Below are 288,358 nucleotides of genomic sequence, written 5' to 3'. Positions count from 1 at the left end.
CTCTACCCTTCAATCAGTTCATGCTGTTTGCATACATCAGCCTTCACCCGTGCTATAAACAGCTCACTGTGCACCTCAGCTGCTTGTCCTGCAAGGCTGTGACTCAGAACTTGGGTCCGCGCTACATTCTGAAACTCTGGCGTACACCCTTCAACACATTCAGCACTGTCGACTTGATCATCCACTCCATTATCCCATCTCCTCTTCCTATTTCTCCATTCACCCTGTACCGTTTCTGCCACAACATCTGCGATACAACAATCAAAAACTCCTTGCGCATTCCCTGTAGACTCTAAAACGACAACATTGTCAGCAGTTCCACTCTGCATACGCGAAAAACACTGACATATGCACTTCCCTGTGCATCTGTCCTAGGCTCTCCAGATTCAACATAACACCCATTATCAGCCAATGGGGCAGATACTACTGCAATTAAATCACACATGTTACCATCCCCACACACTTCAGTACAGCCCAGACTCATTCCTACTACCTCAGACCCCACAATTCCACTTTATATTGGATCTGATGTTTCTGCATTGCTCACCTTAACTTCAACAACGTAACTGCTCTTCACATCGACTAACTGCCCAGCAACTTGTGTTACTACATCATCTGCAACTAATTTAATCTTCCCATGACTGATAGGTTCAACTACATTAACGGTAGCCGGCTGTCCCGCAGAAACTGGTGAACTATCCCCAAGACTGATCCTCTCCCTTTCAGCTTGCTCCTGCTTCCTCCTCTCTGCTTCCTCTCTTTCCCTCCTTTGCAAAATTGTCATATTCCTCACTTCCCTAACGTTTTTGATCACCCAATCTTTGTACTTTCTTCACAACTTTTCTCTGTACTTTGGAGATTTGCAGTAATCTTTTCCCTTCTCCTAGCATCAAGTGCTTCTAATCTCTTGCACCACTTTGCGTTGTTCACTCGCACCTTATCTACTTCGTCTCTTAAAATTCTCGATAGTTCCTCTGTGGTAGCCCCCATGCGGTACTGAAAAATCTGCTCCCTGTGGTACTGACCAAGAGATGATTACCTCTTATCAATTACACAAAATAAAACGAAAAGAAACTCCTGAACATGCGACTATCCCAACACTTCTCACTACCTTACATGCTTAAATACAAGCCATGACACTTAGCTGTTACACTATCATGTTACTTCATCTACATCTACATGGATACTCTACAAATCACGTTTAAGTGCCTGACGGAGGGTTCATCGAATCACCTTCACAATTCTTTATTATTCCAATGCCGCATAGTGCGTGGAAAATACGAACACCTATATCTTTCCATACGACCTCTCATTTCCCTTATTTTATCGTGGTGATCATTTCTCCCTATGCAGTTCGACATCAACAAAATATTTTCGCCTTTGGAGGAGAAAGTTGGCGATTGAAATGTCGTGAGAAGATTCCTTAGCAACGAAACGCCATTGTTTTAATGATGAAAGTACAGAAAGTGCAGTTGACAACTACCAAGCGGGATTCAGGAAGGGAAGAGGATGTATGGAACAGATACTTATCCTGAAGCAACTGATAGAACATAGGGCCTTAGAAAACAAAAAGACAGTGATAACCTTCGTGGACTTCACAAAGGCATATGACTCCATCGACATACAGACTCTTGTTAGGATCCCGAAGAACAGAGGAGTTGATGAAAATACACAAGAACTCATAAAAGAAATTCTGACAGATACAAAAGCAAGGGTGAGATTCAGAGGAGCACTCTCAGAAGAATGTGAGATCAAGATTGGTGTTAAACAGGGAGATGGATTGTCACCATTGTTGTTCAATATAGCACTGCACCAAGTGACCAGGCAGTGGAGAGCAATAAATGAGGAAAAGAGGATACTAAAGACCAAAGGACAAAAAGGACAACAGGGCTCAAGTGGACTGCCTAGCATTTGCAGACGACATAGCAATAGTAAGTGAGACAGAATAAGATGCAAAGACACAATTCGACAACTTAAGTAAGGTAGCCAGTAAGGTGGGACTGAGGAACGCCTATGACAAGACAAAGACATTAAATATCGCTGAAGACTGGGAAACACAGGAAGGCACTGTGCAAATGGTGGAAAAATTTAAATACCTGGGAGAATTTATAACGGGAAGGAACAGGAGCAAGGAGGGAATAACAGAGAGGGTAAAGAAGATGAGGTCAGCCTTCTGTATGAGAGAGATACACAATAAAAAGAATATATCCACTGAGGAACAGATAAGCCACGACAAGGCAACAGTAAGGAATTGAGGAATGCAGTATTATATGCTGCTGAGATGATGACACTAGGAAGAAATGAGGCAGAACAACTAGAGAAAGAAGAGAGAAAAATACTGAGAAAAATACGGGGTCCCAAAAGAGGTGGAGAGAGATGGATGCGAAGACCTAGGGAAGAACTGTACCGGAATATGAGAACAATATCCAAGGAAATCAGACTCAAAAGGGCAAGGTTTGCTGGACATGTAATTAGCATGAGTATAGACACAATGACGAAGAGAGTATGGGAAACAACAGGGAGGACAAGGGGAAAGACAGGAATCAAGTGGGTTGTTGAACTTCGGAAGGACTGGTTGAATTGGGGATCAAGGTCGAAGGAAAGGAAAATTGGAGGAACAAATATACACCGACCACTATGCCGGAGATCAATGACAGAGAAGAATACAGGAAAAGATTAGAGTGTCACCAGTGGAGCCGACAGGAGAAAAGAACACTGAACATCTCGGAAGAAGAGCGAGAGAGAAGGAAAGAAAGAATGAAGAAGTTCTGGGAGAAGAAGAGGAAAATGCAGTCCACGAAGGGACCACCCGTGGTCCTACAGATAAGGATCCCACACCGCTGGGCTAGCCGTGGTCCCATAGATAAGGATTCCACACCGCGCAGCAGTATTCTAAAAGAGGACAGACAAGCGTAGTGTAGGCAGTCTCCTCAGTGGATCTGTTACATTTTCTGAGTGCCCTGCCAATAAAACGTAGTCTTTGGTTAGTTTTCCCCACAACATTTTCTATGTGCTCCTTCCAATTTAAGTTGTTTGTAACTATAATTCCTAGGTATTTAATTGAATTTATGGCCTTTAGATTTGACTGATGTAACTGATGTAACCGAAGTTTAACGGATTTCTTTTAGCACTCGTGTGGATGGCCTCACACTTTTCGTTAGTGAGTATTAATTGCCAATTTTCGCAGCATACAGATATCTTTTCATAATCGTTCTGCAATTTCTTTTGATCTTCTGATGACTTTATTAGTCGATAAACGATAGCGTCATCTGCAAACAACCTAAGACAGCTGCTCAGATTGTCTCCCAAATCGTTTATATAGATAAGGAACACCAAAGAACCTATAACACTACCTTCTTACCATAACTTAATTAATCTCACTTGAGTGGATACTCATAATTATGTACTACTACACATCGAAACAATGATTAATAAACTTAGCTCCACTTCCTAAATGATTATCAGAAATACCATCCTGTCACATACTGAACTTACAAGCGCAACTCAATCCTGGCAAAACCCATTGACTTGCCATGACCTTGCAGTCAACGAAAAACGTCAGCAGTCACAGCACTGTGTATGGATAAAAATGCACGCCTGCAGTAGTCGATTCATTTTCTTCATCCACGTATGGAAGCTGTAGGTGTTGCTGCTCCAGCTGCTGACACTACTATGTAGAGTGCAGCAGCAACCACTGGTGTTAGTGGTGGCCCAGAATGGTCAGTGGGTACACTGCTGTCCAAAAGAAATGCTTTAATCAACTTTGAGTACACACTGCAATGTTAGTTCGACGAGGCAGAAACGTCTCACTACGGGGACCCTGGCCAGTGCCGGCTCGCGGAAGGCTGTTTCTGTCCAGATGGGGATATGCTCACATTGGCACCCTGAAACGTTAACAACATGCTGAATGATGGCTGGAGGCCTATCAGAAGGCCACAGCTTCTCAGCATCAGCAGCGCGTTCCTTCTGCTGCAACATCGTCTCGTGTGGAACACCTGCTCCTGCTGACTTAGCCATGTCTCCTGTGGCAGCGTCTAGAGACTGCTGTGCACAGGACACGACTCACTGCACTCTGGGAGGAGTCGGATGATGGCAGGCATGAGCGATTGGTCAGTGGCGCTGTGGCACCAAGCCCCACAACAAACTCAGTGCTGCGCCAACCTGGTCTCGAATGCACAGCTGCAGCTGGCGATGCTCAATCGTCTCATTGTCTGGTGTGGTCTTCGAGTAATCGAGGTGCTGCTGGACTACGAATGAATCTGCTTCAAAATCCGCTACTATTTATATGGCTCTGGTGCTCACTTGTCACACTAAAACCTGGCACCCAGCCAGGTAGCCTACAACAAGAGTCTTGTCCTGGTGTGGTGAAATCGTGCTGTCTGTTCCAGGTATTACCACCGCAATTTTGAGTTCTCTGCTGAATGCGGCTAGCCTGAAACAGAATCCTTTTGTATACACTCACTTCTAGACAAAATGTCGCCATACTGCCCCTACTAGCCATGGTTGCCACTGCAGTACTGAGTGCAACTTTCGTGCCACTTCTTACTGATATCGCTAAAACTACAGTTCCAACACTATGCCACAGCGTTGGAAACTGGCCTCGACGTGGATGAACCATAAGGCTGGTTGTATTGGCCAGAGAGGTAGTCATCAGATGGAATTGGAGGAAAACATACACTCCTGGAAATTGAAATAAGAACACCGTGAATTCATTGTCCCAGGAAGGGGAAACTTTATTGACACATTCCTGGGGTCAGATACATCACATGATCACACTGACAGAACCACAGGCACATAGACACAGGCAACAGAGCATGCACAATGTCGGCACTAGTACAGTGTATATCCACCTTTCGCAGCAATGCAGGCTGCTATTCTCCCATGGAGACGATCGTAGAGATGCTGGATGTAGTCCTGTGGAACGGCTTGCCATGCCATTTCCACCTGGCGCCTCAGTTGGACCAGCGTTCGTGCTGGACGTGCAGACCGCGTGAGATGACGCTTCATCCAGTCCCAAACATGCTCAATGGGGGACAGATCCGGAGATCTTGCTGGCCAGGGTAGTTGACTTACACCTTCTAGAGCGCGTTGGGTGGCACGGGATACATGCGGACGTGCATTGTCCTGTTGGAACAGCAAGTTCCCTTGCCGGTCTAGGAATGGTAGAACGATGGGTTCGATGACGGTTTGGATGTACCGTGCACTATTCAGTGTCCCCTCGACGATCACCAGAGGTGTACGGCCAGTGTAGGAGATCGCTCCCCACACCATGATGCCGTGTGTTTGCCCTGTGTGCCTCGCTCGTATGCAGTCCTGATTGTGGCGCTCACCTGCACGGCGCCAAACACGCATACGACCATCATTGGCACCAAGGCAGAAGCGACTCTCATCGCTGAAGACGACACGTCTCCATTCGTCCCTCCATTCACGCCTGTCGCGACACCACTGGAGGCGGGCTGCACGATGTTGGGGCGTGAGCGGAAGACGGCCTAACGGGACCGTAGCCCAGCTTCATGGAGACGGTTGCGAATGGTCCTCGCCGATACCCCAGGAGCAACAGTGTCCCTAATTTGCTGGGAAGTGACGGTGCCGTCTCCTACGGCACTGCGTAGGATCCTACGGTCTTGGCGTGCATCCGTGCGTCGCTGCGGTCCGGTCCCAGGTCGACAGGCACGTGCACCTTCCGCCGACCACTGGCGACAACATCGATGTACTGTGGAGACCTCACGCCCCACATGTTGAGCAATTCGGCAGTACGTCCACCCGGCCTCCCGCATGCCCACTATACGCCCTCGCTCAAAGTCCGTCAACTGCACATACGGTTCACGTCCACGCTGTCGCAGCATGCTACCAGTGTTAGTGTTAAAGACTGCAATGGAGCTCCGTATGCCACGGCAAACTGGCTAACACTGACGGCGGCGGTGCACAAATGCTGCGCAGCTAGCGCCATTCGACGGCCAACACCGCGGTTCCTGGTGTGTCCGCTGTGCCGTGCGTGTGATCATTGCTTGTACAGCCCTCTCGCAGTGTCCGGAGCAAGTATGGTGGGTCTGACACACCGGTGTCAATGTGTTCTTTTTTCCATTTCCAGGAGTGTAGAATGTAGCTCACTGAGCGATGTTGTGGTACCAATGTCAATAGTGGTTGTGTGACCAGCAGAAATGATTTTGTCAGAATCAATCATGATGTTTCACTCATGCAAACTAACTGGTCTGCGTCAGCCAGGTGCCACCCCTTTGGGATCATCCAAACTGTCTGCTACTGAAAATGAAAATACTTTATAGAGTCTGTCGTAATTCATTTTAAAAAGTCTGGAAAATACTGGCGTTATCTGGATAACTTGACAGTTCTTTACTGATTATTTGTTTCCTTGTTATGAAGTGGCTTGAGATTCCTCCAGTAAGTAACAACAACATTTCGTTATTTTACCACTCATGTCATCTCAGAAATCTGAATATGAAGCACAAAAACAGTATAAACGAAGATTTATTGGCTATAAATCAGGGACTAAAACCAGGGTATCACTGGTGAGAGCCATACCCTGCTTTTAGCCCTGATTTATTGTCAATATATATATATATATATATATATATATATATAGGGTCAAAGATCTCATGAAATAAGCGTCAAACGAAAAAACTACACAGAACGAAACACGTCTAGCTTGAAGGGGGAAACCAGATGGCGCGATGGTTGGCCCACAAGATGGCGCTGCCATAGGTCAAACGTATATCAACAGAATTTTGTTTAAATAGGAACCCCCATTTTATATTACATATTAGTGTAGTACGTAAAGATATATGAATGTTTTAGTTGGACCATTTTTTTCGCTTTGTGATAGATGGCGCTGTAATAGTCACAAGCATATGGCTCACAATTTTAGACGAACAGTTGGTAACAGGTTGTTAGTTTCGTCTTCAGTCCTGAGACTGGTTTGATGCAGCTCTCCATGCTACTCTATCCTGTGCAAGCTTCTCCATCTCCTAGAACCTACTGCAACCTACATCCTTCTTCATCAGCTTAGTGTATTCATTTCTTGGTCTCCCTCTACGATTTTTACCCTCCACGCTGCCCTCCAATACTAAATTGGTGATTCCTTGATGTCTCAGAACATGTCCTACCAACCGATCCCTTCTTCTGGTCAAGTTGTGCCACAAACCTCTCTTCTCCCCACTCCTATTCAATACTTCCTCATTAGTTATGTGATCTACCCATCTAATCTTCAGCATTCTTCTGTAGCACCACATTTCGAAAGCTTCTATTCTCTTCTTGTCTAAACTATTTATCGTCCATGTTTCACTTCCATACATGGCTACACTCCATACAAATACATTCTGAAATGACTTCCTGACACTTAAATCTATACTCGATGTTAACAAATTTCTCTTCTTCAGAAACGCTTTCCTTGCCATTGCCAGTCTACATTTTATATCCTCTCTACTTCGACCATCATCAGTTATTTTGCTCTCCAAACAGCAAAACTCCTTTACTACTTTAAGTGTCTCATTTCCTAATCTAATTCCCTCAGCATCACCCGACTTAATTCGACTACATTCCATTATCCTCGTTTTGCTTTTGTTGATGTTCATCTTATATCCTCCTTTCAAGACACTGTCCATTCCATTCAACTGCTCTTCCAATACCTACTCCGAATTTTTCTTTTGTTCCCTTCACTGCTTGCTCAATATACAGATTGAATAACATCGGGGAGAGGCTACAACCCTGTCTCACTCCCTTCCCAACCACTGCTTCCCTTTCATGCCCCTCGACTCTTATGACTGCCATCTGGTTTCTGTACAAATTGTAAATAGCCTTTCGCTCCCTGTATTTTACCCCAGACACCTTTAGAGTTCGAAAGAGAGTATTCCAATCAACATTGTCAAAAGCTTTCTCTAAGACTACAAATGCTAGAAATATAGGTTTCCTTTTCCTTAATCTTTCTTCTAAGATAAGTCGTAAGGTCAGTACTGCCTCACGCGTTCCAGTATTTCTACAGAATCCAAACTGATCTTCCCCGAAGTCGGCTTCTACTATTTCTTCCATTTGTCTGTAAAGAATTCGTGTTAGTATTTTGCAGCTGTGGCTCATTAAACTGATTGTTCGGTAATTTTCACATCTGTCAACACCTGCTTTCTTTGGGATTGGAATTATTATATTCTTCTTGAAGTCTGAGGGTATTTCGCCTGTTTCATACATCTTGCTCACCAGATGGTAGAGTTTTGTCAGGACTGGCTCTCCCAAGGCTGTCAGTAGTTCTAATGGAATGTTGTCTACTCCCGGGGCCTTGTTTCGACTCAGGTCTTTCAGTGCTCTGTCAAACTCTTCACACAGTATCATATCTCCCATTTCATCTTCATCTACATCCTCTTCCATTTCCATAATATTGTCCTCAAGTACATCGCCCTTGCATAGACCCTCTATATACTCCTTCCAACTTTCTGCTTTCCTTTCTTTGCTTAGAACTGGGTTTCCATCTGAGCTCTTGATATTCATACATGTGGCTCTCACTTCTCCAAAGCTCTCTTTAATTTTCCTGTAGGCAGTTTCTATCTTACCCCTAGTGAGATAAGCCTCTAAATCCTTACATTTGTCCTCTAACCATCCCTGCTTAGCCATTTTGCACTTCCTGTTATAACATCCCAGCTTCCTCAACCAAATTATAACGTTGCATTAGGAGGTGTCTGCCTCGTGCAAAAAGGTCTTGAGCTCATATTGACGACAACAAGTAATTCTTCATTACAGACGTTTATTTACAAACAGAACTGACAGACTTCACAGACTCAACAACTGACTCTCCGAGCTAACCGCACTGCATATCCGAACTGAACTGGCAACTGACAACTCCTAGGTGTATTAATAACTTTCCAAACAATGAGAGTCTTTGACAATGTTTTGTTTACAATACGATAGCAATTCACGACTTAAAACTAAATTAGACATTACAGAATTTTAGTACAGATTAAAGTAAGTAAAAGTATCAGTACATATAAATTCTTACAAGCATAATTTCCAAATAGACTTTATAACATCCTTCTACCAGCTTCTGGACAACCTTCACCAGATTTGCACCGACGTTTCCAGAAACATCCCGACATTTGATTCTGGATATTTCTTGAGTGATTCAGAACAACCATTTATATGCAAAATGACTTAAATCGTGTTTCAAAACGTAAATAAATCTTTTTAGCAATATTTCCTGATACAAATCGTCCTTCGAAATTAGGTTATGAAACAGTTTTCAGAAGTTTTCGTATTTTTGCGATCATAATATAGAATTTCTCCATAGAAAGTTCGAGGAGTGTGCATTAAACGTTCTTTTACAGACTTTCTCTTTAGCTGGTGAGTTTTTAAAAATATCTTCTCCATATTATACGAAATAATTTTGCTCAAAACTGATAATTTATACAATTAATCAGAGCTGCAGCAAACAGTGAGTCTTTCTTTTACAAAACGAAATATAATTACAAAATTGAATGAAAATAGGTTACTAACACTAATATATATTTACATTAATTCTATTTTTGTTCTTTCTGTGCAAAATGTCCTAATATTGACACAGTACAATATTTAAACATCACCAAAATTTCCCTTTACATTTTGCATATCCGTATCGACATCTCCTAAAAGTCTACAGTATCGAATACTTCAATATGTCCCAATATGTCCTGTAATGTTACACTGTGGATCTCATTTTTGAGACGTTTGTATTCCTTTTTGCCTGCTTCATTTACTGCATTTTTATATTTTCTCCTTTCATCAATTAAATTCAATATTTCTTCTGTTACCTAAGGATTTCTACTAGCCCTCGTTTTTTTACCTACTTGATCCTCTGGTGCCTTCACTACTTCATCCCTCAAAGCTACCCATTCTTCTTCTACTGTATTTCTTTCCCCCACTGCTGTCAATTGTTCCCTTATTCTCTCCCTGAAACTCTGTACAACCTCTGGTTTTTACAGTTTATCCAGGTCCCATCTCCTTAAATTCCCACCTTTTTGCAGTTTCTTCAGTTTTAATCTACAGTTCATAACCAATAGATTGTGGTCAGAGTCCACATCTGCCCCTGGAAATGTCTTACAATTTAAAACCTGGTTCCTAAATCTCTGTGTTACAATTATATAATCTATCTGATACCTTTTAGTATCTCCAGGGTTCTTCCATGTATACAACCTTCTTTCATGATTCTTAAACCAAGTGTTGGCTATGATTAAGTTGTGCTCTTTGCAAAAGACTACCAGGCAGCTTCCTCTTTCAGTTCTTATCCCCAATCCATATTCACCTACTATGTTTCCTTCTCTCCCTTCTCCTACACTCGAATTTGTCACCCATGACTATTAAATTTTCGTCACCCTTCACTATCTGAATAATTTCTTTTATTTCATCACACATTCCTATTTTCCTACTCATTATTAAACCTACTCCTGCATTACCCCTATTTGATTTTGTGTTTATAACCCTGTAGTCACCTGACCAGAAGTCTTGTTCCTCCTGCCACCGAACTTCACTAACTTCCACTATATCTAACTTTAACCTATCCATTTCCCTTTTTAAATTTTCTAACCTACCTGCCCGATTAAGGCATCTGACATTCCACGTTCCGATCTGTAGAACACCAGTTTCCTTTCTCCTGATAATGCATCCTTTTGAGTAGTCCCCACCCGGAGGTCCGAATGGGAAAAATTATAGCCGTAGTTTCCCCCTGCTTTCAGCCGTTTACAGTATGGCTATCTGTATCGCTGAGGCATGCAAGCCTCCCCACCACCGGCAAGGCCCATGGTTCATGGGGGGGGGGGGGGTAACAGGTACGTTTTTTAAATTAAAATGCAGGACGTAGGTACGTTTGAACATTTTATATCGGTTGTTCCAATTTGATACATGTACCTTTGTGAACTTATCATTTCCAAGAACGCATGCTGTTACAGCGTGATTGCCTGTAAATACCACATTAATGCAATAAATGTTCAAAATGATGGTCGGCAACCTCAATGCATTTGCCAATACATGTAACGACATTCCTCTCAACTGCGAGTAGTTCGCCTTCCGTAATGTTGGCACATGCATTGACAACGTGCTGACGCATGTTGTCAGATGTTGTCAGTGGATCACGATAACAAATATCCCTCAACTTTCCCTACGAAAGAAATCCTGGGACGTCAGATCTGGTGAAAGTGCGGGCCATGGCATGGTGCTTTGACGACCAATCCACCTGTCATGAAATATGCTATTCAATACCGCTTCACCGCACTCGAGCTATGTGCCGGACATCCATCATGTTGGAAGTACATTGCCATTACGTAGGAAATCAGCATACATTGCACCATTTAGATTGCCATCGATAAAATGGGGGCCAACTATCCTTCCTCCCACAATGCTGCATCATACATTAACCCGCCAAGGTCGCTGGTGTTCCACTTGTCGCAGCCATCATGGATTTTCCGTTGCCCAATAGTGCATATTGTGCTGGTTTACGTTACTGGTGTTGGTGAATGACGCTTTGTCGCTAAATAGAACGTGTGCAAAAAATCTGTCATCGTCCCGTAATTTCTCTTGTCCAGTGGCAGAATTGTACACGACGTTCAAAGTCGTCGCCATACAATTGCTGGTGCACAGAAATATGGTACGGGTGCAATCGATGTTGATGTAGCATTCCCAACACCGACGTTTTTGAGATTACCGATTCTCGCGCAATTTGTCTGCTACTGATGTGTGGATTAGCCGCGACAGCAGCTATACTACTGGCCATTAAAATTGCTACACCTACAACGTGCTGACATGAGGAAAGTTTCCAACCCATTTCTCATACACAAACAGCAGTTGACCGGCGTTGCCTGGTGAAACTTTGTTGCGATGCCTCGTGTAAGGAGGATGAATGCGTACCATCACGTTTCCAACTTCTATAAATGTCGAATTGTAGCCTATCGCGATTGCGGTTTATTGTATTGCGACATTGCTGCTCGCGTTGGTAGAGATCCAATGACTGTTAGCAGAATATGGAATCGGTCGGTTCAGCAGGTAAATACGGAACGCCGTGCTGGATCCCAACGGCCTCGTATCACTAGCAGTCGAGATGACAGGCATCATATCCGCATGGCTGTAACGGATCGTGCAACCACGTCTCGATCCCTGAGTCAACAGATGGGGATGTTTGCAAGACAACAACCATCTGCACGAACACTTCGACGACGTTTGCAGCAGCTCGGAGACCATAGCTGTGGTTACCCTTATGCTGCATCACAGACAGGAGCGCCAGCGATGGTGTACTCAACGACGAACCTGGGTGCACGAATGTTTTTAGAGTAGCATCTAGAAGTATGTGCAAAAGAAGTAGAGTTCCATAACAGATCCTGTATAGTAGTAACTATTTACCAAGCACCTGCAAGAAATTATAATCTATTCATAAATCATCTAGAAGCTCTTTTGGGTTATTTAACAGTAAGAAACAAAGAAATTTTGATTGCTGGTGACTTTAATACAGATTTTCTAATTCAATCTTCCAGTAAACATTTACTGCAGTTAGTAATGCTGTCTTTCAATCCAACTCACGCTGTAAACTTTCCAACTATGATCACTAAATCCTCAAGGACACCCAATGATAACATTTTATAGACAAATCAAAGGAACAAAATCATATCATAAAACCTGTAATAAATGGACTGTTAGATCATGACATGCAGCTCCTTGTTTTAGATGTAAAGTCTAAGCAGATTATCAAGACTACTAAATCTGAGTACAGGAGAGTATTCAATCAACCAAAAATTGAGTGTTTTAGAAAACTGCTCAAAGATATGAACTGGAAAGGTGTTTATAGTGCACTTGACATGAATGAAAAATATAACACATTCATGAACAATGTCAGTACCATGTTTGAAAACTGTTTTCCTCTAAAAGTAACTCAAATTAAACAGAAGTCTATAATAAAACAATGGATCACACAAGGAATAAAGATTTCCTGTAAGACAAGATTAGCTCCAATGCTGATACAGCTAAATACAAGGAATACTGTAAAATATTTAAAAAAAGTAATTCAGGCATCTAAACAAATACACTACGAGAAGAAGATAGCAATGTCAGGGAACAAAATAAAAACAATATGGGATATAGTGAAAGAGGAGACTGGTAGAACCAGAAAGGAACAGGAGCAAATAGCACTAACGGTAGACGACACATTAGTAACCGATGGGCATAGTGTGGCAAATCTATTTAACAAGTACTTTATATACGTTACTGATAGAATGAGATTGTCAGGATCAGTAAATAATGCCCTTGTATATCTGAAACTAGCCTTTACAAATAGCTTCAGGTATATGAACATGTCACTCACTTCACCAAAAGAAATAACTTCCATAATAAAATCTTTAAAAACAAAGCATTCTAGTGGTTACGATGAAATATCAACAAAATTACTTGTGTAATCAGTCAACTTTAACTGGGACATTTCCTGACTGGCTGAAATATGCTGATTTTAAGCCTCTATTCAAGAAAGGGGATAAAGAGATGCCATCAAACTACAGACCGATTTCACTTTTGCCAGCATTCTCAAAATTTTTCGGAAAAGTAATATACAGGCAGCTTCTCTACCATGTGACCACAAATAACATATTATCAAGAACACAGTTTGGATTTCTGAAGGGTTCTGATATCGAAAAGGCTATTTACACCTACAGTGAAAAAGTATTTAATTAATTAAATAACAAGTTACAAGCAGCAGGTATTTTCTGTGATTTGTCAAAGGCATTCGATTGTGTAAACCACAACATCCTTTTAAATAAATTAGAATTCTATGGTGTCACGGGCAGTGCTGCAAAATGGTTCAAGTCATACCTCGCTAACAGGAAACAAAGGGTGTCAGTGCAAGGGACTAGTGAATTAAGTCATCAGTCATCATCAGAAAGGGAAGAAATTACATGTGGTGTCCCACAAGGATCCATCTTAGGGCCATTGCTTTTTCTTGTGTACATCAGTTACAGAAGCAGAGTTCGTTTTGTTTGCAGATGACACAAGTATTGCAATAAATAGTATGTCGAGTGTAGTTCTAGAAAGATCTGCTAATGATATTTTCATGGATATTAATAAATGGTTTAAAGCCAACTCATTTACATTAAACTTTGAAAAGACTCACTGCAAGCAATTCAGAACCTGTAAGAGCTTTCCACCCAGCATATGCATAAAGTACGAAGAAGAGCAGATAGAAGAGGTTGACAGTCTTAAATTTCTGGGATTACAACTTGATAATAAATTCAGTTGGGAGGAACACACCACAGAACTGCAGAAACGCCTTAACAAATCTGTATTTGCGACTCGAGTGTTAGCAGACATAGGCGACATAAAAGTGAAAAAGCTTGCATACTTTGCCTACTTTCATTCCATAATGTCATATGGTATAATATTTTGGGGTAACTGTTCAAGTCAAACAAAAGTTTTCAGAGTCCAAAACGGTGTAATACGTATTATTTGTGGAGTAAACTCACGGACGTCTTGTAGAAACCTCTACAAAGAACTGTGTATACTAACTACTGCCTCTCAGTATATTTACTCCTTAATGAAATTTGTCCTAAATAATATATCTCTTTTTCCAACAAACAGTTCAGTTCATACATACAATACCAGGAACAAAAATGATCTGAACAAGGACTTGAAAGCACTTACTTTAGTTCAAAAAGGGGTCCACTACTCAGGAACACTCATCTTCAATAATTTGCCAGCAAACATAAAAAAATTAGTTACAAATAAAGATCAGTTTAAAACGAGCCTGAAAGACTTACTAGTAGCCAACTCCTTTTACTCCATTGACGATTTTTTTAATAGCAACAAATGATGTGTTGTATATACACTCCTGGAAATGGAAAAAAGAACACATTGACACCGGTGTGTCAGACCCACCATACTTGCTCCGGACACTGCGAGAGGGCTGTACAAGCAATGATCACACGCACGGCACAGCGGACACACCAGGAACCGCGGTGTTGGCCGTCGAATGGCGCTAGCTGCGCAGCATTTGTGCACCGCCGCCGTCAGTGTCAGCCAGTTTGCCGTGGCATATGGAGCTCCATCGCAGTCTTTAACACTAACACTGGTAGCATGCCGCGACAGCGTGGACGTGAACCGTATGTGCAGTTGACGGACTTTGAGCGAGGGCGTATAGTGGGCATGCGGGAGGCCGGGTGGACGTACCGCCGAATTGCTCAACACGTGGGGCGTGAGGTCTCCACAGTACATCGATGTTGTCGCCAGTGGTCGGCGGAAGGTGCACGTGCCCGTCGACCTGGGCCGAACCGCAGCGACGCACGGATGCACGCCAAGACCGTAGGATCCTACGCAGTGCCGTAGGAGACGGCACCGTCACTTCCCAGCAAATTAGGGACACTGTTGCTCCTGGGGTATCGGCGAGGACCATTCGCAACCGTCTCCATGAAGCTGGGCTATGGTCCCGCACACCGTTAGGCCGTCTTCCGGTCACGCCACGACATCGTGCAGCCCGACTCCAGTGGTGACGCGACAGGCGTGAATGGAGGGACGAATGGAGACGTGTCGTCTTCAGCGATGAGAGTCTCTTCTGCCTTGGTGCCAATGATGGTCGTTTGCGTTTTTGGCGCCGTGCAGGTGAGCGCCACAATCAGGACTGCATACAACCGAGGCACACAGGGCCAACACCCGGAATCATGGTGTGGGGAGCGATCTCCTACACTGGCTGTACACCTCTGGTGATCGTCGAGGGGACACTGAATAGTGCACGGTACATCCAAACCGTCATCGAACCCATCGTTCTACCATTCCTAGACCGGCAAGGGAACTTGCTGTTCCAACAGGACAATGCACGTCCGCATGTATCCCGTGCCACCCAACTTGCTCTAGAAGGTGTAAGTCAACTACCTTGGCCAGCAAGATCTCCGGATATGTCCCCCATTGAGCATGTTTGGGACTGGATGAAGCGTCATCTCACGCAGTCTGCACGTCCAGCACGAACGCTGGTCCAACTGAGGCGCCAGGTGGAAATGGCATGGCAAGCCGTTCCACAGGACTACATCCAGCATCTCTACGATCGTCTCCATGGGAGAATAGCAGCCTGCATTGCTGCGAAATGTGGATATACACTGTACTAGTGCCGACATTGTGCATGCTCTGTTGCCTGTGTCTATGTGCCTGTGGTTCTGTCAGTGTGATCATGTGATGTATCTGACCCCAGGAATGTGTCAATAAAGTTTCCCCTTCCTGGGACAATGAATTCACGATGTTCTTATTTCAATTTCCAGGAGTGTATTTATACTACTAGTATGGTATTTCAGCCTTTTCTTTTTTTTTAAAAAAAAAAAGGTGACATGTTCCACATCCACGTGGATCTCCTCAACACGGATCTATGGAACGAAAAATTAATCTAATCTAATCTAATCTATGGCAAAACGTCGGATGAATCCAGATTCTGTTTACAGCATCATGATGGTCACATCCGTGTTTGGCGACATCGCGGTGAACGCAAGTTTCAAGCATGTATTCGTCATCGCCATACTGGCGTATCACCTGGCGTGATGGTATGGGGTACCATTGGATACACGTCTTGGTCACCTCTTCTTCGCACTGACGGCACTTTGAACAGTGGACGTTACATTTCAGATGTGTTACGACCCGTAGCTCTACCCTTCATTCGATCCCTCCGAAGCCCTACATTTGAGCAGGATAATGCACGACCGCATGTTGCAGGTCCTGTACGGGCCTTTCTGGATACAGGAAATGTTCGACTGCTGCCCTGGCCAGCACATTCTCCAGATCTCTCACCAATTAAAAACGTCTGGTCAATGGTGGCCGAGCAACTGGCTCGTCACAATACGCCAGCCACTATTCTTGATGAACTGTGGTATCGTGTTGAAGCTGCATGGGCAGCTGTACCTGTACATGCCATCCAAGCTCTGTTCGACTCAATGCCCAGGCGTATCAAGGCCGTTATTACGGCTAGAGGTGGTTGTTCTGGGTACTGATTTCTCAGGATCTATGCACCCAAATTGCGTGAAAATGTAATCACATGTCAGTTCCAGTATAATATATTTGTGCAATGAATACCTGTTTATCATCTGCATCATCATTTGTTTGCAGATCGTGGTTGACGTTTCACATGTGGCTGAACACTCCCTGTTTCCTTAAATAACGTAAATATCCGACGTTCGGTCCGGACACTTGGATGATGTTGTCCAGGATACCGAGCAGCATACATAACACACACCCATTGAGCATTTGATCACAACAGCCATGCATCAGCACGATATCGACCTTTTCCGCAATTTGTAAACGGTCCATTTTAACACGGATAATGTATTACGAAGCAAATATCGTCCGCACTGGCGGTATGTTACGTGATACCACGTACTTATACGTTTCTGACTATTACATCGCCATCTATCACATAGCGAAAAAAGTGATCCAACTAAAACATTCATATTTCTTTACGTACTACACGATTATTTAATAAAAATGGTTGTTCCTATTTTTGAAAAAAATGCAGCTGATATCCGTTTGACCTATGGCAGCGCCATCTAGCAGGCCAACGATAGCACCATCTGATTTCCCCCTTCAAGCTAGAAGAGTTTCGTTCTTTGTAGGTTTTTTATGCTTATTTCGTGAGATATTTGTCCCGGTCGCTATCAGTGGACCACCCTGTATATATACCAACAAAGTTTTAGAAGAATGGAATTATAAAAATCCCTAGAAATTGGACCTGAAAATAAACAGATTTACTTACAATGTTTTATTTGCTGATGACCAAGTTCTGAGAGCACGACATAAAAGTGCCTTACAAGAAAATTTGTTAAATATGTGGATTTTACTCCAAAAAAGGATAAAATCAGTGACTAATAATGGTTCAGTTGCAGATGAAAATCAGTGCAACCTGATATGCATGCGGAAGATGTAAAGGTCAGACACACTGTCCTTTCCAGATCTTCCACTCACAGCTGCTGTTACACAGGTGAGAGAGACTTATCTCCTCAGCTGCCAGTATTACTACAGTATTACTAACGAAGCCCCAAAAGAGCTCTTCCTGCCCCCCCCCCCCCCCCCACACACGAACACAACACCGGAGCGCCGAGTATGGAGCATTGGGGAAGGAAGTCAAGAGCCATGTGTGCTGTTAACCTCTTTGCATCTGCGTGTGCGACCAACTGCATTGTGGCTGGTTGCAATGCAGGGCACAGTTGGACCATTTCTGGTGAGCAAGAAGACAGAGCTTCATTGAATGTGGTTGGTATTGGCTAAGGTGAGACAGGGGTCAGTGAGGGATCGGCTGTAGCGGAAATGACGTGGAACAGTTGGTGCCACTGGTTGTGAATCTGTTTTGTATGTGTAGCAAGGCCAGGTAAGTGGCGATGTCAGCATCTGTAGGAATGATAGAGGACGATCGTGGTGTTCTGGCGGCCGAAATGATGAGAAAACCCTCAGTCGAAAAACTGGATGTAATCTCAGGTGAATCTTCACCAATTGGGAGTTCGTAGCTGTGAGTGAAATCTCTGGTGATATGTCCTTTGTTGACCTCGCGTTCCTCATGCTTCCCTTCAACCTAGAGGAAGTAATCTACCAGCTTGGCCTGGATGTCATACAGCATGAATTGTTGTACATCGATTTTTATGGCAAATGTGTTGTCAGTGTTCAGAGTAGTCTTGCTGTTATTTCCGCCGCATTGTAGTTCAGGGGCGCGATCATTGAATGACAGTATGTGCAAGAGGCCCTCAGAGTCTGGGAGGGTCCCTACCACATTGAGATGAATGTGCCGAAATTGATCTTTCAGAATCTCGTAGCAACCGAGTGGTCGCTGTGCATGTCGATTAACTTTGCTGCGCTGAAAAGCTGTACACATTTGTGTCCACACTGGCAGTCTCTTTTGATGTTAGGCCGTACAAACTCGTCTGTCACAAGTTACATAAGTGGGCATATCCAAGGAAGAGACGGATCCTGTGAAACGTCCCCTTAGAAAAATTATACAAGACTGTGCTTAAACTGAAACACAATATTTTTGGCGCAACGCAATCTGACTTCCAAAAATCCCTACAAAAGAATGGCCCTGACTAACATTAACCTATACGTTTCACAAATCACTTACCTCACAAAAATCTTCCTTACTCAAGCTACTGCAATACAGCGAGCGCCACTACTGCCAGCTAAATAAAAGATTCAAACTACTGAAGGCACTATCTACTGATAGGCATATTTAGCAAATGAAAGATTTTAATAGAGAACAAACAATGTATTTACCTTAATAGTCATAATATATATATCAGTTCATGACACCAATTCTTACAAATTTCAAAACTCCGCCATCTCTCTCCCCACGTCCACCACTGCTGGCGGCTCAACTCCAACTGCCAACGCTATGCGCTGTTAACATCCAGCTGCCCAACACTACAATGGCGAGTATTACAACAATGCCAACCAGCCACTGACTGCACACAGCACAGCCAGTGATTTTTCATACAGAGCTCTATGTGGCGTTACCAATAAAAAAACCTAAACAGCCTACTTACATAGCCCCCATGCTCCGCACAAAATAATTTACAAATTATTTTGGGCAGTGGCCAATACAGATTTCAAATTTTTTTTCATAATTACAATAACAAAGAAATGAAATGCACACACTTATCGATAGAATGTTGGTCAAAAGCAAAAATTTTCTCACAGTCCATAAAGACAGTCCTGATCATTTATCAAAGTAAAATTGCAGTGTTTTTCTCAAAGTCTGAGTAGTAAAACAAAATGCACTTGGAAGTAGTGGGTTTCCATGCAGTCTTGAAGAAGTAGTCTTGTCCTTCCAACGGAAAGACAGTGCTGACTCTTGACATGCAGACAGGTAATGGGCCACAACGGAGTAAACCCACAGCAGAGTCAGTCGAAGTTTCGAAGAATATTGGTAGGTAGGTCAACACAGAGTAGACCCATTGTAGTCCTGGTAGAGATTACGGTATTGGTGGGCTACCAGAGGTGCAGACCCACTGCAGTCCTTGTGAAAATAATGGTATTGGTGGGTCATCAAATGTGCAGACCCACTGTAGTCCTTGTAGAGACAGCCAGCAGCCATCTGTTGCAACTGTGCAGGTGCGCAATCACCATCGAAGAGTCTTACAGAGAATATAGCAAGTACATAAACCACCACTTGTCCACTCACAAAGAATTTGTTTGCAATGTCCTTAGAACCAGCAATGCTGTTATCCAGTCCCTTACTGAATTATCAAAACATGTCCAAACACTAACAGTCCCTACTTCTCACATATTGTCCATATACTATGACCAACAGAAACGTGTGTAGTGAAATGTAACTTACAAATTACTTAACTTGATGAACTGGTGTTAATTACAATTTTATAACATAAGAATACAATAACAAAGATACAAAATACATCATTAAAGAACATAATAGTACAGATAACATTTGCAGTAATACAGGCTTTACAAAAGAATCGAAACAACAAATACATCAGTGTTACAAAAGTTATGACATAAGTCCATACATAAAAGATCACAATAACTTTTGAAACATCAACTTCACTCATGATCATTAAAACAAAACACAATAAATAATGTCTGAACATATTTACAAAGAAAATAACATAGTATTTGAAAAAATTCTACAACATAAATCTTATTAGCTAAACACATAAAGACAGGAAAAAGACAAATACACAAGGGTACATAAACACATAGAGGGATAACACGAAAGGAAAGGACAGGGTTTGTTTTACTGCAGTATTTTGCATAGAGATCTCCCTTAGTTCATCATTATTCCCAAAAAGTCCTATCTAAACCTGCTTTCTGTATTCTGTCACACCCTCTTTCAAAAATAGTTTTTCTCCACTGTACACTACTTTTTTGGCCAAGCCATTTTCTTATAGCTTCTCAATGCATTTCTTCCAATTCATCATAGTTAGTTTCTTATATTGTCTACCCTCTCTTAAGCTAACTTAAACCTACTGAGCTCAGATGCTAAACTAAGGGACGAGGCAATGCAGCAGCACAAAACAATTAATACAAACAGCAATGACAAAAAAGTGCTAGTAAGCAAAGCAAGCAGCAATATTAAAACTAATGTAAGACAATTAAAAAAATGGAAGTTGTCAAAGCAAGCAACAATATTACAACTAATATAAGGCAATGCGCAGCAAACAAGAAAAATAAATCCGTAGTAAAACTGGCTTAACAGAGTAATACAAAGTCAAATTCAGTAACATTATGCCTGGCAAACAGCAGCAGCAAATGAAATAACTTATATCTAAACATGACAAAGCTGAAGCAGAAAAATATTACAGTAAAAATGTTTAATACCTATGCCACATCTTAACACTAGAGTGATGCATCACGACAACATACGCTAGCAGATAAGTTACCAAATCGTAAAAAAATTATTTTTGTAATTCCTGTGAAGGGAAATGTCTATTTGTGCTCTCTTTTCTAAGGAAGTACATCATAAAATGATTCTTTACTGGGTCTGTAGACAGAAAATAGTGATATTAGTACATCTATTAAATTTTATTTTAACCAATGTTGCAGTGCAGATAGAAACTGTATATTAAACAAAATGAGCAATCTCTCAGCTAGAAAGACAATAGATATAAAATGTTTCTCAGCATTTCATTTCAGTAAATATCATAAATTAAGAGCTTCACAGTGTAATCATATGTTTTCAAGTTTGGGAATGTCGTATTTGCGATGGTTTCTACAAAGAAATGTCAATAGCGAGGATAATGGCCTCTTTTTAGATTCCAGGTTCGAATCCTGGCAGGGTCGCCATATGAAATGTCCCCTTTGAAAAATTTATACAGGACTGTGCTTAAACTGAAACACAATATTTTTTAGCGCAACGCAATCTGACTTCCAAAAATCCCTACAAAAGAATGGCCCTGACTAACATTAACCTATACGTTTCACAAATCACTTACCTCACAAAAATCTTCGTTACTCAAGCTACTGCAATACAGCGTGTGCCACTACTGCCAGCTAAATAAAAGATTCAAACTACTGAAGGCACTAACTACTGATAGGCACAGTTAGCAAATGAAAGATTTTAATAGAGAACAAACAATGTATTTACCTTAATAGTCATAATATATATAGTAGTTCATGACATCCAGTCTTACAAATTTCAAAACTCCGCCATCTCTCTCCCCATGTCCACCACTGCTGGCGGCTCACCTCCAACTGCCTACAGTAAAACAGTTGTGGTATGCATGTAGAGTTGCACCAAGTATTTCGCATCTGCGTTTGCAATTAACTAGATATTATTTGCTATGTTAATGTGTTCTCTTATATTTGCTCTTTAAATTGTGCTTTTCTGTGTTATTGTGTGAAATATTGTGACAATAATGGCGTGTGAAAAACGTAATGCTAGGCTCCAAAGTAAACTGAGACATGACAGTGAAGACGAAAGCAGTGTGTTAGCGCCACCATGTAATGAATTAGCTAATGTTCAAAGTAGTAATTTAGTAATAATGCATAGGGAAATGGAGCGGGCTGCAAATAATGGCGTAGGCAGTGAAACAATTAGTGAACAGGGAAGCATTATCGATCGATCGATCGGCAACAGCTCGCGTCAGGAATCCGAAATAACAGGACACAATCTAGGAAATACTGTACATTCAGGTTTTGCGTACTCACCGTTTTCTAAAATAAGTCAAGACACATTTTCTTCTTGTCAAAATGTGAATGTTCCCGGCGCAGCTTCACTGCCGAAAAGCACTGAGGAACATGTTTCAAACACCAGTGCACTGTTATTACAGTTAATGCAACAAATGGGACAAAGGCTACAAAAGTTAGACACAACGCTTGAACAAAATCAGAAACAAATGGGACAAAATCTTCAAAAGTTAGACACAATGGAACAAAATCTTCAACAGTTGGACACAATGGAACAACACCAGAGACAAACACAACAACAGTTAAACACAATGGAACAAAATCTTCAAAAGTTAGACACAATGGAACAAAATCTTCAAAAGTTAGACACAATGGACCAAAATCTTCAAAAGTTAGACACAATGGAACAAAAGCTTCAAAAGTTAGACTCAGTGGAACATACACTTGAACAAACACGTGAAGATTTAACTACTGAATTTCATAAAATCGAATCGAAATGTCAAAAAGTCTGTAATGACGTAAAAACACAAATTTGTGATCATTTCCAACCTATTTTTTCGCGGCATGAAAATGCATTACAGAATCACGAAGCAGCCATAAAATAACTGCAAACTATTGTTCAAGAAAATCATGAGACCTTGCAAGCTAAAATTGACTCAGTTGCATCTACCGATTCGGTTACGCAACTTGCAAAAACTCAAGAAAACTTAAAGGGCACAGTAGATACTCTGAAAATTGGTTCAGAAAGACACACGGAGGAAATTAGTTCATTATCAGAGAAAGTAGTTGAACTTTCGGATCAGCTAAATAATTTATCTACGAAGGTAAATGATAATCTGATGACACAAAACTGCTAGTTTTTAATGACACAGAAGAGTGCGAACAAATTAGGAAATTCAAACAAAATCTGAATCAAATTAATACGCAACACCAAAGAGAAATCCGGGAAGTACAAGATTAGCTGACACAGGTAATACAAGAATTACGTATTTCAGAGGACACTCGCGCTCCAATACGGGAAGAGGGCCATAAAAATACGGAACTGCCACAAAATAATAACACAGGGCATTTCGGAAATCATGAAAGAAATTGGCAAGGTGCACCGAATTTTGGAATGGAACTGCCGACACGACGTGACAATGACCGATATGCTACTCGCCGACACGATGATTTTGACTATAAGCTGTTCATTACTACACGTAAATTCAAAACATTTAAAAATTCTGGCAACGACATTCATCCACAAGCGTGGCTTCATCAATTCTCTCATTGTTTCCCCCCCAACTGGTCATTAGAGCACAGATTAGAATTTATGTGTGGCTACTTAGAGAATGAACCAGCTGTAAGAATGCGATCGGTCATTGACGATTGCCACAGTGAAGGAGAATTTTGCCATGCCTTCCTCTCAGCATATTGGTCTCAAGCTACACAAGACCGAGTAAAACCTAGCATCATAATGATGAAACATTTCGAACAATATGATTTTTCCAGTCTTGTGAAATATTTTGAAGACATGTTTCATAAGAATCAGTATCTTTCAAAACCATACAGCCCGTCAGAACTCATCCGCATTTGCTTAATCAAATTGCTGGAACATTAACGGCATATTATTTTGGCAGGCCGTTGCAAAGACGACATTGAAGCTTTTCATGGACTCTTACAAGAATTAGAAATTGACACAGACAGTCGCGGGATGCGAAAACAGAAAAACAATCACTACAGGTCACATCCGTCGCAATTCAGCGACGAACGAAACAATAACTGGACACGACAAGGCTATTCTCACAACACAAATCGTGACCAAAACAGACACCATCCATATGACAACCACTGGCAGAGTAATAGATCGCATTTCCGTAGTAATGAATATTACACAGACAATCATAGAAATAGACAATATGGCAACCAGAACTATTATTATCACGGGAGACAGAATAACTTAAGACGCAACGGTCTAGCGCGCAGTTACGATTCAGAGAGAAATTCTCCACCACTGCTGGCGGCTCACCTCCAACTGCCAACGCTATGCGCTGTTAACATCCAGCTGCCCAACACTACAATGGCGAGTATTACAACAATGCCAACCAGCCACTGACTGCACACAGCACAGCCAGTAATTTTTCATACAGAGCGCTATGTGGCGTTACCAATAAAAAAAACCTAAACAGCCTACTTACACCTGTAATTGGTCAAATATGGTCTTTCTCTTGGATGTAGGCACAAGAGGTTGGATCCAGTTTTGCGAAACATACCGCAATACTTGTATAGTGGTTCCAGAGACTGAATATTGTTTTGTACATAAGAAAGTAATAGCATTGTGGAGGAGGTCCATAATTTGTTTATCGTGCAGCTAGGCATCCATTAATTTATCAGAGTCGATATGCATGAGAAGGTCGTTTATTCTAACTTATAGTATATTGCGACATTGTACGCTACATGGAGGTATGGGTGCCGGACAACTGTTGTGAATTGTGCCGTATAGTTCGGATGACACAACTGTCTGCCAAAGGCCAGTGGTCTGCGTAAGTGATGTGAAGTCTGGCCTCTCAGTCATCTTTAAACTGGGAAACTGCTTTATTTGCTCTATTATAGGATGACCCCTTCTGATGACAGTCTATCACTTTGTGAGAAATGAAACATAGTGACTGTTGTATGGTGGCCACTTCCTGCTCCAGCACCACTTCAATAGCAAAGCTGCTGATGTCTGACGTGACTGAATGTTGAGCATTAGAGTGTGGGTGTGCTGATTCCACAGCATGTGCAGGAGAGTCCCTGATTTTGTTGAAAGTGTGTTGCATTCGTGAAGTCCACTCGATGTAGCGTTTTCCAGTTGCGTTCGTCTCTGCTAGTATTTCAGTCAGCGGTGGCAGAATTGGTGCAACATTAGGGAGACGTCAGCAGTAGAAATTAATCGTACCGAGAAAAATGGACGTCCTCGGGCTGAGGTAGTTGTATAAGGAATTCAGTTCGTTGGGCCATAGATGTAATGCTCGCGGTATTAAATAATAACCGAGGGCGACTACTTCAGGTTGGAAGAGTTGGCACTTGTCACCACTGATGAAGACAGTATTGGTGGTTAAGTTCCTATGGGACCAAACTGCTGGGGTCATCGGTCCCTAGACTTACACACTACTTAATCTAACTTGAACTAATATACTCTAAGGACAACACACACAGCCAAGCCCAAGGGAGGACTCGAACCCCCGACAGATGGAGACTGTGGAGTCCCTAACAGTGTCAAGAGCTCGTTTGAGATATACTTTGTGCTCTTCCTGTGGAACAGAGTAAAATAGAATGCCATCTAAATATGCATACTAGAGGAGAAATTTGAACAGAATGTATTCCATGACACATTCCCATGTCTGGGCCAAATTATGAGACTGAAGGCATGTACAGTAATTCATGTAGTCCAAGGGTGTGATAATGGCTGTCTTTTGAATGTTCTCCTTACTTATTGGGATCTACAGATATTTCTTTTTGCAATCTAACTTGCTGCACACTGAGTTGCTTGCTAAATTGCGGTCGAAATCTTCTGTGTTTGAAGTTAAATAACTATCTGGGATTGTATGGGAGTTCAAAGCCGTACACATTTGGATGCAGACTCGGCAGTATTTTTTGACGTAGGGCATACAAACTAGTCTGTTACAAATCGTGACACAGGCATATACTTGGAACACACAGATTGTGTAATTGGTCTCTGCCTAGTCTCACCATACCATCTTTCTTGGCACCAGTTTGGTAGGTGAAGCACATGGACTCTCGGAAAGTCTCATAATTCCAGTTTGAAATAGTTTATCAACGGTTGCTTCAGCAATGCATTGTTTCTTCTGGTGCTAATCTCTGCATCTTGTGTTAAACTGGAGGGGCTGGGAAGGTAGTAGTTTTGTGGTCAGTACTATTCCATATAGTTCTCAGAGTAAATTGCATTCGGAGGTGCATGATCAGAGCTCGTGGTCGTGCGGTAGCGTTCTCGCTTCCCGCGCCCGGGTTCGATTCCCGGCGGGGTCAGGGATTTTCTCTGCCTCGTGATGACTGGGTGTTGTGTGATGTCCTTAGGTTAGTTAGTTTTAAGTAGTTCTAAGTTCTAGGGGACTGATGACCATACATGTTAACTCCCATAGTGCTCAGAGCAACTTTTTTTTTTTGCACGATCAGATGACCAACACACTCCATCAGTGTGGAAGTACAACATATTAACCTGGGTTGCACGTGATGTGGGTGTCCACATGTATACTGCCATCATAGGTATCTTTGGATGACGCTCTGCATGAATTACCTCGTTGAAGTCGTCGGAATCAGAAAGCTGAGGTTATTCTGTCATAATGTTATCCAAGTGGATGTGTGTAAACCGAGTTTGTCCATCATTTATCGTATTATATTGTTTCCATTGCATAGGCATAACTGTTTCCATTGCATAGGCATGGCATCTCTAATCTCACGCTGAGGTAACGTTGATTGAGTTGTAGTTCTGATACTTAAGTTATGCAGTCTTTCAAACATCACTGATGTTGTTAAAATGGGCGAGAGATATGCCGAATTTTTAGAAGAGGAACTTTAAAAGAACCAGTACTTAAGTTCTCTGTAAAATGGAAGAACAGGGGAAGCGTTTAAAGAAAATTTCGACAACGTCGGGCAACAGCCAGAAGGGTGGCGCGAAACGGAACAGAGGAATGGAGTTTGCACACTGCACAGCAGAGGACGAGGTGACTATGAGTACAGAGGCGTGGGGAGCAGAGGCAACGCAGACAGGAGGACGATGAGCGTAACGCACATGGGTACTAAATGTGATACTTGGGAGTAGAACATTTTGCAGGTAATCAGGCGGAAAACAGGATCTAGTTTCAGGTGTGGCCTTACCTGAAACGGATGAAGCAGTTTCGCAACATTAGAATGTGAATGAACTGGCAAAATTTTCGTAATACCAAAATGTTCATTAAGAAATGACCAAGAAAATTTGATAGAAGACTAGATAATCGGCGATGATAATGCAATAATGGTACTGGTTATAAAAACAGAACGCAGTGGAAGAAAAACGAGAACGCTGATTAACTCTGGAAGTGAGCTGTGTACAGATCCCAACAATATCTACAACACATCATTAGGAGAGAGTGCACAAATACCAAGCTTATCTGCGAGAGGTTGTAAGATTAAAGGACCTGTGCAAGAAGCTGGAAAACCAGTTAGCTGTCAGTCCATGTTAGAAGTAAAGCAGGTGAAGAAACTTTTCGTGTGAATGCCGTGCTCATACATGGGTTACAGAAGGAATTTGTTGTTGGACCAGATTGGCTCACCGCCAAGGGAGCGGAAATAGATTACCAAAGGAATGAGTTGAGAACAAGAGGAGATGGCTGAGTCAAGAAAATTCAGTTTGTACGTTCCCCCTTCCCAATCGTCTTATTAGCCTGCGATATAAATGACCATGATAGAATATGCCTAATAAAATTTTACCCTGAGTAAGGTTATCGTTGATGAAGGAAAATAATACCGGTTAGGAAGAGGAAATTGTACAACAGACCATTCTGGAGGAAGAATGTATTCTAAACCTAATGCAAATACTGATAGTAATTTTGAAATGGGTGGAATATAGTGCAATCGCTCACGAACCACACAAGGTGGAAAATAGTACCACGTAATATTTCACACAAGAAATATTGATTAGCAACAAAAGAGGGATAATTAAACGGTCGCCAGCCCACTATGGCAATGAATATCCAAAATCCTAATAAAGGTAATGGCAAATAAAACTAAACAAATAATCACTGGCTTGGCATCAGAAGGTTGTTACACTTTTCCACAACACAACACTTCACAAGAAAATAAACGAATCAGAGAGCACTGAGTTTGCATTTACTTAATTTGCAGTACTGAATTTTGAAAGCAAAGTTAAATGAAGTTGCTGGTTAAATAAGTAACTGATTGTAACTGAAACTCTATTATGTAAACAATGATTTTCAGTAACCTCAGCGCAACATAATGCAAAATTTGGAAAAAGGCAAGCAATTTACTTTTAATTATTGAAAGACTGAAATGAACTTACTTCAAGCAAATGAGAAAATGATTTGTTTTTAACATATGAACAATAAAGTACGTACCAAGCCAGCATACGTCACTCTCTAAGGTAAATACAGAATAAATGAAATTGTGGACTCTTAATTAGTGCTACATCTTCAGTTATTAGTTTTGCCAGTAAAATTTTACTTTACGTTAAGCAAGTGAAGTTAATACTCAAAATTGAAAATTAGTTATGTGTCCGTTATACAATGCAAGAATGAACAGTTACTGAGGCAGCAAAATTTATACTGAAACTGGTCATTAGCATACAAACAAAACTGACAGTAAATAGTTAATCAATTTTCATATTTTTACAACACTCGGTGCGTGTGGTAACAACAATCTGAGGACAATGACAACACAGGTGCTATACAAGTTTTAACTATATTATTCAAAAAAATTATTAAAGTTTCTGTATGAAATGCCACTGGGTAATGCCTGTATAATATTAGTTATACTTTGTCGGTTAACAATCTTATAATGTTGTAGCTGTGCGGACAATGAAGAATGTAGCCGACGACAATGCTGACCTGCTGCTGCTGGTTGAGAACTTCGAGTCATCTCCAGAGCCACAGATACTTATAGGACAGGCAACAGTGACAATGGCAGCTTCCTCCACCTGTCCACTCCGCCTGTGCTCTTAATACTCATGGATTAATAATGTTGGTGCACTTACACTGGCAGCATCATAGCTGCACACTGCGTCTGCGCGAAAGTGCAACAAGAACTTCTGCACTCTTTCAAGACTCAAGCTGCTGTGTTCCCTCTCTGCTCACAGCATGATAGAGAAAGATAAACAATGGCACAGCTACTGCCATATCTTCATTGCTATCAATATATTTGAAAACAGTTCCCTTGGCGATTACCCAGCAATTTACAATATTTACATTATAATTACAATCAAGTATTTGCATTCATAAATAAACACACTATTACATCTATTAAATATGAAATACAGTTTCTGTAATAAATCTTACAGACTCAGAATTAGCGGTATATTACAATTTGTCACCAGATATTAAACGACGAAAAATTAAATGGTGCAGAAGATATTTTATGTATATACAAGTTTACCAAAATAATGGCAAGCGATAGGAAATTTTCGCCGCTCTACCAAATAGTTGAAATTGAAGGATGTGATAATATTGTGTCGGAGACGTATGAGCCCGAGACAATTAAAAATTTAGAGGAATCAGAAGAACAAGATGAACTTAATCCAGATTAAATGTGTTCGAAAATTAGTGGCAATGCGACATTGATACCCAGAGAAGCAGATGAACTGTTCAAGTTTACTGGAAAATATAAAGAGGTATTCAGTCAAAAACCAAGGGTCATAAAAGGACCACCTTATCGGATCAAAATAAAACCGCACAAACCACATTTGTGCCTACGTATAAAATACCTCAAGCAGTGAAGGAAGCTGTCGAAAAGGAGCTCCAAAGGATGCTGTCATTCGGAGTAATCAAACGAGCCAGGAGTCAATTTAACAGCCCTTTGATGGTTTTAGATGTGAAGCAAGCGAATAACGTATTTAACCCTGAAAAGGGCCTACCACAAATATGGTACAGATACTTCAAAGATTTAAAGGGAGAAGAATTATTACAAGCTAGGTTTGGTGTCAGGCTATCATCAACTATTGCTGCATCCTGAATCAAGCCCATTCACAGACTTTTATATGAAGGCAGTTCTTACCAATACTGAGCGCTATTTTTCAGGTTGAATATATCTCATTTGGCATTTATACGGATGCTGGACACAGTATTGGTTGAAGAATTATTTGATAAAGCCAGCACTGGAAGAGACATTTAGAAATGTTAATGGAAGTAGTTGAGAGATGTGCGTCAGCAGGAGCTTGATTAAATTTTCAGAAATCAGGTTCAGAAGACAAGAAATGAAATTTTTAGGAGATGTTATTGAACATAATGAGATTAAGCCTAATCTGGACAAAATAAAAGCAATTAAAGAATTTCCATTACCAAGGAATAGAAGACAAGTAAAGAATTTCCTTGGACTATGTTGAGTTTGTAGAAGGTTTCCAGGTAACCAAATACTGAACAGTGTACTACTGCATGAGCTGCTGAGGAAGAGTAATGCCCAGTCATGGTCCGATCTGGCTATGCAGTGCTCTGATATTGGCTCATCCAGACCTTGGAAAAATGTTCTATTTATCATGTGAAACTATGTGTCACAACAAAAGATGTGAGATGGTATTTAAAAAACTGTGATATTGTGAGGAATGATGTAATTTGTACATTTGTTCGAAATTATTGTTACACTCCACAAAATTTAATTAGTTTAGGTTGGACGACCATAGCCAGCGCAATTAGGAAAATTAAATGTGTTTAATAGCACTGTGATAGATTAGTTAAAGTTGTGGCATAGTGTTTTGTGGACACGTATTATTGTGTGCCACTCCATTTAGCTTCTAACAGCTTAGAAACAAGTGAATGTTGAGGTGTCGCATAGCACTTGCTCATTTTTTACTAAACACTCGTCGCCAGTGACAGCCAGCAGTCCACCTAGTCGCCACAGGTAGCAGCACCTCACAAATACTCTAATGGCGGCCATGCATTACAACCAACTATGAGAGGCAGCAAAGCAAGCAATGCAGCATGACTCAGAAATGTTCAGAGAGGTCCAAGGCTGTAGTACCATGAGTTGCCACTAGGGAGACCCACAGCCACAAACACCAAGATGGCGTCAGTATAGAGCGGCGAATTCAGAACTCTTCGGCAGTGCTCAGAAGGGCTCAAGAGCAGCTAGATGCAGAGTCGTCGCCAGGGCAAGCAGCATGCAAGAAACTAAATGGCAGTGGGCAGAACTGGCCCCCGACTACTCAGTAGCCATTGTTTGGTGAGCTTTGGCAGAGATCAGGGTCGACGTTCGTTGGAGACTGGAGGGGAGACTATGGCCAACGCCCCAAACCTCTGAGTGGAGTGCAGATGTTAACTGCCCAGTCACTACCATTAAAGATGTGCATGAGCATGATGTCAGATCAGGTGATACTGTGTTATGAGGCTTGTGTGGGAGCCATGAGTTAATTAAACCCTAGTGCATGGTAACAGGGGAAAATATATGGTAATGTGGAAAGCAACAAATAAATATACACAGTTATTAGCTTGACTGTTAAATGCAATTGTCTACAATAAAAAGTAATAATGTTCAATTTATTGCAAATAAATAAATAAAATAAAATAAAAGGTAACTGCCATACTAAATTAAATAAAATTTTCGGAAAATTTAAATTCTTGATACATAAACTCTTTCTAATTTCTATAAATAATCTGTTTCTGATTTTTATCGATGCATGGTTTGAGAGTCTAGTTAAATTTCAAAAAATTAGCAGCAGTGACAATAAAGTAAGGCAATTATTTTACAATTCTGAATGGAAAAAATATTTTGATGCATATAATTCTAACATTCCTTTCACTTGAATTTATGAATAATATTTATATACTTGAATAATTTTTGCTTATCTGCTGTTTTAATTACCATATATATGGGACATTGTTTGGTATTTCAGAATGTACACACATGAAAAAAAGTTTTGCATCACCCTGGTTCTCAGAACTCCTGAAGATAGACGTTGACTGTTGATATTGTATGACAGACACAGTCTCTTTTACTCTTCAGAATTATCACTACACCCGCCCAAAGATGCAAACAACGATGCATGAGCAGCGCCTAGTGGATGGAGGGGGTCCGACAGCCAATCAGTTACAGTCATTCCACCAGGAAGGAGGTACACGGCTCATGTTGTCTGTAGTTCAAATATGCCTAAGCGGTCAATACCGTGGTTTGAGCGCTTCCACATTTTTACTTTGTGCCAGGAATGGCTCTCAACAAGGGAAGTGTTGAGGTGTCTAGGAGTGAACCAAAGTGATGTTGGTCGGGCATGAAGAAGATACAGAGAGACAGGTACTGTCGATGACATGGCTCGCTCAGACTGCCCAAGGGCTGATACTGCAGTGGATGACCCTATCTACGGATTATGGCTTGGAGGAGCCCTGACAGCAACGCAACCATGTTGAGTAATGCTTTTCGTGCAGCCATAGGACATCGTGTTACAACTCAAACTATGCGCAACAGCTGCACGATGCTTCGCTCCCAACGTCCATGGCGAGGTTCACCTTTGCAACCACAACACCATGCAGTGGGGCCCAACAACATGCAAAATGGACCACTCAGGATTGCCATCATGTTCTCTTCTCTGATGAGTGTCGCATATGCCTTCAACCAGACACTCGTTGGAGCCGTGTTTGGAAGCAACCCGGCCTGGCTGAACGCCTTAGACACACTGTCCAGCGAGTGCAGCAAGGTGTACGTTCCGCTGTTTTGGTGTAGCATTATGTGGGGCTGACATACGCCACTGGTGGTCACAGAAGGGGCCATAATGGCTGTACAATATGTGAATTCCATCTTCTGACCCATAGTGCAGCCATATTGGCAGCACATTGGCGAAGCATTCGTCTTCATGGATGACAATCCGTGCCCCAATTGTGCACATCTTGCGAATGAATTCGTTCAAGATAACGACATCGCTCGATTAGAGTGGCCAGCATGTTCTTCAGACATGAACCCTATCGAACATGTCTGGGATAGATTGAAAAGGGCTGTTTATGGACAACGTGACCCACCAAGCACTCTGAGGGATCTACGCCGAATCACCATTAAGGAGTGGGACAATCTGGACCAACAGTGCCTTTATGAACTTGTGGATAGTATGCCACGATGAATACAGGCATGCATCAGTGCAAGAGGATGTGCTACTGGGTGTTAGAGATAATGGTGTGTACAGCAGTGTGGACCACCACCTCTGAAGATGTCACTGTATGGTGGTACAACATGCAATGTGTGGGATCTGAAGTTTTCCCCGCGTATTTCCAATTTGAACAGTTCTCGGGTATCTGACTAGGTAGCGTCGTAATTTCTCCACAATATTTCGGCAGACGTACACGCTGCCATCTTAAGGTGGTTCCTGACGAATGCTGTGTTGTTCCTTTCGGCGTCCTGTATATACTAGCCGTTACCCCCTCCACTGTTCCTCTCTTAGTGTCTTTGTCAACAGCATCAAGTTCAACTTTTGTGAATTCTTCTGTCGCTGACTCCGTATTTTTGCCAATCCGGAAACCAAACTGTGATTTGCTTAAAAGACAGTATTTATTCAGGTAATTCATTAATCTTTTATTGCTTCTATTATTTTTGAGACTCGTGACAGCAAGGAAATGGGCTGGTAATTTTCTATGTCTTCTGCATTACCTTTCTTAAGCAAAGGTACAACTCTTGCCTGTTTTAACTGCTCTGGAAATGTCCATGATGTGAAGGATTCATTTATTATATTTCTTAAATTGTCTATCACAGACAGCTGCTCTACACGGTTACGTGACGTAAACTTGGTAATTTTGCGACTTCCTATTCTATAGGATTTCTTGAACTGGTGTATCTAGGTCAACGAAGCCTGGAAATTAGCAGTGTTCATGTCAGATACAATTCGGAGGGCCCAGTCTCGTAGATCTCCATCAGAAACGGTTCATAGCCTCTCAAGAGCAGTTCTAAATCTTTCGAACAGCTTTTCATTCAGATGGTTTCAGTTTTCCGTTTTACGCATATTTCTTACTTCATGAAAGCGTCGTCCGAACCACAGTTCATGGAATCGTCACAGTTATTTCCTATTTCTTCTAATGTACCCACAATTTCAAGCGAAATGTCATCATTCATATGAATGTCAAGGAAATCAATTAACAAATGCCACATATGTACGTCCTCAGGAGAATGAAAATGGAAGGAAAAAAAGGTACTATTAGCAGGCATGCCTTACGAAAGCACAATAAATATAATTCAGCAATACTACAAAAAGCAACTGATAATTTGTAATAGATGTCACCTGAGTGGCTAATTCGAGAGAATAAGAAGACCTAAAACGTCTTTCAAAATTCCGATCGGGTTTTGTCGTGTTTAGAGTATACGGATGTATCGGCGACCTCGGCTGTTAGTGTGTGTGTGTGTGTGTGTGTGTGTGTGTGGTGCCTAGTTGTGCATGCGCAGTTTCTACAACGCCACTAGGGGATACATTTCTACTGCTGCCTGGCGCGCTATGTATTTGTCATTTTCAGCTCTCTCTCTCTCTATCTCTCTTTTTTTTTCTTGCAGTGCCTCTTAGTAGCTAAAATTTTGATTGTCAGTGCATTTCTTTCGTTGTCTTCTTCCTGTACAAAAAAATTTCAGGACATGTTTGGACATGTACTATTGGACCATTTCTTTGTTAGTGCTTGCAAACCACATCACTGTTTGGTCTGGATGGAATGGAAATAACTTAAGGAGTGAACTAAAGTGTACAGATATGCACTGATGTATGACGAGCTCTCAGTTTCCGGATGCTATCAGTTGTAGCTCCAATGGGGATGTCCAAAATTGTCCAACCAGATGGACCACTTGTAGCAGTAGGAATCTGCGCCTACGTCTACATACATGCTCCGCAAGCTACCGTACGGTGCATGGCGGAAGGGTACCTTCAACCAATACCAGTCGTTTCCTTTCCTGTCCCACTCGCAAATAGGGCGAGTGAAAAACGACTGTGTATATGCCTCTGTATGGGCCTAATTTCTTGTATCTAATCTTTGGCAGTAGTGAGATCGTTCTGTAGTCAGCTTGAAATGGCGATTCTCTAACATTCTCAATAGTGCTCCTCGAAAAGAGCATTGCCTCCTTTCCACGATTTCCCATTTGAGTTCCTGAAGCATCTGTAACACCTGTTGTTCTAACCTACCGGTAACAAATCGAGCAGCCTGCCTCCGAATTCTTCGATGTCTTCCTTTAATTCAATCTATTGTGGATCCCAATCAGTCGAGCAGTACTCAGAAATAGATCGCACTAGCGTCCTAAATGCAGTCTCTTTTACAGATTAACCACACTTCCCTAAAACTCTGCCAATAAACTGAAATCGACCATTCGCCTTCCCCACCACAATCCTCATACGCTCGTTTCATTTCATATCGTTCTTACAGGTTACGCCCAGGTGTTTAAACTATGTTACTGTGTCAAAGAGGACACTACTAATGATGTATTCGAACATTATCGATTTGTTTTCCGTTCTCATCTGCTTCAAGTTACATTTTTCTGCATTTAGATCTAGCTGCCACTCATCACACCAAATAGGAATTTTGTCTAAGATGTCTTGTCCTACAGTCACTCAACTTGGACTCCTCGCCATACAGCACAGTGTAGCGGCACCACCGTTTAGGATAGGGAAAGTTAATTTTGTGCAACATTCTGAGCACACGTTACAGCCAGGTGTGGACCAGATTGCAGTGAGTTACACATACCAACAGCTGCGAAGTAGACGCAACTCACCACATCTGATCAGTCGTTGTTGGCTAGGGTGCAGGAGATTGATCCAGTTGTCGCGAGTTTGATTATTCCGTTTTCTGGCAAGGTATCTGAGGATGTGCGTTCGTTTGTGGAGGGCTTGGAAATTTCAGCTGGGATGAATGGTTGGTCTGATGAGCAGTTGTTACATATAGCCAAGATTAGATTAACAGGTGAAGCGGAAACATTTGTAAGGTGTTCTGAGGCCTTAAGAAAGGCAGGACAGTTTAAGCAGTTAAAGGAAGGGCAGTTACAAAGGTACAAGAAACAGAAAGCGCTCGGTCCTTTAGGGAGAGCTTAAGTACAATGACAAAGAGACAGGGGGAGCCGGTGGGGAAATTTGCGGACAACGTAAGGGAAATTACTGAGTACACTTACGAGTTGTGTCAGAGCGATGAAGCGAATAGTGTTCTGTTGCAGGAGGCTGAGCAAAGGGCACTTAATGTATTTTTGAGAGGGTTACCAGCGCATTTGTCACGGAAAGTGCGTGAAGGAATTCCGAAAGATTTGTATTCGGCCATTCAGCTGGCAATTCAGTGTGAGGAAATAGACGTGGCAACAGGAATACGCAAGAGGCAAACAGTATTTGCGGCGGGTGTGAAATGTTCTAAGTGTGGTCGTACGGGACATGTGCAGAGGCAATGCACCCAGTCACCAAGGAATAGAGGAAGGGGTGGAAATCAGCAGCGTGGAGGAGGGAGAAGTGGAGACAGGAGAGGTGGACAACCGTTAAACGGCAGAAGGGGCCAAGACCCACCTAAAGGAGCTCCCGATTAATTTCAATGCTACAAATACGTGTGCAGGGGTGGAATGTTCAGTGGCAGGATCTGTAGAAACTAAAAAGTTTAAGAGTTTATTAGACACAGGGGTGCAAGTGTCAGTGGCTACTAAGAATATAATGGGGCGAAGAAAGTTATACCCACCACGTTATAGGTTGCGTGGAGTGAGGGATAAGGTCACACCTTTGGGGTCGATGATAGTTGACTTTCGAATAGAGAAAGTCAGATTTAATGCTTACCATGGGTAAGCGAGGGCTACGACATGATCCTAGGAGTAGATTTCTTGCATCAACATCATACCAAAATTGACCTTGGACAACAAACTGTGGAACTTGGTGGAATGTTATTTCAGCTAGGGGAACTGTTATTAATGCAGAGCTGTTCTGAGGGTCGTTCAACATAATGAACAAACCAATTGAACCGCGCACATTAGCATTAAGGCTTAATTCGCATGAGTGTGTGTCTAATGGCACTGGGAAGTCGCTTTGGGTAAGTGTAGAGTCAAATCTACCTGTGGATACAGTATATTATTGAACCATTGAAGGATAACGAAGTTTTGGGTCCATTGGGTTGTTTTGTGAAATGTAGTGTTGTACGCGTATAGGAGGGGAACGACGGGCGAGTAGTTCCAGTGAACGTGGATAATTTTAGCACTATAGACCCGAATTTGAGGAAAGGAGTTTTAGTAGCAAATTTGGATGTGCCAGATGACGAAAACTGGTGTTCGAGAGGTAGGCGAAGCGATCAGCCACTAACTGCATTGCGTGACAAAATTTAGCATTTGATACGACGAAAAAGAGAGCACATGTAAGAATTATCGTGGGAATTTAAGGATTTGTGTTTTCCACAAGGGCCGTTACCAGCAGTTCAATTAGTTCAACATAGAATACCACCAGAGAATGAAGCACCTGTTTACTATAAACCATATAGAATACCGAGGTATTTGCAGCCAATTGTGGAGGATTTCATTGATCAGCAGCTTGGAACGGTATTATAGAACATAGAAGTAGTTGCTAGGGAGTGGGAATTGTCTTTCTGCTTAAAAAATCTATGGATGGAACTAAGAAATACAGGTTCTGTTGTGACTACCGATACCTCAATAATAAGACAGTAACGGACGCATACCCCATTCGACACATATCGGAGACATTGGATCACTTAGGACAGTGCCAGTACTTTTCTACGATGGATTTGACAAGTGGTTATCATCAATTAGAGGTGGCTCCAGTGGATAGTCCAAAAACTGCTTTCTCTGCTCCTGGTGGCCATTGCCAGTACATTAGAATGCCATTCGGTTTGAAAAACGCTCTAGCAACGTTTCAGAGGTTGCTAGACGGTGTCTTGAGGAGTTTGAAACTATGGCAGTGTCTGGTCTATTCGGATGACATTACAGTGTTTTCAAGTGGAATGGAGCAACATAGACAGCGGTTAAGGGAAGTCTTTATGAGGTTAAGAGCAGCTCGTTTGGCGTTGAGCCTGGAGAAGTGTCATTTTGCATTAGAAGAAGTAAAATATTTGGGTTGTATTATCAGTAAGCCCAGAAAGCGAACAGATCCGAGGTTGGTACAGACTGTAAGGGATTTTCGGGAACCGAAAACAGTTAAGGAAGTGCAGTCATTCATCGGAATTTGTAATTTCTATCGAAAGTTTATGAAGGGTTTTGCAGATTTAGCACAGCCGTTGACTCTATTGTTACGGAAGAGTGTGAAGTTTGAGTGGACAGAAGAGTGTCAGAAAGCGTTTGACAAACTGAAAGAAGTGTTAACATCAAGTCTGGTTCTTGTGTTTCCAGATTTTGAAAAGGAGTTTATACTAGCATGCGATGCATCGAATCAAGCATTAGGGTGTGTTCTTAGTCAGGAAGCTGATGGGAAAGAACATCCTGTCGGCTATGCATCTAAGCAGCTGAATGCAGCAGAGAGGAATTACTCAATAACTGAGAGGGAAGATGCTTATCGTAATCTGCGGAATCGCATGTTTTAAATGTTATTTATTTGGAAGAAGATCATGCTGCATTGAAGTGGTTGTTGGGGTTGAAGGATCCGTCCACTAGACTCGCTAGATGGGCTGTGAGGCTCAGTGAATTCGACTACGAGGTGGTGCACAAGCCTGAGAAGAAGCACAGCAATGCGGTTGCACTAAGTAGGAAGGTGGCAAAAGTAGAAGGCATAGGTTATGACCTAGCAGTATGGCAAGAATTACAGGATGCGGACAATGATTGTAAATTGTATCAGATACAGCCACAATTTAATATGTACAAAGGTCTTCTGTGCAGGGAAACTAAGTTACAGTCAAAGGTAGTAGTGCCAGCGAAGTTGAGGGATGAGGTTTTAAAGGAAGCACATGATCACGTGTTATCTGGTGATGGAGAGTGTAGAGCGACGAATAGGTGAGTGGCGGAGAGGTATTGGTGGAGAGGTAGGAAAGTAAATGTGGATCAGTATGTCAAGAATTGTATACCATGTGCGCAGAGGGCAGATTTGAGCTGGAAACAGACACAACTACAACGACAGCCGGAAGCCGTTTGTCCATTCTCTATGCTGGGGGTCGATGTCTTAGGACCTTTCAGGCGAACGCAATCGGGGAACAGATTCTTTCTGACAATAATTGATCATTTTTCGAGGTATGTGGAGATGGTGGCTATGCCAAATCAACAGGCAGCGTTTGTCACGTAAGCGTTAGTAAACAACTGGATTTTGAAGTTTGGTGTACCGGAAACAATAATTACTGACCAAGGGACCAACTTCATGTCGGATGTAATGAAGGAACTGTGTAAATTATTGAACGTAAAGAAGTTGAGGACGAGCTTGTTGCATCCACAGGCCAATGGAAGAACAGAACAGGTACACAGAACAATCGGGAAGATGCTGAGTTATTATGTGGATTCTCATCACCATTAGTGGGACGAATATTTGAAGCACATTGTATGCGCGTACAATGCAGTAGTCCATACAAATACCGGTTTGTCTCCATATTAGTTAGTGTACGGGCGAAAAATGCCGTCACCGTTTGATTTAGCGAAGCTACAGAAAGGAAGACTGGTGAATCTGTACAATTCGGGATGTTGGGAAACGGGTAGAAAAGGCGAATACAAAGGCTTTGGAAAGGCAGGAAGATGCAGTAAAGCGGAAGGGAAGTTTCAAATGGCTCTGAGCACTATGGGACGTATGTTATGAGGTCATCAGTCCCCTAGAACTTAGAACTACTTGAACTGAACTAGCCTAAGGACATCACACACATCCATACCCGAGGCAGGATTCGAACTTGCGATCGTAGCGGTCGTGTCGTTTCAGACTGAAGCACCTAGAACCGCTCGGCCACTCCTGCTGGCAAGGGAAGTTTATTGCAGTATAGAGTGGGCCAATGGATAATGCTGTCCAGCCCCTATACACAAAAAGGGAAAACGAAGAAGTTCCTCTCACGGTATCATGAGCCATACCAAGTTCTTGAAACCAAATCCCACGTTAATGTTAAGCTTCAGCTGCCAACTAGAACGACAGTACACATTGAGCAGTTACGGCCATTTAAGGGTTGCCAGGATGTGATTCCAGGCTTGTCACAGGGAGGAAAGAGGAAGGAAGAGAGAGTGAAGAGAGGTGCTAAGCACAGAGAAAACCAGGAAGGTAGAGTACAGCATGAAGTACCGTATGCTTTGCGATACAGAAAGTAGTAGAGTGTTTGTAGTTTTTTTGTTTTCGTGTCATGTATCGTTGGGTTTGCATGAGTAATTACGCATTTTATTTTCATATGTTTTATGTATTTTCGAATATAACCTGCTGCGGACAGCAGTGTTTTTGAAGAGGGAGGAAGGGTGATGGTGATCCCTGTCCCCAGGTCGCTGAGTGGGGGAGTGTTGGCAGTGATTCATCGGGGTGGACGCCTTATGGGTGCAGTACCGGGAAGGGGGTGTGCTGTACTCAAGGCAGGAAGATGTGGCGGTGTTGAGTCACCAGCGGGCATTAAGGTTGGTATGGAATGTGTGGGAAATGAGGACGGAAGCAAGGAGGCTTCACGAAGTGTTCTAAGAGCAATGTGCAGAGGACAAGGGAATGCTGAAGGAGGTTGCAGGGGAGTATAAGAAAAGGCATGAGGCTTATAAGACGCTACAGAAGCAGGTTGGAGGGATGGAGGAAGCAGTGCTATGGGTAAGACGGAAACGAGGATGGCTGAACGCAGGGGGAAAAATTTTAAAGGCAGTTTTTGGAACCGCAGACGAAAGCGATATAAAAGAATTGAACAACAGGGTGGAAGTGGTGAGGCAACTCACAGAGGAGAGTAGGGCAACGGAAGCTTGGCATGCAACTCAGGTAGGGACATTGGAAGGCGAAGTCCTGAACAACACACAGTTGCTCCACGCATTAGCAAGGCAGGTAGTGGAATACGCCAAGGCCTCGGAAGACGTAATAAATCGTAACCTGGGAACCCTACAGGGACATCTAGAAGTACTAGATAGCAGGGTGGTGTTAACCAGACTTTTTCAAGGAGTAGCTGACACTGTGTGGGATGTGCAGGAGGTAATAGCGAATCTGCAAGAAGCGCTGCATCACACACTGCTAGGCCAGATAAGTACCGATTTGTTGCAGCCAGACCAATATTTACGCGTGTTGCGCAAGGCGCAGAAGGAATTACCGTCAGGGTTATATTTAATAATGAAGCCCAGCGAGTAAAATTTGCTGTTTTTCTACCATGTTGCTACAGTAAGGGTAACAACCAACAGTGCATGAGTGTATGTTTTGGTCCAATTCCCAGTTATGGGGAGGAATGCGAGGTTTCAGTGTTACACAGTCCACCCATATCCAGTGAAGGGGAGAGCGTTGAGCAAGTTTGTGGAAGTGAAAACTAAAGAGGTATTGCTGATCTCGGCAACTAGAAGCCGAAATGCAAGGGAGGAATTACGAAGCTGCCATAGAGGGAAGGTAACGGTATGTCCAGCCAAGGTGGTAAGTGCCAATCCGGACACATGCACGGTGCAGATATTTTTAAACAGGGGGAAAGGAATAGACTGCCCAAGGGACATCGTGGAACCAAAATTGAGCTTGCAATGTTTCTGGATGCACTGGATCTTCCCCATCTACGAGAATTTGTTACTAGTAGCAAGTTGTTTTGAGCGGGGAGTATTTGCAGAAGCGACACGTATAGAGCTCGAGGGGAGAGGAATTTTAATCAATGGAACTACGTGTAACGTAATAGGACTAACCTTCCACCTGCTAGGGTCAATTTCAGGAGTCACGCAATTGAATGTTGCACAGCCACATCTGTACTGGCCAGAAGTCACTTTAGAGTTTTTGCCAAGGCAGAATCTGACCTTGTTAAATCAAACTCTGGAGCCAGGTCTGTTGATATCCATAGACCAGTTCATTTTAGAGCAAGAGGGTCGCATATCAGCCGAACAGCTTATGCATCATGTCAGTCAGGATAGGGAAAAGCAACAGCAAATAACGATCCTTTTGAGCACCTCTGTGCCAAGTGTCATCGCAACCTTAACTTTGTTATGTGTTGTTTTCTTTCTGGTCAGGCGGAGAGGGAACCAAGGGTAGTCCAAGTCCCAGTGGATTGAATACTGAGGGTGTGAGATCGAGCAGTGGTCGTTCAGTAAGGAATTTTTACGTTTAGTTTCATGTCATGATTTTAAGGATCATTAGACCACATTTAACTTTCCTAATAGTAAGGAAATATGCCATAGGTGCCGACCCAAGCAAGTTAAGAGGTAGTAAAGGGTTGACCCAGGGACTGGGTCTTTCCGAAGAGGGGAATAATGTAGCGGCACCACCGTTTAGATAGGGAAGTTAGTTTTGAGCACAAGTGACTGCCAGGTGAGTGACCAACAGCTGCGAACTAGACTAGAGGCCACAGGGCGGTCCAATTGCTGAAAGAGTATACATAGCGGTTTTGCATGTCGCAAATCACAGGCAGAAGGGGTCCACTGGCCAACCTAGTGTATTATGAGTACGTGCCGTAAAGCGGCGCGTGTGGCAAAACAGAGGTGCACAGCCATGCATAAATAGGTGCGGGTTTCTAACGAGATTCATTCAAGTGTGGCAGCTGTCCTGGATGGTGGAGCATGTCACACCAACAGCTACACACAGCAGCAGATGGGGCACCAGTGTTCCAGTCCACAGCGAGTAGCTGGTTCGGCCGACGCGGCCGACGCGGGGTCGGTAGGCAGCCAGCGGTGGTCGATACCGCGGGCAGTCGTCCTGGCTTCCAACACACGCCGGAGGCATCCCGAGGCGAGGGCTGCAAATTCGACTCCGAATCACGGACGCATGTTGTCGCCGCGATCTTAGCCACACCAGCGAGAAGCACACAGCTGGCCACCTGCGGCCCACACCGAGCAGTGCTCAGTTGTCAGGTACACAGACTGCAGAGTCAGCTGCACCCATTCTGTGACAAGCCATTTCGCAGACAGTAAAGTAGTGTCCTCAGCATTGCGGGACCCAGTGAACAGATCGAGAGGAATGGGGACACAGTAGATAGAAACAATAAGTGACTTGGAAATCTCGGACGAGTCTTAATACGGTGCCTTCTACCTCTTCCTGCTACATTTGGTGTTGCTGTCACATTCGGTGGTAGAAGTCGCCACTCCAACAGTATCATCAGCAAACAACCCCAGACTGGTGCCAACCATGTCGGCCAGATCATTTACGTATATGGAAAATAACAGCGGTCCTGTCACATTTCCCTGGGGAACTCCTGATGGTACTCTTGTCTCTGATGAACACTTGCCGTCGAGGACAACATACTGCGTTCTATTACTTAAGAAGCCCTCGAGCCACTCACATGTCTGTGATGCTATTCTGCATACTCGTACCTTTATTAACAGTCTGCAGTGGGGTACTGTGTCAAATGTTTTTCGGAAACATTGCGCTTTATATATAGTTCACAGTGTATCATATGATAAAAGAACAAGCAGAGTTTCACATGACAGGTGCTTCCTAAAACCGCTCTAATTCGTGGATGTGAGCTTTTCGGTCTTTAGAAAATTTATTGTATTCGAACTGCGAATATGTTTAAGAATCCTGCAGCAAACCGATGTTAAGAATATTCGTCTATAATTTTGCTTGTCCGTTCTTTTACCCATCTTATATTCACGAATCACCTGTGCTTTTTTCCAGTCCCTTGGGACTTTGTGCTGGGTGAGAGATTCGTGATAAATGCAAGCTAGGTAAGGGGCCATTGCCATAGAGTACTCATTATAAAACCGAATTGAGATTCCAGTCGGACTTGGCGATTTATTTGTTTTCAACTCTTTCAGTACTTACTCTGTGACATGGTTGCTTATTACTACGTTTTACATATGGGACTGTGGACGATGGTCAGGCCACTGTACCTTTGTACGTTTCTCCTGCATGAATGATTTCTTAAATACGGAATTTAAAACTTCGGCTTTCGGTTTACTATCGTCCACTGCCACACGAGATTAGTCAACGAGTGACTGTATGGAAGCCTCAGTCCACTTATCGATTTTAAATAGGACCAGAATTTTCTCGGGTTCTCAGACAGATCTTTTGCTAAGATATGACAGTGGTAGTTCCTGTATGCTCCGCGCATGAAGCTTTCCACAGACACACAAATTTCTACTAGCCTTTGATTGTCGTCATTTGCGCGTTCCTCTTTGAACCGACAGTGCAACAGCATTTGCTTCCCCTGCATTTTCCAAATTTGGTTGCTAAACCACATTGGGTCTTTTCAGTCCTAAATCCACTTGTTGGGCTCATACTTTCCCACAGCACAATTAACAGTCTTGTTAAATGAACACATCGCCATTTGACTGTATTGTTGTTTATTTAATTACGACCTAGATTTCGGCCTTTTACGCCATTTTCAAGTGAATGAGTTTCTGAAAATAGCATAAAAGGCGGAAACCTAGGTCGTAACTAAATAAACAACATTACAGTCAGATGGCGGTGTGTTCATTTAATAATTATCGTATGACTGTTGCTCAGCAACATCAAAAGCTGTTTAATTAACTATTTGTTTAAACTTTGCCCGTAATTCCTCTCTGTCCATCACACTTGAACTCAATGGTTGCACTTCTTTGTCTAAGTGAGATCCTAACAACTGCTCATCTGCTCTTTCTAGCAGAAACACTCTCCTAGCTTTCTTGATTGATATATTCACTTATATGACCACAGTCGCTGTGATGACAACATGAGCACTAATTCCTGCCTCTATACTGACGTCATCGATTATGTCTGGCCTGTTTTTCTATTACACTGCCAGTAGTAGTAACTGACCTTGTACCTAGCATATTTGTGGAATTTATCACTATCTTATATGTACACCAAAAATATCTGTGTCCACATGCACCGGACAGGAAAAATTAGACTTAAAACTGTACAAAACGAGACTCAGTTACTACTTTTGCCTGATCATCACCCAGAGACACAATGTACGCTCCTCTGCTACACGACCATAGCGTCTACAGTCAGAACAAGTTACCGGTACAAACTGAGTGCATGGTCCACTATGACCGATTAAATTACAAATAGCACGTCTCACTGGTACCAAATACCTGTCAGTACAGTTCTCTCTGAAGACTGATAATCAATAGGCTCCCTTGGTTTTACAAAAGGTACTTTTGACATAGCACGTCCATCAGCAGGCCTAAATTCTGCCATATCACAAAGAAATAAAAACTTTTTTTGTGCTCACTGCACTGCGGTTACTGCTGCGAAGTATGAACGCTGTAGAGACAAACCTCTGCGTCCGAATTCTAGGCACTGGAGTCGAACGCCTCCGATGTCAGATCCTCTGATGACAGCATCAGAGTGCACACTTCTGAGATCAATTTACCTTTGCACGGAGTCACCGTAGTAGATGGGTACCTGTGAAGCTACTAAAACATTGTCAAAGTTCAGTTATTTGTTAACCATGTTTACATTCGTCTTGTTCCAGTCTGGCCTAGTAGCCGAAGTCTCATTCACCTATGTGTTGGATTCCCGGTAATGGCTGCCAAGTCAGCTGCTCGTCTGCAGGTCCAGGCTAGAGTCCAGCAAGAAGCTCTTGTGCTAGCTGGCAGAGTGTGCTCAATCCCATTCCCAATTCTACACTGATCCTCGATGACCCATGTGCGATGTGGTGTTGCCAGAAACTGTGTGGTCAGCGACTCTTCTTCCTACTGGCCAGCTAGGTTTCAGCACTTGGAGACGAGGCCCTGCTGCCGGTTTCCATGCTGAAGTTTGCTGCTGTCAGCACTCCACAGTGTGGTGTTGTCAGCAGACAGTCAGCTTCTCCATCGGCAATAGTAGGTGGTGAACTGTATGAAGTTCATTAGCCAAAGACCGTCATCTCAGATACATCTTTGGCTGATTCGTAGATTGTTCTCGAGTATCTACGACATAAAACAATCGTGGAATCGAGTGGTATTACTAAGAGCACCATTGATCCCAATGATCAACTCCTTGAGAGTTGAAGTGCTCGGACATATTCGCTTAATAGTCTCTTAACTGGTGTGTACATCCTCTGACACTAGTTCTTGTGAAATAGGTACAGTTTCTTTCCTCATCTCTTATGAGCTAATGAATATGCATGTCACATTTCTGTTGTTTTTCTGTCCCATGCTATTTCATACTGAACTCGTAATCTCTCTCTCTCTCTCTCTCTCTCTCTCTCTCTCTCTCTCTCTCTCTCTCTCTCTCTCCAGAGCAGTGTTGTAACGTGCCGAGGCCTGACCCACTTGCGATGTACTGCTTATTTCTGGGTTCTGTCTCTGCCTCTGACATCACTGAACTTTGCTTGTAGCAAGGTGGATGAGTTTTGATGAAATTTTCTACTTTTCAACCCCTTAATATTCTATACCACAACACATCGAAAGCCCGACCACTTTTCTCCAGTGATACGCACTATGGATTTTGGAGGTGGTGGCGAAGGGGAGGTAGTGGATTGCTCAGTGGGGACACTAATACCCATAACCTCACTGACTGTCGATCTGGTGAGACAACAGAGTGTATCTGGTGTTGACTGTTAAGTTATAGTGCGTTCTATGCTTTCATGTAGATCGGAAGCGCAAGTTTAAACATGTACCGGTTTATGTAAATAAAGTGCATTCTTGTATCATATCACGTCATATACATATTATACCATACCTATACCTTATGCCTCTAGACAAAGAATACTTTATGTGAATAAAGAGCTAGTTGTGTTTCACAAAGGCAATATTACCTAAATCGGTGCTGATTATTTGTCAATAAACTATTTTCTTAAAGGTAAGTCACAATGTTTAAACATGGTATATGTTCCAAAATCCTAATGCAAATCTATGCCACTGATACAGGTCTGTAATTCATCAGATTACTCCTACTTTCTTTCTTGATTATTGGTGTGACCTGTTCAACTTTCCAGTCTTTAACTGTGGATCTTTTGTCAAGTGAGTGGTTGTATACTATTGCGTGGAGCTTTTGTATCAGAATAGTCTGAAAGGAACTTAATTAGTATTTAATCTTGACCAGGGTAGTTACCTTTATCAAGCTGTGTAAGCCGCCTCGCTACGTTGAGGCCATCTACTTCTAAGTTACTCATGTTGGTAGCTGTTCTTGACTCGAATTCTGGAAGTATTACTTCACATTCTCTGGTGAAGGAATTTCACAAAACTGTACTTAGTTGCTCTGTTTTAATGGCACTTTCATCAGTAACATTACCATTTCTATAAAGCAGCATTGGCATTGATTGTGTCTTGCCGCTTGTGTATTAATATACAGCCAGAACCTCTTTGGATTTTCTGCCAAATATCGAAATATGGTTTCCTTGTGGGAACTATTAAAAGTGTTTCACACTGAAGTCGGTGCTACATTTGAAGCTGCAATAAAACAGCGCTAATCTTAGAGATCTTGGGTTTTTTAAAATTTGGGTTGCCTTTTTTTGTTGCTGGCACATCAGTGTTCTGACCTGTTTTGAGTACTATACGGAATCAGTACAATCTCTCGCCAGATTGTCTTTAACTCATTTATATAGATTATAAACACCAGAGGACCTATAACACTTCCTTGAGAAACGCCAGATATCACTTATGTTTTACATGTTAACTTTCCAACAATTGCTTCGATGTGTTGTTACCTTTCTGACAGAAAATAAAACAGCGCCAATCTCTAAACCTGCCATGATTCTCCCCATTTGCTGGTGATCATTTTTTGCTAAGAGCTCACATTTTAACAACCGTTTACACTCCGAGTAAGATCCTGAACTAATCACTCAAAATAATTTTTGGAGAAAGGATTCAGTTTATGTCTACCACTGGCTCTGAACATGTTGTTCGATCTTATACACAAGAGAAGGTAACTGAGAGATTGCCATATATGGTGATGGTAGGAGGAAGTCGGTGCGAAGGTTTAAGCATTCGCTATACCGTATTTTAGCTAAAGATGATTTCATATCTTCGTTGTATGCAATGCAGACTCCATACAATATCCACAGTATTGCTTCAGTCCACAGTGAATCATGACACATCAGCACTACTTTGAGAGCCTTCTGCACCAATGTGTATTAAAGAGTAACATAATCGAGTGTCATGTGATCGTGGTTAAAGCTTTATCATGATGAAGTTGTCTCTGTGCTGCATGACCATTAAACACAGGTTACCAGAATGCGTTCAGCTAACTGGAAATTTAACTCATGTGCTACCAAGGAAAGCGCCCATTATACATGCAAAGATAATGTGGATCGTTGTCTGTAGTACTTAGGTGTGCTTTTCTGTTTGTTCTCATAATGTAGGTATTGTCACTGTGCTATGGGAGTAAGAAAAGGAGCCAAATTATTTAAAATTCTGGCATTCTGTAAGAGCTGGTCGACTGTAATGTAAAAATTTTAGAATTCAAAAAAATTGGCTGGTGTATTGTTAGAGAGAAACTGGAAGCATGATAAAATACAGCAACACAGTCTAATTCCCCTCCAGGTAAGATCAAATTTTATTTAATTCATAAATTAATAAATTTCTATTGTTGACATATACAAAACACTAATTTTCATTGTACTTAGATTTATATTGCAATAATAGTTCAAGATACATGGGTTTGACTGTAGGTGTGATTGAAGGGTCAGCAGTTGGCGATGCCAGCAGTACTCCCAATCCAGGTGCAGTAATTAATTCAGAAGCATATCCCCTTAATGTCATTAGAAAGATGTTCGTGGGCGAGACAGAGTTATTTTGGTAAGAAAGAAATTCCAATCTTTTGTTGATTTTACTCAGTGACCACTGCACTCTTTCGTTTGAAAGACAAAACTTCTCTTCAAATTTCCCATGGTTGTAATCTTCTAAAGGATTTCCCCTTTCCTTTCCACAAGTACTTCAGTTCAGTTATGTTGACGATTTATGTAGTCAAACTGAAACATCTGTTCATCTTCTATGCCATCTAAAACATAAAAACGTGTCACCATCTTAATACAGCACACATTGTCCAAGTCACAGTTTGGATTTCTTAAGGGTTCTCATATAGAGAAAGCTATTTACAGTTACAGTGAGAATGTACTTAATTCATTAGATAATAAATTAGAAACTACTGGCATTTTCTGTGAAAAATCCTTTGACTGTGTGAACAACAGCATTCTCTTAAGTAAATTAGAGTATTATGGTGCCACCAGCAATGCTGCAAAATGGTTTGAGTCTTGTCTATCCAACAGGAAACAAAAGGTGTCATTGCAAATTACCTGTTCAGTAGGCAGTCAGTCTTCATCTGACTGGGAATTAATTACATGTGGTGTTCCTCAAGGTTCCATCTTGGGTCCATTGCTTTTTCTTGTGTACATTAATGACCTCTCGTCTGTTACATTGCCAGTTGATAAGTTTGTTTTGTTTTGCAGATGATACAAAGGTTGAAATGAGTAGCAAGTCAAGTACAGATTTAGAAATAGCTGATAATCAAATTTTCACTTACATTAATAAATGGTTTAAAGCTAATTCACTGTCACTGAACTCTGTGAAGACCCACTATATGCAATTTAGAACTTGTAAGAGAGCCCCTTCCAGCATATGTATAACATATGAAGACATGCAGATCGAAGAGGTTGAGAGTGTTAAATTCCTGGAATTGATACTTGGTAATAAATTCAGTTGGGAAGGTCATACCACAGTATTACTTAAGCACCTTAACAAGTTTGTATTTGCAGTGAGAATGGTGTCAGATGTAAAAGAACTTTCACACTTTGCTTACTTTCATTCTATTATGTTATGCGGGATCATATTCTGGGGTAACTAATCAAATGAACAAAGTAAGAGCATACGGACTATCAGATCAATTGTATGATTGGATTGAGGAGTTCCTAGATAACAGAACGCAGCATGTCATTCTCAATGGAGAGAAGTCTTCCGAAGTAAGAGTGATTTCAGGTGTGCCGCAGGGGAGTGTCATAGGACCGTTGCTATTCACAATATACATAAATGACCTGGTGGATGACATCGGAAGTTCACTGAGGCTTTTTGCAGATGATGCTGTGGTGTATCGAGATGTTGCAACAATGGAAAATTGTACTGAAATGCAGGAGGATCTGCAGCGAATTGACGCATGGTGCACGGAATGGCAATTGAATCTCAATGTAGACAAGTGTAATGTGATGCGAATACATAGAAAGATAGGTCCCTTATCATTTAGCTACAAAATAGCAGGTCAGCAACTGGAAGTAGTTAATTCCATAAATTATCTGGGAGTACTCATTAGGAGTGATTTAAAATGGAATGATCATATAAAGTTGATCGTCGGTAAAGCAGATGCCAGACTGAGATTCATTGGAAGAATCTTAAGGAAATGCAATCTGACAACAAAGGAAGTAGGTTACAGTACGCTTGTTCGCCCAATGCTTGAATACTGCTCAGCAGTGTGGGATCCGCACCAGGTAGGGTTGATAGAAGAGATAGAGAAGATCCAACGGAGAGCAGCGCGCTTCGTTACAGGATCATTTAGTAATTGCGAAAGCATTACGGAGATGATAGATAAACTCCAGTGGAAGACTCTGCAGGAGAGACGCTCAGTAGCTCGGTATGGGCTTTTGTTAAAGTTTCGAGAACATACCTTCACCGAAGAGTCAAGCAGTATATTGCTCCCTCCTACGTATATCTCGCGAAGAGACCATGAGGATAAAATCAGAGAGATTAGAGCCCACACAGAAGCATACCGACAATCCTTCTTTCCACGTACAATACGAGACTGGAATAGAAGGGAGAACCGATAGAGGTACTCAGGGTACCCTCTGCCACACACCGTCAGGTGGCTTGCGGAGTATGGATGTAGATGTAGATGTAGAAACTGAGTATAAGTTTTTAGGATGCAAAAGTCTGTGATAAGACTCGTTAGTGGTGTAAATTCAAGAACATCATGTACTGTAGAAACCTGTTCAAGGAACTTTGTATTCTTACCACTGCTTCTCAGTATATTTATTCCTTAATGAAATTTGTTGCAAGTAATATACCTCTATTTCCAACCAATAGCTCAACACATAGTATCAATACTAGGAATAAGAACAATCTACATAAAGACTTAAAATCACTTACCTTGGTCCAAAAAAGGGTCCAATATTCAGGAACACACATTTTTAATAAATTGCCAGCAACCATTAAATACTTTGGTCCAGACAAAGCACAGTTTAAACTGAGTTTGAAAACTTTTTGATAGGCAACTCCTTCTACTCTATAGATGAATATCTTAACAGCGATTGTTAAGCCAGCTTAAGTAAAAATGTATGTTAGATTTCATTTTTGACAGCACTTGGTCACAAAATCAAGATTAGGTATTTTGTATGATAAATTTATTAATAGTGCATAACAATGTTTCATTCTGATAGTGTGCTAATTCTATAAATATTAGCTGTTCCAGTTTACCACATTGTATTCACGTATTTCGACAATCTCCTGACAAACTATGATGGTAGTAAGTATTATATTCAATTGTTTTAGGTTTTTATGTTATACTTTCTGACATGTTTCACACCCTCGACAATCATCTCATTTTTGGGTCTATGACATGAAACTGAGTCTAATCTAATCTATTTACTTTATTGAAATTGCGATCTATTCAAGATGAACAAGCCTCCAATCATGGTCAACTTCAACTGCAATCATCTCCCTTCTTTAACTCTAACTGAGGTTGGTACAGTCGAACTTTATGTTGACCAGGGTTAAATGCTCTCTTAACCACTATTAACTTTTAATTGATGTTGATCACTCAGCCCTAAGTGTATGATGTCAGCGTTCAGCTGCGCCATTGCTTTCTAGGGTGTATGCAGTAGTGTGAGAAGATTGAATATGGCACTTTTTACACAAAGAATACGGCACATTTTACACAATTCTTCGAAAAGATGCGACTCAGACGTATGCTCCTGGTCAGCATTTATTGATGATGGGGAACCAAAGTAAGCAAAAAATGTGTTAATGAAGGCCAAAATAGTTGACCTGGCTGTCATTCTTTTAAAGTCGCAGCTTCCCCCTATTGTATTATCCTGTCAATTAAGGATAAAATATATGGAAACCCATTCAACTGTGGTAGTGGATCAGCCATGTCCAAATGAACATGTTGTAGTCTACCTTAGTGTATATCAAATTTTCCTTGTTGCACAAATGCATGGCAAACAAAACAGGCTCATGTCCATTGTCTGCTGTCAGCTTTAACACTTGACCACAGAATTTTGTGGGGACCTGAGGACATAACCTGTCCTGGCAAGGTATCGCATCACAGGAGTAAGTTATTGTTGGGGATCTGTCCAGTGCAGTGGAAGTGTCGGAAACGATGGAGTACTGTGTTCCTAATTGAATTATGCATTGTGTGAACTAAAGGACGATGGGCGGTAAAAATTGTGAGATTAAATCCCTCGACATATCTCTGAAGTACTTCACTGCTTCATATAGTGCCAAAAGATCATGGTCGTAGGCTGACCGTAGTAGCCTCAGTCAACTTATGCAAAAAGAAATCAGGACATGCTTATGTCCCTTAACACTCTGTTGCAAAACTGCACCAATAGCAAATTCATTTGCATTTGCTCTAATGGATAAATGCGCCGATGGCAAAGGGTGAGCCACGATGATCGATTTAGTAAGCACTCTTTGATAGGCTAGAATGCATTTGGAGTACCTGTTGGCCATTGCAGAGGCTGTTTTCCCTTATTATTTTTGCCTGCCAAAGCGTTGGTTCAGGATGTCTGGATCCTTGCAGCGTGCAAGATACGTCGCCTGTAAAAAAATTATTATCTACGGAAAGCTCCTGAGTTCTCGGAACACAGCATCTGTTTAATAAGTTCAGCTCTCCCTACTTTAGGTCTGATCCCAGCCTACTGTCACCGACTGTCCCAAGAATGTCACTGAACTGTGGCATAACTACCATTTGCCTTTGTTCACAACAATACCTAACTTGTAACTCTTCAGCTTCTCCCAGTGTACTTCGTGTTGAAATAGTTCATGGGTGAGCTGTTGGATGGCAGTGTCCAATGGGCACAATATTTCGGCAAACAACAATGTTGCACTCATCAGTAGTGCCCATGAACTGACTGATGGGGTAGCTGGCATCGAGCTTTTGTCTCCTCCCCCTCCCCCTCTGATTGTCTACTTCATCAGCCACCTGCATCCAGCATCCCTACACCGACTCCTCCCACTGACACAGTGTCCTGTCCTAGGTTTGCACTCTGGTAAGCATGATGGTGGCACCTCTGCTGCTCCTTCACCTGGCCCTGAAGTCATTTCTGTGTCTGGCATCTCTTTTCTCTTTTTGACCATTCTAATAGTGGGATCCCATGCATTACTAAGGATGCACCTGCTAACACGATTTATCAGCATTTCCCTTACTCGAATCTCAATTGGTTCCTTAGTGACGCAGTCTGAGAAGTTTAACGTCTGTGTCAGAACCTTGGTGTGGTCATAATCCATGTCATGTAAATCCGTCAGGCACAGTTCTGCTGATGCCGACTTCTTAGGCTGTTGTAGTCTGGTGTGCTGTTGGTGTTCTCAGCAATGATCTTCAACACCACAAACTGTCTGACCTATGTATGTCTTCACAACATTGACAGGGCATCTGACAGACCCCAGATTTCCGAATTCCAAGGTCGTCTTTCACACTATCAAGCAGTGACTGTGTTTTGGCTGGTGGGCAGAAGACCATCTTCACTTGGTGTTTCTGGAGAATTCGTCCTATCTTCCAGGATAATGCGCCACGAAAATCTATACCCTTCTGGGACCCTCTTCTGGTTCTGCTGGTTGTACTGAGGGTATAGGATGTAGGGCTCACTTAATTTGCCACTCCCTGCAGCGATTCTTCTGGAAAACCACTCTCATATGTTCACTCATATGTTCAAGTTCTTGGTTGATACTTTTGTTGTCAGGAAGGGAGTGAGCCCTCTATACCAAAGTTTTGAACACATCATTCCTGTGAGACAGGTGGTGGCAGCTGTCGCTATATAAGTACAGGTCAGTGAGCATCTTCTTCTGGTACATGCAGTGGCCCAAAGTGCTGACCACTCTTATTTTAATAAGAACATCAAGAAAGGGGAGCACTGAAGCCCCTTCGACTTTCTGGTAAAACTGATATTCTGGTGTTTGATCTGAGTTTTCTAAGGAAGTCATTCAGCTTGGCTTTCCCATGTGGCCATGTATGAAGGTGTGATTCACATACCAGAAGAAACAGGTAGGTTTTCATTGGGGCGATTCCAGAGCTTCCTCCTCGAAATACTCCATATGCACATTGGCGACAGCTTGTGAAGTCGGCTCCTGATGGCTACACCTTCCGTCTGCTTGTAGTAGCCACTGTTAAAAAGAAAGTATGTGCCAAAAAGGTTGATCATATTTTCGTCAAATTTCTGGCCAACAGATTCTAAGGATTCCGGTAAAGGCACTCTGGTCAAAAGAGACAACGTCGAAACTCACAAGGATGTCGGTATCTTTAAGCTTAAAGTTGTTAAGGCATCCGATGTAATTTACAGAGTTGCTTATATGATGTGAGCATTTCCCAACTGCCTGAGCATATCCTTTAGGCACTAAGTGAGTGAGAATGTCAGAGCACCAATGTTGCTGATAATGGGGCGTAATCCTTGTGAACCTTCAGCAGTCCATGAAGTCTTGGTGGAACTGATGTCTGTCTTAGCTTCTTAACAATTTTGTCTGGCAAACTGGATTGTTTGAGAAGCGCTGTTGTCTTCCTCTCCACCCTCTTGGTAGGATCAGTGTAGATCTTGCGGTAGGCACTGTCTTCTAGAAGATCTCGCATTTTTAAAGTGTCATCCTCATCAGAGTGGATCAATTGAACTGATAAAGTCTGTGATAGATGCAGATTTAGGAGTGGGGTGCAAAATGGAGTCCTTTATTCAGAACTGACACTGCATCCTCATCCAATTCCTTGACCATGAGATTGATGATAGTCTCGCAAGAAGCATCATAAGGTTTCTTCTCTGACATATGCTCGATTTTACAAGACATGAAACATCAAAACGAGCGATCAGAGGGAGAGGGGAGGAGATAAAAGTGTGGCTCTGCCCCCCCTCCCCCATAGTGGGAACATAGTCATTTGCCAAAATATTGTGCCTGTTAGACACTGGCGTGTGGCAGTTCACCCCGAACTATTTCTACAATATCTAATTTGTCCATTGTTCTAAAGATCTCATGACGATGCCCCTCAAGTTGCTGAAGAAAATCATTACATCATCCAGATAAGGGAAACAAAAAGGAAGTTTGCCAAGAACTCAACCAATAAAGCGCTGACAGGTCTGGCAGCATATTTTAAATCTAAAAGCATGTACAAGAGCCTAAACAAACCAAAAGGAGTAATTAGGGGTTCTTTGAAATCTCCTCCATGGCTATAGGTAACTGTAAATAAAATTTCTCGTACTCTATCGGACTAAAGACTGGAGAACCATTCAATGAATGAGCAAAGTCCTGGATATTCCGAATGGCATATTTGTGTGATATGCTTCGTGTGTTCAATGCTGTGTAGTTCTCACACATCCTATATGTATCATATTTTTTGAAACTAAGTTGATTGGGGAAGCCCATGCAGTATCTGAAGGATATACTATACCCTTCTTTAATCATTCATTTATAGGTGTTTCTGCAACATGTAACCAGGGGGTAGTCACTACACTTTACAGCAGACAGTTGGACCCTCAATAGTAAGTTTCCTGCGCACTGTATTTCCATCAACGCCATGATTGGTATGGGTTGGAGAAGCATTAATCACATTTGAGTCATGGTGGTCATCACTCAGTGCATTGTGTCTCACTTGTAAGAGTTTCTTCACCTGACTGAATGTCACTGTAAGGATGTGGTGGTGTAGGCACCGATAATTCTAGTTGATCGACGCACTTTTGGATGCTGTGTACTACCCCCTGTACACCTGATTCATGTCCATATTACTTCTAGTATTAACTGCCTCCAAGTTCTGTAGAGTTCAGGTGTGCATCTCGTTCGTGTATTTCAGTTCTTTATCATCCCTGAAACCGTCTTTGAAATTGTTTATCGTACTCTATAAGCTCTGCACGGTTTGCAATATTCAACCGAGATTGGCATTAAGAACTCTGTCTGCAGTGGGGAAACAGGACTGGAGGTCTACTAACAATACCTAGGATTTATTTAAGTAAATATTTACGCTTAATTTTACTTTATTTTCAACATGATTATATCAAAGCATACTGTGGTACTTAAAATTAAAAAACAGCTGTAAATTATTTGGTATATGTACACTTAGAAAGCAGCTTTATACTGACAAGACACCTATGTGCCAAACATTTGATTTTATATGACATGTTATGCGACAATAAAGGTTCTATTCTATTCTGTTCACATATGTAACAGGAACAGCAAGTGTTCCATCACACTTCCTTTGGGTACACCTGAAGTTACTTCTACAAATGCCAGTGACTCTCCTCTCCAGCAAAGACAACATACTTCACCTTTCCTGACTTGAAATCCTTAATTCAATCACATATTTCGTTAGATACTTCAGATGATAGTATTTTTGTGAGAGGTGTTTCGATAACATTCTTCTTCAGTACTCATTGATGGTTTCACACAAATCTCTTTACGCTACCAAACATGTACTTTATCTGCTCTACTTCGTAATCATTGTTGCAACAACTAACTGATGTTCACTGATCCCAGTTTCAAAGTGGTCATTCTCGCCGATGTCAGGGCCATTAGTTGCTACTAGATCTAATGTATTTCCTTCAAGTGTGGTCTTCCCATGTAATTTTCATAATAGGCATTTAATCTTGTTGCTTCCACCAGTTATATAATAGTATCGATTCTTGATTGACTGCAGACTCTTCTGGTGATGTCAGTGTGATTGATGGTGATGTGCGCTGAAGAGAGTTTTCTCTAGCTTTTTCGTTTACTCGAATGGCTGAGTCTAGTGGTCGATGGAAAGATCCAGTAAATCGTTAACGCCTAACCTGATACTGATACTTGCTGGAACGGTCTCGGATGCTACTTCAACTTGGATCTTGGTGAATTTGAGAAACATACAACAAGTCACTGATGATGGAAAATTGCAGTGAAACGTATTTGAATAAATATGAATACATAATTGTGTTTTGATAGACCGCGGACCCTGTTAACATTAGTATTAGTAATTCATTCGCTCTAGGATCATGTTACAATGATTATTTTGTATGGATTGACGGTGCAGAGCTTAAAAATATTGGAATACTGGCTATCGAAGCTCAATCGATACTTCTGTGTTATCTTTGGGTGAGTCACAGAGAGGCGTGTGTCATCGGATTCAAAGAGTTTGACAATAGTGTATATGAGACCCACCCAAAGTGATTTGTGATAAAAGCCTTTCATAAAACAATCTTTTTTGAACTGTTATTTTGTGTTTTGCACGTTCCTGTTTGTTGTTTGTCGATAGTGGCTTCCTTTCTTATCGTGTGACTGAAAGATTTGTGTGCATTCATACAGAAAAAGTGAATTTCAATTTTGTGGTCTGATTTTCCGTAAGTACATAGTTTCATTTATTTGGAACAGTTCCACGTGAAGTCCAATCAACCCATCAAGAATGGCGGAACACTTTGGTGCTACACTCAAATGGGATCCGAAAAACCTAGAGATCCGTACTATGTCTGTCGAGAAAACTCTGGAACCATTGGTGCTTCAGGTATTTATGAACTAACGAACCACAGGTTATCATCATTTTATGTCCAGATAGGCACTGCAGAATGAAAGAGTTTATTTGGAATAGTTTTTTATGGATTTTTCTTTGACGGGTAGTAGTATCTAATAATACCGAGACTGGTTGAGGGAAGATGGATTGTGGCTCTGTTTCGCTCTAGCCGATAATTCCACAACCTCAGCCTTTCGTTGGTGTTCATATTGTTTACTTTTGCAAACTCACAGGCAAACTGTCATTTTCTAACTCACTGTAGACATCGGACTATACTATTAATCATGCATCTGTGTTCAAGAAGCTCTTTATTGTGTCATAGAGTCTTGAAAACATTTCCTTTGCTAACATGAACTGCAATATGTATTGTTGTAAGAAGGTAACAGGGTGTAGTATTGAATAAACCTCAAAATGTTGCAGTTCATGATTGTCAAGCAGCAATATGCTGCATGCAAAGAGAGAGCACTTCAGAACACGCTTTAGCATTACACTTTCAGTGCGAGAAACTTTGAAGTGTAACACAGGTTCTTCTGCTTTTCCGGAAGGTTGATTAGAAAGTTTTGTAACGGAAACCTGCCTCAAATGTTAATCATATTCATGCTGTAAAATGAAATAAATTATAAGTTGAATGAGAGAGAATGAGGAATTGTTCGTCTTATTATAACTGCTGTAACGTAATATTTGCGCAGTTCCCAAAAGATGTTGCTTGTCGATATTTAGTCTAATTTTAAATCACCAAGGACACACGCCACTTCGTCTGCTTAAGACTTCTTTATTGACTTTTCTTAGCAGCTATCCCAGAATTGTCACATCTTTGCTACCAAAGAATAAACAAAACAAAAAAATAAAGATATTACATCATGTTATCAGTAATTAACTATAACCATTAACGTTCTTGGCAACTCCATAAAATAGTCAGGGACCAAATGAAACTAAGTTTGAAACTGACTCAAATAATATAGACTCTATATGGAATATGATAGTCCTAAATTACTTTAGAATTTAAAGTGATCATAGGCCCATGAGATGTTCAGTAAAAATAGATATGACCAGCGTAGAAACAAACAGATTTAACAGGAATGAAGTTATGAGATTTTTGTGTATGTGTACAGAGACATACCAAATTCTGGAAGTTTTATACCATGAATGTGATAAATTTGGCTCTTACATCAGTGAAAGATACAAATGTGAGGCTAACATCCAAAACTATATAAACCGTGAGACCAGAAGACTATTTTGATGAGTAGTTGGAGCACAGCTCGGTACGATTGTGAAACGAGGACTGTGAGGAGAGATCATTAGAAACCTTTCAGAGTGGTGTTACGGTAGAATGTTGAACTCTAATGGAGTGATTAAGGAATGAAGAAATAGTGAGAGTCGGCAAGAGAAAAAAAATCTCTTAAATATAATGAATCAAATTGACATGAAGGCAAGTCGTAATATGAGGCAGATCATTATGTGATATTCAGTAGTTGTGCTGGAATGAAGACGGTGGCCAGGAAGTGACAACCTGAGAAGAGAAATGCATTGTATCAAGCTCATGGTTGATTGAAAAACACGCACACCAGTGCCAAAAATTATATGTCCATTAAAACACCTTTGAAATCTTGATTGTGGTGACAGATCTCTATGTTAGGTTGAAGCCAACGTATGTGAGTATCGAATAAAGGTCATGGTAACAGATTGTCCTGTATCATACTGTAATGCTATATTTGAACATACTTTGCTACGTTTAACCAACTTTTCATCATCAAAAACTAAAACTGCAAGTTAAATTAAGAAAATGTTACATAATAACAAAGTCTCTGATCAGTATTTTGATGCATATTGTGCACGTATGCCATACATTAATTACAAAGAATGTTAGAAGTGTCTTCTAAGTAGCATTTAGTAACACCTTTCGTCAGAGATACTGATATTTGTTACATGAAATTTCTGGGCCATACACTTGAATATAAAATATAAACTTCCTGTTACAAAGTTCTAAACAAATTCCACTCCCATTGTTATACCCAGCAGAATTGATTTGTTAATGACATAATAATAATAATAATAATAATACTGAGTTAATACTTTTGTTTCAGTATCAAATGATTCACTGCGTGTGTACAAACAGCAAACATTACAATTCTTAGTACACAACATAGGCCTACAGCATTGATTAACGTTTGGTAAGGTTTAATAAATTGCCAGCAACCATTAAAAACTTGGTTTTGGATAAAACGCGGTTTAAACAGAGTTTGAAAGACTTTTTGATAGGCAACTCTTCCTACTCCATAGATAAATATCTTAACAGGGGCTGTTAAGTCAGCTTAAGTAAGAATATCTGTTAAATTTCAGTTTTGACAACACTTTGCCACATGAGTCAAAATTAGGTGTTTTGCGTATGATAAATGTATTAATAGTGGATAACAGTGTTTCATTCTGAGTGTGTGTTACTTCTGTAAGTATTAGCTGTCCCAGTTTACTGCATTGTATTAGCTTATTTTTTATTATCTCCTGACAAATGGTCAGGGTATTAAGTATTGTATTCAAATGTTTTATGTTTTTATGTAATAGTTTCTGACATGTTCCACACCCACGAGAATCATCTTATTTTTTGGGTCTATGGAACGAAAACTGAATCTAATCTATTAACAAATGGCTTGCTGCTGTTTATATTTTTTTCCAAAGCATTACATATTTTGCATGTAACTGTCTGTAGAAAGGGCATTGTAAAAGGAATTTCTCAAGCTGAAACTCAACTCCACTATGAGAAGAGTCATAATTATACTGCACACTGTACGGGCAGATTTTATTCTTGCGCATTGTGGACCATTTTCATAGAGTGCTATTCTGTGGCTGTTGGTGTAAAATTTTTCTTTCCTTCTTCTTTTCTTCAAGTATTGTACTGATGCAAATCAGAATGTATCTTGGGGCCGGGAGGGGGTGTGCAGTCTTTTAACAAGTAAAAAAGTGACATAGCATTTAGAATATAAAACAAAGTGGGAAGGATAGGTTACTACTCATCACATAGAGGAGATGTTGAGTCAGAGACAGGCATAATAAAAACATTAATTTCCTTGCAGTAAATACCAAACAAATTGTGCCTATCTGTGACTTACCGCCTCATCTATGTGGCGAGTAGCAAACTATCCTTTGCCTAGTGTTGTTAGTCCGTCCTGGACTTCCTATTGTTTGCTTTAGAATATTACATGTTTATTATGGTCAGCACACCAGCTGTTGGAAATAGGCCATTGCATGAGTCCTTATATGTAGCTCTGCATATGATTCTTGTTGCGGGTTTTTGGAGAGTGAGCAGCTTAATTAAGATTTACTTTGGGTGTTGCTTCCTAAGTTTCTATTCTATAGTTCAGATGTGGAAAGTAAAGCATGATCTGCAGTATTTAAGACAACAATATCTTTGGAAGACTTGCTAATGATAATGACCCAAAAGTCCATTAACATTTAAGAATTCAATACCTCATGGAATAATGGAGTTAGGGAGGCAAAAATTGTCACACATGCTTGAAATGACATAGGATTTTATTGAAACCAAAAAAGTGCAGAACATGACCATCAGATGGCACCTAAAATGATACAAAAACAATAATTAGCATAACTAATGATTTTTACCAAAGGCAATGTTCTTTATATGGTTAACATGTTGGCTATCATTCATAAAAAATACCTATAGTCGAGGGTGAATTTGTGAACAGCACTGTACAGCAAATCAGTAGGCACAGAGAAATTTCTGTCCATTAGCATACTTAATGAGGTAGATTTGCGACTTCAGGTAACCCCACAACCAATAATTGCACAAATTAATATCTCGGAGGCCAAGCTTGGTGGAAACGGTGGTGGCCGGCCGCGATTGTCTCGCGATTCTAGGCACGCAGTCCGGAACCGTGTGGCTGCTACAGTCGCAGGTTCGAATCCTGCCTCGGGCATGGATGTGTGTGATGTCCTTAGGTTAGTTAGGTGTAAGTAGTTCTAAGTTCTAGGGGACTAATGACCACAGCAGTTGAGTCCAATAGTGCTCAGAGCCATTTGAACCATTTTTTTGGAAAAGGTGGCTCAACACACGATTCTCACCAAACAATGGACGCTAAAGGTTTTTCACATGTGTAGCAGTATCGGGTGACACATGTCCTGCATAAAAGCAGGTGTTTATCAGTCAGGCTGGGGATTCTATGATTCTCAAATGTATTGGCAAACATGGCACCAACCGCACTGACAGTTTGAAAAGAAGCACCCTGTGTTTCCTCAAAGAAAAAGGGTCTGATCACAAGTGGTGTGTCATATCTGCACCTGTGGTTTCTTGTCATGCAATGGGGTTTCCGTTGGCAGATGTAGAATTTGTGATAGCCCAAATGCTGCAGTTGTGGGTGCTGACAGTCACTTGGAGTGTGGAATAGGCTTTGTCGACCTACGACACTTTAGGCAACCAATTGTCATCTTTCCCCAGGTTTTGAAGTGCCCAGATCATGACAGTGCTGTATTTTGAGCTAATAGCATTGGAGAGTAGACTTTGGTGCTCTCGAAACAGTAATGCGTTGAATGCTGGTGTGACTTCACAAGCACTAATACACCATGTAGATAGGAACCTAGTTGTGTCTCCATTTCTTCCTAAACTGTTCAAGCAACAGTAGCATTTGTATCTATTCGCCCACTATGGAACTCTGAAATTCGTGAAAATTTTCTTCACAGCGACACTTATCACAATATCTTTACGCATACGACAGGATCACAAAGCTCTAGTAGCGGAGTCCCCATTCTCATAGTAAAATCCTTACTAACAGTGTTTTTTTTTTTTTTTTTTTTTTTTTTTTTGGCAATGTCAACATGCCACAGTTGCTGGTGCATCATGCTCCCTCTCTCACTACAGTTCATTTTATACATGATTACCTGATGTCACTGATATTTTGGTGTCCAGTGCCATTTGTTGGCTGCTTTTAGCACTGGTTTTGCTACAAATCACACTTATACACACTCGCTGGTGGAACTGGCAGGTGTATGTCGTGCATGCCGGCTTTCCTTGCCAAAGTAAAGTATTCATTGAATATGTTTGGATCTTCAGGTTGATCTTTTATGTACTTATCACTGTGTTAAGAATAAATTCGATATAGGATTTGTCTGTCAATGTACTAAAACTTCTGTACATGCTATACTAGTTTCTATAATGTTTATTTTTTGTTTTCTTCCATTATGTGGGGAAGAATGTTATAGGGCATAATGCCATTAATGTCGGAAAGAGAGTGTAATGATGCTGTATCAACAATGTAGGAAAAGACAGATTGCTGCTTACTGTAAAGAAGATACATTAAGTTGCAGAAAGGCATGATTAAAACTCTTAAATAAAGCTTTTGGCCACAGCCTTCATCAGTGAAAGAGAGACAAACACCATTTATACACACAAGCAAGCACACCTCATGCACACAACCGGCAACTCCAGTTACCTCGGCCTGAGATGCTGGAGTTGTCGGTCATTTTTTTTGTGTGTGTGTGTGTGTGTGTGTGTGTGTGTGTGTGTGTGTGTGTGTGTGTGTCTTGTAATGAACCCAAGCATAGATATGCCAACAGAAGAGAAGGTAAACGATGTTCTGAGAAGTATCGTTGACTGGTTACCTGAGAGTGGTCTCTCCCTCAATTTTAAAAAGACACAACATATTCGATTATGCACATCTAGAGGTATCATGCTAGTGATAAGTGTAACAAATGGTGAGAAAGTAATAAGTAGGTTGGAAACCAGGGTGTATACGACCCGGAAAAAATCCGGGAATTTTTTCATTCGGGAGAAAACAGAAGAAGCTGGAATTTTTTTAGAATCCTGGGAATTTTTCATTGTTTTAGTATTCTGTTAAATTTTTGAATTTTGTCTGGTAAGAACCGATACTCTAACAAAGGATACTGCTGTATCCCACTAGAGCAGAATAATACTTAACAATAAAACATAAGCGAGAGAAAAAAATGAAAATAACTTAAATTGCAAAGGAAATGTGCCGTATACAACGATGACACTCAGTGCTCATGCAAGCATCTGCCAACAGCAAAATGTGTCAAAGGCTTTAGGAAGACTATGCAATGCTTCATAACAACAATTTGCCTCCGATGAGCGTGAAGTCACAACTGTTTACATTAGATTCATTTTAGCACTTACGAGCTAGCGCATCATGCGCAGTTGCATCGCTTTTGAGTTGTAGGTTCTCCCACTTCTGGCTACAGGAATGTGGCTGTTGACTGTGCAAGCAGTCGCAGCAAGCAGCTATATGCTACCGGGAAAAGTGGGCGCCAAATTAATATTCTTGAGGAAAAATAACTTGTTTCACAAAGTGCCTATCATCCAGCGTACATTGGTTTGTCGATTGTTTATATGATGTTGAAACGCATCCCTGTTGGTTTTGAAAAATTTTTAACATGTTTTAACTTGATTTCTGAATGAATCATAGGTTGATTTTTGAATGTGCGCATAGTGTAAGTGATGTCTCTGTAAGGAGAATCCTTGCCGCATCTAGAAATAAACTTTCCGCAGACAAAAGGGGGCGGGGCTATATGAGCTGAGCAAAGTAAAGCCGAATGGATGAATGCCAATCACTGTCTTGATTATGTGGTTGATTGGATTTGCGAATGATCAACATTGTTATAATTACTCTGCAGAAGAGTGTGCGCTGATATGAAACTTCCTGGCAGATCAAAACTCAATTGGTAGAGCACTTGCCCGTGAAAGGCAAAGGTCCCGAGTTCGAGTCTCGGTCGGGCACACAGTTTCAATCTGCCAGGAAGTTTCATATCAGCGCACACTCTGGTGCAGAGTGAAAATCTCATTCTGGGAAGTACTACCCCATTTGCTTCACATGGTCCTACTCAACCCAACAAGCCACCTTCCTAGATGTTGACCTCCACCTCAAAGATATCTACATCAGTACCTCAGTCCATATGAAACCTACTAACCACCAGCAATACCTCCACTTCAATAGCTGCCACCTGTTCCATACCAGGAAGTCCCTTCCTTACAGCCTAGCCACCCATGGTTGTCGCATCTTCAGTGACGAGCAGTCCCTCTTGAAATATGCCGAGGGCTGTGCCTTTTCTTTACAGTCTCCCACCACCTCCCAAAGTCCCACCCTCTGGCCACAGAGGAGCATTCCCCTCGTAACTCAGTACCACCCAGGACTGGATCAACTGAATTACATTCTCCGCCAGGGTTTCAATTTCCTCTAGTCGTGCCCTGAAATGAGAAATGTCCTGCTCACTATCCTTCTCACCCCTCCCACAGTGGTATTCCATCGTCCATCGAACCTACACATTACACTTGTCCATCCTTAGACAACCATTGCTTCCAATCCCTTACCTTATGGCGCATACTCCCACGTAGGTGCAAGACCTGTCCCTTACATCCTCCCAGCACCACCACCACCACCACCACCACCACCTACTCCTGTCCGGTCACTAACATCACGTTGCCAAACATGGCATCCTTCATTTCAGTGATGACTTCACAGCTTGTGGCATATGGATCCTTCCCACTGAAATATGCTCACTATTTTTACATACTTGAATTTAGCATATTTCGTGACAGTACTCACTTCTCTGTGAAATGTTTTTAAAATGATATTTGACTTTTTTGTGTTGTCTTCAGTCGTCTAGTGAACGTTTGATTCCATAATGCTGTTTCGTTGGCGGCGGAAGTGTCCTGGTCCAATGTGTTTGTCTCATGTTTGGTGCTTCAAATACAATTTCTCCGAATGTGCTACCTTCTTGATGTTTATATAAAAAAGTAGTAGAATTGTTCATTTTTGCTGGTCACTTACAAATTATTATAACGGGGACCTATACATTGTTCCACCGTCGCACACCAAGAGTTCACTGCCGACTGACTACGGTCAAAGACGACTCCAGCATCATAGACAATTCACACAACATACAAGCTTCCACTTGTAACCAGTCTCTTTGATATTCTTTGTCACCTCTACTAATATTAATCAATATGCTGTCACTCTCGAACATACAAGCAAATTAGCATAAAATAAGGCAAATTACAATTAACAAAAAATATTCTGGCAAAAATATAAGAAAACATTTACAACCTCCCTCATTAGATTTGGTATCGACAAATCCGGTAGAAAATAACACATCTCCCAGATCCATTACACCACCATCTCCATCTTTTCTGAACTGCGCAGGTGGGAACTTTCCCTGCAACACACCCTACATTCCCTTAACTTTACCAGCCTCATCCTTCGGTAGTCACTGTCCTCACCCATCCAACCCCTTCCCTGTTGCCATTCCAGCACTGCACAGCCATCATTCCACCACCACACCCAGTCTTTTTATTTCTCTCCTTTTCCACTACTTCCTGCCCTGCCCATCAAAATGTATCTTCTGTATCATGATCAGATCACAAGGACAATTGCAACTGCCAAAATGTCTGATACTGTCTGTGAGTTTGTCCCTAGACAACACCAAGATGGCAGACATTGTCATTTCACCCGTATACAGTATGGTGCCCATGACATCATGCACTAACGATGAACAGACTAAAATTTACAAAATATGTTTAGCTGGAAAAAGGAGTTGAACCTAATGGGACAACCTCAGTAATTAAAGACTTTGAGGGGGAATCAACAAAATATTACATTCCTTATATTAAAGACATACTGAAAGAAAAACTAATGCAAAAATCTAGCAAGCAAACTCCACAGAAATCCAATTAGCGTCAATAACTGCAAACATAAAAAGTTAACTCTGTATTATGAACACAAAAATAAATCTGCAAAAATACTGAGATCAAAAATTTTGCTTGACATATACAACACAAACGAAGTCCAGGATACCACAGAACCATACATTGCTCCAAAAGCCGGTAATAGGCAATTTACTTGGGTGACGTTGTTCAAACAAAGACTGGAATGCCACAAAAACACAATTCGCATAAAAAATTGGTATGGGAAGTTTCATGTGACCTATGTAGTTCAAAGGAAGACTACAATACCAAGAAGCAAAAACCCACTTTTGTAGCTATTATTGGAAATCTAACCTGACCGAAGTAGTTAGAACAAACTCCATGATACCTACCAGTTGCAGTCAGTCATAACAACACCGTAATTATTATAAGATACATTAAAATCAATTTTTATGTACAAATGACACACAGACGTGTACATAAACACACCTACCACATACTCTGATAAAAAAAAAGAGTACACTGAGGTGACAGAAGTCATGCGATTTTGATATATACGTATACAAATATCAGTCATTTCATAAACATAAGGTATAAAAGGACAGTGCATTGGCGGCATTGTAATTTGTACACAGGTGATTCATGTGAAAAAGTTTCTGGTGTGGTTATGGCCACAAGACGGGAATTAATGGACCTTGAATGTAGAAGCTAGACACATGGGACATTCCATTTTGGAAGTCATTAGGGCATTAAATATTCTGAGATCCACAGTGTCAAGAGAGTGTCGAGAATACCAAATTTCAAGCATTACCTCTCACCATTGACAATGCGGTGGCTGATGGCCTTCACTTATCGACCAAGAGCAGTGACGTTTGTGTGGTGTTGTCAGTGCTAACAGACAAGCAACACACTGTGAAATAACCACAGAAATCAATGTGGGATGTGTTATGAACATATCTGTTAGGACCAATGTGGTGAAATTTGCCATTAAGCGGCTATGGCAGCAGACAACAGATTCACTAACAGCTTGACGTCGCCTGCAGTTCCTCTCCAGGGCTCGTGACTGTATCGGTGGGCACTAGAAGACTGGAAAACTGTGGCCTCGTCAAGTGATTCCTGATTTCAGTTAAGATCTGTTAGTAGGTTTTGAGTGTGGCTCAGACCCTACGAAGCCATGGACCCAAGTTGTCAACAAGGTAATGTGTAAGCTGTCGGTGCTTCATAATGGTGTGGGTTGTGTTTACATAGAATGCGATAGGTCCTCTGGTCCAACTGAACTGGTCATTGACTGCAAATGTTATGTTTGGCCACTTGGAGACCATTCTCAGCCATTGTGAATGTTATGTTCGCAAACAACAATGGAATTTTTATGGATGACAATGTGCCGTGTAACCACGCCACAGTTGTTTGCGATTGGTATGAAGAACATCCTGGGCAGTTGAAGTGAATGACTTGGCCACACATGTAGCTCGACATCAGTCCCATCATATATTTATGGGACATAATTGAAAGGTCAGTTTGTGATCGAACTCCTGCACCAGCAACACTTTTGCAATTATGTACAGCTATGGAGGCTGCATTGTTCAATATTTCTCCAGAAGACTTTCAACATGTTGTTGAGTTCATGTCCTGTTGAAGTGCTGCACTATATGCTGGGCAAAAGGAGGTCTGACATGAAGATAGGAGGTATTACACACACACACACACACACACACACACACACACACACACACACACACACACACACACACTCAAAAACAAAAAAACAAAACCATTAATGCCAAACCAGGAACCCTCCTGAATGGATCTCCAAATATTGTCATTTCGACAGTGACAGATATACTTGATCTTTGTCTGAGGCACAGCGAATTTGGTTGATTTTATAACTTTGGCACAAAATTGGTACCTCATATATTCAGCCATTAAACCATGCAACTATGAAAATATAATAGCTGTTGACTTGCCATTGCCATTGCGGCATGTGATGATCTGCAGCTAAATGTCATAGTCATACCCTTCAGTAATAACAAAAACAAAAATGCTACTAATTTTTCAGCTGTGGACATCTCATCAAACTAATAATTCGAAAGAGATAACAAACCTGTTGCCAATAACTACTTAAAAAACTCTCTAAAAATCGCCAAATACAATAATTCCAACACAAATCCTAACAAACAGATCTTCGTAAGCCCAATGAATCACTAACATCATTCAAAAATAATTTTGAAACATCAATATTCAACATTAGAGAGAATCACCAAAAACTCCAAAACACCTTCTCCTCAAACATTATCCATTTCAGATAGACCGCACAACCTTTACATCACATAACAGAACTAAGTTACTCAAAACCGACGACCAGTACCCCATGTTTTGGTTGATATGGGCAAACTGTCCAGTACTGAGGAATAAATTTGAGATTTTTATGTTTCTTCTATGGGCATCTTAATCTTCGTTGCTCAAGAATTGGTTTACCAAGAATTATTTGCTTTTGCCCTTGAAGGTGAAGAGGGAAATTAAAAATATCGTGTATGATCAGTTTTTGTCTTAAGTTAATATTACAGTGAATTTATAAAAAAATTACTTTATAATTAATAACGTATCATTAAAATTACTTTGGTTTTACTCATTTTTCTAAGGTTTGAAGTTCCTCTTTTTGGTCTTCGTGTTTTTTATTTAAAAACTGGGTTCCAAAACATCGTAGTATTTACTTTGGTTTTGTTGTATATGTAGATTTGATTTCTTACCATGTCTAATAGAATGGGGAGGGGGAAACATAAATAATTACCAATGTGTGCTGTGTAATCAGCTAGTTTTAAATATTTTTAGGTCACAACATTGGTCAATACCAAAGGCCCTTCAAAAAAGAAGAAAGGTAGATCAAAACGAGCCCACGTACTTGTTGCAGCAGTTGAAAAAGCCACAGAAAACTTTATTGAAAAAGGAGAAATGATAGCCTATGAGAATCCAGATATAAAGCAAGAGATGCTTGCTGCTGTAGAAGAGGTTCGAAAAACAGGTATGTTTCAAGGAACACTGCAGTTTTAAAATAGTTTGTTTTGGGATATATGTTCCATTCTTTTCCTTCTTCAACACTGTTTTTCTTGCTACCTAAACATGTTTCAGCACCTGTGTGTTGTGTGGTTTTTGCTCATTGTTTGTGATATAACTTGCGAATATTGTTTTAGTGTAACAAACAGTAATACACACTTTTGCAACAGACAGTAATACACAGTTTTGCGACAAAAATTGGAATCATATCATTAAATTTTGTTCTGTCAGTGTGTGACTAAGTGGAAAGCTTTCTCTTACTCTTGGTAGAAATGACTGAACAGAATTTTTTTTAAAAAAATAGGCATAAATGTAACAATTTATCAATTACCTAATGTATTGAGTCATTGAAAGACACAAAAACAACAAAGAGAACTTTACTACATGCAGAGGAATCATTTTTTGAGTTAGAGTACTCTCCCTCCCTCCCTCTACAGGCACATTAGTGTGTGTGTGTGTGTGTGTGTGTGTGTGTGTGTTTACGTTTATGTATGCTTTTGAAGGTTTTATCTTCTTTCTGTCACCTCCTTGTTTTCATTTCTGACTTTGACAATTGTAACCTCCAGTGTAACTGCAACACGTGTCCGTAAGTGTAACTTCCAGGTGTACACATAGTCTCTGTAAACTTGATTTCTTGAAAAATGGCTTTGAAGGTGGATATCACTGTATTGAGTTTCATTTTGGCTTTTACTGTTCTTTCAAAGAATTCTCGCCAGCAGAGCTATTGCTTTCCAACTAGATGTTCCCAGTGGTATCTATGGCAAGATATCGGTATTGTGTCTCATTCATGCCCATGACTTATTTCTAGGCAATAACACACACTTTGTTTGTTTGCAAACTAATGCTTCTGCATTCAGTTATGGAGTGTCAATTTATGATGTAACTTTTTCCAGTGACGAACTTGTAATAATGGAATTACAGGTTATAGGTAAACGGTTTGGGGAAGTTAAGTTTAAGGGGGAGCTCTATATCTGTCCTTACCTATTCATTTATATGTGGAGTGGGGAAGTTCTGGTGATATTGTTTTGTTCCATCTGTAGAAAGAAGCATTAGAAGTTATGCATATGGATGAAATAAAATGAGTAGTATCAAATTTAATTGAGCTAATTTATTAAATAATTTATTAATTATAATATTAATCTATTAAAAGGGAGCACCAGTGAATGATTAGTTTGCCAATGGCCCAATTGTGGAGGATAAAACTTGTAGGGAAGTCCTTGGATTAACTGCAGTAAGTAGTTTAAATTGGATATAGGCTGCATTAGTTATGCAGAGATAGAGAGACATGTACGTGATAGATCAGCTGCATCACACCAGTTTGTGAACTGAAACCAGCAGCAACAGCAACAACAATACTTTTTACATGTTAATATCTCCTTTTTTAGATAAATAGATGCTACAAAGAGTGTCATCTCATTTGAATGCGTTAATATACATTCTGAATTGTTGCTGCAACCACAATGGATCTGTTTGCTTATGACCATTATCGGTAATGTCCCTGTTCCTTGTCTTGCTCTCTGTGTCTTTGAATCACATTTTTAATCCTGTGTGGTGGTTATTAACCTGTCAACATAATGCTTTTTTTTTTAAATTATCTTCCAAAACATATCTGTTTATTAATGAAAAACATTCTGTAGTGAATGAAATTACATATTGACATATAAAGATAGCTTTTAAGGCTCAGAGTAATGAGTTACAAAAATTTGAGATCACCAATAATAAAATTCTGATTATACATGTGCACTGGATGTTGACTAAAAATCTTGAAACTTGAAGTCATTTTTAGATTATGTGTATCTTTGAAGAGTAAACAAGTATTTGACAACAGTTTCCTGTGAACATAAATCTGGGAGGAGCTGGAGCACAGTGGATGTATTTATTTCACACCACCAGCTAGCACTTGTCACTCCTCTGATGAACTGTCATCAGTTTCAGTCTCTTATGAAGTAACGTCATGTTTTTCTTCACTTTCTGAGGTGCTAAATCCAATGTCAAACTCAGGATTACTATAGCCACCCTGTTTTGAAAGCATTGCCTAATCAACAATACAGGAGAGAGGCCGAGAGTGTGTGTTTTGTTGTGAAATATCCAAAGCTGTAGACAGGAAAGATGTTATGTAGTGGTGACCAGCTGAGCCGAAGCACGACAACCAGGCTACAAATGTAGGACCAGATGCTCTCTATTGGCCAAACGTGTAACTATCAGTGCTGAAATGGATATAAGTAGGGTTCTTAAGGTGCCCTAGTATTCTCAGGATTTTAAATTTCTGTAAAAATAATAGAAATAAGGTAACCTGCATTGTAACATTAAGGGGTTAAAGTTTATATGGTTTTGTAGGTACCAGGAGCCTTTTAGCCTGGACACTGATCATTTATAGTCGATTTGTTTATCATAACACAGCTCTTAGCACTCTATATAGAGAGAGGTTATACACTGAAGCGCCAAAGGAACTGGTATAGGCATCGCATATGCGATGGGACACAACATCTCTGAGGTAGTGATGAAGTGGGGATTTTCCTGTACAACCATTTCACGAGCGTACTGTGAATATCATGAATCTGGTAAAATGTCAAATCTCTGACATCGCTGCGGCCGGAAAGAGATCCTGCAAGGACAGGACCAACAAAGACTGAAGAGAATCATTCAGTGTGACAGAAGTGCAACCCTTCTTCAAATTGCTGCAGCTTTCAGTGCTGGGCCATCAAGTGTCACCATGTGAAACACCCAATGAAACATCATCGATATGCTCTTTTAGAGCCAAATGCCCACTTGTGCACCCTTGATGACTCACAACTCAAAGCTTTACGTCTCTCCTAGGCCCATCAACACTGGCATTAGACTGTTGATGGCTGGAAACATGTTGCCTGATTGGACAAGTCTCATTTCAAATTGTATCAAGTGGATGGAAGTGTACGGGTATGGAGACAACCTCATGAATCCGTGGACCCTGCATGTCAGCAGGGGACTGTTCAAGCTGGTGGAGGCTCTGTAATGGTGTAGGGCATGTGCAGTTGGAGTGATGTGAGACCTTTGATATGTCTCTGACAGCTGACACATATGTAAGCATCCTGTCTGATCACTTGCGTCCATTCATGTCCATTGTGCATTCCGACTGACTCTAGGAGCACTCTTTTCACTTTAATCACTTCCACTGGCCACCAAACTCCCCAGGCATGAACATTACTGAGCATATCTGGGATGCCTTGCAATGTGCTGTTCAGAAGAGATCTCCAACCCCTCGTGCTCTTATGGATTTATGGACAGCCCTATAGGATTCTTGGTGTCAATTCCCTCCAGCACTACTTCAGACAATAGTTGAGTCCATGCCACATTGTGTTGTGGCACTTCTGCGTGCGTACAGAGGCCCTGCATGATATTAGACAGGCCTTTTTTGGCTCTTCAGTGTATGACAGGGAACACTCCTGTGTTACGTGTATAATTGCAATTTTGTCACAGTTCAGGTGCACTGAAAATGCCAGAACTTCAGACACAGACAAGAAAAAGTCTTTCTGAAGGCCAGATAACATAGTGACTAGCAACAGATGTGTGTGCACTCTTTGTTGGATGTTATTCTCATAGAAGTAAGACCATCTCTTCCAAAACCCGTTAGAAATCATAATGCACATTACGTGAGACATGTTCCTTAAATGTGTTCATGATTAATGATTAGCTTGTTGAACTACACAAATGCATCAATCTGCTACAGTATATTCCAGTTCATTATTTGCAACAGTTCTATCATTAGGGACGAAGCTAGTGCTTTCTCTCCTTCGTTACTGATTGTTTTGTTTGATACTCATGTCATCTTTTTTCCCTGTATTTTTAGGACTTCAGAGGAACAGTTACCATTTTTTTCTTCCTGTATTGGAATTCTTCCACTTTTAATACTTGTATTTTGAAACTGTCACATGCATCTGTTGTTTCTTCTCTTGCATTGTTTCTTTCAAGTGTTTCAAATGGCTATTAAGTATTAAGGGCCTTAACATCTGAGGTTATCAGTCAGATTTAGAACTACTTAAACTTAACTAATCTAAGGACATCACACACACCCATGCCCGAGGTAGGATTCGAACCTGCGACCGTAGCAGCAGCGCGGTTCCGGACTGAAGCACCTAGAACCGTTCGGCCACAGCGGCCGGCCATTGTTTCTTTGTAAATCTTCCTTTACCTCCTGAACCCAACTCGTAGTTGACTTTTTTTTTAGAGCTAATGTGTTTATTTACATGCACTTGTTGTAAATATGCCTTAAATCTGAACTTTTTTTTTTTTTTTTAATTAGGTGATGCAATGAGTGTGGCAGCTCGTGAATTTGCAGATGATCCATGTTCATCACTGAAAAGGGGCAACATGGTACGAGCAGCCCGGAACCTTTTATCAGCTGTTACCAGGCTGCTCATACTCGCAGACATGGTTGATGTGCATCTTTTGTTAAAGTCTCTACGAGTGGTTAGTATTTCGACAAATAGCATTACTATAAAAGTACCTTAAGTTTTGAGTAAATTTTACAAGAAAGGTAGGTTGTGGCTGTACCCATACAATGTAGAATGGCTACTGCCTTGTATATTTCTATAGGAATTAATAGCGTATGCATCAAGAACAGTGAAAGTAAAGGTAACCATTCACTGAATAGTCGTGTTGAGAGTAGACAGGCAGGCACAGACTCAAGACTCGGGCCAGAGTTGAGCTTTTGACCAGTGGCATTGTGGAGAGAGATTGGTGGAGGGCATTTGCTTTCTTTTAAGCTTTGAACTTTTGTGCCTAGCCAGCTGTAGGAGGAGTTACAGTTTTACATGGATTTTGAGCCATGGTACAACTTGGCATTTTGCACATTAAGAAAATCATTTCCTTGGGTGAAAGCAGCAATAAGCAATACAAAACATGATTGAAAGTTTGCTAATGTGAATCCTTTTTTTTGTCGGTTGGCACAAATTTGTGATTATCTCTTATTCTAGAAATGATCTTGCCATTTTCAAACATTTCTTCTTGAGCAATATCAATTTCAGCCTTTTCAGTGTATAACAACTTGTTTCCATGCACATCTCATCACAAAATGTGAACAAGTTGAACCATCTAAAAATTTAGTTTTTCTTGGACGCTTAAGGCTTGCAAATGCTGCAAGTCGTTTTGCTGTTCCAACAATTCCATCACATGGTGATTTACCATGGCTTGTCCCAGAGAAGTTCCAATCAGCCTTGCTTACAAAATCATTCATGATTGCACAAGTTGAAAAAGTTCTTGAAATTTGTGTAATGGGCAGAGAACTATCATTGAAATAATAGAAATAGCTGATTTTTACAATTGTATTCTAAAAGTGCCTTATCAGCCTTGTCAAATAAACATTCTCAACAACAATGTCGTGCTTGATTGTGCAGATGTTCAAATTTTGGTTATCTTCAGCACCTCTGTAATAAGCTCTGAATGGGTGTAAAGTGGCCTGGCTATTCTCCTAGTGGAAATAAAATAGTTATTTGTTTGTAATTTTTGCTACCAGAAAAGTGACCGGTAGTAGAAATTACAAATAAATAATTATCCCACACAATCACAGTTCACAAATGTAGCCATTATGGCCAAAAATAAAAAAGAAATAAAGTAGCTTCCAGTTAATATGGAAACTGATTCTCATGCATCCATTTATGTCAAGTACACATTTACTGTGACAAAATTGTTTTCTTTTGGAGGTAAATGTTGTCTCTTAAAGAAAAGATACCAGCGAGCGAAAACAAGTGCCTAGGAGATAAAAGTCTCCTCTTTCTAATGTAACTGGTTGGAAAAGAAATTATTGACCACTATTTTCAGGTATTTGACCTTGAACATCGATCAAATTTTATCATGATTGAATTTAAGACATCAACCTAGGTCCAGATATCTCAATAACTAAAGAAGCTTCAAAGTTAATATTTATCATGTGGTCTAACATCAACTTTCTTGAAAGGCAAATCAAATATCGTGACAAAAAAATGTTTTAGGCTGGAGATATCAATGGTTGAAACTGGGGTGACCTATGTGTGGTAGGTCCATTTTGACCACTTTGAGCAGCAGTTGACGAAAATGTGCTATCTCATTTACGTTGTCCTTGTTAAACTTCAACTAAGCACCAAAAGTTGAGTAGGCGCACCAATTTTCAGGTTTCTCACTGCACTAATTGGTTAATAAAGAGTTGTCAAATATGATGATTTATTTGTGATAATGTGTTCCCCACCCCCCATGAACCATGGACCTTGCCACTGGTGGGGAGGCTTGCGTGCCTCAGCAATACAGATGGCCGTACCGTAGGTGCAACCACAACGGAGGGGTATCTGTTGAGAGGCCAGACAAACGTGTGGTTCCTGAAGAGGGGCAGCAGCCTTTTCAGTAGTTGCAGGGGCAACAGTCTGGGGATGATTGACTGATCCGGCCTTGCAACATGAACCAAAACGGCCTTGCTGTGCTGGTACTGCAAACGGCTGAAAGCAAGGGGAAACTACAGCCGTAATTTTTTCCGAGGACATGCAGCTTTACTGTATGATTAAATGATGATGACGTCCTCTTGGGTAAAATGTTCCGGAGGTAAAATAGTCCCCCATTCGGATCTCCGGGCGGGGACTACTCAGGAGGACGTCGTTATCAGGAGAAAGAAAACTGGCGTTCTACGGATCGGAGCGTGGAATGTCAGATCCCTTAATCGGGCAGGTAGGTTAGAAAATTTAAAAAGGGAAATGGACAGGTTAAAGTTAGATATAGTGGGAATTAGTGAAGTTTGGTGGCAGGAGGAACAACACTTTTGGTCAGGTGACTACAGGGTTATAAATACAAAATCAAATAGGGGTAATGCAGCAGTAGGTTTAATAATGAATAAAAAAATAGGAGTGCGGGTAAGCTACTACAAACAGCATAGTGAACGCATTATTGTGGCCAAGATAGATACGAAGCCCGCACCTACTAAAGTAGTACAAGTTTATATGCCAACTACCTCTGCAGATGATGAAGAAATTGATGAAATGTATGATGAGATAAAAGAAATTATTCAGATAGTGAAGGGAGACGAAAATTTAATAGTCATGGGTGACTGGAATTCGTCAGTAGGAAAAGGGAGAGAAAGAAACATAGTAGGTGATTATGGATTGGGGCTAAGAAATGAGAGGAAGCCATCTGGTAGAATTTTGCACAGAGCATAACTTAATCATAGCTAACACTTGGTTCAAGAATCATAAAAGAAGGTTGTATACATGGAAGAATCCTGGAGATACTAAAAGGTATCAGATAGATTATATAATGGTAAGACAGAGATTTAGGAATCAGGTTTTAAATTGTAGGACATTTCCAGGGGTAGATGTGGACTCTGACCACAATCTATTGGTTATGACCTGTAGGTTAAAACTGAAGAAACTGCAAAAAGGTGGGAATTTAAAGACATGGGATCTGGATGAGGTGAAAGAACCAGAGGTTGTACAGAGTTTCTAGGAGAGCGTAAGGGAACAATTGACAGCAATGGGGGAAAGAAACACAGTAGAAGAAAAATGGGTAGCTCTGAGGGATGAAGTAGTGAAGGCAGCAGAGGATAAAGTTGTTGTTGTTGTTGTGGTCTTCAGTCCTGAGACTGGTTTGATGCAGCTCTCCATGCTACTCTATCCTGTGCAAGCTTCTTCATCTCCCAGTACCTACTGCAACCTACATCCTTCTGAATCTGCTTAGTGTACTCATCTCTCGGTCTCCCTCTACGATTTTTACCCTCCACACTGCCCTCCAATGCTAAATTTGTGATCCCTTGATGCCTCAAAACATGTCCTACCAACCGATCCCTTCTTCTAGACAAGTTGTGCCACAAACTTCTCTTCTCCCCATTCCTATTCAATACCTCCTCATTAGTTACGTGATCTATCCACCTTATCTTCAGTATTCTTCTGTAGCACCACATTTCGAAAGCTTCTATTCTCTTCTTGTCCAAACTAGTTATCGTCCATGTTTCACTTCCATACATGGCTACACTCCAAACAAATATTTTCAGAAATGACTTCCTGACACTTAAATCTATATTCGATGTTAACAAATTTCTCTTCTTCAGAAACGCTTTCCTTGCCATTGCCAGTCTACATTTTATATCCTCTCTACTTCGACCATCATCAGTTATTTTGCTCCCCAAATAGCAAAACTCCTTTACTACGTTAAGTGTCTCATTTCCTAATCTAATTCCCTCAGCATCACCCGATTTAATTGGACTACATTCCATTATCCTCGTTTTGCTTTTGTTAATGTTCATCTTATATCCTCCTTTCAAGACACTGTCCATTCCGTTCAACTGCTCTTCCAAGTCCTTTGCCGTCTGTGACAGAATTAGAATGTCATCGGCGAACCTCAAAGTTTTTACTTCGTCTCCATGAATTTTAATACCTACTCCAAATTTTTCTTTTGTTTCCTTTACTGCTTGCTCAATATACAGATTGAATAACATCGGGGAGAGGCTACAACCCTGTCTCACTCCTTTCCCAACCACTGCTTCCCTTTCATGCCCCTCGACTCTTATGACTGCCATCTGGTTTCTGTACAAATTGTAAATAGCCTTTCGCTCCCTGTATTTTACCCCTGCCACCTTTAGAATTTGAAAAAGAGTATTCCAGTCAACATTGTCAAAAGCTTTCTCTAAGTCTACAAATGCTAGAAACGTAGGTTTGCCTTTTCTTAATCTTTCTTCTAAGATAAGTCGTAAGGTCAGTATTGCCTCACGTGTTCCAACATTTCGACGGAATCCAAACTGATCCTCCCCGAGGTCCGCATCTATCAGTTTTTCCATTCGTCTGTAAAGAATTCTCGTTAGTATTTTGCAGCTGTGACTTATTAAACTGGTAGTTTGGGAATTTTCACATCTGTCAGCACCTGCTTTCTTTGGGATTGGAATTATTATATTCTTCTTGAAGTCTGAGGGTATTTGGCCTGTCTCATACATCTTGCTCACCAGCTGGTAGAGTTTTGTCATGACTGGCTCTCCCAAGGCCGTCAGTAGTTCTAATGGAATGTTGTCTACTCCGGGGGCCTTGTTCCGACTCAGGTCTTTCAGTGCTCTGTCAAACTCTTCACGCAATATCGTATCACCCATTTCGTCTTCATCTACATCCTCTTCCATTTCCATAATATTGTCCTCAAGTACATCACCCTTGTATAAACCTTCTATATACTCCTTCCACCTTTCTGCTTTATCTTCTTTGCTTAGAACTGGGATTCCATCTGAGTTCTTGATGTTCATACAAGTGGTTCTCTTATCTCCAAAGGTCTCTTTAATTTTCCTGTAGGCAGTATCTATCTTACCCCTAGTGAGATAAGCCTCTACATCCTTACATTTATACTCTAGCCATCCCTGTTTAGCCATTTTGCACTTCCTCTCGATCTCATTTTTGAGACGTCTGTATTCCTTTTTGCCTGCTTCATTTACTGCATTTTTATATTTTCTCCTTTCATCAATTAAATTCAATATTTCTTCTGTTACCCAAGGATTTCTAGCAACCCTCGTCTTTTTACCTACTTTATCCTCTGCTGCCTTCACTACTTCATCCCTCAGAGCTACCCATTCTTCTTCTACTGTATTTCTTTCCCCCATTCCTGTCAATTGTTCCCTTATGCTCTCCCTGAAACTCTGTACAATCTCTGGTTCTTTCAGTTTATCCAGGTCCCATCTCCTTAATTTCCCACATTTTTGCAGTTTCTTCAGTTTTAATCTACAGGTCATAACCAATAGATTGTGGTCAGAGTCCACATCTGCCCCTGGAAATGTCTTACAATTTAAAACCTGGTTCCTAAATCTCTGTCTTACCATTATATAATCTATCTGATACCTTTTAGTATCTCCAGGGTTCTTCCACGTATACAACCTTCTTTCATGATTCTTAAACCAAGTGTTACCTATGACTAAGTTGTGCTCTGTACAAAATTCTACTAGGCGGCTTCCTCTTTCATTTCTTAGCCCCAATCCATATTCACCTACTATGTTTCCTTCTCTCCCTTTTCCTACACTCGAATTCCAGTCACCCATTACTATTAAATTTTCGTCTCCCTTCACTATCTGAATAATTTCTTTTATTTCATCGTACATTTCTTCAATTTCTTCGTCATCTGCAGAGCTAGTTGGCATATAAACTTGTACTACTGTAGTAGGTGTGGGCTTCGTATCTATCTTGGCCACAATAATGCGTTCACTATGCTGTTTGTAGTAGCTTACCCGCATTCCTATTTTCCTATTCATTATTAAACCTACTCCTGCATTACCCCTATTTGATTTTGTGTTTATAACCCTGTAATCACCTGACCAGAAGTCTTGTTCCTCCTGCCACCGAACTTCACTAATTCCCACTATATCTAACTTTAACCTATCCATTTCCCTTTTTAAATTTTCTAACCTACCTGCCCGATTAAGGGATCTGACATTCCACGCTCCGATCCGTAGAACGCCAGTTTTCTTTCTCCTGATAACGACATCCTCCTGAGTAGTCCCCGCCCGGAGATCCGAATGGGGGACTATTTTACCTCCGGAATATTTTACCCAAGAGGATGCCATCATCATTTAATCATACACTAAAGCTGCATGTCCTCGGGAAAAATTACGGCTGTAGTTTCCCCTTGCTTTCAGCCGTTCGCAGTACCAGCACAGCAAGGCCGTTTTGGTTAATGTTGCAAGGCCAGATCTGTCAATCATCCAGACTGTTGCCCCTGCAACTACTGAAAAGGCTGCTGCCCCTCTTCAGGAACCACACGTTTGTCTGGCCTCTCAACAGATACCCCTCCGTTGTGGTTGCACCTACGGTACGGCCATCTGTATCGCTGAGGCACGCAAGCCTCCCCACCAACGGCAAGGTCCATGGTTCATGGGGGGGGGGGGGGAGGATAAAGTAGGTAAAAAGAAAAAGACGAGGGCTGCTAGAAATCCTTGGGTAACAGAAGAAATATTGAATTTAATTGATGAAAGGAGAAAATATAAAAATGCAGTAAATGAAGAAGGCAAAAAGGAATACAAACGTCTCAAAAATGAGATCGACTGGAAGTGCAAAATGGCTAAGCAGGGATGGCTAGAGGACAAATGTAAGGATGTAGAAGCTTATCTCACTAGGGGTAAGATAGATACTGCCTACAGGAAAATTAAAGAGACCTTTGGAGAGAAGAGAACCACGTGTATGAATATCAAGAGCTCAGATGGCAACCCAGTTCTAAGCAAAGAAGGGAAGGCAGAAAGGTGGAAGGAGTATATAGAAGGTTTATACAAGGGCGATGTACTTGAGGACAATATTATGGAAATGGAAGAGGATGTAGATGAAGACGAAATGGGAGATACGATACTGCGTGAAGAGTTTGACAGAGCACTGAAAGACCTGAGTCGGAACAAGGCGCCGGGAGTAGAAAACATCCCATTAGAACTACTGACGGCCTTGGGAGAGCCAGTCATGACAAAACTCTACCAGCTGGTGAGCAAGATGTATGAGACAGGTGAAATACCCTCAGACTTCAAGAAGAATATAATAATTCCAATCCCAAAGAAAGCAGGTGCTGACAGATGTGAAAATTACCGAACTATCAGTTTAATAAGCCACGGCTGCAAAATACTAACGCGAATTCTTTACAGACGAATGGAAAAACTGGTAGATGCGGACCTCGTGGAGGATCAGTTTTAATTCCGTAGAAATGTTGGAACACGTGAGGCAATACTGACCTTACGACTTATCTTAGAAGAAAGATTAAGAAAAGGCAAACCTACGTTTCTAGCATTTGTAGACTTAGAGAAAGCTTTTGACAATTCTAAAGGTGGCAGGGGTGAAATACATGGAGCGAAAGGCTATTTACAATTTGTACAGAAACCAGATGGCAGTTATTAGAGTCGAGGGGCATGAAAGGGAAGCAGTGGTTGGGAAAGGAGTGAGACAGGGTTGTAGCCTCTCCCCGATGTTATTCAATCTGTATATTGAGCAAGCAGTAAAGGAAACAAAAGAAAAATTTGGAGTAGGTATTAAAATTCATGGAGAAGTAGTAAAAACTTTGAGGTTCGCCGATGACATTGTAATTCTGTCAGAGACGGCAAAGGACTTGGAAGAGCAGTTGAACGGAATGGAAAGTGTCTTGAAAGGAGGATATAAGATGAACATCAACAAAAGCAAAACGAGGATAATGGAATGTAGTCAAATTAAATCGGGTGATGCTGAGGGAATTAGATTAGGGAATGAGACACTTAACGTAGTAAAGGAGTTTTGCTATTTAGGAAGTAAAATAACTGATGATGGTCGAAGTAGAGAGGATATAAAATGTAGACTGGCAATGGCAAGGAAAGCGTTTCTGAAGAAGAGAAATTTGTTAACATCGAATATAGATTTATGTATCAGGAAGTCGTTTCTGAAAGTATTTGTTTGGAGTGTAGCCATGTATGGAAGTGAAACATGGACGATAACTAGTTTGGACAAGAAGAGAATAGAAGCTTTTGAAATGTGGTGCTACAGAACAATGCTGAAGATTAGATGGGTAGATCACGTAACTAATGAGGAGGTATTGAATAGGATTGGGGAGAAGAGAAGTTTGTGGTACAACTTGACCAGAAGAAGGGATCAGTTTGTAGGACATGTTTTGAGACATCAAGGGATCACCAATTTAGCATTGGAGGGCAGCGTGGAGGGTAAAAATCGTAGAGGGAGACCAAGAGATGAATACACTAAGCAGATTCAGAAGGATGTAGGTTGCAGTAGGTACTGGGAGATGAAGAAGCTTGCACAGGATAGAGTAGCATGGAGAGCTGCATCAAACCAGTCTCAGGACTGAAGACAACAACAACAACAACAACAACAATATGCTCTTCGGCTGAGTGACCTTGAAGCTCATGTCCCTGGTGCCAAAAGTACAGCATATATTGAGCGAAAACATTACAGAACTTTCTTTGAGACATGCCTGCAGCATTGGTAAAAGTTTTAACAAAATTAGAGATGGTCAGGTGGGGACCTCTTTTTGAATTGACCCTTACATGCAAGGGGAATGCCAGGACATTCACATTTATGTTATGTATACACAAAAGTTGTACATTCCATATTACTTGTAGAGAGAAGCTTCTGAAGTATACCTGTGTGTAATATTTATACTTTTAAAGGAATTTATCATTTCATTTCTAAGGCAAATGTACTTCAACTCAATATTTAATGGGCACTTCAGTGTAAGTCACTTTTAGGCTTCATTTAAAAATTTTTTGGAGAATGTAGTTTCATTTCATTTGACATTGAGTTGCTACCTTGATATGTAGAGTATTTGCTATTAAAGTCAACCTTTCGTTAACCAAATGAAAGTCTGATTCATGGCTTGTAGGAGGTCCTCCAAACAGTGTGCCAATTATGAATTACATAGTTTAGTTTCATTTGTCAGTTTATCTGATTGGTCTACACCATTTCAGTTTATGTAAACATTCTGATTGTTGCCTCAGTGTGAATTTATTCCGTTGTTGATTGTGTGTCGAACCATAGATCAGTTTACTATTGTACAATGTGTGCTAACATATAAAACATTGTACCAGAGCAGAGGAAATTATGTAGCAACTGTGAGATGCCTTCATTCGTTTCTGGGTTGCTATAAAGCCTAAGACAATTGATGTAAAGGGACTTTAAGTTGGACCTTCATAGGCTGTGTGGGAAGTGGTGGGAATATGTGCAGTTCAGAAGGCAACAGTAAAACTTTGGAAAGTAGAGAAAGAGAAGGGCAGATGCTGAGTGATGTAATCCAATAGAAAATAGTTGCAAAGGGAAACAGCATCGAGTTGTGGGATAGAAGAGCAGTTGTTATGCAAAACTAATCAGCGGAAAGTCCAGGATGGAATGACAACAGTATGGAAAGCATAGATTGCTACCCACCACATAGAGGAGTCATTGAGTCGCAGGCAGACACAGTGAAGAAGAATGCTAGAAATGTTCGGCTTTCAGACAATATCCTTCCTTAGAACTAGACAATTCACAGACGTGTTTACACAAGCAGAACTGAAATGCAAATGACCGCTGTCATCTCCAGGTGCTACAGTGAAACACTTTTTTTGTCACTAACCGTGCCAACCAGACTCAAGTTGAAACCAATATTGAACCTGCCTGACTCAATTACTCCTCCAACAGTGATCCACCTGCGCTGCCCTCAAATCATCCCTGACTTCCCATAATTTCCTTGTCTTAAACTATGCCTCACATCTTTCTGCAAATCCTTCACCATGGAGACCAATACAACTACAGAAACAAGTACATACTCTGCAAGCCACCGTTCACTGTGTGGCAGAAGGTACCCTGTTCCACAACTAGTTGTTTCCTTTCCTGCTCCAATCGCAAATAGAATGAGGGAAAAATGACTGTCTATATGCCTCCATACGAGTCCTAATTTCTTGTACCTTATCTTTGTGGTCCATATGCAAATTGTATGTTGGCGGCAGTAGGATCATTCTGCTGTTAACTTCAAATGCCGATTATCTAAAGTTTATCAGTAGTGTTCTTTGAAAAGAATGTCTTCCTCCCTCCAGGGTTTCCCACGTGAGCTTCAAAAGCATATTCGTAACACTTGCATGCTGATTGAACCTACCAGTAACAAATCTAGCACCTTGCCTCTGATTTCTTTTGATGTCTTCTTTCAATATGACCTGGTGTGTATTCCAGTACTCAAGAATAGGTCGCACTGGTGTCCTATATGAGACCTCCTACGTAGATGAACTACATTTTCCAAAAATTCTCACAAAAAATCGAAGTCCACCATTTGCCTTCCCGACCACAATCCTCATATGCTGTTTCATTTCATATTGCTTCACAGTGTTACACCCCACTTTTTCCCAGTCACTTGGCATTTTGTGCTAGTCGAGAGATTTCTGATAAATGCAAATGAAATAAGAGGCCAGTGATGTAGAATATTCTTTGCAAATCTGAAAGGACTGGTATCTACCACCTAAACCCTGATCCTACCCTTCTGTTGCTAGCTGCCAACAGAGGCACCACCATTGTGGTTATGAATCATAGGGATTACCAGGCATAGAGTCTCTGCAAGAAGTCAGAATATCAGATAATGTTGGTGACACTATCTTACATATAAGCAGGCTGGAAGAACTAGTAAACACTGTTACTGAAGATAGCAAAAACATAGTGTCAGGTTTATACATCAGGAAGACAAATGAATGGTTGTCAACAGAAACAGATGAAAATCGGGGCACTCTTGCACTTGGTAAAGACAAGATTGAAAGCATATAAATATTTGGCATATCAAATTAATGATAACTGGGACTTCTCTTGAGAAATTCACTGTAGAATTAAACAAGCCATTTCCAGCAAATGAGGAAATCTGTGACAAGCCTTGACGTAAGTATTACACCTTGCACCTGACTACTTCAATGCCACGTGTTTGGTATCCTCCTCCATGGAGTTGAGACTTTATAGGACTTGCTGCAGTATTGTGTAAGGCATTTGAAATGTGGGCCTCTCAAAGGGTGTTAAGGATGTTGAGGACAGACAGCCACAGATGTGGCAGCACTGTGGCGTATGAACAAAGATTTAATAATTCTCAATATACCATCAAGAGGAGAAAAAGTTATCATCATCTTCAATTCAAACAGTAGGCCTTTTTTTTTTGTTTCGACTGTTACAGTACCAATTGCTACCTCAGTCTTCCTTGACTACTTCCCCCAAATGGCTTAAATCTTATCAGGAGAAATAATCTTCCTCCATTCATTCCTTTGAGATGTTCATTCCAGTTTCTTCTATTATCTTGTATTTTGTAGAGGGTGCTAAACATGTTCCGCTCTTCCCTTAATTTCCAAATTTCAAAATCTGTTGGCTTTTGTGCATCACTTTACTGCTCTTAGAAACCTCATCTCCATTGCTTGTATGTAGCGTTCTAGATGTCTACTTATAACATATGATTCATTTTGGTAAAGAAGCATTGGAACTGCCATTGACTTATAGAATTTCAGTCTTGTTTGTTAAACAATGGAAAATCCAGGATGGAATGTAGCATTGATGTGAAAAGGAAAGTTGCTACTCACCATATAGCGGAAATGCTGAGTCGCAGATAGGCACAACAAAAAGACTGTCACAAATATAGCTTTTGCCCCCCCCCCCCCCCCCCCCAACCACACACACACACACTTACTGGCTGAAAGCTATATTCATGACAGTTTTTTTATTGTGCCTATCTGTGACTCAGCATCACCGCTATATAGTTCTGTTGTTCATAAAGTTTTGTCCGTACAGGATATTTCCTGGGAACAGGAATTCCCGCCTTATGCAAGACACCTTTTTTTCTGTTTTGTTTCACCCAGACATTTTGAGCACATTTTGTGCTATCTTTAGTGGGTTCTTAATTATTTTTTAACTGTAAAATTGTTGTTATAATTTAACATTTAGCGTAACTTTTGGCACATAATATTTACAATTGTGAATGAATAATTGTTGTAAAATATTATACATCATTTGTTCATAATTCACAGTTGAGATATTTATTAACAACCTTATGCACTATGTGTTGTTTATAAGATTATATCAAAGTTCTGTTTATACAGGGTGTTTCAAAAATGACCGGTATATTTGAAACGGCAATACAAACTAAACGAGCAGCAATAGAAATACACCATTTGTTGCAATATGCTTGGGACAACAGTACATTTTCAGGCAGACAAACTTTCAAAATTACAGTAGTTGCAATTGTCAACAACAGATGGCGCTGCGGTCTGGGAAACTCTATAGTACGATATTTTCCACATATCCACCATGCGTAGCAATAATATGGCGTAGTCTCTGAATGAAATTACCCGAAACCTTTGACAACGTGTCTGGCGGAATGGCTTCACATGCAGATGAGATGTACTGCTTCAGCTGTTCAATTGTTTCTGGATTCTGGCGGTACACCTGGTCTTTCAAGTGTCCCAACAGAAAGAAGTCCCAGGGGTTCATGTCTGGCGAATAGGGAGGCCAATCCACGCCGCCTCCTGTATGTTTCGGATAGCCCAAAGCAATCACACGATCATCGAAATATTCATTCAGGAAATTAAAGACGTCGGCCGTGCGATGTGGCCGGGCACTATCTTGCATAAACCATGAGGTGTTCGCAGTGTCATTTAAGGCAGTTTGTACCGCCACAAATTCACGAAGAATTTCCAGATAGCGTGATGCAGTAATCGTTTCGGATCTGAAAAATGGGCCAATGATTCCTTTGGAAGAAATGGCGGCCCAGACCAGTACTTTTTGAGGATGCAGGGACGATGGGACTGCAACATGGGGCTTTTCGGTTCCCCATATGTGCCAGTTCTGTTTATTGATGAAACCGTTCAGGTAAAAATAAGCTTCGTCAGTAAACCAAATGCTGCCCACATGCATATCGCTGTCATCAATCCTGTGCACTATATCGTTAGCTAATGTCTCTCGTGCAGCAATGGTAGCGGCGCTGAGGGGTTCGCGTTTGAATTTTGTATGGATAGAGGTGTAAACTGTGGCGCCTGAGACGATACGTGGACGTTGGCATCATTTGGACTGCAGCTGCAACACGGCGAACGGAAACCCGAGGCCGCTGTTGGATCACCTGCTGCACTAGCTGCGCGTTGCCCTCTGTGGTTGCCGTACGCGGTCGCCCTACCTTTCCAGCACGTTCATCCCTCACGTTCCCAGTCCGTTGAAATTTTTCAAACAGATCCTTTATTGTATCGCTTTTCGGTCCTTTGGATACATTAAACCTCCGTTGAAAAGTTCGTCTTGTTGCAACAACACTGTGTTCTAGGCGGTGGAATTCCAACACCAGAAAAATCCTCTGTTCTAAGGAATAAACCATGTTGTCCACAGCACACTTGCACGTTGTGAACAGCACACGCTTACAGCAGAAAAACGACGTACAGAATGGCGCACCCACAGACTGCGTTGTCTTCTATATCTTTCACATCACTTGCAGCGCCATCTGTTGTTGAAAATTGTAACTACTGTAATTTCGAAAGTTTGTCCGCCTGATAATGTACTGTTGTCCCAAGCATATTGCAACAAACGGTGTATTTCTATCGCTGCTCGTTTAGTTTTTATTGCCGTTTCAATGTAGCTAATTGGCAAAAAGAGTGGATGTATGCATTAGTTTACATACCTTACATCATACTATTGGACATTTATTTTGGCAGCTATTCTGCTATACAAGCTATAATTTCTCATCTGCAAAACAGCAAAACGTAATTTTAATTTTTTTGTGTATTACGCATTTTCAATCAGAAATGAATATAAATCACATTTTTCGTGCGTAGCTTACGGTTTTGTTATTGTGGTGCTTTCTCATATGTTGCTGGTGATGTGAACAGGCAGATTTCGTGGGCTATGGTCGCTTGACACTGCACTTTCCCTGATTTTTCAAAACTTGCCCGAGTTTTCGCTGCCATTACATGTTTTTGTAGCTGTGTGGTGTTCATTTGTTTCGTAGCATGTTTGGCTGGGTGAGACGTGTAAGTTTGAAGTGTATTTGGCATCTGTGGTGTGTGTGTGTGTGTGTGTGTGTGTGTGTGTGTGTGTGTGTGTGTGTGTGTGTCCGTCCGTCCAGGAGTGGGGTAGAGAGAGAGAGAGAGAGAGAGAGAGAGAGAGAGAGAGAGAGAGAGAATTTTTTTTCTCCTGGGTTGTCTTGGTTGTGGGTGTTATTTGTATAATTCTTCTATTGTGGCGAAGAGAGTTTTATTGCACAGTGATGTGTATTCATTGTGTACTTTCTTTCCTTGGGCTGTGATAATTTTCTTCTATTCGCACTGAATGACCCAGAAAACCCATTTTTGCCTGTGACATGTAGGCTTGCCTGCAAAACGGGTAACTTTGGCAGGTCGATACTGTTTCCACATAACATGCCTATTGTGGTAAGGCAGCTTATGTACCATTGGCTGGAAAAAAGACATATTTGTCCATATCTGCTACTATTATAGCTGGGAGGTTATAAACCTTACAGTGCTGATACTTGTGAGGTCTGCTGTTTCTGTGCCAAATTTGGTTGAAATAAGGGTTTGGGAGGAAATTCTCGACATGCGCACACTCGTGCACTCGCCTTCACACACACACACACACACACACACACACACACACACACACACACACACACACACCTACCTCAGGGTGTTCCAGTAAATATATAAAAACGTGCATATAGCATTGCAATAGTTATATAAAAAGGTGCATGTAGCACTCTAGTAGGTATATAAAAGCATGTGTGTATTCAAATGCAGCATTGTATCAAAATTTCAAAGCAACAGGAGAAGAACTTCCAATTGGTGTACTTTATTATTTCGTAATATTTACACTGGTAGGATAGCAGATAGTTCTAACTGACTTAAAATTTCTGCATGTGGAAAAATCTGCTTCCAGTGATTTGGAGCATGGAGCAGTGCGTATGACAGTGTGCCCTCAGGGTGTCACTCAAGACTTTCAGTATATACTCCACACTCCAAATTCAGAAGAATTTATCTTATATGAACATATCTAGAAGTATTCTGATGGTGACATCTTAGCTACAGGGGTGGACAGAAATATGGAAATACCAAAACACAAAATGTTACCATTCCTAAATGGTGTAGGAAACAGCTTCCAATTGTCCTAGAAAGAATGAATACATGTCGTATACAGTTTTCAAAGGAATCTTGTACCATTCTTCCTGACAAATAGCAGCAAGTTCAGGGAAAGATGATGGAGGTGGTAAGTTATCAGGCATTTTCCTCATAAAGTGGACAACCGAAGGCTTAATATTATTGAAATCTGGTGACTGGTGGTGAGGTGGGAGATATTACAGTTCATCCTCTTGCTTACAAAACCAGTCCTGGTTGATGCAAGCTGTGTCAGCAGGGGTGCTGTCATCTTGGAACACAGCATCACCATTGGGAATGAACATTGTACCATGGGATGGACTGACCAGCCAAAATGCTCACATAATGCTTGGAAGTAATGCATCCTAGAGTACCTATGGGGACCATGAAATAAGATGACATGGTTGCCCTAATCATTAACTGAACCCCCACAATTTTTCAGTCTTACAATGTAAACACAGCCAGAAGTTGGAAATGGTGTACAACAAGACTCGTCCAATCGTAGGAATTTCTTCCATTGGTCCATCGTCCAGGTTTTATGGCTTCAGCACCACATTTTCCTTTTATGGGAATTTACGTCACTGATGAGTGGTTTTGAAATTTCTGTTCACCTGCCCTGCAATTCCCTTCTTATGGAGCTGCCTTCATGTTGTTTTAGTGCTGACATGGTTCACAAGTGTGACATTCAGATCTGCAGTGACTTATGCAGCTGTCGTCGTCTTATTTTTTGTGACATTTCTTTTCAAAGAACATCTGTCATGATCACTCAACATGCACTTTTGTCTCGGTTAAAAGTGATGACGAAAATTTTCCATCCTCTGCATGTCAGCTTAAATTACATGAATAAAACTGCTTGGAAAGCAAGTGATGTTAAGAGTTCAAGGCATTTGTCTGTAAGCTGTTGCGATCTTTCTAACCAGGTGATAACACAAAACATTTATCCATACTTAATAATACATACCACATTGTCTGAAATATAACATTTAAAGGCCTAAGTCAGGCTTACAATTTAAAAAAAGAAGAAGAAGAAGAAGAAGAAATTGCCCTCCATATTTGCCATGTGATTACTGATAGCCTCTTCTCAAGGCTGGCAGCTATATGATATACTCATGAAGCAACCTTGAGTAGGTATTAAAGCATTATCTGGGGCATTTTGTCATAATGTTAGTACGTTACTGAAAGTATTCGAGATAAAAGGCGAGTAACAATGAAGAATGAGTAACTAGAGTGGGGGACATGGAGATAGTTTTTTTTAAAAGGGGTAATTATATTACTAGCTTTTGAAACATTTAAATGGTTCTTTGTCAGAAGAAAATCGTGCAGGAAACTGCAAAAGAGTGAAAAATTTAATTACTGGCAACAAGGAAAATTTAGTTTGAGCAGCACTGTTAGGTGGAACATAATGCACGTAAAAGGAAGTGGAAACCGTAATCGGTGATCTTCTTCCTGCATTTTGTATTACTGTCAAAACAATACAGTATCATTTTTCTTCCCTACCCGCACTTATAAAACTAACCAATTTTCCTTATTTCCAAACTTCATTTCTTTTGATGAAGGAAATACTTTTAAAAACTGTTATCCTGCCATTATTATTTTTGCTGTTAATAATAATAATAATAATAATAATAATAATAATAATAATAATAATTTGTGGCTGTGTAACCTGCTCCAGCTGTTCTTATTACAGCAATTGGTTAATGAACACACCTGTCAGATATTATTACGTTAGTTTTTAACCACAATTTTGAATTAAATCATTGACAGTTTGCACACATAAGTGTCATTTCCTTAATTTATTATTTTCTGTGCTGCCTATAGGTTGAAGACGACTTGGAGAAACTGAAGAATGCATCAAGCCAATCAGAATTGTTGGACAACATCAAAGCATTTGGTCGTAATGCCTCGGAACTTATGAGCCAAGCAGCAAAGAGGCAACAAGAACTGAAGGATCCTCAGTTAAGAGATGATCTGGCAGCTGCAAGAGCAGTCCTCAAGAAACATTCTACTATGTTACTCACAGCCTCAAAGGTAAATGAATTATGACTCTTCTTACACGAGTTAAGCTAAAGACTCAGTTGTCAAACCCATTTTCTAAGCTGCTTTAGTGATTTGTGTTGTAATACTATTTGGTCATTGTAATAATGTGCATTGTAAACTTGAAAGTTATATTTTGAGTATCATAATTCGTTGCTCAAAAGAAAATGGATGGCTATTACTAGAATTGTGTAACTTAATTTAGGTGATGCCTGGAAATATCTGTTTACCCATTATGTAATGCTAAATTTTAGTGTTGCCTTTTCAAACTCCCATGTAGTTTGTTAACAACTGTACTTGTAAAATATAATCTTAATACAGAATAAGTAAATATTTAACAACAACCCATTGTGCATCCCACAGTCTCATCGACATTGTATATCAATGGCGTCTGTATATATGAGTATTGTAGCTCACCACCACTCCATATTGTGGAATGGCAACTGAAGAATGCTACAAGAACAGTATGATATTGAGCCTACTAGCATGGATACTGTTTCTTGAGAACAAATTCGTGTGTCGTGTTTTTGCAGACTTAAATCTGTACATTCTCACTTGGAGCTTTACTTAGGAGACGAGCTACTAGAAGTAGCTTTTTAACATTATTATTTAATACTAAAGTAACATGGACACCACACATACACCAACTCGGGGATTATTGCTTGAGGAGTCTAAATGCTCTGTTTCATCATCATCACCGTCATCTCCTCCTGGGGGATGGATCAAGTGGTTTTATCAGTGTTATTTAAAATGCTAATTTGACCTATCTTAGGCTATGAATGTATTGCTTACGGTTCAGCAGCAACATCTATGCTGTATGTATTAGAACCTTTACAACATAATGGAGTAAGTGTAGCAACTGGAGCCTTTTGTATTGATCCTCCTTGTAGAAACAAGGAGCCTTCCTTTGAGAGTGCAACACCAGCTATTCCTGATTGGACTGCGAGTAATAGACCACTGCTATACACAAAATCTGCTGGTCTCCAACATTCACAACCTCTACAGAACAAAAATCTCCATAACTTTTCTGTGGACACGGTCACATGCTGGTCCTAGGTAATCAAATTGGTGACAGACTATCCAAGGATGCAACAACAGTGCAAACATTACAACTGCAAACCTCGGACAGTGATGTTTGATCTCATCTCAAGACACTTATCTGAGGTAGGGAACATAGAATGGCAAAATACTACACATTTGAAAAAACTCCAATAGATAACAAGACCACTGAAGAGTGGTGAACTTCACTCCTGGCATGGCCTCTCACAAAGCAGCTGTGATCCTAAGCTGCATGCACATTGGTCACACCCCTCCTCACAAAGTGCGCTTGTGGAGCACCTTTTGCAGTACAGTAGAACCCCTCTAATCCGTCACCTTCGGGACAGGGACCATGGTCGGAACGGAAAAAGGTCGGATTATCCGAAAAATCTAATATTTATTGCAAAAAATATAAAAAGACATGCAGTACAAAAAATTAAACGATTTAAGAACTAAAAGACATCTACAGTGATTTAAAAAGATGTTTTTTACACAGTGTTAAACAATATATTAACTAAAAAACGTCTACACACTATAATATGTATTGGTTTTAAAAGGAAAAACGGCAAATAAATTACAGTACTGTATTGTACTTAATAGGGTATAAATGATATATACTGTAAACTAAAAAATGTTTGAAACTTCCTGGCAGATTAAAACTGTGTGCCCGACCGAGACTCGAACCCGGGACCTTCGCCTTTCACGGGCAAGTGCTCTACGAACTGAGCTACCGAAGCACGAATCTTGCAGAACTAGCACTCCTGAAAGAAAGGATATTGCGGAGACATGGCTTAGCCACAGCCTCGCAGGAGAGCTTCTGTAAGGTTTGGAAGGTAGGAGACGAGGTACTGGCAGAAGTAAAGCTGTGAGTACCGGGCGTGAGTCGTGCTTCGGTAGCTCAGTTGGTAGAGCACTTGCCCGCGAAAGGCATTGGTCCCGAGTTCGAGTCTCGGTTGGGCACACAGTTTTAATCTGCCAGGAAGTTTCATATCAGCGCACACTCCGCTGCAGAGTGAAAATCTCATTCTTAAAAAATGTTTATAGCGCGGTATATAAAAAGAAATTTTTTACAAAGAAATAAACTAATGTATGTATAAACTAAGAAATGATTATACCGTATGCATTTTTTTTTTACAGTAAAAACGAAAAGAGTCAGTGATACATTTTTGCTTAGCAGATGTTGCTATAGATGTAGCTGCAGTGTCCCTCCGTTTTTTTATCCACAAGACGTCCATTGGAGTTGAAGTTGGATTCTGCTCGATGTATCGCTTGTTCTTTGAGAATTGGCCTGGATGTTGGAGTTCCTTTCCTTCTCTCTTCACAAAACCACACCCAAAATGCGTTATCAAGCAGTTCAAGTTTAGGCCTTTTTAATGTTTTACGATTCTTCAGAATGTTTTCACCATCAATTGTAACTGTATAGGCGTCAATGTCATTCTGATTCTTCCTCCAATCCTTATTTGTCGTTGCACCTACATTCAGTTCCTTTGCAATTTTTTGGAAGGATTCTCCTTTGTCCAGTCTTTGTCGCACCGCTAATTTTTCATTTAGTGAAAGAGTTGCGAGTTTACTTTTGAATCCAAACATGTTGAAACACAGACAACTGTACACACAATGAATCTACAGTAATAAGTGCTGTAGAGAACATGGAATAAAGCAAACAAAGAAGTTTTTTAATCCCAACAAAGGATGAAACTGCACAATAACATACAGTATAACAATATAGACAGCGATAGACACCGCAACAGTGGTCTGACAGGTGTCTAGTCAGTGACAAGTCCGCACAGGCTCGCGAGCCTGAGCATGGTCGGACTAACCGGAGTGACCGACCATCCAAGGTCGTATTAGAGGGGTTCTACTGTACTTAATATACTCAAAGAATGTCATCCTAACTGCTCTACAACATAAACTGAAATGGGATGAACATCTACAGCTGCCCACTGTTTTACATTTTTTAAGAGAGAATGCATGCTACATTAAAATCTAAAGCCATTACTAACAGGACTATCTTAGGGAGTGAGAAGACAGGTGTGCCTTTCACTGGTACTCTTAACTTCAAATGGCCCTCATATATGCTGTTCATCTGAACTGATGCATAGTACTACCTTCTACCCCTGAAATCTGTATGTTTACTTTCTTTCCCTTTCCATTTGCACATATCATACAGTTTTATGTTCATCCCTCTGTTGTTGTTGTTGTGGTCTTCAGTTCAGAGACTGGTTTGATGCAGCTCTCCATCCTACTCTATCCTGTGCAAGGTTCTTCATCTTTCAGTACCTACTGCAACCTACATCCTTCTGAACCTGTTTGGTGTATTCATCTCTTGATCTTCCTCTACGAGTTTTACCCTCCACGCTGCCCTCCAACGCTAAATTTTTGATCCCTTGATGCCTCAGAACATGTTCTACCAACCGGTCCCTTCTTCTTGTCAATTTGTGTCACAAACTCTTCTTTTCTCCAATTCTATTCAATACCTCCTCATTAGTTATGTGATCTACCCATCTAGTCTTTAGCATTCTTCTGTAGCACCACATTTCGAAACATTCTGTTCTCTTCTTGTCCAAACTATTAATCATCCATGTTTCACTTCCATACATGGCTACACACCAAACAAATACTTTCAGAAATGACTTCCTGACACATAAATCTATACTCAACGTTAATAAACTTCTCTTCTTCAGAAACGCTTTCCTTGCTATTGCCACTCTACATTTTATATCCTCTCTACTTCGATCATTATCAGTTATTTTGCTCCCCAAAGAGCAAAACTCCTTTACTACTTTAAGCGTCTCATTACCTAATCTAATTCCCCCAGCATCACCCGATTTAATTTGGATACACTTCATTATCCTCGTTCTGCTTTTGTTGATGTTCATCTTATATCCTCCTTTCAAGACATTGTCCATTCCGTTCAGCTGCTCTTCCAGGTCCTTTGCTGTCTCTGACAGAATTACAATGTCATCGGCAAACCTCAAATTTTTTATTTCTTCTCCATGAATTTTAATTCCTACTCCGAATTTTTCTTTTGTTTCCTTTACTGCTTGTTCAATATACGTATTGAATAAAATCGGGGAGAGGCTACAACCCTGTCTCACTCCCTTCCCAACCACTGCTTCCTTTTCATGCCTCTCTACTCTTACAACTGCCATTTGGTTTCTGTACAACCCTGTCTCACTCCCTTCCCAACCACTGCTTCCTTTTCATGCCTCTCTACTCTTACAACTGCCATTTGGTTTCTGTACAAATTGTAAATAGCCTTTCGCTCCCTGTATTTTACCCCTGCCACCTTCAGAATTTGAAAGAGAGTATTTCAATCAACATTGTCAAAAGCTTTCTCTAAGTCTACGAATACTAGAAATGTACGTTTGCCTTTCCTTAATCTTTCTAAGATAAGTCATAGGGCCAGTGTTGCCTCATGTGTTCCAACATTTCTATGGAATCCAATCTGATCTTCCCCGAGATTGGCTACTACCAGTTTTTCCGTTTGTCTGTAAAGAATTCTTGTTAGTATTTTGCAACCATGGCTTATTAAACTGATAGTTCGGTAATTTTCACATCTGTCAATACCTGCTTTCTTTGGGATTGGAATGATTACACTACTGGCCATTAAAATTGCTACACCTCGAAGAAGATGTGCTAGAGACATGAAATTTAACCGACAGGAAGATGATGCTGTGATATGTAAATGATTAGCTTTTCAGAGCATTCACACAAGGTTGGCATCGGTGGTGACATCTACAATGTGCTGACATGAGGAAAGTTTCCAACTGATTTCTCATACACAAACAGCAGATGACTGGCGTTGCCTGGTGAAACGTTATTGTGATGCCTCGTGTAAGGAGGAGAAACGCGTACCATCACATTTCAGACTTAGATAAAGGTCAGATTGTAGCCTATTGCACTTGCGGTTTATTGTATTGCGACATTGCTGCTCACATTGGTCGAGATCCAATGACTGTTAGCAGAATATGGAATTGGTGGGTTCAGGAGGGTAATACAGAATGCCGTGCTGGATCCCAACGGCCTCGTATCACTAGCAGTCGAGATGACAGGCATCTCATCCGCATGGCTGTAACGGATCCTGCAGCCACGTCTCGATCTCTGAGTCAACAGATGGGGACGTTTGCAAGATGACAACCATCTGCACAAACAGTTCGACAACGTTTGCAGCAGCAGGGACTATCAGCTCGCAGACCATGGCTGCAGTTACCCTTGACGCTGCATCACAGACAGGAGTGCCTGCGAGGGTGTACTCAATGATGAACCTGGGTGACGAATGGCAAAACGTCATTTTTTCAGATGAATCCAGGTTCTGTTTAGAGCATCATGATGCTCGCATCCTTGTTTGGCGACATCGCGGTGAACGCACATTGGGAGCGCGTATCGTCATCGCCATACTGGCGTATCACCCGGCGTGATGGTATGGGGTTACATGTCTGTCACCTCTTGCTCGTATTGACGGCACTTCGAACAGTGGATGTTACAATTCAGATGTGTTACGACCCGCGGCTCTACCCTTCATCCCTGCGAAACCCTACATTTCAGCAGGATAATGCACGACCGCATGTTGCAGGTCCTGGATCCTTTCTGGATTCAGAAAATGTTCGACTGCTGCCCTCGCCAGCACATTCTCCAGATCTCTCACCAACTGACTACATCTGGTCAATGGTGACCGAGCAATTGGCTCGTCACAATACGCCAGTCACTACTCTTGATGAACTGTGGTATCGTGTTGAAGCTGCCATCCAAGCTGTGTTTGACTCAATGCCCAGGCGTATCAAACCTTTATTACTGCCAGAGGTGGTTGTTCTGGGTACTGATATGTCAGGATCTATGCACCCAAGTTACGTGAAAATGTAATCACATGTCAGTTCTAGTATAATGTGTTTGTCCAATGAATACCCATTTATCATCTGCATTTCTTCTTGGTGTAACAATTTTAATGGCCAGTAGTGTATATTCTTCTTGAAGTCTGAGGGTAGTTTGCCTGTCTCATACATCTTGCTCACTAGATGGTAGAGTTTTGTTAGGCCTTGCTCTCCCAAAGCTGTCAGTAGTTTTAATGAAGTGTTGTCAACTCCCAGTGCCTTGTTTAAACTTAGGTCTTTCAGTGTTCTGTCCAACTCTTCACGCAATATCATATCTCCTATTTCATCTTCATCTACATTCTCTTCCATTTCTATAATATTGTCCTCAAGAACATCGCCCTTGTATAGACCCTCTATGTACTCCTTCCACCTTTCTGCTTTCCCTTCTTTGCTTTGAACTGGGTTTCCATCTGAGCTCTTGATATTCATGCAAGTTGTTCTGTCTTCTCCGAAGGTCTCTTTAATTTTCCTGTAGGCAGTATCTATCTTACCCCTCGTGAGATAAGCCTCTACATCCTTCCATTTGTCCCCTGGCCATCCCTGCTTAGCCATTTTGCACTTCCTGTCAATCTCATTTTTGAGACATTTGTATTCCTTTTTGCCTTCTTCATTTACTGCCTTTTTATATTTTCTCCATTCATCAATTAAATTCAATATCTCTTCTGTTACCCAAGGATTTCTATTAGCCCTCGTCTTTTTACCTACTTGCTCCTCTGCTGCCTTCACTATTTCGTCTCTCAAAGCTACCCATTCTTCTCCTACTGTATTTCTTTCCCCCATTCCTGTCAATTGTTCCCTTATGCTCTCCTTGAAACTCTTTACAATCTCTGGTTTATGCAGTCTATCCAGGTCCCATCTCCTCAAATTCCCACCTTTTTGCGGTTTCTTCAGTTTTAATCTACAGTTCATAACCAACAGATTGTGGTCAGAGTCCACATCTGCCCCTGGAAATGTCTTACAATTTGAAACCTGGTTCCTGAATCTCTGTCTTACCATTATATAAACTATCTGAGACCTTCCAGTATGCATACAACCTTCATTTGTGATTCTTGAACCAAGTGTTAGCTATGATAAAGTTATGCTATGTGCAAAATTCTACCAGGCTACTTCCTCTTTCAGTTCTTACTCCCATTCCATATTCACTTACTACATTTCCTTCTCTTCCTTTTCCTACTATCGAGTTCCAGTCACCCATGACTATTAAATTTTGTCCTCCCTTCACTATCTGAATAATTTCTTTTATCTCATCATACATTTCATCAATTTCTTCGCCAACTGTGTAGCTAGTTGGTATATAAACTTGTACTACTGTGGTAGGTGTGGGCTTTGTATCTATCTTGGCCACAATAAAGTGTTCACTATGCTGCTGGTAGTAGTTTACCCGCATTCCTATTTTCCTATTAATTATTAAACCTGCTCCTCCATTACCCCTATTTGATTTTGTGTTTATAACCCTGTATTCACCTGACCAGAAGTCTTGTTCCTCCTGCCACCGAACTTCACTAATTCCCACTATATCTAACTTAACCTATCCATTCCCCTCTATATAAGAGGTTAACTCAATAATTAAAGAGACAAATTGGTCTGGAGAAAAAAGTGTTTATTTTTACAAAACAATACTTTTTCCACTTTTCAACATAATCCCCTTAAGCATTTATGCACTTGTTCCAATGGGTTACAAGCTTTCATATTCCGGCTGTAAAGGACTCTTTATCTTGAAGTTTGAACAAATTTCCCACAAACTTTTTCATGTCCTTGTTGTCCTGGAACCTCTTCCCACAAAATGCCTCCTTCGGTGCACGAAACGAATGGAAATCACTAGGTGCTAAATCAGGACTGTAAGGGTGATGAGCCAGTACTTCCCAGCCCATTTTGCTGATGGTTTCACGGTTAGTTGAGCAATACGAGGATGTGCGTTGTCTTGCTGGAGAATCACACCTCTCCTCTGAGTTCCATAACATCTCTCTCTCATGGCTACTTTCACCTTGTTTAAAAGCAAATCGTAGTAGTATTGGCTGTTCATTGTATGCTGCTCTTTAAGGTGATCACAAAAAACTGTACCTTCACCATCCCAAAACATATCAACATAACTTTTCCTGCTGATGTGTGGGTTTTGAGTTTTTTCATGACAGGTGAGGTAGTGTACTTCCACTTCATGCTTTGTCTTTTTGATTCTGGCTCATAATAATGAACCCAAGTTTCATCACAAGTTAAAAAACTTTGTTGAGGAAGTGCACACTTTCTCTTTTATAACATTCCTGTAGCTCTGTGCACACTCTCAACCTTGTTTCCTTGTGTAGGTGTGTCAATTCCTTTGAGATCCGTCTTGCACATGTTTTGCGGTACTTCAGCTTGTTACAGATAATGTTATGAACTGTACCAGTACTAACTTGAACCTTATCAACTATCATTTCCATAGTCACACGGCGGTCGGCACGAGTGATTTAATCGATTCGACTTTCAGGTGAGGGAGTTGAAACTGCAACTGGTCAACCAGAATAGTGTTTGTCAGTCAGTGAGTCACGACAATTTTTGAACTGCTGTACCCACTTTTAAAAATTTGCACGATTCATACAACCTTCACCATAAACTTTAGACAGTCTACAGTATATATTCACTGGTTTCTTGCCTTCAGCAAGCATAAAACGAATAACTGAATGTTTTTCAACTAATGTGGACATTTCAAGTGGACTCACCATCTTGAAATGTATTTTTGAGGTTATAAACAAAACAATGTTGTTACAGCAGCTAATCAGGGCTCATCCCAGTGATGCCAATTTAAAGCCATTAAAGCACCAAACTTGCCCTACTACCAGTTTTTCCCCCAGACCAATTTGTGTCTTTAATTATTGAATGAGTATTTTATGCATGGATGTCAGTGGCATATGTGTGTGGAAGGGAAACCACACATACAGTGATGTGCCAAATGATTTACTCACTGAATGGACACAGCAGTTTTATTATGTTTATGAACTTAAGTTTTATGTCTAACTAATATTTCATTAATATATTTAAAACAAAGATTCCAAGACTTACGAAGCGGGTTAGCGCCGGTAGACAGGCACAATAAATAAAACACACACACAAAATTTCTAGCTTTTGCAACCAACAGTTGCTTCTTCAGGAAAGAGGAAAGGAGAGGGAAAGACGAAAGGATGTGGGTTTTAAGGGAGAGGGTAAGGAGTCATTCCAGTCCCGGGAGCGGAAAGATTTACCTTAGGGGGAAAAAAGGACAGGTGTACACTTGGGCGCGCGCACACACACACACACACACACACACACACACACACACACACACACACACACACACACATATCCATCCACTATTTTAAAGAAGAAGAAGAACACCACACACACACACACACACACACACACACACACACACACACAATTTTACTGAAGATCATGAAGATGAACAGAGTGTTCAGTATTTGGTATGTTCCCTTTACCAGCCATCAAATCTTTAATTCTCCTTGGCATGCTCATAATGCATTTCTTCGACATATTCTGGAATTAAAGTATCCTGTGCCATGGTCTGACAAGTTTTTCTGTCATCCTGATGTTACTCGTGGGTATATTCTCCCTTTGCAATATCCCTCTTTAGTCCTTGCCAGACATTTTCAATTGGGTTCATGTCTGTGAAGTTCCCTGGCCATTTCAAAACATGAATTCCAGTCTCATTTAAATATTTTGTAACATATTTTGCACTGTGGCGTGGTGCAGAATTGTGCATAAAGATTTAATTGTTGTTGGGAAGTAATTGTTGTTGGGAAACCAGTTCTTCACCTAGGGAAGAAATAGGATTTCCAGTACTGAACTTGACAAGTCCCCTCTTTCACAATATAAACGTGTCTATTTTCTTTGCTACTTACCACAAATCAAACCGTCACTAAAAGAGGATGCTTGACTCATTGAACTGTGCAATCTTTGTGAAATGTTTCATGCCTCATGCAGCTCACAAATTCTGTTTTGTCTTGCAGTATTTCAATACTTGTTTCATCAGAAAAATGAACCTGAAAAGAATTTACATGTCACAGTTGGAAGTGTCTGTTATCATAAAAGAAGGAGCAGGATGATGAGATAGTTTATTTATCTCATTCCAGTCCTCCATGGTCCAGTTTTTGTACTTTTTGCCCATTATAGTCATTTTTGTTTCATCACTAGGCTAAGTTTGTGTCTCTTGGCAGCACGATGGCATTGTAGCCCCATTTCATTGACTCTTTGCTTCATAGTATGGTTAGTATAGGCACTCCATCATGTTCTTAATCACTTGTATCTGTTCTTTTCAGTTTTCCACTACCATTTGTCTTAACTCTCTGTCTGTTCTATGGGATGTAATGAGACTTCAGCTGCACTTACCTTTCTGCTGTGTTTTGAGACTTTTCATCATTTTTTTTTTTTTTTTTAGTTTGTTGCTTATATTTTGAACTGTGGTCTTTGAAATCCCTTCCATAAGAGAAATATCTCACTGACTGTATTGACAGTGTATGAAAAGAGTTGATATTCTGCCTCTTTTTCTATGGAGTGAGGTGAATACATTTGCTCTATCTGAAAGCAGTCACTAGGAAACCATATTCAGACTTAAGGAATGCATTATGGATTGAAACATGGAACGCATTGCATAAAAATATGATGAATTGCATAAAACTCGATAATAATTGAAAATATCACCAATCTTCCGTGTGTATTACACTATACTTCACTTCACAGTGGTAGCTCTGACCACCACAACTATTCGATATCTCAGTAAAGGTTGAAATAACAATCTGAATAAATTATTGAATGGGCATATATTATTGTCGTACAGAAAGTATAAGTTATTTACTATTCGACAATGTGAATCATTGTTTAATGTAGAGTACTTCCACACTAAACTTCAGAACTTTCCGAACTACATGGTGAGTATATTAATTTGGCATCCCACTGATACTTCTTGCTGGCATGCAATCCTCCCATTCCCTTCTAGATTTAACAACCTCCACCACTACCTCAAAATATGAGTAATTGAAGCACGGAGGTTTCAAACACGCAGTGGCAAAGATAAGGTATTTTGAATCACAAAGTGAAGGAACTGGAAACATTGCCTACAGTAAGTATCCTCTCATTTTTTCTAGTTTCTTGTGCTTATTAGAATGTTGCATCTACCCATTGGCTGTGCTACGTTTAAAGCCTCTAAGGTGTAACCACCAGAAACAAGTTTGGTTTCAAGGGTATTATGAACTTAATTTATGGAAATTGGTTCAGAAAAACAATTACATCTTTCTTTTGTTTTAAACTTTGTACTAAGCATAAAAATAAAGTTGTTCATTAGTCTATTTAATGATGACTGACAGAGTAAATAACTAACTATTGCTTATTTTTAGCATAGTTGATTAGGCTAGACTGTTAAATGTAGATGCTGTAGGGGCTTGAACTATATCCATATAACTCAAAAATCTGCAGGTATATGTACGCCACCCTGAGCTTGCAGCAGCAAAAGCAAATCGTGACTATGTGTTCAAACAAGTTTGTGAAGCAGTCAACACAATATCTGATGTGGCACAAGGCAAGGGGCCATCTGTGCCCCAGAACCCGTATGATGGTCCAGGTGAACTAGCTGCAGCACTTGATGATTTTGATGTACGTACCTGTTTGTTTCTTTGTTTGTTTGTTCATGTATTTGCATTAGTTATCATTTACATGCTAGGGTGTGTATTTTATCTACATTTGTTACATTTGATGAATGTTTGTTCCTGTACATTCACTGTTTCATTGGTAACTGAAGTTCGATGTTACCTATACTGTATAATATGCTAAGGACTGTTATTGGTGTTTTAATGTTTATCTATTATTGAACATAATTTATGGTTATTAAAGATAATTTATGGTTACTGGTGATATGGTGTTCTTCCTGAGATACATTAAAATTGTCCTGAGATACATTAAAATTAATGTGTTTGTGTTCTCATCATATTGCCATGAGTATTTATTTTTCATATTCTGTTTGTATGCTTTTAAATAGAAGAGACAACGCTGAATTGCTAGAAAACACTGTTGAAAGGTTGATTAAGTAATTTATGGTTGTTTAATCTCGGTAAAGGCACAGAGAAAAGAGAGCTGGTAGAACATAATATTAAAGAGTCAGTAAGGAAACTATGATGATTTGGGTTGAAATAGAGACCTTCACAAACAGTAAGTTTGGGTAACTTGGCACAGTGGAAGAAGAAATAAAGAGGCAGTGTCATTGCTCAGATTAACAGTTATTTACTAAATATAAATATGGTACATAAACGTTATGTGCATTAATAGAAAATCTCAGGCAACTGTAATACATATTTGAACATAAGTAACAACTCACTATATAGAGGAGTTATAGATAAAATTGCTTGGATCTTGTACAAATTCCATCTTTTCATAAATGCAACGACACACGTACTGCCACTGTTGTGCTCTGACACTTTCCAGTTGAATGGACTTTCCTACAGTCTGGTCTGCTGCTCAGCACTGGGTATATTTTGTGGGCACTAATCGGTTCCCATGTTGTTGTTGTTGTTGTTGTTATGCTCTTCAGTCTGTAGGCTGGTTTGATGCAGTTTTGCACGTTACTGAATGCTGTACAAGCCTCTGCTTCTCAAAATGACTGTTGCAACCTACACTGAAGTGACAAAAGTCATGGGATAGAAATATGCATGTGTACAGATGGTGGTAGTATTGCATACACATGGTATAAAAGGGTGGTGTGGTGGTGGAGCTGTCATCTCCGCAGGGGACTTCCAACAACTTGTTGAGTCCCTGCCATGTCGAGTTGCTTCACTAAGCTGTGCAAAAGGTGGTCTGATGCGATATTGGAAGGCATGCCATTGCTGTGTACATCCATTTGAAGCTGCATACTGTATTCATCCTGTTGTGGTCTCCCTTTACAATCTTTACCCCTCACACTTCCCCCCCCCCCCCCCCCCCCCCCCCCCCCCGTTACCAAAGTAACAATTCCTCCTTCCCCAAGGGTGTGTTGTGCCAACTGATCTCTTCTTTTAGTCAAGTTGTGTAAAAAAAAATTCTCTCCAACTTGATTTTATACTTCCTCATTAGTTATTCCATCTGGCCATCTAATATTCAGCCTACTTCTGTAACACCACATTTCAAAAGCTTCTCTTCTCGTCTGCATTGATTATTCTCCATGTTTCAATTCCTTACAAGGCTACACTGTAGACAAATACTGCCAGAAAACACTTTCTAATATTTAAATTTATATTCAATTTGAACAAATTTATGTTTTTCATCTATGCTTTCCTTGCTGGTGTTAGTTTGAAATTTGTATCCTTTCTACTTTGACCATCATCAATTGTTTTACTGTCCAAATAACAAAACTAGTGTATGACATTTTAGTGTCTCGTTTCCTAATTTAATTCCTGCAGCATCACCTGATTTAATTCAACTACATTTTATTATTCTCTTTTTGCTTTCATTGACAGTTATCTTATAATGTATTTTATAGACACATCTGTCTTTTTATTTCTTCTTCCCGATCTTTGATTACCGCTTCAAATTTCTCCTTGGTATCGATTACTGTTTGCACAATGTACTGATTGAATAACGTGAGAGATATGCTATACTCCTGTCTCACTCACTTCTCAACCACTGCTTCCTGGTCATGTCCTTTGACTCTTGTTAACTGTGGTCTGATTTCTGTACAGGTTGTGGATAACCTGTGCTCCCTATATTTTATCCCTACAACATTCAAGATTACAGACTGTATTCCTCTCAGTGTTGCCAAAAGCATGCTTTAAATCTACACATGCTATAAATGTAGGTTTGCAAGACCAGTATTGCTGTGCATATTCCCATCTTTTCTGGAACTCAAATTGATGTTCCCGGTGGTCGACTTCTACTGATTTTTCCATTCTTCTGTAAATAATTTGTCTCAGTACTTTGCTAACATGACTTTTTAAACTGGTTATTTCTTTTTTTGTCTTCTGTCCAAATACCGCTTTTAAGCAGCTCTCTATGCAAGTGTATCCTATGCAAGTCTCTTCACCTTTATGTCACTATTGCAATCTGCTTCTACTTTGACCTGTTCACTGTTGTCAGGATTGGTCTTCCTGTACAATTTTTACTTCCACACATCCATATTGTTCCAAAATTGTGTTCTTCGTCATGACAAGTGTGTCCTATGAGCCTATCCTATCCTTTCCTTTAGTTAAGTTGTACAACAACAATCTTTTTTCCCCAATACTATTGAGTACCTTATCATTAGTTATCTGATGTACACATCTAATCTTCAGCACTCACCTCTAGCATCATATGCTAGAGTCTTTGACCTCTGTGTTTCAGTGTTGAATAAGGTTGCTGTGAGGTGAATACTTTCTTAGGTTTAAATTTTTATTTGATGTGAACAACCCCTTTTTTTCCCCCAGAAAGGCTTTTATTGCCATTAGAAGACTACATTATATACCCTCTTTGCTTTGGCCATAATCTGTTACTTTACTGCCCAAGTATCAAAGCTCACCTGCTACTTTTAGGGTCTCATTTCATAATTTAGTTCCCTCAGCATCATGAGGGTTAATTTTATTACATTCCATTACTTTGTTGATATTTGCTTCTGTGCAAGTTGCAGCTAATGTTCTGCATTTTGTGTTTTACCCATGGTATATTCAAAATTGCGAAGAGTGTACTTCAGTCAGCAGTGTCAAAAACTTTTTCTAAATCTACTGATGCTTTAAATGTGAATTTGACTTGGAGCAATGTATTTTTTACGATAAGTCATAGGGTCAGTATTGCTTTGCACATTCCTACATTCCTCCAGAATCCAATTCGATCTCCCCCTAGCTTACACTAACTGTTTCATCATTCAGTAGGTAATTCACATTACTATTTTGCAACTGTGTCTTATTAAAATAATGGTTTGGTAATACCCACACTTGTCAGAACCTGCCTTCTTTGAAGTTGGTATTATAACAGTTTTTCAGAAGTCTGAGGGTATTTTTCTTGTCTCATACATCCTGCTTTTGTCACAGTTTGTTCTCCCAAAGTTCTCCCACCTATGCAATTCAGAAAAGCTGGTGCTGGTGGGAATGATCCAGATTGCTCAGGATGGTGGCCAGATGACCATCTGGATTATACCCACAAACACCAACTGTTCTGAATTGTGCTGTTGGGAGCTCACTCTGCAACATATCCTTCATTTCCATAACATCCCTGTCTTCAGCTTTCGCTACTGTGTCTCCTTCATCTGCCTTTCCACTTCCCCCTTCCCTGCTCCCCCTCCAGCTCCATACATGCCTTCTGTCCCATCAGCATACCTGCATAATCCTTTCCCATTCTTTACTTCTCTCCTCTCGCCTTTGCCCGTCGCTTTCCATCCACTGCTCCTGGTACAGCCTCCTGATGCTTCAGCTAGTAGCTCACTGTATTGTTGCCACCATGTCCGTGTTGTTGTTTTTAGTTGTAATGTGCATTTAATAACCAGTAAAGTATGATCAGAGCATACCTGCAGTACAGCTATCTTTTTTGTTATTGCAAGCCAGGCACATCACTGAAGCAAGGTCCATGGTTTTGCTGATGTCAAGTTATAAAATGTGAGGGAAATTGGACAAACAAACTGAAGGTTTTATGGTGTGCAGCGTGCCTTTGTGTTTTGATGTATTAATTTTGACAGTAAAAATCATCACTTTGTTAGAATGTGAGGAAACTCCACACAACTTAATGTACTACTTATGGTACTAATAATGTCAAATAAATCATAGTATTATTGCCTTTTTGTTTTAATTAATTTTCTTACTTTTAGTGTCTGGTTATTGAAAAAATTCAATGTACGAAACTGGAGAATGTTTCAAGATTAATTATTTTCACTTGGACATCTGCATCACAGATGACTTTTGTTCAGTGATGATAACTTTGAATTTAGGATATATCCTTGAATATTATGTGCATTAGATATATTTAATCTGTTTTACTTCTATAGATTTGAACTATTAAATGTTCATGGTTGCAAATAATTTATTGCTAAGAAAATTCTCTAATGTTTTTCCCAAAATATCTTCTTGCGTTCAGACTGGACTAATTACAATGCTTTAGAGTTCCTCTTTTCCTAATTGTTAAAGTAGAGTGTAATGAGGCTATTTACAATGCAGATTACAAACTCTTGTGATTGCTGACCATCGACAAAAAGTGCGAAACTGTGATTATGGAAAAGAAAACTGTGACCATAGAAAAGTATGTTGGCTTGATTTCGTGAACTCCACATAAAACTGAAAAGAAGCAAAATTGTGTGAAAATATTGAAATAAAACATATGTAAATACATTGAAATACAAATTTATAAATGTCTATCGGGCATCACTCAGTCAAGAAAGACATCAATGTTACTATCAGTATTTGTAACACTGCACGTGCCAAGATGAAGAAGGGAAAGAAAGAGATTCCAGGTGGACAGCATTCAAGAAACTTGATATGGACTTGGGGAGGCATGAGAAAGAAAAAAATTTGCTCATACATCATCTGTATGTGTCTTCAAATGGAAAACTATTTTGCGAGTTTGCATTGCAGTTAACATGTTCTTTTGACATAGTATATATACAGAAAATTAACATGAAAAGGGACAAAACGAATAAAAGGAGGATCGGCAGTGTGTGTGTGTGTGTGTGTGTGTGTGTGTGTGTGTGTGTAGTAATGTAATTTGAGACATTTGAAGCAAGTAGAGTATATTACAGGAATTTATAGATATAACTGTGTGTTCTGCAGGATTTAAGAGGGAGAGAGAAACTATATTTAGTTTGTAACCAAATCCAAATTAGGTTATAGAGAGCTTCTAAAATTTAAGTGTGTTTCTAGGCGTATAATTTTATTTCACATGATAACTGCATGGTTAACTTTATAGTTTAGACTGCACCTGTGCCTGTAGTTGAAAGTAGTTGACATTAGTTGAAGATATTTAAAAGTTGTGTCATTGCATTTCTTCTTTACTGTCTTCCTTTAACAAGAACAGTTTTCATAATTTGTTGTAATTCTGGTCAAAATTGTTCTCCATAACATTTTATTCCAGCTATTGTTTTCTTTTGGTCAGACAATATGCAGCAGCTTTACAAGTTTTAAAACCGTTTGCACTGAATGCAATAAATCAAAGAGTTGCCTGTATTAATATATTGACAAAAATTTTGTTTTTGAATTTGTGTACCTGTGAGGACTTTAATTTTTAAACAACACCTTGATCGACCTGTTTGTATTCTTTTCTCTCCATCCATTAGATTCAGCTGAACCCTATTGTAGATATTCAGCACAGATGAAGTCCATTGACCAGTGTGCACTATACAGCACATCACAAAGTGCAGTTACTAGTTTCCAACCCTCTTATTACATTTAACAAATGAAGTATCCGATCAGTGATATTCTGGGTACTTCTTCAGAGACCTAATTTGTATGACTTTATCATTATGACTCCTGATGAATATGTATGAGAGTAAGTCAATTATTATCCGCAATTTAGGTATATTTTTGTATATTTTGGTAGTACTGTCATTTTACGTTGATGAAGCATGCTTTGTTTATTTTTTAGTTTCGTTATCACTGCCGTGCTGTTAATCATGGCTCCTTCGTTGTCTATTTGCACCAAAGAAGAGTAACATTCTGTGATCTGTTTTTTTTTGTGGTCGGAAGGCGTATTGGGCCGAAATTCATTGAAGACTTTCGGTACAGTGTGGAAACACTGTTTTGCCACAAAAGTGTGTGTACAAATTGATTGAAAAATTCCGAGATGTTCGCACAAGTGTTACGCATGAAGAAGAAGCTGGAGAACCATCTACCACCACAAATGAAGAAACCATTGGGTGTTCACATGAAATGATTCTCTTAGACAGACGATTAAATGTTGACAAAATGGCACATCGTCTGCAAATTAGTCACGGTTCTGCCCACGAAATCATCCACTACAGACTTGGGTTTCATAAAGTTTGCGCAAGATGGATCCCAAAACAAACGCACTTGGACATCTGCAAAAAACATTTGGATCACTATGGTAATAAAGGGACAACTTCTTGGACAGGATCATTACTGGTGACAAAACATAGATCCATCATTATGAGCTGGAGAGTAAATGGCAGATTATGGAATGGAAACATCCAAAAATTCGCCATGCAAGAAAAGGTTCAAGACCCAAACCGTCCGCAGGAAAACTGATGCTTACAGCTTTTTAGGATGCACAAGGTCCTGTACTGGAACATTATGGGGAAAGGGACACAATAATAAACAGTGTACGTTACAGTGAGATGGTTATTGCCAGGCTAAAGCCTGCAATTCGAATTAAATGTCGAGGATTGCTGTCAAAAGGTGTTGTGTTGTTGCACGACAATGCCCATCTGCATACTGCTGCCCACATTGCTGAAACGCTCCAGAAACTCAAATTTGAAGCACTGGATCATCCTCCATATAGTCTCGATCTTGCCTCTTTTGAGTATCACTTGTTTGGTCCACTCAAACGTGCATTAAGCGGCCATTAATTTGCCTCAGTTGAAGCACTGAAAGAAATGGTGCATTCCAGGCTCGCAGCTCAACTGAGAACCTTATTTTATGAAGGCATCAGGAAGCTTGTACAACGATGGACCAAGTGAATTGAAACGCAAGGAGACTATGTCGATAAATGATGTTCTTGTAAGTTTCCTATTTGACTACAGTAAAATTTTATAAATACTTTGCAGATAATAATTGACTTAACCTCATACATAGAGATCAGTACGTGCTTATATTTGTCCAGATTTTGAACAACAGTTTTTCATTCAGAGCTCTACTTTTGGATTTGTGTTCTATCATCAGATCTTCGAACTCTACCCAGAATTTGACTGTTCACAAAAACAATCTCCTTTGTGGTCAGATAGTACTGTTTTTCAACTCTCCGAACAGATCTCAGTCTTTTTGGAGTTTGTCTTTAGGGTATGTTCCAGATTACCTTTTTCTAGTCATTTCAAAATTATGGACTAACTTTGATTTTACTGCTGTGTAAACATTTAAAGACAATTTACATTGAATGAAGGCTACATGGGATGTTACAGCACCGTTTACGATATGACAACGCTATCTGTCAACAATGTGAGGGTGTTACAAGTATGTTCACGTAACGCTTGAACCATGGAATCACTGATTGTTTTGAAATTTTGTTTGCCAGTAACAATAATATTTTTTCATAAAACTTCAAAATTTTTTGACTGTTATTTCTTGTCAGCAGAGACTACAGTGTAGAATTTACAGAATTGTAGCTGTATTCGTTGCTTTTTCGTTGAAGAATCAAAGAAACTGGTACACCTACCTAATATTGTGTAGGGCCCCCACGAGCACGAAGAACTGCCTCAACATGATGTGGCATGGACCTGACTAATGTCTGAAGTAGTGCAGCGGGGAACTGACACCACAAATCCTGTAGGGCTGTCCCTAAATAAGTCTGCATCTACATTTATACTCCGCAAGCCACCCAACGGTGTGTGGTGGATGGCACTTTACGTGCCACTGTCATTACCTCCCTTTTCTGTTCCAGTCGCTTATGGTTCGCGGTAAGAACGACTGTCTGAAAGCTTCCGTGCGCGCTCGAATCTCTCTAATTTTACATTCTTGATCTCCTCGGAAGGTATAAGTAGGGGGAAACAATATATTCGATACCTCATCCAGAAACGCACCCTTTCGAAACTTGGCGACCAAGCTACACCGCAATGCAGAGCACCTTTTTTGCATAGTCTGCCACTTGAGTTTGCTAAAGATCTCCGTAACGCTATCACGGTTACCAAATAACCCTGTGACGAAACATGCTCCCCCCTGTGGGTTCGGGGGTAATAATAGGCCCACGGTATTCCTGCCTGTCGTAAGAGGCGACTAAAAGGAGTCTCAAACGTTTCGGCCTTATGTGATGGTCCCCTACCGGGTTTGACCTCCATCTTCTAAATTCTTCCGAAGAGCGAGCTGATTGGGGAAGGGCGCCTTACAAGGTGCAATGTGTCCATCGCTCATTACCATCTCTAGCTTGGTTGGTCGTCGTCGCATAGCTGTCCCGCCCACTCACCATCTCTAGGGCGTGGCTTTGTTCTTGGGTGCGGTTTTTGCAGTCTGCTCTGCTGTGTCGCTTTATGCGCCAATGACGATCATGGGCTACATTTCACCTGAAATCCAGCACGGTAGCCAGTCCGTTGTGGTGGGGCCGCCATGTACCCTGTCGGTTGTAGCCCCCTGACAACACAGGGATCGCTCTACTGATGCCTGCGCCGTTAACTCCCCGCGTATGCCAAGGAGTAGATGCCTGTCTCCTTGGGGCATCGGGACTCCCGGCAATGGCCATCCCGCCAGGTGGTCGTTGCTGAGGCTGGGTGGTGCCCGTGGGGAGGGCCCTTGGTCGGAGTAGGTGGCATCAGGGCGGATGACCCGCGATGAAGCGTGGTACATCATCTCTTGCTGGCGGTCAGCCGCCAGCAGTCTCTAAGCGTTCTCGGCCTCAATACAACGCTCAGGCATATGATCCACAATCGTTCCCCTCCCTGGCCACACCATGGGAGGAACGAAAGGCTACGGTTGGCAGCGAACCTTATTCACCTCGCTATTTAGTCTGTACACGAGTCGATGGGGAATCGTTTATGGCGACCAAGCCTCAGTTTTTTGTCGAGCACTTGGAGGACAAGTTTGGGGAGGTGGAGGGCTTGTCCAAAATGCGCTCTGGGGCAGTATTGATCAAAACGGCATCCTCTGTACAGTCACGGCGGTTACTCGCTTGTGACAAGTTGGGGGATGTTTCTGTCACGATCACACCCCATAAGAGTCTCAACATGGTCCAGGGCATTATATTCCATAGGGACCTACTCTTGCAGTCAGACAACGAGCTACGCGCCAATTTAGAACGGCGGGGTGTTCACTTCGTCCGGCGCGTCCATCGGGGTCCGAGGGATAATCAGGTAGCCACCGGTGCCTTCATCTTGGCCTTCGAGGGTGACGTCCTACCCGAAAAGGTCAAGGTGATGGTCTACCGATGTGATGTGAAGCCCTATATCCCTCCCCCGATGAGGTGTTTCAAATGCTGGAAGTTCGGCCACATGTCATCTCGGTGTACTTCCAGCATGACATGCAGAGATTGTGGACGCCCTTCACATCCTAATACTGCATGTGCGCCGCCTCCCATCTGTGTGAACTGCGGCGAACACCATTCCCCTTGCTCGCCAGACTGCAAGGTTCTACTGAGAGAACGAAGGATCGTGGAATATAAGGCCCTGGACCGCATGACCTATACTGAGGCTAAGCGGAAATACGAGAGGCTACATCCTGTGGCTCTGACCAGCTCCTATGCCACCGCTGCCAAAACAGTAGTTTTGTCATCTGCTGCACTGATTCCACTGAACACTCTGAGCCGGAATACTACACCTGCCCCCTTGATGGTGGGGGGCACTTCCCCATCTGTTGCTCCTGCACCACCTACCTCAGGAGCAACGACCCCCCAACCATCGGGGACACAAGTCCCCAACTCTAAGCCGGAGAAGCGTCCGACTTCTTCGGCGACTCTCTCTCGCAAGGGATCCCTCGGGTCCCTCCCTTCCCAGGTTTCCACCTCTGGGAAGGGTGACGTCAGCCAATGGCTGAAAAGCAGGCCAGCGGCTGGTCGCAGGGCTTCCCGCTCCTCCTCCGTCCCGGAGACTGACTCGGTGGAGCCCTCCCAGCCAGTAAAGCCCAAGGAGCAGAGAGAGAAGACGAAGAAGAAGAAGGCCTCTAAGGCCAAGGAACGCGCGGTGGCATCCACCCCACCGCTCCATACAGGCTCTGCGTCTGGGGATGAGGTGGAGATCCTGGTGTCCGCTGAGGACCTGGATCTCGCCATACCCTCAGACGCCAAGGACGCCGATTGTACTGGTCCTCGATCGGTGACAGCAGGTGACCCAGTGACGTGATCTGCCTCCTCGGTCCCTTCACGCCTATTTCGCCCATGGACAAAGTGATTCTCCAGTGGAACTGCAGCGGTTTTTTCCACCACCTTGCTGAGCTCCGCCAACTCGTCAGCAGTCACCCTTTCTTCTGCATTGCCCTCCAGGAAACGTGGTTTCCGGCAATGCGGACCCCTGCCCTACGAGGGTATCGGGGTTATTATAAGAACCGGGCAGCTTATGAGAGGGTGTCTGGTGGAGTCTGCGTCTACGTCCTTAACTCTATCTACAGCGAGTGTGTGCCTCTTCATACACCCTTAGAGGCTGTCGCTGTAAGGATGTGGACGCCTCAGCCTATTACTGTCTGCAGTTTGTACCTTCCGCCGGATGGTGATGTCTCTCGTCATGTGTTGGCTGCATTGATAGGACAACTGCCGCCTCCCTTTGTGTTGCTGGGCGACTTTAACGCCCATAACCCCTTGTGGGGTAGCGCCGCGATTACTGGCCGGGGCAGAGATGTCGAGACTCTTCTGTCACAGCTTGACCTCTGCCTTTTAAACACGGGAGAGGCGACCCACTTTAGTGCGGTCCATGGCTCGTTTTCGGCCATTGACCTTTCTATTTGCAGCCCCGGACTTTCACCATCCATCCACTGGAGGGTCCATGACGACTTATGTGGTAGTGACCATTTCCTCATCTTTCTGTCACTGCCACAGCGTCACTCTTCTGAACGCCCCTCCAGATGGGTTCTGAATAAGGCTGATTGGGACTTATTTACATCTGTCGCAGTGATCGCACCTCCTTCCACTGATCCGATTGATGCGGTGGTTCAGTCGGTCACCACCAGCATCGTTTCTGCGGCGGCATCTGCGATTCCCTGTACATCCGGGTCACCTCGGCGGAGGACTGTGCCGTGGTGGTCGCCCGAGATCGCAGAGGCGATTCGAGATCGCCGGCGGGCTCTTCAGCGCCATAAGCGGCACCCGTCGTTGGAGACCCTCATTGCTTTTAAACAGTTCCGCGCCCGTGCCCGACGCCTTATTCGCCAACGGAAGCAGGAGTGCTGGGAATGTTATGTTTCCATCATTGGCGTCCGTACCTCTGCATCGCAGGTTTGGGCCAAGATTCGGCGACTCCAAGGCTATCGGCCACCTGTCTCTGTCCCTGGGCTTTCGCTGAATGGAGCAGTGTGCACCGACTCCGACACGATTGCGGACCGGTTAGCAGAGCATTTTGCTCAGTGTTCCGCGTCAACGAACTACTCGTTGGCCTTCCGCTCCCGGAAAGAGCGGTTGGAAAGTCGGAGGCTTTCCTTTCACACGCGGCACGCGGAGTCGTACAATGCTCCTTTCAGCGAATGGGAATTCCAGAGCGCACTTTCTGCTTGCCCTGATACGGCTCCTGGACCAGACCGCATTCACAGCCAGATGCTGAAACACCTCTCAGTGCCTTGCCAGCGACACCTCCTAGATCTTTTCAATCGCGTCTGGGTCGAGGGTGTTTTCCCGTCTCAATGGCGGGAAAGCATAGTCCTCCCCGTATTGAAACCTGGCAAGAACCCGCTGGAGGTGGACAGCTATCGCCCCATAAGCCTCACCAACGTTCCTTGCAAGTTGCTGGAACGTATGGTGAGCCGGAGGTTGAGTTGGCTCCTCGAGTCTCGGGGCCTTCTGGCTCCGTCTCAGGGTGGGTTCCGTAAAGGCCGCTCTGCCGTCGATAATCTGGTCTCCCTGGAGTCTGCCATCCGTACAGCCTTTGCGCGCCGCCAACATCTGGTTGCCGTCTTCTTCGACATGCGGAAGGCATACGATACGACTTGGCGCCATCACATCCTGGCCACACTTCATGGGTGGGGCCTTAGGGGCCCGCTCCCGATTTTTATTCAGAATTTTCTTTCGTATCGTTCCTTCCGCGGGCAAGTAGCTGCTTCGCATAGTTCCTCCCGGGTCCAGGAGAACGGGGTCCCACAGGGGTCTGTCCTCAGTGTGTCCCTGTTTTTAATTGCCATCAATGGGCTCGTTGAGGCGGTGGGGTCGTCCGTCGCGGCTTCTTTATATGCGGACGACTTCTGCCTATATTACAGCTCCAGTGGCATCGCCGCTGCTGAACGGCAGCTGCAAGGTGCCATCCGCAAGGCGCAGTCATGGGCTGTAGCGCACGGCTTCCAGTTTTCGGCCGCGAAGACCTGCGTTATGCATTTCTGCCGGCGTCGCACGGTTCACCCTGAGCCGCGCCTTTACCTTGACGGTGAACCTCTTGCTGTGGTCGCGACGCATCGGTTCTTGGGACTGGTGTTCGATACCCGGTTGACTTGGCTGCCCCATATTAGGCAGCTGAAGCAAACATGCTGGCGGCACTTAAACGCTCTCCGTTGCTTAAGCCACACCAGGTGGGGTGCCGACCGGTCCACCCTCCTCCACCTATATCAAGCGCTGATCCAGTCCCGCCTTGATTATGGGTGTGTGGCGTACGGTTCTGCCTCGCCTTCAGCATTGCGATTGCTGGATCCCATACACCACTGCGGGATCCGCCTCGCCACGGGAGCGTTCCGGACAAGCCCCGTCGACAGCATACTTGTGGAGGCTGGTGTCCCTCCATTGCGGTTCCGGCGTGACCGCCTTCTGGCCGCCTATGCCGCGCACGTTTATAGCATGCCAGGGCATCCAAACTACCGTCTCCTGTTCCCGCGCTCGATCGTCCATGTTCCAGACAGGCGGCCCCGGTCAGGGTGTCACATTGCGGTTCGCCTCCGGGACCTTTTCCGTGGCCTTGACTTTTTTCCTCTGCCGCCTGTTTTCCGGGCCAATCTCCGTCTGCCCCCGTGGAGTGTGCCCCGACCGTGCCTTCGGCTCGACTTGGCACAGGGTCCGAAGGTCTCAGTGCCTCCGGAGGCCCTCCGCCGCCGCTTTCTTTCCATCCTGGCCGAGTTTCCGAACGCGGCGGTGGCCTACACCGACGGTTCGGTGGTCTCTGGTCACACTGGTTACGCTCTCACTCTACGGGATTATTGTGAGTAACGGTCATTGGCAGCTGGCTCCAGTGTATACACTGCCGAGTTGGTTGCCATCTATCGTGCCCTAGAGTTTCTCCGCTCCCGCTCAGGTGAGTCCTTTGTCATCTGTAGTGACTCCCTGAGCGGTTTACGAGCTCTTGACCAGTGTTTCCCTCGTTCCCGTCTGGTGATGGCCATCCAGGAGTCCCTCCATACTCTCGTCCGTTGCGGCCGCTCTGTCACCTTTGTTTGGTCCCCGGGTCACGTCGGCATCCCGGGTAACGAGCGGGTTGACGAACTGGCGAAACAGGCGGTCAGTTCCCCGGCCATGGAGATCGGTCTTTTAGAGAGTGACGTCCGATCCGTATTGCGGCGGAAGGTCCTTGCTGCTTGGCGTGATGAGTGGCGCACCCTGCCCTCTCCCAACAAACTTCGGGCAGTCAAGGAGACAACCAGTGTGTGGCGCTCCTCCATGCGGGGGTCTCGCAAGGACGCTGTCGTCCTCTGCCGGCTCCGCATAGGACATACCCGGCTCACGCACGCGTATCTCTTGTGCCGTGACGACCCGCCTCTCTGTCGCTGCGGATTGGCCCTGACCGTGGTACACGTCTTACTAGACTGCCCACTTTTAACTGCCCTCAGGCAGACGTTCGCGCTGCCTGATACACTCCCTGCTCTTTTAACCGATGACTCTACTGTGGCTGACTTAGTTCTCCGTTTTATTCGAGCAGGGGGTTTTTATCATTCAATATGAGAGTCCCTTTTTATTTTTTTTTAGTGTCGACTGTGGCTTTTGGCCTGGGGTTTTAGTTTGTGGTGTTTTAATGTGTCCCTTGGTTGTTGGCCTTTCCAGTTTTATTTTCATGGTCGGCCAATGACCGTCGCACTCTGTGTGTCTTTTAATCTCTTTTTTCTGGTCTTCGTCTATGTCTTTCTTGTACTGTGTCGTCCCTTGTCGTCTCCGTTATGTGTTTATTGCTTGTTGGACTTTTCTTCGTGTATTATTATGGTCGTGGAACAAGGGACCGATGACCTAAGTAGTCTGGTCCCTTTAACCCCCCACAAACCAACCAACCAACCAACGAAACATGCTGCTCTTCTTTGGATCTTCTCTTTCTCCTCTCTCAACCCGACCTGGTACGGATCCCACACTGATGAGCAATACTCAAGTAAAGGTCAAACGAGTGTTTTGTAAGCCACCTCCTTTGTTGATGGATTACATTTTCTAAGGACTCTCCCAGTGAATCTCAACCTGGTACCCCGCCTTACCAACAATTAATTTTATGTGATTATTGCACTTCAAATCGTTCCGCACCCATACTCCCAGATATTTTACAGAAGTAACTGCTACCAGTGTTTGTTCCGCTATCATATAATCATACAATAAAGGATCCTTGTTTCCCTGTAATCGCAATACATTACATTTATCTATGTTAAGGGTCAGTTGCCACTCCCTGCACCAAGTGCCTATCCGCTTCAGATCTTCCTGCATTTCGCTACAATTTTGTAATGCTGCAACTTCTCCGTATATTTCAGCATTATCCGCGAAAAGCCGCATGGAACTTCCGACACCATCTACTAGGTCATTTATATATATTGTGAAAAGCAATGGTTCATAACACTCCCCTGTGGCATGCCAGCGGTTACCTTAACATCTGTAGACGTCTCTCCATTGATAACAACATGCTGTGTTCTGTTTGCTAAAAACTCTTCAATCCAGCCACACAGCTGGTCTGATATTCCATAGGCTCTTACTTTGTTTATCAGGTGACAGTGCGGAACTGTATCGAATGTCTTCTGGAAGTCAAGAAAAATAGCATCTACCTGGGAGCTTGTATCTAATATTTTCTGGGTCTCATGCACAAATAAAGCGAGTTGCGTCTCACACGATTGCTGTTTCCAGAATCTATGTTGATTCCTACAGAGTAGATTCTGGGTTTCCAGAAACGATGTGATACGCGAGCAAAAAACATATTCTAAAATTCTACAACAGTTCGACGTCAGAGATATAGGTCTATAGTTTTGCGCATCTGCTCGACGACCCTTCTTGAAGACTGGGACTACCTGTGCTCTTTTCCAATCATTTGGAACCTTCCGTTCCTCTAGAGACTTGCGGTACACGGCTGTTAGAAGGGGGGCAAGTTCTTTTGCATACTCTGTGTAGAATCGAATTAGTATCCCATAAAGTCCAGTGGACTTTCCTCTGTTGAGTGATTCTAGTTGCTTTTCTATTCCTTGGACACTTATTTCGATGTCAGCCATTTTTGTTTGTTTGTGCGAGGATTTAGAGAAGGAACTGCCGTGCGGTCTTCCTCTGTGAAACAGCTTTGGAAAAAGGTGTTTAGTATTTCAGCTTTATGCGTGTCATTCTCTGTTTCAATGCCGTCATCGTCCCGGAGTGTCTGGATATGCTGTTTCGAGCCACTTACTGATTTAACGTAAGACCAGAACTTCCTAGGATTTTTTGTCAAGTCGGTACATAGAATTTTACTTTCGAATTCACTGAACGCTTCACGCGTAGCCCTCCTTACACTAACTTTGATATCGTTTAGCTTCTCTTTGTTTGAGAGGTTTTGGCTGCATTTAAACTTGGAGTGAAGCTCTCTTTGCTTTCGCAGTAGTTTCCTAACTTTCTTGTTGAACCACGGTGGGTTTTTCCCGTCCCTCACAGTTTTACTCGGCACGTACCTGTCTAAAACGCATTTTACAATTGCCTTGAACTTTTTCCATAAACAGTCAACATTGTCAGTGTCGGAACAGAAATTTTTGTTTTGATCTGTTAGGTAGTCTGAAATCTGCCTTCTATTACTCTTGCTAAACAGATAAATCTTCCTCCCATTTTTTAAATATTCCTGTTAACTTCCATATTCAGGGATGCTGCAACGGCCTTATGATCACTGATTCCCTGTTCTGCACATACAGAGTCGAAAAGTTCGGGTCTGTTTGTTATCAGTAGGTCTAAGATGTTATCTCCACGAGTCGGTTCTCTGTTTAATTGCTCGAGGTAATTTTTGGATAGTGCACTCAGTATAATGTCACTCGATGCTCTGTCCCTACCACCCGTCATATACATCTGAGTGTCCCAGTCTATATCTGGTAAGGGTAAGAGTAAGAGTAAGAATGGGTGGAGATCTCTTCTGAGCAACACGTTGCAAGGCATCCCAGAGATGAACAGCACATTGCAAGGTGTCCCAGATATGCTCAATAATGTACATGTCTGGCGAGTTTATTGCCCAGCAGAAGTGTTTAAACTCACAAGAGTGTTCTTGGAGCTACTTTGTAGCAATTCTGGATGTATGGGGTGTCCGAATGATTCTCTTTAGTCGTCGTTTGTTCACAGCGAAGTCGGTGATTTGATGTTTTACTGGATTCCTTATATTCACGGTACATTCGTGAAATGGTCATATGGGAAAATACCCACTTCATCGCTACCTCAGAAATTCTGTGTCCCATCACTCGTGTGCCGACTATAACACCAAATTCAAGCTTACTTAAATCTCGATAACCTGCCATTGCAGCAGCAGTAACCAATGTAACAATTGCGCCAGACACTTGTCTTATATAGGTGTTGTTGACCTCAGTGTTGTATTCTGCCTCTGTATTTGAATACGAATGCCTATATCAGTTTCTTTGGTGCTTCAGTGTATTTCTGATGGTGTATGTAGTACTGCACCAGTGGTCATTTTGATTCCTCCCCCCCCCCCCCCCCCCCCCCCCCTCTCTCCACACACACACACACACACACACACACACACACACACACACACACACACCATTGTCCCCTGTGTGTACTGCAAAAAGCTCACTTGCATTTCTCGTGACTGTTAAGTGGTGTTACAATGTATTATTGTGTCTTACTATATCTAAAGTGCCTGGTTGTGTGTATATTGTTACACATAACTTGACAGCTTCTTATAAGTTGTCAGAGAAGGTATTACACAATGTTTAGACTATCTGCTCTGAGTTTAGAGCAAGAGCAAAGTCTGAGGGCAGTGAAATGGAAAGACAAGTAGAAACTAGTTGTGATGGTTACATTTGAGATAGTGCTGAAACAAGTGAATGTAGTTATATAGTGCTTAGAGAAGTTACATAAGTGACAGTTACGCAGCAAGACAAACTCCCCAATAAAAATGAGCATTCTTGATCTGGAAGGAATGACATTTTATTCAGCTGAAAAAGATGGGGAAGCAGGGTTAGGTATCAGTTATATCCACCATTCAAAATTTGGGAAAGATGGGACAGGACGGGAGATTTTGGATGATATCTTAAAGGTAGTTGGAGGAGCACATAAGCAAAATCTTTTGCAGCAGGTAGCATGACCAATGTCACATGTGAAGAGAAACATCAAAATTCACCATGTTGTGATTTTTTGGTGACTATTTGTAATAGTAATATATCTAAAATTGTTTAGAATTTTTTTTATTGAAAGTGCTTTGTAGTTTGGGGCAGAACATTACAGTTGATGGACAGCTATCTCCCACCAAGACCACATGCGGATTTATACAGTACATGGCTAGTAAAGCAGATACTTTTGTCATCAGATTTTGACTATCAGTGGTTGTAGACACACTTTTCCATGGATTTTGATACTTGACAAAAAGTGAACTTTAAACCAGAGGCCAAAAAATCTCTTTCTTTATACCTTGTCATGAAGCTTATGGCGCCATTCCTTAGAAGCACAAGAAAAGTGTGAACTGAAAATTGGTTCACATTTTCGCATGACCCAAAGTATTGAAGAATGAAGGTACAGGGATTCATTTGATGACCAACATATGAATCTCAAAAGCACTATGTTCGCAGTATTTGTCATTCAGATGTATATGATGAAAATGATTTGAAATGAATAATAAAGTGAAGTATAGTGTGATATATTGGACCACATGGCTAAAAAATATTAAGTGAAAGCAGTGTTGCAGAGAGGAGTGTTTTACAGTACACTGGTTTTGCCAAAATAAGTACATGGATTCTTTAACAGACCAATTAGACCCGCAAACAGTTTTTGCAGCATTTCAATAAAGAACTAGGGCATGAACATGTGAAAAATAGGTGCCAAACAGTATTTCCTGTAACCAGCAGTGAATCAAACACTGGAGACAAACCAGCGAGTAAGAAATGTAGAATTCAGCACAAAGTGTAAAATGCTAAAATCAAGATAACTGATATATGTGGCACCAGTAGGTAACCTGTGTGTGGAAAATGAATGAAATTAATCCCGAAGTGATGCATTGTTTGCATTCAGCAATCAGGAGTAAAAGAAAATTCAATTTTGCATACTGTTGTATGCTTATACCAAAATCAGTCCAGTACCAAAAAGTGATAACTACGAATTAAAATGATGTATAAACTTTAGTTTGAATGTTCCTTTCATAAACAGCATTTCATATTGCCACTACCAATGTGTTAAAATAGGTAAAAAGGAGTAGCTGTGCCACTGCTGTCAACCTCATCACAGCTGTGGTTGTAGAAATAGAAATAATACAGTGGTTCTAGTGTTAAACGACATGTATACTGATTAGCCAGAACATTATGACCACCTACCTAATAGCTGGTATGTCCACCTTTGACATGGATAACAGTGGTTATGTGTCGTGGCATGGAAGCAATGAGGCGTCGGTAGGTCGCCGGAAGGAGTTGGCACCATATCTGTACACATAACATGTTCAATCACATCCCAGATGTATTCAGTGGGGTTCAGATTTGGTGAGATGGTGGGCCAACATATCAATTTGAACTATCCACTGTGTTCCTGTAACCACTCCATCACACTCCTGCCCTTGAGACATGGCGCATTATCTTTTGGAAAAATGCCACTGCCATTGGGGAATATAATCATCATGAAGGAGTGTATGTGGTCTGCAACCAGTATACAATACTCCTTGCACACCATGGTGCCTTGCACGAGCTCCTTTGGATCCATGGATGCTCCTGAGAATGTTCCCCAGAGCATAATGGAGCTACTGCCAGCTTGTCTCCAGCACACAGTACAGGTGTCAAAGAGCTCTTTCCCTGGAAGATGAATTCTTACCATCCCATTGACATGATGAAGGAGGTGCCAGGATTCATCAGATCATGCATTGCTCTGCCACTGCCCCAACATTCACTGCTGATGGGCACATGCCCTTATGAGTTGTAGTTGCCAGTGTTGTGGTGTTAACATTGGCACATGCATGGGTTGTCGGCTGCGAAGGCTCACCGTTAGGAGAGTCTGGTGCACTGTGTGTTCAGACACACTTGTACTCTACCCAGCATTAAAGTTTGATGTTAGGTCTGCCACAGTTTGCCACCTGCCCTGTTTTACCAGTCTGCTCAGCCTACAACATAGACATCAATAATGAGGGTTGGTCGTCCAACCCCATGATGTCTGGATGTGCTTTTACCTTGGTTTCACCATGTGTTGAAGACATTCACCACAGCACTTCTCAAACAATTGAAAAGTTGTTCAGTTTCTAAAATGCTTGTGTCGAGCCTCTGAGCCATTACAATCTGTCTTCGGTCACACTCAGAAATACTGCATGCCTTTCCCATTCTACACATGACAGCACGCTCATTGATACTTCATGCACCATGTGTGCAGTCATTTCTCACCAGGTAATGCTGCTATCGTGTGGACAGGTTCACATCAGTAGTAGGTCAGTGGTCATAATGTTCTGGATGATCCGTGTTTATATTTTGATGAGACATTGCACTTCATTTTACTTGCATTTTGCATGCATTCTCTTATGGTGGCCATCCAACTGCAGACGTTTCTGGTAGAGTTGATAAATTCACATGCTGTATTTAAAATATCGTGTATAAAATGTTCTATGACATTGATTCATGTAGCTGAGAAAAAAATTAATTACAGATTTTTTATACCTGCATATACAAACATACACTAAAACCCACTGAGTAGGCCATATTTCAGGGTACTTTCTAGCAGTATTAGCTACTGCCAGTCCTATTATATTTGTGTTTGGTAGAATGTGCTTTCACATAGATAATTTACATTATGACTCATAGTTTTACCTATGCTTTAACACTGAGAAGACAAGTCATGGGGTAGTGATATGCACTTATACAGATGGCATTAGTATTGTGTACACAAGGTATAAAAGGGCAGTGCATTGGTGAAGCTGTCGTTTATACTCAGGTGATTCGTGTGGAAAGGTTCCTGACACAATTATGGCTGCACAACAGGAGTTACCAAACTTCACACTCGGAATGGTAGTTGGGATAGTCATATGGAACATTCCAATTCAGAAATAAGTGGGGAATTCAGTATTCCAAGATCCACAGTGTCAAGAGTGTGCCAACATTACCAAATTTCAGGCATTCTCTCACCACGGACAATGCAGTGGCCAAAAGCCTTCACTTAAGACCAAGAGCCATGGCAATTCTATGCAGTTGCAGTACTAACAGACAAGCAGCACTGCATGAAGTAACTGCAGAAATCAAGTGGAATATCTAGCGAATGTATGCATTAGGATGGTATAGTGCAATTTGGCGTTAATGGGCTATGGCAGCAGGTGTCGGACGCGAGTGCCTGTGCAAACAGCAGGACATCGCCTGCAGTGCCTCTCTTGGGCTCATGACATATCAGTTGGACCCTAGGCAACTGGAAACTAAGTCTTGATTTCAGTTGGTAAGAACTGATGGTAGGATTCAAATGTGGTGGAGACCCTATGAGCCATAGACCTGAGTTGTCGATAAGACACTGTGCGAGCTGGTGGTGGATCGATATTGGTGTGGACTGTGTTTACTTGGAATGGGTTGAGCACTCTGACACAAATGAAACAATCTTGGACTGGAAATGGTTGTTTGCAGCCATTCATAGAATTCGTTTACTCAAATGAGTATGGAATTTTTATGTCACCAGGCTACAGTTGTTCTTGATAGGTTTGAAGAACGTTCTGCACAATTTGAGTCAATGAATTGGCCATCCAGATCACATAATGTGAATCCCATCGAAGATTTATGGGCCGTAATTGAGAGATCAGTTCATGCACAACTCCTGGAATAGCAACACTTTCCCAGTTATTGACAGCTATAGAGACAGCATGGCTAAGTAATTCTGCAGGGGACTTCCAACAACGTGTTGAGTCTATGCCATGTCGAATTGCTGCACTGTGCCAGGCAAAAGGACATCCAACACAATATTAGGAGGTATTTCAAGACTTTTGTCACCTCAGTGTGTATCGACATTTTGTATATACAATTCATTTAGACATGTCAAATGAGCGCATTGTTGGTGAGACCTTAAAACCCAGTCTTCTTTTTTTGTTTCTTTTTGTCTGTATTTCTCCCAAATAAGTTTCTTTATTTATAGCTAATATTTTAAATTTTGATGTAAATAAAATAGAAAGAAACATTCCACATGGGAAAAATATATTAAAAACCAAGATTCCATGACTTACCAAGCGGGAAAGTGCCGGTAGATAGGCACAATAAAAAAAACACACAAACACACACACAAAATTTCAAGCTTTCGCAACCGGCGGTTGCTTCGTCAAGAAAGAGGGAAGGAGAAGGAAAGATGAAAGGATGTGGGTTTTAAGGGAGAGGGTAAGGAGTCATTCCAATCCCAGAGTGGAAAGACTTACCTTAGGGGGAAAAAAGGATAGGTATATACTCGCGCGCGCGCACACACACACACACACACACACACACACACACACACACACACACACACACTCATATCCATCCATACACATACAGACACAAGCAGACATATTTAAAGGCAAAGAGTTTGGGCAGAGATGTCAGTCGAGGCGAAAGTGCAGAGGCAAAGATTATGTTGAATGACAGGTGAGGTATGAGTGGCGGCAATTTGAAATTAGCGGAGATTGAGGCCTGGTGGGTAATGGGAAGAGAGGATATATTGAAGGGAAAGTTCCCATCTCCGGAGTTCGGATAGGTTGGTGTTGGTGGGAAGTATCCAGATAACTCTGACGGTGTAACACTGTGCCAAGATGTGCTGATCGTGCACCAAGGCATGTTTAGCCACAGGGTGATCCTCATTACCAACAAACACTGTCTGCCTGTGTCCATTCATGCGAATGGACAGTTTGTTGCTGGTCATTCCCACATAGAAAGCGTCACAGTGTAGGCAGGTCAGTTGATAAATCACGTGGGTGCTTTCACAAGTGGCTCTGCCTTTGATCGTGTACACCTTCCGGGTTACAGGACTAAAGTAGGTGGTGGTGGGAGGGTGCATGTGACAGGTTTTACACCGGGGGCGGTTACAAGGGTAGGAGCCAGAGGGTAGGGAAGGTGGTTTGGGGATTTCATAGGGATGAACCAAGAGGTTACGTAGGTTAGGTGGACGGTGGAAAGACACTCTTGGTGGAGTGGGGAGGATTTCATGAAGGATGGATCTCATTTCGGGGCAGGATTTTAGGAAGTCGTATCCCTGCTGGAGAGCCACATTTAGAGTCTGATCCAGTCCCAGGAAGTATCCTGTCACAAGTGGGGCACTTTTGGGGTTCTTATGTGAGAGTTTCTGGGTTTGAGGGGATGAGGAAGTGGCTCTGGTTATTTGCTTCTGTACCAGGTCGGGAGGGTAGTAGCCTGCCAACCCAAAGTTTGGTACAGATTTATTGATGACATCTTCATTAAATGTTAACCTGTTGTTTACTTAATTTTTCCCTGGAACTCTTCATGTATTGCGATTAGTTTTTCAAATAGAACAGCTGTTTGAAATGAAACATTGTAGATTAGTTGATGTAACTGCCATCTCATTTGAAGTAACAGCAAGGGCAGCATATTCTGAAAAGTATATTGCACATTCGCTTTCCCATGGTTATGTTATTAAATGCAGTTCTTTTCTTCTTGATTGCCCAACAGTCAATATCAAGATTTTGTCGTAGTCATCCAAATGTGTAATACAGTGTAATATATGGATAACATAACCTTAAATTAATCAAATTGGTGAATAATTGTGTATTCAATTAAATACGGAATTTATGCCAGCTATAAGTGATGGCTATTGATTGTTGAATCTTGTTAAGCTTAAGAGTGTTGGTACAACATACTCGGTTTTGTTATCTATTCTTCATGATGTTACCATTTACTGAACAAGCTATAATAATAAAAAAAAGTACGTATTTAGAAAAGTCTCATGTCGAGCCACCCACCCCCTTCATTTTCCCCTCTTTTTTTATTGTTTAAGGAAGGGAAAAGGTAAGTAATGATACCACATCACAGTCAGTAGCACACACTCTGTCATATTTGGTGTTTTCCTCCTGTATATATAACGTACATAGCATTTAACATGGTCTTTAATTTATGAATATGGTGTAAAGAAGATAACTGTTCATCCAAAGATAGTGTTGAGTGGTTAAGATGAATGTAGATAATGATGCAGCTTCCAACCCCCTCCCCCTCCCTCACCCCCTCCCCCTCTGCCCTCCCCCCTCTGCCCCTCTGCCCCTCCCCCCTCTACCCCTCCCCCCTCTGCCCCTCCCCCCTCTGCCCCTCCCCCCTCTGCCCCTCCCCCCTTCTGCCCCTCCCCCCTTCTGCCCCTCCCCCCTTCTGCCCCTCCCCCCCTCTGCCCCTCCCCCCCTCTGCCCCTCCCCCCTCTGCCCCTCCCCCCCTCTGCCCCTCCCCCCCTCTGCCCCTCCCCCCCTCTGCCCCTCCCCCCCTCTGCCCCTCCCCCCCTCTGCCCCTCCCCCCCTCTGCCCCTCCCCCCCCTCTGCCCCTCCCCCCTCTGCCCCTCCCCCCCTCTGCCCCTCCCCCCTCTGCCCCTCTTCCTGTTACCACCGTCCAAGCCCACCTAATGACACTTGAGTGTGATATAAATAGAACTTAATCATATTATAGCTATAATTGGCAGTAACAAATTGAAGTGAATTTTTATATTGAAATTGCAGTGTGTGTTTCCCCCTTAGGAACACATTGTTATTGACCCTCTGACATACAATGAGGTACGCACACGTCCCTCTTTGGAAGAGCGTCTGGAGAGTATTATCAGTGGAGCTGCTCTAATGGCTGATTCTTCATGCACTAGAGATGAAAGGAGAGAGCGCATTGTTGCAGAGTGCAATGCCGTGCGCCAGGCACTGCAGGACTTGCTGTCTGAATACATGTCTAATGTAAGTGCTATTTTTGTCTCAGGGAAGCTAGTAATTTGGTTAAAGTTTGAATTTTCCTTTTAAGAAAGTATTATTCTTCCTTGCTTTGTTGCGAAACGAATAATTTTCACTTTAATCTGAATATTAAAGGGCACGTCTATTATTATTGTTACTTTGTCAAAACATAGGAGACTGAATGATTAAGGAAATGACATCTGTCATGCTTACATTATGTTTTTAGGCTTATATTGTTTAACTTGATAGTTTGTGATTCTCTCAATTCCTTTATGTTATTAGTTAATTCATTGAAATTTTCTGTGCAATGTATATGACATTGTACTGGTAAGATTGTGTTTGGCAATTAGTTATGATGTCGAAAAACAGTAATTGTAATATTTTTATCTCATATAAAAATTTATTGACCTAACACTTTCGTGTGTACTGATACATTTGAGAAATTATCTTGCTATTTTTCTTGTCTGCACTTTATGAAGATAAGTTACTTTTACTAAGTAGTGCAAAATCGAGTTACAGTGTCCAATTTTGTACCATTGTGGAAGGCAGCCATCCTGAATCTTTGCATTTCAAGAGAACTGCCTCTGACTTTTTGTCAAACTGACACATTGGCTGAGAACTAGTACAGTGAATTACACATATCAGGGTGCATTTCTGTGATTTTACCTTACTGTGATGTCCTAGTTAATCTTATTTTATCATTTGTGACAACGCCTATTAAGATGATGAAGGTGAGTATTGAAAAAGCACTAGGATATTCAGAGATAACAGAATATCTTAAAAATCAGCAGTTCACCAAATATTGCCAATCTTAAATGACATTTTTACAGAAATTCAGTGAAAGACATTGTTTTATATGTAATGACAAAAAAAATATTGCTGCAGCAGTTAACGAGATACTCTTTAGCTGTGTTGAATTGATGGCTAAGCATTATTAAAACACGTATGGCAGCTATTGGTCTTCATACTGTACATAACTATGATCTTCAATAAGTCATGCTTTGATGGAAAAGAAGTAAATTTATTTTGTTATTGAATTGAATTGAAACTCTCTACAATTTTTAAAAAATGTGCTCTTAAGGTGATATGCTGTGTTTTTGTAAGATGAGATGAGCCATATTATCAGAGGTTTGATTGTGCAAGTGCACCTTTGCACTCCTGTCATGTAGAGCAGGAGATCAGGATATTAGAAATGGGCAAGTGCTGGTGTCTCATTTCTCACTGAAAGCTACATGAGTCTGCCATAAATAAACCTGGGTAGAGCCATTCCATGCCAAGTGGTCTAATTTTGGAAAAAGTTCCCACAGGACCATCACAAATTTTGCTAAAATTTTGTGCGAACATTTGCACATGCACCCAATGAACAATGGTAAAGTTTTGCGTTCGCCAATATAATACTTTCAGAGATAAAGTCCTTCGTTTGACCCCACAGTGCAACTATCAAAAGAGCACCTCAGAGTTTTTGGCAACTTCGAGACATAATATCTCTGGCAATATTTTCTTGAAAGAAGCAAAAACAGGCCACCTGAGAGCAGTTGGGCAGAATGATGTTTTAACAAGTTTCACACACTCAAGTGTGGCCCAGTAAATTCATTTTATTGGCTCTCAAGGAGCGACAAGTGCCGTATTCTGCAACAGCGCATCATTGCAGTTATTCTAGCGTCCTCAGTGACTTGGTCTGGCCAGCGGTATAATTTTCCTGAAGACACTCTGCAGCAAATTAATGAACCCTGTAAAAAATTCAAGTAATTTGAAGGAAACATAAGCTTAAGATCCTAAACAAGACCTTTTGTGACTTTGTCTAGTGACATTTAAAGAAATGTCTCATCAATCTTGGGAACCTGTGGTAAAGCAACCTACTGGTTACTGCTGTTGCACAGTTAGTGGGCATTGCCCCTATGGTGATGGGGAGGGTGCTTTCCTCGCATTAAGAAACCAGCAGTTGTTAAATACCATGGATGATAGCAACACATTTGTGTGATATTACCTCAATTCACTTAAACTGCAAACTATGAGAACACACAATATGCTATACTTTAAACTGGAATCAAACTAGCATGTCAGTAGCATTGCACAATAAAAAGACATACTGAAAACTGTCAGTAGCATGATTTATTTAAAAAAAAAAAAAAGTCAGGTAGACTTACTTGAAGTTCCCCAAACTTACACAATGTGACAATGGTATAAAACATGAAAGCAGTTTATACGATGTGTTTTGCAGTTTTTGTGTAAAAATTTTACTCTCATGATGTCCAGTGACTTGGTAATGTACAGTTAAATTTATAAGTTCATGACCAGTTTGATTCCGTAGTTATCATAGCAGAAAAACAGGTTGAAAGATGTTATGATGAGTCATGGAAAAAAGACATCCCATTTTTGAAGTTTTCGAGTCATTCTGATTCAGTCACACTTCCTAGCCATCATGACTTTTAGTATTACCAAGTGTAATAAACAATTGTATAACATAATACAAGACGTCAAATTTAATTTGAGGACTATAGGACTATGGTCGTAATTTAAATGCAACTTCACCTTGTTTATTTAGGACCTTATACACTCTCATTGCAAAAACAGATCTAGTTCTGTAGGTTGTTTAGAACACAAGAGTTTCTAATTAAAACAGTTTAAAAGAGTTTGCAGTAGACTTTCTTTTTGTGAAAGTGAGCTAAAAATAGTCATTTTTGGCATTTCTACAAAAATTATCAATTTTGTCCACAATTTGTGAACTACTGGAAAGCAGGAGGAGAATGAAATTTTGTATTCTAAAACCTTACAGTGCTAACAATATTATGAAAAGGATAGTTGCTACTTACCACATAGTGGAGATGATTGGTAAGTTAATATGTACAAAGTTTCAGATTTATCCTGCAATTCCTTCCGGAGATATAAAAAGCCAAACATAATTTTTTTTCACTATCCATACTGAAACTGCTCAAGAGATCTGTTTTTATTATTTCCCTTAATAGAACACAAAAAGTTGTGCAAGATGGCATAATTTTGTTTCTTTCAAGAAAATATTGCTTAAGATGACATGTCTTAAAGATGCTGAAAAATAATGGATGTACTTCTGATGGTTGCAGTATGGGTCAGATAAATGACTGTATCTCAGGAAGTATTGTATCAGTAAAAGTAAAAGTTTATCAAGTTTCATTGGGAGCATGTACAAATGTTCACGCAAAATTTCACCAAAATCCATGATGGTCTTGCGGGAACCTCTAGACCACCTGGCGTGGAATGACCCAATTTGTAGTCTGTTAGGGATTACGTGTAAGAATTCTGAGACCTAAAACATCCATTAAAGTGTTGTGCAAGCCGAAATATGTCTGATACATAAGCCTTTGCACATGTCAACTGCAGTGGCCACAATATTTGTAGGTGGACTGTCATTACCTGTGCTGACATTTTCATAGCATCATTTTTTCGAACTGACCAGACAAAACACAAATGTGTACCAGAACTTATACCAACCAATTTTGTGACATGTCAAGAACTTGAAAATTCTGTTTTTCTGTGAGTAAAAATAGCTAGGAATTACATCAAGCCATTGAAAGCTTTTTGGACAGCAAAAGTGCACCTTTTCACTCAGTGTGGAAATGTAAATCCACACAGCAGCATCTGAGCAACAGGCACAGAAGTATAGATATTCTTTGCTCTAATCAGACAAGTTGGTATGGGTTCACAGTGTCCTTCATCATTGATCTATTTACCTCTGATGAAATCTACAGTGGTACATCTGGTACATCTCAGATGTTCTGAGCGTTATGCAGCACTTTTCAGAGATGGTATATTCCTTCTCTACAACAGAGATGTCCTGTAATATGACATTAATGCTCATTTGAAGTAACAGCAAGGGCAGCATATTAGCTCTGTACAATTTGTGCTGTCCAGCAGCTGCAGTGATCAGCATTTAGTAATAACTGTCTTTGAATTGGTCTTTTCTCCATGGATGCCTTCCAATTGTTTCACAGGGTCACATTTTGTATCTTTTGATTAACGTGCTCTTATAATTCACATTTGTACCAAGAACTTTCATAAGAAGTTACATCATAGGTGTCGGGAGTAACTGCCAAAATAATTCCCATTGGTGCTGTGCAGAATGTTGTGCCTTTTTTGTGACTGTTTACATAACTGAAAGTCATTACATTAAAATTCATAGTCATAGCTGTGTTGTGGCCTATGTTTTGCAGCTAAGAATTACATATTCATCTGAACTAACTAATGAAAAAGCCACTCCAGTTGCTCTGTAGAACTTTATTTAGTCCATTGCCAGTTTCGGCTTTTTTTTGTTAAGTCATTAACAAGTGGATCTGAAACTGCCCTACATATGATAGGTGTATTACATGTATAAAAAATAAAGGCAAAACCATTAGAGGACTAAATGAAGTACAGAGTAACTGGACCTGCTTTTTCATTAATTAAGCAAACAGTTGCATATCACATGGAGAAACTAAGAAATTAACTACTCGAGTAACATGTTTTTTCAATTATTAAGGAAAGTATCCCATATATTTTTCTTTGGTTATTGCATGACATTATCGAAAACTTTTGAAAGCAGTGGTTTTTCACTTTCATGTTGGGCTGAATCACTCAGAAGATAACATATCTTACACTGAAATATTTCTGTAAGTGACAAATTTTTCTTTGCTCTCAATTTACAGTTTACTGATAACACGTCAGATGAATATTGGGATGATTCTTTCAGTAATGCTTGTCTCAGTTTCCACCTAATTTTCACGATGTTGACAAGATGTTACGCTGTTTAATCTTCCTATTCTAAATCTCTTGTTCAAAATTGTTTTGGCATGGTTTCAATTTATGTACCCCATATTTCATATACATATTCTGGAATGAATTGCTATCTGAATAGTTCTGTGTAATTTAGTGTTGTACTTTGAAAGTAGCTCTTTATACCTTCACGACTTGTCAAACAGAATAGTTTCAATGGCATATCAATACCTCAAATGAGGTAGGCAGATGGAAAATGAGCAAATCAGATGGTTCAGGTGAGATTAAACAAATTGTTAATGAAAATAAAATAAATTGAACGAATTGTTAATGAAAGTAAAAATAATATAGAAACTGGATTTACAAACTCTGCTCGTAATTTCTTAAATGCACTTTTATCCATGAGCCAAATAACCTTGTTTTCCTGTACGTTCATGTCTATGTTTTGCCATTTCACAAAATAATGTGATGCTTACATCAAGGCACACATATTATTGCGTGTGTCTTTTGCTGTTATCGAGAAATGTTGATCGTATATGTCATTCGACCAGTGACCAATGCTGTGGTAGACTAAGGACACCGTAACCAATGTTTGTTTATCCTCAGATGTGTTTCAGTCCTTTGTAACAGACACAGAGAGAAAATTTTGTAAAATGGCAATCTGCAGATAAAATTTAACAATTATAGAAGAACCTGTAGTTCAGTGATAAATTTCCATTTTTATAGAATTGGTAAATGGCTAGAATTATGTGCATGGGGTAAATGGCCCAGTTATAATGGGAAATAATCTCAATTAATATTCCCAGTATGATTTGTTATTAAGGCCATCACCCCAAAAGATTGGATTGATTTAGATCTCCAAACTAGTCTACCCTGTGCAAACCTCTTCATCTCATTGTGCTCAGTACCTTGTCAATAGTTATCCAATCTACAAATATAATCTTCAGCGTTCTTTTGGAGCACCACATTTCTGTTCTTGTCAGTACTACTTACTGCCCACAGTTCAGTTCATCAGACTACACTCCATGGAATGTGGCTTCCTAACACATGTACAGTAGATCTTAAATTATTTCTCTTTATCAGAAAGACTTCTTGCTTCAGCTGGACTGCATTTCATATCCTATATGTTTAAACTGTTGTCTGTTACCTTGCTCCAATACAGCAAAACTCACATTACTACTTCTAATGTATCATTTCGTAATCTAATTTTCTCAGTATCACCTGATTTAATTTGACCACATTCCATTATCCTCATTTTACTTTTGTTGATGTTCATCGCATAATCTCTTTTCAAGATGCTTTACAGTCCATTCAACTGTTCCTTTGATGCCTCTGACAGAATTAAAATGTTTACATCAAACAACATAGTTTTTCTTTATTTTGTGTTGTTGTTGTTGTCTTCAGTCCAGAGACTGGTTTGATGCAGCTCTCCATGCTACTCTATCCTGTGCAAGCTGCTTCATCTCCCAGTACCTACTGCAACCTACATCCTTCTGAATCTGCTTAGTGTACTCATCTCTGGGTCTCCCTCTACGATTTTTACCCTCCACGCTGCCCTCCAATGCTAAATTGGTGATCCCTTGATGCCTCAAAACATGTCCTACCAACCGATCCCTTCTTCTAGTCAAGTTGTGCCACAAACTTCTCTTCTCCCCAATCCTATTCAATACCTCCTCATTAGTTACGTGATCTATCCACCTTATCTTCAGTATTCTTCTGTAGCACCACATTTCGAAAGCTTCTATTCTCTTCTTGTCCAAACTAGTTATCGTCCATGTTTCACTTCCATACATGGCTACACTCCAAACAAATACTTTCAGAAACGACTTCCTGATATATAAATCTATATTCGATGTTAACAAATTTCTCTTCTTCAGAAACGCTTTCCTTGCCATTGCCAGTCTACATTTTATATCCTCTCTACTTCGACCATCATCAGTTATTTTACTTCCTAAACAGCAAAACTCCTTTACTACTTTAAGTGTCTCATTTACTAATCTAATTCCCTCAGCATCACCCGATTTCATTTGACTACACTCCATTATCCTCGTTTTGCTTTTGTTAATGTTCATCTTATATCCTCCTTTCAAGACACTGTCCATTCCGTTCAACTGCTCTTCCAAGTCCTTTGCCGTCTCTGACAGAATTACAATGTCATCGGCGAACCTCAAAGTTTTTACTTCGTCTCCATGAATTTTAATACCTACTCCAAATTTTTCTTTTGTTTCCTTTACTGCTTGCTCAATATACAGATTGAATAACATCGGGGAGAGGCTACAACCCTGTCTCACTCCTTTCCCAACCGCTGCTTCCCTTTCATGCCCCTCGACTCTTATGACTGCCATCTGGTTTCTGTACAAATTATAAATAGCCTTTCGCTCCCTGTATTTTACCCCTGCCACCTTTAGAATTTGAAAAAGAGTATTCCAGTCAACATTGTCAAAAGCTTTCACTAAGTCTACAAATGCTAGAAACGTAGGTTTGCCTTTTCTTAATCTTTCTTCTAAGATAAGTCGTAAGGTCAGTATTGCCTCACGTGTTCCAACATTTCGACGGAATCCAAACTGATCCTCCCCGAGGTCTGCATCTACCAGTTTTTCCATTCGTCTGTAAAGAATTCGCGTTAGTATTTTGCAGCCGTGGCTTATTAAACTGATAGTGCGGTAATTTTCAAATCTGTCAGCACCTGCTTTCTTTGGGATTGGAATTATTATATTCTTCTTGAAGTCTGAGGGTATTTCGCCTGTCTCATACATCTTGCTTACCATCTGGTAGAGTTTTCTCAGGACTGGTTGTCCCAAGGCCGTCAGTAGTTGTAATGGAATGTTGTCTACTCCGGGGGCCTTGTTTCGACTTAGGTCTTTCAGTGCTCTGTCAAACTCTTCACGCAGTATCGTATCTCCCATTTCGTCTTCATCTACATCCTCTTCCATTTCCATAATATTGTCCTCAAGTACATCACCCTTGTATAAACCTTCTATATACTCCTTCCACCTTTCTGCCTTCCCTTCTTTGCTTAGAACTGGGCTGCCATCTGAGCACTTGGTTCTCTTCTCTCCAAAGGTCTCTTTAATTTTCCTGTAGGCAGTATCTATCTTACCCCTAGTGAGATAAGCTTCTACATCCTTACATTTGTCCTCTAGCCATCCCTGTTTAGCCATTTTGCACTTCCTGTCGATCTCATTTTTGAGACGTTTGTATTCCTTTTTGCCTGCTTCATTTACTGCATTTTTATATTTTCTCCTTTCATCAATTAAATTCAATATTTCTTCTGTTACCCAAGGATTTCTAGCAGCCCTCATCTTTGTACCTACTGTATCCTCTGCTGCCTTCACTACTACATCCCTCAGAGCTACCCATTCTTCTTCTACTGTATTTCTTTACCCTATTCCTGTCAATTGTTCCCTTATGCTCTCCCTGAAACTCTGTACAATCTCTGGTTCTTTCAGTTTATCCAGGTCCCATCTCCTTAATTTCCCACATTTTTGCAGTTTCTTCAGTTTTAATCTACAGGTCATAACCAATAGATTGTGGTCAGAGTCCACATCTGCCCCTGGAAATGTCTTACAACTTAAAACCTGGTTCCTAAATCTCTGTCTTACCATTATATAATCTATCTGATACCTTTTAGTATCTCCAGGGTTCTTCCACGTATACAACCTTCTTTCATGATTCTTAAACCAAGTGTTAGCTATGATTAAGTTGTGCTCTGTGCAAAATTCTACTAGGCGGCTTCCTCTTTCATTTCTTAGCCCCAATCCATATTCACCTACTATGTTTCCTTCTCCTACACTCGAATTCCAGTCACCCATTACTATTAAATTTTCGTCTCCCTTCACTATCTGAATAATTTCTTTTATCTCATCATACATTTCATCAATTTCTTCTTCATCTGCAGAGCTAGTTGGCATATAAACTTTTACTACTTTAGTAGGTGTGGGCTTCATATCTATCTTGGCCACAATAATGCGTTCACTATGCTGTTTGTAGTAGCTTACCCGCACTCCTATTTTTTATTCATTATTAAACCTACTCCTGCATTACCCGTATTTGATTTTGTATTTATAACGCTGTATTCACCTGACCAAAAGTCTTGTTCCTCCTGCCACTAATTCCCACTATATCTAACTTTAACCTATCCATTTCCCTTTTTAAATTTTCTAACCTACCTGCCCGATTAAGGGATCTGACATTCCACGCTCCAATCCGTAGAACGCCATTTTTCTTTCTCCTGATAAAGACATCCCTGCCCGGAGATCCGAATGGGGGACTATTTTACCTCCGGAACATTTTACCCAACAGGACGTCATCATCATTTAATCATACAGTAAAGCTGCATGTCCTCGGAAAAAAATACGGCTGTAGTTTCCCCTTGCTTTCAGCCGTTCGCAGTACCAGCACAGCAAGGCCGTTTTGGTTAATGTTGCAAGGCCAGATCAGTCAATCATCCAGACTGTTGCCCCTGCAACTACTGAAAAGGCTGCTGCCCCTCTTCAGGAACCACACGTTTGTCTGGCCTCTCAACAGATACCCCTCCGTTGTGGTTGCACCTACGGTACGGCCATCTGTATCGCTGAGGCACGCAAGCCTCCCCACCACCGGCAAGGTCCATGGTTCATGGCGGGGCTTTATTTTGTCTGAACTTCAATTCCCTTTCCAAATTTCCCCTCTTTTGTGATGTGTAGATTGAATAGCAGGTGGCATAGGTTTCAATTCATTGTTGCTGTCTTCTCAAGCTTTCACTCCCTGTATATTTTAACTGCTACTGTCTGAATTTTAAGAGTGCATTCCAGTCAGCAATGTCAAAAGCTTTTACTATATCTATAAATGCCATAAATGTGGATTTTTCCTTCTGCACACTATCTTTCATGATAAGTTGTAGGGTCAGTATGAGTTCACATGTTCCCAAATTTCTTCAGAACCCAAACTGATCTTTCCCGAGATTGACTTCTACCAGTCTTCTGATACTGCTGTTATTAATTGGTATCAGTATTTTGCAAGCATGGCATATGAAACTGATGTACTCATCAAGTGGCGGCAGAACACACGCATAAGACTGTTGTAATTGGCAAGGTTTTGGAGCTAGTGGCTGCTTCTTCAGGCAGAAGAATTTAAGGGGAAGGAAGAAGGGTAAAGGAAAAGGACTGGAGAGTTCTAAGAACAGGGTTAGATTTCGGGAAAGTCACCCAGAACTGACTGTTCAATCAGTCTTTCCTTGTTATCCCGCATGGCAAGTATCCCATGACCTGCGGTTCTGGGTGACTTTCCTGAAATCTGCCCCTTTTCCTACACCTCTCCAGTTCTTTTCCTTCACCCTTCTTCCTTCCCCTTCAACTCTTCTGCCTGAAGAAAGAACCACTGGCTCCGGAAGCTTGCCAATTACAACAGCCTTTTAAGTGTGTGTTCTGCTGCTGCTTGGTGAGTAGATTTTATAAACTATCAAATTAAATAATTTATATTAAAAACAAAGATTCCAAGACTTACCAAGCGGGAAAGCGCAGGTAGACAGGCACAATAAAATAAAATAAACACACACACAAAATTTCGAGCTTTTGCAACCGGTTGTTGCTTCGTCAGGAAAGAGGTAAGGAGAAGGAAAGATGAAAGGATGTGGGTTTTAAGGGAGAGGGTAAGGAGTCATTCCAATCCCGGGAGTGGAAAGACTTACCTTAGGGGGGAAAAAAGGATAGGTATATACTCGCGCGCCCACACACACACACACACACACACACACACACACACACACACACACACACACACACACACATTGCCGGGATTGGAATGACTCCTTACCCTCTCCCTTAAAACCCACATCCTTTCATCTTTCCTTCTCCTTCCCTCTTTCCTGACGAAGCAACCGCTGGTTGCGAAAGTTTGAAATTCTGTGTGTGTGTTCATTTTATTTTATTGTGCCTGTCTACCGGTGCTTTTCCGCTTGGTAAGTCTCGGAATCTTGGTTTTTAATATATTTTTCCCATGTGCAAGTTTCTTTCTATTTCATTTACACAATTAAATAATTTTGTCAATAACAGATTGTTTTCGTTGTTATGTTAAACTGGTGGTTTGATACTGTTCATACCTGTAAGTACCTGCTTTCTTTGGAATTGGAATTACTGTATTCTCCTTGAAGTCTAAGGGTATTTTGCCTGTCTCATATATCTTGCACACCAGATGGAACAGTTATATCATGTCTAGCTCTCCCAAGAATTTCAATAATTCTGATGAACTTTATCTACTCGAGGTGCCTTGATTTCACTTAACCTTTCAGCATTCTGTCAAATTTTCCTTTCAGTATCACGTCTTTGTCTAATTCTTGTTCCCTTTCCCCAGGATGTTCATTTTCTTTGTGTAGCTCTTATAGACATTCCTTCCATCTTTAATCTTTCCCTTCTTTGCTTAGTACTGACTTGCCATTTGAGCACTTGATATGAATACAGCTGCTTCTCTTTTCTTCAAAGATATCCTTAATTTTGCTATAGGTGGCACCTATCTTTCCCACAGTCATGCATTTTTGTGCAGCTTTTCCTGTCCTCGATGTTCACTTTTTGCCTGTTTTGCATTTTCTGTCAATCTTAGTTTTCAGCTACCTGTATTTCCCTTTGCATAATTCATTTTCTGCATTTTTGTATTTACCCCTTTCATAGATTAAATTCAATGTCACATGCTTAGCTAAGGATTTTTTGTGAGACATGTCTTTTATAGCCTTTTCATTTGTTACAAGTACCTCCAATTACTCATATTGCAACTTATCTAAATTCCATCTCCTTAGCTTCCTACCTTTCTATAATTCTTTTCAGTTTTAATCTGTAGTTTATAATGAAAAAATCCCAGACAGAGTCCATGTCTGCTCCTGTGGATGTTTTGCTGTTTAAAATTTGGTTGTGATGTATCTTTCTTACCTTTATATGATACCTCTGGGCCTGTTCCTTCTACACAAGCTTCTGTCAGATTCTTAAACCAAATTTTTGCAGTGATTATGTTCTCTATGTTCCATTTCTGCCTTTTCCTGCTATTAGATTCCAGTCACCCATCAGAATTAAAGTTTTGTCTGCCTTAACAGACTGGATAATTTCTATTATCTGATCAACAGTTTTTCAATCTCATCATCATCATCATCATCATCATTATTATCTGCAGAGCTATATGTGGAGTCAGGAGAGATGGCAGTTGAGTTTAGGTTTCTTCTGTGCATCTATGTCAAACATTCTCCAACAGCCAATGACATTCAGTTGTGTCCTGAGTACTCTGCCACAAACATCATAGCTAATTCAAGCATTAAACGTGAACGTAGCGAATTATTTACTGAATTTTTATTCCATTTGTTGCGAGATGTCATAGCTGACTTTGGTGGTGAAAAATTCTACATAAGCAAGCAAGAGACGTGATTTGCAGGATAGACACTTTCTTAAAGTGTAAAGCACATGTATGGACATACAGCAACTATTGCTTGGAACTAGCAACAATGCAAACCCCATCTGTGTCTTGACCTGTGTGAACTGCTATCATGGGCTTGGATTGGCTTGGCTATGTTGATGAGTTCCCTGTACTGTTCATGGTAGTACACATGCATCCTATTTTCAGAGTCATCATTAGATCTACTTCAGAATTACACCAGTTTGATTTTGTGTTGATAGCCCTGTACTCGCAACAAGAAATCCTGTCGATCCTACTATTACTCCTTACTAATTCCTATTATATGTAACATCTAGCTGTCCATTTTCAGGTTCTCTAACTTACCTTCTCAATTAAGGGATCGAAAATTTCTTATTCCAGCCCATAGAATATGAGATCTGTTTTTTCTGATAACAATGTCCTCCTGAGTAGTCCCCTCTTGGAGATCCATGTGAGAAATTATTGTGACTCCAAAATATTTTATCCAAGAGGATGTGATTATCATTGAATGTTACAGTAGAGCTGCAAGCCCTTGAGAAATAGTTATAGTTCCCCATACTTCCAGCTGTTCACCGTACCAACGTAGCTAAGCCAAATTTCTAATATTAAAATAACAGATCTGTCAGTCACCCAGACTTGCCCTGCACCTACTGAATAGGCTGCTATTAGTCTTTGGGACTAGTCTTCTCAACAGATACCTCTCTGGTGTGGTTGCACCCGCCATATGGCTTTCTATATCATTGAGGTATGTGGGCCAGTCCACTGCAACAAGTCCTTAGTTTGTAAGGTAGCATGACTATCTTTTAATAAGATCATTGTAAATGTTAAAGCACAAGATATTATTAACAACTCTTAATAAGTAACTCACAGACTGCAACTCGTAACTTTAAAAAAGATAAGTTATTTCAGACAGTTAATCTTTATATAGAATACATGGAATTAAGTCTTAAAACAAAATTTTAAAAAAAGAAACCACTTGTGGGATAATGAAAGGACGAGGGGTATTCAGAAAGTAATGCAACACATTTTTTGGCCTGAAAGCAGGTTGGTTTTATTCAGGATTCCAATACAGCATATTATTTCCCACTCTTTTGGTTACAAAACCCTATTTTTCAACAAAATATCAATTTATTGTGATGGCCTTATGCTGCCTTACTGGGAGGCCTGCGTGGTAACACTCTACTGGTCAACATCAGAGCCAATATATTTTTATATCAATAACTTCTCCATCATCTACAAGTCGCTCCCTGTGGAATGCATCCTTCATTGGACCTACCATATGGAAGTTAGAAGGTGCGAGATCCGGGCTCTAGGGTGGATGAGGAAGAATAGTCCAGTGGAGTTTCGTGAGCCCCTGTCAGGTGTGCAAACTTGTGTGAAGCCTTGCATTGCCTTGGAGAAGTTCACTTGCATTTTTGTGGTGATGTGCATGCGGGAGCTGTATCTTCAGTTTCCCTAAGGATAGCACAATACACTTCAGAATTGATCATTGCACCATGAGGGAGGACATCATACAGAATAGCCTCTTCAGAGTCTCACAAACTGTCACCATGACTTTACAGGTTGAGGGTGTGACTTTGAACTTTCTCTTCAGAGGAGAGGTGGTGGTGTGCCACTCCACAGAGTGACGTTTTGTTTCCGGTTCAAAGTGATGAACCCATATTTCATCACCTGTGATGATGTTTGACACAAAAAATCTAACAGTCAGCCTGATAATGTGCAAGTAATTCCCCACAGGTGTTCCTTCATTGCTCTTTAGGGTTTTCTATTAGATGGTGAGGAACCTGATGGGCACACACCTTTGAGTGCTCCAACTGGTGGATGAGTGTGTCAGCAGTACCAGCAGAGATGTCCAGTAGAGCAGTAAGGTTTTTGATTGTGATCCGTTGATCACTTTGAATAAGTGTGTCTGCACATTCTGACGTTGCAGGAGTCATGGGAGATCGGACAGGTTTATGCGACCTTTTTGTGGTGACTGAAGCCTCTACTAATGACTCACCATGCTTTTATTCACTACCAGGTTTCCATAGACGTTCTCCAAGCAACTGTGAATATCTGTGATGTTCTGATTTTTTGCCAAAAGAAACTCAGTGACTGCTCGCTGCTTGGTAAGCACCTCCATTGCTGATGCCATTTTGAAGGCTACGTATAACTTCGTGAACTTTTAGAACTTAGGCGAAACTATAGGGGCTGAAGCATGAACATTCCATGATGTCCCACAACAAATTCCGCATTTTTATGACCAAAATTGGCAAAAAAAAAGTTGCATTACTTATTGAATGCCTTTCTTATTACTATAGTACTGTAACATTTACAAACATCTGTAATAAAATATATCGCAAAAATACCAAGAAATTTGGTGATTGTAGTTATCAGAAGCATTGTATCAATATAGACGTTCTTTAATACTGTGCAAGTTCATTTTCGGTGGCATTCTACGAAACATGACTATTACTACATGGGTAAATAATAAGTTTTGTGGTATTCTAAAATATGTTCCATTTTTTTGAAATAAATTATGACAAGAGAATTTCCAATTCCAGGAGATGAAGTGTCATAGTTTGAATTTTTGGATTACATGTAGACCAGCTTTCATTTGCAGGAAAAGATCGTTGCATTAATTAAAAGAATATTTACCAGAATGATATTTATACAAAGAACAAAATAGTTACATAAATTGATTTTTATGAACAAGGAAAAGAAGATCCAGTAGTGAGTTGATATTTTATTATACAAATGTCAAAGGTTACCTACTGAATTTTGTTTCTCAAAAATTGAATTATCATATAGAAAAATTTTATGTCACGTAAGCAAGAAACTATTAGTTCAGTATCATGTTAAATCATGTTAATATTGTGGAATGTGATGCCTACAGGGTAATTTTTGGGCAAATGTAAGTCTGAAATGATGGCAGTTTGGCCTATGGAACTCAGTCATGATTTACAGACTGTGGTAATTAGTTTTAGAATTCCATGTAAGCATGTTATTTAAATAGAAAATATTATTTGTGTAACTTAATTACTGATGTTTTGTTTACTTTTTATTTTCCTCTGGGACTAATGCAGTTGCAAGCAGCAAGGGGAGGAAAGAGAGGGGTAAATATTTATATATATGTGTGAGTGTGCGTACTTGTGTTTTCTGCATTCAGCTACAATTGTCCTGTTGTTTCCAGATTATGTAGAATTTCCTCCTTTCACACATTGTGATAGTTCTCACACAGAAAAAATTTTCTTGGTAGTGTAAATAATTACTTCTGTACTTTGATGCAATGTATCAGGCTGAGCAAATTGATTAATCAACTAACTGTCAGTGTTGCACACTTACACTTGTTTTGTAGAACAAATGGTAATCATAGTTGTTTTCACACACTTCTCATTATTTGAAGTAGAGTGACAGTAAATTGCAGTCATTCCTAACATATAATTTGAAAAGTTGCATTGACATATTAAAGATGAATACTTTTAAGGACTAAAATATTACCCAGAATACATTTAATGAGTTTGGGAAAGACAATTGATACATGAAATTAGTCAAACGTATTCTTTAGGGAAGAACCTCTGCTGTTTTTAAGTTATGTAAAATGCACAGAAACATTGAAAATGGGAGTTAATTTAGAAATTTTTTATAGGTTGACATCTCAAATTGTTTTATTGTTGAAAATGGCTAAAAGTGATAGAAGCAATTTTATTGGAGTGTAGTAACAGTGGAAAAGAGAATAATTTGCTATATTAGGCTCAATCCCTTACACTTTCATTACAAAAGATTATGTCTAGCTCCTGCACAGTGAGAAAACAGTTAAGATAGTTGGCAGTATTAAAAATTATAACTTTCCGAAGGTCATTAGCATGTCTGTATTACTGATCCTCATTATAGCATATAACAAGAGCTTAAATTTATTCTGATTTCTTATATCCATGTATGTGCAGAATGAACATTTTGGTTCTTTCACATTAAGTGTTCTGTTTGCTACTATCCTACTTCGCTGTTGTTGCTTAGCGACAGTGGATAGTTGTCATCTAATATTTTCTACTATGTTTACCAGATGATGCTTCTACAAACATTGAAAGAATTGACATCGTACCACAACAGCATATTCATCATCTTAGCTATCAATAAGTTGTCATAACAGTGTGATAGTTATGTTATACACTCTCCCACACGCTTACAAGAAACCATTTGATGTATTAATTATTAAGAAGTGAATTGAAAGAAAATGTTATTTGCTTTAGTCAGTAGTCATACTTTTATCGTGCACACTGCGGGATTAACATTGACCTGCTCTAGATCAGAAAGCAGGTCAGAGCACAGATGTTAAAGGAGGATAAAGCTTCAGATTTTGTGTTTTATGTGACTGCAGGCTGAAAATATTGATCAGAAGGTCAAAAAGTCCTTATTTTGAACTAGAAAATGATGCATTCATTATTCAGTTGTATTAAGCTCTGAAATTTTCTTGGCATAACTGATTCATGAATAAATGCTACACAGAGTTCCTATGTGTCTGATTTGTCGATCTCGATCTTTCAATGACTTCCTCAGTTTTCATTGTCAGGAAATTAGATTTCAGAAGGCCAGTGGCTACAATAGTTGACTGAATTGTATGATGGAGATGTTACGAAGCCCTAGAACTTCCAAATCCCGCCAGAGATATGTCTACGCGTATAACTGAAAAAACATTGGTAGAAATGCTGATTATGTTAAATGGTGGAAGACTCAGTTGATTTCTTTGTCACCTTTCAGCATCAAGCACCTGTTTCCATGCACCACCAAGGATGTAGCCACTGTCTCGGTTAAGGTGTAGCCACTGTCTTGGTTAAGGTTGTTAGACATTCTGATTTCAATGGCTTCTTTGATGACAGAATCCCAGTGGGTAGATGCATGGAATAAGATTTTTATTTTATCAAACATAATCATATGTGTGTTCACAAGGCTGTGTCCGGGAACATCAGATTTGTTGAAATTGCTATATTTAATATGGTATTAGTGCATGGAAAGGCATGATGCTGAAAGGCAACAGAGGAATTAGTTGAGTTTTCCATAGTCTAACAAAATCAGCATCACTATCAGTGTTCATAAGTCATAAGACATCGACATATCCATGATGGCATATTGACGTTTTGTGACTTTGTGACACCTCCATGACATACTTCCACCAATTAAAGTACCCAACGGCCCTCTGAAATCTAATTTCATGATGATGAAAATGATGTGGGAGGAAGTTGTTGAAAGCTTGAGATTGACAAATCTAATGTGGCAAGAATTCCACAAAGCATTTATTCAAGAATGTCACTATGAAAAACTGCTATCTCATGTGGTTGTCTGACATTCGTTATGTGTGTTAACAGCAAAGTTAATATGTTCATTTGCTATTGAACTAGTTTTTCTTCATATTCTGTAAGTGCTAGTCATCTGTGTGCTGTATTATTCAACTCAAAACAGTGAAAAACTGTATGACCAACCATTGAAGAACATGAAGAAAACGACTATATCAGTTGTTGAAATATTATGCATAAAAAACTGAACTTCAGCAGTTTCAGTTACTGATTTGCCTAAGAATGGACTGTGTGTGTTGTCCTTAATAAGGAGATCTATTAATAGATTGTTCCAATTGCCTTTTGTATCATCTGTACATAAAAGTAAATTGTCGTAGGATGTAGGTCCTTTATTCTAAATTCAGACACACTAATTTTGTCTGCATATAATGTCCAATTGAGGCACTGTACTATATTAGTTCTAATGACTTCAGATGTTATTTATTGAAATCTCAATGATGTTGGTGATAAGTAGTGACTGCTTTCTCCTCAATGCCGTCTCAATTATTCCACTGTCTTCGGTTACGCAGTGCGTAAAAGAATTGAAATTTCTACCTACTACTGATCATAACCTATAGCAAACTTGAGTAACCTCTGAATTGGGAATGAAGTATAGTCTATAAATCATTTAAATGCTTAATGTCTGGGTATACTAACAGCAGTTACAGAAAAAAAATTATATTTAGGGATGACTGCATTATCTGAAACCTAGTCTTATCATAATTACACATTCAACACTATTCTTCGCACTGCAGTATTCATCAGCTAGTCCCTTAGAGTTTCATTCTTGGTAAAGCTGTCCTCTTTTGTATAATACATTCCTTTTCTGTAAAATTCTTCCGCATGTTGGTATCTTTTAAATCAACAGAAGAATTTTTGTGTCTGAACGCACTGTTGTATGTATTTCGGAAGTGAATCTGCAGTCAGTCTTCATTTCCTGCACACTTAGTATCAAACATAAAATTTTGCTTGCAGTATGCTTTACAAAAAGGCTCCTGCGTGTGACCTTATATGTGGTAATGTTTTTTTTCTATTTTTTATATGAATGAGATGGATTATTGCAATTTATATAAATGTCCTGTATTGGTTTTGTAAGGATTTAAAATGTGGTTGATGTTTTTTGTTTAAAAATTTGGGAAGGGGTGGAGGGGGGGGGGGGGGGTGGAGAGACAGGCTTTGTATTTGTTTCAGTATTGAGTTGTCAGAATTGCTCATCAGAAGTACACACTTTTCTCTGAAGGAATGTATAAAGTGAACAATAAGAGAGAAAATGATGTGCTATGAGAAAAATGAATATAATGCTCACATACAAATGTTGCACCAGATTCACCTGTATCAACACCAGCAGCTGGAAGAAATTCTGCTTCCTTTTGTCAGTAGTGTTCAGTGGACTATTCAAAATAGTGTGCAAGATTAATAATTTGTTTTATTTACTAATTTTACAGAATTAGATAAATGATCCTGGAAGGAGAATAATTTGAATTGGCATTCTGGTTATGTTTTTATAATCAAAAGTATTGCCATATCACAGTTTTTATTTGTTTAATGAAGTTAATAGCCTTTGTAATTCCTAGCAGCAAATGTCTTGATTATAAAAGTGAAACGCTTTTTAATTGTAGAAGACTTTCACAACCTCTCTGGAATGGATAAAATAAAATTAAATGAAACCTTACCTCCAGCAAATCAAGGAACAATTTTTGCGTACGAATATGATTATACGCAAAATGAGATTTTCGCTCTGAAGCGGAGTGTGCGTCTCATTCTGGAACATCCCCCAGGCTGTGGTAAAGCCATGTCTCCGCAATATCCTTTCTTTCAGGAGTGCTAGTTCTGCAAGGTTTGCAGGAGAGCTTTTGTAAAGTTAGAAAGGTAGGAGACGAGGTACTGGCAGAAGTAAAGCTTTGAGGACGGGGCGTGAGTCATGCTTGGGTAGCTCAGTTGGTAGAGCACTTGCTCGCGGAAGGCAAAGGTCTCGAGTTTGAGTCTCGGTCCGGCACACAGTTTTAATCTGCCAGGAAGTTTCATTATTATAGGCATACAGTTCAGAGTATGAAGAAGAGGATAGAACTTGACACATAGAATATAAAGGTATTGTTGAAATTGGTAGTTAGTCCAGGGCTGTGGAGGACTTGGCCATTCATAGATCAGGAGGAGGTGAGGCATCCTTGCAGGCACATGGGATGTAGAGGTTGTGGTATATGGAACTGCTTGGCGGGAAATCAATGAAACATCCCTCTTTACAATATTTCTTAATTCATTCTGGTGCAGAGACAACATTATAGTAGGCAGGAGGTTATTGTTATTCGATGATGTTGGTAGAAGAGAGTGCTGGGATCAGCAGCTGCCAACTCGGGAGCCAGCACAGCATTTACTGTTGGTGGCGGACTGTGGCCTTAGTGAAGGGGTCCCTCAGAGTGTATCAGACACCGCTCTTAGCACGTCCAAGATGTGGTTGCAGAGTACCACACCGGGTTAGACTGTGTTCAAACCCTGACATCTAATGTCCAATTTAGACATTGAATGTGTGCTCCTACACTGTGCAGTGATCAGCAGTGATGGAAGTCATCAGGAAATTGTGTAAAGTGACAGATAGACTGAGCTGCCCGCAGCTCAGGAATGAACATGCGTCCCATTAGAGAGGTGTCTGGAAGCAAGTGGAAGTCAGCTAGTGGGAGACCCAGTGGTGCAGAGGTGCTGAGTCATCTGCATAAATTCTCCAGGTCAGGGGTTTGGCTTTTGCTACTGATGACAAAGTCCTTAGTAGATGACTGGATACCTCATCTAGCCCTGCAGTAATCTCCACCTTGAAGCCAACAGCTGATGGCGACGGCAGTGGTTGGCATTATTTACATGCTCCAATACTGTTGTGTACAGAGAATGTCGGCAAGTATCTGAGCACGTCTGAGAGTGAGGATCTACTTTGATGTACATTTATGAGTCTGTCAGTGGGAAAGAAATATAAACAGATTGAGTGCCAAATAGGAGGAACAAAGTTAGAACAGGTGGACGGTTTCAAGTACTTAGGATGCGTATTCTCACAGGATGGCAACATAGTGAAAGAACTGGAAGAGAGGTGTAGCTAATGCAGTGAGCGCTCAGCTACGACCTACTCTCTTCTGCAAGAAGGAAGTTGGTACCAAGACTAAGTTATCTGTGCACTGCTCAATCTTTCTACCAACTTTGTTGTATGGGAGCGAAAGCTGGGTGGATTCAGTTTACCTTATCAACAAGGTTGAGGTTACGGATATGAAAGTAGCTAGGATGATTGCAGGTACTAGTAGATGGGAACAATGGCAGGAGGGTGTCCACAATGAGGAAATCAAAGAAAAACTGGGAATGAACTCTATAGATGTAGCAGTCAGGGTGAACAGGCTTAGATGGCGGGGTCATGTTACACGCATGGGAGAAGCAAGGTTACCCAAGAGACTCATGGGTTCAGCAGTAGAGGGTAGGTGGAGTCGGGGCAGGCCAAGGAGAAGGTACCTGGATTCGGTTAAGAAAGATTTTGAAGTAATAGGTTTAACATCAGAAGAGGCACCAATGTTAGCACTGAATAGGGGATCATGGAGGAATTTTATAAGGGGCTAAGCTCCAGACTGAATGCTGAAAGGCATAATCAGTCTTAAACGATGATGGATGATGATGATGATTTATGAGTCTGCTGACCTGTACTTCTCCAACAGCAGTCTCCCTACCCTGCAAGAGACAGCAAGGTGTAGCAGCCAGGCATCACAATTGGGTAGGGATGACTTCATTCGTTCAGCTTTTCTTGTTTATCAGTTCTGAAGGATCCTAGAGGGAGCTGTACTGTTGCCCATCTTCACCCTTCAGAGGAGTTGGCTAGCTTCTTCTGCTTCATTAGCTTCCTGAATAAGTACTCTTACGTTCTGAATACATCTTCTTGTGAAACAGTGTTGGGGGTTCAAGCTAATGCTCACGTCCCTGTGTACGACATCATTATGCTGAGCGTCACAAGCTGTTCATCACACTCAAGTCTTTGTGCAACGGTACTACTAAAAATAAGGAAGTTAGAAGAACTCAAAATTGTTTGACATTTTAGCACTCTATGAAACCAGATGGCAATGGTAAGAACATTGAGGTAGTGCTTTAAAATTAGTGTAGTATTATTGGAGGAGAATAACAAGGCAGAAATGTGGTAGCAGTCACACTGGGAAAAAAATGGGTGTATACTGTTATGAAGACCTACAAAATGATAATTAAGAAGTAGAAGGACTGCAACAACTTATTGACTATACAAGTCTATTTTTCAACTTTATTAATAAATGAGAAATTGCAGCACCATAATGGGGAATTATCTGGAAAGGAGGATAGCAGAGATATTTGGATTAGGAATCACCAATTGTAGAGGAGATCATATACTTGATATTTTTGAGGAACTTGATTTAGTGACAACAAACACTACCTTTAAAATGCGTAAAAGAATGAGGTACACATAGAAAGCTCCATGTGGTAGTAATAGCTACCAAATTGATTTTTTTTTTTACAGAAGGTATAGAAATCGAAGTCTATCCATAGCTATCCAGAATTAGATGAAGATTATGACCATGTGCCATTCGTAGTAAAGTGTAGTTTAAAATTTTAAAGAAACCAGATGATTTATGCAAAAAGATGAAATATCTATAAAAATCATGAAATACAGTGAACGAAATTGTAACAGAAACGTCAGATGAAATACTGGGTGAAAAACAAATGGAATAAAAACCATGAATCACTGAAAATATGATAAACATGATTCAAGAGAGGAATAAATGTAGAGGAAGAAACACAACAGAAATGTGAAGCTACCATTAGAATAGAAGTGAGAAAAGGATGCTAAATATGTTATTATCTGTATAACCTTTTCATTATAAAGGTTCAAGGATCTTCAAGGGAAAAACATGTTAAGTTAAAAAGAGTAGAATTACCTTTCACTGTACAAACTTTGCAGTTTGCCTTAGTAACTTATGGTGAAAAACATGCAGAGTGTATTTTCTAAATTTGCAACAGGAAATACTTTGATCTTAAAACTAATAGTAAAAAAGATATTATAGTAAGTAAATAAAATAATGAGAAAACCTGATATCAGAATTCAAAGAAATAAAAAAAAGTTAATTCTTTTCCTTTAGACATGTTAACTAAAGAATACTACAGACACAGTATGGAAAATAGAAAAACAACATGAAACAGTTTACTGTGCTTTCACTGAAAGAAGAAACTCAGAAGGGAAATTGGAATTTATTATAAAAAAACAAATGTCAAGATTTTCATCAGGATAGTGCTCTTGTATGTTGTGAAAGCTGAACACTATTGAAGACAGGGAGGAAGTGCTGAGAAGTGATACATATGTGGCTTTGGAGGAAGCTAATGAGGGCCATTTGAACAGAAAAAGTTCAGTTAGGTGTTTTGAAAGAGATGAGCAAGCAGAGAAACTTCATAGCAACTATCCAAAAAAGGAAATTAAAGCTCTTTGGACAGAAGTTTTTAACAGATGTTTTGGAAAGGTCAATTAAGAATAATACAGTACCAAGAGCCGTTATTTTTATGCTGTTTTATTAGGCAACCAATTTCGATGTTCCAGTCACATCATCATCGAGACTGTCACATGAATGACAAGGCACACAATTGATGAAGTTTTGATATCTACAGAACCATATAAGATATCTGGTTCTGTATATATCCAGACTTAATGAGCTCTGTGCCCTTCACACATGTGGCATCAACTGTCAAATGAACAGTTGCTGTCACATGAGTGACGAGCACCCATGCTAATGAAGTTCCACTGTCAAATGAACAATTACTGTCACATGCGAAGAGCACACATGCTCGTGAAGTTTGGATATCTGTGGAACCAGATAAGTGTACTGATGGGGAACCAGATAAGAGTACTGGTGGCTTGTCTTATACAAGTGCGAGTGGTACTTGGTGTCATTCATGTGACAACCCTGATGATGGTGTGATTGGAATGTTGAAACTAGTTTCCTAATAAAACAGTATCAAAATAACAGCTGTTGGTACATCATTATTACATTTCATCAACCAGCTGCTGTTCCACACACCTGAAACCAGAATGGAGTTAAGTTTATTGGTGGTGGTGGTGGTATTATCTGTGCACCTATTAGGAAAGCCACTCTTAAGTTGCGTGAAGAGAGCAGACAATGGTACACGTGGTGCCACCTGGCAGAAACAGGAATATTTTCCGACTTTTGCCCAGTTGCATTAGAGCCAATGTTTACCCGCATGAATGGGGATTGCCCCACATAATGTTGCTTCCTGCTCCCTCTGTTATATAGTGAAACAACTGCTGTTGATTCTTTTTGATATAATTAACTACATTTGAGCATTGCCAAGCTAGTACCATCTTCTAATTCACCCCATTTCCTATCATACTTATTTTTATGACCACTATGTCACTGAGAATCAGTGTGGATGTTGTCAACTTATTAAAGTCTTTTTATGTACATTTTGTTGACTACATGAAGGTTACTTGATTGCATTGTGCTCTTAATATATCAAGAGTACTTTTTAGCCATAAAATCCTAACTGAGCCACAGTCATGCTAGTGTAATAAATAAGCATTAGCAGTAACTTGCTTGCACTGAGACTATCAGGTGCTGTTTTAAATATTACAATTTGCTCTTCTCTCAGTAGTGTTGTTCCATCCTCCTTTGATTGCATAATTTCTCTTTCACAAAGATAATTTGGTCACCATGTTGAGGACACACCACTTCATTGAAATTACAGAGAATGATCTGATATGATTCCTCTAAGCAGTTGTATCAACTGATGGAGTAAGAAAGCTGAGAATGTTTTGAATTATGATTATTTTATAATCCAGAAGCAGTTACTTCTTCTACATTCCTCTTGGGAATGATTAGTTCAGGTGCACCAATGCAATCATACAAATTATTGCATATGAGGTGCTAATAGTGATCCCTGGGTTGGAGCTACTCCTTACTCTATTTTGCTGAGTGTGCACTAATTACATTAATCTGCTTTGAAACAGTTAAACTGGTTGTCAACAGCATTGGATACTCTGTGTACATAATTTTTTGTGTTATAGATAAAATAACACGCAACATGGTGTGTTTTATAAGTGGTGTGGAAGCCTACAGCTGAGTTTTCTGCATTTTTTCTCCATGCTTGTCTTATGTTGTTCGTTTAGCAAATTGCATGACATTGTTGAATGATTCAGCTGTTGTAATTGTAATAAATGTTTTCTGATATGTGAAATGTAAAAGTTATGTAAATGCTTTTGCCCTTCTCGTCATTAGCAAAACTAACTTAAGTGCTGCTTCCTCCATACCCTTTGTACAACCTAATGCCAATTTAAAAGTGTACAGTTGCAGTGTGGTTCTGTTTTGGTGAATCTAATACAAGTGGCATAGATAAGTAAATTTTGAAAATGTTTCAGATCCTTGAAAAATGAACTTTTCAATAAATAAGTATAATTTTTGTAAGTAAGTTAAATTGCTGATGTTTCAACCAACCTGCTACAGTCCTCTTTAGGCCATGATTTATTTATTTCTTTTACTAGGAGTATAACACAGTTTCAGAAATCAATCTGTGGCAAGTGAAGCTGATAAGAATGTCATCATCTGTCTTCAGATTGTAGTTACATTCCTGACTTCTATCATTTCATGTAGCATTCAATACTCATTGTTGCTGATGGCAGGGATGTACAGCTAAGGCTCTTTAGTCTCGCTTTCAACAATATTATGAACAGGATAGATTGCTACTCACCATAAAGTTGACACTTTGAGTTGCATACTGACCCAACAAACAGTCTTTTCCATTATTTAATGTTTTTAATCATTAATTTTTATCACCTTCATCAAGATCAGAAAATTATAAAATTCTGCTCAAGGCTAATTTATTTCAAGACTAATTTATTTTTTGACAGATGGGTACCAAAGAACAGAGTGAAGGCTTGGAGCGAGCCTTAGATCACATGTGCCGCAAGACAAGAGACCTCCGACGGCAACTAAGGAAGGCGGTTGTTGATCACGTGTCAGATAGGTTAGCATTCTGCATTGTGTAGAAAGTAATGAACAGAATATTAAGTTAAAATTGTGTAATTCCAGTATAATTGTTTTGTTGAAATACACACATGCTGCATGCTTGAATGTAAACATTCTCTCTCTCTCTCTCTCTCTCTCTCTCTCTCTCTCTGTGTGTGTGTGTGTGTGTGTGTGTGTGTGTGTGTGTGTATAGTGTCTATTTCCTGTTTTATTGAAGCTTTGCAGTTGCAAGATCATGTATAATAAACAAAGCCTGTATATGGAACTTCCTGGGAGATTAAAACTGTGTGCTGGACCGAGACTCAAACTCGGGACCATTACCTTTCGCGGGCAAGTGCTCTACCATCTGAGCTACCCAAGCACAACTCACGCCCCGTCCTTACACCTTTACTTCTGCCAGTATCTCGTCTCCTACCAACAGTTTTAATCTGCCAGGAAGTTTCCTAACAGCGCACATTCCACTGCAGAGTGAAAATCTCATTCTGGAAATATCCCCCAGGCTGTGCCATGTCTCTGCAATATCCTTTCTTTCAGGAGTGCTAGTTCTGCAAGGTTCGCAGGAGAGCTTCTGTAAAGTACAATTCACTTATCTTTTTACTCTTGTTAGCTTGTGCACAATGTTTAAGCAGTAATCTTTGTCATCCCTATTACCCTGTCTTCCATCTTCAAGCTCTCAGGTTTTCAAATCTCGACCAAAGCAAGTTCTAGCAATCAGTTTTTCCTTCTCATCTACATCTATATCTATACTCCACAAGCCACCCAACGGTGTGTGGCGGAGGGCACTTTACGTGCCACTGTCATGACCTCCCTTTCCTGTTCCACTTGCGTATGGTTCGCGGGAAGAACGACTGCTGGAAAGCCTCCGTGCGCACTCAAATCTCTCTAATTTTGCATCCCATCTGACCTGCAGTTCTAGGTTACTTTCCCGAAATCTACCCCTTTCCTAGACTTCTCCAGTCCTTTTCCTTCATCCCTCTACCTTCCCCTTCAGTCCTTCTGCCTGAAGGAGCCCTGGCTCTGAAAGATTGCCTAATTATAGTCTTATATGTGTGTATGTTGTGCCGCCACTTGGTGAATAAATTTTTGTCTATCCAATTACCTCATTTTTTTAAAAGAAGGTGAGTGAGTCACTGCTTCATGAAATCACTGGTTGTCATTGTCATCCAAAACACTTTCAGAGTTTGAGTCTTATCAGACAGCACTTCTAAATAGTCAAGCCCACTAATGTTGTAAAACACAGTCCTGCTTAACCCAAAGGAAGCTTATTTGAATTGTGGGATGAGAGAAATTTTCCTCACCAGAGTATGGATCTCAGTTATGAGACTGTATGTTAATTACTGTGATTAATCCCAAAAATTTCCATGCAGTGCATCACAGAGTTATGGTGAGACTTTGTTTATGTTGCTCCATCTGTTGGCTGGCGATGTTACCCCATGTCACATGACACATGAAAAAGCGAATGATTGACTATGTCACAGTTGGATATTAGAGCTGGAATGCATACCGTCTTGAGACTGCTTCTTAAGCAGTTGCCACACTAGATATAAAATTGAGTTAGAGCCTAGATTTTAACCTCAGCATTGCCCCCCCCCCTCCCCCCCCCCCCCCCCCCCCACCACCACCACTCTGCTGGGTGTGGTTGTATTCAGACACAAAAACATAGTAAAAGAAAGGTTTCAATGTGAACTAACTTCTCACCAATGCAGTGGCTTGGAGATGTAGATGTAGAGACTCTTTCACTTGGGTGCTCCAGTCAGCAGTGCCATATTATTTTGGTTTCCATATAGTTTTTACAACTATGTGTACAATTTATTCATGCTGTATTTGCTAAAAGTTGGGTAATTTATTAAACTAACATGAGGAAGTTCACTGTGTCTCAGATATCACATTTTAGCTTTGTATCTTGTGAGTTAATTATACCTTTCTTGTTCAGTTATGTCAACAATGGTTAGATACAAAATCAAACTGTTGCATCAAGCATGATAATACCCCACTCATACGATTATAGTTGGTGGGGACTTCAACCTACCCTCGGTATGTTGGCAAAAATACTTGTTCAAAACTGGTGGTAGGCAGAAAACGTCTTCCGAGATTGCCCTAAATGCATTCTCCGAAAATTATTTTGAGCAGTTAGTCCACGAACCCACGAAAATTGTAAATGGTTGTGAAAACACACTTGAGCTCTTGGCCACAAACAGTCCAGAGCTGATAGAGAGCATCATGACTGATACAAGGATTAGTGATCACAAGGTCATTGTAGCTAGGCTCAATACTATTTCTTCCAAATCCATCAGAAACAAACGCAAAATAATTTTATTTAAAAAAGCGGATAAAGTGCAACTAGAAGCCTTCCTAAAAGACAATTTCCATTCCTTCCGAACTGACTATGCGAATGTAGACGAGATGTGTCTCAAATTCAAAGATATAGTAACAACAGCAATTGAGATATTCATACCTCATAAGTTGGTAAGAGATGGAACGGATCCCCCGTGGTACACAAAAAAGGTCCGAACGCTGTTGCAGAGGCAACGGAAAGAGCATGCGAAGTTCAGAACAACGCGAAATCCCGAAGATGGGCTAAAATTTACAGACGCGCGAAATTTGGCACGTACTTCGATGCGAGATGCCTTTAATAGGTTCCACAACGAAACATTGTCTCGAAATTTGGTAGAAAATCCGAAGAAATTGTGGTCGTATGTAAAGTACACAAGCGGCAAGACGCAGTCAATACCTTCGCTGCGCAGTGCCGATGGTACTGTTATCGACGACTGTGCCGCTAAAGCGGAGTTGTTGAACGCAGTTTTCCGAAATTCCTTCACCAGGGAAGATGAATGGAATATTCCAGAATTTGAAACACGAACATCTGCTAGCATGAGATTCTTAGAAGTAGATACCTTAGGGGTTGCGAAGCAACTCAAATCGCTTGATACGGGCAAGTCTTCAGGTCCAGATTGTATACCGATTAGGTTCCTTTCAGATTACGCTGATACTATAGCTCCCTACTTAGCACTCACATACAACCGCTCGCTCACCGATATATCTGTACCTACAGATTGAAAAATTGCGCAGGTCGCACCAGTGTTCAAGAAGGGCAGTAGGAGTAATCCATTTAACTACAGACCTATATCATTGACGTCGGTTTGCAGTAGGGTTTTGGAGCATATACTGTATTCAAACATTATGAATCACCTCGAAGGGAACGATCTATTGACACGTAATCAGCATGGCTTCAGAAAACATCGCTCTTGTGCAACGCAGCTAGCTCTTTATTCGCACGAAGTAATGGCAGCTATCGACAGGGGATCTCAAGTTGATTCCGTATTTCTAGATTTCCGGAAAGCTTTTGACACCGTTCCTCACAAGCGACTTCTAATCAAGCTGCGGAGCTATGGGGTATCGTCTCAGTTGTGCGACTGGATTCGTGATTTCCTGTCAGGAAGGTCGCAGTTCATAGTAATAGACGGCAAACCATCGAGTAAAACTGAAGTGATATCAGGTGTTCCCCAAGGAAGCGTCCTGGGACCTCTACTGTTCCTGATCTATATAAATGACCTGGTTGACAATCTGAGCAGTTCTCTTAGACTGTTCGCAGATGATGCTGTAATTTACCGTCTAGTAAGGTCATCCGAAGACCAGTATCAGCTGCAAAGCGATTTAGAAAAGATTGCTGTATGGTGTGTCAGGTGGCAGTTGACGCTAAATAACGAAAAGTGTGAGATGATCCACATGAGTTCCAAAATAAATCCGTTGGAATTCGATTATTCGATAAATAGTACAATTCTCAAGGCTGTCAATTCAACTAAGTACCTGGGTATTAAAATTACGAAGAACTTCAGTTGGAAGGACCACATAGATAATATTGTCGGGAAGGCGAGCCAATGGTTGCGTTTCATTGGCAGGACACTTAGAAGATGCAACAAGTCCACTAAAGAGACAGCTTACACTACACTCGTTCGTCCTCTGTTAGAATATTGCTGCGCGGTGTGGGATCCTTACCAGGTGGGATTGACGGAGGACATCGAAAGGGTGCAAAAAAGGGCAGCTCGTTTTGTATTATCGCGTTATAGGGGAGAGAGTGTGGCAGATATGATACACGAGTTGGGATGGAAGTCATTACAGCATAGACGTTTTTCGTCGCGGCGAGACCTTTTTACGAAATTTCAGTCACCAACTTTCTCTTCCGAATGCGAAAATATTTTGTTGAGCCCAACCTACATAGGTAGGAATGATCATCAAAATAAAATAAGAGAAATCAGAGCTCGAACAGAAAGGTTTAGGTGTTCGTTTTTCCCGCTCGCTGTTCGGGAGTGGAATAGTAGAGAGATAGTATGATTGTGGTTCGATGAACCCTCTGCCAAGCACTTAAATGTGAATTGCAGAGTAGTCATGTAGATGTAGATGTAGATGCTTAAATTTATTATTTCTATGCTACGAACTCTGTTCACAGTAAATTTTGTAGATAATATCCACATACACCACTAAAGGCACCTGCAAAATTATGTCATGGTATAACCCACAGTTCATGAGATGTGATATCATGGTTGCAGAGATGCTTGAGAACTTATGTATTGTGCATAACTTTTAAATTTATTACTTCTTTGCTACTGTCTTTATAAATATGTCAATGAATTATACATCTGTTGTTGCATATTGAAAGAGAGACTGATATAGGGATATTATACCTAAACCAATTAAATTAATATCTAGCTAAAGCAACAACTAGCAGTGGTATTGATGAAGAGTGGGACAGCATAAGCAACTATATAAAAATGCAGCAAAAGGAGCAGTAGGGAAAAGGATAAAAGAGAGAGAGAATAAAAAGGAAAAAAGTTAAGAATATGGGATGAAGAAATGAACCAGCTATAAAAGAGAAAGAAGAGCTGCATAACAATATACAGGAGGCAGAAATGGATATAAACAGAAACAGAATTATTCCAGGCAACTTATATGACAGACCCATCAAGACTCCTTGGTCATATTCATCTCCAATACTGAACACCACAAACATGGAAATTAACATTGGCATACAAGGTAATGTGAGACAAAACCAGTCGTGAAAAGGTACAGCAAAACTGAATATAATCAGTGGACTAGAAGTTATCCAGAGTTGTGGTGCAGGCAAGATGATAGTGGAAATTGTGTGTTGTGAAGAAGAAAAAAGTTGTAATTATTGACAATGGGTTAACTACAAAACTCGCTAAAATAGAAAGGAGATGTGCAGGAATAGACGGAGTAAATATGGAGTTAAACAAATAATAAGAACGTCCTTTCACCCCAGATTCCTACAGCTTATCAGTATATTCTGACAAAGGTGGGAAATCACAAACTCTTTGAAGGCTGTGGAATTCATCCCCCTGTTCAATATGTGCACTAAATCTACATTTGCATCTACATGTGTACCTGTACTCCGCAAGCCATCTTGTGGTGTGTGACAGAGAGCAGGTCGTGTACCACTGTCACTTCCCCCCTTTCCTTTTTAGTTGCAAATACACTGACAGAAAAAGCATTGCAACAACAAAAGAGAGTTAATATAGAGCAATGAAATTTCGGGAATATGTTTGCTGGGGAACATATTTAAGTGATCAACATTGTAAGATCACAGGTTAATGTAAATGCGAGATAAGCTGTTGCAAATGCGAAATGCTGGTACATAACTAACCAGTGTAACCACCAGAATGTTGAATGCAAGCATGCAAACATGCATTCATTGTGTTTTGCAGATGCCTAATGTCAGTTTGTGGGATGGAGGCTATAGTTACCATCCGATGATGCCCCAAATGTGCTCAATTGGAAACTATGGTAATTGACCAACTGAAAGATTGGAAAGTAAATAAATCACCTGGTCTGGATGGAATCCCAGTTCTATTTTACAAAAATTATTCTGTGGCATTGTCTTCTTTACTAGCTAGCATTTGTCGTGAATCTCTCGCCCAGCACAAAGTCCCAAATGACTGGAGAAAGGTGCACATGACTCCAATATATAAAAAAAGAGTAAAAGAACAGACCCGCAAAACCAATATCCCTAACGTCTGTTTGTTGCAGAATCCTTGAACACATTCTCAGTTCGAAGAAGCTTAAGTCCACGAATCCACATGGTTTTAAAAATCACTGTTCATACAAAACTCAGCTTGCTCTTTTCTCACATGGTGTACTGCGAACTATGGATGAAGGGCAACAGACAGATTGCTTATTCCTAGATTTTCAGAAAGTATTTGATGTGGTGTCCCATTGCAGGCTGTTAATGAAGTCATGAACATACGGAATAAGTTCACAGAAATGTGAGTGGCTCGAAGACGTCTTAAATAATAGAACCCAGTATGTGGTCCTCGATGGCGAGTGTTCATCAGAGACAGGGGTATTGGCAGGAGTGCCCAAGGGAAGTGTGATAAGACCGCTGTTGTTGTCTATACACATAAATAGCCTTGGCGGGCGGGGTGGGCAGCAATCTGAGGTGGTTTGCTGAGGATGCCATGGTGTTGAAGTTGAGTGACTGTAGGAAGATAGAAGACGACTTAGACAAAATTTCCAGTTTGTGTGATGAACGGCAGCTAGCCCTAAATATGGAAAAATATAAGTTAATACTGATGACTACGAAGATCAAACCTGTAATGTTCGGTTACAGTATTATTAGTGACCTGCTTGACACAGTCAAGTCGTTTAAAGATCTGAGTGTAATGTTGCAAAGCAATATGAGATGGAACAAGTATGTGAGAACTGTGGTAGGGAAGGCGAAGGGTTGACTTTGGTTTATTGGGAGAATTTTAGGAGAGAGTGGTTTACTTGTAAAAGCAACTGCATATATATAGCACTGATTGACTTGAGTGCTGCTCAAGAACCGGCTTTAAATGATGATTCTATTAATGTCCTACAACATACCTCTCACCCAGTGACCTTGAAGACAAGTTTAGAATAATTATAGCATGCACAGAGGCATTCAGACAAGTAGTCTTCGCATGCCCCATTTTTGAACGGAACAGGAAGAAACCATAATAACTGCTACAGTGGGATGTAGCCTCTAATCATGCCCTCCACAGTTGTTTGCAGACATTAGATGTAGATGTAATGACTGCCTGGACTGGCTTGTTGTCACTGGCAAGTAAACTCATTAGGCAGTGGCTCTGCCCCTCCAATAGATCACCTAAGCACCCCCCCCCCCCCCCCCCCCTCCATTCCCATGGCAGTGTTCTGCCCTGTTCCACTGTGATACCCATACTCATCTGCATCCATCTCGATGTCCACTGGTGAGGATACTATATCCCTCACCCCTGAAAAGGCCCTTAGGGCCGAAAATGGCTGGTTTGTGCCGTGAATTGTGGCGCAAAACCAGAGAGGGTGTGAGATTTCTCAGCAGCGGATCGACTGTCAAAGGAGACAAGGCCTGTGCAGCTGGCTCTGCCAGGAGGGCGGAAGATAGCAGAGGCTGGGAATGTCCTCTGTCAAGCGAACTGTTCTTCTACTCAAGTTATGAAATAATTTTTTTTCTCTCCAATTTGTTTTTGTGCCTCTTCCTTAGTTACCCAATCTACCCACCTAATTTTCAGCATCTTTTTTAATTTTTTGTTAATAGTACAACATTTCAGAATCTTTTAGTCTGTTCTTGGTTGAACCATTTACTGTCCATGTTTCACTTCCATTCAGTGCTATACATATGACCTTCAGAAAAAGCTTTTCTAACACTTAAATTTATATTTGATCCTAACACAGTTCTCTTTTTCAGAAAAACTTTGCTCACCTTGTTGCTAGTTTGCATTTTATATCCTCTCTACTTCAGCCATTGTCAGTTATTTTCCTGAGCCAAAGAGTGAAACTCATCTACTGCTTTCAGTGTCTGATTTACTAATCTAATTCCCACGTCATCACTTGATTTAAGGTGACTTCATCTCTCTCTTGTGATATTAATACTAAAACCACTTTCATCACACCACTGATTCTGTCAATTTGTTTTCAGAGTCCTTTGACATCTCTTACAGAATTAAAATGTCTGTGGCATATCTTAAAATTTTTTATTAACTTTCTCTGAACTTGAATCTCCTTTACAGATTTCTCTTCGATTTTCTTTACTGCTTGCTCAATGTAGAGATTGAATAACATTGGGTAAAGCAAAATTCTTGTTTCACTCTCTTCTCGACTGCCACTTGTCATCTGTGTCTTCGACTTTTATTGCTGTTGTGTGGTTTCTGTGCAAATTGAAGATAACCTTTCATTTACTATGTTTTATCCCTGATGTCTTAATAATGTCAAAAAGTGTATTCCAGTCAGCATTTTCAAAGTCCTTCTCTGCATCTACAAATGCTATAAATGTTTGTTTGCCTTTCTACGAGCTATCTTTAAAGGTAATTCACAGAATAAGTATTGCCTTAAATGTTCCTACATGTTCAGAACCCAGACTAATCTTACACAAGGACAGCTTCTACTAGTCTTCAGCGAATTATTTATATCAGTATTTTGCAAATCTTTAAACTAATGGTTTGATAATGTCCATTCTTGTCAGAATTTACCTTCTTCCCATTTAAGGATGATAACATAATCAATTCAGTGTCTAACAAAGGACAGCTGATGTACAGTATCGTGAAGAAGATAAAATTCTCTCTTTTTCCATGAAGTTACAATTGCAGGATAAGAAGGAAAGAAAGACATAGATGACAGAAACAACTGCAAAAAATTTGAAGAACAAATTGAATTTCAAATGTATGCAAATTGTTGTGCGTAATTGGTATACGTTCATTCTTGCTGACTAGACATTGTTGAGCTTATACCGGTAAGGTGACATATTAAAACGCTGAAAATGATTCTTTGATATCACCAATGTGGAGGGTCCAGTGTGACAAATGGAAGTGTATTTTATTGATGATATAGAAGAGTATATTTTCAACTGATGTCACCTTGGTATGTCACTGTCTTGAAAAGTGTTGAAGATAGTTATTTGTATGAATGTTAAGTATCTGTGAGCTGATGTACCAGAGTACTGCAAAACAGAAAAAATGTCATCACATTTTTAAAGAGTTATCTGTGGTTAAAATGGACAAAACGTTTGTTTCATTGTGGATACTTTTTTCCCCAGTCAGATACATTGATAAATTTTTGGTGACATTAATATAATAAAGTTCAAATGTTTTTACACTGCAATAGGACTATCTTTGCAAATTTTTTGAACAAGTCAGGCTCATTGTGATACATCATTTTAATGGTGACATTGTTGTATAATTGTGCTATTAGCAGTTAAAAGCATTTTTTAAATCTGTTAAGCATTAATGTATTTATTCATTAAGTTATTTTTAAGTTAGCTACTTAAACTATATTGCAATTTTATTTTAGTTTCTTGGAGACCAACGTTCCGCTTCTTGTCCTCATTGAAGCAGCCAGGGCAGGAAATGAAAAGGAAGTTGAAGAATACGCCCTAGTCTTCACTGAACATGCAAATAAACTGGTCGAGGTAAAAATTTTACATTTTTGAATTTGTTACAGTGTTCAACTTCTTAAGCACTTCTTGTTATTTAGAGTACGCCTTGGAAGTCTCAAAATATTTTTAGTTGTAAACACTGTTTGTTACAAAAAGCATGGTATGATACTTGTAAAATTATGAGAGTTATTTTAAGTAGACATTTTTCAAACAGGCAGCAATCAGTATATTTATCATGTTTCTCAATTTTTTACTAAGGTATGTAACAATACAAGAGAAGGGAAGTTGCTGCTCACCATATAGTGGAGATGCTGAGTCGCGATAGACACAATAAAAAGATTCGCACAACCATAGCTTTTGGCCATTGTGCCTATCGCGACTCAGCATCTCCGCTATATGGTGAGCAGCAACTTTCCTTCTCTCGTGTTGTTACATTTCATCCTGGACTTTCCATTGTTTGATTTCACTTAGGTATATGGGTTATTATGTCTGAGAAATGCCATGTTTTTAAGCTGAGTTCAACTAGATGAACGCTGCAGTCTGAGGGGTTCCAAAACTTTGAAAAATGAAGAAATGTTCAGGAAATTGGAAAGCTCTTAGTTGTGATGGTACTTACTGATGACTGGGGATCTTTATGTTGCATATGAAGGAGAGGAAGAGGAAGAAGTATAAAGAAGAAGAAATATGATGACGATCTTGATTCATGTTTCTGTTGTTCTTTCTTCTGCACTACTGTTCCTCACAGGGTCAGTTTTCTAATTCATAGACTACTACCTGAAATGCACTCTACCTTACTGTGTGAAGCAGATCTGTTTATGGACATTATATCCATCTGAAATTACGAGAAGCAGTGAAAGAAATGGCAGATAAAACGTGTGCTCCACATAATCAGTTTTTAGAGTATTTTGCCCATTGTTTTGAGGTTGGTTGTACCTTATTGTAATTGTTACAATAACAATTGAGAAACTGTTATGGAGAAGAATCAAATACAACATTCCTTTGCCTTTGATCATTTACAGTTGGACAGTTGTAGAGGAGGGAATTGCCCATGACCTTTGTGAAGGGTCCATCACATTATTTGCCAGAAGTGGTCTAGAGAAATTACAGAAAACCTGTATTAGACAATGAAAAATCCAGGATGGAATAATGACAGTATTATGAAAAGTATAGATTGCTACTCACCATATAGTGGAGATGTAGAGTCACAGACAGGCACAATAAGAAGACTCCTGAGAAAATAAGCTGTCAGCCAGAGGGCTTTCTTCTGAAAGAGGCCTCCACTGCGTCTGGCCACTGAGGACAGACCAGTGATTTTGCGCGTGTGTTTGGGGGAGGGGGTCGGGATGGCGGCGCCTCCTTCAGTAGAAAGTCGTCTGGCTGACAGCTTATTTGTTCAGGAGTCTTTTTGTTGTGCCTGTCTGCGACTCTACATCTCTGCTATATAGTGGGTAGCAATCTATTGTTTTCATAATACTGTCTAAACCTATATTAAGATGATAGTGGGTAGCAATCTATTGTTTTCATAATACTGTCTAAACCTATATTAAGATGGCCAGAGAGTTGAGCATCATCATCCTGATTATGAACACAGTATTTAATTTGCTATGTTATTAAAAAGTCAAGTTTGTTATTAGCTGCCCTCTGACTACAGCCTACTTGATGTAAAATATGCTAAAGGCAAAGACGCAGATATGATAATGGTAAAAATAGAGTGTATGACTAACTGAGAAAAGTAAAATTTTGTCTTGAGTAATTTTTGTTTACAAGAAAGAGAAACCCACTCAACTGTCAAGTAGCTGACATGTCTTTGACACCGGATGTGTGAATTCAATACCATCAATAGCATTAATTGATATCTGATGACATCAGCAGGTGTAGTACTACTAAAGTGCCCACGCTTGATGACTTGAAGATTAGCGGCACATACCTGTCCAACTACAACATAATAGGTTAAATGCTAACTAGTTAATTACAATGAAAGTTTTGAAATGTGTCATCAAAGTTCTTAGAATGAAGATAAGGAGACAGTTGTTGGGAGTTGGTGGCTCTGGTGTGCATGTTATGCATGTGCACCAGACATTAAAGAGGCTGTAAGTCCTCTCATCCCAGTGAGAACCACATTCTGCAGCTGAAATATTAATTCAGAAGCATCACACGCACACAAAATGATGTGTTTCTGTTGTTGTTGTTGTGTATCTAGCCTACATTTTTGTCTTTGCTTATTATACTTTAAATGTAGCTGCCATAACATGGGCCATCCTGATGAATACCTTACTTGGAAAGTTTCGTTTAGTCTAAATAAATCTCTCTGGTTTGCAGGTTGCCAATTTAGCATGCAGCATGTCTGGAAATGAAGATGGAGTTAAGATGGTACGTTACGCTGCTGCACAGATAGAGAATCTTTGTCCTCAAGTAATAAATGCAGCACGCATTTTGGCAGCCAGGCCACGTTCAAAAGTTGCTCAAGAAAATATGGACGTCTTCCGTGATGCATGGGAAAACCAAGTGCGGATTTTGACAGAGGCTGTTGATGATATCACTACTATTGATGATTTCTTAGCGGTCTCAGGTAAATATGTGCATTAATTTATACTTCAATAACGTAATAGGTAAGATAGCGTTCAGTACAGCTTCTATAACAGTTATAAATATTTGCAAAAAAGTACAATTCTTTGCAAACCTTGCATAGTTGTGTGTTCCATTTTTTTTTCATACCTTATTTGATGCCGTGTGGGGTAGCTGCGCGGTCTGTGGTGCCTTGCTAGGGTTCACACGGCTCCTACCATCAGTGGTTCAAGTCCTCTCTTGGACGTGGGTGTGTGTATGTGTGTTGTCCTTTAAGTTAGAGGAAGTAGTGTGTACGCATAGGGACTGATGACCTCATCAGTTTGGTCCCATAGGAACTTACCAGCAACTTATTTGATATATGTAATAACACTTTCACTGTGATCTTGAGATAGAAGATGCAAAAACTCCGTGTTGCCGACTTCCCCCCCTCGTTCATAGTCATGTATACTACTTTTACTTCAAAGCCTTGTGCTGTCGTACTTCCTTATATTTGATCAGAAGACATTAGATTAACATAACGAACACCAGTTCGGGCTTTGGTGAGGAAGAGAGACCTCAATTTTTGTCAGGTAATACATATCCAGGCGACTGTTGGAGATTCTGTAGAGCAATCAAATTGTAGATATGTTGAATGCTAAGTTTCAGCTACTGTTCCAAAAGGTCCCAGACATTTTCTTTGCTATTATTATTTTCTTTGGTATTTATATGACTTGGCCGACTTCTACGAATCCACCTGTTGTCGTTACATTCGTGGAGGATATAGAAGAAATTGTGTTGAAATAAACATCCTGCATCATGTTAACTTTAACCTGAGTGAGCAGATCCAAGCCTCGGTTCGAAAAACATATTCCTAGAACATCATAAAACCATCGCCATCCTCCTCAAACTGCAGGTTAAGTGCCTCATTGGGGTGTCAGTGCGCTCGACACGTTGCATAATTTGGAAATTGGAAGTTGTAACTTGTTGTACCTCACTACCACCCAAGCCACCAAATGCGCAGTTTCTATGTTATTTGGCTCACTGAAGCTGTGCAGCTCTATATACATTTGTGAAGTACCTTAACTATAAAAGTCCATTGCAGGCAGTTGACTTTACATTGTTTACATGGAATCTAGTTGAGATTGGCCTGCAGTCAGGTATACCAAAATTTCTGTCAAGTTTGAGACCGATTGTCTTTGGTAATTAGGATAGGTTAGCGGGAGACTCATCTATGGTCCCAGTCGGCTAAGATCATATTACAGTCAGCATCTTTACAGCGTGTTACATGGCTCTGAGAAGTACACTGTGCTGTGTAGACACATAGGATAGTCTATGTGGATAAACCAACAATGCATAGCTTCATGGTTGTGGTCATGCCCAAACACAATAGAGCCTTTCTGCCATTGTTTCATGTCTCCACATTAACCCACCTCCATACAACTCTCCGGCCCGTAAACACCACTTCACTGTCTCAACTTAGGTCAGCAGTGTAGTGTCACTTGATTGTCTGGTACCAATTCTATACTACCTGGAGGACTAAAAAGTGACTATTGTGATCTTTTAAGGGAATAACTAACATTTTGTCTGCTGAGCTTACCAAGATAGCAGGTGACCATATATGTGAGAGTTGTGTGTGTTCTACTTCTGAAGAAGGCCTTTGTCTAAAACTGGATAATGTTTCTTGTGTTTTTTTTCAATGAGGCTATTTGTGATTCAATGAATACTCTTCATGGTGAGTAGCAATCTGTCCTTTCCATATTGTTGTTGTTCCATCCTGGGCTTCCATTGTTTGATTTTCCAACATAGAAGTAATATATTCAGACAACAAGGTGAATCTTATATTAGTTTTGTGCTGTCCTACTTTCCACATTGTCTGTAACACCAAACCAGTGTTTTTTCGTGATTGGGTGGATGCATGAAGTATCTTCATCAATTGTGAATATTCTTTCAAAATTCTCATCATCTTTCTCTCCCCTCCATGTTTCTTGTTGCTTTACTTTCAGGATGCCAGCATATTCAGGGATGTTCACAAAAAACCCTAAATGTATTTACTGTCCCTCAGTTATTCTTGGCAGTTCCTGTGAGGCCAGCAGTCTTGTCAGTTCTGCGAAGTAGCTGCAGTAACTGGTAGTGTGGATCTTTTGTCTCTGCAGGGTGCGTCCACTCCTGAGGCCAGTCTTCCCTTCTGAAGCCTGGGGATGCCAATGTAATTTTGCGTAGTACTAGATGCATTTCCCCCAACGACTTCAGGGCTGTTTCTTAGAACTCTGGCCACCCAGTTGGAACAGCTGTAAATTACATTTCCACTTCAGTGTGCTTTGCCCTCGCAGAATTTAATGCATTGTATTGGGTTTTCTCTTTGTATATTATGAGATGCTGCTTGGTACCCTGTTAAAAAAGAGTAACATATATGGCTTTGCATTGAACAGCAGATCTTGTTCTTGAAGACAGTAATTATAAGATCTGATGTACAGATTAATTTTTAGTCACAATTGCCTGAAATATTTTTGTGATGAATGATCATGGTATTTTGTGACACTTGGCTTAAAAATCTTGCACACGATTTTCGGTGAAAGAGGAAGTTGTTAGGGAATAAATAACTTATGTCTTTTAAAAGTAATGCTCTGTTATTTCTCAAGTTTCTTGTGCTTGTTTTCAGAAAACCATATTCTTGAAGATGTGAACAAGTGCGTGTTGGCACTTCAAGAAGGGGATGCCGACACCTTAGATCGCACCGCGGGAGCCATTCGTGGCCGCTCATCTCGTGTTTGCAATGTTGTGGGGGCAGAAATGGATAACTATGAACCAGGAATATATACAGAGAGAGTTTTAGAGGCGGTTAAAGTATTGAGAGATCAAGGTAAGAGAACAATGCATTATGTTTTGTCATAAACAGTACATATTGTTTTTCGCATAAATTAAGTGAAATACAAAAAAATTCATGGCACCCTTCTATGTCAGCCTCTTCTGGGCCATCTAGAGGAAACCCTGGTCTGGTTCATGTTTATTGATGACATCTCTATAATCTGCACCGAAGCCCAGATCACCTTATCCTCATTCTTCCGCAATCTCAACACCTTCTCTCCCATCCACTTCACCCGGTCCTCTTTCACCCATCGTGCCACATTCTTAGATGTAGATCTGAGAGAGATGGTCTCATCCACACCTTGGTTCACATCAAACCCACCAATCACTGGCAGTACTTGCACTTTGACAGCTGCCACCGCCTCCCATACAGCCTCGCCACCCATGGCAGTTGAATCTGTGGTGATGGGAACTTCCTTGCCCAGTATGCTGGAGGCCTCACAAAGGCCTTCGCAGGCAGGTAATACCCTCCAGACCGAATACACAAACAGATCACCCATGCCATATCCCCCCACACACCCGATCCTCACACCCATCCCAAGAACCAACCACAAAGAAGCACCCCTTGTCACCCAATACCACCCAGGACTGGAAGATCTGAACCATGTCAGGGGTTTGATTATCTATCATCATGCTCTGAAATGACAGACATCCTACCCGAGTACTTCCATCCCCTCCCAAAATGGTGTTCTGCAGCCCACCCAATCTCTACTACATCTTAGTCATCCCTATGCCACTCCCATCTGCAATCTCCTGCCACAGGGATCATATGCTTGTGGAAAGACCCAGATTCAAGACTTACCCAATCCACCCACTCGGCACTTCCTACTCCAGTCCCGTCACAGGCGTATATACGCCAGCTGAGGTTTGGCCCCTTGTGAAAGCAGCCATGTTATATACCAGCTCTGCTGCAACCATTGCACAGCACTTATACATTGGTATGATAACCAACCAGCTGTCAACCAGCATGAATTAACACCACCAGACTGTTGCCAAAAACATCGTCGACTAGGGGCACAACATTCGAGATTTCAAAGGCTGCTTTACGACCCGTGCCATCTGAATCCTCCCCACCACCACCGGCTTTCCTGAGCTGTGCAGATGGGAGCTATCCGCACTGCTCAGCCTTTGCTCCTGTAACCTCCCTGCCCTAAATCTAAGATAACTCACTGTCCCCACATCCCCCACCCAATAGTTAGTGTGTGTGTGTGTGTGTGTGTGTGTGTGTGTGTGTTTCTCCTACAAGCTTGAAAAAGGAATTTCATTTGGAAAGCTAGCAAAGCTCTGTACCTTTTGTTTGTGTATCTATCGAAAATGCAATGCTTCTGCCTTTTGGTGAGTCATCTCCTTTATTCCTAAATAATGCATAAAAATAACATTTAATTGAAAAATTGTGGTGTGCATAGTATTTCTGTATGCAGTAATGCTTGTAATCATGTAAGATCATACACTTTTGTAAATTACAGCAAATAACTGCAAACATTTCTGACGTAATAAATATTGGCAAGTAACTATCCTTAAAAAAAAACTAGTGAAAAGCTAGTACCATGATAAGACAATATTGCAGCCAGAAAAGAATTGTAATAGAAAATCCCTGACAAAGCACAATATAATGTGCATTAATAGAAAATAAAGTAAAAAGTAAACAGCTTATTATATAAAACGAACGTTACTCCTGTGTTAACTTTTGAATCATAATACTGGTTATATTCTGAAGTATTATTCACCAAACACATAAGAGTTAACCTTGCTTTCAAATTTTAAATTTTTATCTGCAAATTCCTGTGGTCCCCTGAGTGAAAGTGAAAAGAATCTGGCTGCAGATATAACTAGTGTCAACACTTATTCAGAAATATATTTTGTAACTTAATTGAAATTTATATACAGTGATTTGTTATGTATAGAATGTTGCATTTTACTCAAAGCTACAACATATTAAAATTGAGTTAAATTATCTCTATTTATAGTATCTTGAAAAGAAGACAACTATTTATTCTTTTATCTTTTACTGAAGCTCGTCACAACAAATGTGGCATTGGATTTTATGAGAAAAATACTCTTTTTCAAAATATTGTGAGATCTATAACTTGCAAAAACAGTATGGTAAAGCATGTGATGTGGAAATAGTGCAAGATGGTGAACCACATATAAGAAATACAAATTACATTATAAGCCAGAAGCCGTACAATTAACTGTTATGTTATAACATAGGACATCCATGTTTAATATTAAAAATGCTTCTGAGGCTCTAACAGGTACTCACCAGACTCAGTGTCTGAGTGAACTCAGAACTCTGAAGCTTTTGGCTGTTGAAATTACAGGTTACTATTCATTATTTAATTGGATGGATAAAAATCTACTCACCAAGTGGCGACAGAACTATTTAGCAATAAATAGTGTTTTTGAGTATGAGTAAGCTTAAACAACTTGCCTAATCCTGCAGTGTAGCCACATCATGTACTTCCTTTGAGGTTTTACTTGCTAACAGTGAATGATATAGCATGCTGAGGAAGAATGTTTCTGCTTTATAAACCGAAGCGGTATCACATGATGATGAATGTGGGTGCGAATTTTGAGGTACTGCTTATAAGATTAGGTAAATAATATTGAACTTTCTTACTTTAAAGTGTTAATAACACACATTTGCATTTATATGACTTGTTCTGTGGTGCAGTGATGCCAAATTTTGCTCAGCGAGTTGAGGTGGCGGTAGATGCTTTGTCTTCCAATCCACCCAAGGACGTGGATGAGAATGAGTTCATAGATGCATCTCGACTTGTATATGATGGTGTTAGAGAAATAAGAAGAGCTGTACTAATGAACAGAGTGAGTGTTTGCTTTTTCTAACAAATATTTACTCATTATATATGACAACTATCAGTAATATGCTTTGTGGTCAGTAATTTTAGAGTAAGAGTTGTTTTTGCAATGGAACAAATTTTATATGTGCATAAACATTACATAAGAGTGGCAGTGGAATATTAGGTAATGTTGGAAACATCTAGTAGACATATTAGGAACAGTTCAATAAATTCATATGATATGATTTGCATATCTCTTTCTTGAATCAACGACTCAGCTCGTGAAATATTAGACGTGTAATAATAATCTGCATAAAGATTTAAAATCATTTGCTTTTTTGAAGAAAGGTGTACATTGTTCACAAAGAAAAATTTTCAATAACTTACCAGCAGCCATAAAAAGTTAAGCTACTTATTGAGTTCAGAGGAGCTTAAAAGATTTATTGGTGACCAATTCCTACTCCATTGTCAAAATTTCTTTATCGAATTGTAGGGTCAATTGACTGTACCGATACTGGATATTGGCTTTGTCCTGTGGTGTATTGGTATTGTGGTGTTTGTGGTCATATATGTGCAAAAGAGTGGAACACTGACAACTTGTTTTGGAATATAAGTTGGAGTGAGAGACTGATCTGTAACACAGCTGGAAGTCTAGGTTAGATGCCTTATAAATATATATTGTGTATTTTTGTTTTTATGACATGCTCTACATCCTTGAGGATCACCTCACATGGAACTATGGAACAAAAAGGGAAGATAGGTGCAGGGGAGAGCTTCTGTAAAGTTTGGAAGGTAGGAGACGAGATATTGACAGAAGTAACACTGTGAGGACCAGGTGTGAGTCGTGCTTCGGTAGCTCAGATGGTAGAGCACTTGCCCGCGAAAGGCAAAGGTCCCGAGTTCGAGTCTCGGTCGAGCACACAGTTTTAATCTGCCAGGAAGTTTCATATCAGCGCACACTCTGCTGCAGAGTGAAAATCTCAATAGAAGCAGCTACTGATCATCTAATCTGGTGCCTGCCTACACCTATCCCATGCCTGTCAGTACAAAGTGCTTTATGCTGTGCTGTACCTTGTGTTTAAACAGTGAACTAAGTAAATTGTTGCTCTCTCCCCCTCCTCCTTTCCCCTTAATTTTCTTTAAAGTGAATCTGTTTACATTAACTTACTTGGCAAAAAGTATTGTGTACCTCTGTGACTGATACCTCAAAGAGCTTTTCGAAGAAAGACGTATCTGTCTAACAGTGTCAATGCTTCTGAAGTGATTAGTTTACTTTTTAATTGCTTATTATGGATTGTATGGGAACTAGTTCATTGTAATCTTTCCTTTATGGGAGACCACAATCATATAAATTTTTTTTAAAGAAATTTCCACCACTTGACTGTTAATTGTTCATTTAATGATTTTGGCTTTGTAGCCATTCTGCATTTTACGTTAGAATGTTAAAATCTGTCTGAGCTGTCTGTGGTTGCAATTGTCGAAATATGTTGAAGGAAATGTTAAAATATTTGTGACAAGTCACGGGCAATTCAGCATGCACTTGAGAATCGGAGCCGAAATCTTGGTTGTATAAAATAAATGAGCAATTTACCATCAAATGGTGGAAATATAAAAAAAAAAGGTTCTTCATGAATGGAAAGTGTTGTCCCATAATATTGTGCCACAAGGTATTAACTAATTAAAACAAACAAAATTTGAGTTATTTTCCAACTTTTATGAGGACGAGGAAAAACATTCTTGACCCGCCACAGAGGTGGCACTGATATGAATCGGTGCTAGTTTTCTTTAAGTTCTGGGGTAGCATGACCAGCTCCGGGTTAACTCGTGTTCCCTATGGTTATCGGGATAAAGTGAAACACTGATTTTAGGTCACATTCATAATTCAGGCAGCCATTATTGAAAGAAATTAAATTGGCAGAGACTCCCAGTTCATCTTGTAATAAAACAATGAAAAATGAAATCTACTTGCCTTGCCATAATACTAGGGAGTAAAAAGTAAAGTAAATGAGTTGTTAATTTATTTGTGAGATCTTAGTAGTTGGAAAGAACAGGATACGGACCTACTTCTTCAGATTCCTTGACAGTATATCTCTAACCATGTGGCCATGCTAAACATGAGCAACATTTAACAATACTGTTATTTATGTTAGGGTCTCCTGAAAGCTTTTATTGCTGATGTATCAGTAATTGACATTTAATTATAAGAAATTGTACCAAGGGTGACTTGTTTGTTATGAATCTTCAGTGCGCCAAAAACAGATTAGAAATATAAAGCTACCCATGAATGAAACATAACACTTTTTGATTGGCCTTCCATTCGAACTTTTGATTGATCACTTGTTTAGAGCTCTGAAGGCATGGTGAGATTATTGCCTAACTTCAGGTTATTTCTGTTCTTGCCTTTACTGACTTTGTTCTGAGAGGATTGTAGTATGTGCAGCAGAACAATGAAGAACTGCGTCTCTCTCTTGAATGAATCGTAGTACGGCTGTAATCATTTCCACACTTGGCACTGTAATTTCTAGTTACTGTGCAGAAAGTGCTACAAAACAGGTATTTGTTCATTTTTTTACATACCAGCAAACATGTGAAGAGAAATGGCACAATTTTAGTGTGATTTCTGGCACGTACAACTAGATAAATGGCATAATTTATTCAAATATTTACAGTGTGCTGTAGCTTGTTACCACTTGCTCACTGGTTGCCACTGATAAACTTTCATAAAACTTTTAGCATAATTTCAAACCTCTCCTACACTTTTTCTCGCTTCCTTGCTTAAAGTCCAATAATTAACACATTAACTCATTTCTAAAGTAATCAGGGGTTTCAAGCTATTTTATTCATGGGAGTTTGATTCTTTAAAGAATCTGGTGTGTACTGGTTTATGTAAATGTTTGGATATAGTAGTAGTCACATTCATAAAAAAGGAATATAAGTACAAAAATGTAGAAAAAATAAATTCTGTACAATCAGGATATAGAAGCATGTGCTTGTGAGTTTATACTGGGAAATGTGATACTTATCATGACAGTATACTGGTCTCCATTGTGTAGTTGATAAGTTTTTTGAAGAATGTTGATGGATTATTGTGCTGTCTGTGAGGCAGAAGGAGGGGTGAGTTTAATGTAAATTTCTTGAAGGACTCTGATAGAAAAGTGAGCTAGAGATGCTGTTAGCCACATGTTATTTATATACATGTGCTGTCCGTTCTTTCAGACTTGTCCAAAAGAACAGACACCATTGTTGATACTACAGCCATACATATACATGATGAAATAGAAATTCTGTGATTGTTGCAATCGGGCATTAAAATGAATTCAGTGGCAACATATTATTTAGTATCAATCATAAATTTCACTACCAGAGTTTCTCAACATAGTAGTACCATTATACAGGTAGACAATGTATTCATACAAGCAGAAGTTAAAGACACATGGCTATTCTGTGGTAAACTATTCGTCAGTCACATTGTGTAACTTAACTCCATGTTCATTTTACAAATCTGCTAACAAAACTGTGAGGCTGATTAATGACAAAACAGGTGAAGATATTTTTTTAAAAAAAAGCTTAAAAATGTTGACTGATGTGAAGGTTACAGTGAGCCTAATACTAGCTCAAAATTCAAGATATTTCTTACTGAATTTATTTCTGTTTGGAAGGGGTTTTAAGTTCCTACGGAGTGGATAACATTTCCAATCATACACTGCAAAGTTTTGGCTATATAATGTGTGAGGTTCTCAGTCACTTACGTAATGCCTCATTAATTGTGAGTTTTCCCATGTGGATTAAAATATGTCATTTTTGGGGAACTCTGTAGGAAAGGAGCTCTGCAGATGTCAATAACTACTACCCAGTGGCAACACCACATCATTTTCTAAAATATCTGAAAAGGTAATGTACTTTGGAGTTGTCACCCTAGCCAATCACATTTTGAATTTCAAAAGGGCCACTCTAGTGAATCAGCTATTAACTCACTTACTGAGCACATAATAAAATCTTAGGTGATAAAATATCAACATTTGGGATCTTCCATTACTTATTAAAGGCATTTGATTGTATTGGTCATAATATTTTATTAGAGAAACCAGATGATGGAAGGTCCAGGGTGGAATAACATCATTATCAAAAGGATAGGTTGGCAGGCTGGTACAAAACACTGCTATATATTTCAGCTTTCAGCCAAAAGGACTTCTTCTGAAGTAGAAAACACACACTTTCACACAAGCACAACTTAAACACACGGGACCAATGTCTCTGGACACTGAGTCTGACCGCAGCTGCCAGAGAAAATGGTCATGTGTTTGTGTTTGTGTGTGTGTGTTTGTGTGTGTGTTTGTGTGTTTGTTTGTGTGTGTGTGTTTGTGTGTTTGTTTGTGTTTGTGTGTGTGTGTGTTGGTGTTTGTGTGTGTGTTTGTGTGTGTGTTTGTGTATGTGTTTGTGTTTTCTGCTTCAAAAAAAGAACTTTTGGTTACTTGAAAGCTAAAATGTAGAGCAGTAATTCTGTTGTGCCTGTCTGCATATTCAACACATCTGCTGTATGGTGAGTAGCAATCTATCCTTTTCATAATATTGTAAGAGAATGGAATATGTAGTTCAGCACTTGCTGGGTTTTGTTTTAATTTAAGAAACAGAATGCTGGAAGTTAACCCTAGGCTGTTCAGGTAATACAAAGAGGGAAGCCACATCATCTGCATGGGGAGAACATACAGTGGGAGTCCTAGAGGGTTCAGTCATGGGCCCACTGCTGTTCTTGCTTTATGTTAATGATCTGCCATTTTATTTGAATCAGGTGACCATTATAGTGACATGAGCAAAGAAGCATCAATAGAGAAAATAGTAAATCATATTTTTGTTAAAGTTGCTGATTAGTATTGCACAAATGGGCTAGCGTTAAAAAATCACAGCTCATCCAGCTTGTGTACAGTCAAAAGTATCTTGCATACTATTAACGTACTATACCAACAAGAAATAATTAAAAGAGTAGACAATTCTAAGTTCTTAGGTTTGTGCTGCTATTGATGAAAACTTAAACCTTATAGTAAACCTGATAAAATGTTGAGTTTTGTGACTTCTGCGATAATGGTAATTGCTAACTTTCTGGATGTAGAAGTCGGCAAGTTCATTCACTGGAGTCTTATGGGATAATATTTTGGGGTGACTCCTCATTAAGGTCAAAGTTATTCATTACATAAAAGAAAGTAATTAGAATTATATTTGGGGTGCACATACATACTGCACAACTCTCTTTAAGCAACTGGGAATATTAATAACAGCCTCACAGTACATTTATTTACTTCTGAAATTTGTTAACAATCCATCTGAGTTTGGGGTGTAACAGAAACATTCACAATCACGACACTAGAAGGAAAAAGATCTGCATTACTCTGTTAGGAATATAACTTTGCCACAGAAGGGGCTGAAATATGCAGCTATAAAACTATTTGACTACATACCAATGGAAATGAAATGTTCGAAAATAACAGAAGTGTTTTCAAATGTAGATTAAATATGTTTCTCTTTAATGATTCTTTCTATATCATAGGGGAATTCTTGAACATATATAAATTGTCTTTCTACAGAAAAAAGACCGAATGGCCAGCTGTATCAGGGTGTATACGACCTGGGAGATCCGGGAAAAATCTGGGAATTTTTTCATCCAGGAGAAAACCGGGTAAAACCCGGAATTGTTTAGAATTCTGGGAATTTTTCATTGTTTTACATTTCAGTTAAATTTTTGTGATTTTGACTGGTAAGAAACAATACTGTAAGAAAGAATACTACTGTATCTCGCTATTGCAGAATAATACTGCAGCAACAAAACATGAACGAGAGGAAAAAAACGAAAATGCAACTTAAGTTGCAAAGGAAATGCGCCGTATACAACAACAAAACACAGTGCTCATACAAGCTTCTTCCAACAGCAAAGTGTGTCAAAGGCCTTAGAACGACTATGCAATGCTTCATATCAACAAATTGCCTTCGATGAACTTGATGTGACAACTGTTTAAATTAGATCCATTTGAGCAGTTGCGGGTGGGCTCTTGCGCATGCGTAGTTGAGTCGCATATGAGTAGTACCTTCTTTCGCTTCTGGTTACAGGAAGTATGGCTGGGCGCCAATACTTAATATTGTCCCGGTTTGGAAATATAGTAAATCTGGGGCTGATGCCCAGAGCAGTCTGAGTTGTGGTGGTGAGATGGGCCATCACCACATGACCTGTATTTACGTTCAGTGATTTTGTTGCCTTCTCTTCGTTTATTGCTCTCACGTTAAATGAAAACAAATGGATTTTTGCATCCGGGAGTTATCAGATTAATTACGGAAGGCTAAAATATGTTATTAGTTTTCGATTTTATTTCCACTTTCCTGACATTCAAGCATTAATCGCCTTGCAGAACAGTGAAGTTATTTTTGTCGGTTTTCTAAAGAATTTTGACTTTCATTAATCTTTTCTGCTGAGGCAGTCAATTTATTTGAAATGAAGTGTTTAATTTCGCACTGTTGGCTAGTTTTAACTGTTTGCTGCATTTCTAGTGCACGTATGGCATTATGCCATTATAAAGAACCAAACATGAGTTAATACTGTACTGGTACTCCAAGAAACTTTACGTACGATTCTGGACATACGAATGTGCATTTTAAGTCACATTCTGCATTTTAGTATGGTTCACGAAATTCCGGCACTCTTGAAGTATCCTCCGATATCTTGTTTCTTTTATGACATAATGTAAGATCTTTTAATGTTATACATGTACGAACATATTGGCTTCCTACGTCATCGTTGCTGCGTAAGCGCGGTGACGCCTGTTATCTGGCACTATCTTCCAACTGTGAATGGTGGTTTGAAAAGTTTTACATTCAAAACAAATTTCCTTTTACACAAGATGAACTGTGTGCGAGAATGTACGATGAATTTCTTAAATCACAAAGCATTTGACTCTCATTTAAAAATCAACTCTTTGAGGACGACCATTTAGAAGAATTTCGAACCCAGAAGATAAGACATTTACGTCATTATTAAAAATTTTACTGGCACATTTGTGTGATGTATCTTAAAGTGTACCCGTGCAAAAAAGATTAACATTATATGTGGAAGCTTAGCTTCTCTTCCAGCTTTAATTTAAACCATTAATTTTTCTTATTTGTGTGTTCGCGCTACTTAAGTGATCTTGCTGCTATTGGCTGACTACATCACATGTCCTATGCTGTCATCAGCTGGCGAGATCACGTGACATGAGCTATCAGCTGGCGAGATCACGTGACATGAGCTATGACTGGTTTACAAAAGCGCATCTCGATTTCAATGTTTTCGGAAAGTGATATGCGGTGTTTGGTGGAATTCAAATTTGTTCCTTCGTAATACGGAAATATGCAGCGTATATGTTGCTGCACATCGAAGATCTTTCAAAATGTATTTTTCGCTCCCGAGTTTCGTTTTCTAAAGTGCCGGGAAATTCTACGCCCGTATATAAAACTATAAACATACAAAGGATTGATGAGTTGTACAGTGCCGAGCAAGAGTATACTGTCACTTAGCACGGAAAAAGTGTATTTTCACCCGGGAGAAAGTGTATTTTTAACCGGGAAATCTGTGAAAAGTCCGGGAATTTTCTTTCCTTGTCCACGTATACACCCTGTGTATACACAAATATTTTTGTCATGTATAAATATTTTTTATGTTTGTCTTGTTGACATATTCCATATTGTAACATATTTTATAGTGAATGTGTCCTGTGGAACAATTCTACAATTAAATTTGCCATGTTAATTGATTATCAGAATAGTAAATTAGCTAATTAATGGTGCCATGTTAATTGGTGGTGGTGGTAAATACAAACAAGTAAATAAATAAGTAAAGAATTTACAGCAGATGTTTATCTCTTACACATGTTATTCATTTTTCCTGCCTTTCAGACTGATGAAGAACTTGACCCAGAAGATGTTGAATTTGATGAACATTACACAATTGAAACAAGGAGCAAATGTAAGCAATACATTTATTAATGGTGTTAGATCTTTTTTGCCATTATTTCTTTATTATCACATTCAAATATCTTTGTTGTATTTGACTTTCAAAAAGTAATACAGAAAACATTAATTAATTTCAGCAAGTGCTCATACAGGAGAACATGGTGTTGATGAGTATCCTGACATCAGTGGAATCACAACTGCAAGGGTAAGGCTTAAACTTTACTTGTTACTTCTACAGCAAGACTTACTTTATTGTATTGTTAAGACTTTCTTCTCCATTTAATAGTCATTAGTATCATTTTTAGGTAATGTAATCTGCCAGACTGTAAGTCATTAAAAATGAAAAACTAAAGGATGCTTGAATGAGAGAGAGAGAGAGAGAGAGAGAGAGAGAGAGAGAGAGAGAGAGAGAGTCAGTCTTCTGTATGCTAAACTAGACATTTCCTTTATTTCTTTCTTGTATGATAAGTAAATATGAAGTACTGAATTATGCATTATTGCAGCAATTTGATCCATCTGGAATCATTATTTTGATGAAATTTATGACTCACTTTTTCATTTATTTATTTGTTTATTTTTGTCTGAGTTATAAGTTAACGTAGAAATAAATGATGGTTTGCAGTCTAACATACTTATATTATCTGATAGTGAATTTGTATGGCCTAGACTGATATATATAATTTTAAAAAAAATACAAGGTGGTCACTGTGTTTTCCTGAGACAGTTTGCCTGCTCTGTGTAAGACAACCATTTTCTTTCATTAAGTGTTGAGTGTAGCGAGAAACAGTTTCCAGAACACCATTTGTTCAACGAATGACTGACACATATGAAAGTGAAATAACTGATCAACACAAGGTATACTTGCCTGGAGAGCTGAAAGAATTGAAAGAGAGGTGGGAAATGGCAAAACAATTTACTGAGGGCAAATTAAAAACTGAGCCCAAGGGTATTCTTGCATGAGAGAGGACAATGACAAAGATAAATGAGAATTGCAAGTTTTATGTGTGATGAGCATACACTGTTAATGTAGGTGTTCATTGGTTACAAGGTCTGTGAACATTTGTAATAGGAAGGCCATGCAGTATTGCAGAATAAAATGAATACAAATCAGCAAGAAATGGGTGTGAGCTGGATAGAGAGAAATATGTGAAAGGTGCATCAAGAGGTTGGCATCTTACCTCTTCTGCCTGTCAGTTTTTTTTTTCCACCCTCTGTACCCAAACCTCTCTCTTTAATGGTGCTCCGTTTCATTATGTGTCATACCTAAACAGCAGATACAAATGATATGGGCTATGTTTGTAGATGAGTTTGATATTGAACAGTTGGGTATGTCAGCTCTGGGTTAATTTTATAAATAATCTGAGGCTGGCAGGCAACCACTTTTTGGCAAATAAATTGTGAGTACACATAGACACACATGTTGTTGCTGTTGTGGTCTTTAGTCCAGAAACTGCTTTGATGCAGCTGTCCATTACATAAAGAAAAGGAAATGGCATTAGCTTTTACCTTACTTCTAGTGCTAAGAAATATGACCCCAAATCGCCCCCCGCTCCCCTCCCCGGGCCACACCGTGGGAGTAATGCCAGGCTAAGGCTGGCAGTGAAGCTTATTCACCCCGGTACCGTGTATGTACAAGAGTTGACGGGGAACCTTTCTTGTCAATGAAACCTCAGTGTTTTGGGGAGCATTTAGAGGTCAAGTTTGGGGAGGCGGAGGGCTTGTCCAAAATGCGGTCAGGGTCAGTCTTGATCACAACAGCGTCCTCTGCCCAGTCACGGGTACTACTCGCCTGTGACAAGCTAGGGGATGTTTCTGTTTCCATCACGCCCTATAAGAGCTTAAATATGGTTCAGGGTATCATATTTCATAGGGACCTTCTTTTGCAGCCCTGACGATTAGCTGCACACCAATTTAGAGTGGCGGGGAGTCCATTTTGTCCCGCACGTCCACCACGGTCCAAGGGAGAATCAGGTTGCCGCCGGTGTCTTCATCTTGGCCTTCGAGCGTGGCACATTACTCGAGAAGGTCAAGGTGATGGACGTAAAGCCGTATATCCCTCCCTCGATGCGGTGCTTTAAGTGGTGGAAGTTCGGCGATATGTCTTCCTGCTGTACTTCCAGTGTCACCTGTCAATATTGTGGACGTCCTTCACATCACAATATTCCCTGTGTCTCACCTCCCTTCTGTGTCAGCTGCGGAGAGAACCATTCGCCTTGCTCACCAGACTGCAGGATTCTCCAGAAATAATGAAAAATAATGGAATGCAAGGCCATGGACCGACTGACCTACTCTGAGGCTAAGAGAAAATATGAGAGGCTACATCTTGTGCATACGACACAACCTACGCTTCCGCTACGACAACGGTTCTACCATCTTCAGTTCCGTCCCGTACAATTGGCTCTCAGAGCCGCTAGACTCCACCTGCTCCTTGTTGGTTGGGTGCGTTTCCCTCCCTGTTGCTCCTGCACAACCTACTTCAGGAGCAACACTCTCTCAATCATTGGGGACGTCAGTCCCCTTTTCTCAGCTGGAGAAGCATAAGTGTTCTTCGGCTCCTCTCGCCAGGGACGGATCCCTTGGGCAAAGCTGACACCTGCCATTGGCAGAAGCATCCACAGGTAGCTGGTCGTAGGGCTTCATGGTTCTCCTCAGTCCCTGAGACTGAATCAGTGAAGTACTCCCAGCCGGATAAACCTAAGGAGCGGCAGAGAAACCTAAAAAGAAAAAGACCCCGCAGAACCAAGGCACTTGGGAGGCACCCACAACGTCACTACCTACAGGCTCTGTGTCTTGACGATTATATGGAGATTCTGGCATCAGCTGAGGACCTAGATCTCGCTGGGCCCTCGGACACAATGGATGTCGACTGCACAGATACTCATCTGTTGGTAGCAGTTGACTCTGAGGTGTAGACTGCCACACTGAGTGTTTCATGCTTTCCCAGTCTCGCAGTCATGTAATCCTCCAGTGGAATTGCGGTGGTTTTTTCCACTGCCTAGCTGAGCTGTGGCAATTGTTAAGCTTTACACCTGCTTTCTGCATTGCCCTCCAGGAAACTTGGTTCCCCGCAATGCGGGACCTGCCTTCTGCAGCTCTAAGGGATATTACAGGAACTGTAGCGACTACAATAGTGTGTCAGGTGGAGTTTGCGTCTATGTCCTGAGCTCAATATGTAGTGAACCTGTGCCCTTTCAAACGCCTCTTGTGGCTGTCAGGATAAGGACAATGCAGGAAATAACTGTCTGCAATGTATATCTTTCTCCAGATGGTGCAATACCCCTGAACGTATTCTCTGTACTGATTGATCAACTCACTAAATCTTTCCTACTTTTGGGAGATTTTAACATGCATAGCCCCTTGTGGGGTGGTGCAATGATTGCTGGCCGAGGTAGGGAGGTCAAAAATTTACTGTCACAACTCGACCTCTGCCTCTTAAATACAGATGCCTTCACACATTTCAGTGTGGCACATGGCACATATTCGGCCATTGATCCGTCGGTTTGCAGTCCTGGCCTTCTCCCATCTATCCACTGGAGAGCACGTGATGACCTGTGTGGTAGTGACCCCTTCCTCATCTTCCTGTCACTCCCCTGGTATCATGCCCACAGACACCTACCCAGATGGGCTTTAAACAAGGCAGATTGGGAAGCCTTCACCTCTGCTGTCACCACTGATTCTCCCCCACATTGTGTCATCAGTGTTGTCATTGAACAGGTTACTACAACGATCGTTTCTGTGGTGTAAAATGTGATTTCTTGTTCTTTAGCATGCTCCCGGCGAAAGACAACCCCTTGGTGATCATCTGGAGTTGCTGAGGCAATTAAAGAGCATCGGTGAGCTCTACAGTGACATAAGTGGCACCCTTCCCTAGAGCTTCTAATAGCCTTTAAGCGGCTCCGTGCCTGCGTTCACCAGCTTGTGAAACGACGGAAAAAGGAGTGTTGGGAGAGGTACATGTTGACTGTTGGGTGCCATATGTCACCTTCCCAAGTCTGGACGAAGATCGGACGTCTTTTTGGGCACAAAACCCCGCAGGTGTCCCTGGCATTAACATCAATGGTTAACATCAATGGCGTGTTAGCTACTCGTGCAAGCACAATTGCCGAGCACTTTGCTGAGCACTATGCTCGAGCCTCTTCGTCGGAGAACTATTCCCCAGCCTTTTGCACTCTCTAATGGCGGATGGTAAGGAAAGTCCTCTCGTTCACTACATGCCACCGTAAACCCTGTAACGCTTTATTTACAGAGTGGGAGCGGCGCTTACAGGGATCCATTCACAAGGCGCACTCATGGGCTCTAGCCTACAGCTTCCAGTTTTCAGCCGTGAAACCGTGTCATGCATTTCTGTCGACTTCGCACTGTTCGTCCAGAACCAGAACTTTATCTTAATGACGATTCACTCACTGTAGTGGATATATATCAATTCTTAGGACTGGTTTTCGACGCCCAATTGACTTGGCTACCTCACCTTCGTCAGCGTAAGTGGAAGTGCTAGCAGCACCTCAATGCCCTGCGCTGCCTGGGCAACGCCAACTGGGGTGCAGATCGCTCTACACTACTGCAGCTCTACAGAGCCCTTGTTCAATCCTGCCTTCACTATGGGAGTCTGGTTTATAGTTCGGCGTTGTCCTCAGCATTGCGATTACTCGAACCAGTGCACCACTAAGGCATTCGCCTAGCGATTGGAGCTTTTAGAACAAGTCCGTTGACCAGTTTCCTGGTGGAGGCCAGAGTCCCTCCATTGAACATTATGTTTGCACAACTGCTCGCCAGTTATGTTGCACTCGTTCATAGTTTTCCTGTGCATCTGAATTACTGTCTCTTTTTCCCAACTATGGCGGTTCATCTCCCACGTTGGCGGCCCAGATCAGGGCTTATGATAGCGGTTCGTGTCTGGTCCCTTCTGTCTGAACTCCTCGAGGTCCATTCACATACACCTCCATGGTGTATACCTAGGCCGCAGATTCTTCTGGACCTTTCGCGTGGCCCTAAGGACTCCGTTAACCCTGCGGCTCTCCGGTATTACTTCCTCTTGATTCATGACATGTACCGGGGCCATGAAGTAGTTTTTATACCGATGGCTGATGGTCACATAGGCTTTGCGTATGCTAATGTAGGACATATTGAACAGCACTCCTTGCCAAATGGCTGCAGTGTTTTCACTGCAGAGCTGGTGGCCCTATCTCGTGCTCTTGAGCACATCCACTGATGCCCAGGTGAATCATTTCCCCTGTGTACTGACTCCTGGAGTAGCCTACAAGCTATTGATCAATGCTACCTTTGCCATCCTTTGGTATTGTCCATTCAGGAGTCCGTCTATGCCCTGGAATGGTTCCGTCATCCACTGGTGTTTGTGTGGACCCCAGGACATGCCAGAATCCCAGGCAATGAACTTGCTGACAGGCTGGCCAAACAGGCTACGAGAAAACTACTTCTGGAGATGGGTATCTTGGAAACTGACCTGCGTTCTGTCTTACACACCAGGGTTTTTTGTCTTTGGGAGATGGAATGGCATAACAGTATGCCCAACAAACTGCATGTCATTAAGGATACTACAAATGTGCGGAAGTCTTCCATGCGGTCCTCTCACAGGGAATCAGTTGTTCTCTGCCAGCTCTGCATTGGCCGTGCGTGACTAACGCATGGTTACCTCCTCCGTCGCGAGTACCCACCTCGGTGTTGCTGTGGCTCACAAATGATGGTTGTCCACCTCTTGCTGGACTGCCCACTTTTAGCCGTTCTGCAGTGGACTTTTAACTTTCCCAGCATCCTATCTTCGGTGTTGGGTGACAATGCCTCAACAGCAGCTTTAGTTTTACTTTTTATTCGTGAGGGTGGGTTTTATCATTTGATCTAAGTTTTAGTGCATGTCCTCAACCCTAGTGCTTTTAGGGTGGAGGTTTTAATGTGTCGCAGAGTGGCTGGCTTCTCCTTTTTATTCTCATGGTCAGCCAGCCATGGTAATCTGCTCTCTTGTTTTGATCTCTTATACATTTTTCCTGCATCTCTCTGTGGTTTTCTTCTCCGATTTTGTCAATTTTAGTGTTTGTTGCACTTCTGTCATTCTTGTAGTTTCCAGCTGTGCTTTGTATCTCTCGATTATTTTACTCCCTTGTGGAATTATTTTAATCAGAACGAGGGACCGATGACCTAGGAGTTTGGTCTTCGTCCCTCCTCCTTTTAAACCAGCCGACCAACCAACTCTTGTTTTTTTTTTTACTACTGCTAATGGCCTTCTGTCTCCCACCATCACACTTCGTGTAGATTTTTGGTCAGTGTGAATACCTAACAACACAGAAATTATTATTTCACTAACAATTCATTCAAAGAGTGGATAGTTTGAAAGCTTCATCATTCTTTGAATGACAAATGTTATTTAATTTTTTAAATGTTTGCACTTGGCCCACATTCCCTAAGCAACTACACTTTATTTTATACATAACTAGTGACCTGCACTGGCTTTGCAAAGGTCCCTATATACAGCCGGATGATTTATTTATGATACGAAGTGATGTACACAAACCTTCTGTTAGTGAAATCCATTCCAAAATCTCTGCAGTAGTTCCTGCAATTGGCCTTCATATACAGATAGAAAAACATAGTGGCCAATTTTAATTTATAGATTGTGGTAAGTCTTTGCTGCTGTATGATTTTATGGCAGTGTTACTTTACTGCTCTTCCCACCTGATGGTAGCTGTGAGATGTTGCTCCAAATGCCAATTAAATAGGGAAGAAATAACAGTATTTATATTACACACACATCTTGCTACAGACAATAAATCATATACACAAACCTTCCTTGTGAATCAGTGTACACGGTACAGGCTGAACATAAGATGATGTGATTACATTTTAGCAGGGGATTGACATGAGTGGCTGTGTCAGATGGGGTGGGCACAGAACAGTAGGAGAGGTTGAGGAGGGGTAGTTGGCGGCCCAGAAGGAGGTAGCCAGCTGAGAATGTGGGGAATAGAGGCAGCAGATACGTGGGGTAGGGGAGACTGTGGGATAGGGGGTGTGGGTGGAGTGGGTCAGCAGAGATTGAGGCCAGGAAGGTAAGGCAGTGTAGGATGTGTAACAATAACAGCTCCTATCTACATAGTTCAGAAAAGCTTGAACTACAAAGCTGGAAGTTATTCTTGCTCCTGTAATCCTCCTGGCCTCAATTAATAAACAGATACATACATATTCATAGGTTATATTTTGCTCTGTTCAACCACTGTACATGGTAGTTGTAAGTTCGAGTCCATACTTACGGCAAGTCAGTTATGAGCTTAGAGAAAACAAACAAATTTAATTGTATGAAAATACTTGATACAAAGAGTCCAGAATAATGATAAAATATTTCATTTCTATGTTTTAGAAATTAGGAATTCCCACAGTGTTTGCAGTGCGCTTGATTTGGAGCTATGTTACAGGAAGCCATGCGTAAGATGACTGAAGAAGATAAGCAGAAGATTGCCCAACAGGTAGAATACTTCCGTAGTGAAAAACTGAAATTTGATCGTGAAGTTGCCAAATGGGACGACACAGGAAATGATATTATTGTTCTGGCAAAACACATGTGCATGATTATGATGGAGATGACTGATTTCACACGGTAAGTAAAATAATTGGTTCTTTTAAATACGTAAAATATGCTTGTGCATTTGTCCATACAAATTGTTCATTCTCTAACTACATATTCTTTTAAATACATATAACAGGCTTGTGCATTTTTCCATGCAATTAGTTGATTCTTTGACTACATAAACATTTAATGGTCTGTTAGTATATTGTGGTTTAAAGGCAAGAATATTTGCAACAATTAAAGTATGAAAATAATTTGTGTGTATATCGACAATAAATGTATAAAATGTAGAAGGTATTGTGTAGGTGATGCTGGAGAGCTTTAGGATGTTTAAGAATTGCATTGTACGGTACACACATGCTACCTTATTTTTATTGAAGATAATTGAGTTTGCTCTGGAGTCAGACCATCTATCAAAAACCAATTCAGCTATACTTTTTCCAGTTGCATTGCCAAACACAGCTTACAGAATTTTCTATTATTGTTGAAGACAGATATGATATTTTGAGGCATACAATATGATAAAAAATTTGGCAGATTACCTGAAAACAAGAAGCATTTCTTCTTTGACCTAAACTAAAAATACAGTAGTTTCCTCCATTCTTACTACACTTATAATCTACTTCTGCTGTTTGTATCCAAAATTGTTGGAATTATTGTTGTGTCTTGTGTATTGAAATAATTTCTGTCAAATGACATTATACATTCACCTCTGCTGCAACTTATTTATTTTTACTTTGAATAAAGGGCATTTTGTTTTTCCCTCTCCTTCCCTCTTTCCGTGCGAAGCAACCGCCGGTTGCGAAAGCTTGAATTCTGTGTGTGTGTTTGTGTTTATTTGTGTGTGTATCAACATACCAACACTTTTGTTTGGTAAGCTACATCATCTTTGATTTTAGATATGTTTTCTTATTCATCCGCATTAACTTACTTTTTTACATTTAGGGCAAGCTGTTATTCATGTCCCAGCTAAAAGTTCTGTGTTAAGTCATGTGTATCCTCCTACAGTCACTCAACACCAACACCTATCTGTACACCACAGTGTCATCAGTGAACAGCTGCAAATTGGTGTTCATCCTGTCTGCCAGATCACTTACCTATATAGAGAATAAGAGCAGTTGTCACACTTCCCATGGGCTTTCCTGACTATGTCCTTGTTTCTGATGAACACTTGCTGTCAGGTACAGTGTACGGGGTACTATTACTTAAGAAGTCTTCAAGCCACTCACATATCTGGACACCTAGTCCATATGCACAGACATTCATCAACAGTCTGCAGTGTCAGAAGCTGTCGGTTATTTGAGTTGATAGAAGGAAAGTTCAATGAATTAATTAAATAAGGTAGATGAGGGAATAAGGTAACTTGAAAGGGGAAAGAATGATTTAAGAGAGCAGAAATCTGAAAAGATACTGACAGTTGTGAGTTCTTTGATATTTATGTCTTTTCAAAATACTTATATAAATTTCAAGCACTGTTAACATGATACACTCAGAATGATGGTTATTGGGTTTGCTATACCAATTTTGTTGTATCTTGCTGCAACTATTTCTTCTCTTATTCTGCAGTGGTCGGGGACCATTGAAAACAACAATGGACGTTATCAATGCAGCAAAGAAAATTTCTGAAGCTGGAACAAAACTGGACAAACTTACTAGACAGATAGCTGACCAGTGCCCTGAATCATCGACAAAGAAAGATCTGTTGGCTTACTTACAGAGGATTGCTCTATATTGTCACCAGATGAACATTACATCTAAAGTGAAGGCTGATGTTCAGAATATTAGTGGAGAGCTTATAGTTTCTGGTGTAAGTATATTATATCGAGTGTGACATCATGCAGATTGTTTCTGTTTTCATTGTTTCTGTGTTTACAGTTATCACATTTTGTTTCAGAGTTGACCTAATGTTTCATTGTAAGTTTTACACCAGTGGTAGATGACCTGGTACTAGAGAAACGTAGTTAGCAGTAGCAATAAAACATGTAGTTAAGAACTGAGATAATGTCTCAAGGAGAGTTTAGTGGAAAAATAAAAACTGGAAATAAATAAAAATAACTGTGCTTTAAAGTCATTCAGAGTTATATTGTTCCAGTATATGAGTGAATTTGGATGAGTACTTTGTTCTACGTAGAGCCAAATGGATAACTCCATGCAAGTATCTTAACATTCATGTTGTGACAACATCAGCAATATGAAATCAATCAATTGGTATCATTAACCAAAAGTATTAAACGTGATATGGCATTGAAATTTGTTGGTAGGTAAGGAAAGGGGTGGTGTAAGCCCATTAGTTTATGTTGTACATTTGCACAGATTCATGAAGAGGGTACTTTCATTTTAACTGTTGCCTGACCTCTGTTCATGTGAGACATGTACAAGTTCTTTGATTTTCTTCTTCTTTCTAATACATAGTTAATGAAACTATGCAAGAAACAGATCAGTTATGTTAGGAATAGTAAGGTTTTAACAGTATCCTTCCTATCTGATCAGAGGTTGAAAATTGATATATCGAATTTCATAAAGCCATTGAACATACGACAAAAATTCAATGAAACAATACTGCTTTGTATATTTTTGAAAGTTATCATCCTACTTTCAAATCAAACAATTGTCTCCATTTCATATCAAATCCTGCCGTTTTATAAAGTAACAAGGTGTTCTTCACACTGAAAGTAAGGGATTTACAGCAGACTGACTGTGGCCCTGGGCTGTGTTAGCGTAGCAGTAGTTTTTTTTTTTTTTTATGATGAATGATGGTGAGTAAGCAAGCTAGCAATTTATAAATAACTGTGTCTATAATGTGTATGTGCATAAATATATGTAGTGCCAGTATATAGGTACATAATGAGTGTTTTTATTATTTTGCCGTGTGCCGAAGCTTAGTTAGAAAACACTGAAAACTACTCAAATTTTTATTTCTTACCAGTTACTTATTGCATGCTCTTAACACAGTTCCATAAACAATGTTTGGTTCTTGCAAGGACTTCAGGATTTTGTGGGTTGGACACACATAAACACACCCACATAGAGTTAGCCATTAGAAAAACAAAGTTTTTCTAAATGCACACCAGCAACTTTGAGTGTTTGCCCTTGCATGTTATTCACAGTTATTCCAAAAGCAAATTTTAGTGAGAATTGTAATCTTTTAAATTGAAAAGGTGAGTCTGTTGGTATAATAGGGATTCATGAAATTTGAATACTTTCCCCTGTAGCTGTACCACTAACTAACCAACCCTAACAAAATTTTGACCACTTACACAATCTGGTCACGTCAAGATTTCTCATTAGGAGGACTTGAAAACCAACCTTTGACCTCAGTTAATGAAAAGGCACTCCAAACAATTCCAAAGAGAGGATGTGAGGTGATTCGTTCAGTGTGCATATTATTATCGACAGACATATTCTACAATATCTCTGTTATAACTTCAAGTTGAACAAATATATTTCAAGGACGACGCAATACATGAAAGTCACTGATCAAGTAAACAGAGTAAGACGTGTGTCACTTCAACAGTCAAATCATGACTGAGTCCGAGTCTAGAGGCCGCTGGCTGGCTGGCCGGCCGCTTAGGTGGTGCTGCTGCTACATGGCTGGCAGACAGCACCGCGTGTAGAGGATGTGTGTAACTGCGCGGTGGCACTTTGGAAGATCGGTGACGGCGAGCCCCAACAACCTCTTTCTATTTATGACATAATTTTTTCATTTACCAGTCCTACAAATTCATCACACAGTGCCAAAATTGCCCTTTTTCACAACTATTATTTATTTCCCATATTCGCTTGCAGCTCAAGGTAAGCATTGCTTACCAGCTCTTTTATAATGTTTGGTTAAGCATAGCTCATAAAGCCCAGCCCCCCCCCCCCCCCCCCCAAAGTTGGCAATGCTGCATGCACAGCATTGCAGCCAAGTGGTTTAATAAATTTTTTAACATGGTTTGTGTTCACTGATGTAAAAAAAGAAAATAGATCTTGTATTCTGTACTTAATCCTATTAGGAATCAACATTTTTTCTCCTCAGCCTTCAAGCTATCACCATACCAGTTTTAATCCAAGTCTGTTCACAAGTTCAACTGTGAAAATGTAGCAGATGGAGTTACTTTTGCCTTTACAATGTTAGTGTGGATGTCTGTGTGTGTAAGTGGGATGGATGAATTATCATTGCTTTTGTACAAATTTTCCATAAAAATGATGTTCCTGTTTTTCTTCAGTTGGACAGCGCTACATCACTTATCCAAGCAGCAAAGAACTTGATGAATGCTGTAGTCCTGACCGTTAAAGCTTCGTATGTCGCATCAACAAAATATCCAAGACAGGGCACTGTTGCGGTAAGTTACAATAATTTTTATCATCCAGTTATATGTTACCACAAATAATGGAGACAAACTAGCACTTTGGACTTATCATGTTGCCTTCTAAATATGTTTAGTACAAATAAATATCCAAAAGAATTATTTTATAGCATTCATTGTAGAAAGTAACTATTATGGGCTTTATATAGAATTATATATATATGTTATATTCTCATTGTACCAAGTTATGCTATTCTTCAGATTGTGCACTTCATACTTCCTTTTAAATACAAGATCATGGTGAAATACTGAATGCCAGATAAAAACAGATCATGTTTGTTATTGTCCAAAAACCCACCTATTTTTTGACGCAGTCCACTTCTAAATAAATTCACTTTGTGTGATAATATGTTTCAGGTGAGTAGGTTCCATTTCTGAAAGAGAAGTGCACACATTTGCCTTCATTGCCTCTTAATTGCATTTAAAACATGTTCCAGACACAAATTTCGCACTTGAAATCCTCAGTTTTCCATCCCCAACACACCTTTCCTGTAGATGGATTATTTTCTTCTTTTGCTGTCGTGGCATTCCTCTGCTCTCGTATTTGTTTCATTCAGTTGGTCCAGAAGTCATACATAGTTATCGCCAAGTACCCACTGATGGGTAACCCGTAAGAAGAACCCAATTTGCATCCAAGACAACATTGTCTTCCACACTTAAAAATTGTCTTCCACACATATCACCCAATGCAACAAGTCAACACACAAAATCAGTTGGAGGCCTTTTCAAAATAACCCAAAGATGGTTGAGAAATTTGTTATTGCATTTGATTTTGGTCAGCATTCAACAAATGTCTCATCCATTTTGGATAAGGCTTTCTCTTAGTCAATACTTCTTCTAAAATATTCCATACTGAGGTTCTCTGATGTGTTTTAGACTTACAGCATCATTATCGAGGACTGAATTATGGCTCTGGAAATTATATCTGTATAAAAATAATATGGTTGTTAATTTAATGACACGTGATTCTAGAATAAAATTAATGTTCATTTTACAGCCCAAAACGTGGTGACAAAGAGTTAGTCTAGGACAGCATTTATGTGAATGAAATGGAGCATTCCATTTTTTCTAGATTACTTTGAGTGCACACAGAAGAAGACTTGTACTTGGAATATTATGCAAAAATGTTTTTGTCTGTATTCTAAATTAGTTCCAAGAAGACAAAAAAGCTTTCTTTGTAAATAAAATATGCTATTATTAGGTATAGATACAGTCACTATAGCTGAATGGTGAACTTTTAGGCTTTCTGTGTAAAGGGGCAGAAGTTTAATTCCATGTTAAGTTGCAAAAGTTTTTCTTCCTTGCCAAAAGAGACATGTACAGTTTGGAAACTTCCCTTCATGCCACTGATGGGACATCTATCAGCATGATTGTCTTTGTTGTTGCTTCGTTTTTTTACAAAGATATGAACAGTGGTACGACTTTTTTAAATGGCACCCTGTATTTTTTATTCGGTAATTCATTTTCGCTCCTAAAGACCTATTCAAAAATGTATTATAGTGTACCATTCACTGAAACACAACGTTATTAATTACATAACACAACATTGATGCTGACGCACCCAGCGCTTAGTGCAGGTACTCGGGGTAATGGAACACATTCATGTGCTGATGTTGACAGAGAACAAATGTAAACATAAGTAGAATGCACACCCGCAATTCCATCAACCATCATCAGTTGAAGAGTTGTGTGAATAGAATGTATAGTAATGAAGAGAAGGTAGAAATGCTACTCATCTATGGGGAATGTAAGTTAGCAGAACAGTGATTTCAGTACTGTTTTCTTATGTACGGGTACATTTAGTACAGCAGTTTAGTCATTTTAAAAACTGTCGTGTAGAATAGGCGCACAGTAAAGGCTGTCCTTCTTACAAACTGCATTGACATAACTTTTTTTTATTGTTGTAGTTGTTGTTGTGTTGAAGGTAGGCGAAATGCTACACAAGCAGTGGAATTGTACAGAGAGCGATATCCTGACAAGAACCCACCTTCCTTATGGATGTTTTCTCGTCTTGTCGCAAAGTTTCAGGAAACGGGAAGTTTCAACCAACTAAAACACAATCGTCATAGCACTCGCGCAGATGAAACTGCCGAAGTTACTGTTTTCGCTTCCGTTGCTATGAATCCACATGTGAGCACACAACAGCTGGAACACAAGATTGGCATTCCTAAAACCTGTGTACATAGTATTCTTACACATCACCGGTTCCATCCTTACCATGTACACCTACATCAAGAATTGCATGGGAATGATTTCCAGAATCATGTACAGTTCTGTCATTGGGCACTGCAGCAAATCCTTGCCAACCTGAACTAGTTCTCCAATGTTCTATTTACCAATGAATGTTGCTTCTCAAACAAAGGACAGGTAAATACAAGGAACATGTATTATTGGTCCAGCGACAACCCATGATGTCTTAGGCAGGTGGAGTATCAGCATCAATGGAGAGTTAACGTCTGCTTTGGGGTACTTGGTACTACAGTTATGGGCCCTTATTTCATCAATGGTAGTCTAGAGAGCACAGTGTCTGCCATCTTCCTCAGACGAATTCTTCCTCCTCTTCTGGATGAAGTGCCGCTAAGAACCAGAATGCTTATGTGGTGTTAACACGCTGGATGTCCAGCACATAATGCTTTGTGTGTACATCATGTTCTGAACCGAAGGTATCCTGGCAGATGGATTAGTCAAGGAGGGACAGTTGCTTTGTCTGCTATGTCTCCTGATTTAAATCCTATGGACTTTTTTCTTTGGGGATGCTTTAAAGATGTTGTCTATTGCGATATTCCAACAACTCCAGAGGACATGCAGGAACGTATTGTGCCTGCTTGTATTACTCTTCAGCAGGCAACACTGGAAGCAGTAAGTAATTCTTTCATTCAACGAGTGCACCAGTGTATCGGTGTCCAGGGTCACCACTTTGAGTACCTTTGAATGTTCTACTCCTGGGCAATTGTACAGAAGAGTCAAAGTCAATTTTGTGTTATGTTTTTATTTGGTTTTCATTTGTTTTCTAACAACTCCAGCATGTGGAAAAGTTTGTGATCTGGGCCTCAAAGTCAGTGTTGTGTTAATTAATAACGTTGTGTTTCAGTGAATGGTACACTGTGATACATTTTTGAATAGGTCTTTAGGAGAGGAAATGAATTACTGAATAAAAAATACAGGGTGCCATTTAAAAAGAGTCATACCGCTTTTCATATCTTTGTAAAAACAAAGCTACAACAAAGGCAGTCATGTTGATTGATGTCCCCCTGATGGCTAAAGAACATTTACTTGAAACATTTTGTAATTTGCATCTGGACAAACAGTTATTTAGGGTAGTCAAGATAAATGGGACACCTTGTATATCCCAATGTGCAGTTAGAAAGTAGTGGTGACAAGCAGTTTGCTCATCTTAAACCTGTTATTATGGAGAATGTTGCTGAAAATTGTTCTTTGAACTTGACTTTCAGTTTTGTGTTGCTTAAGGTGAGTTCTGTTAATTTGATTAAATTTGGGTGGAGTCCAAAATTTCTCAGGATTTGTATTGTTGAATATCTATGGACACAGTCATATACCTTTTTAAAACCTATGAAGGTCATTCCAAGGGGCCTTTTTTGTTTCCTGTAATCTGGTGTGACTAATTTTAAAGTGATGATTTGTTCTGTGCAGCTTCTCCAAGGATCCAAATTCTCCCGGGTGTTCACCTGCTTCTTGCTCTATTTGTTGTTTATTCCTATGATATAAACTTTGGAAGAAAATCTTGTTTTTACAGTGAAAGAGAGATATAACAATTGAGGTAGCTGGATTGCTCAAATCAGCATGTAGTTTTTCAGCTCCTTAAAAGCTGCTTCCAATTCTTGGGCTGATTTTTTGAAGTCCCGTTGGTTCTGCATAGTTCAAAAGTTTACTGAATGCTTTTCTCATGATTTCAGGGTTGTCCTTGTTCCTGTGTGCTGTATTTCCATCTTCTCTTTACAGCATTAACATTAGGGATGGGGGATGTATTCCATAGATTTTGAAATACTCTCTGGAATTGATTTTGTGGTAGTTTCACCACACAAGATGTCTCAGTAACTGTAATTTCTGATTAATCGGTGTAGGCTGTTATTACCCCCCTTTTATGTTTAAATTTAATTTTTATTTTGACAGTGTAGTGTTCTGAGCCCATATCCAGTCTTCTTTTCGTCTTACTCCTTTAACACTGTAGAGTTCTCTGTGAAGGTCGTAAGTGCTTCAACTGCCATTCTCCTTTCTCCAGTCAGTGTGTTTACAAGTTTTAAATTTGTTTCACCTTCTTTTAGAGCATGTACATTTGGAGATGAGATTGCACTGTCTGGCCATTCCTATTGGCATGTTTCTGTGGAGCCCATTTCCTGATTATATCTTACTAGTTTTTTTCTCTGTTTGTAGTTGGGCATAGTATCTATTATTTTTATGTTGATTATTAACTCCGTTCCAAATGGGGACATTGTTTTATGATCCTTTCTCAAAGTTTACCATTGTAACTTCCGTACCCTTGATATTCAAATGGCTCTTCTATTATTTCCCAAACCTTGGAGCCCTGCTATTATTATTATTATTATTATTATTATTATTATTATGCCTGAATTGTCCATAAAAGTCTTGTATTCTCAGGTTTTAGTAGGGAATATTGTGTGTTGCGATATAGTAGATTTGATTAAGCTTGATCCTGTTATTCTGCACTGGTAAAAGTTTGGGTGACTGCAAATTCTTTGTCATTACTGTCATCTACATGGCTACCTAAGTAGCCTATTTATGTTTTATTCCTCAGTTTGACAGTAGAAAACCCCCCAAAGGACTTTACCATATTTGATTTTTGAAGTACGTTGTGATTTACAACTACGAATGTTAACCGAAGAAGTTGCCTCAAGACGTTATCTGGCTGTTCTCCATCATCCTCCTCCTTTATGTGGGATTGGTGCTGGCAACAGCAACGACTGAGCTATTCAATCCATCTAGTAGCTATTATAGATAGAGTTATTACTAACAACAACAACAACAACAATAATAATAAATCATTGATCAGTAAATGAAATAGTATGTAAAATTCAACAAAACCATGTCAGAATCCTGTTAGGCGGCTTCAATTTAAAGATAGACAAATAAAGTAAGTACAGAAAAACAGCTGAAGAATTCCCAGCGTGTAAATGGACCAACCAAAACAGACATAGCTCAGTTGAACTGTACAGAATATTCGATGTTAAAATCATGTCAACACACTTTAAATAGAAACCAACAAAACAGATGATGTGAAGATCACCGAATGAACTCATTCATAACTGAATTCCAAATTGACCCTGATGAGAATAGTACTGCAGTTAAAACCTGAGAGGTTCAAAAATAATAAAAAACAGGAAGGGGGGGGGGGGTGAGATATCCCCAAATTTGATTCTAGCAGTACCCAAATCTTTTTCATGGAAGAATTAGAGAAAAGCAGTCAAACAGCTGTTGAAAGCAAATTGATCAAAGAGGCACAAAAATTAATTCCTCTGCAGAAAGGCAAACAGAACCCTTGATAGAATGAAGAATGTGAACATTGTATCTAATCGTGACAGGGTGCATATAACAGTTGAAACAAGGAGAAGACAGAGGAAAACTACAAAACATTCCTGACAGTGAGAAAACAGACAGCCAAATTAATTGTGAAATTGAGAAAGACTTCCATAGAAATAAGATATGAACTCGAATCGTGTATTTTAACAGCATCACTCTGTAATTTGGTGATTGTGAGTTTGCTACTGCTTCAGATACTACATCTGTAATTGCTCAAATTGACACTAAACGAGTATCAGTATGTCAATATCCATTATTTTTATAAGACAGCCAGTCAATGACGCATGCTCTTTTAAAAATGAGGCCTCTCTCTCTCTCTCTCTCTCTCTCTCTCTCTCTCTCTCTCTCTCTCTCTCTCTCTCTCACACACACACACACACACACACACACACACTCACACACAGTAGTGCTTACCAATTACTTGTAATACAATTTCAAGAGTACACCACAAGAATACACCATCATGAGACAACTGCTCAGCCCAGAATAAGAATCAGACTCTCTGCAGATTTCTGTTGTACCAATTCTGGGAAATTCAGTGAGACTGAACATTAATTTCCAGTCAGATCACAGAGTTTCTTACCCTGTGGTAGAGATTTTGGCATTATAAAAAGAAGACTAAGGAAAAAAGACAGATTGCTTACTGTACATGACATCACAGACGTGATTCCTTGTTAGATATGTTGCTGACTCTGAAATTCTAGACTTTGAACCGATTGTACCTGTACGAAGACCAAAACTTCTGAAGAAACTGTATGTACATAAATGATCTAACAGAAAGGATGAGCAGCAATCTGCGATTCTTTGCTGATGACTGTAGAAGGATATACGATTACTCGGGGAGAATGTCCATTTGGTGTGATGAATAACTACTTGCTTGAAATGTAAGAAATGTAAATTAACATAGATGAGTGGGTAAAACAATCCCATAATGTTCGAATGCAGTATTTTGGTGTGCTGCTTGACACAGTCACATCAATTAAGTATCTGTGTTTAATGTTGCAAAACTATATGAAACAATGAGCATGTAATAGTGGTAGTAGGGAAGGGCAATTGTCGACTTTGGTGTATTAGGAGAGTTTTAGGAAAGTGTAGCTCATCTACAGAGCAATTCGCATATAGGATGCTTGCTTGTGTGCGACCCATTCCTGAGTACTGCTCAAATATTTGTGATCTCCACCATGTCGGATTAAAGGCAGACATTAAAGCAATTCCAAAGCATGCTGCTAGATTTGTTACCAGTTGTTTCAAACAACAAGCAAGTGTTACAGAAATGCTATGTGAACCCCATTGGGAATCCCTTGAGGGAAGATGATGATGTTTTCATAAAAACTGCAGAGAGAGTTTAGAGAACAGGCATTTGCAGCTGATGACTATTGCTGGCAATGTCCATTTTGATTAATGACCTCAAGGACAAGATAAGAGAAATTAAGGCTCATGTGGAGGCACCTAAACAATCATTCCTCTGTTACAAGTAGAGTAGAAAAGGAAGTGACTAGTAGTGGTACACAGTACCCTCCGCCGTACACCATGTGGTGGCTTATGGAGTGTAAATGTAGATATATTGGAAGACAAAGGAAGGTTTCATTCTCAAATGGCACTTTTTCGCATTTTGTTTTTGTTAAGAAAGAAAGGGTTGTATACAGCTTCCACAACAATCAGTGGGCTAATTAGTCAAACTTATTGTCTGGGGATCTAATGCAAATATGTTGATTGTGGCATAAAAACCAGCTTATACATAAGGAAAGATTCCAATGAAGTCTGATACAATAAGGACTTTTATTTATTTATTTATCGTATGGCAACAGAAGCTAACATTGACAAGTACATAAAGTTTAATTTTACATCTAGTTAAGTATTTACATACACTTTATTTTTACTTTTTGACGCAAATTTTATACAGATTTTTAAATTGTGAAAATCACTAACTTAATATTACTGACTACTTTGACTGATATAATTGCAAGTTTTTTTTAAAAAAAGCAGATACCTTTTATCATAGTTCAATATCTAATGATTGAAGTCAACTAATAGCAGAGGAAGTAGCACTAATAAAGTCACTATATGGTACAGAATATTTTTTCTGAAGACAGTCTCTAACAATGTGTTGAACTTTTTGTTCTTGGGCCCCACAATCACAGGCTGGAGAATCTTGGAGTCCCCACTTGTACATCATAGCGTTGCACCTGGCATGGCCAGTTCTTATTCTGTTCGGCCTTGTCCACCCGCTTCTCTGCAGAGGAGGACTTGCATCACTGCTTTAGTGTTGTGAAATGTAGAGTTGTACATGTTATATTTTTTCCAGTTAATGTAATTTTAAAAACGTGTGTGCAATTTCAGTATCTTTCACACCTTTTTAAAGGCATCAATTTTTAAGCTTTTAAAGATTAATTACATTACCAAAATATAACATTAGAAATTCGATCTCTTGTCTGACAATCTCATCTGCATTAGATAACATAACAACGGCACGAAAGAAGAGTTTATAAAGTTATTGCCCAAATTAAATAGCCGTTCTCAATTTCTCGCAAATCTGTGTTCGTTTTAAAAACGCACACTTCCAAATTCTATAAGGACTTTAAAACTCAGGACATCAACCACAAAGTCTCTGCTTCAAGAAAGAAAATGGGCAATTGGTTCTCAACAATCCCTTCAAGGAACTTGCAATATCTTTTAAAGAACTACTTAACTGCCCAGCTCCAACATAAAAATTTTTACAACAAAAACCTGAGAACACTTGTCCAAATTTGTTACTGGCAGCTTAAGAACAACTTTCTAGACAGATAAAAAAACTCAGAAACAGTAAAGCATGAGAGGAAGATAAAATAGAAGCAGAAATTCTCAAGTCAGCAGCCACAGACACCGTAAAAGAAATTACCAAAATCTTGCAAGACATTTGGCAAACAGAAGATTGGAAAAATGTGTTAATTCATTCATTTCACAAGAAGGGAGACAGAACAAATGTGATTAACTACAGGGGAATCTCACTAACATTGGTTGTGTACGAAATTCAACCCCAGTGTCTTCTTGTTTGAGCACAGAAACATCATCAACCAAAACTGAGAGAAAATGAGAGGATTCAGATCAGGATGTTTGTGCACAGAACAACTCTTGAACCTAAAGCTAATCCTGAGATATCAGAGAATTTGTTGCAGGAATGTAGTCTGCACACTTGTTGATTTCAAAAAAAGCCTATGACTCAGTTGACCACAAATAACTCTTCCAGATATTAAAAGAACAGGATTTAGATCTGAAACACTTGCAGTTATAAAACAGACACTGACAGACACAAAGACGCAATTCCAAGGTTTAGTTAATGGGAGAACTTCAAAATCAAAATGGGAGAAAGAATTTTCAGCTGTCTCCATGAGAAAGTGATAAAAGACTGGCACAGACAGAAATCAGTCATCAAAATTGACCAAGCAGTCACTTTAGCAGGCACAAGTAACCTGCAGTTTGCCTGGCATTAACCCGCAACATTTCATCAGTACAAGATCAAATTAAACTTTTAAAATAAACTGCAGAAAAGTTGGTCTCCAGATATCCTGCAACAAACAAGCACCAAAGTTCATGGATATGAAATATGGCAAAATAAAGTGAGTTCCACAATTAAAATGTCTTGATGAAACCGTCCAGGAAAATGAAATTGAAACGTAAGCAAATGGAATAAGACACCGAAACATGGAAATGGAAACTGCATACCAACTTCCCCAAAATATCTACTAAGAAACACATCTCCAAGCACATAAAACTAAGCCATTACAGTGCAATAATTAAACCAGAGTGACTTTATGGGTCAGAAACTCTAACTTTGAACAGAAGAACAGACTGTTGCAGCATTGTTCTCTTTCAAATGCACTAAATAAATAACTGTACTTTTATCAGTATGCTGTGCGGTTTTGAATTGAGCTTCTCCTGCAGTGTGCTATTGTATTGTTGTGCAGGGATTTTGATGTGTACTAGGGCTGCAGTCAATTATCTGGAGAGAAACAAAAAGATAATTTTTAACTTTATTTTTTTGAGATGAACTTTGAAGTTTTAGTAGCTGGTTCACTTTTAATGTAGATCTTATTCCTGCAACTTGTGTCTTTTGCAACTAAAAAACCTTAATTAAGTTCAAAAATAAGTTATTGTAAGAATATTTGCTTTCAGTTGGAGCTATTCTACTCATTTTAATCATTTAATTATGGAGTAACTCCCAGTCTCAATGTTGCACACTTACACATGTATTTTTTTTTTCAGTCCCCAATAGTAGTGTGGAAGATGAAAGCACCTGAGAAGAAACCTTTAGTACGCCCAGAGAAACCAGAAGAAGTTAGAGCAAAGGTTCGAAAAGGTTCTCAAAAGAAAGTACAGAATCCAATTAAGGCCCTTAGTGAATTCCAGAGTCCTACGGAGTCTATATAAGATTATACAAAAATATATGGAACCACTAAAACCTAAGTATTTTTTACAGTTCTAGCTTAGACCATCTTGCTACAAATAAGGGCTCAAAGCATGCATTATTCCATATTTGTGAAGTATTTTGCCACAAGCAAATCACAGACGTTATAATCTTCATAGTGTGGCCATTGTAATGGTTCAGATGCCAGATTCATGTTTTTGTATTTACAACAGTAATTCAGTATTTATCTGAAAGTGATTGCAGCAAAAAACTGCATTTTGAATGGTTCAACAATCGTGAACTGATTTTCTGGTAGGAATGTGTTAAAACTTTTTTTCTAGTTGCAGAATAGAACACTGTATAATGCAGTTTTAATGTTTTTAGCCAACTGTTTCAAATAGTACTTGTTTTGAGCTCTTGCCATGAAGGTATGATGGTGGGGAAAAAATCCGCATTAGAACTGTAAATCTATCATGTGGTTCCTATTTACCATTTCGAGACTTATTTGTGATAGATAGCAGAAGTATTTTCAGTGTATATAGACAGTAAATATTAAATTCAGTGTATGTAAGTATTAATTTTATGTGTATGTAGATTAATATTCTGTATATGACTTTCTGCAGCTGCATTTTTATTTATTTTAGTCAGTCATGAGAGCAACTCTTACTGTAGTTTTTTTTTTTAAAAAAAAAAAATACCAGCTTCCTTAAACATAGTCTGTCTGTTATATTACTTTGCTCATGTTTTATCCTTCATACTTTTGTAAAAAAAAAACACATTTGATAAGTATTTTAAATCATCATTTCCATTACAATGTAGGGTCATTATTAAAATGGTTAGTGCAATAGATAATTCTTTATTTTGGTCTTCTCAGCAAGACCTATATTTACAGAATGTTAGTGATCATTCCTGTTAGAAGCATAGTAGAGTATACTATGCAGAAATGATATGTACTGTAGGAAATTGAAATACACTGTGTGTTTTCATGTTTGGTAGAGGGAGAGTGAATGAGCTGTGTTTCACAAGATTGGACGTGTGTTTCATAAAAGAGGACACTGTGAAAGAATACAATGATGTTTATAGTTGTGTGATGTATTTATTTATGTAATCTATAAAATTATTCAACTTTTTCAAATGAATTTAAGAAAATTATATTTTATTATTGTGGTTCTCTCCAGATTGGGATTTATGTTTGTAGAAAGAACTGCCATTATACAATTTCTCATTCAGAGAATGCTAGCAGTTCTTTTTAGTGACGTGGGGAAATATAACTTACCAAAAATGGAATAGAATTTTAAATCATTGTTAACGTTGTCATGCCATAATGGGAAGCAGATACTGCAAATTATTTTCTGTATTTATAAACTTTTCTTTTAAAGAAATATTAAGAATAATACTAAATTGTGCTCACCATACTATGAAAAGTTGTGGCATGTCTGATTTTAATTTTGTAAAGTTCTAAATTTATTTAAATGTTGTTATAAAAATAAGCATATGACTATTTTAGATTAGTGACTTTAGAATGAATATTTTTGTTTATAAAGTATAACCTCCAGTCCAGTATTTTAACCAGTTGTAAAATGAATAAGCTGAGAAAAGGTGTTGGAAAATAAAGATGTGATAATTTAAAGAGATTAAGTCCTTCCTGAAAACCCTTTGATTTAGGACAATCTCATTTGCATCAAGAAATATAATGTGGAGTTTTATTTTCTTCTCCCATTTAGTGAGTTGTATAATATAGTCCACTGTTTTGAAGGATAACTGCAGTGAAATGTTTTTCACTTGATAAATATTTTGCGAATCCACACTTACGCTCGTAAAATAAGAATCTACTGATACAACAATCGTAACAGCTTTAAAGAGAAATTTTAGTGTAAGTGTACAAGTGATTCATCCATACGTAATTTCTGCTTTTGGTTCAAGCGACACATTATTCGTATAAGGATAACAGACTGTTTTTAAGTGCTGGCTGGGAGCAGTAGTGAAATGTTAAGGGGAGTTGGAACAATCCATTTCCTCCATGTTAATTTTAGCAAATAGAAGGAACATTTTTTTAAAAAAACCATTAAATATATTGCTCTGAAATTTGTACTACATGTTCAGTGAATATTTCTCTACAAAGTTATAATGCCGTGTTAAGAAATATTTATTGATTTTTGTATTATAATTTTTTTAAAAACATGCTAATTTTTTCTCTAAAATTTTGCACTTTTTCTTCTATAACTCTTGAATTATACAATATTTTTTTTACAATTTGTTATAAAAATCAAGGAAAAGAAGTAAACAATATTGTGTATAAATTTCAATGATATACTGTTAGCAGTTTTTGAGAAAATGTTCCTCAAAGATGAAAATTTTAAAATTACGGGAAATGGCTTCCAAAGTTTTTTAGTACAGTTGTGCCCCATATGATGGATTATCAGCATCCTCTTCTTTTTCCAGTGTTCCAGTGTTTCCTTTTCACTGGTCTTTTCTTCCCTTTTGCTGCATGTTGTAGACTTTTGTCTCTTCTTCCTGCACCTCTTAGTCTTCCTTCATCAATTAGGCGCATTGTGGAAATGGTGTTGTGTCCTGGTGGAAACCTAAACCTTTCAGCACATCATATTTGATAATGTTTCCTTCATTGTATGTTGCCACTGCATCATACACTCCAAAATGCAATGTTTTTATCTGTACAAACTCTCTTTTGGGAATCCTAATCCAAATTAAATTATTTACACTTTCATTTGGATTTTGTGTTTTCCTATGTAAACCCTTTTCCAATAAACTTGGCTGTAATAAATCTCTGAATATGGGCTTAATTACATCAATTATAGCATTTGGCAAAGTTTTATTTGGGCATATTCCTTTCCTGATTGGCACTTACACCGTGAGTCATCACTTGTGGGGCACAGTGCATGTTGTGGGTGCTCATTTGTTGGTGCAGTATGAAAAAAATAATGCCCATACTGCTCTCCACATATGCTCAATGCTTGTATTTTGCCTAATTGCACGCCCATAATACCTCTGCCATCTATCAACTGCTTCATCTGCCAGTCTTCCTCCTCCTCCAAGGGTCTAACCATCACTAAGCTTCTGGGATCCTAATGTCTGCATTAGTTTGACCAAGCGAGCTCCCATGCACTTCTGAACATGGCCAATGCACTCCTGTTTTTTAATGTGAATTTTATTGCTTTAGAGTTTGAGTTCCTCTAAAGCTTTAAATCCCTTAGAATCACCATCTCCTAGGTAGTGTATCTTACATTATACCACTCCTGTGATCTGAAAAAAATTGCTTTCACTCCCTCTACTTCCATCGTTCCACTCTTAAATTTACCACTCCTGTGATGTGAAAAAAATTGCTTTCACTCCCTCTACTTCCATCGCTCCACTCGTGTTGTGAAAATTTGCTTCACAACTTTCACTGTGTTCGTCCTTCGTATTGCCCTTACATCTACGATGTTTTGAGAGAACAGAAACATCAATTACTTTGCAACTGTCTCCACTGGTAGCTGTCACAACTCCATTTAGAGATTTATGACCTCTGTGTTGCTATGATCCGTCTGAAGCAACAGTTAAAGCTCTACAATTCCCTTTATCTGTCACAGCTTCTTCGGCTGCTTTCTTCATTGTTGCTTGAGCAATATCTTCAGCAGAAGATCCCACCAATTGGCAAGTTCATAATTCCACATAACATTGTCCCTGCAGCATTGCCCTTACCAATGCAACGCAAGCCTTACACTAGCCTAACATTTATATCATACACCTTCTTTCCACCATTACCACTACGAGGAATACTGTTAGAATTAGAAAACGAAACATCTGCACCACATTTGTTACACTTCAATAACATTTTACATGCCAAACCAATGCGTGATCAACAAAAGCAAAACAAGGATAATGGAATGTAGTTGAATTAAGTCGGGTGATGTTGAGGGAATTAGTTTAGAATATGAGACGCTTAAAGCAGTAAAGGAGTTTTGCTATTTGGGGAGCAAAGTAACTGATGATGTTCGAAGTAGAGAGGATATAAAATGTAGACTGGCAATGGCAAGGAAATCGTTTCTGAAGAAGAGAAATTTGTTAACATCGAGTATAGATTTAAGTGTCAGGAAGTCATTTCTGAAAGTATTATATGGAGTGTAGCCATGTATGGAAGTGAAACATGGACAATAAATAGTTTGGACAAGAAGAGAATAGAAGCTTTCGAAATGTGGTGCTACAGAAGAATGCTGAAGATTAAATGGGTAGATCACATAACTAATGAGGAAGCATTGAATAGGATTGGGGAGAAGAGAAATTTGTGGCACAACTTGACCAGAAGAAGGGATCGGTTGGTAGGACATGTTCTGAGGCATCAAGGGATCACCAATTTAGTATTGGAGGGCAGCGTGGAGGGTAAAAATTGTAGAGGGAGACCAAGAGATGAATACACTAAGCAGATTCAGAAGGATGTAGGTTGCAGTAGGTACTGGGAGGTGAAGAAACTTGCACAGGATAGAGTAGCATGGAGGGCTGCATCAGACCAGTCTCTGGACTGAAGACCACAACAACAACAACAACCAATGTGTGAAGTTATTTTCAATTCCCGTCCTCTTTCTTTGCAAACTTGGCTTAATACATTATGCTTCAAAATATTAGAGAGCAAGGAAATGTTAATTGTTTCTTTCACATCATTACTGTCACTTCCATAGTTTTCAAATTTTTCTTTGCTGTCACAAAGTTTCTTGCTGTAAGAATTTCTATCACATTCATTTGGAGTAGTCGGTGAAGCAGTCTGAGCAGCATCTTCTTTCAAAACAAAAAAAGATTTCTTCTTCCACTCTTTATGCCTTTTATTAAATGCTCAATTGCTGAACTGGAGCATATTGATATCCACAAACCAAATACGTAAAACAGGTATGAGCAAAATTCATCAAATATGCAAAATTGAACAGGTAAACTAAACAAAGCAAACTCCACAAGTCAACAAACACGATATATTGTTTATGTTTACCGATATAAACAGTCACTTGTCACAGAGGTAAAGCCATACAATGTTGGAAAACAAAACACTGTCCAATTCCGTAAAAATACCTTGCTTGCAGCCAGCGAGCGGCACCATTAGAGGTGACACACCAAGTCGCTACAACTGTTTACGCGGCGCGTCAACTTTGCAGTGATGAAAAACACACTAAGAATTCACTTAGAAGGCTGAAACTTGATTTGTTTTATTCAGAAAACTCCAAATCATTTTATAATGAAAAAAAAAAACACGTTAATTTTGTCATTTTCATCATTCCGGCTCCCCTTAATGTATACTGCCTAAAAATCCAGAAGTCCGTTGAAAGAATAGTAATGTTTAATATTTATCTGAAATTGTTTGCCATTGATGAGAAGGGTGTTTCCGTTTTCTTCTATATACTTTGCTTTTTGTTCACATATTTTCACAAAATTTTATTACTTTATTCCCTTCAAAATGCTTTGCTACACATTTGTGACAGCTAATTGTTTTCCCTGTTTGCGAAAAGAACAGGTCATGCCCTCCCCTCTTTTCAGTTTTCTTAGAGAATAAAAGAACACTGATTTTTTTTAAATAAAATAATAATTAAAAATGACAACATTTCTGAATGCTGAATAACAAAAGTGCAAACATCCCTCTACGCCAGCATCAGTAGTACCCTGGACACTTTTATGAAGCTGTCAACAAAGCAGTTCCTATAGTAGTCTCAAAAATGTTGTCCATGTTAAACATGAACATTAAACTGGCATAAAGTGTACTACATACTTCAATATGCAATTTCAGTGTAACCACACATGTGAAGGGCAGGTTGTCAAGTGATTGCCATGCCACTAGTTGCCAGGCACTACAGTTGTTGACACTGAGCCTGAGCATAGGCTTGAAGCAACATGGAGTGATGTAACCCTGTGTGTCATTTGGGCCGGAGCCATTGCTGCTGCTAGAGCTGGCTGCTCTGCGCATTGAACTTCACACCCTGTACACCGCCAAAGTCACCTAAACTTTTAATCATATAGTATTCTTACTACACTAAATACACACAATAAATAAATTTTAGTTATTTGCTGTTCTTCTTGGTGTTGCAATTCACTTCAGTGCCATGTATGAGGGGAGTTCAAAAGAAACGACGTCGAGAGTATAATTGAAGTCTGTATTCAAAGTAATTCCCAGAGGTCTGAGCACAACTGTCCCACTGTTTCAAGGGCTGAAAGAATTCCTGTGGCCGTGGCAGGAGCCAGCCCTCCACTGTGCCCTGCTTTTCATTGTCCGAGTTGAAATGTTTCCCTGCGAGATTTTTTAGTGGTCCAAAAACATGGAAGTTGCAGGGCAACATTTGTGGGGTGTAGGGCTGATGCTCTCACTTGAGTTTGGCCATTACACTTTGTGTGACATGGAGTAATATCAATGAACATTATTGCAAAGCAGAATCGCACCCTCCGTGACCAGCCCAGGCCATTTGCTCTTGAAGGACTCTCATATGTTATGGGATCTCTCACAGTATGCATCACTGTAAATAGTTTTTCCATGATCGAGGAATTTGGTGAGTATCATACCTCGGATGTCTAAAAAGGTGATGAGTGTCACCATCCATGGTGAGGGCACAACTTTGAATTTTATACGGACATGCTAGACACTACTTCACACCACTAGATGCGTCTGTACATTACCACAAAGCAGCATACGCAAAGTTCAACCAGTTTGATGTTACAATGTTTCATATCTTTTCAGTTGAACTCTCCTTATAATCACTCACAAGGGGAATAGGAAGAATTTACTATTTACAGCTGAAATAAATTTCATACATTCCTCTTCAGGTGGAATTTTACCTAATTGCTTTGTGCACAAAGTTGGTGTTTGCTACTAAGGGTACTTCTGGTACCACTATATTCCTCACTCTGGTTCCTGTTCCTTTAAAAAGTGGTTGGAGAGCTGATTGATAGTAAAGCTCAATATGCCATCTAATTTTCTTGTAATGATCATTTCATGAGCCTTATGTGGAATGAAACAACAGTTACATAGACTGTTTTTTCAGTAATTTTGCACCCCTGAACTCCCTCCTCCCTCATGTGACCAGTAAATAAAAGGCATACGGGGACATGAAACACAAGGACTCTTGGAGTATTTCAGTAATCTGTCAGTCGAAGATCCTGCATGAAAATAAAAATCCTCTCATTCTAGAAAATTGGTCAAATGTGTAGGAGCCTTACCAAACAAACAGTGAATACTGACAAGGGACTTCTCTTGGCTTGAACAAGAATTTATGTTTAATGTTTAAACATTTGTGCATAGACCCATCTCACATTTCTAATCACATCAATGGCAGTGTGTAATTATGTTGTCCTTGATTCGTGCACAATAGCACTTGGTGTCTTGAAGGAGGAGGGAGGGGGGGGGGGGCGTGAGGGTTGATACGCCAGTCACTCAGTTTCTGTAAAAGTAGTTGTGTTTAGTATATTTGTGTCAGTATAGTCATACATATACAGCAAAAAATAATCCTTGGGATGTTTTAAATATTGTGGGATCCAAGTTAAGAAGACGTTATCGAACGAAAGAAGGTGTAGGACAAGATCATGATACTTTTGCAATGTTTTTGGTGGATCTGATTATTCAGAAACATGAATATTCATTTGAATGCTCAACTGAAATAACACTGAATAGGGTACTGGATGAAGAAAACTATTTTATAGGCAATAATGTGATTAATAGTGTTCGAAAACAGTGCTCCTCAAAAAGAAGCTAACAGTTCTGGTGAGCACGAAACTTCACTAGAAAAGAAATCCAATATTGTTAGCATTTAAACAACATTTTTGGAATAATTTCTTGAGCGTACTTACGATTATTACTATACACCTCCACATAAAGCTGTGACCTATAACTAATCAATTAAAAAGCACATCAAACATCAAAGCAATATTTGATTATGTGGAGAGAAAAAAGACATAATGAACATTCTTTTAGAGGAAACAAGCCAGCCAAATAACTGAAGATAAAACAACACTTTCTATCCCCATTTGACACAGCAGTGAAAGAAGGGAAGTGTGTCCGTTACTGGCATCTGAAAGTTTGGGCAGTGAAAAATGCAAGAGAAATTGGCCAAACAAAATTGAAATGTTCTGCAGCTTTCATAGCATGCCTCACGAAAGAATACTCAAAGTACTGTAAACAGACACCGCGTTCATGACAGTCGGAGATGCACAGGAAGATCAAGTGAATCAGAAAACTGCAAGTTTCCAGATACAGCAACACAACAATGCACTTGGAACAATGATTAAAGTGGGTTCAATCATGAACTAACATATGGTGCAACACTATCTAAAAAGGGGAAAATCAGCAGTTGCCTTGGTCCAGTCTGACAACTGTAAAATATATGTTGGACTTTCAATGAGTGGACACCAAAGGAAAAAAGTGTATTTGTCTTCAGGAAAAACTTTCAGCCTGAATATTAAAAAGACTACTGAAGACCATACATTTGGAGGCTAGCAAAAGTCTGAAAATGTCAAAAGACAACTTAAAATCCTTTTTTGTGAGTTTTGTTAATGATAATGTCACAAGTAACTGTGTTTACTACTTTGTAACTATTGGCGTGCTCACAAGGACCCAACAATAGTAAATGATTCATTTACAGGTGTTGTTGTTGTTGTTGTTGTTGTTGTGGTCTTCAGTCCTGAGACTGGTTTGATGCAGCTCTCCATGCTACTCTATCCTGTGCAAGCTTCATCATCTCCCAGTGCCTACTGCAGCCTGCATCCTTCTGAATCTGCTTAATGTATTCATCTCTTGGTCTCCCTCTACGATTCCAGTGCTAAATTTGTGCTCCCTTGATGCCTCAGAACATGTCCTACCAACCGGTCCCTTCTTCTTGTCAAGTTGTGCCACAAACTCCTCTTCTTCCCAATTCTATTCAATACCTACTCATTAGTTACGTGATCTACCCATCTAATCTTCAGCATTCTTCTGTAGCACCACATTTTGAAAGCTTCTATTCTCTTCTTGTCCAAACTATTAATCATCCATGTTTCACTTCCATACATGGCTACACTCCATACAAATACTTTCAGAAACAACTTCCTCACACTTAAATCTATACTCGATGTTAACAAATTTCTCTTCTTAAGAAACGCTTTCCTTGCCATTGCCAGTCTACATTTTATATCCTCTGTACTTCGACCATCATCAGTTATTTTACTCCCTAAATAGCAAAACTCCTTTACTACTTTAAGTGTATAATTTCCTAATTAATTCCCTCAGCATCACCCGATTTAATTTGACTGCATTCCATTATCCTCGTTTTGCTTTTGTTGATGTTCATCTTATATCCTCATTTCAAGACACTATTCATTTCGTTCAACTGCTCTTCCAAGTCCTTTGCTGTCTCTGACAGAATTACAATGTCATCGGCGAACCTCAAAGTTTTTATTTCTTCTCTATGGATTTTAATACCCACTCCAAATTTTTCTTTTGTTTTCTTTACTGCTTGCTCAATATACAGATTGAATAACATCAGGGAGAGGCTACAACCCTGTCTCACTCCCTTCCCAACCACTGCTTCCCTTTCATGCCCCTCTACTCTTACAACTGCCATCTGGTTCTGTCCAAATTGTAAATAGCCTTTCACTCCCTGTATTTTACGCCTGCCACCTTTAGAATTTGAAAGAGAGTATTCCAGTCAACATTGTCAAAAGCTTTCTCTAAGTCTACAAATGCTGGAAACGTAGGTTTGCCCTTCCTTAATCTAGCTTCTAAGATGAGTCGTAGGGTCAGTATTGCCCCAAGTGTTCCAACATTTCGACGGAATCCAAACTGATCTTCCCCGAGGTTGGTTTCTACCAGTTTTTCCATTCGTCTGTAAAGAATTTGCGTTAGTATTTTGCAACCGTGACATATTAAACTGATAGTTCAGTAATTTTCACATCTGTCAACAACTGCTTTCTTTGGAATTGGAATTATTATATTATTCTTGAAGTCTGACGGTATTTCGCCTGTTTCATACATCTTGCTCACCAGATGGTAGAGTTTTGTTAGGACTGGCTCTCCCAAGGCCGTCAGTAGTTCTAATGGAATGTTGTCTACTACCGGGACCTTGTTTCGACTCAGGTCTTTTAGTGCTCTGTCAAACTCTTCACACAGTATCATATCTCCTACTTCATCTTCATCTACATTTTCTTCCATTTCTATAATATTTTCCTTGAGAACATCGCCCTTGTATAGAGTCTCTATGTACTCCTTCCACCTTTCTGCTTCCCCTTCTTAGCTTAGAACTGGGTTTCCATCTGAGCTCTTGATATCCATACAAGTGGCTCTCTTTTCTCCAATGGTCTATTTAATTTTCCTGTATGCAGTATCTATCTTAACCCTCGTGACATAAGCCTCTACATCCTTCCATTTGTCCCCTGGCCATCCCTGCTTCGCTATTTTGCACTTCCTGTCAATTTCATTTTTGAGACGTTTGTATTTCTTTTTGCCTGCTTCATTTACTGCATTTTTATATTTTCTCCTTTCATGAATTAAATTCAATATTTCTTGTTACCCAAGTATTTCTAGCAGCCCTCGTCTTCTTACCTACTTGATCTTCTGCTGCCTTCACTACTTCATCCCTCTGAGCTATCCATTCTTCTCCTACTGTATTTCTTTCCCCCATTGTCGTCAATCGTTCCCTAATGCTCTCCCTGAAGCTCTCTACAACCTCTGGTTTAGTCAGTGTATCCAGGTCCCATCTCCTCAAATTCCCACCTGTTTGCAGCTTCTTCTGTTTTAATCTACAGTTCATAACCAAGAGATTGTGGTCAGAGTCCACATCTGCCCCTGGAAATGTCTTACAATTTAAAACCTGGTTCCTAAATCTCTGTCTTACCATTATATAGTCTATCTGATACCTTCTGGTATCTCCAGGATTCTTCTATGTATACAACCTCCTTTTATGATTCTTGAACCAAGTGTAAGCTATGATAAAGTGCTAAATTCTACCAGATGGCTTCCTCTTTCATTTCTTACCCCCACTCCATATTCACCTACTATGTTTCCTTCTCTCCCTTTTCCTACTCTCGAATTCCAGTCACTCATGACTATTAAATTTTCATCTCCATTCACTACCTGAATAATTTCTTTTATCTCATCATAAATTTCATCAATTTCTTCATCATCTGCAGAGCTAGTTGGCATATAAACTTGTACTACTGTAATAGTCATGGGCTTCGTGTCTATCTTGGCCACAATAATGCGTTCACCATTCTGTTTGTAGTAGCTTACCCGCACTCCTATTTTTTTATTCATTATTAAACCTACTCCTGCATTACCCCTATTTGATTTTGTATTTACAACCCTGTATTCACTGGACCAAAAATCTTGTTTCTCCTGCCATCGAACTTCACTAATTCCCACTATATCTAACTTTAACCTATCCATTTCCCTCATTAAATTTTCTAACCTACCTGCCCGATTAAGGGATATGACATTCCACAGTTTTCTTTCTCCTGATGACGACGTCCGCTTGAATAGTCCCCACCCGGAGATCCGAATGGGGGACTATTTTACCTCCAGAATATTTTACCCAAGAGGACGCCATCATCATTTAACCATACAATAAAGCTGCATGCCCTCGGGAAAAGTTACGGCTGTAGTTTCCCCTTGCTTTCAGCCGTTCACAGTACCAGCACAGCAAGGACGTTTTGGTTAGTATTACAAGGCCAGATCGGTCAATCATCCAGACTGTTGCCCCCTTTAACTACTGAAAAGGCTGCTGCCCCTCTTCAGGAAGCACACATTTGTCTGGCCTCTCAACAAATACCCCTCCGTTGTGGCTGCCCTACGGTACGGCCATCTGTATCACTGTGGCACGCAAGCCTGCCCACCAACGGCAAGTTCCATGGTTCATAAAAAAACTTCATTTCGAGAAAAACGCATTTCAAGTTTTGACTACATATAAATGCAATATTATGCAATGTACGTTAAATCTTCTATTCCAGGTCCATAAACTAGACCCTATTCCTCATAGAGGGCGTTCTGCTTGATCTGGGCCATCCTGCACTGCTCAAGAGCTGCTCGTATGGCCAGTGACAAGCAGTTTTCGGCGGCTTGAATCCGGTGGTTGTCCAAATGCTTGGCAAACTGCATCGAATTGAGTCCCAGGATGACGTCCACCGTTGTCATGGTCTTCAGAAGTGCTGAATACCCTTAGTTGAAGCTGCTCACTGCCAGGAAAGTCGCAATCTCCAAAGTCTTCACACCAGAATGCAAATGCTAGGGGGCTAGCTTCCAAACACACGCATTTTAACTTTCATTTGAATTTTGTGTGTTTCCTCGCAAACACTGATACAATAACTCTTCCTCTGAAAGAAAAAAACTGCTGCATGAAAGAGGCTGATTTCAGGCAGGTGCATTTTTTTTTTTTTTCAACCGCGAATAACAAGCATTTCCATTCCGTATTTGGAAAAATCGTTTCAAGTGTAGATTCTGAACACTTTTATGGATCCAAAAACGCAAATTAAAAAAAAAATCAATTTTTTTAACCAAAAGATAGTAAACCTCCGCTTAACAGCATCTGTACACACCTGTGTAATACATTATTTCCCAGTAGATGTCATGACATACAGCCCTGTCAGTATAGGAGGCGGTGAGTATTGTGTTCTCAGTAGGGAAGCAATAACAGCAGACTGGGTCGGGCAGGAGAGCTCACTGACTTTAAAAGTCGATTTTGTCAAAGGTAAACACACTGAATGCATGATCACAGCCTTTGGATGTATATTTCTTCTGGCAGTATAAAATGAATGCCAGAAGGATAACAGACTCCATAAGGACACTCTGCACTAACTTCGCCACTAAATTGTTGTTGTGGTCTTCAGTCCTGAGACTGGTCTGATGCAGCTCTCCATGATACTCTATCCTGCGCAAAGCTTCTTCATCTCCCAGTACTTATTGCAACCTACATCCTTCTGAATCTGCTTAGTGTATTCATCTCTTGGTCTCCCTCTACGATTTTTACCCTCCACGCTGCCCTCCAATGCTAAATTTGTGATCCCTTGATGCCTCAAAACATATCCTACCAACCGGTCCCTTCTTTTTGTGAAGTTGTGCCACAAACTCCTCTTCTCCCCAATTCTATTCAATACCTCCTCATTAGTTATGTGATCTACCCATCTAATCTTCAGCATTCTTCTGTAGCACCACATTTCGAAAGCTTCTATTCTCTTCTTGTCCAGACTAGTTATTGTCCATGTTTCACTTCCATACAAGGCTACACTCCATACAAATACTTTCAGAAATGACTTCCTGACACTTAAATCTATACTCAATGTTAACAAATTTCTCTTCTTCAGAAACGCCTTTCTTGCCATTGCCAGTCTACATTTTATATCCTCTCTACTTCGATCGTCATCAGTTATTTTGCTCCACAAATAGCAAAACTCCTTTACTACTTTGTCTCATTTCCTAATCTAATTCCCTCAGCATCATCCGATTTAATTTGACTGCATTCCATTATCCTCATTTTGCTTTTGTTGATGTTCATCTTATATTCTCCTTTCAAGACACTGCCCATTCCATTCAACTGTTCTTCCAAGTCCTTTGCTGTCTCTGACAGAATTACAATGTCATCGGCAAACCTCAAAGTTTTTATTTCTTCTCCATGAATTTTAATACCTACTCTGAATTTTTCTTTTGTTTACTTTACTGCTTGTTCAACATACAGATTGAATAACATCGGGGAGAGGCTACAACCCTGTTTCACTCTCTTCCCAACCACTGCTTCCCTTTCATGCCCCTTGACTCTTATAACTGCCATCTGGTTTCTGTACAAATTGTAAGTAGCCTTACGCTCCCTGTATTTTACCCCTGCCACCTTCAGAATTTGAAAGAGAGTATTCCAGTTAACATTGTCAAAAGCTTTCTCTAAGTCTACAAATGCTAGAAACGTAGGTTAGGCTTTTCTTAATCTTTCCTCTAAGATAAGTTGTAAGGTTAGTATTGCCTCACATGTTTCAACATTTCTAGGGTATCCAAACTGATCTTCCCCGAGGTTGGTTTCTACCAGTTTTTCCATTCGTCTGTAAAGAATTTGCGTTAGTATTTTGCAGCTGTGACTTATTAAACTGATAGTTCGGTAATTTTTGCATCTGTCAACACCTGCTTTCTTTGGGATTGGAATTATTATATTCTTCTTGAAGTCTGAGGGTGTTTCACCTGTCTCATACATCTTGCTCACCAGCTGGTAGAGTTTTGTCAGCACTGGCTCTCCCAAGGCCTTCAGTAGTTTTAATGGAATGTTGTCTACTCCCGGGGCCTTGTTTCAACTCAGGTCTTTCAGTGCCCGGTCAAACTCTTCACGCAGTATCTTATCTCCCATTTCATCTTCATCTACATCCTCTTCCATTTCCATAATATTGTCCTCAAGCACATCGCCCTTGTATAAACCTTCTATATACTCCTTCCACCTTTCTGCCTTCCCTTCTTTGCTTAGAACTGGGTTTCCATCTGAGCTCTTGATATTCATACAAGTGGTTCTCTTCTCTCCGAAGGTCTCTTTAATTTTCCTGTAGGCAGTATCTATCTTACCCGTAGTGAGATAAGCCTCTACATCCTTACATTTGTCCTCTAGCCATCCCTGCTTAGCCATTTTGCACTTCCTGTCGATCTCATTTTTGTGGCGTTTGTATTCCTTTTTGCCTGCTTCGTTTACTGCATTTTTATAATTTCTCCTTTCATGAATTAAATTCAATATTTCTTCTGTTACCCAAGGATTTCTATTAGCCCTCGTCTTTTTACCTACTTGATCGTCTGCTACCTTCACTACTTCATCCCTCACTAAATTAGGAAATAAAAGTTTTATAATGAAAATGCATAGGTTGATACATTGGGGCAGACAGCTGGTTATGAACATAACCAGCTATCTGCCCCAGAGTATCAACCTATGCTTCAATATTACTGGCAAACAACTGGGTGCAGTACTCCCACATATGTTGGTGACTTTAAGAATGTGATTTAAGTGGCATTTGATTTTGTAGCTGAAGAAAATAATTCTGAGGATTGTCCAGGTATTGCTTTCACCAAATGCGCGTATAGTGATTTTGTAAATTCTTTCATGCATTTTGCTGAGGGGCCCATGTACATTTTAAAGCGCAATAGTGGGCAAACTAAGAGTAACACGATCAAATGCTTTCACCATTCTAATCACAGTGGTATATAATGGTTGTAATTACAACTGGCACACGGAATTCTTCTTTGAGCCAAGAGATTTCTCTTGTAAGTGCATACAAGGAAGGGCAGCACAATTGGCCACATGTATGTCTGACTAAAGAGACAGTATCACAGATGTGCTGGAAAACTTCAATGGGTATATGCTTGAATATAGATTTAGACCACTTTCGGAAAGCTGCTTACAAAGTTTCAAGAACAAATATTTAAGTGACACATATAGTAATATATACTCTCATAGGGACAGCAAGGACAGTTAGATTGACTCTTCGGTTTCTCCTGGCATATTTGTTGCTCGAACTGTACACGGGTGTAGCACTGGTTCATTGTGTGAGTAGGCATTCTGGCAATCAGACGTCTTGTTATCACCTGATGTTCTGACAAACTCACCTCCTGGGGCACACAGCAGACTTGTGTACCCTTGCTCCACATCTCCTGTGGGCTGCTCCATAGGTAACCTGTGCCCGAGTGTGGTGTTGGCAGCCGAAGAGATGCCTGCTTTGGTGACTGTGGCTATGCACGCCCAGTGTGGCATCCCGCTGCAGCAGCGTCGATGTAGGCACTCTGTCCACCTACTCATTGTTTCTGCTGAGTCTCTTTCCTTAATTAGACACACTGCTGGTGTCCAAGTCTTGCTGAGAAAGACTGATCCTGGTCCATATTTCAATGGATTCTCTAATAATGCAGACCTTTGTGCTAAAACCTTGGTTCCATCACATGTGTATCAGACAATGTTCTGTGACAGTTGACCTGGATTAAATTAGCTGGGTGTAACATTGGTGTTCTTGGCAGCTATTCTCAAAGGTGTGTACTGTTTGTCCAACATATGTCATACTGCATTGGGACAGAATCTGGCATACCCCAGCCACCTGTAAACCTATGTTATCTTTAATGCTGCTCAGTAAGGCTGTGATTTGTTGGATGGGTAGAAAATCGTTTTAACTTGTTGCTTTCTGAAGCAGCACTCAATTTTTCTCCAACAGCACACCCGTGTACAGTATAAAAGCTGTGGTTACCACTTTCTCTGCGACTTCGTACTTCTCCCTAGTGGTGTGGTGCAGGGTACGCCATATCTGTCTTTCCAAGTAACTGTTTCTCTAGAATAGCAATATGTGGTTTTCCACTTTTGGGAGATACACTCTGCTCTCCGAGATGGTGTGCGTCCAGCAATTTCACCACTTGTGCAGCAGTATGAGCTGAAAAATATCATATTCTTTTTTTTTTCCAATCATTGTACTGGTGAAAAGATGCAAATCAGTGAGATGAAAAAAAGGGGAATAAAAGAAATCCAATCTCTCTCTCTCTCTCTCTCTCTCTCTCTCTCTCTCTCTCTCTCTCTCTCTTCTTCCCCATCTCTGTCCATCTGCTCCTCACCCCCTTCTCTTCTGTTGTTACACTCACCCCAACAGGAGGCTAGTGGTTCTTAACCCCACAGTATTTCTTTCCCCATTGTATCTGTTATATGTACCAAATTTGGTTGAACTTGTTCCAGGGGTTTACAGTGAACTTTTTTACCTGTGGTTTTACCTGCATACACACACACACAAAATATAGTTTGCATACATATTTCACTTGTATCTCCAGTGAATTTCGCCCTAGTTTCATTTTCACACAGCTCAATGTGTATGTTGTTGTCTCTCCTGAACTATGTGCTGTACAATGATATAGTTTTACAGGTACATCCAGTGTTATATGTGGCTACTGTCTGCAAAATATCTTGTGAGTAGTGTTCAGGGTCTACATGCGCACAAGAAAAAAATTCCTAGGTTTCCCGGTTAAAAATACACTTTTTCCTAAGCAAATATACATTATACCTTAGGTGAAAATACATTTTTTTCTGTGTTAAGTTACAATGTACTTTCCCCTTAGTGCTGTAAAACGTACCAGCATAGAAGTTGCCAGCACTTCAGAAAACAAAACACAGCAAAAAAATTTAAAAAAAATACTCATTTTGGGAAGATTTTTGATGTATGGCAACATGTGCATTGCATATTTTCCTATTATGAAAGTAAACATATGAATTCTACCAAATACTGCATGGTATCTTCCAAAGCACTGAAATCAAGATTGCAATGCACTATTGTTAGCTAATCATAGCTCATGGCACATGGTGTTGCCAGCCTGTAACAGCAGATTCAGAGCATGTAGGACATGATATAGTCAGCCAATAACAGCATTAAAGTAGTGCAAATGCACAATTAGGAAAAGTTAAGAATTTAACTTAACATACATATGATGTAGCTACAAGGAAAGCTAAGATCACACATATAACACTGATCATCAATTCCCCCTCCCCCACCTGAGGATACGGTTAGGCAGGATCATAAGAGCACAACTCAGACGTCATCTACATCCACATCTGCATCTACGTAATTACTCTGCTATTCACAATAAAGGGCCTGGCATAGGGTTCAATAAGCCACCTTCAAGCTGTATCTCTACCATTCCACTTTCGAACACCGGGAAAAACGAGCACTTAAATTTTTCTGTGCGAGCCCTGACTTCTCTTATTTTATTGTGATGATCATGTCTCAGCGATTGAAATTTCATGGGAAGATCCCGACGCAACAAAAAATGCCTTTGTTTTAATGATTGCCACTCCAATTCACATATCATGCTTGTGGCACTATCTCTCCATTTTGCGATAATACAAAATAAGCTGCCCTTTGAATTTTTTTGATGTCACCTGTCAGTCCCACCTGATGCAGATCCCAGAGCGCACAGCAGTACTCCAGAATAGGGCAGACAAGTGTGCTGTAAGTAGTCTCTTTAGTAAGCCTGTTGCACCTTTTAAGCATTCTGCCAATGAATCACAGTCTTTGGTTTGCTCTACCCACAACATTATCTATGTGATCATTCCAATTTAGGTTACTTGTAATTGTAATCCCTAAGTATTTAGTTGAATTTGCAGCCTTCAGGTATGTGTGACTTGTCGCATAATCGAAATTTAGTGGATTTCTTTTATTACTCATATGAAGAACTTCACACTTTTCTTTGTTCAGGGTCAATTGCCACTTTTTGCACCATACATATATCATATATAAATCATTTGTGGTAAATGACAGCATCATCTGCAAACAATCTAAGAGGGCTAATCAGATTGTCTCCTATGTCGTGAATATAGATCAGGAACAATAGAGGGGCCTATAACACTTCCTTGGGGAACGACGGATATTACTTCTGTTTTACTCATTGACTTTCCATATATTACTATGAAATGTGACCTTTCTGACAGGAAATTATGATCCAGTCATACAACTGAAGTGATATTACATAGGCACGCAGTTTGGCTAGAAGACTCTTGCGAGGAACGGTGTTGAAAGCCTTTTGGAAATCTAAAACTATGCAATCAAGTTGACATCCCCTGTCGGTAGCACTCATTACTTCAAGAGTATAAAGAGATAGTTGGTTTCACAAGAACAATATTTCCTGAATCCGTGCTGACTGTGTCAATAATCTTCGAGGTAATTAATAATGTTCAAACACAGTATATGTTCTGAAACCCTCCTGCAAATCAACGTTAGTGATATGGACCTGTAATTCAGTGTTTTGCTCCTATTTCCCTTTTTGAGTATTGGTGTGACTTAAGCAATTTTTTCCAGTCTTTAGGTGTGGATCTTTGTGAGCGAGCATTTGTATATAATTGCAAAATATTGAGCTATTGCATCAGCATATTCGGAAAGGAACCTGACTGGTATAGAATCTGGACCAGAAGACTTGCCTTTATTAAATGATTTACGCTGGTTTGCTACACCGAGGATATGTACTTCTACGTTTCTCGTGTTGGCAGAAGATCTTCATTGGAATTCAGGAGTATTTAATTTGTCTTCTTTGGTGAAGGAGTTTCTATAAGGCACTACTTGTTAGGGAATTCGGTCTCATATAATTAAGAAGCTGAGTCATGAAATTTTTTTTCTCTTTAATAATGTAATTACTTTCGTTTTTGTGAATCAAAAGGCTGCAAAGCTTTCTGCAGACTACCTGACTGGAAGCTCTACAGCACCACATGCTTGCCTCTGGCAACAGGATGACTGGGAACAGGCTGTAACTATGCAGTGTTCACAACAGTAACTCTTGTTTAACATAAAACAAAATCCTTAATCATTTGCAAATAAACACCAGTTACATTATCAGATACCATCTTCAAATATTCACAAAACTCAACATACGACTAAATATTCAAATGTTATGTTCTGTTACATAAATGTATACAAAAATATATCAGTAGCAGTGCCTCTCCTCAGAAATCTTCAATCATTCGATGCTGCTCCTGACTCCTCAGTTTTTGGAAAATAGTCACCTGTTTTGAAAATTTCAGGTGGCTGGTATGGTGGGGAGCTGGCTGCCCTTGACAGTGGATCAGACTTTTTCTGAAAGAAAAAAAATATGTATTGGTGCGTGTGAAAGATTTATTCGTCTTGAAGGGAAGCCATAACTGCATAACGGTACTTGGATCTACATAGTAGAACAAATTCACAGTTGTGAAATTTATACATAAAAAGCAGCAAAACTCTCACTTTTCTTTAAATTATCATTACATCAAAAATATGATTTTAGATAAAAATAAGAGCATTAATTAATTTTACAGTGACCACATGTGAGAAATGAGTTTCAGAAACCGTGCTACTGAGTTAAAGATGTCTGTAATACAACCCTCATTCAATGTGTGTGTTGGACTCTCGTAAAGCACTATTAAAATAATTAAACATTTGGTTAGTTTATTGCTGGCAGTAAGGCTCACTGGTTTCATTTCCTACTTTCTTGCATCATTTCTCAGTTGCGAAGTAGTAAATATCCAGCATTTATGACTAGAGGGAGCATAAAACATAAAAGGAATGAGGAACACAATTTGAATTGTTGAAATAAATTTTATATTGACAGCAAGGAGACAGATAAAGTGTGTTTACAAAATCAAATATCAGTTGCACTGAAGCACAAGCAGAAGTGCATGCTGTATTATTAAATGCATTTGACAAAATCAAATCAACACAGAAAATTAACAATCTGGTCAAATGAAGCAGAATGAACACCAAGCAAAATGTTTCCCTGGCACAACCTGTCTCGTGTAATCGTGAAATAAGAGCCAAGATGTTAGAAAGCATAATTTTGATATTTCATATTTGCTGAAATTATTGTGGCAATATGCAGCAGCAAGAGGGAGGGAAAAACTCAAATCACAGGCAGTGAGAATAAGTCATCTGTTATTGCCTTGTGTGGAATCAGAAATCCTCCACTGTTTGCATACTGGAATAGAAGGGAGAACCGATAGAGGTACTCAAGATACCCTTCGCCGCTCACTGTCAGGTGGCTTGCGAAGTATGGATGTAACTTGCTAACTGAATGGGACTGGGCAATGTAAGCGGAAGATGACTTCGCCTTGCCCCTACATGAGTTCAGTGCCTGCTAAAAACAAGATACTGAAGAAAAAGGATCTATTTTACAGTGCCAAACTGAGTATGGGGAGAAAGCTACTGAGCAGCAGGTTCCAAGATTTAGTTCCTTTTTTTCTGCTAAAACATTACTGGTCCAGCACAACCCTCTCACAAATGCTTCATCATTGCAGCCATCTTTTCAATTATGTCTGACACTTGCACAAAATTAAAGTCTTGACAACTATGGCACAAACAGTACAAAATAAGGTAAATATGTAGGAAACTGATTGGGCTCCATCCACCTACTTGCACCAATTGAGAGCACACAAAATCACTCTTAAAGTATAATAGGATGAGAAATTGATTAGTTAGTTTCGTGTTAAATGGACAAATGATAAATTGGAATGAGTCATTTTACATGATCACATTGCAAATTAATTTCTAAATATGGTTACATGCTGAACAATTATAAGTTTGGCTTTTTGTATTAAATATACAGGGGTAAGTTAGAAATTCCTACTCGCCACCTATTACACATTACAATAATAGAAATTCTCTTTCGGAATAGAAGGAGTTGTCAAAGAGAAACTTTTTCAGCTTGTTTTCATATTTTACTTTGCTGTCTCAGATATTTTATATCACTGAACATGCTGTCAAAATTTTTTGTTGCAGCACTGTGCAACCCTTTTTGTGCTGAAGAATGAATGTCAATTTTCCTTCTGGTATTGTAATTATGTACACCACTGTTTTCTTTGAACTGTAGCGGATTATTTGCAACAAACGTCTTGAGGAAATAACTATATGTCTACAAGTTGACATATGTCCATTTACAATGCCAGGACATGTACTGATGGAGGCAAAAAAGTGAAAATAAGCTTATATACTAGAATAAAATATCAAGCAGCATAGTGTTTTCCAGTTCTCTGCAAGACATCTAAAAGATGATCATGGGTGAGCAACACATATTACTCTTAAAGTATATTTTCGAGCCAGGAAGACGTTCTTTATTAAAGATGAGGTACTGCATAATATTATTCCACACAACACTAATGGATGAAAGTAGACCACCATTTACTGATTTGTATTTCTCTAAGATAGTTACTTAATTTTAATAATAACACCTACAAAATGTTGGTCTTGATGTGGAAGTTCACATTCAGTTTAAAAAATCACAAACAATGAACCAGTGGTAAACAGTGACATTAAAAAGGCACACAATCCGAATATATTTTACCAAACACAAAAGAGAGATGTTTCCTTCCTTAATTACAAAGTCAAAGTGTTCAGTAAATGTACTTGCAAACAACTTTCAGTAGCTTGTACCTCTTTCTGAATGCTGCCACTGTCTACCATTACAGATTTTTTCCAATATCAGTTCAGCTACAGCATTCCTTGTCAGGGACTGAACACACATCACAATATATCTTGTAACTCAAAATTATGCTGCTTTAGTTGGCAACGAATAACTTCTGTTACATTCCCTAACACCAAACTCCACTCCGAATCTAGACTTAATCTCAAGTCTGTATAAACAAAGTACCACTGACCAACATGCGATGAGTCACGTAGTGAAAACATGTCTGCTGCAGTACAGCAATATGAGCAACATATGCCTTGCAGGCAATCGTTTGATAGTTATAACAAACAATCATACTTACAACCAACAACTTGCAGTTGACATCTTTAGAGCTAGTAAACACACAAATCTTATTACAGGTATCCAATGTATACAAGGTTATCATGCAAGATGGACAGTTCTAATTTTTCAAATGTGATTCAAGATACAGAAATATGAGTTTTTACAAGTGAGTTTTTAAAATTGGGCAAACATGTTACTGAGATATTGAGACAACATTGGCCTTATTAAGTGGAAAGATGTCTAACTGATGGCATTAAGATTGCTCTTGAAAAAAGTACTGCAATAATGTAACCACTGTTAACATTTCCAGTACAACACTTGCTTAATGAAGTGGGAAATGTAAAAATTCAGGCTGGCAGTCAGTACACTTTCCAAAACTGTTATGATGATTTTTTTAAATGATAACAGATGATGTGTACTGGTATGTATGTTGATCCATTTAAAACAACCACAGTTCCTTTAATATTTTGATAGGTAATAGAAATTTGAATGTTAACTACATAGCAAAATGACTGCCTGTTTGTTTACAACCATCTTTTTCAAAATACTTACCATTGGACATTGAACAGTTAGTGAAATCTTAGGAGGTACGCATAATTTGGGACACATTTTTAAAGCTTATCTGTAACATGAGAATTTCCTTTCCTAATGGACACATTATTTCAAAATCATTACATTCTCCTTCTCCAAGAACTTTCATTTTTTAGGTCATGTACACAATCTACAGGCAATCGAAGGTATCACATTAATAAACAGTTGTCTTTGAATAATTTTGGAGTGACATGGAGTCCAATGACTGTCAATCTTTCAATTAATTTAATTAAATTTTATTTTACCTTCTTTTCTTCATTTCTGAATGGACTGTAAAAGAACCAGTTTCTTATATTTTCTGCAGTAATTTCATTTTTTCAGATTTTTTACATTATCTACTTTTACTTAATGCTGCTTCTTCAGGGGATTATCACCAGTCATCTTAAATTCAGTTATTAAAGGATGCCCACATAGTACTAGGGGCAGAACGCTTGCTGAAATCGAAAACAAATAGCACTGAAATCTAAATTCAGATTGGGATTTACACTGGCAGTATCTCATGAATTTATTACATATTCCAAATTTGAAATAATCTGGTTGAAATTAAGCATCAAAGTTAGGAAAACTACTGACCACCTCTCACTGTGGCAGAGCACTCCAGAGAAAATTCGGAGAATATTATAAGTTTGCTTGTACTGTCAATAATGTATAAAAGTGAGGACTCACTAGTCAGGTCATCTTAGGTTGGTTGATGTCATTCCCTTTATTTTCTACCCAAAATACTGAGAGATGCAATTTCTGAATTTCATCTTGGTCCCAGAAAATGCTAGAGGGAATGCAAGTTAGCTCTGGGAGAGCCTTTCATATATGAATAGGCATGATGCAACTTTGGTGTGGCAAGTGACTCAGAGATTTCTAATGACTGTTTTGCCTCAACAGTGCCCCCCCCCCCCCCCCCCCCCGATGTGGTCCCCATTTAGAAGCACATAAGAGGCACTTGTATTAACACAGTAATCATTACCCCCTCCCCTAAAACAATTCCTAATAATAATAGAAATATGCCTATACATATAATTATGGGGACAGGCACATGGCCTAAATTTCCAAATGGATCTTACTATAAAACAGATGAAAGCATTGAATGGCTTAAGATGTCAAAATGCCAATTACATCAAACAATGGAAACTCCAGGCAGGAATGGAGAAAATGCCAATAAATTTCTACAAAAGGAAACTAAACAGATAGGTAATTTACAAGACGAAGAGATGTCAGAATTTCTGAAGATACGAATGTATTGAAAACACATGTCAGGAGACGGAATGATTTGGAGGTTTATACATGAATGTTTACAGCAATGTTTGATCTGGTGGAGGAGCATGCAGCAGATGACAAATTAGAAGGGGATGAAAATGGTTTTATTAGCTACAAAAATATATTTTTGAATAAGTTTGGTGTAGAGGAGAGAAGTTTCTCTGGAATTCAGTCACTTACTGACAAGATGGCATTTAACAAAGCCACTGCAACCAGCAGAACTAACTATAATGCAGTGCAGCACTGTTTCAAAAAGTATTAAAAATCTATACTTCTTTTATCCAATTCCACAGTTTGTTGAGAATGGCTAGTGGAAGACTGCACAGTGGGCCAGCTGACAACTGATGACATCCAAAGCATGTTTGTGCTGTCTGCTAAGCATGTAACTCTGGGACGCATTCTGAATATGGAATAAAACTTGCACATTTCAATTGACATGAGGTTTGACAATGTCCTGCTGGAACAGGGAGTCCTGAATATTTTGAAGGTGGTGGTATAACTTCAATTTACATAAATTTTCTTATGGAGACATTCCTGGAATCTGCAGTAACCGCTGTTGCTAAAATAAAATCTAAGACACCATTTTGTGAAATGATGTTCCTCAACGTTCATATTTAGTAAGTGGAAGTGGTGGCATAGGGCTCCTAAGCCTCCAGAGGGTGTGCCACAGTTGTGGGTGCAGCCCAAAGCCTCTATATAGTGACAGTGTGTGGTACTTGCCAGATATAGATTGACACTCGTCTAGATATTGGACCACATATTTTTCAGGTTTCTATGGGTACAGGAACACAGAATAAATGTTGAACAATAGTTTGGTGATAACTATATTCAAGTATATATCTGAATTTACATATGCGGCTGACTGCAGGTGTGATTGTGTGTATGATGACACTGGGTACCTCTATCAGCCCTATTTGCTTTGTAAACTGATTATTGTTAACAGAAACCATCACATCAGCTAACCTGCAGATACTGCACATTCTTTCCTTGGTACACTGATGATATTATGGTCCAATGTGACAACAGTGATGAAACGATGCTCAGAATTTGTAAGCTATTTTTTTGTAGCAGGCTACACAGACCTTCTATGACCTGTCCTTCAACCATGAAAGCTGCCAATTCAGCACAGTACAGACTTTGTCACTGAGCCTGGCACTATCAGTACCTTCCGACAACAACCTGTACCAAAGAACTGTGGACTTATCAGTGTTTAGAGGACAGATTCTCTGTGCCTTTGATAATATGGTATAGAATACAGAACAAAAGTTTGCAGTGTGCGGTACCTCCACTCTTATGTTGGTAAAAACGTGTCATTTGCATTGAAGCTTATCTGTGTTAGAATAATCCCATGCTCTCCTGAACACATGTTGAAGTGAAAAACAAAATCAAATATATGAATTGCAAACTATACACTTCACAGGATGAATTACCTTTATACATGTTCATATATTGATGGGTCAGTAAATTTACATTTGATGTGAATAGAGAAAGCCTGAGGGTTATGAGTTGTTAACAGTAACACTAACAACAAATCTGTGACATAGTACGAAAGTTGGGAAGACAGAAATATCAAAAAACAGGATGTGCTGCTTATAATATATGCAAAAGAGATATACTATGAATTTGTGACAAACAGTAAACCAATAATACCAAGAGCACATAACAGACAAGGTTTAAGTGCTAGAAATCAATAAAAATGTGTATAAACCAAATAACAATAAAATATGATGAAACAGAACTAAAAAGCGAATATGTAACTCAAAGAAAGTTTTTAAAAGAATATAACTAATATGAATATAATCAAAAATAAACTAATAACAATAGAGAGAGGATAAAAAATAAACAGAAAGAATGAAATTGAAATATATGAGATAAATAAGAGGTGCCAATAAAACAGTAATTAGTCAGTGGAAAGTATAAAAATTATACACGTGTATTGGTGTACACCACAAGCAATATGATTTATGGTGGAGGGTACATAGCAATTTCTTTCTTCCTCCTCCCCCCCCCCCCCCCCCTCCCCCTATGGCACTCCATTCGAAGACAATATGTAGGAAGCACAATTGTCAGCATGTCACTGTCATCCTGTCACTATGTTTATATGCTCCCCCCACCCAGTTTTCGTGAACTGATTTCTCAATATTGCTTCCAGATGGTCATTCAAATACTCCAACAACTATTCTGAAAATACGGTTCTAGCTGACAGATTGCCTTTTCAACAATCTGATGCCAGACTGAGATTCATTGGAAGAATCCTAAGAAAATGCAATCCGAAAACAAAGGCAGTAGGTTACAGTACGCTTGTTCACCCACTGCTTGAATACTGCTCAACAGTGTGGGATCCATACCAGATAGGGTTGATAGAAGAGATAGAGAAGATCAAAAGGAGAGCAGCGCGCTTCGTTACAGGATCATTTGGTAATCGCGAAAGCGTTACGGAGACGATAGATAAACTCCAGTGGAAGACTCTGCAGGAGAGACGCTCAGTAGCTCGGTATGGGCTTTTGTTAAAGTTTCGAGAACATACCTTCACCGAAGAGTCAAGCAGTATATTGCTCCCTCCTACGTATATCTCGCGAAGAGACCATGAGGATAAAATCAGAGAGATTAGAGCCCACACAGCAGCATACCGACAATCCTTCTTTCCATGAACAATACGAGACTGGAATAGAAGGGAGAATCGATAAAGGTACTCAGGGTACCCTCCGCCACACACCGTCAGGTGGCTTGCGGAGTATGGATGTAGATGTAGATGTAGATGTCGATCTGTATTCACTCCAGTGTAAACATTTACCATTTCTGAAATGAGACTGGGTTGTCAGATTATGACATGCTTTAAAAATGTAAGTTAATCTGAATGGAAGGACTTTTGTGCAATGGAAAAAAAAAGAAGAAGAAATATTCAACAGGTAAAGAAGTTATTAACCTCCTAAATTTAACTCAAGATAAATATCCATCATGCTAACTAACTCAGAACCAGAAAAGCTAACCTGGAGAGGCCATTCAGTTTAAACAAGTGACGAAGAAAAAACATTTCGCCAAGAGAGTAAAATCTATTCAAATGTTAACACTTTTTTAAAAAAATAAATAAAAGACACATTCAGTTTTCATCTTCCAGATGTTCTGTTCCGTGTAAGTGCAGCATGAATGAACCTGATTTTCTCTGGTTTTGTTTCCGTAGTCATTATGAGAATGTGTACAGCAGGAAGAAATATGTTTCTTCACTCATACTGGAACATGTTCTCCTGCAATTGCAAACAATAATGTTCTTCATGATACACAAGGCCTTTTGTGTATTGTCTCCTAAAGTAATTTGTTGAGAATATCAGTGACATGTTTGGAGAAACATGGAAATTTTTCACAGATCGCCTGAAGGCCTTTTTGCTATTATCTGCATGTCGTGTGTCATTTATACCCACCCAGATTGCTGTGCATGTTAACACACTGCTTCCGGGATTTGGGCAAGTGAGTTGGCCCCAGACTGAATCAGCCCAATGGACTGATGACGAGGGCTAGTGTTCCAGCCAGCCTGGATGTTGTTTTTAGGTGGTTTCCCACACCCACTAGGTGAATACCTGGCTGTTTCCCAAGTCTTGCCACAGTTACATGAGTCGCAAACATTCAGATGTTCACACACTTCCACATGTTAACACTTTACACAGACAATTGGGTACACATATTCCCTTGCGGGAGGTTACAGGGTGCTGACAGGAAGGGCATCTGGTCAGTCTTTAAATTAACCACACCATTTCTGATAGTAACCTTGTCAACCCTGTGTAGAGCAGGACAAACATAAAATAAAAAGAGGAGATTCAAAATCCAGTTTTAATGTTGTTAAAAGGCTAGTAGAAAACATTTGAGGTGTCAGTCCAAAGAAAACTCTAACTTAGTGTCACAAAATATATTGATATCAAGGTGACTAACCGCCCGGATAGCCAAGCATATTGTAAGCAATCGCTACTGGGACACGGGAAGGCACACTGGCCTGCATACCATCTGCCTCACATATTATCATTGGGGGCCGCTGTGTCGGCCAGCCTGGATGAGGGTTTTAGGCAGTTTTCCACATCTGCTTGGGTGAATACTGGGCTGTTTCCTGAGTTCCACCTCAGTTACAGAAGGTGCAAACACTCTGAGAAACAATGTCAAATTTGACCATGTGATATATACTAGACACAGACAGAAGGCATACAAGAATCCTCCTCAGGGGAGGGGAGAAAGTTGGCAGTAATTTTAAACATTTCACTACTCCAGATGCATATATATGCTAACTATTTCAATGCTCCAGGTACATATATGCTACAGTAAAACCCTATTTTTACATTCCACATTTTACATTTTTCCACTGTTTACATTCACTTTTGTTGGTCCCAACAGAAGTCTTATTCCCTCAGTAGAATGCTTTCCCATCATTAACAACTCTGTCTTACAACACTTTTTGCATTTTAAGTTTTGTTTGGCGTTATCACAACCACTAGCATTGATCTTTATACAGATCTCTACAAAAAGTGCATTGTATTCATGCTCAAAGTCAGCCATGGAACAAAGTGGAAAATGCAGACTATTTGCAAAGTCAATGATTGTGTAATGTAGCGTTAGTGTGGAAAGGAAGATTTTCATTGTCAGTGTGATGGGTCACAGCCACCTGCATGATAGGTTTGCAGTGTTTGGAAGGGTGACAAAGTATGCTGAGTCACTGCCTTAATGATAATAATGTTCTGATGATAGTTACTCCAGTAGCAACCTTCCTTCTGCTCATTGTGTTCTATTAAAACAGCTTTAATTTAATTTCACAGTCATTTATACAAATAAACACGACTCTTGGAAAGGCTGTCTCCACTATGGGCTTTTACGAATTGTTGTGATTTCCATGTGAAACACACTAGTCCCTACTAGGCATGAAGTCTTAGATTCGACAACTTGATGTCAGACATAAACATTCCTCCTCAAGATGATCCATAACATGACGACAATTTCCGCCTCTTTCTTGCCCAAGGCATTCCTGAGCCAAGTGACCCACTTGTCAGCAACAAGCTGTAGGTTCATGCCTGCTGTGCTCTGTTTATGTTTTAACCATTATTATGATACAAATTTCATTTACAGTAATTTTATAATGATTGTCGATTATAAGTCTCACATTAGAACATGAATATCTTTTTAATGTGATTTCATGAAAGACATTTGCTTGTGTTTTATTCACAGCATTTGACATGATCGGAATGAAGAGGGTGGAGAATGAGTTAAAGTAGCTATAGATGACACTAAAACACACATAAAATGACAAAGGTGCTAAAAGAAAGGCACAGGGAAATTTCAGTGGCTGACCACATACTAAAAACATGGGTGAGCCAGGCACCCTGTTAACACATTAAAACCATCTCCCTAAAGTCTTGGGAAAAATATTGGATAATTTGCAAAACTTTAAAACTTGAAACACATTCATTTGAATGTTACTTGAAATAGAGGGCAGATCCGGCAGCAAAGCCGCTGCAGTCTGCTGGCCGGAAAATAAAACAGAATCCAATAAAATGTGCTACGCAGTGATTTGTACATCACAAGTGCCACACAATAGAGGGTCCTCTCGCTGGAGCAAGGAGATATGCTATGGCTGCACTGTGGACTTCATTAGATGGAGCTTATTTTCCGTCACTTCCAGCTACTTTTCCTTCCTCTGACACAAGATTCTGGATCTTAACAGTGAGGCTACAACATGCAGGGGAATAGCACACATGCCTCCTTAGCTGCTAGATCTGCCCTTTCATTCCGTGCAATACCCATGCACCATGGTATTCAACAGAAAGGCACCTCCTTCTCCAGACATCATAACTGGAGGAGGGCGTCCTAGATATTCTGAACAACTTTATCTGCTGGATACAAGCATTGTAGAGATTGAAGGGCATTCAGAGAATCAGAACTGACAAGAAATTTAGTGCTGGAAGAACATCTCACGTGCGCCAGTGCCCACAAGATCGCATGTAATTCTGCGTTGAAGAAGTAAGGTTGAGACAATTGGACCTTGAGGATACAATCTGGGAAAATAACAGAGCAACTAATGGAGTCACCCTGTTTAGACCCATCTGTAAAGACAGCTCCATTGTTGAGGTGTTCACATAAAATGTCCTTCCATGAACGCACAAAAGCCCTACAAAACTGAAGCAGACATCCCCAAGACATGTGCCTAAGGCACTTGATGATATTTAGTGCCTCAGGGTTCTAGCTTTCAGGTCTCTCAGGTGCGGTAACCACGACAGTTTGGAGTCAAAAATGAGGCCCAGAAACTTCACTAAGTGTTCAAAATGTAGACTGGTGTCCTTCATATGAAAGGTAAATTGAAAATATGATGAGAACAATTGAAATGAGCACATGCACACACTTATCTACACAAAATTGAAAACCTGTCTTTGCAGCCTATTCCTCCAACCACTGGACTGTAAGCTGCAACTGATGCGCCACTTTGCAACTCTGGAGGAGGAAAGAAAACAGCAAAATTGTCCACAAATAAGGAGCACTGTACAGGACTCCTTACCATATATGTGATGCTGTTTATGGCCATGACAAAGAGGGTAACACTTAAAACACTGCTCTAAGGAACACCATTCTCCTGCTCGAAATGATCCATCAGCATGTCACCAACTCGAGAAACACATAAAAGTTAACGAAACGTGCAAGCTTCCAGAGTCAGTGGCTCCTTCTTCTGGCAAAAGGGTTGAAGTGGAAGGAAGAGGGATGAAGGAAAAGGACTGGTGAGGTTCTGGAAATGGGGAGAATTACGGAAAAGCCACATAGAATCCTTGGTCAGCAGAGACTTAACAGGCAGGATGAGAAAAAAAGATTGGTCGTAAGGGGTTGCACAAGATAATATTTGAAAACTTGGAAACTTAAATTTGAAGATAGGGTAATAAGACAGACAGACATTAGTGACAAAACATCTTGCAAGAGTTAATAAGAGCAGAAAGCTAACTGCATAACAGATGGTAAAGGTGGGGACAGGGAAAATAGACAGATGGGAGTGAAGAAAGGAATAGATATGAAGGATAAATTCTGAAACTGAAGAAATTAACATAAATTAAGGCACGGTGGGTGGTGAGAACTAAGGACATGTTGTAATGCCAGTTCCCAACAACAGCAGACTTCTGAGAAACTGGTGTAAGATGGAAAAATCCAAATGGAATATGTTGAACGAGGTACTGAGGCAATGACCTGCAAGAGGATATTCTGTTTTGTCAGTCTCCACCCTCCGCCCATTCACTGAAACTCATAACTTGGTGATAGTCATACCAATAATGCAAAAGGCTGAACAATGGTTACATAACAGCTAGTACATGGCATGTGTCATTACACAAGTGATTTTTCCTTTGGCAGAACAGTAAAAACCCCTTTTTCTACTTTTTAGTAGACCAACCCAAGAAAGTGTAAAATGCAGCAAAGTGTAAAATACAGGAAAGTGTAGGAAACATAACAAGACATGATTTCATGCCTACTGTTCTCTGTTTACAAAGACTGCCAACTTTGGTGTTTTAACGAATGTTGTATTACAAGTTTTCTTTACTATAATTTTATAATAATTATCAATAGTAGATATCACATTAGAGAACAAATATATATTAATGTAATTTTATTTCCGTTGCCTGAGACTGCAGTCGTGTGTGTGAATGTTTGCGTATGTGTTTCTATTGTTGACGAAGGCCTTAATGGCTGAAAGCTATAATTGTAAGTGTCTTTTTGTCATGTCTATCTGCGACTCATCATCAATGCTATATGGTGAGTACCAACTTTCCTTCTCATAATATTGTTACACTCAACAGCCTGGATTTTTCCATTGTTTGACTTTTCTTTCCGTGTTTTATTTACACCATTGGACAAGGTTGGAACAAAGATGGAAACACATGTTTGTGTGTGATAATCACAACAGCAGTGGCTGAGTGCTGACACATATAAACACTCTTGTGGTTTTCCCTCTTCATTCTGATCCTGTCCAATAGTGTAAATACAATATGGAAGCAAACATCTTCCATGAAATCACATTAAAAAGATATTCATCTTCTAATGTGAGACATATTATTGATAATCATTATAAAATTACTGTAAATGAAATTTGTAACACAATAATGGTTAAAACACTAACATCTTCATAAACAGTGAACAGTGGGCATAAATCTACATCTTGTTGCTGACAAGTAGGTCACTCGGCTCAGGGACGCCCTGGGTAAGAAAAAAAGGCAGAAATTGTCACCATGCTCTGGAGCATCTTGAGGAGGAATGTTTATGTCTGGTATCGAGTTGTACCTATCCAAGACTGCACACCTAGTACATATAAGCTCATTTCATGCAGAAGTAACAATGATTTCTGAAAGCCCATTAAAAAGATGGCAGTCTTCAAAAGTGGTGTTTATTTGTTTTAAATGACTGTCAAATTAAATTAAAGCTGTTGTAATACAATGCAATAAGCAGAAGGAAGGGTGCTACTGGAGTCACTATCATTGGATCATGATCGTCATTAAGACAGTGACTCAGCATACTTTCTCACCATTCCAAACCCTGACAACCTATAATATATGTTGCCATGACCCAACAAGTGACAATGAAATCTTGCGTGCTGTGCTAACGCTACATTACATGATCAATAATTTTGCACATAGTCTGCAATATCTGCTGTGTTCCAATGCTGACTTTGAGCAGGAGTACGATGCACTTTTTGTAGAGATCTGTATAAAAATCAATGCTAAAGATCGTAATAACATCAAACAAAACTTAAAATGGGGGAAATGTTGTAAGACAGAATTGTTAATGATGGAAAAGCCTTGTATTGAAGAAATAGGACTTCTGATGGGACTGACAAAAAATGAACGTAAACAGTAGGAAAACATAAATGCGGGAATGCAGAAACAGGATTTTACTGCATATGTTTGCCAGTTACAAGACCAGTATAAATGGTGGTAGGAGGGTGATTAAGGCAAGTCTTACAGTGATGACAATCACATAGGTAAGAGCCATAGCATAGGGAAATGGGTGCATAAGGAGCAAGTCTAGTTGTGGTGGGGAAAATGCCGCACAGAATGGACCTAATTTCGTGGAATGATTTTAGGATGTCACAGCCTTTTCAAAGTAGCTGATTAATACATTCAAGACTAGTGTACTACAGAATGACAAGAGGTGTACTCCTAAGTTGTTATTTGGAGGGATCAGCAGTAGACGGATTGGATGTGATGGCCCAAGAAATCAGCTTTCGAACTCGGCTGGTGGAGTAATTACGTCCAGTGAAGGCTGAGGTGAGAGTGCTGGAGTATTGCCGTGACAAGTCTGCAGCTGAACAAATGTTTGCCTCAAATGTCAGGGCTGTATGGGAGGCTGTTTGACATGGAAAATATCACAACTGTCAACATGAAAGTACTATTGTTAGTAAGTTTAGTGTGAACAGAAGTTTGTAGTTGACCCTCAGTGAGGATTGGGTCAACATCAATGAGAGTGGCATGGGAATCGGAATAGACCCATATGAAATTTAACTGGGAGCATGTATTTAGAGACCAAGATTGTTCTGATCCAGTCATGTGGTAGGATTCCACTTCTATAGTTAACAAACCAACCAGCAAGGAAAGAGACTAGTTGTTCTTGAACAGCTTTAGTACTTAATGCGCATTTTGTCAGGATCCGGAGCCTTTCCACTCTTTGGTATTATGGCATGCTCTACTTCTGTTCTTGCAATGTATATACTAACACTGTCCCAGACACCATGATCAACACTTCCTTTGTCCCTGAAGTGACTTTCAATGTATTCCACTCACCTAGTTCCTCTTCAGCATAAGAGAAGATGTTGTAATCTTTATTTAATAGGAGCCCTCTTCCTCTGCTGTTGCTAATCCCTGCTGCTTGCCTTACTTTCTAGCACATGTGGAATGAGTCATGCATGCTTCATTCAGTTGTTCTATTTCACTATATGCCTTTGAAGATGATGTTCTTTTGCATTATATATTTCCTTCCAGATTACTTTCTGCAATTATCTGTAATTACCATGCCTCTACTTTTGAAAGATATGTGATCATTCAGTTGTAACATTTCATATGTCATCTAAGGCTTGTGTTTCTCATTCTAGTTTTCCTTGGCTCACTTCATTAACTATAGAATTGACTTGGTTACAGGTATCTGCAACATTATTTTCATATGTTTCACTAGATATACACAGTGATTTTAGTAAAAGTTATGGATAATCTTTCACTTCCTTCAGAGTTTGAAAGAACATGTTCCAGTCAAGATAAACGCTTTCTCTGTATCTACAAATGCTATAATTTTAAGTTTGGCTTTATTAAACTTGCTTTTTAAGATATGTTATAGGGTCAATATTGTGTCGCGTGTTCCTACATTTGTCCAGAACCGAAACTCCTTTTCCAAGGTAGGCTTTTATATCTTACTTTTCTTCCGTAAATAATCTATGTTAGTATTTTTCAACCATGACTTATTAAACTGATGGTTCATGCCTGTCAGTACCTACCTTTCTTGGAATTGGAATGATTGCCCTCTTCTTGACGTCTAAGGGTTTTTGCCTGCCTCATACATCTTGCATACCATATGGGATAATCATGTCATGACTGGTTCTCCCAAAGGCTTCAAAAATTGTGAGAGGATGTCCTGCTTGGACTTACGTCTTTCAATGCTCTCACCTAATTGTCTTCATCATCTTCTAATTCATCTTCATCTACCTCAGCTTCCATTTCTGTAACACTGTCTTCAAGTTTGTTTCATTTGTACTGCCCTTAGATATGTTCCACTCATCTTTCAGCCTTCCCTTCTTTGCTTCTGTAACCATATAAACTGAGAGGTTATGGTTTCTGCTTTTTACTTGCAATACGATGTGCATGTTCTTCTGAAACAGTTAAGTCCAATATTCAACATAATCATAGAATGCAGGCTTTCACAGCAAATATTTGTATTTTTTTCTTTCTTTTTTGACCAGAGCCTCATGCCCATAAAACAAACATCAGCAGTGATTCAATATAATGTTGATACAGGATGTTATTTCGTAACACCTGATGTCAGTCAGTCAAGAAGGATACATTGGGATAAAGCACTTTGTATTTGATGGTTTTGACTGTTAACTTGACTGTTGAATAAAGGGGGAGGATTCTATTCTGACAGCTGGTTATAACATGTTTTATAATTCTGTGAATCCCAGCATCACAATAAAATGGTGTGGGAAATAGGGTACTGGCAATGTGATAGCAGATTAGTGACACAGGAAAGAGATACAATTTCTACACTATTTATTAGTAAGCACATATACATCTTATGTGCAAGCATTACAAGTGTATGCATTGCAGAACAGCAATTCTCATTTACAGAGTCATAGATGTCATGCCACCACAGAGCACCCTACCTACCTCCCTTCTCCCTTCCCCCCCCCCCCCCCCCCCCCCCGCCTCTCCCATCTCCTGCCCTTCCCCCAGACCCATAGTGTGGAGGAGGTGAGGAGAGACTGTGGTGAGGTGTCATCCATCTGAAGTAATGTAGATGGCTGTGTGATGGTGGATGGTGGATGGTGGATGTGGTGGAAGACACGTTGTACTCAGCAGGGTGCGTTGTGGGGCGCAGGACATGTCCGAACTGCGATGTCAGTGGCGCGACTAACGGGTTGCCACTGGCAGCATTAGTAGATAAGGAAGTAGTATTGGTGGCATCTTTAATTGTTGCTGGCTTTGCAGTATTGTTTGAAAAGGGAGACATGTTGGTAGGATTCACTTGCATTGTTGCAACCACAGGAGGTGTGGAGCAGGCAGTTGTGTACGCCGGGGTGGTAAATTGGTTGAAAACAGGGGTCTTTACCAAACTGCTAGGTCATCAGTCCCTTTTTCTGAATAAAACGAGATGCCACAAGAGTCAGAATAAAACAAGAGAGACTGACAACACAAAACGGAGAGACAGAAAAACCACTTGAACAATGGAAGGGCAACAAACACTTAAGTGGACAAAAGGGGAGAAGAAAACCACAGAAACACAAGAAACAGGTAGAAGAGATTAAAACAACAAAACAGATTACCATGGCTGGCTGACCACGAGAATAAAAACGAGAAGCCAGCCACTCTGCAACACATTAAAAACCTCTGCCCTAACAGCATTCGGGTGGAGGACACAGAAGGCCAAAGGACATGCACTGAAACTTTTATCAAATGATAAAACTTACCATCACGAATAAAACATAAAACTAAATCAGCCAATGAGGCATAGTCATATAAAATTAGTGGCAAAGAGTCCAGCAAGCGAAGATTTCAGCGCACTACAGTCAAAGTGGGACAGTGCACCAGAATATCGGCCACTGCGAACCAGGAATCGCATCGACACTGAGGTGGATCTTCACAGGGCAGTAGGTAGCTGTGGGTCGCCCAAGTGTGGGCAATGTGGAGCAGGCAGAGAACCATAGAGTCCCTGCAAGAGGCCCGCATGGAGGACTGCCACACATTCGTAGTCTCCTTAATGGCATGCAGTTTGTTGTGCATACTGAGACTATGACATTCAGTCTCCCAAAGCCTAAAAACCTGGCAGCATCAAAACGAACGCAAGTCAGTTATTGGAAATCCGATTTCCATAAACGTTTTCTGTGTAGCCTGTTTGGCCAGCCTGTCAGCAAGTTCGTTTCCTGGGATTCCGACAAGTACTGGGGTCCATAAAAACACCACTGAACAACCGGACCGTCCCAGGGCATAGGTGGACTCCCGGATGGTCACTACCAAAGGATGACAAGGTTAGCACTGGTCAATAACTTGTTGGTTGCTCAAGAAGTCAGTACACAGAAGAAACAGCTCCCCAGGGCATGAACGGATGTGTTCAAGTGCACGAGATATAGCCACTAGCTCTGAAAACACTGCAGCCATCAGGAAAGGAATGCTGTTCAATATGTGCTCCATGGACATACACGAAGCTGATGTGACCATCAGTCATCGAAGCATCGGTGTAAACCACTTCACGGCCTTGGTACACGTCAAGAATCGAGAGGAAGCGACAGCAAAGAGCCGCGCGGTGAACTGAGTCTTTTTGGCCACATGAAAGGTCCGGGCGAAGCCGCGGCCTAGGTGTAAATGATGGAGGTGTATGCAAATGGACCTTGAGTACAGGTGGTAAAGGCAAGGACTCCAGTTCAGACAGAAGGGATCGGACGCAAACTGCAATTGTAAGCCGTGATCTGGGCCGCCGATGTCGGGAAAAGGAGATAGTAATTCGGAAGTGCAGGAGAACTACGAACATGTGCAACGTAACTGGCGAGCAGTTGTGCACGCCTGACGTGCAATGGAGGGTCTCCAGCCTCCGCCAGGATGCTGGTCACCGGACTCATCCCAAAAGCTCCCATCACTAGTCGAACACCACAGTGGTGCACTGGGTCGAGTAAACGCAACCGTGATGGTGTCACCGAACCATAAACAAGACTCCCATAGTCAAGGCGGCATTGAACAAGAGCTCAGTGTAGAGTGATCTGCACCCCAGCTCGTGTTGCTCAGGCAGTGGAGTGCATTGAGGTGCTGCCAGCACTTCCGCTTAAGCTGAGGAAGGTGAGGAAGCCAAGTCAATCGGGTGTCGAAAACGAGTCCTAAAAATTGATGTGTCTCCACTACAGTGAGGGGATTGTCAGTAACGCAAAGTTCTGGTTCTGCGTGTCTGGTACGACACCGACAGTAGCGCATAACACACAACTTTGCAGCCGAAAGCTGGAAGCCGTGGGCTAGAGCCCATGATTGCACCTTGTAGATGGGTGTAGGTGCCACTCAGCAACACCAGTACTGATGGAGCAGTACGAAATGCAGAAGTTGTCTGTATACAGAGCCCCCTCTGTAAGAACGGCCCTACAGCTGCCACTAGGCTGTTAATAGCCACTAAAAATAAAGATACACTCAATACAGAGCCCTGCAGAAGCCCACTCTCCCGAATATGGGGGGAACTATGGGAGGCACTAATTTGGACACAGAAAGTACGAATCACCAGGAAATTCTGGATAAAAATCAGGAGCGAGCCTCGAAGACCCCACTCATATAATGTGGCGAGGATATGATGTCACTAGGTGGTGCCATACGCTTTTCGAAAATCAAGAAAGACACCAACAAGGTGTTGGCATCTGGAAAAGGCTATTCAAATGGCAGTCTTGAGAGACACAAAATTATCAGTGGTAGAGTGACCCAGGCGGAAACCACCCTGGCACGAAGCCAGTAGGCCATGTGACTCCAGGGGCCAACCCAACTGCCGACACACCGTATGTTCCAGCAGCTTACAAAGAGCACTGGTGAGGCTGATGGGCCGATAGCTATCCACATCAAGCGGGTTTTTGCCCAGTTTGAGCACTGTTATGATGGTGCTCTCCCACCAGTGTGACGGAAAGATGCCATCACACCAGATCTGGTTGAAGATCGTGAGGAGATGTCACTCGTAGGCAGACGAGAGATGTTGAATCATCTGACTGTGGATCTGATCTGGGCCGGGAGCTGTGTCGGGGCAATGTGCAAGGGCACTAAGAAGCTCCCACTTTGTAAATGGGGCATTATAGGGTTCAATGTGGCGTGTAGTGAAGGAGACGACTTTACCTTCCATCCTCAATCTGAAAATGTGAAAGGCTGGGGGGTAATTCTCCGACGCAAAGGCGTGAGCATACTGCTCAGCAAAGTGCTCGGCAATCATGTGTGTGTCAATAGATAACACACCATTTATGTTAACACCAGGAACACCTGTTGGGGACTGGTACCCAATAACGCATTTGATCTTTGCCCAGACTTGGGAAGGTGATGTATGGCACCCAATGGTCACGACATATTTCTCCCAACACTCATGTTTCCGTTGTTTGATAAACCGGTGAAAGCGGCACGAAACTGTTTAAAGGCTGTGAGGTGCTCCAGGGAAGGGTACTGCTTATGACACTGTAGAGCTCGTCGATGCTCCGTAATTGCCTCAGCGACTTCCGGCGACTACCGAGGGACTGTCTTTCACCAGGGGCACCCTAAGGAATGAGGGACTGTGTTTGCCACTGGCAAACCTGCTCAACCACCATATCGATGTTACCATGTGGGGGGATTCAAAGGTGACAGCTGATGTGAAGGCTTCTCAGTCTGCCTTGTTAAAAGCCCATCTGGGCAGGTGTCCATGGTCCTGATGCCAGGGCAATGACAGGAAGATGGGGAAGTGGTCACTACTACACAGGTCATCGTGTGTTCTCCAGTGTATAGATGGGAGAAGGCCAGGTCTGCAAACCGAGAGATCAATGGCCGAATATGTGCCATGTGCCGCACTGAAATGTGTGGAAGCACCTGTATTTAAGAGGCAGAGGTCGAGTTGTGACAGTAAATTTTTGGAATCTCTGCCTCGGCAGTAAGCACAGTGGCACCCCACAAGCGGTTATGAGCTTAAAAATCTCCCAAAAGTAGGAAAGGTTTCGGGAGTTGATCAATCAGTGCAGCCAATGTGTTCAGGGGTACTGCACTGTATAGTGAAGATATAAGTTGCAGACAGTTATTTCCTGCATTGTCCTTTTCCTAACAGCCACAGCTTCAAGAGGGATGTGAAGTGGCACAGGTTCACTGCATACTGAGTTCAGGACATAGACAAAAACGGCACCTGACACACTATTATAGTCACTACACTTCTTGTGATATCACCTATAGCCGTGGAGGGCAGGGATCTGCATTTCTGGGAACCAGGTTTCCTGAAGGGCAATGCAGAAAGCAAGTGTGAATCTTAACAGTTGCCTTAGCTCAGCCAGGTGGTGGAAAAAACTGACGCAATTCCACTGGAGGATGCCATTATTATGAGGCTGGGGTGGCATGTGACACACAAGGAGGCAGGGTCACCTTCTGCCACCGACTGAGTATTTGTAGACATTTCTATGGTGGATGTGGCATCAGTGAGATGCGAGTCCACAGGGGATGTGCTTCAGGCAATGGGTGGGTTAGGGTCATGCTCAGTAACAGGTGTTCTTTTATTTTGTTGAAGGCAACCGCATTTGTGGTGCCCAATCGAGGTGTTATTTAATAGATGTACACTGCATCCTCAGATACATAACTGATAGAGAGTGGTGGTGTGGGGGCCACCAGAGGGTCCTGTTTCTTAGCAGACTTCTTCTTAGTTTGCTTGCTCTCTCACTTCTCTTTAGGGGCTTGCTGGGAAGATTTCTCTGACGCAGCTTTAGGCTTGGAGGAAGACTGTGAAGCTCTTCATCCAGCAGCTTTTGGCTCCTTGAGCCACTGGTGAATCTCTGCCATGGCATTAGTGGAGACCTTGGGAGCAAGGACCCCAAGGGACCCCTTCCGCATGAGAGGAGCTGGAGGAGGCTGTTGCTTCTCCAGCTAGTGGGAGGGGACCAATGTCTCCTGTGTTTGGGGGGGGGGGGGGGGTCTTGGATCTGAAGTAGGTGCTTTGGGAAGAACGCGGGAAGATTTGCCCCCTACCACCAAAGGGGCGGATGTATTCTAGTGGCCCGGAGGGCCCACTGTTCATGGCACAGATTGAGGAACCACTGGCACTTGGAAAGGCAATGGTGATGTAGCTGCAGCATATGTCGATGTCAACCGAATGAGGTGTAATCTTTCATATTTATGTTTACCCTCTGTGTAAGTCAACTGGTCCAGGGTCTTGTACTGGGTAGTCTGGCAAGCAGGGGGAATAGTGCTCTCGGCAGGTGATGCAAGTGGGAGGCGGTGCACATGGAGTATCTGGGTGCAGTGGATGTCTGCAGTCTCGACATGTGGCGCTGGAAGTGCAGTGGGAAGACGTGCCCGAATTTCCAGCACTTAAAGCACCACATAGGGGGAGGGATGTATGGTTTAATGTCACAGAGTTAAACCATCATCTTGACCTTTTCAGGCAATGAATCACCCAAGACGAAGGCACCAGTAGCAACGCTATTGTCTTTGGGTCCCCCGTAAACGCGCCGTACGAAATGAGCACCCTGCCGTTCTAAATCGGCGCGGAGCTCGTCATCAGTCTGCAAGAGGAGATCGAGATGGAAAATGATCTCCTACACCATGTTGAGGCTTTTATAGGGAGTGAAGGAACCAGGAATATCACCCAGCTTGTCACAGGTGACTAACACTTGGGATTGAGCTGGGGATGCTGTCTGAATAGAGACTCCGCTGTTTCGCATCTTGGAAAACGCTGTCACTTCTCCACACTTACCCTCAAGGTGTTCAATGAAGAATTACGGCTTTGTCGGTAGAAAGGACTCCCCATAAGTTTTGCTACAGACTAAAATCCGAAACTCTCCGTTCTGTAGCCCTATGTTCCTCCCGCGGTGTAGCGAGGGAGGGAAACGATTTAGGGTCATAGCTGTCAGTATTGTATTTGATCTTGGCCTTCTTAGAGACTGCTGGTGCCACACAATCACCAGTAAAAGATGACTTAGTCCACTTCATTGCAGGTCATCCGCCCTGATGCCACCAACTCTGATCAGGGGCTCTCCCCACAGGCGCCACCCAGCCACAGCAAAGGCCAACTGGCATGATGGCTGCTGCCAGGAGTCCTGATGCGCCAGAAAGACAGGCATCTACTCCTTGGCATACGTGGGGAGTTTACAGCTCAGGCATCAGCAGTGGGATCCCTGTGTTGTCAGGGGGCTAGCACCAAATGGGTACATGATGGCCCCACCACAACGGACTGGCTACTGTTACTGTGCTGGATAATGGGCACAGAGAAATCCAATACTGTCATGGGGGCGAAAGAGGACAGGAGACAACGGAAGAAAGTGTCCTTGGCCAAATAGTTGAATTGCAGGTGGAGGTGCAAAACCATGACCAGAGGTTCAGGAGATCGAATCTAAGGGCATTATGATAACTCGTGCACCACATAAGGCATCCTTCCCCATATGGCCCGCGCTTCTGTAGAATTTTGAAAGTGGTATGTCAAACCATGGAATGGGACCTGAACTCATAGGGCCGAAAAGTGTGAGACTACTTTTAGTCGCCTCTTGTGACAGGCAGCAATATCTCAGGCCTATGCTAACCTCTGGACCTGCAGGGGGAGCGGGGTGGCGGTGGTGAGTGTACCGTCTGCTGAAAAACGAGAAGTGAATCTGCCGTGTCAGTTTCTGGCAGGACAGGGGTGGTGTAAATGAAACTTTGTGTGACAGTGCTTGTGGCTGACCACCTGTCCGTGTAGGTAGCGGTAATAATGAGGTCGGTATCACATAATGCAACAGATAAGTCGTCAGGCAGAAAATCGCAGAGATTCACATGCACTTGGAAATTAACACAAGTGCATTGAGGTGGTGGGGCAGGGGGTGTCTGTTGTAGCGCATGTCCGTTAAAGACCATGCTGGTTTAAGCTGGTTCACTGACTTCAACAACACTCAGTACGGTTCTGTAAATGACAGTTGTAGAGTGGGTTTCATTGCATGAGAACATGGGATTCCACCGATCTATTGCTGTAAAATAGCCCCAATCACACGATTGTTAGCATCGGACGTGATAAAATTAGATGTGCTTCAGGCAATGGGTGGGCAAGGGTCATGCTCGGTAACAGGTGTTCTTTTATTTTGTTGAAGGCAACTGCATTTGTGGTGCCCAATCGAGGTGTTATTTACTAGATGTACTCTTGTTGTGTTACGCTTGAGTGAGTGGTAGCAAAGTCTCAGTGGTGTGTGGCAATTGGCTCCTGTAGAAACTTGTGACCCCCGAAAACCATTGCAGCTCTTTGTAGTTGTTTGGACATGAGAAGAGGTCTATCTGGTCAGTTTTCTCAGGAGTAGGATGCACACCAGATGTGTCGAAATGGCGTCTGCCAAAGGTCACACAGGACTGCCAAAGTGGGTACTTGTCACTGTTTATCATGACCCCGTGAGAGGCCAGCTAATCAAGGCTGATATGCAGGTGGTTGTTGTGGTCTTGCTCATTTTTCAAAAAGATTTTGACGTCACCTAGGTAGGCATAACAAAAAGGCAAATTGAGCAGTGCACTATCAATAAAGCTTTGCCATGTCTGTGCCGTGTTTTTTACTCTTTACAGCATGTAGAGGAACTCAAAGAGACTGAATGGCACAATTATCACAGTTTTTTATACATCTTCATCTGCCATTGGAATTTGCAGGTATGCTGTTTTGCAATCGAAGATGCCAACACATGGGAAAATTGTGCAAGTTTTCAATGTGCAAGCTGTTAATGATTGTAAGGGCGTTCAGATAGCAGTAGTTGCTGCATAGGTAGCAAGTGCCATTCTTTTTAGGAACTAGTGTAACTGGAGAGCCCAAGCACTGTCTGATGGCCTGGCTATGCTAGCTCACAAAAGTTTTCCACTGCAGCTTTATCCGCTTGAAGTTTGTGGGGAGCTAAACGATAGGGGGTGGCAATGGACAAGGGGACCTAGTGTTGTTAAATATGGTGGACCGTACCATCCTGCATGGCACAGATTGTATGTGGTCTAATGGGGGAGCAAGAAGCAAGTTCAGTGAGCAGGACATGATGTTATTTGCCGTTGCTGTTAGCGTGACATGGCATTGTCCCGGAAATGCACTCGAGGGGGAGTTGTGGCGCTTCACTGACCTGAGAAGTGTCCATAGTAGCAGCGCCATGGTATTAATCAGTGTCAAGATGACGAATGTTGTCGAGATGCTCTTGAGCTGCATGTACTGATGCAGTGGCATTCACGATTCGTCTCTGTAATTGGTCATCAGTGAGGTACATGACCTCATTGTCATGATGTAATGATGAGCACTCAGCTACCTTTAAGCATTGCTAGTTGAAAACCACTTCACTTTGTAACTTCAGGTCGAGTGGTGTGTCAAGCAATGGCAGTGTGATCCAGGCCATTGCAGTGCCATTGGTCACGTATGCTGACCACACTACGGATTGACTGCTGGATATCCCATTGTAATACGAGGGCGCAACTTATATCAGGGAGTTGGTAGTGACATAGGAAGTCAGCTGCCAAGATTGGTTCAACTGTCTCTGCCAATAGCAATGTCCAAGGTATTTGTGTATCTGCGCTGAGGTTGAGCATGGTGTGTGCAGTTCCAGCAACTGCAATTACAGTGTCACTGGCTGCATGCAGTTGCAGCGGCAATGACGACAGTGTAGCAGGTGCTAGAACAGGTTCTAGGGTACTCACATTGGCCCTAGTATCGTCGAGGAAATACGTAAGTGGGCACCTGTCAGGGAGGGATAGTCAGGGACCATCAGCCCATTGAAACACTGGATTGGTGCTGTTTCCTTGTGGCGTGGAGAGGCACCTTGTTAATGAACAGCAGCCTGGTACATCTACAGCAGGTCATCATATTAGTTTGGGAAGGCACTGGTGTATCTGCACTGCTGTACATCCTGCCCAAACCTGGTGTGAAACCAGCAGCAGCGTTGTTGGGTGTTGGGTGTGCAAGCAGGTCGTGCACTTGGTTGACGCACTTTTGTTTATACACAGAGTTGGGACAGTGGCCAGTTGGGAAGACGACAGCTTCGGCTGTCACAGTAGGCGACAGTTGTCCGCCGGAGCTGAGAAAGGCACTCAGGGTGATAGAGGTGGGGAGTGTGATCCAGTTCTTGTCAGTCTGACTGTTGTCGGGCACTCTACGGCTGTGCAGAATGTTGGAGCAGCTCGGCCTGGATCATGAAGAATCAGTTTTGATGCAGGTGTACTGAGTGTCATCTGCAGTATAGTGATGTTGGTTGCTGATTAGAATGCAGTATTGTGATAGTGCATGCATTCTATCAGGCAGGTCAAAGTTTAACCTCCAGCAGTGCCTCTTCATGAGCTAGCTTTGCTGTTTGGATGTTCTCTAGCAGTTTTAGGAGCCAAAGTGTCCATAGTGTGTGATCAGGTAGGAGCGTTGGGTCAATTAGAACTCGCAGGTGGCCCCAGAGTGTAGACAGGGTGCTGTTGGCTGCAGTATCTGATTGATGACTGCTCAAGCATGCATTTTAGTGCTTGTAGCAGTAGTGTCTTTGCAGTTTAATATTTGTGAGAAGCCGGAACGTCCAAAAGCAGGAAGGCACTAATAAGGTCCACACTGTTTCCGAGGTAATTAAGAAGAGTGGCGAACTTCTCGTTGTTCTCACTAATGCCACTGGCTGGCATCAAACACTTATTGAGGGCAAACCACATTGTGGGAGAATCTGTGTGGAACAATGATAGTCTCAGATAGTGGCAAAAGGTATGTTTGCTATCAGTGGTTCGATTGTAAGGCACATGACAATGTGGGTGTGGCATGGCGGGTGAAATGTGGGAAGTGTGGGACTGTCCGTGCATGACATAGGCAGGAAATGCAGCTTGGCATAAGGCAGAGCATGATGAGGTGGGTCATGTCACAGTTCAGCTGGTATTGGCATCACACGTCACACGGCAATGTGCATAGAACTGGGGTGGCTGTTCGAAGAACACTCATGTTAAAGCATAAGAAAATAAATAAGATACTCTTGAGTATCTCTCAACATAGAATACTCAAAATATTTGGCTTCAACTGAAGGTTAGATTTGGTCTCAATGTAGAGGCATTCTGTGCCAGTATGTTCCAAACTAAGAGTGAAGTGAAAAGGTTGATGCATTTCCATAATGGTCTGTGGAAAAGAAGCTGCAAAGTGGTGAGATGATCATTTTTGTATACAAAGAAAATAATCATCATCATAAATTTCCTTTAGTTTATGATTATGGTCACAATTTTTTGTGACCAGACTTCCAGTTTTGGTCTGTAATCACCATCTTCAGACCTGTTTTACAAAAAAATGTTCTAATGTACTGCAGCCGCATTGTCAAATGTATCAAAATCAGTACAACAGGACATGATTTCATAAAACAGATCTGAAGATGGTCATTACAGACTGAAACTGGTAGTCTGATGAAAAAAAATTTGTGACACCAGACATAAAGTAAAGGAAACTTATTCTATATTCAGGTCACTGTTTTATTCACGACCATGTCACAGCTTGATGAACATTATAGTTTTATTCTTCTTGAATTGCAAGGCACACATATTAACATTGAGTCCTTAAGTTAAAAAACTAACACAACCTTCTGATATCTTTAGTGTTCCTTCACAAATTTTCTCACAATAACATGAGAATTTTTGTATATTTAAAAACCACATTCGGTTTTCACCCTCAGTCTAAACTGCAATGTAAACTCATTTTTGTGTATGAAGTATGGTTCAAATAACAATATGGAATTAAGAGTCTATTCAGAATTCCTCTACTAACAAGAAACAGAGTACTAGACTTCAAGACTTACAAAAAAAAGTGGCTTCAGCATGTTCCTTATGACACCTTCACCACCAACAGTTGCTTCTGCAGTGTCAAGCTGAGACTCGACAGTGTCCAAATCACGTCGCACACGTGTCACCAGTGCCTCAAGGCAATCTATACGATCACAAAGTGTCCGCAGTTCTGACTTACGGGCCACAATATCTGGCACAGTGGCAACAGCTGACTGAGTAACATCTGTTCGCACCTGTGCATAGTTAAAAAAAACCACTTGATAAATTCAAGAAAACAAACAAAATCAAAAGAATAACACATGGACACAAAAATTGGCATTTATTTTCCAAGTGCTACTGTTATTCCTTACCAATTGCCATATTTTACAGAGTAAAAGACTCAATTTTTCCTTTAAAAAACTGCCTGCAATTTTCAGATGTTATTAAATAATTAATACAAAAAGTCCAGTGTTTGAATGAAAATTTCCACCAGTCTTCAAAATGGCCATACATTCAATGCTGTGGGAAATCTATCTCTATCTGGCAACAGTGGATTCAACTGGCAGCAGCAGTGCACCAATGTGATGAACATGAGTTGTGGAGATTCACAAGCTTGCTAATGCTGTCTTCCTCCTGTCCTGCCATCATAAACCCAAAACACTGTCTTGCACGTGACGTATCATTGCAGTCTACACTGCCAGTGAACTTGAACTGAAAGTGATTTGTGTTATTGGTAACAGTAAAATATTTTTCTTTGTGGCTAGCTTCGTAATGGAAAAAAAAGGTATTCAAATGAAAGTAATAGTATGTGCATTAGGATATGGAAACAGAGCAGCTGAGAGGAATTTTGGCCCTCCACCAACAGAGGAAACCATTCGTGATTGGCAGGTTAGTAAAGAAGAACTGAAAAAAACTGACGAACACTAAGTGTGCAAATAGAGGACTGAATGCAAAATGGCCAAAACTAAAAGACGACATATTGAAATGAATTCAAGGACACCACCAAAATGGCACTGGAATTAATACAAAAATGATTCAAATACACACTACAAGCTAGTGCTACAGTGGAACTTAATGGACTTAAATGATGGAGTTGGTTGGTGCTACACGTATATGAAACAACATGGGCTTAACATGCAAACCAAAACCAAAAGATCTCAGAGAAAATATTGTCTTTTCATCACTTTTTTATTCAATATTGAAAGGAAATGAGAGTGGAACTAAGCCAAATAGCTAGTATGGACAAAATTCCTCTGACATCATTTGTTGTGCCAGGTAACAGAACCACTGCCATGAAAGGTGCTAAAACTGTAACTATAAAAACAATGTAAATAAAACAGAAAGAAACTTCCACATGGGAAAAATATATTAAAAACAAAGATCCCAAGACTTACCAAGCGGAAAAGCGCCGGCAGACAGGCACATGAACAAAACACACAAACACACACACAGAATTACGAGCTTTCGCAACTGGCAGTTGCTTCGTCAGGAAGCAACTGCCAGTTGCGAAAGCTCGTAATTCTGTGTGTGTGTTTGTGTGTTTTGTTCATGTGCCTGTCTGCCGGCGCTTTTCCGCTTGGTAAGTCTTGGAATCTTTGTTTTTAATATAACTATAAAAACATGTGGACATGAAAAAATGTGCTACACTGTTGTCATTTCACGTTGTACTAAACTTAATCCAATGATCACTTTGAAGCACAAAACCTTCTGAAATACCACCAAATGATTTTGTTCACATACATGACAAGGGTTAGAAGGATGAGACTGGTATGAAATTATGGATTAACAGAGGTTTGAAGAGAAGGAAAGGTGCTTTATTGAAGAAGACCTTTCTTCTTGTGCTAGATCAGTTTAGTAGTCATTTGAAAAATTCTGCGAAAGCGAAATTGAGACCGGGAAAAACAGAGCTTGCTGTTATTCCTGGAGGACTTACTTCACAAGTGCAACCTCTTGATGTGTCAATAAATAAACCATTTAAAATGTCTTATGAGAGAGATATGGAACAAATGGATGATGGATGAAACCCAAAATGAATTCATGTGAAGGGAGCTTTAAAATGACCTACAATCAAACAAGTGTGTCAGTGGATAAAACAATTGTGGTCTAGAGTAAGAGAAGACATTATTGTTAAATCTTTCAAGAAATGTTGTATAAAATACTCTCCATGTCAGTGAAGACCATCTTATACATGAGGAGAACAACGAAGAACAGGAGGAGGAGGAGGAGAAAGAAGAAGAAGACATTTCAAATGATGCTTTTAGCGGGTTTAAAGATCAGTTCGGTTTGACAAACTAAGAACTTTTTAGTCTGACTTTGCAGTCTAATAACAAAAATTGTAAAAATGTTATTAAAAACTGATTAAAAATTAAGATGTGTCTTATAGTCTGTAGTGTCATATAGTCCATAAAATATAATAAATCATGATTATAAGCTCTGTATGAAAGCATCTGACATGTATACTACTTGACATTTACTAAAGGACAATCACACATTTGTGCTGGTCATTATTTTCATAGGTATTTGCATATCAAAAGAACACAGAAACATGCACAGAATGTGTTAACTTTATTTACACAGATCAGTAAGAACCCTCAATACTGCATAAATAAAGGACGACCAACAAGAGCACATTACACCAACCAACTGATCAATAATGAGTATGCCATCTACAAACAGCAATGTACTCCATTCATCTGTCTGAGACATCATTTGTGTTGCTGCTCAGAAACTCTCAGGTAAACTTCTACTTTTTCCCAATGTGAATTCCGGGTCCTGAGTAGTTCGCGGTGGTGGTAGCAGTAGCTTTATTACATGTAGCTCTTGGGTGTGTACTAGTTATCCTCTATGAGATTCAGTTCTAGCAAATATGCCATCTCCAACAACTTCAGTAGCCTAGAGATTGTACACTGAAGTGTGTGAACAACCCAAGGAGTTCAGGGGCAGCCTGATAATTTTTGTCCTTGGGGTGTAGCACAAAATATATCTTGTAGAGGCATGATTTCAATAGTGGTACACCAGTTACACTGCTCTTTATACGAGTTTTATTGCATGAATAACAATGAGCTCTTTTTGGCATACTAGTGTCATCAGGTGCTCCTATGTGTAATAGCAATGCTGCCATTGTCTGAACTTTTATTCAGACATGAGAAAAGTAACACACAAAAACTGACTAATCCAAGTTGTCAAGAAGGAAAACTGACTAATCTAAAAATGAGATATAACAGTACATCTACAACGAACATTCACATAACATCTACATACAAATTCCAGCAAAGACAGCATATAGCAGTATCAACATTACATGTAAGAACACCTGGCAATGGCAATACCCTGAAATGAGTTCACTGTGATTTACACAATAAAATTCATATAATGAGTAATGTAACTAGGCAGTTCAACAAGTTTGCAAATTAAGGTTGATACCAGAGGCTTGAAAAGGCTGAGAAGATTCTTCTGCTACTGAATAGTAATGATTGGTGCATAACAGAACCAGTGTAGGACTTCTTGCATTGTGAACAGCAAGCAACTAGTACTTGTAAGCCAACAACGGGGCTCACTGATGTCACCTACGATTTAGCCACCGTGGGGAAATATCTTGGTAAAGAAGACCATATAGTGATTACTGGGGAAGCTGGTAACAGTTGAAATTCAAGATGACACCAGGACACGGCTGAAAATGCTCCTCACATTACACGGGAAGACTGTGTTACACACACACACACACACACACACACACACACACACACACAGGTTATTTGCACAATTTTTTTCCGGAGGAATTCAACATAGTCAGAACCCTGTCTGTACAATCTTTGTGATGTGCAGTGTTTTAGTTAGGCCTTTTTTATGGTAAATTCTGAAAAACTGCAGTTTTAACAGCACACAAACAAAAATCAAAGTGTACTTGGACTTTTTTTGTCAAATCATGTTGTTGTTGTGGTCTTCAGTCCTGAGACTGGTTTGATGCAGCTCTCCATGCTACTCTATCCTGTGCAAGCTGCTTCATCTCCCAGTGCCTACTGCAGCCTCCTCATTAGTTATGTGATCTGCCCATCTAATCTTCAGCATTCTTCTGTAGCACCACATTTCAAAAGCTTCTATTCTCTTCTCGTCTAAACTATTTATCGTCCACGTTTCACTTCCATACATGGCTACACTCCATACAAATACTTTCAGAAACGACTTCCTGATATTTAAATCTATACTCGATGTTAACAAATTTTTCTTCTTCAGAAACACTTTCCTTGCCATTGTCAGTCTACATTTTATATCCTCTCTACTTCAACCATCATCAGTTATTTTGCTCCCCAAATAGCAAAACTCCTTTACTACTTTAACTGTCTCATTTCCTAATCTAATTCCCTCAGCACCGCCCAACTTAATTCGACTACATTCCATTATCCTCGTTTTGCTTTTCTTGATGTTCATCTTATATCCTCCTTTCAAGACACTGTCCATTCCGTTCAACTGCTCTTCCAAGTCCTTTGCTGTCTCTGACAGAATTACAATGTCATCGGCGAACCTCAAAGTTTTTATTTCTTCTCCATGGATTTTAATACCTACTCTGAATTTTTCTTTTGTTTCCTTTACTGCTTGCTCATTATACAGATTAAATAACATTGGGGACAGGCTACAACCCTGTCTAACTCCCTTCCCAACGACTGCTTACCTTTCATACCCCCTTTACTCTTATAACTGCCATCTGGTTTCTGTACAAATGGTAAATAGCCTTTTGCTCCCTGTATTTTACCTCTGCCACCTTCAGAATTTGAAAGAGAGTATTCCAATCAGCATTGTCAAAAGCTTTCTCTAAGTCTACAAATGCTAGAAACGTAGGTTTGCCTTTCCTTAAACTTTCTTCTAAGATAAGCCGTAGGATCAGTATTGCCTCATGTGTTCCAACATTTCTACGGAATCCAAACTGATCTTCCTTGAGGTCAGCTTCGTCTGTAAAGAATTCGCGTTAGTATTGCAGCTGTGACTTATTAAGCTGGTAGTTCGGTAATTTTCACATCTGTCAACACCTGCTTTCTTTGGGATTGGAATTATTATATTCTTCTTGAAGTCTGAGGGTGTTTCACCTGTCTCATACATCTTGCTCACCAGCTGGTAGAGTTTTGTCATGACTGGCTCTCCCAAGGCCGTCAGTAGTTCTAATGGAATGTTGTCTACTCCGGGGGCCTTGTTTCGACTCAGGTCTTTCAGTGCTCTGTCAAACTCTTCACGCAGTATCTTACCTCCCATTTCGTCTTCATCTACATCCTCTTCCATTTCCATAATATTGTCCTCAAGTACATCGCCCTTGTATAAACCTTCTATATACTCCTTCCACCTTTCTGCCTTCCCTTCTTTGCTTAGAACTGGGTTGCCATCTGAGCTCTTGATATTCATACACGTGGTTCTCCTTTCTCCAAAGATCTCTCTAATTTTCCTGTAGGCAGTATCTATTTTACCCCTAGTGACATAAGCCTCTACATCCTTACATTTGTCCTCTAGCCATCCCTGTTTAGCCATTTTGCACTTCCTGTCGATCTCATTTTTGAGACGTTTGTATTCCTTTTTGCCTGCTTCATTTACTGCATTTTTATGTTTTCTCCTTTCATCAATTAAATTCAATATTTCTTCTGTTAAGGGTTTCTACTAGGCCTCGTCAAAACATAAGAAGCCTATTAAATATTATAAGCTTCTCATACAACAGTAGTAAGTTGGGAATTGATAGGTACTTCTACAGGTAGGTTGTGGTTAACAGAACATTATTAGTTATGAATAGAAACTGAATAGATGTGTCTAGAGCAGCGGTTCTCAATCTTTCTGGAGACCATTAACACTGGTATAATCAGTGTTGCTATTTTATGCTCCAGTTCCCAGAAGTCAAGTCTTATTAAACCTCCTCTCAATAATTTGTTTTGAACAGACTCTGTTGAGTTTCGTAAAGGAGAAACTATTATGAGATTATACTTAGAAGATTGTTGTTGAAGTCGATTGTAAATCTGTCATGAGATGCATGTCTCTAGTGGGACTTGAATAACGTGTCAATATGATTGAAGAATTTATGAGCATCTTGCAAACGCTGTAAATCAATTATTTACTGTATAGTTTAGACCTGTCTGTATCAATTCCACCGGGGGAGTGTTCAGTGTAGATTCTGGATGGTATTTACACCTAATTCAAATTTCAACAGGTGTGCTCTCACAAAACGATAGTGATGGAATGCTGAGCCACACAGAATTTTGGTGGGGTACTCGGTTTCAATGGATGGTGGACGGTCAGTCTTTAGGTAGCTAGGAAGTGAAATGACTTAGAAAATTTCATGTTGTGCGGTATCGCGGGACTCAGTCTCTGAGCGGTGAACAGCCACACGCCTGGTGTGAACTCTAACTCTTCGTGTAGATAACAAGGTGGAGTATTGGACTTTTATTTCGCGATGAGATTGTGAATGAGTGAACTGTGTAAAATGGAAATGTGCTCAAGTGTAACAGTAACTCTAAATACATTATTAGTTTACTTTCTGGATAAACTTTATTCTAACCAAATCACAACTGTGTGGCCTACATCCTTTATGCGTCGTTAACTTAGCTACCGATATTATTATTACTGTTATTATATGTTATATTAACTTTGTATGTTTCACACAATTTCGCAAACTTGCCATCAGCCAGATGACCTAACCAAAGGGTCACAACTGTCTAATTTAGGGCGTGCAATGTGACACGTGCAGTTCAACCCCTAGACAAGTTAGAGTCAAGACATTAAGACAAAGAAGAACCGCATGTGAGCCCGAACATCTCTGGGATGTTAGCTCGCATGATATCTCTGAACATCTGCCATGGCAGCACCTTGATGCCTTATTCATATCCGCAACAGCCCCTAGCGTGGAGACATGCTCACTGTACCCTCACAGACTACCTGCTGCCCACGTAACTGCTGGCTTTACTTCATGGTGGATATACTTCACCAATCGCGGAGAGTCAAGCATCATCTGCTGCTCAAGCAGACAGCTCCACAAACTACCTCCTCACAGATTATGCTCGCACGTGTTGGGACTTGCTCCACATAGAGGCACCCATCAAACCAGTGCATGTCTAGCCATGTCCTGTCTGCCATCTCACAGCTTCTATATTTAGATGAGGGAGGTGGAGTCTTTTATCAAAGTCCGGAGCTGCCTCAGCCTATGACCTTTATTCAGAATGTTATTAGTTGTTTGGATCAAACCACGACCTACTTTAGTTGAAGACAAAGTTGCTAAACATAAAATAGCAATAACATTGTAACAAAATACATTAACTTAAAGTACATGTGCTAGTAGAACATTTTCATTTGTTGAATACTGAAATGATCACTTGGGGTGGTTTGTTTAGTCAACCTACTAGATATCAATATGGAAAATATATCTAACAATTAGGACATCTGGTAGAGGTACTGCAAGCCACCTAGTATGAAAACTATGGCCAGGTGCCCCGTAAGCTGGCTGCCAGACCCAATGACACGCCAGCTGCAGCCTGTATTGTTTACATATCGGAGTACTGGGTTGTGTACGTATGCCTGCATCTTACACTGACGCCAGTGTGCCCTCCACAATGAACTGTACAATTCTCCAGTTTGCATATGTTTTGCTCTTCTGACTTTACCTGTATCAACTGCCACTGGAATCTTGCTTGGACTTGGAATGCAATACGGTTTCTTCTCAGGACTTACCTGTCTTAGCCCATGATGAACTTACCATCTTCCAGGTTTATGATGCCACACTTATTTCATGTGCCAGTAGCTTGTTTTATATGAAAATAAATGTTGGGTGCTGTCTACAAAAGCCTGAGTTATCAACCAAGTAATGAAGTTCTGGCCCATGTTACAATGTGTGAACTGTGATAATGCTGTAGACCCTAGCAATGAATTAGAATCAGTAGCAGCACTGGGATTTGAACCCATGTCTCCTGCTTACTATCCACACCACAATGGTACTTCAGCTACCACAGCTACATGGATTACCCTAGTACATCTCCCTTTCTGATATGAATCCCAACTCACGTTTCAGCCCATTATATTCCCCTTCAAAATTCACAACAATATTGCCAAGGCTCTCCAATATGGGAATAGCAACTTAGCAATGGGCAACATGGGGTTAATGCTGTCTGTACCTTAGCCATAGATTATATATTACTCATATACAGTTGATGTTCCTGAGGCATATTGAGTCTCACATTTATGTACAATAACGACTCAGTATTTATCAGAAACAACTGTAAATGAGTAATGTCATCTACGCCTGAGGTACAGGCAGGGCGAACCGCATTTTGCTCACAGCTAAGGTGCTATTAAAATATTGGAGATATTGGAGAGCCATTGGCAATACTAACGCAAGTTTAAAAAGGGGAATAGCAATGGGCTGAGGCATAGTTGGAATTCGTATTAAGAAGGAAGACATAGGATAATGTATGCAGCTGTGGCGGTCAAACTGCCAGTGTTGTTTAACGGCGCTGCATCTGCCTAGTAAACAGGGGACCGAGGTTCAAATGCCGATGCTGGTACAAATTTTAATTCACAGCTTTAGCCTACATCATTATCGTAGATAAAGGCGAGACTCAGTATGTCTCAGGAACATCAGGTGTATATGATTAATATGTTAGCTCATTACTTCTCGGTAAGCTGAATCACCACATGAGAATCTATACTTTATAAGAGTATTGAAACAAATTTTCAATTTTGTATACTCCTAATCCTGGAGATCCTAGAAGGTATCAGATAGATTATATAATGGTAAGACAGAGATTTACAAACCAGGTTTTAAACTTTAAGACATTTCCAAGGGCAAATGTGGACGCTGACCACAATCTATTGGTTATGAACTATAGATTAAAACTGCAAAAAGGTGGGAATTTAAGGAGATGGGACCTGTATAAACTGAAAGAACCAGAGGTCGTACAGAGTTTCAGGGAGAGCGTAAGGGAACAATTGACAGGAGTGGGGGAAAGAAATACTGTAGAAGAAGAATGGGTAGCTCTGAGGGATGAAGTCGTGAAGGCAGCAGAAGATCAAGCAGGTAAAAAGACGAGGGCTAGTAGAAATACTTGGGTAACAGAAGAAATATTGAATTTAATTCATGAAAGGAGAAAATATAAAAACACAGTAAAGGAAGCAGGCAAAAAGGAATACAAACGTCTCAAAAATTAGATCGATAGGAAGTGCAAAATAGCGAAGCAGGGATGGCTAGAGGGCAAATGTAAGGATGTGGAGGCTTATCTCACTAGGGGTAAGATAGATATTGCCTACAGGAAAATTAAAGAGACCTTTGGAGAAAAGAGAACCACTTGCATGAATATCAAGAGCTTTGATGGAAACCCAGTTCTAAGCAAAGAAGGGAAAGCAGAAAGGTGGGAGGAGTATATAGAGGGTCTATACAAGGGCGATGTACTTGAGGACAATATTATGGAAATGGAAGAGGATGTAGATGAAGATGAAATGGGAGATATGATACTGCGTGAAGAGTTTGACAGAGCACTGAAAGACCTGAGTCGAAACAAGGCCCCAGGAGTAGACAACATTCCATTAGAACTACTGACAGCCTTGGGAGAGCCAGTCCTGACAAAACTCTACCATCTGGTGAGCAAGATGTATGAGACAGGTCAAATACCCTCAGACTTCAAGAAGAATATTATAATTCCAATCCCAAAGAAAGCAGGTGTTGACAGATGTGAAAATTACCGAACTATCAGCTTAATAACTCACAGCTGCAAAATACTAATGCGAATTCTTCACAGATGAATGGAAAAACTGATAGAAGCTGACCTTGCGGAAGATCAGTTTGGATTCCGCAGAAATGTTGGAACACGTGAGGCAATACTGACGCTATGACTTATCTTAGAAAATAGATTAAGGAAAGGCAAACCTACGTTTCTAGCATTTGTAGACTTAGAGAAAGCTTTTGACAATGTTGACTGGTATACTCTCTTTCAAATTCTAAAGATGGCAGGGGTAAAATATAGGCAGCGAAAGGCTATTTACAATTTGTACAGAAACCAGATGGCAGTTATAAGAATCGAGGGGGTATGAAAGGGAAGCAGCGGTTTGGGAGGTAGTGATGCAGAGTTGTAGACTGTCCGCGATGTTATTCAAATCTGTATATTGAGCAAGCAGTATAGGAAACAAAAGAAAAGTTCGGAATAGGTATTAAAAGCCATGGAGAAGAAATAAAAACTTTGAGGTTCGCCGATGACATTGTAATTCTGTCAGAGACAGCAAATGACTTGGAAGAGCAGTTGAATGGAATGGACAGTGTCTTGAAAGGAGGATATAAGATGAACATCAAGAAAAGCAAAACGAGGATAATGGAATGTAGTCGAATTAAGTCAGATGATGCTGAGGGAATTAGATTAGGAAATGAGACACTTAAAGTGGTAAAGGAGTTTTGCTATTTGGGGAGCAAAATAACCGATGATGGTCGAAGTAGAGAGGATATGAAATGTAGACTGGCAATGGCAAGGAAAGTGTTTCTGAAGAAGAGAAATTTGTTAACATCGAGTATAGATTTAAGTGTCTAGAAGTCGTTTCTGAAAGTATTTATATGGAGTGTAGCCATGTATGGAAGTGAAACGTGGACGATAAATAGTTTGGACAAGAAGAGAATAGAAGCTTTCGAAATGTGGTGCTACAGAAGAATGCTGAAGGTTAGATGGGTAGATCACATAACTAATGAGGAGGTACTGAATAGAATTGGGGAGACGAGGAGCTTGTGACACAACTTTAGAAGAAGAGATTGGTTGGTAGGACATGTTCTGAGGCATCAAGGGATCACCAATTTAGCATTGGATGGCAGTGTGGAGGGTAAAAATCGTGGAGGGAGACCAAGAGATGAATACACTAAGCAGATTCAGAAGGATGTAGGTTGCAGTAAGTACTGGGAGATGAAGAAGCTTGCACAGCACAGAGTAGCATGGAGAGCTGTAATAAACCAGTCTCAGGACTGAAGACAACAACATAACAACATATAGCTTATTTCTCTAATGTTAGTTTCTGAAACAAGCAGCATGAAGTATCAGTGAGCTTGCCGTCCATGTGTAGAATGGCTAAGGTGCATGTCCTGTCTGAGTTTGGCCGAGGGCGCATTGTCGTGGCCCTGAGGCTCAGCATGAGCATTTTGGAAACCGCAAGACTTATCGTGCGCTTTGGTGAGTGTCTTCTACACATGGTGAAACCGTGTCCAGACATCATGGAATTTGGCAGCCACCCTTCATCACAGATGTTAAATGTCATAGGCACAGCAGACTGGAAAACAGGACAGGTGGTGAACTGTGTTGGAACTAACATCAGTGTTTCTTCATTTGCAGTAGTTGTTTATTAATTATCTTTTCCTGATCTTCCTACTTAGTTTGTTTCTTAACCATTCTCTGTTTCTAAATGTTTTATAACTAAAGCAATATTCTGAAATAGTTTTTGCCCTGGTCCCAGCAATTTTCCTTTACTTGACAGGACTTCATCTCTTGTCTGCGCTTTCATTTTCATGTCTGTGGACTATTTTCACAGCCATCTCTTAGTGCAGAGTTTTGAGTGACCTTCCTCCCTGTGCTACTAATTTCACACTTTCCTGTCTACCTACAGAAAAAAGACTATGTTTCGAGGTTTCTGGTACGGTTTATACAACACTTTTTTTCCTTGTAAGTAGTCATTATATTTTACCAGTCTGTAAATTAGTTTGTACATAGAGAGCAATCTATTTTTAAAATGTCCACATACTATAGTAACAGAAATGAAATTACTGTCATGAAATCATATGGACATTTTGCAAAAAACAATTAATTTTAACTTGCCATATCCATCAAGCTTTCAAACTCTTCCAGGCGAGTTAACATATCTTCTATTGTTTCCATTACTGGAGATATCTAAAATCAGAAAGACAAATAATCAACAGGTAACACTTGCTATGTGACATTTTATTTTGATATTAATCTACATCTATACTAATAATAAAACAGTAAAATTGTAAAACAGCCATGTATCAACACATTAATCTCAAAACTACTAGATGACTTTTCATGAGGTTTTCACGGGTAACTTGAACATAGCTTGTAGCAATGAATAGGCTTTATTTGATCAAAACCAAAGCAAGGGAGGAAAAAAAAAAAAAGACATCACGGTTTGTACCTTTATGCCAATTCTGCTAAGCTTAGTATTTTGGATGTTTAATCATCATGGCCTTGTGCACCAAAGAACCAATAGATGGTGGAGTTAGTTTATTAGAAAACAAAAGAACCAAGGACGCTGTTCGTTTTTTTAACTCGGTGACAGATGTATTTTTGGAAGTGTACATCACTGAAGGAATTAAGCATCACAATGTTATCTTTACAAACACAAATTAACAACGAGCTTACTTGGCTTGTATATACAGTGTTACGGATTTCGTTTTGTGCATTTAAAATTAGCAACATACCTTTTCTTCTTTCAGTAAGTTATAGTTACATAAGTTGCTTGGAAAAGCAAATGTATTAAGTGTCCTTTGTGATCGAGGCACCTGCTCATTACATTTTGTTTAAGAATAAAAATGCCTACAAAATTGTCAGATCCTTCTGAATACACGAGAAGGGCTAAAAGACTGAAGACTATGCAGTCTCAAGGAACCAATGAAGATCCTGGGGCAAGACTTGTTGCAGCTTGAGAACATGAGGCTTTAACTCGCTTTATGGAAACTCCTAGTGAAAACGAGGCATGACGTTAATATGATTGAGAGTGTCACGAATTATCTCGCTCCTCGGAGCCCTTCACTCACAAAGGCTTAAGCCTACTTCTCTCCAATGTAACATCACAGAAGGAGGTGGTGCATGTGAATGAATTTTTATACCCCAAATCCGACTTATTCCTAATAATTTACCATTTTGCTTTAAATGTGTACAATTGAAGATGACTTTATTTTGTGCCAGTACCATAAATAAAGGACAAAGCAGACACTACATGTTGTGGGTGTAGACATTGGTGAGAGTTGATTTTCATATAGCCAGCTCTACGTAGCTCTCTCTGGTGTTACTGAAGCATACAAGCTCTTTGTCCATGTCCCTAATCATAGTACTTCAAACATTGAATACAATAAATCTTTAAAAGTCTAAAATAAGTTCCATATATATGAAGACTAGGGAACTATGAACCTGGACATCACCAGGTATCTCATCTATCACAAATATTATAATAACCATACCTACTATAAGAAAATAAATGTGCTTGGTTAAAATGCAAAAGAGATGAACATATCATTATGTAGTTATAAGCATTTAGCCTTAATGAATCATATCGTGCAGTTCCATTCAGTGATAGCTTGTAGGTTTCAGGCAGTAGAACTTTTTACTGAAGGTTGGTTAAATGAAACTAGATATTTAAAAATCTTAGTGTCCAGACAAAAGCAAACATAAAATTTAGTCAAAACATTACTATGCTGCTTAAGAATTCAGTTCAACTTACTCTCCACCCAGTATTAGCTTTCACTGCATTCATATGGTTCCCACAACTTCTAGTACTGTTTCAGTCTCACTTATATTGCACAATAATTTTTAAAAAGTAACTCAACAAATAATGATAAATATGTTTAACAAAGTAAACACCATGAACAGTGCATGGCCATTACCTAAACTTAAAGCAGAGAACTCTTCCTTGTCCTGGTAGTTTTTGCATTTACAAGACAAAATATATATATATATATATAAACAATATATATATATATATAAACAAAGATTCCAAGACTTAGCAAGCAGGTAAGCGCCGGAAGACAGGCACAATAAAATAACACACAAGCTTTCGCAACCAACGGTTGCTTCTTCAGGAAAGAGTGAAGGAGAGGGAAAGACGAAAGGATGTGGGTTTTAAGGGAGAGGGTAAGGAGTCATTCCAATCCCGGGAGCGGAAAGACTTACCTTAGGGGGAAAAAAGGATAGGTATATACTCGCGCGCGCACACACACACACATCCATACATACATATCTATCCTTTTTTCCCCCTAAGGTAAGTCTTTCCACTCCCGGGACTGGAATTACTCCTTACCCTCACCCTTAAAACCCACATCCTTTCATCTTCCCTTTTCCTTCCCTCTTTCCCGAAGAAGCAACTGTTGGTTGCGAAAGCTAGAAATTCTGTGTGTGTGTTTTATTTATTGTGCCTGTCTACCGGCTCTTTCCTGCTTGGTAAGTCTTGGAATCTTTGTTTTTGATATATTTTTCCCATGTGGAAGTTTCTTTCTATTATATATATATAAAATAGAAAGAAACTTCCACATGGGAAAAATATATTATAAACAAAGATTCCAAGACTTACCAAGCGGGAAAGCGCCGGCAGACAGGCACATGAACAAAACACACAAACACACACACAGAATTACGAGCTTTCGCAACTGGCAGTTGCTTCGTCAGGAAAGAGGGAAGGAGAGGGAAAAATGAAAGGATGTGGGTTTTAAGGGAGAGGGTAAGGAGTCATTCCAATCCCGGGAGCGGAAAGACTTCCCTTAGGGGAAAAAAAGGACAGGTGTACACTCGCACACACACACACATATCCATCCGCACATACACAGACACAAGCAGACATATTTAAAGGCAAAAGAATTCTATAAGAAGTAATTTCTGTGGTGTGAAAATCTAATGATAAGCTAAATGGTGTGAAGCAGTGTAATGAGAGCCTACAAATAGCCAAACAATAAGTGAAGTCAATGTTAATCAGCTACCCTTTCTACAAGTTATACACATTGTCTTTTCTGGTACTGCAAATGCTTGTTAGTTACCTTTGCTGATGCTTACATAGTTGATCACTTTTTATATTATTTACTGAAATTTGTACTGAAGATAGTATTGTGTCCATATCTAAGAATGTTTAAAGCATCTTTTCTAGTATATAAAAAGCATTTGAATATATGTGAGAAGAAATGAAGCTGTATGTTTCCTGTTATTGATGAAATGATGTAGATCCTGAAATAGACATCTATATCAGGATCAGAGTAACAAAGTGATGTCAATTTGTTGTTATGAGCAACCACAATATTTCATTTAGCAGGTTGCAAGAGTCTTTCCATTTTCCCAAGAAATTTCACAGTTAGCTGTAAATGTTCTGCAAAAGAAATCTACTGGACAAAGACGAATGTATATGTTTGTGGCTTGTTTGTGTGTGTGTGTGGGCAGGGGAGGGGGGGGGTGAGGGGGGGGGGGGAGGGAGGGTGTATGGACCCTCAGAGGTGACGTTTCAGCATCCTTACAAATATCAGTAGGAAGAAACTGGTTAAAATGACGTGACACAAGGAAGAACAAATAAGTCTTACATACGAACTTGGTCTCTCTCTCTCTCTCTCTCTCTCTCACTCTCTCTCTCTCTCTCTCTCTCTCTCTCTCTCTCTCTCTCTCTCCCCTGCATCAGCCATAGGCGTCTACAGAATCACTCTGTTATTCTCATGTGGTTATATCTTCTAGCTTAATGCATCTCATTAACTCCTTCCTTGGCTTTGTCCAACATGCGCTGAACTTTATGAATATATGTGTGTGTTAATGTAAATATTTCATCTGATAGTTTTCTTACTTTGGCAGAAATGGTTGATGGTACAGATTTCATAGGCAGTAAGAACATGATAAGAGATACATTTAGGACTTCAGTCTCCTCTTTTGAAACCTTAATCACTAGTGACTGTTTGTCTATAATATTGTAAGATAAATGGTGATGATTAGCATAAATAAATGGGGAAAGATTTCACATTTAGCAAAAAGGTATTGCTCTATTATGCTCTTTGTATGAAATTGCAAAAAATGAACACTTGTTTTTCTTTATGACCACACACAGTTCCTTAACAGCTACATGAGCTAGTTGGTTTTTGATTAGATATGCTAATTCATCTCAATATATCATCTTCTACATAACATCTACTCAAAACCAACTTGAAGTGCTAATGGGATGTTTAACCTTGATACAATTTCTATTTCAAACACAAATGTCATTATCTAGTGTTCTCTGGCATACACCACAAATGAAGGGTCTAGCGGACAATATGAGCCAATGGTATATTCTTTGAAACATGACACATGTTATACAGATGGTGACTTCAACATTTCAGTTATAGCAGTTGTTTGTGTGTGTTGTTTACAATATGCTATTTAGTTCTTGTGGGTGGTGGATTAGACACATTGTTTAGTAGATCTATATGCTTCCAGTGGAAATGGTGAGTGTACTGAAGATGGTGATAATGTCATTCCTAATTAAAGTTACGTAGTAGCCCCTCCCTCCCCACCCCCTTGCATTTTTTGTAGTTTATGTACAGTATATGTACATAATGTACATCAAAACATTTGCTGGGGACATGTCCAGTATCTAATATATGTTTCCTGATGTTACCTCGTAGTTTCAGATTTTATGACAAAGAGTGTGTTAAGTGCAATTAAACATGGTGTGAATGTAAACATTACGCTAAGCTACATGTCAGGCTGTTAGCACGATCTTTTTTTGGCTTTTACACATGTTAGCTTCACCAACTCTCAACCAAACTACCATCTTCCAATCTAATGTAGAACTCAGGCTATCATACAGAACAGTTTGTCAGCACAACTAAGATTTCAGTGGGATGGGTGTGTCCTCTAAAACACACTAGCTCATTTGTGTTATGACTGATAAGTGCAATGTTGGCATTTTTCCTCTCTTTAAACTGAGGGTTGACATTATGTTGGGAAGGTGACAGTTCAGATGTACGTTGTGGAGCCAGTAACTGTATCATAACAATCTTCTTAGGCCCCTCTTTTTTTTCGAGCAGTCCATATTTATATTTATGTCCCTCATGAAAATCTCAGTTTTCCTGTTGTGAACTTATATTTTCAACTTTTTAATATGATCAAAATGATTAATAACAAGAATATCTCTAGCCCAAAACCACATGTTCCTGTTGAGATCCCATTAATGTGTCAGTTTTTATTTTTCCATATGGTTTTGTCTTGCTAGTGACATTGGTCATCTCTTAAGGCTCGAATCTTTGGTGTCTATCATGTTGTTTACTAATTTTCAAATGAAATGACAAAAACTAAAATAAAGTTGTGTGTTCATAGATCATAGGAAACTACTATACTCACGAAGCGTAGTTGATTTGATTGAGTTTCACGGGTGACTTTTCCCTCCTTGTTTGTTATTTGTGGGAAAGCAATGTGGAAAGTCTGCAACCTCTACAGGACGTGTGTCCACAAGGCAGAAAGATGTGTGTGGTAAGAGGGAAATCAAATACTTCCCTTGGACCAACAAGCACAGCAGAATCTGATCCACAGTGGGCAGCTGCTAATAGCATCTGCCTCCATGTTAGGAGGGGCTGACATTTTGGGGGAAGGCAATGGAATACCATCCAAACATGTCCTAGAGAACCACATGGATACATTCACTTGTAAATGTTGTGGAGTTTTGAATAGTTCCCCAATCAGATCTCTGGGGGTGGGGGGAGAGAACAGTTTTGAGCAGATACATGTTAAAGCTGAGGAATGCAAATGTTGGAATGTTCAAAGCATATATGAAGCAGGAAATCTGTCAAATGTGGTCCAAGAAATGAGACAAGTCAGTATTGATATATTAGGTATAACAGTCAGATGGTGGGTTGATAGTGGAGATTGTTCTACTGTTGGCTGGGTACACTATTTTATCCTGGGATCATATTAGAGGAGTGGGCGTTATACTCTCCCCAGCGCATTTCCAAGAGTGTTATAAATTTTGTGTTATATTCTGACAGAGTTCCTTATTAAAGCTCACTGTCATGACAGTGAATCTAAACGTCATTCAAGGGAATGCACCAATTGTCGACACAAATGAGCAAGAAGCAGACTCTTTCTACAACCAAATCAAGAAAGTACCTACCCTCACAAAATATCATGAAATTAATATTAATAGTGGGAGACTTCAACACCAAACTGGAAAATGGCAGATCTGAAGATCTAGTTGGACGTTTTTGTATAGGAGAGTATTAGTGAGGGAGATGATCGCAACTGCAGTTCAGGAAGAAAACATGGTCACTAATAGTTCATTCAAATTACCAACTCAATGACTATACATCATAATCAGGTAGAATACATTTTAATCAACAAGTGTTTTTGGACTTCAGTAAAGCTCATCCACTTATCCTGGACCACTTACACTATCTGATTGTATACTCATTGTTTCTCTTAAGATAAAACTCCACCTCAGCAAAGACACCCCATGAAAAACTCAAACAGTCTGAACACAGAAGTGAAGTGGCCTTGTGTATCACCAGTAAAATAGTACCTACAGTGACACCTCTGGTCCAGAAAATTGTACCAAAGTATGGGAAGAGAGAAGAAACATTATGATTACCACTACTCAGTATAAACTGGGATATAAAACAAGAGACGGATGACATGATGATGAACACTGAAACAGTAGAGCCCAGACAGATATAAATAATTACAACAATATTCAGAAACTTATAACGTCAGAGATTAGTGAAGTAAAAAATGAATAGTTATAATGCAAATGTGAAGAAATTAAAACCTTAAAAGCTTCATCTGATAAGTTTGGTTTATGTGAAAGCTGGAAGAAACTGCTGGGATACAAAGGATAAAAAATGTCTCAAAATTTTTCTTGATGTTGCAGGAAAGAGAGAGACATTGGAATACTATATTAGGAACATTTTTTCAGAGACAGATCAAATGTTGAGATTTCCAGTAATGACAATCTAACAGAATTTCCAATTATGAAAGCCATGCAAAACACAGAAATCAATAAAATAACAGGACCTCATGACATTCCAGTGGATCTCATTAGCCTTCTTGATGAAGAAATTCAGTCTTACACAGGTTACGAACAAAATTTATGACACAGGTCACTGCCTTGCCCAGGGACTGTATCATCTTCCATTCCCTTACCAAAAAAGAACAACATTGAACACTGTGAGAAACTCTTTAGTCTTATGAGGTACTCCTATAAAATACACAGCCTAGCAAAAAGGTGGAGCACTCAGAAAACAAGGTCGGACGTCAATGTAACTTCGTACACGCACATACCATCAGAGAGTTTGTGAATAACTGGAGCTGCAATTCTCTGTGGCTGGTTGAACAGCAACCAGAGCGCATTAGTGATGTTACCAGACCTGGTAGGGCATGTAAAGGCATGAACAGTGGCAGATGGTGAGTGATCACTGTGAAAGACACGAAGATGCCCTGTACTTGTGTGAGAAGGTGTTATCAGTACCTGACAGAGGTTGAAATGAGTCTTATTGTCAGATTCCATTTGGACAGCTGGTGAAATCGTGCAGCCTCCAGGTTTGTAGGGCAGATGTCACAATGGCAGGATAATGGACTGCATGTGGACATGAGGGTGGGCACATTCGTCATCAAGGTTCCGGTCAACTTTGTCTGACCACTGCAAGGGAAGACATCATACTGTGCATCAAGAACATTCTAACCCCTTCATATACACACCTGTGATCCAGGAACAAGTAACTGACTCCTTTGAAAAATTCTATGTCCCTCTGCACCATTGGCCAGAGACTAAAAGCATCTGGATGGGGGAAGTACCATCCCACACACAGGCAGTTGTTAACGTCAGACACAAACAGCTACATTTGGAACAGTGTAATGACTGGAAAGAATATACAGGATGTTAAAAAAAAGGTACGGTCAAACTTTCAGGAAACATTCCTCACACACAAATAAAGAAAAGATGTTATGTGGACATGTGTCCGGAAATGCTTAATTTCCATGTTAGAGCTCATTTTAGTTTCATCAGTATGTACTGTACTTCCTCGATTCACCGCCAGTTGGCCCAATTGAAAGAAGGTAATGTTGACATCGGTGCTTGTGTTGACATGCGACTCATTGCTCTACAGTACTAGCATCATGCACATCAGTATGTAGCATCAACAGGTTAGTGTTCATCACGAATGTGGTTTTGCAGTCAATGCAATGTTTACAAATGCGGAGTTGCCAGATGCCCATTTGATTCACGGATTATCACGGGGCAATAGCCGTCTCACGGTACATTTGTATCGAGGCAGATTTCCAGAACGAAGGTGTCCCGACAGGAAGACGTTCGAAGCAATTGATCGCCGTCTTAGGGAGCCTATGACTCCCGACTGGGGAAGACCTAGAACGACGAGGACACCTGCAATGGACGAGGCAATTCTTCATGCAGTTGACAATAACCCTAATGTCAGCGTCAGAGAAGTTGCTGTTGTACAAGGTAACGTTGACCACGTCACTGTATGTTGTTTCCGTACCATGTACAGCGTGTGCAGGCACTATCAGCAGCTGATTGGCCTCCATGGGTTCACTTCTGCGAATGGTTCATCCAACAATGCGTAAATCCTCATTTCAGTGCAAATGTTCTCTTTACGGATGAGGCTTCATTCCAAAGTGATCAAATTGTTAATTTTCACAATCAACATGTGTGGGCTGACGAGAATCCACACGCAATTGTGCAATCACGTCATCAACACAGATTATCTGTGAACGCTTGGGCAGGCATTGTTGGTGATGTCTTGATTGGGCCCCATGTTCTTCCACCTACGCTCAATGGAGCACGTTATCATGATTTCATGGGGGGTACTCTACCTGTGCCTTTAGAAGTACGACACAACATGTGGTTCATGCACGGTGGAGCTCCTACACATTTCAGTCGAAGTGTTCGTGCGCTTCTCAACAACAGATTCGGTGACCGATGGATTGGTAGAGGTGGACCAATTCCATGGACTCCACACTATCCTGACCTCAACCCTCTTGACTTTCATTTATGGGGGCATTTGAAAGCTCTTGTTTACGCAACCTCGGTACCAAAAGTAGAGACTCTTCATGCTCGTATTGTGGACGGTTGTGATACAATACGACATTCTCCAGGGCTGCATCAGCACATCAGGGATTCCATGCGACGCAGGGTGGATGCATGTATCCTCGCTAACGGAGGACATTTTGAACATTCCCTGTAACAAAGTGTTTGAAGTCACGCTGGTACGTTCTGTAGCTGTGTGTTTCTATTCCATGATTAATGTGATTTGAAGAGAAGTAATAAAATGAGCTCTAACATGGAAAGTAAGCGTTTCCGGACACATGTCCACATAACATATTTTCTTTCTTTGTGTGTGAGGAATGTTTCCTGAAAGTTTGGCCGTACCTTTTTGTAACACCCTGTACTGCTGATGAGCGGCATCACACTGTGTTCAGTGGAGAATCACAGTTCTGGACTACTCAGGACGACCTTTGTCGGCAATTGTGGCAGTGACCTGGGGCGAGGTCCATCCTTCCGACATTTTGGCAAGGCACACTGGTGCTCAGTACGCCAACACATTCTGCATTCTTGTGCGTCACCTCTCGTGTGACAGGGTGTGCTGCCATTTTTCAACAGCACAATGCTCTTTCACACATGACAAATGTCTGTGAGCTATCTGTGTAACTTTGAGGTCATCCCATGATCAGCAAGGTCCTCAGATCTGCCCCTGATAGAACACACGTGGGAGCAGCTCGCACAGCAAACCCCCTCCAGTGCCAGTATTCAGGATACCCAGAGTCAGTTACAACAGTTGAGGAGCATCTGCCTCTGGAAAGGATACAACAGCTTTATGAAACACTACCCGACCGAATCAGTGCACGCATCCATGCCAGGGGAGTGAAACGTCATACTTCTTTGTAAATCTCACTCAATTTTGTAGTCACTGGAATAACATCTCATAAACTTTCAAACTGTCAAGTTTCATTTTGTTTCTTCCTCCCTTTCTGTGTGCCACACTTGTTTGTCAGGCAGTGTTTTTCTAAGTGAGAGTCATTGGTGAGAAACAGCCTGGGATCAGGAAAGGTTTAGCGGCAAGAGAAGCAACAGTTGCATTACATTTTTTGTGTGCAAACTGCTACAATGAGGATTAAAATATAGGCCTTTGGTTTAGTGATCATGAAAAAGCCTTTTACAGTGTACATCATCATAAATTTATCGAAAATCTCAAAAAGGTGGATATAGATCAGTAAGACTTCCACTGCATACAGAATTTATATTGAAATCAGATAGCAAAGGTTACGTCTGATTGTGAGGTCAGTGACTTTATTAACATCTGCAGAGAAGCCAATTATTCCTGGTGATACACAAAAAAATCGACAATAAACTTCAATAAAACTAACTATGCTGATGATACAGTATTAATTGGTTAGCAGTAGTTTAGGTCCGAATACCAACACAAAAAAGGCATATTTTATGAATGTCACATGACAGCCAGACTGCTTTACAAATGCAAATCTTTGATACTATGGCTCTTTAATAGCAAGAATCGCCGAGTTTAAGAACCTTGGAACATGGCTCAAAGATGATTGGAAATCAAGAGATAAAATATTACATGGAAAACTCTTGTAATGCTTTCACAAAATTCAAGAAAATTCTCACAAATACAGACCTAGATATAAACCTTACAGTTTGATTTGTGAGATGCTATGTCTGGTACATACTTCTATATGCTTCAGCAGACTGGCCACTTATAAGCCAATAGCAAAGAAAACCAAGGACTTTGAAATGAGAGATTTACTGTAGAATGCTTAAAATATTGTGGACAGCAAGAATAACTAACACCAAAGTATTGCAACGAATCACACTGTGAGAAATGTGAACACTATTTAAAAGAAGTCAACCTGTGTACCTAGGACACAGCTTATAGAACACCAAATACATTCTTCTACAGTTGATAATAGAGGGGAAAATTGGGCTACAAGAAGAAAAGGGCGAAGAAAAATATTGTTTGATAATTAAGCAGTGGACAAGTTTACCAAGTGAAGATGAACTATTAAATACAGCAGTTCAGAAACAGGATGCATTGTGTGGTTGACAACATCATTGATAGATAGGCATGAGAAAGACATGATGTGGTGTTGACAAAAAGTACCAGATGGAACAACAATGACAAGACTCCAAATGATGATGGACATATAGTTAATGATGAAAAAATTTTATCCTAGGGCTGTGTACTGTTTCTTGTCTGATTAGATAGGCGTAATGACTGTATTATTATGATGAATTATCAGGCGAACTATCAGAACTTTGTAGATAAATATACGGTTTACAGAGTAGTGACAATGCACTGCTGCGAATGACGTATTAACTCTCGCATATAACTGCGGAGAAACACAGTTGCGTGCACTACTCCGCTTTGCCGCATTTTCTCGATAACTTAGAGGTATTTATATCATATGCTGGCATAGCAATAAATTCAAATTCAAATCCGAAACTGTGATGCTGGGAAATATTACGAACTCTTTTATTTACATATTTATGTAATAGAAATAAATAATTAAAACACACGCAAAAATCGTTTAACTATACTTCCAGTATACCAACAGTATCAGGTCTTCTACTAATAGTTCCAATATATAGGTATGAGTGTGAGAGTGAAAAAAAGACCTCGTTTATTGGCACTGTTTTCGCTTTACTTGCCTCTTTATTTACGTCAAGTTTAAAGTATGATGCATAATCATCTGCTAAGTCGGTTATCATCTTTGCTCTAACAGAACAAAACTTTATGCTTCTGACAGACACCTGTTTTACAACAACATAAACACGTCATGTGACGCAATCGACGACCATAGACTCTAGTAGTACAGTCGAGATCATGGAGGTATACCTCCATGGTCGAGATCACAGGTCACAGATGTACGCTTCGTACACAGCTAGTCTGTCGAGAAGCGTCTGTCGACCGAAGCAGAAACAATACTAACATTGTAAATGATCCTAGAACATGCATTTGACGTGGTTCCGTGCTGGAGGTAGAGCTCTGGTGTCTACTGATTCATATCCTGCTCCATATTGTAGTTGGCCAAAAGTTGCCGTCTGCCTGAGAGAAAACTATTTGTAGAAACTCAATGAAATTTGAATGCCTTCCTTTTAAAAAATTAGCGAATACAGGAAAATCCAATAGAACGTTTATATCTCAATTTTTCTCCGAAAGTTTGGACCCAAAGGTATCTAGTTTATGCTTCGCAAGTACTCCAGCAACATGACAAGCTTCCTTACATTCTGTCCAGGAACTGATGCAAGCAAGGTCTATGAGATGAATTATGAGTTTCAGAGTCCATTTTCTTGTTTTTATAACTGTTCTGTAGGCCTCCATCATCTGATCGCAAATGTTAATTCCTTCCAGGCTCATACTACACTTTGTAACAAGTGATAGACAAGGAATGTTGACATACACTTTTTCTTTTTTCTCCGCCATTCTAGATTTGCAACTGAATTGCATCCAAAATAGTTTGACGTTAATGCCACTATTTTTATGTCTTACCATTGAATGACGACAGCATTGTTGTCATCCCTGCAGAATTCTTCCATGTCACGTCTTTTCAATTTTTTCTCCTCAGTCAGGTGCACATCTCTAAATCTATTACACACGGTTGTTCTTGTTCCATACATTTCGTTTACTCGCAGAGCTTACAGCAGCGGATTGGTTATAAAATATCTGTCAAAGAACAGATAAGAATCTCTCTCTAGTGTTTGTATCAGTCGAAGCACAATATTAGGCCCTAGGCCACAGTTGCTTTCAGGCAGAGGCGTTGATTTTCCCTAGTAAATCTCAAAATCTAAGACTAATCTATTGCTCATTTCTAAACTCTTGGACATGGTTTGTTTGGTATATATTACTTTAAGGAACAACTACCAGTAAAAGGTATCATTTGCCCATCGATAGAGTAATGGTCTCCACTGGGTTCAGGCAATTTACCACAGGTTTTCCACATGAACGCTATTGCAGGTTGAAATTTACAGAGAGCATCTTCCCTTGCCATTGTGGAAAACGATTTGTATCAACAACATGCAATGACTTTCGTACATAAAAGAAATGATCCCTTGTGATATTGTCTGCTATTAATAGAAGGCGAAATCCACGATGCTAATACATTCTCGTAGGTGGGTATTTGGTATTACACATTAGAATGAGTGCTCCAAAAACTTTTTCTTACTTTCTGCATGGTAACTTCCAAAACGTGGCCTGTTTGAAATAAATGATACATGTTTCTGTATGTGGATTCAAGCTCAAAAAAATCACCAGGAAAGTGTGTATGAAAGCACTTCATAGGAGCCATTGACGATTCATGGAAAATGTCAGATATTGGAGGGCTTTGCGTAGAAGAAGGACGTTTCCTCCATAAATGTTTTCTCTCTGTCACTCGATTCAGTTATTGTGTACACTGTGGTACCTGTTCATTTTGGGTTTGCTGTTGTGTTTCATTTAAATTTTTTTAGTTGCTGGTTCTGAAGTAGGGGCTGCTCCTTGGAGTCATCAGATGAAATTCTACTTTCAGTAATTTCCTTCTTAAGTGATGGCATGCAAGATTCGTCAACAATGTCGTCACCACTACTAATGTCCTCCACATCTGACTGATCGAGAAGGTATCCAGTCTCTGCACCTGTCAGCGTATCTAGAAAGATGGACGTCCATTAACCTCAACAAGTGGAATCGGTAAAAAAAGGAGTAGAAGCCTTAGCCACACAGTTGTGTTACTTTAATTATCGAAGCATATAATGTAGAAATAGTGTTGAACAAACAATTTTTATGAACTGCATTTGATTCATTCATCATTCAACTATACTTCTAAATTTTTATGCGCTCTGAAAGCAAGCAGAATATAACAAAAATTAACAATACCTCTGTGATGTCAGCTCAAGGCACCCATTGCCAGGGAACCTGAAACGAACTACTAACTAAAATGAACTGTAGCACAGTCTCTCAAACTTGCACTATTGTTTCGTACAGGTCTCAACGGTCGCACTTCAAACATGTCGCGATAATCTGCCAAAGAACGTGCCCACGCAACTGTGTGTATATGGTCTGAAAGGGTTAAGGATTATTTACTTATTTATTTATGATATATGGCTAATCCACACGCAACAACCTGTCTGAATACGGCACATTTGCTCATATAGATTACAGTGCATGGATCGAAAATTTGTGCAGACGTCAGACATGCACAAACCTGGAAGATGGAGTTTCAGATTCGAACAAAACTGAACGAAATTGAAATATATAGGAGCCAAAAATGTTTGTGGAAAGTTAACAGCAAAGGATACAGTGATCAGAATAAAGATAAATCATATTTCTGAACACCTATTTCTGCCCTCCACAACTCACCTTACAGTATTTGACAGAGGGTACTTATGGTACCACTAATACCCCCTTCCTCGTTCAATTTGTGAGTGGCACGTGGAAAGAATGATCAGTAAGTCTCTGTGTTAGCTCTAATTTCTCGAATTTTGTCATTGTCGCCGTTACATGTGAGGAAGAAATATGGTGTCTGCATCTTACCTGGACTCTCTCTGGGGCTTCAGTAGTAAGCGTGTTCCTGATGCACAATGCTTCTCTTGTAGCATCTGCTACTGGATTTTGTTGAGCATCTCCATAACGCTCTCGTACCGACTAAACGCTCTCGACATAACGCGCCGCTCATTGTTGGTTCTTGTCTATCTCTTCTCTCAGCCCTACCTGATAATAGTCCCAGACTGACGAACAATACTCGAGAATCGGTCGAACAAGTGCCTTGTAAACCACTTTTTTCGTGGGTGAGTTCCATTTCCTTAAGATTCTTTATATGAATCTCAGTCCAGCATCTTCTTTTCCTACCTTTTGCTTTATGTGGTCATTCCACTTAAGGTCACTCTGGATAATTACCTCTAGCTATTGTACAGAAGATACTGTTTCCAGCAATTTGTCATCAATAGTGCAGTTGTACATAGTGGACTTCTTTTCCTATTTATGGTCAATATTTTAAGGTTATGTTCAGGGTCAACTGAGAGAGCCTGCATGATCCATCCATCCTCTGCATGTCATTCTGGAAATCTATAGTGTTTTTTGGCATCACTACTTTGTTATAGATAACTGTATTATCTGTCAACAGTCTTAAAGAGCTGCCAATGCTTCCTACTAGATCGTTTAGGCGCGCTATTTCAGTAATAGCCCTGTCACACTTCCTTGGGGTACTCTGGAAATTGTGTTTAAATCACGCTTCTTCTGTTCCGTTGAGAGCGATGTGTTGCGTTCAATCTGCAAGGAAATCTTGTATCCAATCAGAAATCTAGTCCAGTACTGAGAAAGCCCATATTTTAGGGTGCCATACATCAGTCAGTAAACGTGGAACCCTTATACGATCGCTTTGCTGTCTGTCTGTCCAACTGCTAAGGACCCTTTTAGAGAAAAAAGCAGGCAGGCGTTTCAAGTTCACATTTGTATCACATACTAAAGTCTATGACCCCTTAATGGTGCAAAACATTTAAGTTTCTGAGTCGCTGCAGTCAAAAGATATGGCCATTTAGGTCACATATTTTGATACTTAAAAATTCATTCATTAACGCCTGTAGGTTACATCCCATTGACCTGGAATCACGAAATTTGTTAATAAGCAAGGTTTCACACTACAAGTAATAGAAAAAATTTGAAAATTGTTAATTTGTAACTATCTCATACGATAAAACTATTTTTTAATCAATTGTTATCTGTCTGCCTGTTCATCTGACAAGACCTATTTTTCCAGGAACGGGTGAGCACATGAATTTGAAATTTATGTCACATACTAAGATCTACGGCCCTTGGTGGTGTAAACAACTCAAGGCTCTAGGGTCAATACAATTAAAATGTATGCCCATTTATGCCACTAACTCACTCATCAAAAGCAAAGCTTCACAGTACAACCAAAGGAAAAAATACGTAAACTGTTAAATTGTAATTATTTGACAAAAAAAATCTTTTTGCCATTACAACTTGCATTTCTCATCTCATAATAGAAAAATATTACTGCATGCAAACATAAAATGTAAGTTGTGGTCATGTTTTAGTGAGTATACAGAAATGTTTGATCAAATCTGCTCTCTCTACCTATATAAACTGAATTCCCCTGCTCGCTTCTTTTTGTGTGTGCATGCTAGTCGCAGGAACTACTGTAGAGATTTTGACACGGTCTGAGAACTCCCAGAACCGATATCTTGTCAGTATCGATATCGCTAGCAGGAAAAAATTGGCTAGATTTTCGATTCCCAGCATGAACGGACTATTTATATACATAATTAAGTTTCTGCAGAAGGCATTCTCCGGCGGTAGTTCGATTGAATACCGCCCTTCGATTGTGCTGTTGCGGTACCGATCGAAGTGATAGGTGTTGCAGGTGTCAGCAAGCCAGCCAGCCAGACAGTCCACCCGTCGACGTGCAGCGGTCCCCGCCAGCAGCGAGCAGCGAGCAGCCAGCAGCCAGCAGCCAGCAGCCAGCAGCCAGTAGCCAGCAGCCTGCAGCGGTCCCCAGAAGCAGCGGTCCCCACCAGCAGCCCGCCAGCGCCGGTCCCAGACAGCGCTGGTCCCCGCCAGCCCTGGTCGCAGCCAGCAGCCAACGGTGGTCCTAGCTGCCTCCAGCAGCAGCAGCAGCAGCAGCAGACGCGCCCCCACCGGCCATCCAGCTGGGTCGCCCCCACAGCCGGCGACAGCAGAGTGGGGATTCGGCCCCAGTCTCCTTCGTCCTTCGTCGTTCTCCGTCACCTTCTACTCTGTGTCTCTCCTCGCCCTGCCCATCTCTCGTTTTCTTCCTTGTCTTGTCCTGTGTTTTTCTTCTCATCATAATGTCAAACACCACCACCTCTTCTACAGCCACCACCACTGCCATCGTCTACACCTCCCCCTCCACTGCTGCCACCACTATCACATGGTGTGCCGCATCACTCCCCCCTCAGTCCATCCCCCCACTGCTCACTCTCCCATTTCCCTCCCTATTTGTCGCCCCATCCCCGGCTCCTCCCTCCCGTGCCTCCTCTGATCCCTTCCCTCCCCTTCCTCCCCCTGCTCCTTCCGTTTCTGCGGCCCCCGCTAGGTTGGTTGCCCTGAGAGCTACAGCTCACGCTCAACTCCCCCCTTCGCCCTCGTCATCATCATCTTCACCGTCGCCTTCGCCATCACACTGACCGTCTCCGGCGCCGACTCCAGCACAGGGACCTGTCACTCCCCGCCACATTTCAGTCGTCCCCATCCCCCACACCTCCTCCGCCGCCGTCAAGCACCCCAGTGGCACCCCGGCCTCCTCTACTCCCAAAAAGGCTCCACCTCGTCCCCCTTCTCCAACTCATGATGCCATGGATGTCTCCCTGCCTGCCCCCTCCTCCTCCTCCTCCACCCCCTCTTACCGCTACCTCCTCTCCAATCCTGATCCCTCCTTTCTTGAAGCCCGGAACCTCACCCTCTTCCTTTGCCAGAATTTTCCTGGTGCCCCTGTCTCCCTCCTCACTCCTCGCCGTGATTCGGTGCTCGTCTCCTTCCCCAGCCCTACCCTCCACATGGACTTCCTTTCCCACATCCTTGTCAACCGCTTTGGCCCTAATGCCTCCCTACCCCTGTTCCTTCCTCGTCTCCCTCCCGCCAACCCCAACCCCCGTGTTGCCCGAATCCCTCACTGCTGTGATCACTCGGCTTAGTCCCGCAATCACGGAGGAGGAGGTGTTGGCGGAGTTCAAGGTGCATCCCCATCTGGAGGTGCGTGTGGTTCACCACATTCATAACTCTGCCAGTCCCACCCGCCTTATGCGGGTCTTTTCCGAGCACGTCCCCTCCATTGACCGTCTCCTGAAGGAGGGTGCCCTTCTCTTTCACCGCCGCTACCCAGTTGACCCTTCCCGTTCCCCTCCTCAATCCCTCCGCTGCCAGAGGTGCTTACGGTATAATGCGCACCCTACATCTGAGTGCCGCAAGGCCCCCACCTGCCCGCACTGTAGGCAAGCCCACTTTCTCAGGCAGTGCCCCAATCTCCAGTCCCCCCTCCTGTAATACCTGTAACCTCCCTCACCCCACTTACTCCCAGAAATGTAAAGCCTGACCCCCTCCTACCACTCATGAGCTCACCGTTCCTGTCCGCCCTCTGGACGCCCCCACCCCTCCTGGCAATTCCCTTTGTCCACCTCCTATTGCTGAGGACATCATCAGATTCCTCACCATCGTCCTTCAGAATGTTCATCCTTTTCAGCGCTCCCACATCCTCCAACAGGTTTCTCTCACCGCCCGTTCCGTTTTCCACCAGAAAATGTACGCCACCTACTCCAACAACCAGGCCAATTTCACCTTCTCCCGCCTTGACACCCTTGTCTAAATCCCTGTCATGGCGCGACAGCACCGTATACTTTTCAACAACTTCCGCTCCCTTCCCACCAACAAGAACCTCTTCCTGTACACCCTTGCCACCCACTGCGTGGATGCCTTCCTCCTCAATGAAACCTTCTTCCAACCCCACCACACCGTCCACACTTCGCCATACCTCCTTCACCATTCTGATAATCTCCTCCCGATTGCGCGTGGCAGAGTTGCCATTGGTCACCACCGCCAGATCCCTGTTCGGCTCCAACCTCTCCTTCCCGACCCACCGAACACCTGATCCTTAGTCTCTTCTTCCCCGGCCTTACCGTTACCTGCGCCACCATCTGTGTCCGCCCTAACGCCCCTATTCCCTTCGACTTCCTCTCCCACGTTGACTGTACCTTCTCCTCCTACGTGATCGCCGCCGACCTCAACATCCACAGTCGTTCTGCCGCCCAGTTACGGTGGTGGCATCAATTCCTCTCCTCCCTTCATGGCGACCTCTTCCCCATCCCCCAGCACACCTGTCCCGAATCCAACTCCACTCCTGATGTTGTCCTTTCCTCCGCCAACCTCCTTGGTGGATGTCCCGGAACCTATTGGTGGCGACCATCTCCCTGTCCTCCTCACCATTTCAGACGGTCGTTGCCCCCGCCCCGACCCTCGTCATGACCCTCCCCCTAAGTATGTCAATGAATATTCCCATGCCAACTGGAATGCCTACCGGGATACCCTCTCCACCCAGGTCGATAGCCACCCTTTCACCTACCGTCACCCTGACGATGTAACCCATGCCGCCACCTTTCCCCAGCAGACCTTGTCTGAGGCCCTAGAGGCCCACGTCCCTACTGTCGCCATCCACCCCTACCACCCTGCCTTACCCCCACAGGCCGCCCTCCTCCTCTGTGAATCCTGCCGTCTCTACCGTGCCTTCCTCCTCACGCGTGACCCGGACACACTACGATGCCACCGGCAACTCCAACGACACATTCGTAATTTGCTCGCGGCCAAGAAATGCCGGAACTGGCGACAGACATGCACCCGTTTAAATGCTACCCTACCTATCAACTCATCCAAGTTCTGGTCAGCCTTCCGTCGCCTTTCCGGAACTAAACCCTCCCCCTACTATCCTCTTCTCCATGATGATCACCCCTTCCCTGACACCCTTAGTAAGGCAAATCACTTTGCCTCCTACCTGTCTGATGTCTTTTCCATCCCCGATGATCCCCACTTCGATTACTCCCTCTTCCCGGATGTCCGCGATCGAACTGACACCTCTGTCCCTCCCCTCGCACCTGGTTTCCATTTTTTGGACAACATTACACACACGGAACTCAATGCCCCAATCACTACACAGGATCTCATTGCTACACTCCGCACAAAACGCAACACCACTCCTGGTCACGATCGTGTCAGCTATCGTCACCTTCGTGAAGCTCCTGCCTCTTTCCTCGCCACCTTGGCCAGGCTCTACAATGTAGTCCTGTCTACCGGTTACTACCCCGACCTGTGGAAAACCTCCTGTATCCTGATGTTCCTTAAACCTGGCAAACCGCCTTCCGCCGTCTCTTCCTACCGTCCCATCAGCCTTACCTCGGTCTTCACCAAGGTCCTGGAATCTATCCTCACCCGCCGCATCCACCAGCATCTCCGCTAGCACCGCCTCCTTCCGGTTACCCAGTGTGGCTTTCGGCCATCCTTTTCTTCCGACGACCTTCTCCTTCACCTCACTCATCTCCTTTCCGACCAGCTTAATTCCCGTCGCTAAACTATCTTCCTCTCCCTGGACCTCGAACGAGCTTATGACCGTGTATGGCATTCCGGTCTCCTCTTCAAGCTCCAAACCTTCGCCCTTCCCATTAACTACGTCTATCTGATCCGCTCCTTTCTCTCCCACCATCCTTCCTACGTCACCATCCACAACACGGATTCCTACACCTTTTTTCCCTCTGCCGGTGTGCCCCAAGGCTTCATCCTCTCCCCCCTTCTATACATTTTGTATATGGCGGACATGCCGCCGCCGTCACCCCCTGTCCACCTTCTCCAGTTTGCCAATGACACCGCCTTCCTTGCCCTTGCCCCCACCCTGCAGCGCTCCCGACACCTTCTCCAATCCCATCTTGACCGGTTCACCGCTTGGTGCAACCAGTGGTTGCTCAAGGTTAATTCCTCCAAAACCCAGGCGATCATTGTAGGCAAAACCACCCCTTCCTTCCGCCTCCTTGATTTCTATCTCACCATCTATGGCCGTCCTATCGCCCTCACTCCCACCCTCAAGTACCTTGGCGTCACCCTCGACTGTCGCCTCTCCTGGACCCCCCATCTCCGGACAATCAAAGCCAAGGCACACTCCTGACTCCGTCTCCTCAAGCTACTTTTGGGCCATACGTGGGATCTGGACCCCTCCACCATCCTCCACACCTATAAATCCCTCATCCGCCCTATCCTCTGCTACGCCCATCCGGCCTGGATCTCTGCCCCCCTACCTTTTATAAATCCCTTCAAATCCTTGAACGCCATGCTCTCCGCCTCGCCTATCGCATCCGTCTCCCCTCCCCCATGCGGATCCTGTATGATCTCATTCCTTTCCCCCACCTCCTCCTTTTCCTTGAAAGGATACAGATCCTGTACACCTCCCACAAACTCGACCCACCTCACCCGCTTGTCTCGCCCATCCTCTCCCACCCCCATCTGCTGCCGCGCCTGTATTCCCACGTCCCACCCAGTCTCCATCTTTCCACCCTCCTTACCCTCTCCCAAGGTGGCTTCCGCCAGCTCCCCCTCCCTGACGATGTCCTCCTCCCCTCCATCTACCCCTCCTATCAACTTTGATCCTCCCCACCCCCACTCCTGTGTCCTCTCCTCTTGGCAACCTCCCTCCCTTCTCTTTCCTTTTGCCCCATCCCCTTCCTCCATCCCTCTTCCCCCAGGCTCCCCCCTTTTTTCCTCCCCTCCCCCTATCTCCATTGCCCATGGCATCTGCCCTCCCCTCTCCCTGTCCCACTCCTCCCCTCCCTCCTCCTTTCTTGGCTTGTCCCCGGACTCACACACGCTCAGTGAACATTCGTGCGCCGGAGATCATCGCCATCAGTGTCTCGTGTGTGTGCCTTCGTTTTGTGTTTAGTGTTTTTTCGCCGTCACGCCACCACTGTTTGCGTGTGCTGTCGCAGTCATCCGTGTTATGTGCGCTGTGTCAACAAGTGTTAGTGTGTTTTCTCATAGAGCGTGAACGGCTTTATGTTTATTGTTTTTTGTATCTACATTTTTTGCCCGCCGTTTTTATTGTATTGTCTGTGCCACCTATATGTCATATTATTGCACCACACAAGGCTGAAGAGCAGCGTAATATGCTGCTGCCAGCCCGCCTTGTATGAGGTGATTTTTTTTTTCTTTTTTTTTGCTAAGCGACATGCCTTCCTTGAAGTCAAGCATCATGGAAGTTGATGTCTATGGCACTCTGGCTTTCATGGACAAAAACAGTTAGCTGCATTTACCGAGATTTCTCTTTGCAGAATTCATGTTGATTTTTACAGAGAAGATTTTCATTTCTCAAAAACGTCGTACGATTTGAGCTTTAAACACAGTCCATAATTCTACAACAGACTGACATCAGGATATAGGCTTATAATTATGCACAACTGCTCCATGACACCTCTTGGGGCACTTTGTATGCACTCTATGTCCTTCATTTCACTAGTAGCGTATGATAAACTGCTGCTAGAAGGTGTAACAAGATCAGCTGGTATGATATAATGATCGGTGCCACGATTGGTGTCGCCTCTTTCCCCTCCACTTAAAGGACCTAATTATGTACTTTCCTTTGCTGGTAACTTGGGGTGTGGACAATCTAAATGTTTGACTGATAACAGATAATGGTGCATCACACACTGTAAGATTTATTATTGACGTTATTGCTCATTTCAAAAACAGTTTAATTATACTCAAGTTAACAATATCCTGTATGACACAAACGATATTAGTCACTTCACATTGAAGCTGAAGACCACCTGATCATGGCACAGGTAATTACCTCAAACACATTAGAAAGTCCAGCCACCAAATGACACTGATGGATTTGAGCCATCTCCCCCTACAGAGTACTTACACGAAGTGACAGTCACTATGTCAGAAACCACAGTCAGTGGGCAAAGATTTCTCTAAAATTCTGGAAATGTTTAGCCGCTGCAGCTGCATTAATATAGGACAATTCTGCAGTGTGCAATAAGTTTAGCAAGAAGTTACAAAATATAGGAAATATTATGATCTGGGAGGTGTACGAGCTTCACACATCCCCAGGCGTCAAAAAATAAATTTTGCCTGCAATTTCATGACAACACAAAGCTTCTGCATGAAATTAATCTGAAAGGTAGGAGCCCATTAGACAGAGAAGAATCTATAGCTAAATATTACATGACACTGACTAACAGACACTTGGATTATGTTTGCCTAACAAATGTCACTACATGAAAGCATAACATTATTTTTCCAAAAGTGTGAAGCTACTGTACAATATATTACTTTTTCAAGAATTTTCGATAAGGCAGTCAGAAGAGAGATTGGGCAATAGTTGTTGACCTCGGATGTATCCTCTTTTTTATGCAGTCGTTTAGCAGTGGCATACTTCAGTCTCTCTGGAAAAATACCCTGCTTCAGAGAGCTATTACACATGTGGCTAAGAATCCCACTTATCTCTTGGGAACAAGCTTCTATTATGCTGCTGGAAATGCCATCAATTCCATGTGAGTTTTCATTCTTGAGAGAGTTCATTATCTTCCTAATTTCAGAAGGAGAGGTGGGTGGAATTTCAATTGTATCAAATTGTGTGGGTTAAGGCCTCTTCCATTAACTGCCTAGTTAGTCAGTTCGTCAGTTCAGAAAAGAAGAAAGAAAATTAGAAAGAGACAGATATATATTTGTGGCACACAGTATACATAAAAAATATTTTTTCGTGTTTAAATATGTGAAAGTTTGGTATATTCAGAAATAAAGACATTTAACGTTGCACTATTTCATTTGAATCACTCACTGCACTTACAGATACACTGATTTGTAAAGAACGTGGCCAGCACGTAATTTATCAAATGGAGTTAAAGACTTGCACATTGTCACTCTGCCTCAACTGCGTCTGTTGATAAACAAACCACTTTTGTGTTGCTCACAGTGGGCCAGCTAGTGCACAGCCTGGGCTCAGCAGCATTGATCGTGTTCAACAGAAGATACGCCAACTCCTAGGATCACACAAAGTGACATAAAACTCCTCCCACGAGCCATATCCATGTATAGGCAATGATGTGGCATCGCTCAAACAGATAGAAAACAGGATGCAATTACTCCAAAAACAGAACTCGCACTATTCACATCATCAAACATGTAATTAATCTTCCACAATTAATGTGAAACAGTGACAATATGTGACTTTGTATACACCATGATTCAGTGTATTACACTTTGTCTTCATAAGAAAATTTATTTGTGCACAACATCTGTTTGTACACTAATTCATTGGTAAAGATGTGCAGTTCACTAACCTAATTACAGGGTTATGATCAACCAGTTTCTTACGCTAAAACTTTGGGAGAGATAATCAGCTTGTCTCCCATATCCTAATACAGGTACAATATGAAAACTTCATTCCTATTACATTATTCACCTTTATTCTCCTCTATACATCGATGATACGTCTTAATGTTCTCCACATGATGGAATCCAGTTCGGCAGAATTTAGACGCACTTCCTTTCAAAGTCTAAATGGTCCCATGTGGTACTGCAGAGATGTAATGGTTTCATCCTTTGTCGTTGAGACTTTGAAATACAATGGTATCAGCATACAATCGCTGACTTTACATACCGTGGGTTTCACTAGCTGGCATGTCTTAGTTTTCTAGTTAGTGCCCTCTTCTCCATTTGCTGTCTTTCTTTGGCAATCAATGCAGCTAGTGACAGGAAATCAGTGATCTCATGGAATATATTGTCAGGCTTTTTGCCATGCAAAAGTGTACAGTGTTGCAGACCAGTACTAACTTGGGATAAACTGCTCATCACATCTTCAAAATAAATGTACTAATCCAGTTCTTTTATTTCTTTCCACAGTATGTTCCAAATAGTCTTCCTAACTCTCACATGATACACCTAGCAGTAGTAGATGGTGGACGATAAGTGGAAGTAGTATTGTGATTAATCTTCTCTTCTTTAATGAAAGAGTTCCACGTTTTAGAACTAAATTGCAGTCTATTAACAGACAAGATACTCCAAAGCTAATTGGTATTCAGAGAATAAACTTGCTTAAGTTTTTTAACTATGATTTTGCTGTTGGCTTTACTCTGTGGAAAGAACTGAACAAATTTTGAAAACAGTTCCACTACAGTTAAAGTATGTGATAAATTTCCATGGGATTTAGGGAGTTGTCCAAAGAGGTCCTAACTTACGATTTCATCTGTTCCTTGTTGGAAAATGTTATCCATTCATCTTTTATGTTCCATTATAGACACCTTAGTATGCTGATATGAATGGAATTCTTTTATAATTCTTCATACTCACTGAGACATGTTATCACAGATAATCTATTCTTGAAGTTGTTGTAAGCATTTCATTGGACCAAAGGTGTGAAACTGGTATGCATACATTTATTTGGATCCTGAAATTTATGTTTTGGTACGTAAGTTCTCCATGATTCTGATATTAAGTCCACTCTTTAGTATGAGATGACATAATAAATTAGGCAACATTGCCGAATTTTAGTATCTGCTACATGCTGATAAAATGTTTTGATCATTTTTAAAATTTCATCTGCCTTCTGCTCTGTTTTGATGTTATGGAGGAACTTACGAATTTAGTCTCTCTGCTCACAACTCTATCAAAATTAATCTTGAGTTCTCTGACACATAGAGTCTTGGTGCAAATACCTTTTAAATTTTCCAGAAGATACGATAAAGCAATGTGTACGACTTTAATTTCGCGAGGAATGTACTGGATTTCAAAATAATTTCTGTAATAGAAGTGTCCATATATCAAGTCGCTTATACATCAGTTTACACTGAAATAGGAAGGATAATGCTTGACAGTCTGTCAATACAATGATGTGTTGTCTAAGCAGAAAATAACAGAAACATTTAAAACCCCAAATAATCGTGAGTGCTTCGCTCTGTCACACTGTATTTCTTTTCCAATGCTGAGAAAACTCGATTGTCGAGCTCTATCATGCAATGTTGTTACTGACCATTTGCAGTGACTATTTGATATAAATGGGCTCCAAGCCGAAATTCACTGACATCTATCCCGAGATAAAATGATGTATCGAGATCTGGTGATTGCAGTAGTGGAATTTTTAAGAGCTGCTCCTTCATCTCATCAAACGCTTTCTGTTGGTCAGTACTGAGTGTCGTTAATTAATTAATTGAAGCCAGTGATGAAAGCAATGTCCTTTATCAAGCCATCGGTAGTATTCACAAAGACTGAGATATGATTGAAGTTGTTTTTTTACACGTTGGTACTGGAAAATTTCGAAATACTCCTAATTGTTTCGCATGTGGTACAGTTCCTGCTGAAAAGACGACATGACCTAAAAATTGCATCTTCTTCCTCACATATTCCGATTTTTGCAGACAGAACTTTATCCACTGTTTCTGTGTGCCCCTCCCATGAATTAGACACAACAGCAGCCTTTTCAGTAGTTGCATGGTCAACAGTCTGTATGACTGAGTGATAACATCAACCAAAACGACCTCATTGTGCTGGTACTGCGAACAGCTGAAAGCAGCCATAATTCTTCCCGAGGGCAAATAACTGTACTGTATGGCCAAATGGTGATGGCGCCCTCTTGGGTGAAATATTCTGGAGGTAAAATAGTCCCTCATTCTAATTTCCGGGTGGAGACTATTCATGAGGTCGTCGTCATTAAGAGAAACAAAACTGGCGTTTTACGGATTGGTGCGTGGAATGTTATATCCGTTAATTGGCTAAATAGGTTAGAGGATTTGAAAAGGGAAATGGATAGGTTGAAGTTAGAGTAGTGGGAATTAGTGAATTTCGCTGGCAGGAGTAATAGCACTTTTGGCCAGTTGAACACAGGGCTATAAATACAAAATCAAATAGGGGTAATGCACGAGCTGGTTGACTAATGGACAAGAAAATAGGAATGGGGGTAAATAAGTATGAACAGCATGTGAACGGATTATTGTATAGACAGCAAGCACACGTCTACCACAGCAGTACAATTTTATGTGCAACAAGTTCCGCATATGATGAAGAAATTGAAGAAATCTATGATAAGATAAAGGAAATTATTCAGATAGTTAAGGGAGACGAGAATTTAATTGTGATGGGGTCTGGAATTCGATAGTAGGAAAAGAAAGAAAAACAGTACGTTAACATGGACTGAGGGAATGGAATGAAAGAGGAGGCCGCCTGGTAGAATGTTGCACAGAGCACAATTTTGTCATCACTAGCATCTGGTTTAAGAATCATGAAAGAAGTTTGTATACGTGGAAGAGACCTGGAGATATTAGAAGAATTCAAACTGGTTATATAACTGTAAGACAGAGAGTTCGGAATCAGATTTTAAATTGCAATACATTTCCAGGATCAGATGTCGACTCTCACCACAGTTTAGTGGTTATGAACGTAGATCAGAACTAAAGACATTGCAAAAAGGTATGAAATTAAGGAGATGGAACCTGGATAAGTTGCAAGAAGCTGAGGCTGTTGACATTTTTAGAGGGAGCATTAGGCCACGGTTGACTTGAATGGGAGAAAGGAATACAGTAGAAGACGAAATAGTGAAGGTAGCAGAGGGTCAAGTAGGTAAAAAGACAAGACCTGGCAGAAACTCTTGGATTAACACAGGAGATATTGAACTTAATTGATGAAAGGAGAAAATATTAAAAAAAGCAGCAAATGAAGCAGGCGAAAGAGAATATAAACGTCTTAAAATGAGTTTGACAGGAAGTGCAAAACGGCTAAGCAGGAATGGCTAGAGAACAAATGTAATGATTTAGAAGGATATACCACTAGGGGAATGTTAGATACCACCTATGGAAAAATTAAAGAGGCCTTTGGGAAAAAAGAGAAACAACTGTGTGAATCTCAAGAGCTCAGATGGAAAACCAGTCCTAAGCAAAGTAGATAGAGGGTTTATGCAGGAAAGGAAAAGGTGAAAGGTGGAAGTAGTATATACTCTTTAGAAGGAAGATGAAATTGAATGCAATATTATAGAAATGGAAGAGGACTTAGATGAAGATGATATGGGGTGATATTATACTGTGAGAAGAATTTGACCGAGCACTGAAAGACCTAAGTTGAAACAAGGCCCCAGGAGTAGATAACATTCCGTCAGACTTACTGGCAGCCTTGGGAGAGTCAGCCATGACAGAACTCTTTCATCTGGTGAGCATGATGTTTGAGAGCCGAAATATCCTCATACTTCAAGAAGAATATAATATTCCAATTACAAGGCAAGCATGTACTGATTAGGAGTGAAAACTACTGAACTATCAGTTTAATAAGTCATGGTTGCGAAATACTAACATGATTTCTTTGCAGAAGAAGGGAAAAACTGGTAGAACCCGACCTCTGGAAAATTAGTTAGGATTTCAGAGAAATGTAGGAACAGGCGACGCAATACTGATTCTAAGACTTCTAATGGAAAATAGGTTAAGGACAGGCAAATCTACATTTATAGGTTTTGTAGACTTAGAGAAAGCTTTTGACAACGTTGGCATGAAAAATCTCCTTCAAATTCTGATGGAAGCAGGGGTAAAACACAGGGAGAGAAAGGATATTTACAGCTTGTAAAGAAACCAGAAGGTAGTTGTAAGAGTCGTAAGGGATGCAGTGATTGAGAAGAGAATGTGACAGGGTTGTAGCGTATCCTGATGTTATTCAATCTGTAAATTGAGCAAGCATAAAGGAAACCAAAGAAAAATTTGGGGTAGGAAGGGAAAACAGATAAAAACTTTGATGTTTGTCGATGACATTGTATTTCTGGCAGAGACAGCAAAGGACTTGGAAGAGTAGTTGAACGGAATGGACAGCGTCTTCAAAGGAGGGTATAAGATGAACATCAACAAAAGCAAAACAATAACGGAATGCAATTGAATTAAATAAGCTGATGCTGAGGGAATTAGATATTAAATGAGACAAAACAGTAGATGAAGTTTGCTATTCGGACAGTAAAATAAGTGATGAATGCCGAAGTAAAAAGCAAATAAAATGCAGACTGGCAATGGCAAGAAAAGCGTTTCTGAAGAACAGAAATTTGTTAACATCGGATATATTCAGTATTAGGAAGTATTTTCTGAAGGTAATTTTCTGGAGTGTCGCCACTGGGGGAAGTGAAACACGGCCGAGAAAAAAAAAGAGAATACAAGTTTTAGAAATGTGTGCTGAAGATTAGATGACAAAATCACGAATAGAACTGGGGAGGCAACATATTTGTGCCACAACTTGACTGAAAGAAGGGATCGGATGATAGGACACATTTTGAGACATCAAGGGATGACGAATTTAGTATTGGAGGGAAACATTGGGATGTAAAAATTTCAGAGGGAGACCAAGAGATGAATATAGTAAGGGGATTCAGAAGGATGTAGGTTGCGGCAGTTATTTGGAGATGAAGGGGCTTGGAAAGGATAGAGTAGCATGAAGAGCTGCACCAACCCAGTCGTATTGTGGTTTGCGAAGAGAACGTCCCCCCCCCCCTCCCCCCTCCGCCCCCTCTCACCTATGAACTATAGACCCTGCCGTTGGTGGGGAGGCTTGCGTGCCTCAACGATACAGATAGCCGTACCGTAGGTGCAACCACAACGGAGGGGTATCTGTTGAGAGGCCAGACAAACGTGTGGTTCCTGAAGAGGGGCAGCAACCTTTTCAGTAGTTGCAAGGGCAACAGTCTGGATGATTGACTGATCTGGCCTTGTAACAATAACCAAAACGGCCTTGCTGTGCTGGTACTGCAAACGGCTGAAAGCAAGGGCATGCAGCTTAACTGTATGATTAAATGATGATGTCGTCCTCTTGGGTAAAATATTACGGAGGTAAAATAGTCCCCCATTCGGATCTCCAGGCGGGGACTACTCAAGAGGGTGTCGTTATCAGCAGAAAGAAAACTGGCGTTCTACGGATCAGAGAGTGGAATGTCAGATCCCTTAATCGGGCAGGTAGGTTAGAAAATTTAAAAAGGGAAATAGATAGGTTAAAGTTAGATATAGTGGGAATTAGTGAAGTTCGGTGGCAGGAGGAACAAGACTTCTGGTCAGGTGACTACAGGGTTATAAACAGAAAATCAAACAGGGGTAATGCAGGAGTAGGTTTAATAATGAATAGGAAAATAGGAATGCAGGTAAGCTACTACAAACAGCATAGTGAACGCATTATTGTGGCCAAGATAGATACAAAGCCCACACCTACTACAGTAGTACAAGCTTATATGCCACCTAGCTCTGCAGATGACGAAGAAATTGAAGAAATGTATGATGAAATAAAAGAAATTATTCAGATAGTAAAGGGTGATGAAAATTTAATAGTCATGGGTGACTGGAATTCGGCAGTAGGAAAAGGAAGAGAAGGAAACGTAGTAGGTGAATATGAATTGGGGCTAAGAAATGAAAGAGGAACCCACCTGGTAGAATTTTGCACAGAGCACAACTTAATCATAGATAATACTTGGTTTAAGAATCATGAAAGAAGGTTGTATACATGGAAGAACCCTGGAGATACTAAAAGGTATCAGATAGATTATACAATGGTAAGACAGAGATTTAGGAAGCAGGTTTTAAATTGTAAGACATTTCCAGGGGCAGATGTGGACTCTGACCACAAACTATTGGTTATGACCTGTAGATTAAAACTGAAGAAACTGCAAAAAGGAGGGAACTTAAGGAGATGGGACCTGGATAAACTGAAAGAACCAGAGGTTGTACAGAGTTTCAGGGAGAGCATAAGGGAACAATTGACAGGAATGGGGGAAAGAAATACAGTAGAAGAAGAATGGGTAGCTTTGAGGAATGAAGTAGTGAAGGCAGCAGATAAGCAAGTAGGTAAAAAGACGAGGGCAAGTAGAAATCCTTGGGTAACAGAAGAAATATTGAATTTAATTGATGAAAGGAGAAAATATAAAAATGCAGTAAATGAAGCAGGCAAAAAGTAATACAAACGTCTCAAAAATGAGATCGACAGGAAGTGCAAAATGGCTAAGCAGGGATGGCTAGAGGACAAATGTAAGGATGTAGAAGCTTATCTCACTAGGAGTAAGGTAGATACTGCTTACAGGAAAATTAAAGAGACATTTGGAGATAAGAGAACCACTTGTATGAACATCAAGAGCTCAGATGGAAACCCAGTTCTAAGC

The 288,358-nt window shown here is 40.5% G+C and overlaps 2 protein-coding genes across 4 annotated transcripts; one reads left to right on the top strand and one right to left on the bottom strand.

The window, feature by feature from the left end:
* The first annotated feature begins 57,428 nt into the window (after positions 1 to 57,428).
* Positions 57,429 to 201,462, top strand: LOC126365916 (catenin alpha). 2 transcript variants are annotated; one of them, XM_050008655.1, is made up of 18 exons: positions 57,440 to 57,847; positions 69,345 to 69,534; positions 73,846 to 74,012; positions 90,916 to 91,125; positions 102,480 to 102,656; positions 126,748 to 126,951; positions 142,128 to 142,157; positions 152,272 to 152,387; positions 161,705 to 161,822; positions 164,109 to 164,358; positions 166,996 to 167,196; positions 169,876 to 170,027; positions 177,917 to 177,986; positions 178,111 to 178,178; positions 185,392 to 185,573; positions 187,110 to 187,350; positions 189,752 to 189,868; positions 199,691 to 201,462. In XM_050008655.1, exons 1-18 carry the CDS (start codon positions 57,749 to 57,751, stop codon positions 199,853 to 199,855), a joined length of 2,757 nt encoding a protein of 918 aa, XP_049864612.1. In that variant the 5' UTR covers positions 57,440 to 57,748; the 3' UTR covers positions 199,856 to 201,462. The 2 variants fall into 2 exon arrangements, with proteins under 2 accessions (XP_049864613.1, XP_049864612.1); XM_050008656.1 differs by lacking the exon at positions 142,128 to 142,157 and having other exon boundaries at positions 57,429 to 57,847.
* Positions 201,463 to 218,894: 17,432 nt separating this feature from the next.
* On the bottom strand, positions 218,895 to 269,510 carry LOC126267538 (biogenesis of lysosome-related organelles complex 1 subunit 4). Of its 2 annotated transcripts, XM_049972839.1 has the most exons (5): positions 269,367 to 269,510; positions 257,777 to 257,848; positions 246,011 to 246,229; positions 234,504 to 234,706; positions 219,299 to 219,365 (listed from the first exon to the last, which is right to left on the bottom strand). In XM_049972839.1, exons 1-4 carry the CDS (start codon positions 269,424 to 269,426, stop codon positions 234,539 to 234,541), a joined length of 519 nt encoding a protein of 172 aa, XP_049828796.1. In that variant the 5' UTR covers positions 269,427 to 269,510; the 3' UTR covers positions 219,299 to 219,365; positions 234,504 to 234,538. The 2 variants fall into 2 exon arrangements, with proteins under 2 accessions (XP_049828798.1, XP_049828796.1); XM_049972841.1 differs by lacking the exon at positions 234,504 to 234,706 and having other exon boundaries at positions 218,895 to 219,365.
* Between the last annotated feature and the right edge of the window lie 18,848 nt (positions 269,511 to 288,358).

This window comes from Schistocerca gregaria, chromosome 4 (genome assembly GCF_023897955.1).
Source record: "Schistocerca gregaria isolate iqSchGreg1 chromosome 4, iqSchGreg1.2, whole genome shotgun sequence".
NCBI lineage: Eukaryota > Metazoa > Arthropoda > Insecta > Orthoptera > Acrididae > Schistocerca > Schistocerca gregaria.
This window is presented reverse-complemented; position numbering and strand designations above follow the sequence as displayed.

What these genes read in the sequence shown, in the direction of transcription:
- LOC126365916 (XM_050008655.1), top strand. Translation starts at nt 57,749, where the DNA reads ATGGCGGAACACTTTGGTGCTACACTCAAATGGGATCCGAAAAACCTA. An exon ending in CAAGGGGAGGAAAGAGAGGG is followed by an intron (nt 142,158 to 152,271) that starts GTAAATATTTAT and finishes ATTTTTTGACAG; the next exon opens with ATGGGTACCAAAGAACAGAG. An exon ending in CAAGACAGGGCACTGTTGCG is followed by an intron (nt 189,869 to 199,690) that starts GTAAGTTACAAT and finishes TTTTTTTTTCAG; the next exon opens with TCCCCAATAGTAGTGTGGAA.
- LOC126267538 (XM_049972839.1), bottom strand. Translation starts at nt 269,426, where the DNA reads ATGATAACCGACTTAGCAGATGATTATGCATCATACTTTAAACTTGAC. An exon ending in TTGAAAGCTTGATGGATATG is followed by an intron (nt 246,230 to 257,776) that starts GCAAGTTAAAAT and finishes AACTATGCACAG; the next exon opens with GTGCGAACAGATGTTACTCA. An exon ending in TGCTGAAGCCACTTTTTTTT is followed by an intron (nt 234,707 to 246,010) that starts GTAAGTCTTGAA and finishes TAACTGTTTCAG; the next exon opens with AAGAACATGCACATCGTATT.